General features: G+C 45.9%; 91 non-coding genes and 1 pseudogene across 91 annotated transcripts; all 92 read right to left on the bottom strand.

Moving 5' to 3' along the window:
• Positions 1–6,228: 6,228 nt before the first annotated feature.
• On the bottom strand, positions 6,229–6,375 carry LOC146783740 (U4 spliceosomal RNA). Its single transcript, XR_014971274.1, has one exon. It is a non-coding gene; the product is annotated as a U4 spliceosomal RNA (small nuclear RNA).
• Positions 6,376–7,196: 821 nt separating this feature from the next.
• Positions 7,197–7,337, bottom strand: LOC146783739 (U4 spliceosomal RNA). The gene has a single exon (XR_014971089.1). It is a non-coding gene; the product is annotated as a U4 spliceosomal RNA (small nuclear RNA).
• A 4,019-nt stretch (positions 7,338–11,356) lies between these two features.
• LOC146783738 (U4 spliceosomal RNA) lies at positions 11,357–11,497 on the bottom strand. Its single transcript, XR_014971213.1, has one exon. It is a non-coding gene; the product is annotated as a U4 spliceosomal RNA (small nuclear RNA).
• An 822-nt stretch (positions 11,498–12,319) lies between these two features.
• On the bottom strand, positions 12,320–12,459 carry LOC146783737 (U4 spliceosomal RNA). Its single transcript, XR_014971163.1, has one exon. It is a non-coding gene; the product is annotated as a U4 spliceosomal RNA (small nuclear RNA).
• Positions 12,460–16,468: 4,009 nt separating this feature from the next.
• Positions 16,469–16,609, bottom strand: LOC146783736 (U4 spliceosomal RNA). The gene has a single exon (XR_014971175.1). It is a non-coding gene; the product is annotated as a U4 spliceosomal RNA (small nuclear RNA).
• Positions 16,610–17,430: 821 nt separating this feature from the next.
• On the bottom strand, positions 17,431–17,571 carry LOC146783735 (U4 spliceosomal RNA). The gene has a single exon (XR_014971159.1). It is a non-coding gene; the product is annotated as a U4 spliceosomal RNA (small nuclear RNA).
• Positions 17,572–28,906: 11,335 nt separating this feature from the next.
• LOC146783734 (U4 spliceosomal RNA) lies at positions 28,907–29,047 on the bottom strand. The gene has a single exon (XR_014971183.1). It is a non-coding gene; the product is annotated as a U4 spliceosomal RNA (small nuclear RNA).
• Positions 29,048–29,866: 819 nt separating this feature from the next.
• Positions 29,867–30,007, bottom strand: LOC146783733 (U4 spliceosomal RNA). The gene has a single exon (XR_014971153.1). It is a non-coding gene; the product is annotated as a U4 spliceosomal RNA (small nuclear RNA).
• A 15,676-nt stretch (positions 30,008–45,683) lies between these two features.
• Positions 45,684–45,824, bottom strand: LOC146783732 (U4 spliceosomal RNA). The gene has a single exon (XR_014971173.1). It is a non-coding gene; the product is annotated as a U4 spliceosomal RNA (small nuclear RNA).
• An 820-nt stretch (positions 45,825–46,644) lies between these two features.
• Positions 46,645–46,785, bottom strand: LOC146783731 (U4 spliceosomal RNA). Its single transcript, XR_014971104.1, has one exon. It is a non-coding gene; the product is annotated as a U4 spliceosomal RNA (small nuclear RNA).
• A 4,386-nt stretch (positions 46,786–51,171) lies between these two features.
• Positions 51,172–51,311, bottom strand: LOC146783730 (U4 spliceosomal RNA). The gene has a single exon (XR_014971181.1). It is a non-coding gene; the product is annotated as a U4 spliceosomal RNA (small nuclear RNA).
• A 1,496-nt stretch (positions 51,312–52,807) lies between these two features.
• LOC146783729 (U4 spliceosomal RNA) lies at positions 52,808–52,948 on the bottom strand. The gene has a single exon (XR_014971059.1). It is a non-coding gene; the product is annotated as a U4 spliceosomal RNA (small nuclear RNA).
• A 4,020-nt stretch (positions 52,949–56,968) lies between these two features.
• Positions 56,969–57,109, bottom strand: LOC146783728 (U4 spliceosomal RNA). The gene has a single exon (XR_014971176.1). It is a non-coding gene; the product is annotated as a U4 spliceosomal RNA (small nuclear RNA).
• An 821-nt stretch (positions 57,110–57,930) lies between these two features.
• On the bottom strand, positions 57,931–58,071 carry LOC146783727 (U4 spliceosomal RNA). Its single transcript, XR_014971058.1, has one exon. It is a non-coding gene; the product is annotated as a U4 spliceosomal RNA (small nuclear RNA).
• Positions 58,072–62,081: 4,010 nt separating this feature from the next.
• Positions 62,082–62,222, bottom strand: LOC146783726 (U4 spliceosomal RNA). Its single transcript, XR_014971188.1, has one exon. It is a non-coding gene; the product is annotated as a U4 spliceosomal RNA (small nuclear RNA).
• An 821-nt stretch (positions 62,223–63,043) lies between these two features.
• Positions 63,044–63,184, bottom strand: LOC146783725 (U4 spliceosomal RNA). Its single transcript, XR_014971152.1, has one exon. It is a non-coding gene; the product is annotated as a U4 spliceosomal RNA (small nuclear RNA).
• Positions 63,185–87,837: 24,653 nt separating this feature from the next.
• On the bottom strand, positions 87,838–87,978 carry LOC146783724 (U4 spliceosomal RNA). The gene has a single exon (XR_014971212.1). It is a non-coding gene; the product is annotated as a U4 spliceosomal RNA (small nuclear RNA).
• An 821-nt stretch (positions 87,979–88,799) lies between these two features.
• LOC146783723 (U4 spliceosomal RNA) lies at positions 88,800–88,940 on the bottom strand. Its single transcript, XR_014971141.1, has one exon. It is a non-coding gene; the product is annotated as a U4 spliceosomal RNA (small nuclear RNA).
• Positions 88,941–92,959: 4,019 nt separating this feature from the next.
• LOC146783722 (U4 spliceosomal RNA) lies at positions 92,960–93,100 on the bottom strand. The gene has a single exon (XR_014971260.1). It is a non-coding gene; the product is annotated as a U4 spliceosomal RNA (small nuclear RNA).
• Positions 93,101–93,921: 821 nt separating this feature from the next.
• Positions 93,922–94,062, bottom strand: LOC146783721 (U4 spliceosomal RNA). Its single transcript, XR_014971083.1, has one exon. It is a non-coding gene; the product is annotated as a U4 spliceosomal RNA (small nuclear RNA).
• A 4,016-nt stretch (positions 94,063–98,078) lies between these two features.
• Positions 98,079–98,219, bottom strand: LOC146783720 (U4 spliceosomal RNA). Its single transcript, XR_014971225.1, has one exon. It is a non-coding gene; the product is annotated as a U4 spliceosomal RNA (small nuclear RNA).
• Positions 98,220–99,040: 821 nt separating this feature from the next.
• LOC146783719 (U4 spliceosomal RNA) lies at positions 99,041–99,181 on the bottom strand. The gene has a single exon (XR_014971124.1). It is a non-coding gene; the product is annotated as a U4 spliceosomal RNA (small nuclear RNA).
• A 4,015-nt stretch (positions 99,182–103,196) lies between these two features.
• On the bottom strand, positions 103,197–103,337 carry LOC146783718 (U4 spliceosomal RNA). The gene has a single exon (XR_014971252.1). It is a non-coding gene; the product is annotated as a U4 spliceosomal RNA (small nuclear RNA).
• An 821-nt stretch (positions 103,338–104,158) lies between these two features.
• LOC146783717 (U4 spliceosomal RNA) lies at positions 104,159–104,299 on the bottom strand. Its single transcript, XR_014971126.1, has one exon. It is a non-coding gene; the product is annotated as a U4 spliceosomal RNA (small nuclear RNA).
• Positions 104,300–108,315: 4,016 nt separating this feature from the next.
• LOC146783716 (U4 spliceosomal RNA) lies at positions 108,316–108,456 on the bottom strand. Its single transcript, XR_014971232.1, has one exon. It is a non-coding gene; the product is annotated as a U4 spliceosomal RNA (small nuclear RNA).
• Positions 108,457–109,277: 821 nt separating this feature from the next.
• Positions 109,278–109,418, bottom strand: LOC146783715 (U4 spliceosomal RNA). The gene has a single exon (XR_014971082.1). It is a non-coding gene; the product is annotated as a U4 spliceosomal RNA (small nuclear RNA).
• A 4,015-nt stretch (positions 109,419–113,433) lies between these two features.
• LOC146783714 (U4 spliceosomal RNA) lies at positions 113,434–113,574 on the bottom strand. Its single transcript, XR_014971251.1, has one exon. It is a non-coding gene; the product is annotated as a U4 spliceosomal RNA (small nuclear RNA).
• An 821-nt stretch (positions 113,575–114,395) lies between these two features.
• LOC146783713 (U4 spliceosomal RNA) lies at positions 114,396–114,536 on the bottom strand. The gene has a single exon (XR_014971081.1). It is a non-coding gene; the product is annotated as a U4 spliceosomal RNA (small nuclear RNA).
• Positions 114,537–118,552: 4,016 nt separating this feature from the next.
• Positions 118,553–118,693, bottom strand: LOC146783712 (U4 spliceosomal RNA). Its single transcript, XR_014971231.1, has one exon. It is a non-coding gene; the product is annotated as a U4 spliceosomal RNA (small nuclear RNA).
• An 821-nt stretch (positions 118,694–119,514) lies between these two features.
• On the bottom strand, positions 119,515–119,655 carry LOC146783711 (U4 spliceosomal RNA). Its single transcript, XR_014971080.1, has one exon. It is a non-coding gene; the product is annotated as a U4 spliceosomal RNA (small nuclear RNA).
• A 4,015-nt stretch (positions 119,656–123,670) lies between these two features.
• Positions 123,671–123,811, bottom strand: LOC146783710 (U4 spliceosomal RNA). The gene has a single exon (XR_014971237.1). It is a non-coding gene; the product is annotated as a U4 spliceosomal RNA (small nuclear RNA).
• Positions 123,812–124,632: 821 nt separating this feature from the next.
• Positions 124,633–124,773, bottom strand: LOC146783709 (U4 spliceosomal RNA). Its single transcript, XR_014971079.1, has one exon. It is a non-coding gene; the product is annotated as a U4 spliceosomal RNA (small nuclear RNA).
• A 4,016-nt stretch (positions 124,774–128,789) lies between these two features.
• Positions 128,790–128,930, bottom strand: LOC146783708 (U4 spliceosomal RNA). Its single transcript, XR_014971253.1, has one exon. It is a non-coding gene; the product is annotated as a U4 spliceosomal RNA (small nuclear RNA).
• An 821-nt stretch (positions 128,931–129,751) lies between these two features.
• Positions 129,752–129,892, bottom strand: LOC146783707 (U4 spliceosomal RNA). Its single transcript, XR_014971078.1, has one exon. It is a non-coding gene; the product is annotated as a U4 spliceosomal RNA (small nuclear RNA).
• A 4,016-nt stretch (positions 129,893–133,908) lies between these two features.
• Positions 133,909–134,049, bottom strand: LOC146783706 (U4 spliceosomal RNA). Its single transcript, XR_014971277.1, has one exon. It is a non-coding gene; the product is annotated as a U4 spliceosomal RNA (small nuclear RNA).
• Positions 134,050–134,870: 821 nt separating this feature from the next.
• LOC146783705 (U4 spliceosomal RNA) lies at positions 134,871–135,011 on the bottom strand. Its single transcript, XR_014971100.1, has one exon. It is a non-coding gene; the product is annotated as a U4 spliceosomal RNA (small nuclear RNA).
• Positions 135,012–139,030: 4,019 nt separating this feature from the next.
• LOC146783704 (U4 spliceosomal RNA) lies at positions 139,031–139,171 on the bottom strand. Its single transcript, XR_014971182.1, has one exon. It is a non-coding gene; the product is annotated as a U4 spliceosomal RNA (small nuclear RNA).
• Positions 139,172–139,992: 821 nt separating this feature from the next.
• On the bottom strand, positions 139,993–140,133 carry LOC146783703 (U4 spliceosomal RNA). The gene has a single exon (XR_014971149.1). It is a non-coding gene; the product is annotated as a U4 spliceosomal RNA (small nuclear RNA).
• Positions 140,134–143,515: 3,382 nt separating this feature from the next.
• LOC146783702 (U4 spliceosomal RNA) lies at positions 143,516–143,656 on the bottom strand. Its single transcript, XR_014971267.1, has one exon. It is a non-coding gene; the product is annotated as a U4 spliceosomal RNA (small nuclear RNA).
• Positions 143,657–144,477: 821 nt separating this feature from the next.
• LOC146783701 (U4 spliceosomal RNA) lies at positions 144,478–144,618 on the bottom strand. The gene has a single exon (XR_014971105.1). It is a non-coding gene; the product is annotated as a U4 spliceosomal RNA (small nuclear RNA).
• Positions 144,619–148,630: 4,012 nt separating this feature from the next.
• Positions 148,631–148,771, bottom strand: LOC146783700 (U4 spliceosomal RNA). The gene has a single exon (XR_014971266.1). It is a non-coding gene; the product is annotated as a U4 spliceosomal RNA (small nuclear RNA).
• An 821-nt stretch (positions 148,772–149,592) lies between these two features.
• On the bottom strand, positions 149,593–149,733 carry LOC146783699 (U4 spliceosomal RNA). Its single transcript, XR_014971077.1, has one exon. It is a non-coding gene; the product is annotated as a U4 spliceosomal RNA (small nuclear RNA).
• A 4,017-nt stretch (positions 149,734–153,750) lies between these two features.
• On the bottom strand, positions 153,751–153,891 carry LOC146783698 (U4 spliceosomal RNA). Its single transcript, XR_014971205.1, has one exon. It is a non-coding gene; the product is annotated as a U4 spliceosomal RNA (small nuclear RNA).
• Positions 153,892–154,712: 821 nt separating this feature from the next.
• On the bottom strand, positions 154,713–154,853 carry LOC146783697 (U4 spliceosomal RNA). Its single transcript, XR_014971125.1, has one exon. It is a non-coding gene; the product is annotated as a U4 spliceosomal RNA (small nuclear RNA).
• A 3,380-nt stretch (positions 154,854–158,233) lies between these two features.
• On the bottom strand, positions 158,234–158,374 carry LOC146783696 (U4 spliceosomal RNA). The gene has a single exon (XR_014971236.1). It is a non-coding gene; the product is annotated as a U4 spliceosomal RNA (small nuclear RNA).
• An 821-nt stretch (positions 158,375–159,195) lies between these two features.
• On the bottom strand, positions 159,196–159,336 carry LOC146783695 (U4 spliceosomal RNA). The gene has a single exon (XR_014971076.1). It is a non-coding gene; the product is annotated as a U4 spliceosomal RNA (small nuclear RNA).
• Positions 159,337–163,353: 4,017 nt separating this feature from the next.
• LOC146783694 (U4 spliceosomal RNA) lies at positions 163,354–163,494 on the bottom strand. The gene has a single exon (XR_014971204.1). It is a non-coding gene; the product is annotated as a U4 spliceosomal RNA (small nuclear RNA).
• An 821-nt stretch (positions 163,495–164,315) lies between these two features.
• On the bottom strand, positions 164,316–164,456 carry LOC146783693 (U4 spliceosomal RNA). Its single transcript, XR_014971123.1, has one exon. It is a non-coding gene; the product is annotated as a U4 spliceosomal RNA (small nuclear RNA).
• A 3,380-nt stretch (positions 164,457–167,836) lies between these two features.
• On the bottom strand, positions 167,837–167,977 carry LOC146783692 (U4 spliceosomal RNA). The gene has a single exon (XR_014971235.1). It is a non-coding gene; the product is annotated as a U4 spliceosomal RNA (small nuclear RNA).
• Positions 167,978–168,798: 821 nt separating this feature from the next.
• Positions 168,799–168,939, bottom strand: LOC146783691 (U4 spliceosomal RNA). The gene has a single exon (XR_014971109.1). It is a non-coding gene; the product is annotated as a U4 spliceosomal RNA (small nuclear RNA).
• A 4,019-nt stretch (positions 168,940–172,958) lies between these two features.
• LOC146783690 (U4 spliceosomal RNA) lies at positions 172,959–173,099 on the bottom strand. Its single transcript, XR_014971230.1, has one exon. It is a non-coding gene; the product is annotated as a U4 spliceosomal RNA (small nuclear RNA).
• Positions 173,100–173,920: 821 nt separating this feature from the next.
• On the bottom strand, positions 173,921–174,061 carry LOC146783689 (U4 spliceosomal RNA). The gene has a single exon (XR_014971099.1). It is a non-coding gene; the product is annotated as a U4 spliceosomal RNA (small nuclear RNA).
• Positions 174,062–178,080: 4,019 nt separating this feature from the next.
• Positions 178,081–178,221, bottom strand: LOC146783688 (U4 spliceosomal RNA). Its single transcript, XR_014971219.1, has one exon. It is a non-coding gene; the product is annotated as a U4 spliceosomal RNA (small nuclear RNA).
• An 821-nt stretch (positions 178,222–179,042) lies between these two features.
• Positions 179,043–179,183, bottom strand: LOC146783687 (U4 spliceosomal RNA). The gene has a single exon (XR_014971075.1). It is a non-coding gene; the product is annotated as a U4 spliceosomal RNA (small nuclear RNA).
• A 4,016-nt stretch (positions 179,184–183,199) lies between these two features.
• On the bottom strand, positions 183,200–183,340 carry LOC146783686 (U4 spliceosomal RNA). Its single transcript, XR_014971221.1, has one exon. It is a non-coding gene; the product is annotated as a U4 spliceosomal RNA (small nuclear RNA).
• An 821-nt stretch (positions 183,341–184,161) lies between these two features.
• Positions 184,162–184,276, bottom strand: LOC146783685 (U4 spliceosomal RNA; annotated as a pseudogene).
• A 4,020-nt stretch (positions 184,277–188,296) lies between these two features.
• LOC146783684 (U4 spliceosomal RNA) lies at positions 188,297–188,434 on the bottom strand. Its single transcript, XR_014971255.1, has one exon. It is a non-coding gene; the product is annotated as a U4 spliceosomal RNA (small nuclear RNA).
• Positions 188,435–189,254: 820 nt separating this feature from the next.
• On the bottom strand, positions 189,255–189,395 carry LOC146783683 (U4 spliceosomal RNA). Its single transcript, XR_014971093.1, has one exon. It is a non-coding gene; the product is annotated as a U4 spliceosomal RNA (small nuclear RNA).
• Positions 189,396–193,416: 4,021 nt separating this feature from the next.
• On the bottom strand, positions 193,417–193,557 carry LOC146783682 (U4 spliceosomal RNA). Its single transcript, XR_014971226.1, has one exon. It is a non-coding gene; the product is annotated as a U4 spliceosomal RNA (small nuclear RNA).
• An 821-nt stretch (positions 193,558–194,378) lies between these two features.
• On the bottom strand, positions 194,379–194,519 carry LOC146783681 (U4 spliceosomal RNA). Its single transcript, XR_014971092.1, has one exon. It is a non-coding gene; the product is annotated as a U4 spliceosomal RNA (small nuclear RNA).
• A 4,020-nt stretch (positions 194,520–198,539) lies between these two features.
• On the bottom strand, positions 198,540–198,680 carry LOC146783680 (U4 spliceosomal RNA). Its single transcript, XR_014971203.1, has one exon. It is a non-coding gene; the product is annotated as a U4 spliceosomal RNA (small nuclear RNA).
• An 821-nt stretch (positions 198,681–199,501) lies between these two features.
• LOC146783679 (U4 spliceosomal RNA) lies at positions 199,502–199,642 on the bottom strand. The gene has a single exon (XR_014971091.1). It is a non-coding gene; the product is annotated as a U4 spliceosomal RNA (small nuclear RNA).
• Positions 199,643–203,662: 4,020 nt separating this feature from the next.
• LOC146783678 (U4 spliceosomal RNA) lies at positions 203,663–203,803 on the bottom strand. Its single transcript, XR_014971202.1, has one exon. It is a non-coding gene; the product is annotated as a U4 spliceosomal RNA (small nuclear RNA).
• An 820-nt stretch (positions 203,804–204,623) lies between these two features.
• Positions 204,624–204,764, bottom strand: LOC146783677 (U4 spliceosomal RNA). Its single transcript, XR_014971115.1, has one exon. It is a non-coding gene; the product is annotated as a U4 spliceosomal RNA (small nuclear RNA).
• A 4,018-nt stretch (positions 204,765–208,782) lies between these two features.
• Positions 208,783–208,923, bottom strand: LOC146783676 (U4 spliceosomal RNA). The gene has a single exon (XR_014971201.1). It is a non-coding gene; the product is annotated as a U4 spliceosomal RNA (small nuclear RNA).
• An 821-nt stretch (positions 208,924–209,744) lies between these two features.
• Positions 209,745–209,885, bottom strand: LOC146783675 (U4 spliceosomal RNA). The gene has a single exon (XR_014971148.1). It is a non-coding gene; the product is annotated as a U4 spliceosomal RNA (small nuclear RNA).
• A 4,017-nt stretch (positions 209,886–213,902) lies between these two features.
• LOC146783674 (U4 spliceosomal RNA) lies at positions 213,903–214,043 on the bottom strand. Its single transcript, XR_014971200.1, has one exon. It is a non-coding gene; the product is annotated as a U4 spliceosomal RNA (small nuclear RNA).
• An 821-nt stretch (positions 214,044–214,864) lies between these two features.
• Positions 214,865–215,005, bottom strand: LOC146783673 (U4 spliceosomal RNA). Its single transcript, XR_014971142.1, has one exon. It is a non-coding gene; the product is annotated as a U4 spliceosomal RNA (small nuclear RNA).
• A 4,021-nt stretch (positions 215,006–219,026) lies between these two features.
• On the bottom strand, positions 219,027–219,167 carry LOC146783672 (U4 spliceosomal RNA). The gene has a single exon (XR_014971199.1). It is a non-coding gene; the product is annotated as a U4 spliceosomal RNA (small nuclear RNA).
• Positions 219,168–219,987: 820 nt separating this feature from the next.
• Positions 219,988–220,128, bottom strand: LOC146783671 (U4 spliceosomal RNA). Its single transcript, XR_014971114.1, has one exon. It is a non-coding gene; the product is annotated as a U4 spliceosomal RNA (small nuclear RNA).
• Positions 220,129–224,145: 4,017 nt separating this feature from the next.
• On the bottom strand, positions 224,146–224,286 carry LOC146783670 (U4 spliceosomal RNA). Its single transcript, XR_014971198.1, has one exon. It is a non-coding gene; the product is annotated as a U4 spliceosomal RNA (small nuclear RNA).
• An 821-nt stretch (positions 224,287–225,107) lies between these two features.
• Positions 225,108–225,248, bottom strand: LOC146783669 (U4 spliceosomal RNA). Its single transcript, XR_014971133.1, has one exon. It is a non-coding gene; the product is annotated as a U4 spliceosomal RNA (small nuclear RNA).
• Positions 225,249–229,265: 4,017 nt separating this feature from the next.
• Positions 229,266–229,406, bottom strand: LOC146783668 (U4 spliceosomal RNA). The gene has a single exon (XR_014971197.1). It is a non-coding gene; the product is annotated as a U4 spliceosomal RNA (small nuclear RNA).
• An 821-nt stretch (positions 229,407–230,227) lies between these two features.
• On the bottom strand, positions 230,228–230,368 carry LOC146783667 (U4 spliceosomal RNA). Its single transcript, XR_014971144.1, has one exon. It is a non-coding gene; the product is annotated as a U4 spliceosomal RNA (small nuclear RNA).
• Positions 230,369–234,385: 4,017 nt separating this feature from the next.
• On the bottom strand, positions 234,386–234,526 carry LOC146783666 (U4 spliceosomal RNA). The gene has a single exon (XR_014971229.1). It is a non-coding gene; the product is annotated as a U4 spliceosomal RNA (small nuclear RNA).
• Positions 234,527–235,347: 821 nt separating this feature from the next.
• LOC146783665 (U4 spliceosomal RNA) lies at positions 235,348–235,488 on the bottom strand. Its single transcript, XR_014971074.1, has one exon. It is a non-coding gene; the product is annotated as a U4 spliceosomal RNA (small nuclear RNA).
• A 4,018-nt stretch (positions 235,489–239,506) lies between these two features.
• Positions 239,507–239,647, bottom strand: LOC146783664 (U4 spliceosomal RNA). The gene has a single exon (XR_014971196.1). It is a non-coding gene; the product is annotated as a U4 spliceosomal RNA (small nuclear RNA).
• Positions 239,648–240,468: 821 nt separating this feature from the next.
• LOC146783663 (U4 spliceosomal RNA) lies at positions 240,469–240,609 on the bottom strand. Its single transcript, XR_014971143.1, has one exon. It is a non-coding gene; the product is annotated as a U4 spliceosomal RNA (small nuclear RNA).
• A 4,017-nt stretch (positions 240,610–244,626) lies between these two features.
• Positions 244,627–244,767, bottom strand: LOC146783662 (U4 spliceosomal RNA). The gene has a single exon (XR_014971228.1). It is a non-coding gene; the product is annotated as a U4 spliceosomal RNA (small nuclear RNA).
• Positions 244,768–245,588: 821 nt separating this feature from the next.
• Positions 245,589–245,729, bottom strand: LOC146783661 (U4 spliceosomal RNA). Its single transcript, XR_014971073.1, has one exon. It is a non-coding gene; the product is annotated as a U4 spliceosomal RNA (small nuclear RNA).
• A 4,018-nt stretch (positions 245,730–249,747) lies between these two features.
• On the bottom strand, positions 249,748–249,888 carry LOC146783660 (U4 spliceosomal RNA). Its single transcript, XR_014971238.1, has one exon. It is a non-coding gene; the product is annotated as a U4 spliceosomal RNA (small nuclear RNA).
• An 821-nt stretch (positions 249,889–250,709) lies between these two features.
• On the bottom strand, positions 250,710–250,850 carry LOC146783659 (U4 spliceosomal RNA). Its single transcript, XR_014971132.1, has one exon. It is a non-coding gene; the product is annotated as a U4 spliceosomal RNA (small nuclear RNA).
• Positions 250,851–254,862: 4,012 nt separating this feature from the next.
• LOC146783658 (U4 spliceosomal RNA) lies at positions 254,863–255,003 on the bottom strand. The gene has a single exon (XR_014971239.1). It is a non-coding gene; the product is annotated as a U4 spliceosomal RNA (small nuclear RNA).
• An 821-nt stretch (positions 255,004–255,824) lies between these two features.
• On the bottom strand, positions 255,825–255,965 carry LOC146783657 (U4 spliceosomal RNA). The gene has a single exon (XR_014971134.1). It is a non-coding gene; the product is annotated as a U4 spliceosomal RNA (small nuclear RNA).
• Positions 255,966–260,087: 4,122 nt separating this feature from the next.
• LOC146783656 (U4 spliceosomal RNA) lies at positions 260,088–260,228 on the bottom strand. Its single transcript, XR_014971268.1, has one exon. It is a non-coding gene; the product is annotated as a U4 spliceosomal RNA (small nuclear RNA).
• Positions 260,229–261,049: 821 nt separating this feature from the next.
• LOC146783655 (U4 spliceosomal RNA) lies at positions 261,050–261,190 on the bottom strand. The gene has a single exon (XR_014971129.1). It is a non-coding gene; the product is annotated as a U4 spliceosomal RNA (small nuclear RNA).
• Positions 261,191–265,208: 4,018 nt separating this feature from the next.
• Positions 265,209–265,349, bottom strand: LOC146783654 (U4 spliceosomal RNA). Its single transcript, XR_014971189.1, has one exon. It is a non-coding gene; the product is annotated as a U4 spliceosomal RNA (small nuclear RNA).
• Positions 265,350–266,170: 821 nt separating this feature from the next.
• Positions 266,171–266,311, bottom strand: LOC146783653 (U4 spliceosomal RNA). Its single transcript, XR_014971108.1, has one exon. It is a non-coding gene; the product is annotated as a U4 spliceosomal RNA (small nuclear RNA).
• Positions 266,312–270,328: 4,017 nt separating this feature from the next.
• LOC146783652 (U4 spliceosomal RNA) lies at positions 270,329–270,469 on the bottom strand. The gene has a single exon (XR_014971217.1). It is a non-coding gene; the product is annotated as a U4 spliceosomal RNA (small nuclear RNA).
• An 821-nt stretch (positions 270,470–271,290) lies between these two features.
• LOC146783651 (U4 spliceosomal RNA) lies at positions 271,291–271,431 on the bottom strand. The gene has a single exon (XR_014971122.1). It is a non-coding gene; the product is annotated as a U4 spliceosomal RNA (small nuclear RNA).
• Positions 271,432–275,448: 4,017 nt separating this feature from the next.
• LOC146783650 (U4 spliceosomal RNA) lies at positions 275,449–275,589 on the bottom strand. Its single transcript, XR_014971242.1, has one exon. It is a non-coding gene; the product is annotated as a U4 spliceosomal RNA (small nuclear RNA).
• An 821-nt stretch (positions 275,590–276,410) lies between these two features.
• On the bottom strand, positions 276,411–276,551 carry LOC146783649 (U4 spliceosomal RNA). The gene has a single exon (XR_014971072.1). It is a non-coding gene; the product is annotated as a U4 spliceosomal RNA (small nuclear RNA).
• Between the last annotated feature and the right edge of the window lie 7,477 nt (positions 276,552–284,028).

The raw sequence follows: 284,028 nt of genomic DNA, 5'->3' as shown, positions 1-284,028 counted from the left end.
GGCAATGGACTGCACACATGTGCAACTTGTGCCTCCAGTGGCTACATTCCATATCTACCGCAACAGGTAGCACCCATATTCCTTGAACGTGCAGGCAACTGTGTACCATCTGTGCCTTTTCATCAACGTCCTTGCCAAGTACCCCAGCAGTGAACATGACTCTTTCATCTTCCGGCATTCTGCCACCAATGAGCGTTTCCAGAAGGGGACCTATGGGAATGGCCTGCTTGTTGGTAAGTACATCTCAAGCACATGACAGACCACAAGGCACTCAGTCATGTCAGAATACATTGACCAATTAGTCTTGGGCTGAATGAGACAGTGCATAGGTTGTTGGTGTGCACTGATATACATGCCCCATACTACATGGCATACACATTCCCTACAAGTCACACATTTCGACACCACCAACACCACTGTGGCCCACATGTACAAGTCAACTTGGCTGATGGAGTATCACTAATTATGATGCTGTGGGGGAGCAGCTTCCCAAATCATGTAGATGTGGCCATGCCGAGTATGTCTGGTTGACATTACAAGGCCACAACAAAGTGCATCTCTCATTCACCCTAAGTTAAGTAGGTCTACAATGGACCTTGTGGTGGCCTTTCCCATCCAACACCAATGAAGATCACACATGTGTGCACACATCCTGTGTACAGGGACCATGCAACTGTGTGCAAGTATTTAGTCGGTAACTATGTGGTATTAATCATAGGTGTAATGGCGCCTCATAAGATTAGCACTTGTGTTCAGTACGCTATTTCTATGACGGTGCTAATGGGTGTAGAGAAACCACAAACTCTACAGAAAAAACAGCATACATTTCTTTAAGTCCCCAGCACACGTAAGTGAGTAGTTACAACATTTCAATTAAGTCTGGTAATAGACACATTAGACAAGTGATTCAAAGGGTCATGAGTCTGATCTTCTTTCTTTCTTTATTCAAGAAACATTCTTTAGAAACTCCACAGCCAACACGTGTTTCGTCGTATTGGGAAAGCTGGTCCCACGACTTCCTCAAGGCTATTTCTTCTCGTATCTCGTATTTGAAGCGTGGTACAAATTCCGGACCACACGGGGTTCTGTTCGTGGACGGTGTAAAGTAAAAGAACTCTTGTTGACTTCTTATACAAGACGTGGTCTCTCAATTGTGCGTTTATTGTATGTTTCTCTCCCTGGTACACCGTCCCTTCGATAAAACGTATGTAATCGAGCTGAGTGCAGCTATCCTTATCCCGAGTGTCAACGGCAATGAGTATGCCTCCCAAGAGAAGGTGAAAAGAGGATACATAATCATGGTGCTGGAATGTGTCCCTTAAAGCATGATGTCATGTTAGGACACTAAGCTGACACACGTGCACCATGCTGCAAGGGGGGGTGTTCGCTCTAGTCACTATCATGTGATGTTGCAAATGTGGTAAAACCGTGGATGTCCTGTATGTCAACTGAAAGGCACATTCCATAACTTAATTTTGGATGCAGGCTAGCTCATCCATTTCATGTCCATAGATGCCCAGTGGCTACAATTGCTACATGAGGTTCTGTTTGCTAAATCGATTGTGTCAAAGACCCTCACATATGTAATAACTAGTTAAGTGAGGCTTCCAAACACATTGTTGAAGCAAGGCAAGCCCTGTCTCAAGTCTGTGTATCACATGTAAATCCCATGGGCAGGAGGCATGACGATGTATCCCAGACCTGTGAAACTGATAACTATGGGCATATATGAACCTAACTGGATCAACGCAACTATGCTACATTATATAACACATCACATCCAATGTGCACAACATGTATAATTTTTGGTGAGGAAACCACTACAGCAGTCATTCAAGGTGTCAGACTGTGCAGCAAGGTGCCCCCTCATGCATAAACTACATCTCCCATGACAGCCAACAATACAGTTCTCTTTGGAAATAATGTGACTGTCATGGAGATATGCTGCACTGGTTCTGCCTGCGCAGACACACAACCATGGACACGAATCATGTGGAAGATATAGCCTACGCTATTCCCAAGACGTGTGGCACTCTAGTGTATGCAGTCTACCTGCTGCACTGTAGAGTGCGACATTACCACATATCTAATAGCGCTTGTGGACTGTAACCATAGTGGACTCTGTGCACTGCCATGTGTATACTACCATTTCCCATATTTACATACACCCACTATCCTTCCCCTGGCTGACCACATAGAAAAATGTTTACTAAAATTATGAATACAAAATATGTGTGACAGAAGTAAGACGCATCACCATCTACTGTTAGATGTTGTCAAATCAGACAGGTATCAGTTCAGGATTTGCAATAGTAGCCAAAAATAGAAATGGTCAATAAAGGAAAGACTGTATGATCAATCAATAGGTTAACTACATACAAAATGGTAAGGACAATCATGATCAACTAGATAGTACATATAGAACAAACGAGAATACATAAAATTTGACAATACAGTTTGGTGGCTTTTTGATTCAATGATGAATCTTCATAATGTCAATTTACCATTTTGTATGTAGTTAACCTATTGATTGATCATACAGTCTTTCCTATATTGACTATTTCTATAGGACATACAGCTTTCCCTGCTGTATGAGGTATTGCGAAAACCAATATTTTTGTCAAAACTGTTGTTTACAATGTGAAGTTATTGTCTACAATATGTTGATCCAAATAGAAAAACAGATTCAGCTGCATGTTTGCTTTTAAGTGATTTTGTATGAATAAAAATATTTTTTAATGATAACTGTGGTACACTTTGGGGCAGATTTACAAGAAAGTGACGCATCTGTAGAGATGCGTCACTTTCCCGGCGCCAACGTGCCAAATCCTTGCGTCACCGTGGATGCAAGGATTGACAGATGCGTCAGAAATTCTGACGCATCTGTTGACGGAAAAGTCACGCATTGCTGGAGTCATGTCGCAAGCACGACACAACTCCAGCAATGCTCAGGGGCGCCCTATACTTAACATGCTGCGTCACTCCTTACGCCTGCTTCAAGCAGGCGCAGGGTTTTGACACAGCATGGACGTAAAAGTGACTCAGTTAAATCTTGCGACGCAACGCCCACCCTGCATACATTAAACCTGACGCAGGTTTAATGTGGCGCAGGGCTTCACAACGTGACGCATCTCCCTAGATGCGTCATGTTGTAAATCGGACGCAACTTTTACGCTGCCGCTGCGTCACAAAAGTGACGCAACAACGGTGCAAAAGTGATGCAAGGGGCTTGTAAATCTGCCCCTGAGTCTTCTCCTATTATGAGGGAATAATGGTCTTGTACATGGTACGCGTGAAAGGGGCACTTATTTAAAATTTAATGAAAAGCCACATAAAGTGGCTTTAACTGGCCTTGTAAATATCCCGGGCCACATTACGCCACCGGAACGTCAAAAAAGTGACGTTACGGTGCCGCAAGGGGCCCTCATAAATGAGGCCTATTTGTTTCCAAGCATACTCAGGGGCAGATTTACAAGAAAGTGACGCATCTGTATAGATGCGTCACTTTCCCTGCGCCACCCTTGGAAACCCTTGCGCCACCATAGATGCGCCGTATTTACAATACGGCGCACTATGGCGCAAGGATTGACAGATGCGTCAGAAATTCTGACGCATCTGTTGGCGGAAAAGTCACACATTGCTGGAGTCGTGTCGCAAGCACGACGCAACTCCAGCAATGCGTGTTGAGGCCTATTTCCACTACACTGCGTCACTACTTACGCCTGCTTCAAGCAGGCGTAAGGTTTTGACGCAGTGGCGTCCTAATAGTGGCGCAGTGAAATCTTGTAGATTTCACTGCGTCACTTTTACGAGGCCTTCCTGAGTGGGAACGCCCACCCTGCATACATTATACCTGACGCAGGTATAATGTGACGCAGGGCTTTACAACGTGACGCATCTCCCTAGATGCGTCACGTTGTAAATAGGCCACATTTTTTGCGCCGCCGTTGCGTCAAAAAAGTGATGCAATGGCGGCGCAGGAAGGCGCAAGGGGCTTGTAAATCTGCTCCTCAGTAGTTAAATGGTCATAATTAGATCTGCAAATCGTGTTGCTATTGCGCAATGTAACAATTGGCTTTCCTTTGTAAATAGGGCTTAGGACATCTGATTTGCTAGATAATAGGCATGTGTATAGTCTCTAAACTGCAAGATGAAGTTAGGCTGTACGAGCTACTACCTTAGGTCTAATGTTAATTATGAGATTTTATGATGTTGATACCTGTTCCTAGTCAGCCTTTGAGTGTCATCTATCCTCATTGTTTCAACAGACAGCATGACCCCTGATGAGCTGCGCCACTACAAAAAAAGCAAGGTGCACTTTCACCACACCCAAAGGGTTGCCAAGTCATACAGGGCCATGAAGAGGAGTTATGAGTAAGAAAAGGCCGGGAGGAAGTGGTATGTATTCTCAATGAAACCACCAACCACACAAGGGAAAACTCAGCCTGCCATGGACAGTCAACTCCAAGGGCCTTACAAACAGCTGTCCCTAGTACCTCCACCAGCGGGCGTTCTCTACCACCGGCACCCACACCTCAGCCCACAGAAGGGCCCTCACGTTTTGAACAGGACATGAGGAAGGACATGTCAGACCTAAAACTCAGAGTGACGGTCCATGAGAACAAGATGGACCAGGCCTTATCCCTGCTGCAGGACATAAAGCAGGCAGTTGGGCAGGCAAAAGATGATTGTCACAGGTACCCCTTCTGCCATTCCCCTGCTTGACATGCAGACGTTTTTATAGGTTAGTTTAGGTTAGTGTAGTTTTAGTGATAGCGTGGTGATAGTGGTTTTAAGGGATTTTTAAGGGTGGGTTAGTTTGTTACTGGGTAGGGCTACTTTGGGTTAGTTAGGGGGTGGGGGCAGATGTGTTTAATATGTATAAAAAAATGTTTTTTAAATTTTCACCAAAAAGTTTATTGTTTAGGTTTCTATGTGTGAAGATGTTTCTTAAGAGGGTTGGGGGGGTTGAAGTTTATCTTGTGCTAATTGTGTAGAGTAAGTTAAGTTAAGGTAGTTTTATATAGCAGATAGGCTAAGTTATTGTAGGATAGCTTAGGATAGGTAATTAGTATAGGGTAGATAGTTATTTCTATTTAAACTTTTAGATTTACATTAAATCTAAGAGTTTTCTACATACATGTGTAAGTCATGATTTACTGTGTGGGAATTAGCATGTGCGCTCAGGTTAAGTTTTGTACATACATTAGTCTTTGTTTGCAGTGTCTGGCAACATGTGTGAATGGGTTTCTCAGGTATGGACACAATCTGTGAGGCTGCCCATGACATTACATGATATTAGATCAGGCATTGTTGAGCAGTGGATCTGGAATTCATGGATGAATAATGACACAGTGCTCATCTTCTGTTCATATACAAGATCAATGGGTGTTTCACTAATGCAACATGCCTTGGGGGGATGTTGTGCTCAATGACTTTTGCACATATAGTAGGTATTTGGACTCATACATTGATGGCTGCCCCATAACCTCTCACACTTGCAACATTTACTTGTCAACTCAATGTTGTATGCTTGCTAGTAACCATGGATAGACCAAACACTTGTGGGGTGACTGAACTCACCATTCATATTGACTGCATGGCACCAGTTGAACGTAATACTTGCTGCCTTGAGAAAGCACTTAATAGTCATTACAAAAATAGTGATTACAATATATGTTGCACTCTCACTGCCTAGCATTATCCCAGACTCCACAAAAGTATTATTTCCCTTTGGTATTAGTTTCCTCCCAGAATGGTCAATGGTGAACCTGATCCTGATTCATTGAGACACACAACATACAAGTAGTACTTATTGGTACATTTATTTACAAGTGCTAATGTTGTAAGAGATCACAGCTAAAGTTGACAACAACCGCAAAGGATGTTTAGAGTCAGTGGATGGCCAGACAGAGTCCATATGAGCAACATGTCATGGGACATGTTGAGATGAGGAATGCTTCAGTCAGGAGGATGCCCACAGTGTCATTAGGGAGGATAGGCCACATGGCCAGTCCACACACAAATGGTCTAGGTGAACAGGGCGAAGTCAAAATAAGAACAGTGACAGCAGAGGTTACCTGGCATGTTGATCAGCACAGGGCTAAGAAGAAACTGGGGGCAGATTTACAACAAACTAACGCAGAACGGTGCAGCAAGTAATTTTGCTGCCCCATGCTGCGTTAGTTTGGAAAGAACAGAGATGCGACATATTTACAAGAACATGTCGCATCTCTGTGCCTCCCATAGAAGCCCAGACTCTGGTGTGAACCTGGGCTTCTATGGGAATTCACAAGGGCATATAAAGTTTACAATAAACAATAATCGCGCTTTGGATAGACCTCATTGGCTACAATACTGCCACTGCACAAAGATAAAGTCATATAGGCGATATGAGCAGTCCCACAATGGTGACACTTTTGTCTCTTACAGGGAGACAAATTTGAAACATGTGCACCGATCAAAGAGATATGCAAACATACTTTATATGTTTTCTATCACTCGGGTCAAAAGCCAGACATCATATGTACTACTCTATCTTCTGTTGCTTCTGCAGATAAGTGCCCATTGGGCTCTGGGATTCCATATGCTAATGAGCAGATTTCACTATACAGCCTCCTTTGGCACCTCCCTTCATCCCTCTCTATGTGTGATGTCATCAGTACATGATTCTGTATGCAAACACATATACTCCTAAGCCCCATCTGGCTCCTCCCAAAACGAGTTCTTGTACCTAAATGCAAGCAGAGCAACCAAAGGAGTACTATTCTAGAATATTACAAGAGTTCACTTTGGCACCTCTTTGTTCACCCAGATACAAGATGCCTTTCTTGTAAAAGGATACATATCAGTCTGCCGACAAAGGAGTGTACAATCTCAGCTATTCACTCAATAGCCGACAAAATAGCACATTAGCTCTGCTACTTAGAGAGATGCTGAATGAATGTCTGAAGCTTTGGACACTGTGCAGCTTCCAAGACAATTAGATCACAAAGTTTAATACGTGTACCTTACCTATTGATTGAGAGGACCCTTTTCCACAGATATGAGAAACACTTTAGTTGAAATAAAACAGTTGTTAAAAAAACAAATTGACCAATGAGTATTGACATTCTATGAAAAATATCTACACCACTTTGATAACTAAATAACTATAATGATATATAATCAATTTTCTTTTGACACAATTGATCCAGCCTCCATAGAGACTATCAAAAATTGCCAACATCAACTACTTTTCAAGTTGACATGGCGGGGTATTGGGTAAAGTTTTCAATAAGCAATAATCGCGCCTCGGATAGACCTCACTGGCTACGATACTGCCACTACACAAAGATAACATCAGCTAGGCAATTTGAGCAGTCCCACAACGGTGACACTTTTGTCTGTTACAGGGAGACAAATTTGAAACGTGCACCGATCAGAGAGATATGCAAGCATACTTTCTATATTTTCTATCACTCGGGTCAAAAGCCAGACATGATATGTACTACTCTATCTTCTGTTGCTTCTGCAGGTAAGTGCCCGTTGGGCTCTGGGATTCCGTATGCTAATTAGCAGATTTCACTATACAGCCTCCTTTGGCACCTCCCTTCATCCCTCTCTATGTGGGATGTCATCAGTACATGATTATGTATGCAACCACATATCCTCCTAAGCCCAAGCAGGCTCCTCCCAAAACTAGTTCTTGTACCTAAATGCAAGAAAGCAACCAAAGGTGTACTATTCTAGAATATAACAAGCGTTAACTTTGGCGCCTCTTGTTCACCCGGATACGAGATGCCTTCCTTGTAAATGGATACATATCAGTCTGCCGACAAAGGAGTGTACAATCTCAGCTATTCACTCAATAGCCGACAAAATAGTTGTGTGAAAGTGCCATCTTTCTTGAATGGTATGCCCCCACTTTTTGCTGAATTGCTGAATGTACTTTGACTGAGTGTGCCCTGGACTCCTGCCAATCAGGAGCCCAGGGCCTATGTTTCTTCCCAAAACAAAAATCTCAAAACCAAATTGGCAAACCCTGGCCACATGTCAGCCCCTGTTAAGTGGTACCCTAGGAACCCAGGGCTTTGTGACCAGGGAAGGCCTCTAAGGGCTGCAGCACTCATTGTGCCAGCCTTAGAGGCCCTGTACCCTAACACACACACACTGCCCTGGCAGGCTGAGTGTCTGGGTACAAGACAACACAGAGAATCGACATGGCACACATCCCTGTGTGCCATGCCCACAACCTTCACTGCCCTGGCATACATCAGCCACCCCTCTAGCTGGGTGCCCTATGCCAGTGGTGTGGGCACAGAGGCAGGAGCCTGGTGCCCCTACAGTACCCAGGTCCATTCCTGGGCCCTGTAAGTGCAGTGCTTCCATTTAAGAGTACATGGTGCTGGGAGCTTGTCAAACACGAACTCCACAGCACTATAATGGCAGCACAGAAGACTGAGAAGTTTGGTGTCAAACTGCTCAGCACATTAAACCCACACTGATGCCAGTATGGGATTTAATGTACCAAGCACCACAGAGGGCATCTTAGAGAGGCCCCCTGAAACCTAACCTACAATCCATGTCTGGTCTGAGGCTGCCTAGGCTGCCACACAGCAGACATGTTGCTGGACCCCTGGGTAGGAGAGCCCCTGCTCTCCTGTGTCTGCAACAATGCACATCCTGGGCGAGGTGCTAGATCTCCTCCCCCAGGATGGGCAGGGGGAAGCTTCAAAGGCATGCCGCCTCTGTGAGCTATCCCAGGCCACTTGCAACCCCCACTCTGGCGGGAAGCTTGGCCGGAAACCCCAAATAAGGACAGGGGATGTGCCAGCTTGCCAACCCCACCCCTCAGGTGGGGAAGGCGAGGTGAAGCACATCTCCGGGCGCTCGCCATCTTGAAGATGGGAGGCCCTACTCAATCAGGACTAGGCTGCTGTCCCCCTCCCACAGGAGAGTGGCAGAATAGGGGGTGTACTCACCCCAGGACAGGGACCCATTGGTCCCTGCCCATAGCCTACCTGTAACGCCCATAAATTTAGTATTTAGGGGCACCCTGAACCTTCCTTCCCCAGATTCCAGATTCCGAAATACAAAGAAGAGGAAGAAGAAAGAAGACCGGCCCTGCAGCTGCTAAGAAGAGGAAGACACCAACTGCTTTGGCCCCAGCCCTAGTGGCCTGGCGACACTCAAACCTGCTCCTGCTCCAACCCGGCATCTATTGTGGCCAGCAACCTCACAAACCCCGGAGGACCTGGCTACCTTTTGGCTCTAAGCCCCTGGGACTCCCATGAGTAGAGGCTCTACTCAAAATCTACTTCTAATCCCTGGCATCAGCCCGGAACCGCGAACCCTACACACTCTGCACCCGCCAAGCCTGGCCTGTGCGGGAGTGAACAAAGACCACGAGGACGACCCCACGACGACTGTGAACCCGAGTCCAGCACCCAAGGACTTCCCTCGACGCTCCTGACGACACCTGCAGCCTCAGAACCAGGTACCCCCCAACGCGATCAACAGAGGGTAGGATTTCCCGACACCAAAAGGCACCCCTGCACCCGGCGCCCTGCGGCTCCCTGTGCCCAACTCCTGGGTACCTACCTATCCTCCAACTACCCAACTTACCTCTCGAAGTGGTGGTGGCACCTAAAGAATCTTCGTCCCCGAGCTTGCAATCTTTTTCTAAACCAGAGCTCTCCCATTGAAATCAATTGAGCGCCCGAGAGCTCAAAAGCACCCTGCACCCAGCCGCCCGAGTGGCCCTGGCAGTGTAACCTTTACACCTATCTACTTCCCCATTTGCCCTGAGCAAGTGACCAGGAGCCCAGCTCCCACAGCCGCGTAGCCTGCTAGTCAGCAGCCACCAACCAAGGCCCCCCTACCTCTCATAGGATAACATTGGGCCTAACTCTCTCTGCACCCGGCTGCCCCTGTGCCGCTGAGGGTAAAACAACTCTACCTACCTGAACCTGGGAGACCCCTGAGTCTATACCCAGAACCTTAACTCTGCCAGTCGAGTACTTACCTTTAAACCGATAACTCAATTTTCTCCATAGGGTAACATTGACTGGTTTCTTCTGAAAATTTCTTCAAAGTGTGAAGTTTTCAAAACTTTAAATATTCACCAAAAATCAGCCGAGTAACGAAAACGAAAATACTCCCCTGCTATTAGGTGAGCTCCCAGTGCTGGATCTTGGTGCCCAGCACTGACTCTGACAAATACTTACAACTGTACTTACCAGTAACCCAATTTTCTTCCGTAGGGAATCATTGACTGTTTTTCTGTGAAATTTCTTCAAAGTGTCAATTTCTGCAAACTTTAAATATTCTTTAAAAATCGTATAACTTCTGAAAACGTAATTACTTACCTGTTTTAGATAAAGGTCCCAGTACTGAGTCTAGGCACCCAATACTGGATTACAAAAGTAATGAGAACATACTATACCTGCAACTTAAATTTTCTTCCATAGGGAATCATTGACTGTTTTCTATGACATTTCTTCTAAGTGTCAACTTTTAAAATAGCAAAATATTACTTAAAAATCCTAGTAGTAACTAAGTCGACTTTTATCACTTGTTTCTAAGTACTGTCCCAGGACTGAATCTAGGATCCAGTCCAGGAATCTCTAAAGTAATCCTGAAAGTAATCTATGGCAAATAACTTGAAATTTCCTTTGAACTCAATGCATTATTGTGTTTAAAACTGTGTTGCCTATTGCAACAACTTATAACTTTCTACAAAAGCCAATTGCATATTGCAAAAGTATTTAAATAAAGCATCTCATTCTGAGAAAGTATATTTTAATTCCTATTGTTGGTTCTAAAACAAAACAGACATATATTTTTTATACAAACCATTGGCCTAGAGTTCAGTTATTGAGTGTGTGAAATCATTTTGCTGACTGAGTGTGTACAACAAATGCTTTACACTGTCCTCTGATACTGCCTTACTGCTCGACCAAGCTACCACTTTAGAGATTAAGGTTATTTCTAACTTTAGCCTCTGCCAAACCTCTGGGGACTGTGGACTCTGTACACCCTGTACCTATTTTGGAACAGTATATACAGAGCCACTTTCTCACAATAGTACATTTGATCTAAAACCTAGAGAGATGCTGAATAAATGTCTGAATCTTCGGACACTGCGCAGCTTCTAAATCAATTAGCACCCAAAGTTTAATATGTGTACCTTACCTAATGATTAAGCGGACCCTCTTTTACGCATATAAGAAACACGTTGGTTGAAATGAAACAGTTAATGAAAAACATATCGAGCAAAGAGTATTGACATTCTATGAAAAATATCTACACCTTTTTTCTTATTGAATAAATACATTGATGTGTAATCAATCATTTTTTGACACAATTGATCTAGCCTTCGTAAAGATTATCCTAAATTGCCAACAACAACTGTTGTTCAAGTTGACAAGACTGGGTATTGCGTAAAGTTATGAATAAGCAACAATCACACCTCGGATACACCGCATTGGTTACAATACTGCCACTATTCAAAGATAACGTCCAATTGGCAATATGAGCAGTACCACAATCGTGACACTTTTGTCTCTTACAGGGAGACAAAGTTGGAACATATGCACTGATCAGAGAGATATGCAAGCATACTTTCTATGTTTTCTATCACTCAGGTCAAAAGCCAGACATCAGGTGGACTACTTTATCTTCTGTTGGTTCTGCAGATAAGTGCCCATTGGGCTCTGGGATTCCATATGCTAATTAGCAGATTTCACTATACAGCCTCCTTTGGCACCTCCCTTCATCCCTCTCTATGTGTGATGTCATCAGTACATGATTCTGTATGCAGACACATATACTCCTAAGCCCCATCTGGCTCCTCCCAAAACGAGTTCTTGTACCTAAATGCAAGCAGAGCAACCAAAGGAGTACTATTCTAGAATATTACAAGAGTTCACTTTGGCACCTCCTTGTTCACCCAGATACAAGATGCCTTTCTTGTAAAAGGATACATATCAGTCTGCCGACAAAGGAGTGTACAATCTCAGCTATTCACTCAATAGCCGACAAAATAGTACATTAGCTCTGCTACTTAGAGAGATGCTGAATGAATGTCTGAAGCTTTGGACACTGTGCAGCTTCCAAGACAATTAGATCACAAAGTTTAATACGTGTACCTTACCTATTGATTAAGAGGACCCTTTTTCCACAGATATGAGAAACATTTAAGTTGAAATAAAACAGTTGTTAAAAAAACATATTGACCAATGAGTATTGACACTCTATGAAAAATATATACACCTCTTTGCTTACTAAATAACTATAATGATGTATAATCAATCTTCTTTTGACACAAGTGATCCAGCCTCCATAGAGACTATAAAAATTGCCAATATCAACTATTTTTCAAGTTGACGTGGCGGGGTATTGGGTAAAGTTTTCAATAAACAATAATCGCACCTCGGATAGAACTCATTGGCTACGATACTGCCACTGCACAAAGATAACATCAGCTAGGCGATATGAGCAGCCCCACAACGGTGACACTTTTGTCTGTTACAGGGAGACAAATTTGAAACGAGCACCAATCAGAGAGACATGCATGCATACTTTCTATGTTTTCTATCACTCGAGTCAAAAGCTAGACATCATATGTACTACTCTATCTTCTGTTGCTTCTGCAGGTAAGTGCCCGTTGGGCTCTGGGATTCCGTATGCTAATTAGCAGATTTCACTATACAGCCTCCTTTGGCACCTCCCTTCATCCCTCTCTATGTGGGATGTCATCAGTACATGATTATGTATGCAACCACATATCCTCCTAAGCCCAAGCAGGCTCCTCCCAAAACTAGTTCTTGTACCTAAATGCAAGAAAGCAACCAAAGGTGTATTATTCTAGAATATTACAAGAGTTAACTTTGGCGCCTCTTGTTCACCCGGAAACGAGATGCCTTCCTTGTAAATGGATACATATCAGTCTGCCGACAAAGGAGTGTACAATCTCAGCTATTCACTCAATAGCCGACAAAATAGTTGTGTGAAAGTGCCATCTTTCTTGAATGGTATGCCCCCACTTTTTGCTGAATTGCTGAATGTACTTTGACTGAGTGTGCCCTGGACTCCTGCCAATCAGGAGCCCAGGGCCTATGTTCCTTCCCAAAACAAAAATCTCAAAACCAAATTGGCAAACCCTGGCCACATGTCAGCCCCTGTTAAGTGGTACCCTAGGTACCCAGGGCCTTGTGACCAGGGAAGGCCTCTAAGGGCTGCAGCACTCATTGTGCCAGCCTTAGAGGCCCTGTACCCTAACACACACACACTGCCCTGGCAGGCTGAGTGTCTGGGTACAAGACAAAACAGAGAATCGACATGGCACACATCCCTGTGTGCCATGCCCACAACCTTCACTGCCCTGGCATACATCAGCCATCCCTCTAGCTGGGTGCCCTATGCCAGTGGTGTGGGCACAGAGGCAGGAGCTCTGTGCCCCTACAGTACCCAGGTCCATTCTTGGGCCCTGTAAGTGCAGTGCTGCCATTTAAGAGTACATGGTGCTGGGAGCTTGTCAAACACGAACTCCACAGCACTATAATGGCAGCACAGAAGACTGAGAAGTTTGGTGTCAAACTTCTTGGCACATTAAACCCACACTGATGCCAGTATGGGATTTAATGTGCCAAGCACCACAGAGGACATCGTAGAGAGGCCCCCTGAAACCTAACCTACAATCCACGTCTGTTCTGAGGCTGCCTAGGCTGCCACACAGCAGACATGTTGCTGGACCCCTGGGTTGCAGGGCCCCTGCTCTCCTGGGTCTGCAACAATGCACATCCTGGGCGAGGTGCTAGATCTCCTCCCCCAGGATGGGCAGGGGGAAGCTTCAAAGGCATGCCGCCTCTGTGAGCTTCCCCAGGCCACTTGCAACCCCCACTCTGGCGGGAAGCTTGGCCGGAAAGCCCAAATAAGGACAGAGGATGTGCCAGCCTGCCAACCTCACCCCTCAGGTGGGGAAGGCGAGGTGAAGCACACCTCCGGGCGCTCGCCATCTTGAAGATGGGAGGCCCTACCCAATAAGGACTAGGCTGCTGCCCCCCTCCCACAGGAGAGTGGCAGAATAGGGGGTGTTCTCACCCCAGGACAGGGACCCTATGGTCCCTGCCCTTCTTCTACCTGTAACGCCTCTAAGTTTAGTATTTAGGGGCACCCTGAGCCTTCCTTCCCAAGATTCCAGATTCCAAAATACAAAGAAGAGGAAGAAGAAAGAAGACCTGCCCTGCAGCTGCTAAGAAGAGGAAGACACCAACTGCTTTGGCCCCAGCCCTACTGGCCTGGCGACCCTCGAACCTGCTCCTGCTCCAACCCGGCATCTATTGTGGCCAGCAACCTCACAAACCCCAGAGGACCTGGCTACCTTTTGGCTCTAAGCCCCAGAGACTCCCATGAGTAGAGGCTCTACTCAAAATCTACTTCTAATCCCAGGCATCAGCCCGGAACCGCGAACCCTACACACTCTGCACCCGCCAAGCCTGGCCTGTGCCCGAGTGAACAAAGACCACGAGGATGATGACTGTGAACCCGAGTCCGGCACCCAAGGACTTCCCTCGACGCTCCTGACGACGCCTGCAGCCTCAGAACCAGGTACCCCCCCAACGCGATCAACAGAGGGTAAGATTTGCCGACACCAAAAGGCACCCCTGCACCCGGCGCCCTGAGGCTCCCTGTGCCCAACTCCTGGGTACCTACCTATCCTCCAACTACCCAACTTACCTCTCGAAGTGGTGGTGGCACCTGAAGAATCTCCGTCCCCGATCTTGCAATCGTTTTCTAAACCAGAGCTCTCCCATTGAAATCAATTGAGCGCCCGAGAGCTCAAAAGCACCCTGCACCCAGCCGCCCGAGTGCCCTGGCAGTGTAACCTCTACACCTATCTACTTCCCCATTTGCCCTGAGCAAGTGACCAGGAGCCCAGCTCCCACAGCCACGTAGCCTGCTAGTCAGCAGCCACCAACCAAGGCCCCCCTACCTCTCATAGGATAACATTGAGCCTAACTCTCTCTGCACCCGGCTGCCCCTGTGCCGCTGAGGGTGAAACAACTCTACCTACCTGACCCTGGGAGACGCCTGAGTCTATGCCCAGAACCTTAACTCTGCCAGTCGAGTACTTACCTTTAAACCGATAACTCAATTTTCTCCATAGGGTAACATTGACTGGTTTCTTCTGAAAATTTCTTCAGTGTGGAGTTTTCAAAACTTAAAATATTCACCAAAAATCAGCCGAGTAACGAAAACGAAAATACTCACCTGCTATTAGGTGAGCTCCCAGTGCTGGATCTTGGTGCCCAGCACTGACTCTGACAAATACTTACAACTGTACTTACCAGTAACCCAATTTTCTTCCATAGGGAATCATTGACTGTTTTTCTGTGAAATTTCTGTTAAGTGTCAATTTCTGCAAACTTTAAATATATTCTTTAAAAATCGTATAACTTCTGAAAACGTAATTATTTACCTGTTTTGGATAAAGGTCCCAGTACTGAGTCTAGGCACCCAGTACTGGATTACAAAAGTAACGAGAACATACTATACCTGCAACTTGAATTTTCTTCCATAGGGAGTCATTGACTGTTTTCTATGAAATTTCTTAGACGTGTCAACTTTTAAAATAGCAAAATATTACTTAAAAATCCTAGTAGTAACTAAGTCGACTTTTATCACTTGTTTCTAAGTACTGTCCCAGGACTGAATCTACGATCCAGTCCTGGAATCTCTAAAGTAATCCTGAAAGTAATCTATTGCAAATAACTTGAAATTTCCATTGAACTCAATGCATTATTGTGTTTAAAACTGTGTTGCCTATTGCAACAACTTATAACTTTCTACAAAAGCCAATTGCATATTGCAAAAGTATTTAAATAAAGCATCTCATTCTGAGAAAGTATATTTTAATTCCTATTGTTGGTTCTAAAATAAAACAGACATATATTTTTTATACAAACCATTGGCCTAGAGTTCAGTTATTGAGTGTGTGAAATCATTTTGCTGACTGAGTGTGTACAACAAATGCTTTACACTGTCCTCTGATACTGCCTTACTGCTCGACCAAGTTACCACTTTAGAGACTAAGGTTATATCTAACTTTAGCCTCTGCCAAACCTCTGGGGACTGTGGACTGTACGCCCTGTACCTATTTTGGAACAGTATATACAGAGCCACTTTCTCACAATAGTACATTTGATCTAAAATCTAGAGAGATGCTAAATAAATGTCTGAATCTTCAGACACTGCGCAGCTTCTAAATCAATTAGCACCCAAAGTTTAATATGTGTACCTTACCTAATGATTAAGTGGATCCTCTTTTACGCATATAAGAAACACGTTGGTTGAAATGAAACAGTTAACGAAAAACGTATCGGGCAAAGAGTATTGATATTCTATGAAAAATATCTACACCTTTTTATTTATTGAATAAATACATTGATGTACAATCAATAATTTTTTGACACAATTGATCTAGCCTCTGTAAAGATTATCCTAAATTGTCAATATCAACTGTTGTTCAAGTTGACAAGACTGGGTATTGCGTAAAGTTTTGAATAAACAACAATCGCATCTCAGATACACCTCATTGGTTACAATACTGCCACTACACAAAGATAACATCCAATTGGCAAAATGAGCAGTCCCACAATCGTGACACTTTTGTCTCTTACAGGGAGACAAAGTTGGAACATATGCACTGATCAGAGAGGTATGCAAGCATACTTTCTATGTTTTCTATCACTCAGGTCAAAAGCCAGACATCAGGTGGACTACTTTATCTTCTGTTGGTTCTGCAGATAAGTGGCCATTGGGCTCTGGGATTCCATATGCTAATTAGCAGATTTCACTATACAGCCTCCTTTGGAACCTCCCTTCATCCCTCTCTATGTGTGATGTCATCAGTACATGATTCTGTATGCAAACACATATACTCCTAAGCCCCATCTAGCTCCTCCCAAAACGAGTTCTTGTACCTAAATGCAAGCAGAGCAACCAAAGGAGTACTATTCTAGAATATTACAAGAGTTCACTTTGGCACCTCCTTGTTCACCCAGATACAAGATGCCTTTCTTGTAAAAGGATACATATCAGTCTGCCGACAAAGGAGTGTACAATCTCAGCTATTCACTCAATAGCCGACAAAATAGCACATTAGCTCTGCTACTTAGAGAGATGCTGAATGAATGTCTGAAGCTTTGGACACTGTGCAGTTTCCAAGACAATTAGATCACAAAGTTTAATACGTGTACCTTACCTATTGATTAAGAGAACCCTTTTCCACAGATATGAGAAACACTTTAGTTGAAATAAAACAGTTGTTAAAAAAACATATTGACCGATGAACATTGACATTCTATGAAAAATATCTACACCATTTTGCTTACTAAATAACTATAATGATGTATAATCAATCTTCTTTTGACACAATTGATCCAGCCTCCATAAAGACTATCAAAATCTGCCAATATCAACTATTTTTCAAGTTCACATGGCGGGGTATTGGGTAAAGTTTTCAATAAGCAATAATCGCGCCTCGGATAGACCTCATTGGCTACAATACTGCCACTGCACAAAAATAACATCAGCTAGGCGATATGAGCAGTCCCACAACGGTGACACTTTTGTCTGTTACAGGGAGACAAATTTGAAACGTGCACCGATCAGAGAGATATGCAAGCATACTTTCTATGTTTTCTATCACTCGGGTCAAAAGCCAGACATCATATGTACTACTCTATCTTCTGTTGCTTCTGCAGGTAAGTGCCCGTTGGGCTCTGGGATTCCGTATGCTAATTAGCAGATTTCACTATACAGCCTCCTTTGGCACCTCCCTTCATCCCTCTCTATGTGGGATGTCATCAGTACATGATTATGTATGCAACCACATATCCTCCTAAGCCCAAGCAGGCTCCTCCCAAAACTAGTTCTTGTACCTAAATGCAAGAAAGCAACCAAAGGTGTACTATTCTAGAATATTACAAGAGTTAACTTTGGCGCCTCTTGTTCACCCGGATACGAGATGCCTTCCTTGTAAATGGATACCTATCAGTCTTCCGACAAAGGAGTGTACAATCTCAGATATTCACTCAATAGCCGACAAAATAGTTGTGTGAAAGTGCCATCTTTCTTGAATGGTATGCCCCCACTTTTTGCTGAATGTACTTTGACTGAGTGTGCCCTGGACTCCTGCCAATCAGGAGCCCAGAGCCTATGTTCCTTCCCAAAACAAAAATCTCAAAACCAAATTGGCAAACCCTGGCGACATGTCAGCCCCTGGTAAGTGGTACCCTAGGTACCCAGGGCCTTGTGACCAGGGAAGGCCTCTAAGGGCTGCAGCACTAATTGTGCCACCCTTAGAGGCCCTGTACCCTAACACACACACACACTGCCCTGGCAGGCTGAGTGTCTGGGTACAAGACAAAACAGAGAATCGACATGGCACACATCCCTGTGTGCCATGCCCACAACCTTCACTGCCCTGGCATACATCAGCCACCCCTCTAGCTGGGTGCCCTATGCCAGTGGTGTGGGCACAGCGGCAGGAGCCCTGTGCCCCTACAGTACCCAGGTCCATTCCTGGGCCCTGTAAGTGCAGTGCTGCCATTTAAGAGTAGATGGTGCTGGGAGCTTGTCAAACACGAATTCCACAGCACTATAATGGCAGCACAGAAGACTGAGAAGTTTGGTATCAAACTGCTCAGCATATTAAACCCACACTGATGCCAGTATGGGATTTAATGTGCCAAGCACCACAGAGGGCATCTTAGAGAGGCCCCCTGAAACCTAACCTACAATCCACGTCTGTTCTGAGGCTGCCTAGGCTGCTACACAGCAGACATGTTGCTGGACCCCTGGGTGGGAGAGCCCCTGCTCTCCTGGGTCTGCAACAATGCACACCCTGGGCGAGGTGCTAGATCTCCTCCCCCAGGATGGGCAGGGGGAAGCTTCAAAGGCATGCCGCCTCTGTGAGCTTCCCCAGGCCACTTGCAACCCCCACTCTGGCGGGAAGCTTGGCCGGAAACCCCAAATAAGGACAGGGGATGTGCCAGCCTGCCAACCCCACCCCTCAGGTGGGAAAGGCGAGGTGAAGCACATCTGTGGGCGCTCACCATCTTGAAGATGGGAGGCCCTACCCAATCAGGACTAGGCTGCTGCCCCCCTCCCACAGGAGAGTGGTAGAATAGGGGGTGTACTCACCCCAGGACAGGGACCCATTGGTCCCTGCCCTTCGCTTACCTGTAACGCCCCTAAATTTAGTATTTAGGGGCACCCTGAACCTTCCTTCCCCAGATTCCAGATTCCGAAATCCAAAGAAGAGGAAGAAGAAAGAAGACCTGCCCTGCAGCTGCTAAGAAGAGGAAGACACCAACTACTTTGGCCCCAGCCGTACCGGCCTGGCGACACTCGAACCTGCTCCAGCTCCAACAAGGCATCTATTGTGGCCAGCAACCTCACAAAACCCGGAGGACCTGGCTACCTTTTGGCTCTAAGCCCCTGGGGCTCCCATGAGTAGAGGCTCTACTCAAAATCTACTTCTAATCCCTGGCATCAGCCTGGAACCGCGAACCCTACACACTCTGCACCCGCCAAGCCTGGCCTGTGCCGAAGTGAACAAAGACCACTAGGACGACCCCATGACGACTGTGAACCCGAGTCCGGCACCCAAGGGCTTCCCTCGACGCTCCTGACGACGCCTGCAGCCTCAGAACCAGGTACCCCCCCCAACGCCATCAACAGAGGGTAAGATTTCCCGACACCAAAAGGCACCCCTGCACCCGGCGCCCTGCGGCTCCCTGTGCCCAACTCCTGGGTACCTACTTATCCTCCAACTACCTAACTTACCTCTCGAAGTGGTGGTGGCACCTGAACAATCTTCGTCCCCGAGCTTGCAATCTTTTTCTAAACCGGAGCTCTCCCATTGAAATCAATTGAGCGCCCCAGAGCTCAAAAGCACCCTGCACCCAGCCGCCCGAGAGGCTCTGACAGTGTAACCTCTACACCTATCTACATCCCCATTTGCCCTGAGCAAGTGACCAGGAGCCCAGCTCCCACAGCCGCGTAGCCTGCTAGTCAGCAGCCACCAACCAAGACCCCCCTACCTCTCATAGGATAACATTGCGCCTAACTCTCTCTGCACCCGGCTGCCCCTGTGCCGCTGAGGGTGAAACAACTCTACCTACCTGACCCTGGGAGACCCCTGAGTCTATGCCCAGAACCTTAACTCTGCCAGTCGAGTACTTACCTTTAAACCGTCAACTCAATTTAGTCCATAGGGTAACATTGACTGGTTTCTTCTGAAAATTTCTTCAAAGTGTGGAGTTTTCAAAACTTAAAATATTCACCAATAATCAGCCGAGTAACGAAAACGAAAATACTCACCTGCTATTAGGTGAGCTCCCAGTGCTGGATCTTGGTGCCCAGCACTGACTCTGAAAAATACATACAATTAAATCAGAAACAGCTTTATTCGATTTTAAAAACAAAACCGTAAAAGCACACATTAAAACAGTTCATTCGTAATACATCATGATTAGTAAACAATTTATCCTTAACAATCCAATTAAAAAAAAACAAAAACCAATAAAAATGACCTAATTCATGGAAATCCTAACTCTAATAATGGTTTTAAGGAACATTGACATTGAGGACATGAGCAATTCATCATCTAACATTTGTAGTCTGATCAGTGCCACTCTACATTGTCTCAGGCCAAGTTTTTTTAAAACAGGAAGTAAAATGCCTTTCCTTGGTTCTGAGTAAAATTTACAAAAGAGAATACAGTGAAGGGAGGATTGAACGGAACCAGATCACAAGGGCAGGGAATTAATTCTTTTGACCAACAATTCATCTCAGGGAAGGTAACTAATCTAAAAAAGGTATCTACCCTGAAGCGAGTCAATAACATACGGGAATAGCAGCTAGGCACTGTCGTCAAATATGGCTGAGTACCTCGATTTTGTATAAGTAAGTATTGATGTATATAAGGCCGAACCGCTGATCTGGGGACCAATACTTACTTTGGTCCTCAATGCAGCGGTAACCACTTTGATTCCGCCCACATGGGGAGATCCAATTATTGTCCCTATTTATAAAAAGGGGGATAAGGCTTTAGCTTGTAATTATCGACCGATTAGTCTGTTGGATTCATCGGTGAAGATTATGAGCAGGGTGTTGTTGTTTAGATTGGATGCGTGGGCAGAGGAGAATGGGATTCTTGCCAACTCCCAATATGGTTTTAGAAAGGGTCGTGGGACCTTGGACCAGTGCCTCAACTTAGAACTATTAATCGGCAAGTATACCAAGGCTATGTGTGGCAATTTGTATCTTTGCTTTGCCGATTTAAGTAGCGCTTTTGACCTAGTTAATCATCTGCTTCTCTGGTCAGTCTTGTTAGAATTAGGCGCCCCCAAGGAAATTATTTTCTTCCTTGCTAGATTATATAACAAGATGCAAGCAAGCGTCCGATATGGGGTCAATGGGGAGTGTACCCCGAATTTTAGTGTGAAACGGGGAATTAGACAGGGCTGTGTCCTTGCCCCTTTGTTGGTCATTTTATTTATTAATGGGGTGGAAACCATCCTGAAAACAGTTAAGGCTGATGCACCTCAGGTTACCGGGATAGGTGTGCCTGTTCTGCTTTACGCGGATGATGCTGTGCTCCTATCTCGGACACCTATTGGTTTGCAGCGCCTGATGGATCGGTTTTCCAAATTTATAGGGGAGAGGAAGCTACTGATAAATAAAAGTAAAACTCATATTATGATTTGCGGGCCTAAGCCCCGTAAGAACCACGCCTTTTTTATAGAAGGAGTGAAAGTGAAGCAAGTCAGACATTTCTGCTATTTGGGAGTTACTTTCTCGGGGCGATGGTAGCTGGGCCCAGGATTTAATAAATGTAAGAACTAAAATGGCCAAAAGTTCCTACGGCATATTCAAATTTGCCGCAAAAATAGGGGATAGACGAATAAGAGACATGATGGAGATATACAAGGCCAAAAGTGTCTCCATTGCCCTATATGGGGCAGGGCTGTGGGGTTATTCTAACATTGGTTGTCTTCAGAGGGAAGAAAACACCTTCCTCAAGAAACTTATGTGTCTTCCCGCTTGTGCCTCAACAGAGTTAATTCATAAAGAGGTCGGGGCTGCCCACTTGAGTGACCTTGTTTCCCTTAGACCCTTGTCACTTTACAAAGCAATCTGGCATAAGGAAGAGACTGAGTTCAACCAACTTGTTATTAAGGACTGTTTTAAATTAGATAACTGTATGAAAATCCCATGGCTTAAGTATGTTGTCGAGAGCTATCAGGCTATTTTTGGGTTGAACTTGTTATTAGATTGTTACTCCCCACGAGTTCTAGTTAAACATGACATGAAAAAATCTTTTCTGTTGTCTAGAACCCAAAAACGTCTAGCTGAGTCTGGTTCCTCTATTACTGTTCAACTGTATAATAAATACACTGAAAATGAGGGTTTTCAGCAGTACCTGAACATGGTAACCCGCCCAGCCCATAGATGTGTCCTAACCAGATTAAGGCTAGGAATGGTGCATGTCTTGGTGGCCTTCCCCCAACAAAAAAGATACCCTGTTGGCCCTTGCCCGTGCGACGGACACTCCAAACAAAGCAGTATGCACTTTATGCTTATTTGCACTCTGTTCTTGAATGTAAGGATTACGTTTTTAAAACCCATGTTTTTAAAATATAGTAGCAATGAGGTTGCTTTTTAATATGAATTCCCCTGATATATGTTTTTATACTGCAAGTTTTATTTGTAAAGCTATTTATTATAGGAAAAGCATGATTTAAAAAAAATTAAAAAAAAATGTGTTCCTTTATTAGTATGTATCTTTGTATCTTTGTGTTTTGCTGTGCGCTTTTATGGTCATTATATGTTATGAACCGAATAAAGCTTCATGAATTGAATTGTATAAGTAAGTAGTTAGCCATAACGGTGCTCTTACATTTCTCTATCTGCCAGCGTTTTTCTGCTAAGAATTGCAGGCAGGTTTCCTTAAACTTCTTCCTTGACAAACCTGCCATGCTATTTGGTATATCAAAAAATTCCTGGCATCCCATATCCGCAAGGAAATTTTTTATATATTTGAGCCAGGAAATCTTTGTCGCCCCATCAAGACATAAGCAATCCCTAATTATATCCCTATTCAAACCTGTCTCATTAGAGGACCAAACTTTGTGCCACAGTAGAATGGGATCCACTTTAATAAGATCCATGATATATGGTAGGCCTAGCTCTTGATGGCATACATAAGAAGAAGTGGACCCGGGCACTGCCAGTAGATAGCGAAGGAAAGCATTCTGACAAAGCTGTATACTGGAATTGTTTGCTATCCCCCAGATCCCTGCACCACATAGTGCCGTGGTTACACACTTAGATTTATAAATGTCTATTAGGACTGGTACTGGGCGTCCTCCCACCTTAATAGCAACATTTTTAACAGCCCCAATTGCTCGTGAAAACGCAAATTTTCTTGTTTCACCTGCTGCTGTCCAGGAACCCTTTTTTTCAAAATTGATACCTAAATAAGAAAAGGCGTTTACGGTCTCAATTTTTGTGTTGGATAAGAAAGAATTACAGATAATATTCTTCTTTTTAGTGCAACACATATTAAAGGTTTTACTTATATTAATCTTTAAGCTCCTAGTTCCTATGTAGTCAGAAAAATTATTAATCGATCTCTGGAGGCCCACTTGAGTCCGGGCCATGATCACGGCATCATCTGCGTATAAAAGAATGGGGATATAAGAGTTTCCAATTTTAGGATAATCTTGCATGTCTTCCAGGAGATGAGAGGCTACCGAATTAATGTATAAATTAAACAGGAATGGAGCTAATATGCAGCCTTGTCTCACACCCTTTCCTATTGGAAATTTGGAAGTACAATCCCCCTTGTCCCCATAACGTACCCTGGCACCTGCCCCTCGATATAATTCTCTAATAAATATTAGAAGGTTTAGGTCCACTCCCATTTCCTGCATTGTTAACCAAAGTTTGTTATGATTAAGACAATCAAAGGCCGAGCTTAGATCCACAAACGTAAGAAATAAGCTTTCATTTTTGGCCTCAACATACTTGGCTACTAGAAGTGCTAAATTCAAGCCTTGCTCAGTTGTTCCCAGACCTTCCCTAAAACCATATTGAAACTGTGAGAGAATGCCTCTATCTTCAGCCCATAGTTGCAGTTTGTTGAGTATGACTCTCCCAGCAACCTTCATGAGCGAATCCAATAAGGAAATCGGTCTATAACATTTTGGTTCATTACGATCACCTTTCTTAAAAATAGGAACCACAATAGCTTCCTGCCAAGTGGGTGGAAATCCTATTTTGCTGAAGCTGTTTAAGACATTAGTTAAAAGCGGGGCCCATAACTTAGTATTGGCCTTAAAGATGTCTACGGGAATTCCATCTGGGCCCGGGGCCTTCCCGGCCACACTCTTGTCAATGGCTATCTGGACATCCTCCAGTAAAAATTCAACATTTATTGGGTAAGGTACAGACTCCTGTCCTGTTAAGTTTAGCCCCTTCTCTGGGACTACCGCGGTATCTGCTTGATAGAGCTCCCCAAAGTAAGTCACCCATGACTCTTCTGTAATGGCTACCTCAATAGAATCTGTTAGATTGTCATTAAAAAAGGGAGCATTTACCGCTCTCCAGAAGGCAGTGTTATCTTTTGACTGGCAGGCTTCCTGTAAGGTCTGCCATGCTTCCTGTTTAATCTGTTTTTTCCTATTTTTCACTGCCCGTTGGTAGGCAGATCTAGCAGATCTGACTTAAGCCATGGCCCTAGGGTCTCATTTTAGCTGTGTCATTAAACAGGCATGAGTCTTGCTACACTCCCTGTCAAACCACCTCTTCGTCCTACTCACCCCGGATTTCTGAGGTTTTAAAAGTAACTTTCGTATTTCTTCAGAAATACTAAGAAATGCATCGTGGACATTGGAGGGATCATCGTTCTCAGAGAGACAGATAATAAATTCCAACTCTTTGGAACGAATTAGGTTTCTTAAAAAAGCCACTGGTTCCACTTTGTCCCATTTTAGGGTGTAACCGTTCTTCCTAGCGAGCCCCAACCTATAGTTATATAGGTTTTGAACCGTTGTATTCGACTTGCTATTACCCCCCGCAATAATAAAGGACATACTAAGTGGCAAATGGTCACTCATTGCTATCTCACATGTTTCAAACGAGCATATGTAGCTAGAATACCGTTTGGATATTAGCATAAAATCAATAACTGATTTACAACCCCTTCCTATAAATGTGGTGTTAAAAGGGACTGAAGGAGAGCAGAGTTCATTTACAAAACCCAGGTCCAAACAAAAAAGTATTTCATTTAGATAATTTCCCAGAAGCGTGTGGGAAAAATGTGCCGAGGGGACATCCACAACTTCCCCCAACCCACAGATATTTAGATTACTAAATGGACATAGAAAGGAATTGAAATCGCCCGTACAGATCACACAGGTATCAGGAGCTTGTTTTCCATCCATGTTTTTAAGAGTCTCATATAATTCTTTAAAAGTCGAGGCCCATGCATCTCTCGGGATATTATTGTAAAAATGTATCAGGGTTATGTTTTGTTTACCCCCAAACGTAATTGACAATATATGGTAAAAGACAGAAACAGAAGAAAAGTAAATTTTGGTTTCTTTTAAACAGTTTGATACATAAGTACAAAGGCCTCCTTTGTTTCTCCCTCTTGTCGTGTAAGTTGCCGGCGTGTGAAAGGTACGATAACCGTTCATATGAATGGGGTCCACCGTCCAGCATTCCTGTAGACAAATAATCGAGAACTGATGTAAGAAAGAAATACAATTTGTATCCCCTAGCCTGGCGGACAGCCCTGCGACGTTCCAAGTCAGGAGTGTAAAAACAGGAACTCTCTCAGTAACTTTATATGGTCTCACGTTGGAAGTTTCAAGGGAAACCCCACTTTCAGAGATTCCTTTTGGGGTTTCAAACAGTGAAAAGTAATTATTTTTCTCTCCATCCTCGGTAATAGGGGGGGTATTTTCAGACTTATCCTGTGGAGCAGTCGACAATTGGGCTGGCCAAAAACCAGAGGGTACATTGTAATCTCTAGCTTGATTTAACCCATCATCAATTACCACCTCCCGTGTAAATTCGGATGCAATAGGTTTTGGGGGTAGTCAATCAACCATATCTAAGCAACTATATCTATTTGTTCTCGGGAAGGCCTCTAGCCAACCCTGATCAGCTGGGGCCAACCTACATCTTTGGAAATCAGTGTTTGTTTTACCCCTCCCTACCTCTTCCCACATACTATTATTTGTTTGATAAGGATTAAAACCATAAAAGTAACCAAGGGGAAGTGGCCTAATTCTTGTATTAGGCAAAAATGGCCGTACCTGCTGGATATATTTTACAGCCTGTGTATCCTTGAAGTTAACAACAATGCAGTCCCCAGATATGTCTTTGTTCCCCTTACCCACCCAACTGACTCTCCGGACAAACAAGATTTTACTATGTATGTAGGGGGGGAGTGGTCGATTAGTGTTGAGCCAGTGCATTGTTTTATTCTTCAACTCATGGTATGTTTCAGTGGTATTATTTTCCAAACCAGGAACCCCTGCCAGTACGATAACATACGGAGAAGATTCTGGCGGTAAATCTAAACTAGGTAACAGGGAAACTCTACTGTTATTGCAAGCGGATCTATTTTCCATCTCGTTAGGATTCTGTGCCATACCACAATTTACTTTTGCATTAGCATCAGAAAGTTTTTGAAGAGGCTTTTCTCTTATAAATAGGTCTTTAAGTCCATTAACATCTGTGGGGTTATAAATGCATGAAATATCCTCTCCTTTGTCCCGATGTGCTCCCTTCAAAGGTTCTGAAGAAAGGACCAGGGGCGCGAGGGTTTTCCCCATGTGCTTACTTGCCTGATTACCAAGGGAAAGCTGTTCAAAGGGCTCTCTTGATGAGCCTGTCTTCAACATTTGGTTGAGTTCAAAATTAGACAGAGCAATTTGTTCAAGTTTCTTAAGGCGCTCTTCTATCAATTTAAGTCTATCCAGGATAGGGCGAGTTGCGAGAGCAAGAAGTTCCCCTATTTTAGAGCAAAGACCGTCGTCCAGATTCCTAACTGGATCTACAGATACTTTAGTCAGAGATTGATCGGCAGCACCTGATAAATTACTAGATGCCGATTTTGTATTTTTAGTTTTCATCAATCTCAGTTGACTGCCCTTTTTTCCTCGCTGGACAGACTTCTGTTTCGGTTTGGCTCCTAGATTTTGACCTGAGGAAGAGGTAATGGCCTCAGTAACAGCATGTAATTGTGCTCGGGTGGATACACCTTCTATTTGATTGACCATAGCGTCTGCCGTAGTGGTTGCAAGCCTAGCGATACTTCTACCTTCCTTACAGCTCTTGCTTTCCAGAATTAGATCCGTACAGACATCATTACTATCATCCTCATTAACCGTGGAGTCAAGTAGGGTAGAATTTTTTGCATTTGCCTTGGGTGTAACAGACAGTGCGATTTTGCCCAAAGATGAACGTTTATGAGAAAGAGGGTCTAGGGAAAGACGACGCTCTGTGAGATCAATTTCACGTTCAAGAAGGGTAGCAGCTCTTACAATAAAATTGTCCAATGTACCTGCCATAGTAGTACCAACTATGGTGCTTTTACCCCTAGTCATTCCACCCACCATTGTCATGCTACCTGCTTCTGGCAGAATTCACTTGTTCACAATGTATGTCCGGAACGGAAATGCGCAGAAGATGGCCCAGCCCAGTCTCTTAGGTCTCGAACGGGCTCAAACGGGCCCGCCCTTGGCCCGGCACGTCCCGCGCGCGTCCCGCGCAGCGGCTAGTGCCTGTATGTATAGTGACGTTGGAGGCGGGGCGTAAAGAGGAACCAGCTGAAGTTGGTGTGGACTGCTGGTCCTCGCAGTCCCACACCCGGCAAAGTCCGTAGAGAGCAAACACACCTCAACCAGCAGCTGCGAGCAGCGTCCGCGAAGCGGGGGCCGCGAGCCGCTTTGAAGCACCAGAGAGGCGGGGCGGGAAGGGGAACCAGCTGAAGTTGGTGTGGATTGCTGGTCCTCGCAGTCCCACACCCGGCAAAGTCCGTAGAGAGCAAACACACTTCAACCAGCAGCTGCGAGCGTCACCCGCGAAGCGGGGGCCGCGAACCGCTTTGAAGCACCAGAGAGGCGGGGCGGGAAGAGGAACCAACTGAAGTTGGTGTGGACTGCTGGTCCTCACAGTCCCACACCCGGCAAAGTCCGTAGAGATCAAACACACCTCAACCAGCAGCTGCGAGCGGCTCCCGCGAAGCGGGGGGCGCGAGCCGCTTTGAAGCACCAGAGAGGCGGGGCGGGAAGAGGAACCAGCTGAAGTTGGTGTGGACTGCTGGTCCTCACAGTCTCACACCCGGCAAAGTCCGTAGAGAGCAAACACACCTCAACCAGCAGCTGCGAGCGGCTCCCGCGAAGCGGGGGCCGCGAGCCGCTTTGAAGCACCAGAGAGGCGGGGCGGGAAGAGGAACCAGCTGAAGTTGGTGTGGACTGCTGGTCCTCGCAGTCCCACACCCGGCAAAGTCCGTAGAGAGCAAACACACCTCAACCAGCAGCTGCGAGCGGCGCCCGCGAAGCGGGGGCCGCGAGCCGCTTTGAAGCACCAGAGAGGCGGGGCGGGAAGAGGAACCAGCTGAAGTTGGTGTGGACTGCTGGTCCTCGCAGTCCCACACCCGGCAAAGTCCGTAGAGAGCAAACACACCTCAACCAGCAGCTGCGAGCGGCGCCCGCGAAGCGGGGGCCGCGAGCCGCTTTGAAGCACCAGAGAGGCGGGGCGGGAAGAGGAACCAGCTGAAGTTGGTGTGGACTGCCTTACTATAATCAATAATTTTTTTACACAATTGATTTAGCCTCCGTAAAGATTATCCTAAATAGCCAATATCAACTGTTGTTCAAGTTGACAAGACTGAGTATTGCGTAAAGTTTTGAATAAACAACAATCGCACATCAGATACACCTCATTGGTTACAATACTGCCACTACACAAAGATAACGGCCAATTGGCAATATGAGCAGTCCCACAATCGTGACACTTTTGTCTCTTACAGGGAGACAAAGTTGGAACATATGCACTGATCAGAGAGATATGCAAGCATACTTTCTATGTTTTCTATCACTCAGGTCAAAAGCCAGACATCAGGTGGACTACTTTATCTTCTGTTGGTTCTGCAGATAAGTACCCATTGGGCTCTGGGATTCCATATGCTAATTAGCAGATTTCACTATACAGCCTCCTTTGGCACCTCCCTTCATCCCTCTCTATGTGTGATGTCATCAGTACATGATTCTGTATGCAAACACATATACTCCTAAGCCCCATCTGGCTCCTCCCAAAACGAGTTCTTGTACCTAAATGCAAGCAGAGCAACCAAAGGAGTACTATTCTAGAATATTACAAGAGTTCACTTTGGCACCTCCTTGTTCACCCAGATACAAGATGCCTTTCTTGTAAAAGGATACATATCAGTCTGCCGACAAAAGAGTGTACAATCTCAGCTATTCACTCAATAGCCGACAAAATAGTACATTAGCTCCGCTACTTAGAGAGATGCTGAATGAATGTCTGAAGCTTTGGACACTGTGCAGCTTCCAAGACAATTAGATCACAAAGTTTAATACGTGTACCTTACCTATTGATTAAGAGGACCCTTTTCCACAGATATGAGAAACACTTTAATTGAAATAAAACAGTTGTAAAAAACATATTGACCAATGAGTATTGACATTCTATGAAAAATATCTACACCTTTTTGCTAACTAAATAACTATAATGATGTATAATCAATCTTCTTTTGACACAATTGATCCAGCCTCTATAGAGACTATCAAAAATTGCCAATATCAAATATTTTTCAAGTTGACATGGCGGGGTATTGGGTAAAGTTTTCAATAAGCAATAATCGCGCCTCGGATAGACCTCATTTGTTACGATACTGCCACTGCACAAAGATAACATCAGCTAGGCGATATGAGCAGTCCCACAACGGTGACACTTTTGTTTGTTACAGGGAGACAAATTCGAAATGTGCACTGATCAGAGAGATATGCAAGCATACTTTCTATGTTTTCTATCACTCGAGTCAAAAGCCAGACATCATATGTACTACTCTATCTTCTGTTGCTTCTGCAGGTAAGTGCCCGTTGGGCTCTGGGATTCCGTATGCTAATTAGCAGATTTCACTATACAGCCTCCTTTGGCACCTCCCTTCATCCCTCTCTATGTGGGATGTCATCAGTAGATGATTATGTATGCAACCACATATCCTCCTAAGCCCAAGCAGGCTCCTCCCAAAACTAGTTCTTGTACCTAAATGCAAGAAAGCAACCAAAGGTGTTCTATTCTAGAATATTACAAGAGTTAACTTTTGCGCCTCTTGTTCACCCGGATACGAGATGCCTTCCTTGTAAATGGATACATATCAGTCTGCCGACAAAGGAGTGTACAATCTCAGCTATTCACTCAATAGCCGACAAAATAGTTGTGTGAAAGTGCCATCTTTCTTGAATGGTATGCCCCCACTTTTTGATGAATTGCTGAATGTACTTTGACTGAGTGTGCCCTGGACTCCTGCCAATCAGGAGCCCAGGGCCTATGTTCCTTCTCAAAACAAAAATCTCAAAACCAAATTGGCAAACCCTGGCCACATGTCAGCCCCTGGTAAGTGGTACCGTAGGTACCCAGGGCCTTGTGACCAGGGAAGGCCTCTAAGGGCTGCAGCACTCATTGTGCCACCCTTAGAGGCCCTGTACCCTAACACACACACACACTGCCCTGGCAGGCTGAGTGTCTGGGTAAAAGAAACAACAGAGAGTCGACATGGCACACATCCCTGTGTGCCATGCCCACAACCTTCATTGCCCTGCCATACACCAGCCACCCCTCTAGCTGGGTGCACTATGCCAGTGGTGTGGGCACAGAGGTAGGAGCCCTGTGCCCCTACAGTACCCAGGCCCATTCCTGGGCCCTGTAAGTGCAGTGGTGCCATTTAAGAGTACATGGTGCTGGGAGCTTGTCAAACACGAACTCCATAGCACTATAATGGCAGCACAGAAGACTGAGAAGTTTGGTATCAAACTGCTCAGCACATTAAACCCACACTGATGCCAGTATGGGATTTAAAGTACCAAGCACCACAGAGGGCATCTTAGAGAGGCCCCCTGAAACCTAACCTACAATCCACGTCTGTTCTGAGGCTGCCTAGGCTGCCACACAGCAGACATGTTGCTGGACCCCTGGGTAGGAGAGCCCCTGCTCTCCTGGGTCTGCAATAATGCACATCCTGGGTGAGATGCTAGATCTCCTCCCCCAGGATGGGCAGGGGGAAGCTTCAAAGGCATGCCGCCTCTGTGAGCTTCCCCAGGCCACTTGCAACCCCCACTCTGGCGGGAAGCTTGGCCGGAAACCCCAAATAAGGACAGGGGATGTGCCAGCCTGCCAACCCCACCCCTCAGGTGGGGAAGGCGAGGTGAAGCACATCTCCGGGCGCTCGCCATCTTGAAGATGGGAGGCCCTACCCAATCAGGACTAGGCTGCTGCCCCCCTCCCACAGGAGAGTGGCAGAATAGGGGGTGTACTCACCCCAGGACAGGGACCCATTGGTCCCTGCCCTTCTTCTACCTGTAACGCCTCTAAATTTAGAATTTAGGGGCACCCTGAACCTTCCTTCCCCAGATTCCAGATTCCGAAATCCAAAGAAGAGGAAGAAGAAAGAAGCACTGCCCTGCAGCTGCTAAGAAGAGGAAGACACCAACTGTTTTGGCCCCAGCCCTACGGGCCTGGCGACACTCAAACCTGCTCCTGCTCCAACCCGGCATCTATTGTGGCCAGCAACCTCACAAACCCCGGAGGACCTGGCTACCTTTTGGCTCTAAGCCCCTGGGACTCCCATGAGTAGAGGCTCTACTCAAAATCTACTTCTAATCCCTGGCATCAGCCCGGAACCGCGAACCCTACACACTCTGCACCCGCCAAGCCTGGCCTGTGCCGGAGTGAACAAAGACCACGAGGACGACCCCACGACGACTGTGAACCTGAGTCTGGCACCCAAGGACTTCCCTCGACGCTCCTGACGACGCCTGCAGCCTCAGAACCAGGTACCCCCCCAACGCGATCAACAGAGGGTAAGATTTCCCGACACCAAAAGGCACCCCTGCACCCGGCGCCCTGCGGCTCCCTGTGCCCAACTCCTGGGCGTTTTTGGCCGAAAAGCGGCGATAATTTTATCGCCTAATTAGCAAGGTCACGCTAACGTGTGAAACCTTGCTTTAGCGTCAGGATTCGTGACGCCCAGCTTTGCATCTCTAATGAGATGCAAAGTGGGCGTTCCTGACCTGGCATGACAGGAGAAATGTCGCTAAGCGACATTTCTCCTATCAGCAAGCCTAACGCTATGAAGCATAGCGTCAGGAAAAGTAGCGATAACTCCTGTTATCGCTACGTTCCTTACGCCTGCTTCAGGACTGACTTAGCCATGATATCCTATGGAAGGTGGATATCATGGCTAAGTTTGTGAGTCCCTATCAACTAGCTAACGTGAGATTATCGCTGGGTTTCCAGCGATAATCTCACGTTAGCCAGTTAGCGCTAGGATTTTTACCGCTGATGAGATAAGCGTTGCTAATAGCACGCTATCTCAGCGATAAAAATCGGCGCTAGCCGGCGATAATTATCCTAGCGCTAAGTGCGCTCAGCGATAATTATCGCCGGTTGTTGTTGATATGCCCCTAAGCCCCTGGGACTCCCATGAGTAGAGGCTCTACTCAAAATCTACTTCTAATTCCTGGCATCAGCCCGGAACCGCGAACCCTACACACTCTGCAACCACCAAGCCTGGCCTGTGCCGGAGTGAACAAAGACCACGAGGACGACCCCACGACGACTGTGAACCCGAGTCCGGCACCAAAGGACTTCCCTCGACGCTCCTGATGACGCCTGCAGCCTCAGAACCAGGTACCCCCCCCCAACACGATCAACAGAGGGTAAGATTTGCCGACACCAAAAGGCACCCCTGCACCCGGCGCCCTGCGGCTCCCTGTGCCCAACTCCTGGGTACCTACCTATCCTCCAACTACCCAACTTACCTCTCGAAGTGGTGGTGGCACCTGAACAATCTTCGTCCCCGAGCTTGCAATCTTTTTCTAAACCGGAGCTCTCCCATTGAAATCAATTGAGCGCCCGAGAGCTCAAAAGCACCCTGCACCAGCCGCCCGAGTGGCCCTGGCAGTGTAACCTCTACACCTATCTACATCCCCATTTGCTCTGAGCAAGTGACCAGGAGCCCAGCTCCCACAGCCGCGTAGCCTGCTAGTCAGCAGCCACCAACCAAGGCCCCCCTACCTCTCATAGGATAACATTGGTGTGAGAAGTTGGCCTGGTATATGATGTTCACTAGTTAAAGTGACCACCTTGTACCATGCCAAGCAACCCTTATGGTGTGGTTGTAAGTCAACCTTTTCGGACTAGCTGCCCTAGTGGTAGCGTAGGCTAAGCAGTCTTTGAGGCTAAACTCGTTAAAGTGTGTTAAGCAGGCTGTTTTACCATATGTAACCCCCCTTTATACCAATGAAAGGACAGCACACAGATATATATTCAAAATATATATGTATTTATTACTCAAAGTATCCCCTAGACTCTTTATGAGCACAGGAGCACAAATCGTTGAACAAGAAAGTATTACAATATACAGAAGTTGCACTTTATATGGATGGGCCCTGGTGGCCACTCAAACCATATACTAAAATAGTGGTATAAGTACCACGACTAGGAAAGGGAAAAGGCCTAGGACCTCTAGAATCGCTGGGCCTACAAGGAGCTAACGTTAGTTAGTGACCAGGAGGTCCACGGGTCGCGTGTGCAGTGAGGAAAGTTACATGCGGGCTCCCATAGGTTTTCAATGGGTGCGTAAAAGTTCACAAGTTACTGCTAGAAGGGTCTTCTTGATGGACTACGAACTTAAGACTTAAAACACAGACACTAGAGATGTTTCTCTACACTTGGGCACCGGTGTGCATAGGTCTCGAAGTGCGTCGGGTTTCGTCTATCTGTTCAATGGAGCCTGGTGACAAAGATGCTGCAGGCGGTCGGTCCAGAAGAGATGCGGTGGATCCAAGGGTGGATCGGAGTTGTAGAAGACCTGAAAGCAGAGGGGACAGTGTTCACAGTCACTAGCCAGTGACCGGCGTGGCACCAGGTAGGTACCAGGCGATGTCGGGTGCAAACAGGTGAAGAAGTGTAGCTTGTCTCCGCAGCCACGTGGTCCCTGAAGGTCGACGACGTCCAGGAGTCGGTTCACGAGCTGACCCACGCAGGCTCTCGCTGTCGGCAGTGTCGGGGACTTGAAGGAAGCAAACAAGCCTTGGCAAAGGCAGGAGTTGTAGGAAATGAAGAAAGCTGATGGTTCTGACCAGCAAGGTCAGAGGGGCTGCTCCTTTGGAGGGCAGCAGGGGCCAGTCTGGAGCAATCAGACCAGTGTCGTAGTTTTCAAGTTAGGTTGCCAAGATGGCCACTAGCCAACGGGCCAGGGTCCGGTTAGGCGCGTTCAGTTGCAAAGTGCAGAGGGGCCCCACACAGATCGTGGAGATGCTGGAGGGCTCACCTTTGGTGCAGATGCTGCTCGGATATTGGGCTTCTCAGGTCCCAAAGCACAACTTGGAGGGAGCCTCTGTTGTTGCGCTTGCAGCTTGTCGTGGGTCTTTCAAGATGGCTGGCTCCACCTGTCTCGGTGCCTCCATGGGTTTCTTCTTTGCAGGGACTGTGGATCGGGCTGTGAGAGGTCTGGAGGTCCAGTTCTTGTCGGGCTCTGGGCTCCGGCTCCGGCAGGAGGCGGCGGCAAAGCAGACATCGAGTAGCTGGTTGGTGCTTGCGTTAGCAAGATGGTCACTCCCTGACCATAGGGGAGATTTCCTTCTGTCCTCTGTGCAGCAGAGCGTCGAAGTTCCCGTCTTCTTCTTTGTAGTAAGTTGATTCCAGGATGTCTGAAGTCTTAGGACACAGCTCCTACCTTTAAACGGATTCTAGGGGCCGGACTACCTGCTAGGTCCCTCCCTAAGGGTGGGACCAGGAAGGGGGGTGGTTACACCCCCAATCCTTTGTCCAGCTCGCCCCAGGTCTGGGGCTGGTGTGCCCCAAGACCGGTTTGAAGTGGCATATGCACCGAGGCTCCTTGTGAGCCTCAGGCATGTCTGATTCTATTCAGCCCTACCTGACCAATACACAAAATCCTGTCTGGGGTGGTGCTCGCACCTCCCCTGGTAGGAAACCCTTTGTCCACGTCTCCCAAGCTGGAAGGACTCCCAGCAGCAGGAGGGCAGACTTGTGTCGGTGGTGGCAGCGCCCATTTTGTGGAGCTGAGGCTATGTCTGATTTTACCCGGGTTTCAGGTACTGTACATGTCATGTCCCTCTAGAAGGGTGGAATGCTAACCCCGTCGCCAGAATTGGCGAGGGGTTAGTATTCCAATTCGTATGTCACCTTACTCGACATGTTTTGATAAAGCCAAACCAAAGATAGCATTTAACCGCGAGGTTCACAATGCACTTAAGAGTATATGGTATGGCGATATCTGGAAACGGTAGAAGGAAGTTGTTCCGACCACTGCAGACAGGCTCAGCTCATGCCAGAGCACCATCTCACATGGAACCAAGCACTCTGCCTTCAGGATTGTTAAGGCCTGCCATAGGAGTGACTTATAGGTTAACATGTGTCCCATTTAAGGTTAGGTATAGGTATACAGGTATACTACACCTAAGTAAGAGGTGGTTACATCAACTTACCCCTGCTGAGTGATCAGCCAGTTGTGTCAAATTGCTAGGCCAGGCCAGGGGTGGCACAATACATGCTTCAGCCCCTGGTAGGCCTTAGATACACCAATGCCGTGGGTACCTAGTGTACACTGGTACAGGGGCTCACAGGGTGATCCAATTCCAATTGGTTATGCACCTGGAGTGCATAGTGTCAATTTAGTAGAGAGAACAGCAGGCTGGGGGTCTGATTAGCAGGCCCACAGCCTCAATATGTCAAAAACCAGTGAAGCAAAAAGCAAAAATTTGGGGTGACCATAGGATAGCAGACCCTACTCTCCTACACAACCCCCCCCCCCAAACGCAGAGACATTAAACTAGCCTTGACCAGTCTCGTCTTCATGTCCTAAGTGGAAGTACCTGGAGAGACCATCTGCATTCCCATGGTCTGTACCTGGCCGGTGCTCCACTGTAAAGTCCATCCCCTGTAGGGAAATGGACCACCTAAGCAGTTTGGGGTTTTCACCCTTCATCTGATTTAGTCACAAGAGGGGCTTATGGTCGGTCTGAATCTTGAAGTGAGTGCCAAACAAGTATGGCCTCAGCTTCTTCAGGGCCCACACCACAGCAAAGGCCTCCCTCTCAATAGCTGACCAATTCTCCTCTCTGGGGGTCAACCTTCTGCTAATAAAAGCAATGGGTTGGTCTTGACCATCTACATTAAGTTGTGACAGCACAGCTCCCACACCCAACTCAGAAGCATCTGTTTGGACAATAAACTCTTTGAAGTAGTCAGGACTTTTCAGGATAGGTGCAGAGCACATGGCCTCCTTCAGGTCATCAAATGCCTTTTGACAGCTTACTGTCCACTGAACGTTTTTGGGCATCTTTTTGGATGTCAGATCATTAAGAGGAGTCACAATGGACCTATAGTTCTTAACAAACTTCCTGTAGTACCCAGTCAAGCCCAAGAAAGCTCGAACTTGAGTCTGGGTGGTTGGAGGGGACCAGTCCTTGATGGATTGTATCTTACTCTCCAGTGGTTGACCTTGGCCTCCACCTACAAGGTGGCCCAAGTACACAACCTTACTCTGCCCTATCTGGCACTTAGTAGCCTTGATAGTGAGGCCTGCCTTTTGCAGAGCCTCAAGTACCTTCTTCAGGTGGATCAGGTGATCCTCCCAGGTGGAGCTAAAGACAGCAATGTCATCAAGATATGCTGCACAAAAGTCATCCAACCCAGTAAGGACTTGATTCACCAACCTTTGGAAGGTGGCAGGTGCATTCTTCAGACCAAAGGGCATCACCAAAAATTGGTAGTGTCCTCCTGGGGTTGAGAATGCTGTTTTGGCCTTAGACTCCTCAGCTAACCTGATTTGCCAATAGCCAGCTGTCACATCAAATGTGCTCAAAAACTTAGCAGAAGCCAGTTTATCTATGAGCTCATCTGCCCTTGGAATAGGATGTGCATCCGTCCTAGTGACAGCATTGAGTCCTCTGTAATCCACACAGAACCTCATCTCTCTCTTGCCATCTTTGGTGTGAGGTTTGGGGACCAGGACCACTGGGCTAGCCCAGGGGCTCTCTGAGGGCTCAATGACACCCAGTTCCAGCATTTTGTGTACCTCAGCCTTTATACAGTCCCTGACGTGGTCAGGTTGTCTGTAAAGTTTGTTCTTTACAGGGAGACTGTCACCAGTGTCCACCACATGGGTACACCAGTCAGTTTGACTAGGTATCAGTGAAAACATACGTTGAAATGATTGTAGAACCTGTCTACATTCAATCTGCTGATGCTCAGTGAGGTTGCCTCCAAGGGTCACTCCTTCAACTGAACCATCTTCAGGGTTCTGAGACAACAAGTCTGGGAGAGGGTCACTCTCTTCCTCCTGTCCCTCATCTGTAGCCATGAGCAAGCCCATGTCCGCCCTGTCAACATATGCTTTTAACCTGTTAACATGGAGTACCCTGTGGGGACTCCTGGGAGTTCCTAGGTCCACCAAGTAGGTAACCTCTCCCTTCTTTTCCAGGATTGTATGGGGTCCAGACCATTTGTCTTGGAGTGCTGCTGGGGCCACTGGCTCCAACACCCATACCTTCTGTCCTGGCTGAAACTCAACCAAGACAGCCTTTTGGTCATGCCAAGCTTTCTGTAAGGCCTGGCTTGCCTCAAGGTTTTTGGATGCCTTCTCCATATACTCAGCCATCCTGGAGCGGAGACCAAGTACATAGTCCACTATGTCTTGTTTAGGCTTTTTGAGAGGTAACTCCCATCCTTCCTTCACTAAACACAGTGGGCCTCTCACAGGGTGCCCAAACAACAATTCAAAGGGGCTGTAGCCAACTCCTTTTTGTGGGACCTCTCTGTAAGCAAACAGAAGGCAGGGTAGAAGGATGTCCCATCTTCGCCTGAGGTTTTCAGGTAATCCTTTGATCATACCCTTTAGGGTCTTGTTGAATCTCTCAACAAGCCCATTGCATTGTGGGTGATAAGGAGTGGTGAACTTGTAGTTGACACCACATTCCTTCCACATAGCTGTCAAGTATCCTGACATGAAGTTGGTACCTCTGTCAGAAACCACCTCCTTAGGAAACCCCACACTGGAGAATACTCCTAGCAGGGCCCTGGCCACAACAGGAGCTGTAGTGGTCCTAAGGGGAATTGCCTCTGGATACCTGGTGGCATGATCCACTACCACCAGTATAAATCTGTGCCCAGATGCAGTGGGGGGATCCATGGGACCCACTATATCTATTCCCACTCTTTCAAAGGGGACCCCCACCACAGGTAGTGGTATTAGGGGGGCCTTTGTTGTGCCACCTGATTTGCCACTGGCTTGGCAGGTCACACAGGAGCGACAAAACTCCTTGGTATCTTCATTCATGTGAGGCCAGTGAAAGTGAGGGACAAGCCTGTCCCAAGTCTTGTTCTGGCCTAAGTGTCCTGCTAGAGGAATATCATGGGCCAAGGTAAGAAGGAAGCCCCTAAATTGCAGAGGTATAATCAACCTCCTGGTTGCACCAGATTTTGGGTCTCTAGCCTCTGAATAAAGGAGCCCATCATCCCAATACACTTTATGGGTACCTTGAGCATTCCCAGCAGCCTCAGCAGCAGCCAGTTGTCTGAGGGGTTCAAGAGATGGACAGGATAACTGAGCCTGCCCCAAGTCAGCCCTGGAAGGTCCCCCTGTCCCCAGAAACTCAACCTGATCAGGTTCAAGCTCTTCAGGAACAGTTCCTTCAGGGTTCTCTAGATCATCTTCCTGGGAAGGCTGATCATCACTTGGAGGCAGGGGGAAGGCACAGCCTTAACCCTCCTGTTCTTCTTCTTGGTTGGTGCTTGGTCCATTGTTCCAGGATCCAAGACCTGTGGTTCAGTAAGGCACTTTTTGGCCTGTGACCTGGTCACAGCAAGGACATGTGGTGATATACCTAACATCTCTGCATGTGTCCTGTACTCCACTTCTGACCATAGAGAACTCTCTAGGTCATTGCCCAACAAACATTCTACTGGGAGGTCTGCACTAACCACAACCCTTTTGAGGCCAGTTACCCCTCCCCATGAGAAGTTAACAATAGCCACACTATGTGAAGTAGTGGCATTTCTGGCATTGGTCACCAGGTAATTCTCACCTGGTATGTACTGTCCAGGATCCACAAAGCCTGGTGTCACCATAGTGACACTGGCACATGTGTCCCTGTAGGCTTGAGCCACTTTTGCATTTATTAAAGGAGTCTGCCTGTACTTGCCCAGGTTACTGGGGCTCACAGTCAGGGACAAATCCATGTCCCCATCACAGATCAAGACTGCCTGTGTAAGGGTTCTGTCTAAGTCAGAATCTCCTTCAGTTCCCATAGTGATTCCCACTACACCCTTTGTCTGGGGACCAACACTGCTAACAGTAGTACTGGGAGCAGGTGCCTTAGGGGCAACAGTGTTGGGGGCTCCACCCTTCTTACAATCACTAGTCCAGTGAGTTGTATTCTTGCAAGATTTGCACCAGGGTTTCTTTGGACCTTCTTTCTTCTTCCCTTTAGGTTGTTGGGACCCACCCTCGTTAGTACTAGTTTGGGGCCCTGTTGAAGACTTCTGGTCTTTGGATTTCTGATTTCCACCCTTTTGGTCTGTTTTCTTCTGATCACCCCCTTGGCCCTGGTTCTGGTTCTTTTGCTTAACCCTGGTTCTGACCCATTTGTCTGCCTTCTTTCCCAATTCTTGGGGAGAGGTCAGATCTGAGTCAACCAAGTGTTGATGCAGTTGCTGGTTTTGACAGTTATTTAAAATCTGTTCTCTCATCATCAAATTGTACAATCCTGTATAATCAGATACCTTACTTCCCAGCAACCAACCCTCCAAAGCCTTAGTGGCACATTCAATGTATTCAGACCAGTCCTGAGTCTGTGTCTTCTGGGTATCTCTGAACATTAACCTGTACTGTTCAGTGGTTAAGCCTAACCCATCAACCAGGACACTCTTCAGGACTCTGTAGTTTCTGACATCCTCCTCCCTAACAGTGAGGAGTCTATCTCTGCCTCTACCTTCAAAGGAGAGCCATAAGATTGCTGCCCACTGGTCTTCTGGAACCTGCTGCACTTTGCAGGCTCTCTCAAGAGCAGTCATCCACTTGTGGATATCATCCCCACTTTTGTAGGGGGGCACAACCTTGGACAGGTTCCTATTGTCAAAGACCCTATCTTTGTCCTTAGGGACAATGCTGCCACCAGTGGGTATTGACCCACTCTCTCTAGGTTGCCTAGCCTTGTTCAGTTTCTCTTCCACCAGGGCTACTTCTAGCTCCTGTCTCCTGATCCTCAGCTGAGCTTCCTTCATTCTGGCCTCATGCTCCCTCCTCTGAGGGCTGGTCATCCTTCTTCTGGAGTGACCTTGAGAGCCTCTAGAGGCATGAGAAGCATTAGAGTCACCTGAGTGATTCCTCTGTCTCCCAAACCCCTGGTTAAGTCCACTAGGGAGATCCAATGGGGTGAACCCATTGTCAGTCCCAAGTAGCCTTAAGTTAGCTGAGCCAGGTATAGCACCTGGCACTGGGCTATCTCTCCCATCTGAACTACTACTACTGTCAGACTCACCCCCTTTGTCATCCCTGTCCCTATGCTTATTCTCATCATCTGTAGTCAGATTCTCAACTAAGGTTTGACTGTTAGAAAGGGGTACTTCAGTGGCATCTTCAGAAGGATGGCCTCCTGTTCCTGTCCCTAAGGGGTCTAACTGGGAGGCTTTCTTGAGAGCGCTCTGATCTTCATCAGCTTGTAAGAGTTCTCTGAGTTCAGCCGAGGTAGGGTTCCTGGGCTGTTTAAGGCCCCTGATATTTGCCAACTGCCTGAGCTCATTTTGGTTTAGGGTAGCAACGATGGTTGGTGCCCTCTGGGGGTCACTCTCGACAGAGATGGGTACATTGGACCCCTCTGCCCCAGCCATTGCTCTTAAGTGTGGGTGGATGTGTTGCAACTACCTACACTTGGGTTTTCCTACTAAACCTATCTAGTAGTTGTAGTCAGGGTGTGCTACTCCCTTTGCTCTACAACAACTAAGTTCAGTAGAACTTAAGTATATCTAATCTTGTTTTATATGTACCTAAAGGTACCTGTATGATCTTTCAATTGGTAACAAAGAGATTACAACGGTAAAACACAGCAAGCTCAAATCCAACCGCTGCTCACCAATGTGAGAAGTTGGCCTGGTATATGATGTTCACTAGTTAAAGTGACCACCTTGTACCATGCCAAGCAACCCTTATGGTGTGGTTGTAAGTCAACCTTTTCGGACTAGCTGCCCTAGTGGTAGCGTAGGCTAAGCAGTCTTTGAGGCTAAACTTGTTAAAGCGTGTTAAGGCTGTTTTATCATATGTAACCCCCCTTTATACCAATGAAAGGACACCACACAGATATATATTCAAAATATATATGTATTTATTACTCAACGTATCCCCTAGACTCTTTATGAGCACAGGAGCACAAATCGTTAAACAAGAAAGTATTACAATATACAGAAGTTGCACTTTATATGGATAGGCCCTGGTGGCCACTCAAACCATATACTAAAATAGTGGTATAAGTACCACGACTAGGAAAGGGAAAAGGCCTAGGGCCTCTAGAATCGCTGGGCCTACAAGGAGCTAACATCAGTTAGTGACCAGGAGGTCCACGGGTCGCGTGTGCAGTGAGGAAAGTTACATGCGGGCTCCCATAGGTTTTCAATGGGTGCGTAAAAGTTCAAAAGTTACTGCTAGAAGGGTCTTCTGGATGGACTACGAACTTAAGACTTAAAACACAGACACTAGAGATGTTTCTCTACACTTGGGCACCGGAGTGCCAACTTTACCTCACCCACAGGAAGCGGGTGCATAGGTCTCGAAGTGCGTTGGGTTTCGTCTATCTGTTCAATGGAGCCTGGTGACAAAGATGCTGCAGGCGGTCGGTCCAGAAGAGATGCGGTGGATCCAAGGGCGGATCGGAGTTGTAGAAGACCTGAAAGCAGAGGGGACAGTGTTCACAGTCACTAGCCAGTGACCGGCGTGGCACCAGGTAGGTACCAGGCGATGTCGGGTGCAAACAGGTGAAGAGGTGTAGCTTGTCTCCGCAGCCACGTGGTCCCTGAAGGTCGACAACGTCCAGGAGTCGGTTCACGAGCTGTCCCACGCAGGCTCTCGCTGTCGGCGGTGTTGGCGACTCAAAGGAAGCAAACAAGCCTTGGCAAAGGCAGGAGTTGTAGGAAATGAAGAAAGCTGATGGTTCTGACCAGCAAGGTCAGAGGGGCTGCTCCTTTGGAGGGCAGCAGGGGCCAGTCTGGAGCAATCAGACCAGTGTCGTAGTTTTCAAGTTAGGTCGCCAAGATGGCCACTAGCCAACGGGCCAGGGTCCGGTTAGGCGCGTCGAGTTGCAAAGTGCAGAGGGGCCCCACGCAGATTGTGGAGATGCTGGAGGGCTCACCTTTGGTGCAGATGCTGCTCGGATGTTGGGCTTCTCAGGTCCCAAAGCACAACTTGGAGGGAGCCTCTGTTGTTGCGCTTGCAGCTTGTCGTGGGTCTTTCAAGATGGCTGGCTCCACGTGTCTCGGTGCCTCCACGGGTTCCTTCTTTGCAGGGACTGTGGATCGGGCTGTGAGAGGTTTGGAGGTCCAGTTCTTGTTGGGCTCTGGGCTCGGGCTCCGGCAGGAGGCGGCGGCAAAGCAGACGTCGAGTAGCTGGTTGGTGCTTGCGTTAGCAAGATGGTCACTCCCTGACCATAGGGGAGATTTCCTTCTGTCCTCTGTGCAGCAGAGCGTCGAAGTTCCCATCTTCTTCTTTGTAGTAAGTTGATTCCAGGATGTCTGAAGTCTTAGGACACAGCTCCTACCTTTAAACGGATTCTAGGGGCCGGACTACCTGCTAGGTCCCTCCCTAAGGGTGGGACCAGGAAGGGGGGTGGTTACACCCCCAATCCTTTGTCCAGCTCACCCCAGGTCTGGGGCTGGTGTGCCCCAAGACCGGTTTGAACTGGCATATGCACCGAGGCTCCTTGTGAGCCTCAGGCATGTCTGATTCTATTCAGCCCTACCTGACCAATACACAAAATCCTGTCTGGGGTGGTGATCGCACCTCCCCTGGCAGGAAACCCTTTGTCCACGTCTCCCAAGCTGGAAGGACTCCCAGCAGCAGGAGGGCAGACTTGTGTCGGTGGTGGCAGCGTCCATTTTGTGGAGCTGAGGCTATGTCTGATTTTACCCGGGTTTCAGGTACTGTACATGTCGTGTCCCTCTAGAAGGGTGGAATGCTAACCCCGTCGCCAGAATTGGCGAGGGGTTAGTATTCCAATTCGTATGACACCTTACTCGACATGTTTTGATAAAGCCAAACCAAAGATAGCATTTAACCGCGAGGTTCATAATGCGCTTAAGAGTATATGGTATGGCGATATCTGGAAACGGTAGAAGGAAGTTGTTCTGACCACTGCAGACAGGCTCAGCTCATGCCAGAGCACCATCTCACATGGAACCAAGCACTCTGCCTTCAGGATTGTTAAGGCCTGCCATAGGAGTGACTTATAGGTTAACATGTGTCCCATTTAAGGTTAGGTATAGGTATACTACACCTAAGTAAGAGGTGGTTACACCAACTTACCCCAGCTGAGTGATCAGCCAGTTGTGTCAAATTGCTAGGCCAGGCCAGGGGTGGCACAATACATGCTTCAGCCCCTGGTAGGCCTTAGATACACCAATGCCGTGGGTACCTAGTGTACACTGGTACAGGGGCTCACAGGGTGATCCAATTCCAATTGGTTATGCACCTGGAGTGCATAGTGTCAATTTAGTAGAGAGAACAGCAGGCTGGGGGTCTGATGAGCAGGCCCACATCCTCAATATGTCAAAAACCAGTGAAGCAAAAAGCAAAAATTTGGGGTGACCATAGGATAGCATACCCTACTCTACTACAATTGGGCCTAACTCTCTCTGCACCCGGCTGCCCCTGTGCCGCTGAGGGTGAAACAACTCTACCTACCTGACCCTGGGAGACCCCTGAGTCTATGCCCAGAACCTTAACTCTGCCAGTCGAGTACTTACCTTTAAACCGATAACTCAATTTTCTCCATAGGGTAACATTGACTGTTTCTTCTGAAAATTTCTTCAAAGTGTGGAGTTTACAAAACTTAAAATATTCACCAAAAATCAGCCGAGTAACGAAAACGAAAATACTCACCTGCTATTAGGTGAGCTCCCAGTGCTGGATCTTGGTGCCCAGCACTGACTCTGACAAGTACTTACAACTGTACTTACCAGTAACCCAATTTTCTTCCATAGGGAATCATTGACTGTTTTTCTGTGAAATTTCTTCAAAGTGTCAATTTCTGCAAACTTTAAATATATTCTTTAAAAATCGTATAACTTCTGAAAACGTAATTACTTACCTGTTTTGGATAAAGGTCCCAGTACTGGATTACAAGAGTAACGAGAACATACTATACCTGCAACTTGAATTTTCTTTCATAGGGAATCATTGACTGTTTTCTATGAAATTTCTTTTAAGTGTCAACTTTTAAAATAGCAAAATATTACTTAAAAATCCTAGTAGTAACTAAGTCGACTTTTATCACTTGTTTCTAAGTACTGTCCCAGGACTGAATCTAGGATCCAGTCCTGGAATCTCTAAAGTAATCCTGAAAGTAATCTATTGCAAATAACTTGAAATTTCCATTGAACTCAATGCATTATTGTGTTTAAAACTGTGTTGCCTATTGCAACAAATTATAACTTTCTACAAAAGCCAATTGCATATTGCAAAAGTATTTAAATAAAGCATCTCATTCTGATAAAGTATATTTTAATTCCTATTTTTGGTTCTAAAATAAAACAGACATATATTTTTTATACAAACCATTGGCCTAGAGTTCAGTTATTGAGTGTGTGAAATCATTTTGCTGACTGAGTGTGTACAACAAATGCTTTACACTGTCCTCTGATACTGCCATACTGCTCGACATAGCTACCACTTTAGAGACTAAGGTTATATCTAACTTTAGCCTCTGCCAAACCTCTGGGGACTGTGGACTCTGTACACCCTGTACCTATTTTGGAACAGTATATACAGAGCCACTTTCTCACAATAGTACATTTGATCTAAAACCTAGAGAGATGCTGAATAAATGTCTGAATCTTCGGACACTGCGCAGCTTCTAAATCAATTAGCACCCAAAGTTTAATATGTCTACCTTACCTAATGATTAAGCGGACCCTCTTTTACGCATATAAGAAACACGTTGGTTGAAATGAAACAGTTCATGAAAAACATATCGAGCAAAGAGTATTGATATTTTATGAAAAATATCTACACCTTTTTACTTATTGAATAAATACATTGATGTATAATCAATCATTTTTTTACGCAATTGATCTAGCCTCCGTAAAGATTATCCTAAATTGCCAATATCAACTGTTGTTCAAGTTGACAAGACTGGGTATTGCGTAAAGTTTTGAATAAACAACAATCGCACCTCGGCTACACCTCATTGGTTACAATACTGTCACTACACAAAGATAACGTCCAATTGGCAATATGAGCAGTCCCACACTCGTGACACTTTTGTCTCTTACAGGGAGACAAAATTGGAACATATGCACTGATCAGAGAGATATGCAAGCATACTTTCTATGTTTTCTATCACTCAGGTCAAAAGCCAGACATCAGGTGGACTACTTTATCTTCTGTTGGTTCTGCAGATAAGTGCCCATTGGGCTCTGGGATTCCATATGCTAATTAGCAGATTTCACTATACAGCCTCCTTTGGCACCTCCCTTCATCCCTCTCTATGTGTGATGTCATCAGTACATGGTTCTGTATGCAAACACATATACTCCTAAGCCCCATCTGGCTCCTCCCAAAACGAGTTCTTGTACCTAAATGCAAGCAGAGCAACCAAAGGAGTACTATTCTAGAATATTACAAGAGTTCACTTTGGCACCTCCTTGTTCACCCAGATACAAGATGCCTTTCTTGTAAAAGGATACATATCAGTCTGCCGACAAAGGAGTGTACAATCTCAGCTATTCACTCAATAGCCGAAAAAATAGCACATTAGCTCTGCTACTTAGAGAGATGCTGAATGAATGTCTGAAGCTTTGGACACTGTGCAGCTTCCAAGACAATTAGATTACAAAGTTTAATACGTGTACCTTACCTATTGATTAAGAGAACCCTTTTCCACAGATATGAGAAACACTTTAGTTGAAATAAAAAGTTGTTAAAAAAACATATTGACCAATGAGTATTGACATTCTATGAAAAATATCTACACCTCTCTGCTTACTAAATAACTGTAATGATGTATAATCAATCTTCTTTTGACACAATTGATCCAGCCTCCATAGAGACTATCAAAAATTGCCAATATCAACTATTTTTCAAGTTGACATGGCAGGGTATTGGGTAAAGTTTTCAATAAGCAATAATCGCGCCTCAGATAGACCTCATTGGCTACGATACTGCCACTGCACAAAGATAACATCAGCTAGGCGATATGAGCAGTCCCACAACGGTGACACTTTTGTCTGTTACAGGGAGACAAATTTGAAACGTGCACCGATCAGAGAGATATGCAAGCATACTTTCTATGTTTTCTATCACTCGAGTCAAAAGCCAGACATCATATGTACTACTCGATCTTCTGTTGCTTCTGCAGGTAAGTGCCCGTTGGGCTCTGGGATTCCGTATGCTAATTAGCAGATTTCACTATACAGCCTCCTTTGGCACCTCCCTTCATCCCTCTCTATGTGGGATGTCATCAGTAGATGAATATGTATGCAACCACATATCCTCCTAAGCCCAAGCAGGCTCCTCCCAAAACTAGTTCTTGTACCTAAATGCAAGAAAGCAACCAAAGGTGTACTATTCTAGAATATTACAAGAGTTAACTTTGGCGCCTCTTGTTCATCCGGATACGAGATGCCTTCCTTGTAAATGGATACATATCAGTCTGCCGACAAACGAGTGTACAATCTCAGCTATTCACTCAATTGCCGACAAAATAGTTGTGCGAAAGTGCCATCTTTCTTGAATGGTATGCCCCCACTTTTTGCTGAATTGCTGAATGTACTTTGACTGAGTGTGCCCTGGACTCCTGCCAATCAGGAGCCCAGGGCCTATGTTCCTTCCCAAAACAAAAATCTCAAAACCAAATTGGCAAACCCTGGCCACATGTCAGCCCCTGGTAAGTGGTACCTTAAGTACCCAGGGCCTTGAGACCAGGGAAGGCCTCTAAGGGCTGCAGCACTCATTGTGCCACCCTTAGAGGCCCTGTACCCTAACACACACACACACACTGCCCTGGCAGGCTGAGTGTCTGGGTACAAGACAAAACAGAGAGTCGACATAACACACATCCCTGTGTGCCATGCCCACAACCTTCATTGCCCTGCCATACACCAGCCACCACTCTAGCTGGGTGCCCTATGCCAGTGGTGTGGGCACAGAGGTAGGAGCCCTGTGCCCCTACAGTACCCAGGTCCATTCCTGGGCCCTGTAAGTGCAGTGGTGCCATTTAAGAGTACATGGTGCTGGGAGCTTGTCAAACACGAACTCCACAGCACTATAATGGCAGCACAGAAGACTGAGAAGTTTGGTATCAAACTGCTCAGCACATTAAACCCACACTGATGCCAGTATGGGATTTAATGTACCAAGCACCACAGAGGGCATCTTAGAGAGGCCCCCTGAAACCTAACCTACAATCCACGTCTGTTCTGAGGCTGCCTAGGCTGCCACACAGCAGACATGTTGCTGGACCCCTGGGTAGGAGAGCCCCTGCTCTCCTGGGTCTGCAATAATGCACATCCTGGGTGAGATGCTAGATCTCCTCCCCCAGGATGGGCAGGGGGAAGCTTCAAAGGCATGCCACCTCTGTGAGCTTCCCCAGGCCACTTGCAACCCCCACTCTGGCGGGAAGCTTGGCCGGAAACCCCAAATAAGGACAGGGGATGTGCCAGCCTGCCAACCCCACCCCTCAGGTGGGGAAGGCGAGGTGAAGCACATCTCCGGGCGCTCGCCATCTTGAAGATGGGAGGCCCTACCCAATCAGGACTAGGCTGCTGCCCCCCTCCCACAGGAGAGTGGCAGAATAGGGGGTGTACTCACCCCAGGACAGGGACCCATTGGTCCCTGCCCTTCTTCTACCTGTAACGCCTCTAAATTTAGAATTTAGGGGCACCCTGAACCTTCCTTCCCCAGATTCCAGATTCCGAAATCCAAAGAAGAGGAAGAAGAAAGAAGACCTGCCCTGCAGCTGCTAAGAAGAGGAAGACACCAACTGCTTTAGCCCCAGCCCTACCGGCCTGGCGACACTCGAACCTGCTCCTGCTCCAACCCGTCATCTATTGTGGGCAGCAACCTCACAAACCCCGGAGGACCTGGCTACCTTTTGGCTCTAAGGGGCATATCAACAAGCAGGCGATAAAAATTATCGCCGCTTTTGCGGCCGTTTTCGGCCGAAAAGCAGCGATAATTTTATCGCCTAATTAGCAAGGTCACGCTAACGCGTGAAACCTTGCTTTAGCGTCAGGATTCGTAACGCCCAGCTTTGCATCTCTAATGAGATGCAAAGTGGGCGTTCCTGACCTGGCATGACAGGAGAAATGTCGCTAAGCAACATTTCTCCTATCAGCAAGCCTAACGCTATGAAGCATAGCATCAGGAAAAGTAGCGATAACTCCTGTTATCGCTACGTTCCTTACGCCTGCTTCAGGACTGACTTAGCCATGATATCCTATGGAAGGTGGATATCATGGCTAAGTTTGTGAGTCCCTATCAACTAGCTAACGTGACATTATCGCTGGGTTTCCAGCGATAATCTCACGTTAGCCAGTTAGCGCTAGGATTTTTACCGCTGATGAGATAAGCGTTGCTAATAGCACGCTATCTCAGCGATAAAAATCGGCGCCAGCCGGCGATTATTATCGTAGCGCTAAGTGCGCTCAGCGATAATTATCGCCGGTTATTGTTGATATGCCCCTAAGCCCCTGGGACTCCCATGAGTAGAGGCTCTACTCAAAATCTACTTCTAATCCCTGGCATCAGCCCGGAACCGCGAACCCTACACACTCTGCACCCGCCAAGCCTGGCCTGTGCCGGAGTGAACAAAGACCACGAGGACGACCCCACGACGACTGTGAACCCGAGTCCGGCACCAAAGGACTTCCCTTGACGCTCCTGATGACGCCTGCAGCCTCAGAACCAGGTACCCCCCCAACGCGATCAACAGAGGGTAAGATTTGCCGACACCAAAAGGCACCCCTGCACCCGGCGCCCTGCGGCTCCCTGTGCCCAACTCCTGGGTACCTACCTATCCTCCAACTACCCAACTTACCTCTCGAAGTGGTGGTGGCACCTAAAGAATCTTCGTCCCCGAGCTTGCAATCTTTTTCTAAACCGGAGCTCTCCCATTGAAATCAATTGAGCGCCCAAGAGCTCAAAAGCACCCTGCACCCAGCCACCCGAGTGGCCCTGGCAGTGTAACCTCTACACCTATCTACTTCCCCATTTCCCTGAGCAAGTGACCAGGAGCCCAGCTCCCACAGCCGCGTAGCCTGCTAGTCAGCAGCCACCAACCAAGGCCCCCCTACCTCTCATAGGATAACATTGAGCCTAACTCTCTCTGCACCCGGCTGCCCCTGTGCCGCTGAGGGTGAAACAACTCTACCTACCTGACCCTGGGAGACGCATGAGTCTATGCCCAGAACCTTAACTCTGCCAGTCGAGTACTTACCTTTAAACCGATAACTCAATTTTCTCCATAGGGTAACATTGACTGGTTTCTTCTGAAAATTTCTTCAAAGTGTGGAGTTTTCAAAACTTAAAATATTCACCAAAAATCAGCCGAGTAACGAAAACGAAAATACTCACCTGCTATTAGGTGAGCTCCCAGTGCTGGATCTTGGTGCCCAGCACTGACTCTGACAAATACTTACAACTGTACTTACCAGTAACCCAATTTTCTTCCATAGGGGATCATTGACTGTTTTGTATGAAATTTCTTCTGAGTGTCAACTTTTAAAATAGCAAAATATTACTTAAAAATCCTAGTAGAAACTAAGTCGACTTTTAACACTTGTTTCTAAGTACTGTCCCAGGACTGAATCTAGGAACCAGTCCTGGAATCTCTAAAGTAATCCTGAAAGTAATCTATTGCAAATAACTTTAAATTTCCATTGAACTCAATGCATTATTGTGTTTAAAACTGTGTTGCCTTTTGTAACAACTTATAACTTTCTACAAAAGCCAATTGCATATTGCAAAAGTATTTAAATAAAGCATCTCATTCTGATAAAGTATATTTTAATTCCTATTTTTGGTTCTAAAATAAAACAGACATATATTTTTTATAGAAACCATTGGCCTAGAGTTCAGTTATTGAGTGTGTGAAATCATTTTGCTGACTGAGTGTGTACAACAAATCTGATACTGCCTTACTGCTCGACCAAGCTGCCACTTTAGAGACTAAGGTTATATCTAACTTTAGCCTCTGCTAAACCTCTGGGGACTGTGGACTCTGTACACCCTGTACCTATTTTGGAACAGTATATACAGAGCCACTTTCTCACAATAGTACATTTGATCTAAAACCTAGAGAGATGCTGAATAAATGTCTGAATCTTCGGACACTGCACAGCTTCTAAATCAATTAGCACCCAAAGTTTAATATGTGTACCTTACCTAATGATTAAGCGGACCCTCTTTTACGCATATAAGAAACACGTTGGTTGAAATGAAACAGTTAATGAAAAACATATCGAGCAAAGAGTATTTATATTCTATGAAAAATATCTACACCTTTTTACTTATTGAATAAATACATTGATGTATAATCAATCATTTTTTGACACAATTGATCTAGCTTCCGTAAAGATTATTCTAAATTGCCAATATCAACTGTTGTTCAAGTTGACAAGATTGGGTATTGCGTAAAATTTTGAATAAGCAACAATTGCACCTCGCATACATCTCATTGGTTACAATACTGCCACTACACAAAGATAACGTCCAATTGGCAATATGAGCAGTCCCACAATCGTGACACTTTTGTCTCTTACAGGGAGACAAAGTTGGAACATATGCACTGATCAGAGAGATATGCAAGCATACTTTCTATGTTTTCTATCACTCAGGTCAAAAGCCAGACATCAGGTGGACTACTTTATCTTCTGTTGGTTCTGCAGATAAGTGCCCATTGGGCTCTGGGATTCCATATGCTAATTAGCAGATTTCACTATACAGCCTCCTTTGGCACCTCCCTTCATCCCTCTCTATGTGTGATGTCACCAGTACATTATTCTGTATGCAAACACATATACTCCTAAGCCCCATCTGGCTCCTCCCAAAACGAGTTCTTGTACCTAAATGCAAGCAGAGCAACCAAAGGAGTACTATTCTAGAATATTACAAGAGTTCACTTTGGCATCTCTTTGTTCACCCAGATACAAGATGCCTTTCTTGTAAAAGGATACATATCAGTCTGCCGACAAAGGAGTGTACAATCTCAGCTATTCACTCAATAGCCGACAAAATAGCACATTAGCTCTGCTACTTAGAGAGATGCTGAATGAATGTCTGAAGCTTTGGACACTGTGCAGCTTCCAAGACAATTCAAACACAAAGTTTAATACGTGTACCTTACCTATTGATTAAGAGGACCCTTTTCCTCAGATATGAGAAACACTTTAGTTGAAATAAATCAGTTGTTAAAAAAACATATTGACCAATGAGTATTGACATTCTATGAAAAATATCTACACCTTTTTGCTAACTTGGGGCCATATGTAGGAAGCCCAATACCGGTCAGTAACGGCCGATTTTCGGTAAATATACCGTTACCGACCGGTATTTAGGCTTTTGCTATGTAGGGGGATCATTTCTGGATTCGGTAATTTACCGAATCGGTAAAATTACCGAATCGGTAATTTTACCGATTCGGTAAATACCGAATCCAGAAATGAGATGTAGGGGGAGTGTGTCGTGGGTGTGGGGATTCGTTATTTACCACCAACTAAAAGTTGGTGGTAAATGACGAATAGGTGTAAAAATGCATTTTTGTGCACTTTGAAGTGTGAAATGTGGCAGTCATACATGCCCTTAGGGCATGTATGTGCGCCACATGTGCACACATGGACGATTCAGGGGTGCAACAGGGTGTCAATGTGACACCCTGCCACCCATGATACTGCCTCCCCCATTACCGATTCGGTATTTACCGATTCGGTAATGGCAACTGGCTTCCCATTCATTCCTATGGGCCTCCAGGCCGATAGGAATGAATGGGAAGCCAGTTGCCATTACCGAATCGGTAAATACCGATTCTAAAATACCGACACTTACCGAATCGGTATTTTTTTACCTACATTACATTTACCGATTCATAAATACCGAATCAGTAAAATTCGGTATTTAAGAATCGGTAAATGTAATTTACCTACATATGGCCCTAAATAACTATAATGATGTGTAATCAATCTTCTTTTGACACAATTGATCCAGCCTCCATAGAGACTACCAAAAATTGCCAATATCAACTATTTTTCAAGTTGACATGGCGGGGTATTGGGTAAAGTTTTCAATAAGCAATAATCGCGCCTCGGATAGACCTCATTGGCTACAATACTGCCACTGCACAAAGATAACATCAGCTTGGCGATATGAGCAGTCCCACAACGGTGACACTTTTGTCTGTTACAGGGAGACAAATTTGAAACGTGCACCGATCAGAGAGATATGCAAGCATACTTTCTATGTTTTCTATCACTCGGGTCAAAAGCCAGACATCATATGTACTACTCTATCTTCTGTTGCTTCTGCAGGTAAGTGCCCGTTGGGCTCTGGGATTCCGTATGCTAATTAGCAGATTTCACTATACAGCCTCCTTTGGCACCTCCCTTCATCCCTCTCTATCTGGGATGTCATCAGTACATGATTATGTATGCAACCACATATCCTCCTAAGCCCCAGCAGGCTCCTCCCAAAACTAGTTCTTGTACCTAAATGCAAGAAAGCAACCAAAGGTGTACTATTCTAGAATATTACAAGAGTTAACTTTGGCGCCTCTTGTTCACCCGGATACGAGATGACTTCCTTGTAAATGGACACATATCAGTCTGCGGACAAAGGAGTGTACAATCTCAGCTATTCACTCAATAGCCGACAAAATAGTTGTGTGAAAGTGCCATCTTTCTTGAATGGTATGCCCCCACTTTTTGCTGAATTGCTGAATGTACTTTGACTGAGTGTGCCCTGGACTCCTGCCAATCAGGAGCCCAGGGCCTATGTTCCTTCCCAAAACAAAAATCTCTAAAACAAATTGGCAAACCGTGGCCACATGTCAGCCCCTGGTAAGTGGTACCCTAGGTACGCAGGGCCTTGTGACCAGGGAAGGCCTCTAAGGGCTGCAGCACTCATTGTGCCACTCTTAGAAGCCCTGTACCCTAACACACACACACACTGCCCTGGCAGGCTGAGTGTCTGGGTACAAGACAAAACAGAGAATCAACAGGACACACATCCCTGTGTGCCATGTCCACAACCTTCACTGCCCTGGCATACATCAGCCACCCCTCTAGCTGGGTGCCCTATGCCAGTGGTGTGGGCACAGAGGCAGGAGCCCGGTGCCACTACAGTACCCAGATCCATTCCTGGGCCCTGTAAGTGCAGTGCTTCCATTTAAGAGTACATGGTGCTGGGAGCTTGTCAAACACAAACTCCACAGCACTATAATGGCAGCACAGAAGACTGAGAAGTTTGGTATCAAACTGCTCAGCACATTAAACCCACACTGATGCCAGTAAGGGATTTAATGTACCAAGCACCACAGAGGGCATCTTAGAGAGGCCCCCTGAAACCTAACCTACAATCCACGTCTGTTCTGAGGCTGCCTAGGCTGCCACACAGCAGGCATGTTGCTGGACCCCTGGGTAGGAGAGCCCCTGCTCTCCTGGGTCTGCAACAATGCACATCCTGGGCGAGGTGCTAGATCTCGTCCCCCAGGATGGGCAGGGGGAAGCTTCAAAGGCATGCCGCCTCTGTGAGCTACCCCAGGCCACTTGCAACCCCCACTCTGGTGGGAAGCTTGGCCGGAAACCCCAAATAAGGACAGGGGATGTGCCAGCTTGCCAACCCCCCCCCCCCTCAGGTGGGGAAGGCGAGGTGAAGCACATCTCCGGGCGCTCACCATCTTGAAGATGGGAGGCCCTACCCAATCAGGACTAGGCTGCTGCCCCCCTCCCACAGGAGAGTGGCAGAATAGGGGGTGTACTCACACCAGGACAGGGACCCATTGGTCCCTGCCCTTCCCCTACTTGTAACGCCCCTAAATTTAGTATTTAGGGGCACCCTGAACCTTCCTTCCCCAGATTCCAGATTCCGAAATACAAAGAAGAGGAAGAAGAAAGAAGACCTGCCCTGCAGCTGCTAAGAAGAGGAAGACACCAACTGCTTTGGCCCCAGCCCTACCGGCCTGGCGACACTCAGACCTGCTCCTGCTCCAACCCGGCATCTATTGTGGCCAGCAACCTCACAAACACCGGAGGACCTGGCTACCTTTTGGCTCTAAGCCCCTGGGACTCCCATGAGTCTGGCTCTACTCAAAATATACTTCTAATCCCTGGCATCAGCCCGGAACCACGAACACTACACACTCTGCACCCGCCAAGCCTGGCCTGTGCCGGAGTGAACAAAGACCACGAGGACGACCCCACGACGACTGTGAACCCGAGTCCGGCACCCAAGGACTTCCCTCGACGCTCCTGACGACACCTGCAGCCTCAGAACCAGGTACCCCCCCAACGCGATCAACAGAGGGTAAGATTTCCCGACACCAAAAGGCACCCCTGCACCCGGCGCCCTGCGGCTCCCTGTGCCCAACTCCTGGGTACTACCTATCCTCCAACTACCCAACTTACCTCTCGAAGTGGTGGTGGCACCTAAAGAATCTTCGTCCCCGAGCTTGCAATCTTTTTCTAAACCGGAGCTCTCCCATTGAAATCAATTGAGCGCCAGAGAGCTCAAAAGCACCCTGCACCCAGCCGCCCGAGTGGCCCTGGCAGTGTAACCTCTACACCTATCTACTTCCCCATTTCCCTGAGCAAGTGACCAGGAGCCCAGCTCCCACAGCCGCGTAGCCTGCTAGTCAGCAGCCACCAACCAAGGCCCCCCTACCTCTCATAGGATAACATTGGGCCTAACTCTCTCTGCACCCGGCTGCCCCTGTGCCGCTGAGGGTGAAACAACTCTACCTACCTGACCCTGGGAGACCCCTGAGTCTATGCCCAGAACCTTAACTCTGCCAGTCGAGTACTTACCTTTAAACCGATAACTCAATTTTCTCCTTAGGGTAACATTGACTGGTTTCTTTTGAAAATTTCTTCAAAGTGTGGAGTTTTCAAAACTTAAAATATTCACCAAAAATCAGCCGAGTAACGAAAACGAAAATACTCACCTGCTATTAGGTGAGCTCCCAGTGCTGGATCTTGGTGCCCAGCACTGACTCTGAAAAATACTTACAACTGTACTTACCAGTAACCCAATTTTCTTCCATAGGGAATCATTGACTGTTTTTCTGAGAAATTTCTTCAGTGTCAATTTCTGCAAACTTTAAATATTCTTTAAAAATCGTATAACTTCTGAAAACGTAATTACTTACCTGTTTTGGATAAAGGTCCCAGTACTGAGTCTAGGCACCCAGTACTGGATTACAAAAGTAACGAGAACATACTATACCTGCAACTTGAATTTTCTTCCATACTGAATCATTGACTGTTTTCTATGACATTTCTTTTAAGTGTCAACTTTTAAAATAGCAAAATATTACTTAAAAATTGTAGTAGTAACTAAGTCGACTTTTATCACTTGTTTCTAAGTACTGTCCCAGGACTGAATCTAGGGTCCAGTCCTGGAATCTCTGAAGTAATCCTGAAAGTAATCTATTGCAAATAACTTGAAATTTCCATTGAACTCAATGCATTATTGTGTTTAAAACTGTGTTGCCTATTGCAACAACTTATAACTTTCTACAAAAGCCAATTGCATATTGCAAAAGTATTTAAATAAAGCATCTCATTCTGAGAAAGTATATTTTAATTCCTATTGTTGGTTCTAAAACAAAACAGACATATATTTTTTGTACAAACCATTGGCCTAGAGTTCAGTTATTGAGTGTGTGAAATCATTTCGCTGACTGAATGTGTACAACAAATGCTTTACACTGTCCTCTGATACTGCCTTACTGCTCGACCAAGCTACCACTTTAGAGACTGAGGTTATTTCTAACTTTAGCCTCTGCCAAACCTCTGGGGACTGTGGACTCTGTACACCCTGTACCTATTTTGGAACAGTATATACAGAGCCACTTTCTCACAATAGTACATTTGATCTAAAACCTAGAGAGATGCTGAATAAATGTCTGAATATTCAGACACTGCGCAGCTTCTAAATCAATTAGCACCCAAAGTTTAATATGTGTACCTTACCTAATGATTAAGCGGACCCTCTTTTACGCATATAAGAAACACGTTGGTTGAAATGAAACAGTTAATGAAAAACATATCGAGCAAAGAGTATTGATATTCTATGAAAAATATCTACACATTTTTTCTTATTGAATAAATACATTGATGTATAATCAATCATTTTTTGACACAATTGATCTAGCCTCCGCAAAGATTATCCTAAATTGCCAACATCAACTGTTGTTCAAGTTGACAAGACTGGGTATTGCATAAAGTTTTGAATAAGCAACAATCGCACCTCGCATACACCTCATTGGTTACAATACTGCCACTACACAAAGATAACGTCCAATTGGCATTATGAGCAGTCCCACAATCGTGACACTTTTGTCTCTTACAGGGAGACAAAGTTGGAACATATGCACTGATCAGAGAGATATGCAAGCATACTTTCTATGTTTTCTATCACTCAGGTCAAAAGCCAGACATCAGGTGGACTACTTTATCTTCTGTTGGTTCTGCAGATAAGTGCCCATTGGGCTCTGGGATTCCATATGCTAATTAGAAGATTTCACTATCCAGCCTCCTTTGGCACCTCCCTTCATCCCTCTCTATGTGTGATGTCATCAGTACATGATTCTGTATGCAAACACATATATTCCTAAGCCCCATCTGGCTCCTCCCAAAACGAGTTCTTGTACCTAAATGCAAGCAGAGCAACCAAAGGAGTACTATTCTAGAATATTACAAGAGTTCACTTTGGCACCTCCTTGTTCACCCAGATACAAGATGCCTTTCTTGTAAAAGGATACATATCAGTCTGCCGACAAAGGAGTGTACAATTTCAGCTATTCACTCAATAGCTGACAAAATAGCACATTAGCTCTGCTACTTAGAGAGATGCTGAATGAATGTCTGAAGCTTTGGACACTGCGCAGCTTCCAAGACAATTAGATCACAAAGTTTAATACGTGTACCTTACCTATTGATTAAGAGGACCCTTTTCCACAGATATGAGAAACACTTTAGTTGAAATAAAACAGTTGTTAAAAAAACATATTGACCAATGAGTATTGACATTCTATGAAAAATATCTACACCTTTTTGCTTACTAAATAACTATAACGATGTATAATCAATCTTCTTTTGGCACTATTGATACAGCCTCAATGGAGACTATCAAAAATTGCCAATATCAACTATTTTTCAAGTTGACATGGCGGGGTATTGGGTAAAGTTTTCAATAAGCAATAATCACGCCTCGGATAGACCTCATTGGCTATGATACTGCCACTGCACAAAGATAACATCAGCTAGGCGATATGAGCAGTCCCACAACGGTGACACTTTTGTCTGTTACAGGGAGACAAATTTGAAACGTGCACCGATCAGAGAGATATGCAAGCATACTTTCTATGTTTTCTATCACTCGAGTCAAAAGCCAGACATCATATGTACTACTCTATCTTCTGTTGCTTCTGCAGGTAAGTGCCCGTTGGGCTCTGGGATTCCGTATGCTAATTAGCAGATTTCACTATACAGCCTCCTTTGGCACCTCCCTTCATCCCTCTCTATGTGGGATGTCATCAGTACATGATTATGTATGCAACCACATATCCTCCTAAGCCCAAGCAGGCTCCTCCCAAAACTAGTTCTTGTACCTAAATGCAAGAAAGCAACCAAAGGTGTACTATTCTAGAATATTACAAGAGTTAACTTTCGCGCCTCTTGTTCACCCGGATACGAGATGCCTTCCTTGTAAATGGATACATATCAGTCTGCCGACAAAGGAGTGTACAATCTCAGCTATTCACTCAATAGCCGACAAAATAGTTGTGTGAAAGTGCCATCTTTCTTGAATGGTATGCCCCCACTTTTTGCTGAATTGCTGAATGTACTTTGACTGAGTGTGCCCTGGACTCCTGCCAATCAGGAGCCCAGGGCCTATGTACCTTCCCAAAACAAAAATCTCAAAACCAAATTGGCAAACCCTGGCCACGTGTCAGCCCCTGGTAAGTGGTACCCTAGGTACCCAGGGCCTTGTGACCAGGGAAGGCCTCTAAGGGCTGCAGCACTCATTGTGCCACCCTTAGAGGCCCTGTACCCGAACACACACACACTGCCCTGGCAGGCTGAGTGTCTGGGTACAAGACAAAACAGAGAATCGACAGGGCACACATCCCTGTGTGCCATGTCCACAACCTTCACTGCCCTGGCATACATCAGCCACCCCTCTAGCTGGGTGCCCTATGCCAGTGGTGTGGGCACAGAGGCAGGAGCCCGGTGCCACTACAGTACCCATTCCTGGGCCCTGTAAGTGCAGTGCTTCCATTTTAGAGTACATAGTGCTTGGAGCTTGTCAAACACGAACTCCACAGCTCTATAATGGCAGCACAGAAGACTGAGAAGTTTGGTATCAAACTGCTCAGCACATTAAACCCACACTGAGGCCAGTATGGGATTAAATGTACCAAGCACCACAGAGGGCATCTTAGAGAGGCCCCCTGAAACCTAACCTACAATCCACGTCTGTTCTGAGGCTGCCTAGGCTGCCACACAGCAGGCATGTTGCTGGACCCCTGGGTAGGAGAGCCCCTGCTCTCCTGGGTCTGCAACAATGCACATCCTGGGCGAGGTGCTAGATCTCCTCCCCCAGGATGGGCAGGGGGAAGCTTCAAAGGCATGCCGCCTCTGTGAATTACCCCAGGCCACTTGCAACCCCCACTCTGGCGGGAAGCTTGGCCGGAAACCCCAAATAAGGACAGGGGATGTGCCAGCTTGCCAACCCCACCCCTCAGGTGGGGAAGGCGAGGTGAAGCACATCTCCGGGCGCTCACCATCTTGAAGATGGGAGGCCCTACCCAATCAGGACTAGGCTGCTGCCCCCCTCCCACAGGAGAGTGGCAGAATAGGGGGTGTACTCACACCAGGACAGGGACCCATTGGTCCCTGCCCTTCCCCTACCTGTAACGCCCCTAAATTTAGTATTTAGGGGCACCCTGAACCTTCCTTCCCCAGATTCCAGATTCCGAAATACAAAGAAGAGGAAGAAGAAAGAAGACCTGCCCTGCAGCTGCTAAGAAGAGGAAGACACCAACTGCTTTGGCCCCAGCCCTACCGGCCTGGCGACACTCGGACCTGCTCCTGCTCCAACCCGGCATCTATTGTGGCCAGCAACCTCACAAACACCGGAGGACCTGGCTACCTTTTGGCTCTAAGCCCCTGGGACTCCCATGAGTCTGGCTCCACTCAAAATCTACTTCTAATCCCTGGCATCAGCCCGGAACCGCGAACCCTACACACTCTGCACCCGCCAAGCCTGGCCTGTGCCGGAGTGAACAAAGACAACGAGGACGACCCCACGACGACTGTGAACCCGAGTCCGGCACCCAAGGACTTCCCTCGACGCTCCTGACGACACCTGCAGCCTCAGAACCAGGTACCCCCCCAACGCGATCAACAGAGGGTAAGATTTCCAGACACCAAAAGGCACCCCTGCACCGGGCGCCCTGCGGCTCCCTGTGCCCAACTCCTGGGTACTACCTATCCTCCAACTACCCAACTTACCTCTCGAAGTGGTGGTGGCACCTAAAGAATCTTCGTCCCCGAGCTTGCAATCTTTTTCTAAACCGGAGCTCTCCCATTGAAATCAATTGAGCGCCAGAGAGCTCAAAAGCACCCTGCACCCAGCCACCCGAGTGGCCCTGGCAGTGTAACCTCTACACCTATCTACTTCCCCATTTCCCTGAGCAAGTGACCAGGAGCCCAGCTCCCACAGCCGCGTAGCCTGCTAGTCAGCAGCCACCAACCAAGGCCCCCCTACCTCTCATAGGATAACATTGGGCCTAACTCTCTCTGCACCCGGCTGCCCCTGTGCCGCTGAGGGTGAAACAACTCTACCTACCTGACCCTGGGAGACCCCTGAGTCTATGCCGAGAATCTTAACTCTGCCAGTCGAGTACTTACCTTTAAACCGATAACTCAATTTTCTCCATAGGGTAACATTGACTGGTTTCTTCTGAAAATTTCTTTAAAGTGTGGAGTTTTCAAAACTTAAAAATTCACCAAAAACCAGCCGAGTAACGAAAACGAAAATACTCACCTGCTATTAGGTGAGCTCCCAGTTCTGGATCTTGGTGCCCAGCACTGACTCTGAAAAATACTTACAACTGTACTCACCAGTAACCCAATTTTCTTCCATAGGGAATCATTGACTGTTTTTCTGTGAAATTTCTTCAAAGTGTCAATTTCTGCAAACTTTAAATATTCTTTAAAAATTGTATAACTTCTGAAAACGTAAGTACTTACCTGTTTTGGATAAAGGTCCCAGTACTGATTCTAGGCACCCAGTACTGGAATACAAAAGTAACGAGAACATACTATACCTGCAACTTGAATTTTCTTCCATAGGGAATCATTGACTGTTTTCTATGACATTTCTTCTAAGTGTCAACTTTTAAAATAGCAAAATATTACTTAAAAATCCTAGTAGTAACTAAGTCGACTTTTATCACTTGTTTCTAAGTACTGTCCCAGGACTGAATCTAGGATCCAGTCCTGGAATCTCTAAAGTAATCCTGAAAGTAATCTATTGCAAATAACTTGAAATTTCCATTGAACTCAATGCATTATTGTGTTTAAAACTGTGTTGCCTATTGCAACAACTTATAACTTTCTACAAAAGCCAATTGCATATTGCAAAAGTATTTAAATAAAGCATCTCATTCTGAGAAAGAATATTTTAATTCCTATTGTTGGTTCTAAAACAAAACAGACATATATTTTTTGTACAAACCATTGGCCTAGAGTTCAGTTATTGAGTGTGTGAAATCATTTCGCTGACTGAGTGTGTACAACAAATGCTTTACACTGTCCTCTGATACTGCTTTACTGCTCGACCAAGCTACCACTTTAGAGACTAAGGGTATTTCTAACTTTAGCCTCTGCCAAACGTCTGGGGACTGTGGACTCTGTACACCCTGTACCTATTTTGGAACAGTATATACAGAGCCACTTTCTCACAATAGTACATTTGATCTAAAACCTAGAGAGATGCTGAATAAATGTCTGAATCTTCGGACACTGCGCAGCTTCTAAATCAATTAGCACCCAAAGTTTAATATGTGTACCTTACCTAATGATTAAGCGGACCCTCTTTTACGCATATAAGAAACACGTTGGTTGAAATGAAACAGTTAATGAAAAACATATCGAGCAAAGAGTATTGATATTCTATGAAAAATATCTACACATTTTTTCTTATTGAATAAATACATTGATGTATAATCAATCATTTTTTGACACAATTGATCTAGCCTCCGTAAAGATTATCCTAAATTGCCAACATCAACTGTTGTTCAAGTTGACAAGACTGGGTATTGCATAAAGTTTTGAATAAGCAACAATCGCACCTCGCTTACACTCCATTGGTTACAATACTGCCACTACACAAAGCTAACGTCCAATTGGCAATATGAGCAGTCCCACAATCGTGACACTTTTGTCTCTTTCAGGGAGACAAAGTTGGAACATATGCACTGATCAGAGAGATATGCAAGCATACTTTCTATGTGTTCTATCACTCAGGTCAAAAGCCAGACATCAGGTGGACTACTTTATCTTCTGTTGGTTCTGCAGATAAGTGCCCATTGGGCTCTGGGATTCCATATGCTAATTAGAAGATTTTACTATCCAGCCTCCTTTGGCATCTCCCTTCATCCCTCTCTATGTGTGATGTCATCAGTACATGATTCTGTATGCAAACACATATATTCCTAAGCCCCATCTGGCTCCTCCCACAACGAGTTCTTGTACCTAAATGCAAGCAGAGCAACCAAAGGAGTACTATTCTAGAATATTACAAGAGTTCACTTTGGCACCTCCTTGTTCACCCAGATACAAGATGCCTTTCTTGTAAAAGGATACATATCAGTCTGCCGACAAAGGAGTGTACAATCTCAGCTATTCACTCAATAGCCGACAAAATAGCACATTAGCTCTGCTACTTAGAGAGATGCTGAATGAATGTCTGAAGCTTTGGACACTGTGCAGCTTCCAAGTCAATTAGATCACAAAGTTTAATACGTGTACCTTACCTATTGATTAAGAGGACCCTTTTCCACAGATATGAGAAACACTTTAGTTGAAATAAAACAGTTGTTAAAAAAACATATTGACCAATGAGTATTGACATTCTATGAAAAATATCTACACCTCTTTGCTTACTAAATAACTATAATGGTGTATAATCAATCATCTTTTGGCACTATTGATCCAGCCTCAATAGAGACTATCAATAATTGCCAATATCAACTATTTTTCAAGTTGACATGGCTGGGTATTGGGTAAAGATTTCAATAAGCAATAATCGCGCCTCGGATAGACCTCATTGGCTATGATACTGCCACTGCACAAAGATTACATCAGCTAGGCGATAGGAGCAGTCCCACAACGGTGACACTTTTGTCTGTTACAGGGAGACAAATTTGAAACGTGCACCGATCAGAGAGATATGCAAGCATACTTTCTATGTTTTCTATCACTCGAGTCAAAAGCCAGACATGATATGTACTACTCTATCTTCTGTTGCTTCTGCAGGTAAGTGCCCGTTGGGCTCTGGGATTCCGTATGCTAATTAGCAGATTTCACTATACAGCCTCCTTTGGCACCTCCCTTCATCCCTCTCTATGTGGGATGTCATCAGTACATGATTATGTATGCAACCACATATCCTCCTAAGCCCAAGCAGGCTCCTCCCAAAACTAGTTCCTGTACCTAAATGCAAGAAAGCAACCAAAGGTGTACTATTCTAGAATATTACAAGAGTTAACTTTGGCGCCTCTTGTTCACCCAGATACGAGATGCCTTTCTTGTAAATGGATACATATCAGTCTGCCGACAAAGGAGTGTACAATCTCAGCTATTCACTCAATAGCCGACAAAATAGTTGTGTGAAAGTGCCATCTTTCTTGAATGGTATGCCCCCACTTTTTGCTGAATTGCTGAATGTACTTTGACTGAGTGTGCCCTGGACTCCTGCCAATCAGGAGCCCAGGGCCTATGTTCCTTCCCAAAACAAAAATCTCAAAACCAAATTGGCAAGCCCTGGCCACATGTCAGCCCCTGGTAAGTGGTACCCTAGGTACCCAGGGCCTTGTGACCAGGGAAGGTCTCTAAGGGCTGCAGCACTCATTGTGCCACCCTTAGAGGCCCTGTACCCTAACACACACACACTGCCCTGGCAGGCTGAGTGTCTGGGTGCAAGACAAAATAGAGAATCGACATGGCACACATCCCTGTGTGCCATGCCCACAACCTTTACTGCCCTGGCATACATCAGCCACCCCTCTAGCTGGGTGCCCTATGCCAGTGGTGTGGGCACAGAGGCAGGAGCCCGGTGCCCCTACAGTACCCAGGTCCATTCCTGGGCCCTGTAAGTGCAGTGCTTCCATTTAAGAGTACATGGTGCTGGGAGCTTGTCAAACACGAACTCCACAGCACTATAATGGCAGCACAGAAGACTGAAAAGTTTGGTATCAAACTGCTCAGCACATTAAACCCACACTGATGCCAGTATGGGATTTAATGTACCAAGCACAACAGAGGGCATCTTAGAGAGGCCCCCTGAAACCTAACCTACAATCCACGTCTGTTCTGAGGCTGCCTAGGCTGCCACACAGTAGACATGTTGCTGGACCCCTGGGTAGGAGAGCCCCTGCTCTCCTGGGTCTGCAACAATGCACATCCTGGGCGAGATGCTAGATCTCCTCCCCCAGGATGGGCAGGGGGAAGCTTCAAAGGCATGCCGCCTCTGTGAGCTTCCCCAGGCCACTTGCAACCCCCACTCTGGCGGGAAGCTTGGCCGGAAACCCCAAATAAGGACAGGGGATGGGCCAGCCTGCCAACCCCACCCCTCAGGTGGGGAAGGCGAGGTGAAGCACATCTCCGGGCGCTCGCCATCTTGAAGATGGGAGGCCCTACCCAATCAGGACTAGGCTGCTGCCCCCCTCCCACAGGAGAGTGGCTGAATAGGGGTGATAGAGATCAGGGTGTGTATAATATTCCCACTACCACAGATAGAGTAATCTCACAGTTACACGCACTTACATTCATCATACGCTAGGGCCCATTTCACTAACATACGCGCTCAAATACTCTACCAGCAGCAATAAACCTGTGGAAAGAAAACTCCTAGTCACCCTGCATCTATATCAGGTCGATAAGATCTGGCTATTGTGACTGTCCATAAACATAATCTATACAACCTATACGAATAATCAAAATATAATACACAATAATTGACAAGAAATAATATCCAACACCATGTTCAAATTATATTGCTTTATCTAAAATTAGTCAAATGGAAATCAAGCAGCATAAATCATTTTTCTCATAGTTACCTATTCTAGCTAAATGTCAGAACGGGTCAGGACAAGTCTCTTGGTAAAGTCTCTCAAGACGAAGTCCTTCAGCATCAATCCTCGACAACGTAGATTTGGTACACGGCAAAGGCAAAATGGCAAGTGGGAAGTCCCTCTCTAGGCTAACAATTCTTATACAGAGTCGAACAAAAGAAAGATACAAATAAAAGTTGTAATGTCCGCTGGACCGCTGAGCAGAGCGGGAAGGAAAGGATGTAACATTGCTACATTCGAAAATCTCCGCTCAGGAAAAATAACAAAATAAAGACTACGGAACAGGAACCAAGAATCGCAAATGTATCTGTTAGTTCTACTTCTCCTCGGCAATGAGACCAATGCTCAGAGTCTTTTCTAAGGCTCCTTTGTTTTCCCAAGGCTGCCAAGGACGTTCCATTTCACTCGAAGATTACCCCGGCTGCTGATGTCCTCACGGAAAATTTCACAAGGCAAGCAAGGACTGTGGTCAGCTGACTTCAGGACCATTTTCAGCAGGGCTCTCTTCCATCACAGTTTTCTATTCTCAACTCGAGGCCAGGCTTACAAAATCGGCCATCTTTAACTAGGCCACCATAGGCCACAATAGACCATCTTAATTAAAAGAAACAAAAACAACGTTACCACAGCATAGTGATTAAACAGTGTTAACCCCACTAATACCCTTATGTGTATGCATCTATCTAGCACTCGCAACATAGAAAAGGATTAATTCGGAAAGCGTTTTGTGCTCAAAAATAAACAGCACATAGCAACGTTTAAACATGAAAACACGCACATTATTTGTTAAACAGCACATTTATGCGCACCCACATGTAACTCTCTCTTATTAGGACAAACGGATTGATTAATATAAACACACTTGCACAAGACAAATAATTAATTATTAGTAATTAGAAAATTAATATGACAAATAGACATGCCAGAGCTTCAAAACCCAACGAATTTTCAAACAGAAAACTCTGCTCCAGCAATCCCCCCTTTGGTGATTTTATCACCAAATAAACCCAAAAAAAAAAAATTAGTGAAAAATTTAGTCCCATTTTAGGAGAAATCGGAAATGTCTTTTTCCCCTTACACAACATTACACACCAGTCACTCTTTCATCATCCCTTTTTGTCTCTAAGTAAACACTCTCCCTTAATTCTTCTAATTCAATTTCTTGAGGTTCTCTTTTCAACCTCTTGTTTTTCTTCTCTTTATTCAATTTCTTCCTCCCTCCCCTGTTTTTACAACACACACACACCAATCTTATTATCAATAAAGCAACAATTATACAAGTTAAAGGAAACAATATTCTACCTATAATAGTACTACCTATTTTTGCAATAAAATCCTTAACAGCTATCATTTTATTAGCTATTTTAGTCCATAAATTCTCAGCTTCAAGTGGTACTAATTCTTCATGCAAATCAGTAATATTTTTGATATAGACCTTCAGGTCTTTGCTTTCGTCTGGAATGTAAGTGCAACAATGTTGAACTTTCAGCATTCCACAGACTCCACCCTCCTTGGCCAATAGAATATCAAGGGCAAGTCGATTTTGCATAGACATGGCACGTACGGCACTTAATTCCGTATTCACCAAAAGAAACCCTCCAGCGGTATTTGTCGATAAGCGATCAACCACTGTGGACAGTTTCCGAATTCCATAAGCATTCAAAGAAATTCCCACTGCTGGAATCAAAACTCCAAAAATGTCACCCACTATTTCAGACCAAGTTTCTCTCTTAAAACGCATTAGTAAATTAATATGTTCTACATCTGTTATTTTATCTATATGAAAAATCTTTGGAAAAACCAGGCCCACATAACACGTGCCATACCAATGGTCAGGCAACTTGTAATAAGCCTTGTTCCCACAAACATAATATACTCCTGGAAAAATTGCATCTTCTCCACCTCTGAAACCGCAACCTGTCGCAATGAAGTATGTATCATGGCACTCACTAGTCCCAACAAAATATGTATCATATTGGGATTTCTTTCTTGTAATGCAAAGTTTACCCTCCTGTGGTGCATCTAAAGCTAAAGTTGGACTAGCCCCATTCTTCAACTCTTTTCCCATCTCAATGTCCCAAATTGTCTCACTCACTTTATATTTTCCTGCTTTCTCCTGCATGTTCAATCTCCTTTCCTCTACCATATCCAGGAAAGCTTTCTCCTCTCCTTTCAAACTGCAAGTTAAATTATTCTTAAAAATGTAATCTAATGTTAATCCTTTTTCTTCAATAAAAATTTCACCAAAAGTATTAGCTTCTTTAGCTGGATTCAGCTCTTTGTTCATTGGCAAGTGTCCAAAAATACTATCTCTGTTAGACATCTTATAATCTACTTTCCCTAACAAATAAAAAACACTACTTAAAATACTACAAGAAATACCATATGTAGCTGGTAAATGATGATAAGTAACACCCTCTGAAACGGATGCAGGTAATTGCATACAGACGTAGCAATCCCTTACTTCCATTGTTTTCACATATTCATATAACAATTTTGAAAAAACATTACTAGAAAAGTTATTAATTGACCTATCTTTGTGTATGTAAGTATTACTAATTCTAATTGGAACTACTTTTTGCGAATTCTTCTCTACATTTGTCACATTCTCTGTATGCATCTCAAACTCTACTTTAAAAGTAACTAATAAAACTAAAACACCCCATAGAAGCATTAATAATCCAGTACAGCAGCAGCACATTCTACACCGCCTTTTAAAGAAGGCACATCTATTTCTATTATCTTCTATGTTAGCCATTTTACTACTTTAGTTTAGCCTCTATTACTCCACTACTGTTGAAACTCTTCAATTCTTCAGCAATTCTTCAGCTTTTCAGTTTTTCCAAATGATCCTTTCGTTCACTTAATCCAAGTGAATTCTTCTTTTATTCAGTTTGGATACTTGTCATTTTTCACTTCAATTTCTTCAACATCAAATTGTATTAGATCTCCAACATCAAAATCCTCAGTACTCGACTCTCCTCCAATGTCAGTCAAGAGTACTTTCAGAATTTCACCAGTATCTTCCTCAACCACTTCTCTCAAGATCTCTTCCGGATTATCTCGAGTCACTGTTTCTTCTTTTCCTCCTTCAGACAGTGCCACATAAGACCATTCCGGTGATCTATACTTTTGGTTGGGTCTTCTTACTCTTTTTATTTCCACTGGTTCTTTTGACTCCTTTGATTCTTCTCCTTCAGCTTTTGAACTTTGACTCGAAACTTCATTCACTTGTTCAGCTTTTGATGTACTTGCTCTTATTATTTTGTATCTCAGCCTCTTAACTCTGTTGTTAGGCCAACGATCTCCTTTTATCACCTTTTTCGGCTTTATTTCTTTATTACTTCTTTCTCCAATCCAAGTTCTCTTTCTCAGAGCTCGACCCTCTGTTTGTTCATTCTCATCATCCAATTCTGTTTCAAGTGCCTCTTGTTTCCGTTTTCTAGCAGCTTTCTTCTTTTCCACAGATTTTTTCACCACTGTTTGAGATTTCCCTACTTTTGTCCCTCCTCGAGTCTCCGACACGCAATCTTCTTGCTGTCTACTTGTCCCTTCACCTAGCTCATCAAGAATGTTCCCTACACCTCCTCGGGGGTCTTCCGCAATCTGTCCCTCTCTATCTTCTTCTGACCCTACTTCTTCAAGTATAATCTCAAGTGGTTCTTCAATCTCCTCCTCTGATTCAGGAGTAGTCTCTGTGAAATTTCTCTTTTCTTTTCTTTTTCCTTCACTGCTTTTTGAAACTTCAGGCTCTCTTACAGAATCTGATCTCTTCTCTGATACTCGCAGTGGTTCATTCGAAGCTTTTCCTACTTCTTTCCCCACTGATTCTGTATCTTCATCATCACTGCAATCTGACTCTTCAAAATACTCTTTACCAGTCCCTTCTTTTGGGTTTGGAACTCTCAGAGTATGACTTGCATGTACCCAGTGTCTCACTCCAGCACACTTTACTGCAGTCGTCGTAGTCAGAATAACTTGTCTTGGCCTTCCCCACCTTGGAACCAAGCAATTTCTTCTTCTGTGCACTTTAATCCTCACCCAGTCTCCTGGACTCAGATCATGGGCTTGCTTCTTCTCAAGTGTGGTAGCTTCTTCTCCAACCTGGTGAAACACAGAATGAACTGCGTCAGCCAGGCCTTTACAGTAATCCAAAATCATGTCATCAGTTATTGTCACCAACTTATTGACAGGCACGAATGCATGGCGCATTGCACGTCCCATGATTTTCTCGTGCGGACTCAAACCAGTAGTTCTATCTGGAGTAGATCTAATAGTCATCAGCACTAAAGGTAAAACATCTGGCCATTTCATGCCAGTGGCTAAACACATCTTTCCAATCCTGTTCTTTATTGTGCCATTAATCTGCTCAACCACACCAGAAGCCTCTGGTCGGTATGCACAATGTAGCTTCTGCTGTATTTTCAATGCTTCACAAATCAAACCCATTAGTTCATTTTGAAAGTGTCCACCTCTATCAGACTCAACTGTTACTGGAAACCCGTACCTAGGAATCAACTCCCTTAACAGTAACTTTGCCACTGTTATTCCATCATTTCTTCTGGTCGGGTAAGCTTCCACCCACCTTGAAAACAAACAGACTACCACTAGAACATACCTCAGTCTGTTCACTTGGGGCATTTCAATGAAATCAATCTGCATTCTTGTAAAAGGACCTCCTTCTCTGCCTATTGTTCCCAGACTCACCACTGTCTTTTTCCCAGTGTTAAATTGCTGACAAACCAAACACCTTTGACAGATGCTTTCTGCAATTGTCCTGAACTTTGCATTGTACCAGGTCTGTTTAAATGACCTTACCATCGCATCCCTCCCCAAATGTCCCTGGCCATGATACATTCTTGCCATTGACGACAAAATGGAGTTAGGCATTACTGGTCTGCCATCTCTGTAGACCCAAACATGGTCTGTTTCTCTTGGAGCACATCCTGCCTTAATCCAATCTTTTTTCTCTTCCTCTCCTGCCTCATCTTGCAACTGTTTCACTTCATCCCAGGTTTCTAAGACATTAGTAAACATCACAGAGAGAAAAGACATTTCCCCCTCTCGGTCCCGATTTATGGACTGATTTGTTTTGGCGCAGTATTGCGCAACATCATTGGCGTAACGGTTTCCAACCGTGATAAAATCTTCTCCTGGTCCATGGGCAGCACATTTTACAACTGCTAACTCTTTAGGCAGCTGTATCGCCTCAAGCAATTTACCAATCATCTCAGCATTCTTTATTGGAGTTCCACTCGATGTCAAGAAACCTCTTTGTAGCCAAAGCTGGCCAAAGTCATGCACAACTCCAAATCCATACTGACTATCAGTCAACACAGTCGTCCTCAAATCTTTCCCAATCTCACAAGCTTTTGTCAATGCTATCAATTCAGCAACTTGTGCAGATTTCACTCCTTTCAATGGTGATGCTTCCATAACCTCTGAAACTTTGCACACCGCATATGCTGCACATAGCACACCATCATCATTTCTCAGGCATGAACCATCCACAAACAACACATGATCACTCTCATGTAAAGGAAGATCCCTTATGTCTAGTCTCGGTTTTGTACAGTACTCAAGCACATCCAAACAATCATGATCATCTTCCATTTTCACACCCACATTTTCAATATCCGGCAAAAGTGTCGCTGGATTCACATTCACACATCTCTCAAGAGTCACATTTGATGCTCCCAGAATCACTTTTTCATATTTAGTCAACCGACTATGTGACATGTACTGGGTTCTGCTTCTTGTCAAAAGAATTGCCACATTGTGAGGCACGAATACCCTTACAGGATATCCCATTATGATTCCCTCACTTTGTTCCAGACTCCTACATGTTGCAGCCACAGATTTCAGACAACCTGGTAAACCCACAGCTACAGGATCAAGTGTCGATGAGAAGTACGCAATAAGCCTTCTCAGTAATCCATGTTTCTGAATTAACACTGAAAGTGCACATCCATTTCTCTCACTACAGTACAGATCCAATGGATCTGTCATCTCACTTTTTGTCAGTTTAATCAGTGGCTTTGCTATCAAGGAAAAATTAATTATCCACTGACGACAATAACCCACCATACCCAGGAACATTCTCACTTCTCTCTGAGTTTTTGGGGCTTTCATTTCTCTGATTATTCTGATCCTGTCATCCGTCACTTTTCTCAGACCCTTTTCAATATTGTGTCCAAGATAATGCACCTCTTTCTTGCAAAATTGCAATTTGGCTGGAGATACCTTTAACCCTCCATCTGCCAGATGATTCAGTAAAGCTATGGTATCTACTTCACAAGCTTCACGTGTCTTTGATGCCACAAGTAGGTCATCAATGTATTGCACTAGTACTGAGCTCTCAGGCATGATCAAACTCTCCAACGATTTCTTCAATAACTGATTGAATATCGAAGGACTCTCCGTATATCCCTGTGGGATTCGACACCATGCTAAGATACGCTGGCCAAACCTAAATGCAAAAATCGGCTGGCTATCATGATGTAATGGAATTGAAAAGAACGCATGACACAAATCAATTACTGTATACCACTCGGCATCATGTGGAATTTGATACAGGATCACTGATGGATTTGGCACAATAGGACAACATGCCACCACAATTTGATTAACTTTTCTCAAATCCTGTACGATTCTAAATTTCCCATTAGGCTTTTTCAGTCCCATTATCGGTGAATTACACGGACTACTCAGTAGTTCTCTCAGGACTCCTTGCTGAATCATTTTCTCAATTATAGGAGTTATCCCTTCAATTATTTCTGGTGTCATTTTGTATTGAGGAATGTTAGGATATGTAATCCCCTCTTTTACTGCAATTTTCACTGGATCTACATTATTCATCAATCCCACATCCTCTCCAGTAAAATCCCAAACTGTCCTTTTCACTGTGTCTCTCAGCTCTCGCGGCAAATCCTCCGGATTAAACACAGCAAATGCACCAATTAACTCACTTTCTCTATTTTCTAGAGTCACTCGGTACAAAACATCCTCATCTGGTGTCTCAAAGGCTATTCCATCCGGTGTACAAAAAATTGTGCAGTTCATCTTGCACAACAAGTCCCTACCTAACAGGTTCACTGGACTCGTGTCACAGACAATAAATCTGTGCATGTCTGAAAATTTCCCTATCTGTACTCTTACTGGTTCAGTAAGACGTGTTCTGATTTGCGTATTGGCTACACCAACTACTTGGATTGCTTCATCCGAGAGAGGAAGATTTCTAACATCTGTTGACCTGACAGTTGATCTTGTCGCACCTGTGTCTACCAAAAAAGTAACACTCTCCTCATTTATTTTCCCATCCACAAATGGTCCTGCCTGGTCTATTTCTAGAGTTGCACCAAGTATGCACTCTTCTTCCTCTCCTCGGCACCGTCAATAATCACCCTCAGACTCACTCCCTTCACTCTTTAACAAGTACTGTTGTACCTTGTTTGAACGTCTCGGTTTGTTTACCTGTTCATCATTGTAGAATCCTGAATCCTGATTATACTTTTGTAACCCTTTATTCTGCGGCAAGGGCGGTTTTGGCTCTTGACTCTGCTGTCTCACAACTTTCTGTTGTTGCTGCTGTTGATTATTTCCTTCATTCTGCACCTGTTGATTTAAGGATTTATTCTCATTACTCACTAATGGTGGATTAGGACACTCCGATCTCCAATGCCCCAATTGGCCACAGTTGTGACAAGGAAACTTTTTCTTTGCTTCCTCAAGACTTCCTTTTCCTTTCCCTACATATCTAGGTCTATTCCCTGCATTATTTCCTGGATTATTTGCCTGTTCCACTAACTGTGCTTCCTGTCTTTCTGCAACTTTCACTTGTGCCCATATTGCTTTCTCTTTCAGCTTTCTTTGTTTTGCTTCAATTTCATCACTGAAGTATTTTGCATGTCTCAGAATCTCATCTACTTTTTTACTTTGCCAATCCACTGTGTGCTCACGAATTCTCTCACCAATTTCAGGTCTAAGGCCATATACAAATCTGTATACAAAATGACTCAAATCTTTGTCACCCAGGTGTTCATCTCCACTGAATTGTTTAAATGCTAGTATCAGCCTCTCGTAAAAAGCATGAACTGATTCTTTCGCTTCCTGTTGTGTTCGATCTATCTTTACCCAGTCTGTCTCTTTTGCAGGAACTTTACTCTTCAGGTATACCATCACCTGATCATACTTTCTCATTACCTCTGGATCTGGTGCCCCTGTTCTTGGGTCTCTTGGATATTCCTCAGTAGGCCAACTCACAACTATTTTACACTCAGTCCACAAGTCTGCTGGAACAATTATATCGAACAGACTATTCAGGTCAACCCACAGCACTTTTGACAATTTCACAAACCTATCTACCTGCCTATACCACTCGACGGGCTTTTCTCTCAATCGAGGGAAACATTCGTGAATGATAAAATATCCTGTCTGGTCCATGGAACATGTACATATCCTCCTCCAGGTATTTCTCTCATAGGATAATTATCCACTGGTTTCTCCTTTTCTCTCACTGGAAATGCTGAATAAGTTGTTCTAGCTTCAGCTTCATCTCTTTTCTTATACCACCTATCCTTCCACTTTTCTACATCTTCGCAATAATGCTACCATTTCCTTAATCTGTCCTGTTCTACCAGTAGCATTCAAATTTTCAATATCCTTCTCTGTAAAATCCATCCTGTAAGTTTTTTGTAAAGCTTTCACTTTATCAATGTCAACTCCCTGTTCATTCGCTATTGCTCTTAGCCTGTCATGTGTATTTCTTGCTCTCCAGGTAATGTTTTTACACATGAACATTAGTTCACCATCATGATGACTCTTCAGAATTTCTGTTGGAACTGTTCCTGTAACAAGCTCTTCTAGTTCTACACGTAACCTAGCCACATCAATTACTTGTGAATCTTTATCCTTTTTCTGTAGAACCTTCATCCAATCATTCAAATCTTCAACTGTTATTTCAGCAGTTTTCCTCACTGGAACCACTCTCTTCTGCGGTTCTAAAATTGGCATCCCTGAACAACTAGCTTCACTAGCATCTAATATTTCACTACATGTGTCATGTCTTGATTGTCTCAGGTCACTTCTTTCTGCTCTTTTGCCTGAATCTCCTGAAGGACCAACTGAATTTGTCAAATTATTCCCAACATATGGAATCACCAGTCCATTTTCACCTGTCCTCTGTTTGTCAAACACAGGCATAACCGGACCTATTGTTACAGGCACCGTAACAGCTTCTAGATTCTTCGTTAACTCCCTAATCTTCTCAGTCAACTCTGTTGTAGTTCTGGCTAATTGTCTGGCATTCTCATCAAGATAGTGATCACTTCTTACCTCAGGTGTCTCATTTTCTGTCTCACTAACACAAACTGTATCTCTTATCGGAGAAACAACTGGTGTACTCTTATCTGGTTCTGGTCTATATGGAGGTGGTCTCTTGTAAATCATGTCATTCAAGACCTCATCCTCATACTCATTAACTCTATATTTTCTCATTTCTGATTCAGGAACCCTTTCTGCTCCTCCTTCAACTGTTCTCATCGGATATAATCTCTCTGACATACTAACATCTCGCCACCTTTTCATTCGATCATGATGAGTCTCACGATCATGTCTCCTTCCAAACATGTACCTATAGTACCCTCCAGATCTCTGTTTTTCTCTCTCATGTACTTCCTCTTCCCATTCCACTAAAGCCTCGAACTGTGTAGGTCTTGGTTTCGGGTCTAGACATAACATCTTTTCCCGTAAATTTCTCAACACGGCCAGATTAAATGAACCATGTTCTGGAAATGCTAGAACACCATCTTCTTTAGTATACCTAACCCAATTTTCCAACCATATACAGGTATGAAACCCATGTCTTGCAGCCATGAAGGATGCAGGTGTTTTCGGTGGAGGTAACAACTCACCCTCTCTCGTTTTAACATCTTTATCCTTGCTAAACCACTTTTTAATTTTACCAAAAAATGTTTTCTTCTTTTTCTCTTCTTGGTAATACATTTTAACGTTTACCAAAAAACTCTACTCTTTCCGTATTATAAATATACAATACGAATTTTCAACCAATAGCAGCGCGACTTACACTAACGCACCAATCCTGGAGCGTCTACGTCACTAAATAACCCTTCCAATCCTAGCGCGGCTCACACTAACGCACCAATCCTAGCGCGAGCACTATTCTGATCTACTATCCAATCAGAGCGCGGTCTTTCTGACGTCAACAGTCGCTGCAGTCGCTTGTCTCCTGTCTTCTGTCACTCGTCTACCCCTCCTTTACAAAATCTTTCAGTAGACTTCGTGTCAAAATTTCTACAAAATCTATTAGTTACAACATAAAAACATCTCCATTGTCTGCTTCGCTAACCACAGAATAGTAAAAAGAATCTATTTCACAAGAAACCTCTCATTGACACAGTAGCACTTCCTCTACTCTGCCCTTCTAACATACATTACATTCATTAACTGTTTCCTCTAGGACTTGTCCAAAGAGTTTTACAATCAACTAAAATGTACGAACATTCACGCACTTTCATACAAGGAAATATAGTACATACGCACAGAATCCTGCTTCCCGAGAACAGACAATCTGCTCCACTACAGAATTATAACATACATCAACTAAACAGCTTTCCTCTGTTCAGTTTCTCAAATAAGCTCAGAGAATACCTATTACTTCTCCCGCGATAAGCTTTAACGGTAATCCTTACGGATCCCTGGGACTTAAGACCAGAGTTTCACAGATAACCTTCACTATCATACACACTCCTTATATACCAGAAATATCTAATAGTAACATACGACGATGTCACTGATTCCGAACCCAGACAATGTGACGCGCAACTTCAATTGTCACACGTTATTCCTTACAATTCCGTCTTTCCCGAGGGCAGCATATACTACCCTCTGCCCTACTACGGAACTGCTACCAGCTCCCAAGTTCCAGAAGCACTACATATAACTCAACATTACGACTCCAACATATAGTATTAGTACATATACCAACATCAATCAATAATCAATAAGCTAATGTACATGCAATCTTATCAAATCAAGACAATCATCAATAACCATCCTCTGCTACCAGGAAATTGATAGAGATCAGGGTGTGTATAATATTCCCACTACCACAGATAGAGTAATCTCACAGTTACACGCACATACATTCATCATACGCTAGGGCCCATTTCACTAACATACGCGCTCAAATACTCTACCAGCAGCAATAAACCTGTGGAAAGAAAACTCCTAGTCACCCTGCATCTATATCAGGTCGATAAGATCTGGCTATTGTGACTGTCCATAAACATAATCTATACAACCTATACGAATAATCAAAATATAATACACAATAATTGACAAGAAATAATATCCAACACCATGTTCAAATTATATTGCTTTATCTAAAATTAGTCAAATGGAAATCAAGCAGCATAAATCATTTTTCTCATAGTTACCTATTCTAGCTAAATGTCAGAACGGGTCAGGACAAGTCTCTTGGTAAAGTCTCTCAAGACGAAGTCCTTCAGCATCAATCCTCGACAACGTAGATTTGGTACGCGGCAAAGGCAAAATGGCAAGTGGGAAGTCCCTCTCTAGGCTAACAATTCTTATACAGAGTCGAACAAAAGAAAGATACAAATAAAAGTTGTAATGTCCGCTGGACCGCTGAGCAGAGCGGGAAGGAAAGGATGTAACATTGCTACATTCGAAAATCTCCGCTCAGGAAAAATCACAAAATAAAGACTACGGAACAGGAACCAAGAATCGCAAATGTATCTGTTAGTTCTACTTCTCCTCGGCAATGAGACCAATGCTCAGAGTCTTTTCTAAGGCTCCTTTGTTTTCCCAAGGCTGCCAAGGACGTTCCATTTCACTCGAAGATTACCCCGGCTGCTGATGTCCTCACGGAAAATTTCACAAGGCAAGCAAGGACTGTGGTCAGCTGACTTCAGGACCATTTTCAGCAGGGCTCTCTTCCATCACAGTTTTCTATTCTCAACTCGAGGCCAGGCTTACAAAATCGGCCATCTTTAACTAGGCCACCATAGGCCACAATAGACCATCTTAATTAAAAGAAACAAAAACAACGTTACCACAGCATAGTGATTAAACAGTGTTAACCCCACTAATACCCTTATGTGTATGCATCTATCTAGCACTCGCAACATAGAAAAGCATTAATTCGGAAAGCGTTTTGTGCTCAAAAATAAACAGCACATAGCAACGTTTAAACATGAAAACACGCACATTATTTGTTAAACAGCACATTTATGCGCACCCACATGTAACTCTCTCTTATTAGGACAAACGGATTGATTAATACAAACACACTTGCACAAGACAAATAATTAATTATTAGTAATTAGAAAATTAATATGAAAAATAGACATGCCAGAGCTTCAAAACCCAACGAATTTTCAAACAGAAAACTCTGCTCCAGCAGGGGGAGTACTCACCCCAGGACAGGGACCCATTGGTCCCTGCCCTTCGCCTACCTGTAACGCCCCTAAATGTAGTATTTAGGGGCACCCTGAACCTTCCTTCCCCAGATTCCAGATTCCGAAATACAAAGAAGAGGAAGAAGAAAGAAGACCTGCCCTGCAGCTGCTAAGAAGAGGAAGACACCAACTGCTTTGGCCCCAGCCCTACAGGCCTGGCGACACTCGAACCTGCTCCTGCTCCAACCCGGCATCTATTGTGGCCAGCAACCTCACAAACCCCGGAGGACCTGGCTACCTTTTGGCTCTAAGCCCCTGGGACTCCCATGAGTAGAGGCTCTACTCAAAATCTACTTCTAATCCCTGGCATCAGCCCGGAACCGTGAACCCTACACACTCTGCACCCGTCAAGCCTGGCCTGTGCCGGAGTGACCAACGACCACGAGGACGACCCCACGACGACTGTGAACCCGAGTCCGGCACCCAAGGACTTCCCTCGAAGCTCCTGACGACACCTGCAGCCTCAGGACCAGGTACCCCCCCAACGCGATCAACAGAGGATAAGATATCCCGACACCAAAAGGCACCCCTGCACCCGGCGCCCAGCGGCTCCCTGTGCCCAACTCCTGGGTACCTACCTATCCTCCAACTACCCAACTTACCTCTCGAAGTGGTGGTGGCACCTAAAGAATCTTCGTCCCCGAACTTGCAATCTTTTTCTAAACCGGAGCTCTCCCTTTGAAATCAATTGAGCGCCCGAGAGCTCAAAAGCACCCTGCACCCAGCCGCCCGAGTGGCCCTGGCAGTGTAACCTCTACACCTATCTACTTCCCCATTTGCCCTGAGCAAGTGACCAGGAGCCCAGCTCCCACAGCCGCGTAGCCTGCTAGTCAGCAGCCACCAACCAAGGCCCCCCTACCTCTCATAGGATAACATTGGGCCTAACTCTCTCTGCACCCGGCTGCCCCTGTGCCGCTGAGGGTGAAAAAACTCTACCTACCTGACCCTGGGAGACCCCTGAGTCTATGCCCAGAACCTTAACTCTGCCAGTCGAGTACTTACCTTTAAACCGATAACTCAATTTTCTCCATAGGGTAACATTGACTGGTTTCTTCTGAAAATTTCTTCAAAGTGTGGAGTTTTCAAAACTTAAAAATTCACCAAAAATCAGCCGAGTAACGAAAACGAAAATACTCACCTGCTATTAGGTGAGCTCCCAGTGCTTGGCAGTTCGGGCTGGACTGTTCCCATGAGGCACAGTGTCAAGACTGATTTGCATATGGCTGGGTTCAAACTGGAACGGCATGGTAAGCAAAAAAACGATGGATTTAAGCCCAGATCTCTGTACTGGTGTGAATGTATGACATTGTTCTGCATTCTGTCCATCAATTGTTGTTTTTGCATTTGTCACCCCGAGTGGGACGGGTATGCTCAGACGTGAGTCCCGTGCTCTCCATGCCACTTGAGTCAAGCTATCCTGGCTGAAGAGGGGTGAAACCCCGAAACCGGTACTAGGATGCTTGTTTCCAGTCCAGGGAGGACCTGGCTTGGCAGTTCGGGCTGGACTGTTCCCATGAGGCACAGTGTCAAGACTGATTTGCATATGGCTGGGTTCAAACTGGAACGGCATGGTAAGCAAAAAAACGATGGATTTAAGCCCAGATCTCTGTACTGGTGTGAATGTATGACATTGTTCTGCATTCTGTCCATCAATTGTTGTTTTTGCATTTGTCACCCCGAGTGGGACGGGTATGCTCAGACGTGAGTCCCGTGCTCTCCATGCCACTGGAGTCAAGCCATCCTGGCTGAAGAGGGGTGAAACCCCGAAACCGGTCCTAGGATGCTTGTTTCCAGTCCAGGGAGGACCTGGCTTGGCAGTTCGGGCTGGACTGTTCCCATGAGGCACAGTGTCAAGACTGATTTGCATATGGCTGGGTTCAAACTGGAACGGCATGGTAAGCAAAAAAACGATGGATTTAAGCCCAGATCTCTGTACTGGTGTGAATGTATGACATTGTTCTGCATTCTGTCCATCAATTGTTGTTTTTGCATTTGTCACCCCGAGTGGGACGGGTATGCTCAGACGTGAGTCCCGTGCTCTCCATGCCACTGGAGTCAAGCTATCCTGGCTGAAGAGGGGTGAAACCCTGAAACCGGTCCTAGGATGCTTGTTTCCAGTCCAGGGAGGACCTGGCTTGGCAGTTCGGGCTGGACTGTTCCCATGAGGCACAGTGTCAAGACTGATTTGCATATGGCTGGGTTCAAACTGGAACGGCATGGTAAGCAAAAAAACGATGGATTTAAGCCCAGATCTCTGTACTGGTGTGAATGTATGACATTGTTCTGCATTCTGTCCATCAATTGTTGTTTTTGCATTTGTCACCCCGAGTGGGACGGGTATGCTCAGACGTGAGTCCCGTGTTCTCCATGCCACTGGAGTCAAGCTATCCTGGTTGAAGAGGGGTGAAACCCCGAAACCGGTCCTAGGATGCTTGTTTCCAGTCCAGGGAGGACCTGGCTTGGCAGTTCGGGCTGGACTGTTCCCATGAGGCACAGTGTCAAGACTGATTTGCATATGGCTGGGTTCAAACTGGAACGGCATGGTAAGCAAAAAAACGATGGATTTAAGCCCAGATCTCTGTACTGGTGTGAATGTATGACATTGTTCTGCATTCTGTCCATCAATTGTTGTTTTTGCATTTGTCACCCCGAGTGGGACGGGTATGCTCAGACGTGAGTCCCGTGCTCTCCATGCCACTGGACTCAAGCTATCCTGGCTGAAGAGGGGTGAAACCCCGAAACCGGTCCTAGGATGCTTGTTTCCAGTCCAGGGAGGACCTGGCTTGGCAGTTCGGGCTGGACTGTTCCCATGAGGCACAGTGTCAAGACTGATTTGCATATGGCTGGGTTCAAACTGGAACAGCATGGTAAGCAAAAAAACGATGGATTTAAGCCCAGATCTCTGTACTGGTGTGAATGTATGACATTGTTCTGCATTCTGTCCATCAATTGTTGTTTTTGATCTTGGTGCCCAGCACTGACTCTGAAAAATACTTACAACTGTACTTACCATTAACCCAATTTTCTTCCATAGGGAATCATTGACTGTTTTTCTGTGAAATTTCTTCAAAGTGTCAATTTCTGCAAACTTTAAATATTCTTTAAAAATCGTATAACTTCTGAAAACGTAATTACTTACCTGTTTTGGATAAAGGTCCCAGTACTGAGTCTAGGCACCCAGTACTGGATTACAAAAGTAACAAGAACATACTATATCTGCAGCTTGAATTTTCTTCCATAGGGAATCATTGACTGTTTTCTATGAAATTTCTTCTGTCAACTTTTAAAATAGCAAAATATTACTTAAAAATCCTAGTAGTGAGGAGGAGCCTAGCGCGCAACCAAGATGGCTGCGTAGGTGCGAGGCTCCCGAGGACCTCCGCAACCTCCTACGTCTATCCTGACTTCATCCTGCATCGGTTGAGGGAACTGTGTCGGTGAGCCTGAGCCGAGGTGGTACCCGTTCCCCGTTTTCGAATCGGACCTCGGGTGCCGGAGTGAGCACCGATTGAAGTTTGCGGCCTACCTCTCTCCTGACCCCGGATTCGCGTTTGGGGGCGACCCGGTGACAAAGTGAACAACAACGGCGGGCTGGGCCTGGCGAGTCGCGTACCTCGCACTTTCACTTTCACTTTCGCGCCCCCTTGCTGTATTCGCAAGTGGGATCGCGGCGCTCTTGGTGTTGGGGTGGCCTCGCTGGGAGACCCTGCCTGCCTACCTGCTGTGGCCCGCTCCGCAGTCCTGGGGTGGCCCCCCGGAGCTCGTGGCCTTGATTGCTCGCTTTCTACTGCGTGGCTGGTGAGGGTGTGAGACCCGCGACGATGGCCACTAAACAAGATGGAGATCGGTTGAAGGCCAAGTCGACCCGGCGTGGCGCCGCACATCAGGCCAACATCATGGACCGCTACACCCTCCCGAAGGGATCTCCCGGTGGACCGCACAAGTCCTCTGAGTGCCCCCCGGATGTCCCGGACTTGCCCACAGATCTGACTCTGCAAGACGTCATGGGCGCCATTGCTGAGATGAAGGCCACGGTGGGCCAGCGGTTTGACACGTTAGCGTATAAAATCGACGCGGTTCTTGTTGATGTCAACCTGGTGAGAGCTGATCTCTCGAAGACCAACGATCGGGTCGATTCTTTGGCCCACACCGCGTCGGGCCTCACGACTGAGGTGGCGGCCCTTCAGACGGAGGTACACCGGCTTCGTCAGGCGAGTGCGCTCATGGATCGGCGCCTGGAGGATTCCGAAAGCCGGGCCCGGAGGAATAATATCCGCATCATCGGAATACCTGAGGGACGGGAGGAGTCGGCGGCGGATCTTTTTGTGGAGGACCTGATCACTACCCATCTCCAGCCTCGGGGACTGAGTAAATTTTTTGCTGTGGAGAGGGCCCATAGAGTTCCCGGGGGACGGCCGAAGGTCGGAGCCCCTCCGCGGCCTCTTATTGCCCGTATCTTTAATTTTCGGGACAGGGATGCAATTCTGCAAGCCTCCAGACTGCAAGGGCCGATTAAGTTGGAGAACATGGAGGTGAACTTTTATCCTGACTTCACCCAAGCGGTCCAGAAGCAGAGACTGAGCTTCTTGGGCGTCAAGCGGCGGCTTCGGGACATGAACTTAAAATACGCCATGCTCTTCCCGGCCAGGCTGCGGGTGGAGGTGGATGGTCGCACTCACTTTTTTGACCGTCCTGAAGCGGCCGGGGACTGGCTGGACACTTTGTCTGGGGGTCGGGATCGGGATGGCGGGGGGGGGGGCTGCGGGAGGAGAAGGCCCACTGGACCGGGACTGTGGTGCTGATACTGGGACTCACTCTGGACGCAGATGCTGCCGCTTTCGGCCAAGCTTAGGGTCTCTCGTTTTTTGTATTCGTTCTCCCTCTTTTGTAGGTGGTGCGGGGTCTCGAAGGGGTACTCTTTCCTCCTCTAGGGGGTTTACCTAGTTTCATCTATATAGGGGCGACAGGCACACTGCAAGTTGGGGGGGCTGTTCGGGCTCATGCAGGGGTGCAGGGAGGGGGGAGTTTTGTTGGGGCGGTTGGGTTGGGGTGGGGTGTTGTTCATTTGTACCACAAGGCAAAAGTATTGTTGTGCTATTCCCAAAGTGCCCTCGGGGGGACGAGTGATTGCTTTCGTGTATGATGGGGGGTAGGGGACTGAGTCTTTTGTCCTGGAACGTTAATGGACTGGGGGACAGGATAAAACGAGGTGTGGTCCTGCAGTTCCTGAAACGAATATCACCTGACATAGATTTTCTGCAGGAGACGCACCTCATTGGCAACTCCTTTCGTGCTATGAACCGGCGGGGCTACCGCCTTCTGGCCCATTCGGGCTTCACGTCGGGTTCAAGGGGTGTGGGCATCATGGCCAAGACCTCGCTCCCGTTGGAGGTTGATGACTTACTCCATGATGACAGGGGACGTTACACGGTCCTGGTGGGTAGAATGGAGGGCAGAGTGATTATTTTTGTTTCTATCTATGTCCCGCCAGGGTTGCAGATGACCACCTTTGCGGATCTGGGGCGCCTCCTCCTTGGCCTTCCGGAGGGGATCCTGGTGGTTGGGGGGGATTTTAACGCTGTGGTTTCCGGAATTGAGGACCGTCACCCCCCTAGGGATCTCCCCCGTGCCCAAGCGTGGTTGTCTGGCCTATTGGATGCCCTGGGGCTGGTGGATTGTTGGCGTTTGAAACATCCTACGCAGAAACAGTACACTTTTCATTCCGGGGCCCACGGCAGTCTATCAAGACTAGACTATGTCCTGGTGCCGGCGGCGCATGCGGGGAGGATCGGGGAGGTGCGCCATTTGGCGCGGGGTATTTCAGACCATTCCCCGCTCTTATTGCACTTCGATATTCTCCCGAGGGGAGAGGGTAGGGTGGCCCCGATTAATCCCTGGTACCTGCGTGACCCCACCATTCGCGCAGAGTTGGTTAAGTCCCTTAAGCGATATTTTGATGAGAATGTGGGGTCGGTGTCATCTGCGGTCTCGCTATGGGAGGCATTTAAGACGGTGATTCGGGGGGATGCCCTGTCCCTTATTTCCCATTCCCGGAGGCGCGAGCGGGAGGAGGTGATCCGTGTTGAAACTGAAATAACTGAGTTGGAGGGTGACCTCGAATGTGGGGTGACGGATGACAAATTACATGTCCTCCGACTCAAGCAGGCGGCCTATAAGGCCCTCGTGACGGAGGCGGCCAGGGGCCTCAGTAGAGAGCAACAGGGGAGACTGTATGATGTGGGTGATAAGGCTGGGAAATTGATTGCGTGGCTGGATAAAAAGGAGAGGGCGAGTCGAGTTGTCCCGTTGATTGAGAAACTGGATGGTGTGTGTGTCACGGAACCGGAAGAAATAGTTGATTGCTTTGCAGAATATCTCCGTGGGGTCTATTCCCCGGTGTCCTCCCGCTCGGAAGAGGATTCCCATGCCCTGCTCAGGGATATAGCGCTGCCTTCCCTTTTGGAGGAGGATAGAGTGTCGTTGGACGCCGCCCCAACCTCTGAAGAAATTGCTCTCGCCATACGCTCGGTCGCTTCCGGCAAGGCCATGGGTCCCAATGGTCTTCCCATTGAATTGTACAAGCTGCGACCGGATACGCTGGCGCCGCATCTCCGTGCGATGTTCCTCGCGGCCCGTTCGGCGGGTTCCCTCCCGCTAGACCAGCGTCTGGCTACTATCGTGGTCATTCACAAGGAGGGGAGGCCGCGGGACCGGGTCACGTCCTACCAGCCTATTTCGCTGCTGAATGCGGAGCCCAAAATTCTCGCCAAGGTATTGGCCAATCGGCTGGTTGTCGTGGTGTGCGATTTGGTTCACCAGGATCAGTCCGGCTTTATCCCCCATCGCAACACTGCGCTTAACCTGCGGCGCTTGCATGGGGTGCTAGCGCGAGTCCCGTTTATACGGGAACCGGCCATTTTGGCATCCCTGGACGCCACTATGGCGTTTGACACACTTGAGTGGCCATATATTTGGGCGACACTGGCGAAGTTTGGGTTTGGCCCGGGATTCATTGGTTGGGTGAAATTGCTGTACTCGGGACCGCTAGCGCAGGTGGTTGTGAATGGTAGAGTGTCGGCTCCGTTTGAGCTCGGCAGGGGCACGCGGCAGGGCTGCCCATTATCACCGCTCCTCTTCGCGCTTGCCCTGGAGCCCCTGGCGGAGTGGCTGCGGTGGGAACCTTCTATTCGTGGCCTCCGCTGGACCCCGGAGTATGAGGACCGCGTATCTCTTTACGCTGATGATATTCTTCTGTACCTGGCTTCCCCACGTAAATCACTGATAGTACTGGTTGATGTATTGCACTCCTTTGGCCTCAACTCTGGCCTGGTCATCAACTGGGCTAAATCGTGTGTATATGTCCTCTCTGGGGAGGATCCTATCCTTCCGCGGGGTTGTCCTATTCAGATCGCCCCGCGGGGTTTTAGGTACCTGGGTATCTTCATTACCCTGGACGCGGAGGCCCGATATAGCCAGAACTTGCTTCCCCCCCTCCAGCGCCTGAAGGAGGACGTCGCGCGTTGGAAGCGCTTGCCGCTCTCGCCGCTCGGCCGGGCGGCATTGTTTAAGATGATGTCGCTGCCACGTTTCCTGTATGCTTTGCAGAATACAATGGACGTTGTCCCGGCGCGCTACTTCCGCGAGGTGGAGAGTTTGCAGCGCCAACTGTTTTGGGAGGGTCGGCCGCGTATCGCCCTGGCGAAGCTGACGCTCCCGTGGTACGACGGGGGGGTTGCCCTCCCAGATATCAAGCGATATTACTGGGCCTCCCAGCTGGCTGCGATCAATCACGGCCTTTACGGGCCCGCCCTAAACCCGGCCTTTGAGATGGATAAAATGTTACTGCCGGGCGGTGACTATAATCGGGCGCTTTACTCTAGCTCGCATGACGCGCGGCTGACGGGCCCCACGGGGGTTATGGTACGGGTGTGGCACACAGCTAACGTGGCGATGGGGTGGAAGGACCGCTTGACCCGGGCGACGCCACTATACGCATCTGAGCGGCTGGGCTCCCTGTGGACCTCGAAGGGCTTTGAGAAGTGGGACATGATAGGCATCAGCAGGGTGGGCGATCTCTAGACGAGGGGGGGATTTAAAACGTTCGATGTGCTGCGGACAGAATTCCAGCTGCAGGACAGGGAGTACTTTCGTTATATGCAAATCCGTCATGCGTTGTGCTCCGTATTTCCGGACGTTGCCTCCATCCCGGAGTGCTCCCCTCTGGAGGATAGAGTGCTAGATGGGCATGTCCCGGACGCCACGATTTCATTAATTTACAAAAAACTCATCAATGATCGCTCGGGACTGCTGACTGGCCTTCGCGAGGCCTGGGGGGCTGATGGATTGGAGCTGGATGACGAGGACTGGGTGTCTGCGGTGGCCTCCCCGAAAGAGGTGGCCATACCGGCTCGCCTTCGCTTCGTCCAGCTCAAGATACTCCATAGGGTCTATGTTACGGGGCCGAGTCTGATGCGTATGGGCTATGCTGTGGACGGGTTGTGTAAGCGTGGGTGTGGTTCTTTGGGGACCTTTCTCCATATTCTGTGGGAATGCCCAGAGGTGGTGCGATTCTGGCGTGGTGTGCATGAGGTTCTACAGGTAGTTACGCATGTGCCGCTGTTGCCTGAGGCGAGGAGATGTCTTTTGAATGTATGGGAGCCAACCGATTACTCAGTGCCGCAGACGTGGTGGGCGACTCTGGGATATATGGTGGCCAAACGTGATATTGCGCAACTGTGGGGTTCCCAGAGGTCGCCGACTGTCTCGGCGTGGAAGGACAACATGGATTGGTGTATGTTTCGGGAAAAGGTGGTGTATGTTGCGAGAGGTAGGCCTGGGACGTGGGTGAAAGTATGGGGCCCCTGGAACGCTTACCGTGGGGGAATCTGTACCCCGCCGCTACTGCCGGATCCGTCACCGGCTCCGTCTCCTTAGCCTGTTTGTCTTCCCGGTTCTGGGAAATGAGTTTACTTAGTCCCCGTCCTGACCTATTCCCCCCCTCGATATTCCTATGAATCAGTGGGGTCCCCCTCCTAGGGGAGCACATGCTGTTGTTATTGACTGTGGGTTGCCTTGTGGACTTGTCTTTTTTGTTGTTATTTATATAAAAATGAAACCGTCATGTGGGGTCCGGAAGGTGTGGCTGCCAACGCTTCTTTCAACTCCTGTGAATTCCCTTGTGCCGCAGCGTACGTTCTATTGTCTGTATTACATGCTCCCTCTGTTTGCTAGCGGCCGGCCTAAAGGTTGTAGGCCCATCTTTGTATATTTTTTGGATTCTGTAATAAACGGTTTCAAAAAAATAAATAAATAAATTTTTAAAAAAATCCTAGTAGTAACTAAGTCGACTTTTATCACTTGTTTCTAAGTACTGTCCCAGGACTGAATCTAGGATCCAGTCCTGGAATCTCTAAAGTAATCCTGAAAGTAATTTATTGCAGATAACTTGAAATTTCCATTGAACTCAATGCATTATTGTGTTTAAAACTGTGTTGCCTATTGCAACAGCTTGTAACTTCTACAAAAGCCAATTGCATATTGCAAAAGTATTTAAATAAAGCATCTCATTCTGAGAAAGTATATTTTAATTCCTATTGTTGGTTCTAAAACAAAACAGACATATATTTTTTATACAAACCATTAGCCTAGAGTTCAGTTATTGAGTGTGTGAAATCATTTCGCTGACTGAGTGTGTACAACAAATGCTTCACACTGTCCTCTGATACTGCCTTACTGCTCGACCAAGCTACCACTTTAGAGACTAAGGTTATTTCTAACTTTAGCCTCTGCCAAACCTCTGGGGACTGTGGACTCTGTACACCCTGTACCTATTTTGGAACAGTATATACAGAGCCACTTTCTCACAATAGTACATTTGATCTAAAACGTAGAGAGATGCTGAATAAACGTCTGAATCTTCGGACACTGCGCAGCTTCTAAATCAATTAGCACCCAAAGTTTAATATGTGTACCTTACCTAATGATTAAGCGGACCCTCTTTTACGCATATAAAAAACACGTTGGTTGAAATGAAACAGTTAATGAAAAACATATTGAGCAAAGAGTATTGATATTCTATGAAAAATATCTACACCTTTTTTCTTACTGAATAAATACATTGATGTATAATCAATCATTTTTTGACACAATTGATCTAGCCTCCGTAAAGATTATCCTAAATTACCAACAACAACTGTTGTTCAAGTTGACAAGACTGGGTATTGTATAAAGTTTTGAATAAGCAACAATCACACCTCAGATACACCGCATTGGTTATAATACTGCCACTATTCAAAGATAACGTCCAATTGGCAATATGAGCAGTCCCACAATCGTGACACTTTTGTCTCTTACAGGGAGACAAAGTGGGAACTTATGCACTGATCAGAGAGATATGCAAGCATACTTTCTATGTTTTCTATCACTCAGGTCAAAAGCCAGACATCAGGTGGACTACTTTATCTTCTGTTGGTTCTGCAGATAAGTACCCATTGGGCTCTGGGATTCCACATGCTAATTAGCAGATTTCACTATACAGCCTCCTTTGGCACCTCCCTTCATCCCTCTTTTTGTGTGATGTCATCAGTACATGATTCTGTATGCAAACACATATACTCCTAAGCCCCATCTGGCTCCTCCCACAACGAGTTCTTGTACCTAAATGCAAGCAGAGCAACCAAAGGAGTACTATTCTAGAATATTACAAGAGTTCACTTTGGCACCTCCTTGTTCACCCAGATACAAGATGCCTTTCTTGTAAAAGGATACATATCAGTCTGCCGACAAAGGAGTGTACAATCTCAGCTATTCACTCAATAGCCGACAAAATAGCACATTAGCTCTGCTACTTAGAGAGATGCTGAATGAATGTCTGAAGCTTTGGACACTGTGCAGCTTCCAAGACAATTAGATCACAAAGTTTAATACGTGTACCTTACCTATTGATTAAGAGGACCCTTTTCCACAGATATGAGAAACACTTTAGTTGAAATAAAACAGTTGTTAAAAAAACATATTGACCAATGAGTATTGACATTCTATGAAACATATCTACACCTCTTTACTTACTAAATAACTATAATGATGTATAATCAATCTTCTTTTGACACAATTGATCCAGCCTCCATAGAGACTATCAAAAATTGCCAATATCAACTATTTTTCAAGTTGACATGGCGGGGTATTGGGTAAAGTTTTCAATAAGCAATAATCGCGCCTTTGATAGACCTCATTGGCTACAATACTGCCACTGCACAAAGATAACATCAGCTAGGCGATATGAGCAGTCCCACAACGGTGACACTTTTGTCTGTTACAGGGAGACAAATTTGAAACGTGCACCGATCAGAGAGATATGCAAGCATACTTTCTATGTTTTCTATCACTCGGGTCAAAAGCCAGACATCATATGTACTACTCTATCTTCTGTTGCTTCTGCAGGTAAGTGCCCGTTGGGCTCTGGGATTCCGTATGCTAATTAGCAGATTTCACTATACAGCCTCCTTTGGCACCTCCCTTCATCCCTCTCTATGTGGGATGTCATCAGCACATGATTATGTATGCAACCACATATCCTCCTAAGCCCAAGCAGGCTCCTCCCAAAACTAGTTCTTGTACCTAAATGCAAGAAAGCAACCAAAGGTGTACTATTCTAGAATATTACAAGAGTTAACTTTGGCGCCTCTTGTTCACCCGGATACGAGATGCCTTTCTTGTAAATGGATACATATCAGTCTGCCGACAAAGGAGTGTACAATCTCAGCTATTCACTCAATAGCCGACAAAATAGTTGTGTGAAAGTGCCATCTTTCTTGAATGGTATGCCCCCACTCTTTGCTGAATTGCTGAATGTACTTTGACTGAGTGTGCCCTGGACTCCTGCCAATCAGGAGCCCAGGGCCTATGTTCCTTCCCAAAACAAAAATCTCAAAACCAAATTGGCAAGCCCTGGCCACATGTCAGCCCCTGGTAAGTGGTACCCAAGGTACCCAGGGCCTTGTGACCAGGGAAGGTCTCTAAGGGCTGCAGCACTCATTGTGCCAACCTTAGAGGCCCTGTACCCTAACACACACACACTGCCCTGGCAGGCTGAGTGTCTGGGTGCAAGACAAAACAGAGAATCGACATGGCACACATCCCTGTGTGCCATGCCCACAACCTTCACTGCCCTGGCATACATCAGCCACCCCTCTAGCTGGGTGCCCTATGCCAGTGGTGTGGGCACAGAGGCAGGAGCCCGGTGCCCCTACAGTACTGAGGTCCATTCCTGGGCCCTGTAAGTGCAGTGCTTCCATTTAAGAGTACATGGTGCTGGGAGCTTGTAAAACACGAACTCCACAGCACTATAATGGCAGCACAGAAGACTGAGAAGTTTGGTATCAAACTGCTCAGCACATTAAACCCACACTGATGCCAGTAAGGGATTTAATGTACCAAGCACAACAGAGGGCATCTTAGAGAGGCCCCCTGAAACCTAACCTACAATCCACGTCTGTTCTGAGGCTGCCTAGGCTGCCACACAGCAGACATGTTGCTGGACCCCTGGGTAGGAGAGCCCCTGCTCTCCTGGGTCTGCAACAATGCACATCCTGGGCGAGATGCTAGATCTCCTCCCCCAGGATGGGCAGGGGGAAGCTTCAAAGGCATGCCCCCTCTGTGAGCTTCCCCAGGCCACTTGCAACCCCCACTCTGGCGGGAAGCTTGGCCGGAAACCCCAAATAAGGACAGGGGATGGGCCAGCCTGCCAACCCCACCCCTCAGGTGGGGAAGGCGAGGTGAAGCACATCTCCGGGCGCTCGCCATCTTGAAGATGGGAGGCCCTACCCAATCAGGACTAGGCTGCTGCCCCCCTCCCACAGGAGAGTGGCTGAATAGGGGGAGTACTCACCCCAGGACAGGGACCCATTGGTCCCTGCCCTTCGCCTACCTGTAACGCCCCTAAATTTAGTATTTAGGGGCACCCTGAACCTTCCTTCCCCAGATTCCAGATTCCGAAATACAAAAAAGAGGAAGAAGAAAGAAGACCTGCCCTGCAGCTGCTAAGAAGAGGAAGACACCAACTGCTTTGGCCCCAGCCCTACAAGCCTGGCGACACTCGAACCTGCTCCTGCTCCAACCCGGCATCTATTGTGGCCAGCAACCTCACAAACCCCGGAGGACCTGGCTACCTTTTGGCTCTAAGCCCCTGGGACTCCCATGAGTAGAGGCTCTACTCAAAATCTACTTCTAATCCCTGGCATCAGCCCGGAACCGCGAACCCTACACACTCTGCACCCGCCAAGCCTGGCCTGTGCCGGAGTGACCAAAGACCACGAGGACGACCCCACGACGACTGTGAACCCGAGTCCGGCACCCAAGGACTTCCCTCGAAGATCCTGACGACACCTGCAGCCTCAGGACCAGGTACCCCCCCAACGCGATCAACAGAGGGTAAGATTTCCTGACACCAAAAGGCACCCCTGCACCCGGCGCCCTGCGGCTCCCTGTGCCCAACTCCTGGGTACCTACCTATCCTCCAACTACCCAAATTACCTCTCGAAGTGGTGGTGGCACCTAAAGAATCTTCGTCCCCGAGCTTGCAATCTTTTTCTAAACCGGAGCTCTCCCATTGAAATCAATTGAGCGCCCGAGAGCTCAAAAGCACCCTGCACCCAGCCGCCCGAGTGGCCCTGGCAGTGTAACCTCTACACCTATCTACTTCCCCATTTGCCCTGAGCAAGTGACCAGGAGCCCAGCTCCCACAGCCGCGTAGCCTGCTAGTCAGCAGCCACCAACCAAGGCCCCCCTACCTCTCATAGGATAACATTGGGCCTAACTCTCTCTGCACCCGGCTGCCCCTGTGCTGCTGAGGGTGAAAAAACTCTACCTACCTGATCCTGGGAGACCCCTGAGTCTATGCCCAGAACCTTAACTCTGCCAGTCGAGTACTTACCTTTAAACCGATAACTCAATTTTCTCCATAGGGTAACATTGACTGGTTTCTTCTGAAAATTTCTTCAAAGTGTGGAGTTTTCAAAACTTAAAAATTCACCAAAAATCAGCCGAGTAACGAAAACGAAAATACTCACCTGCTATTAGGTGAGCTCCCAGTGCTGGATCTTGGTGCCCAGCACTGACTCTGAAAAATACTTACAACTGTACTTACCAGTAACCCAATTTTCTGCCATAGGGAATCATTGACTGTTTTTCTGTGAAATTTCTTCAAAGTGTCAATTTCTGCAAACTTTAAATATTCTTTAAAAATCGTATAACTTCTGAAAACGTAATTACTTACCTGTTTGGGATAAAGGTCCCAGTACTGAGTCTAGGCACCCAGTACTGGATTACAAAAGTAACGAGAACATACTATACCTGCAGCTTGAATTTTCTTCCTCAGGGAATCATTGACTGTTTTCTATGAAATTTCTTCTAAGTGTCAACTTTTAAAATAGCAAAATATTACTTAAAAATCCTAGTAGTAACTAAGTCGACTTTTATCACTTGTTTCTAAGTACTGTCCCAGGACTGAATCTAGGATCCAGTCCTGGAATCTCTAAAGTAATCCTGAAAGTACTCTATTGCAAATAACTTGAAATTTCCATTGAACTCAATGCATTATTGTGTTTAAAACTGTGTTGCCTATTGCAACAACTTGTAACTTTCTACAAAAGCCAATTGCATATTGCAAAAGTATTTAAATAAAGCATCTCATTCTGAGAAAGTATATTTTAATTCCTATTGTTGGTTCTAAAACAAAACAGACATATATTTTTTATACAAACCATTGGCCTAGAGTTCAGTTATTGAGTGTGTGAAATCATTTCGCTGACTGAGTGTGTACAACAAATGCTTTACACTGTCCTCTGATACTGCCTTACTGCTCGACCGAGCTACCACTTTAGAGACTAAGGTTATTTCTAACTTTAGCCTCTGCCAAACCTCTGGGGACTGTGGACTCTGTACACCCTGTACCTATTTTGGAACAGTATATACAGAGCCACTTTCTCACAATAGTACATTTGATCTAAAACCTAGAGAGATGCTGAATAAATGTCTGAATCTTCGGACACTGCGCAGCTTCTAAATCAATTAGCACCCAAAGTTTAATATGTGTACCTTACCTAATGATTAAGCGGACCCTCTTTTACGCATATAAAAAACACGTTGGTTGAAATGAAACAGTTAATAAAAAACATATTGAGCAAAGAGTATTGATATTCTATGAAAAATATCTACACCTTTTTTCTTACTGAATAAATACATTGATGTATAATCAATCATTTTTTGACACAATTGATCTAGCCTCCGTAAAGATTATTCCAAATTACCAACAACAACTGTTGTTCAAGTTGACAAGACTGGGTATTGCGTAAAGTTTTGAATAAGCAACAATCACACCTCGGATACACCGCATTGGTTACAATACTGCCACTATTCAAAAATAACGTCCAATTGGCAATATGAGCAGTCCCACAATCGTGACACTTTTGTCTCTTACAGGGAGACAAAGTTGGAACATATGCACTGATCAGAGAGATATGCAAGCATACTTTCTATGTTTTCTATCACTCAGGTCAAAAGCCAGACATCAGGTGGACTACTTTATCTTCTGTTGGTTCTGCAGATAAGTACCCATTGGGCTCTTGGATTCCATATGCTAATTAGCAGATTTCACTATACAGCCTCCTGTGGCACCTCCCTTCATCCCTCTCTATGTGTGATGTCATCAGTACATGATTCTGTATGCAAACACATATACTCCTAAGCCCCATCTGGCTCCTCCCAAAACGAGTTATTGTACCTAAATGCAAGCAGAGCAACCAAAGGAGTACTATTCTAGAATATTACAAGAGTTCACTTTGGCACCTCCTTGTTCACCCAGATACAAGATGCCTTTCTTGAAAAAGGATACATATCAGTCTGCCGACAAAGGAGTGTACAATCTCAGCTATTCACTCAATAGCCGACAAAATAGCACATTAGCTCTGCTACTTAGAGAGATGCTGAATGAATGTCTGAAGCTTTGGACACTGTGCAGCTTCCAAGACAATTAGATCACAAAGTTTAATACGTGTACCTTACCTATTGATTAAGAGGACCCTTTTACACAGATATGAGAAACACTTTAGTTGAAATAAAACAGTTGTTAAAAAAACATATTGACCAATGAGTATTGACATTCTATGAAAAATATCTACACCTCTTTGCTTACTAAATAACTGTAATGATGTATAATCAATCTTCTTTTGACACAATTGATCCAGCCTCCATAGAGACTATCAAAAATTGCCAATATCAACTATTTTTCAAGTTGACATGGCGGGGTATTGGGTAAAGTTTTCAATAAGCAATAATCACGCCTCGGATAGACCTCATTGGCTACGATACTGCCACTGCACAAAGATAACATCAGCTAGGCGATATGAGCAGTCCCACAACGGTGACACTTTTGTCTGTTACAGGGAGACAAATTTGAAACGTGCTCCGAACAGAGAGATATGCAAGCATACTTTCTATGTTTTCTATCACTCGAGTCAAAAGCCAGACATCATATGTACTACGGTATCTTCTGTTGCTTCTGCAGGTAAGTGCCCGTTGGGCTCTGGGATTCCGTATGCTAATTAGCAGATTTCACTATACAGCCTCCTTTGGCACCTCCCTTCATCCCTCTCTATGTGGGATGTCATCAGTACATGATTATGTATGCAACCACATATCCTCCTAAGCCCAAGCAGGCTCCTCCCAAAACTAGTTCTTGTACCTAAATGCAAGAAAGCAACCAAAGGTGTACTATTCTAGAATATTACAAGAGTTAACTTTGGCGCCTCTTGTTCACCCGGATACGAGATGCCTTTCTTGTAAATGGATACATATCAGTCTGCCGACAAAGGAGTGTACAATCTCAGCTATTCACTCAATAGCCGACAAAATAGTTGTGTGAAAGTGCCATCTTTCTTGAATGGTATGCCCCCACTTTTTGCTGAATTGCTGAATGTACTTTGACTGAGTGTGCCCTGGACTCCTGCCAATCAGGAGCCCAGGGCCTATGTTCCTTCCCAAAACAAAAATCTCAAAACCAAATTGGCAAGCCCTGGCCACATGTCAGCCCCTGGTAAGTGGTACCCTAGGTACCCAGGGCCTTGTGACCAGGGAAGGTCTCTAAGGGCTGCAGCACTCATTGTGCCACCCTTAGAGGCCCTGTACCCTAACACACACACACTGCCCTGGCAGGCTGAGTGTCTGGGTGCAAGACAAAACAGAGAATCGACATGGCACACATCCCTGTGTGCCATGCCCACAACCTTCACTGCCCTGGCATACATCAGCCACCCCTCTAGCTGGGTGCCCTATGCCAGTTGTGTGGGCACAGAGGCAGGAGCCCGGTGCCCCTACAGTACCCAGGTCCATTCCTGGGCCCTGTAAGTGCAGTGCTTCCATTTAAGAGTACATGGTGCTGGGAGCTTGTAAAACACGAACTCCACAGCACTATAATGGCAGCACAGAAGACTGAGAAGTTTGGTATCAAACTGCTCAGCACATTAAACCCACACTGATGCCAGTATGGGATTTAATGTACCAAGCACAACAGAGGGCATCTCAGAGAGGCCCCCTGAAACCTAACCTACAATCCACGTCTGTTCTGAGGCTGCCTAGGCTGCCACACAGCAGACATGTTGCTGGACCCCTGGGTAGGAGAGCCCCTGCTCTCATGGGTCTGCAACAATGCACATCCTGGGCGAGATGCTAGATCTCCTCCCCCAGGATGGGCAGGGGGAAGCTTCAAAGGCATGCCGCCTCTGTGAGCTTCCCCAGGCCACTTGCAACCCCCACTCTGGCGGGAAGCTTGGCCGGAAACCCCAAATAACGACAGGGGATGGGCCAGCCTGCCAACCCCACCCCTCAGGTGGGGAAGGCGAGGTGAAGCACATCTCCGGGCGCTCGCCATATTGAAGATGGGAGGCCCTACCCAATCAGGACTAGGCTGCTGCCCCCCTCCCACAGGAGAGTGGCTGAATAGGGGGTGTACTCACCCCAGGACAGGGACCCATTGGTCCCTGCCCTTCGCCTACCTGTAACGCCCCTAAATTTAGTATTTAGGGGCACCCTGAACCTTCCTTCCCCAGATTCCAGATTCCGAAATACAAAGAAGAGGAAGAAGAAAGAAGACCTGCCCTGCAGCTGCTAAGAAGAGGAAGACACCAACTGCTTTGGCCCCAGCCCTACAGGCCTGGCGACACTTGAACCTGCTCCTGCTCCAACCCGGCATCTATTGTGGCCAGCAACCTCACAAACCCCGGAGGACCTGGCTACCTTTTGGCTCTAAGCCCCTGGGACTCCCATGAGAAGAGGCTCTACTCAAAATCTACTTCTAATCCCTGGCATCAGCCCGGAACCGCGAACCCTACACACTCTGCACCCGCCAAGCCTGGCCTGTGCCGGAGTGACCAAAGACCACGAGGACGACCCCACGACGACTGTAAACCCGAGTCCGGCACCCAAGGACTTCCCTCGAAGCTCCTGACGACACCTGCAGCCTCAGGACCAGGTACCCCCCCCAAAGCGATCAACAGAGGGTAAGATTTCCCGACACCAAAAGGCACCCCTGCACCCGGCGCCCTGCGGCTCCCTGTGCCCAACTCCTGGGTACCTACCTATCCTCCAACTACCCAACTTACCTCTCGAAGTGGTGGTGGCACCTAAAGAGTCTTTGTCCCCGAGCTTGCAATCTTTTTCTAAACCGGAGCTCTCCCATTGAAATCAATTGAGCGCCCGATAGCTCAAAAGCACCCTGCACCCAGCCGCCCGAGTGGCCCTGGCAGTGTAACCTCTACACCTATCTACTTCCCCATTTGCCCTGAGCAAGTGACCAGGAGCCCAGATCCCACAGCCGCGTAGCCTGCTAGTCAGCAGCCACCAACCAAGGCCCCCCTACCTCTCATAGGATAACATTGGGCCTAACTCTCTCTGCACCCGGCTGCCCCTGTGCCGCTGAGGGTGAAAAAACTCTACTTACCTGACCCTGGGAGACCCCTGAGTCTATGCTCAGAACCTTAACTCTGCCAGTCGAGTACTTACCTTTAAACCGATAACTCAATTTTCTCCATAGGGTAACATTGACTGGTTTCTTCTGAAAATTTCTTTAAAGTGTGGAGTTTTCAAAACTTAAAAATTCACCAAAAACCAGCCGAGTAACGAAAACGAAAATACTCACCTGCTATTAGGTGAGCTCCCAGTTCTGGATCTTGGTGCCCAGCACTGACTCTGAAAAATACTTACAACTGTACTCACCAGTAACCCAATTTTCTTCCATAGGGAATCATTGACTGTTTTTCTGTGAAATTTCTTCAAAGTGTCAATTTCTGCAAACTTTAAATATTCTTTAAAAATCGTATAACTTCTGAAAACGTAATTACTTACCTGTTTTGGATAAAGGTCCCAGTACTGAGTCTAGGCACCCAGTACTGGATTACAAAAGTAACGAGAACATACTATACCTGCAGCTTGAATTTTCTTCCATAGGGAATCATTGACTGTTTTCTATGAAATTTCTTCTGTCAACTTTTAAAATAGCAAAATATTACTTAAAAATCCTAGTAGTAACTAAGTCGACTTTTATCACTTGTTTCTAAGTACTGTCCCAGGACTGAATCTAGGATCCAGTCCTGGAATCTCTAAAGTAATCCTGAAAGTAATCTATTGCAAATAACTTGAAATTTCCATTGAACTCAATGCATTATTGTGTTTAAAACTGTGTTGCCTATTGCAACAACTTATAACTTTCTACAAAAGCCAATTGCATATTGCAAAAGTATTTAAATAAAGCATCTCATTCTGAGAAAGTATATTTTAATTCCTATTGTTGGTTCTAAAACAAAACAGACATATATTTTTTATACAAACCATTGGCCTAGAGTTCAGTTATTGAGTGTGTGAAATCATTTCGCTGACTGAGTGTGTACAACAAATGCTTTACACTGTCCTCTGATACTGCCTTACTGCTCGACCAAGCTACCACTTTAGAGACTAAGGTTATTTCTAACTTTAGCCTCTGCCAAACCTCTGGGGACTGTGGACTCTGTACACCCTGTACCTATTTTGGAACAGTATATACAGAGCCACTTTCTCACAATAGTACATTTGATCTAAAACATAGAGAGATGCTGAATAAACGTCTGAATCTTCGGACACTGCGCAGCTTCTAAATCAATTAGCACCCAAAGTTTAATATGTGTACCTTACCTAATGATTAAGCGGACCCTCTTTTACGCATATAAAAAACACGTTGGTTGAAATGAAACAGTTAATGAAAAACATATCGAGCAAAGAGTATTGATATTCTATGAAAAATATCCACACCTTTTTTCTTACTGAATAAATACATTGATGTATAATCAATCATTTTTTGACACAATTGATCTAGCCTCCGTAAAGATTATCCTAAATTACCAACAACAACTGTTGTTCAAGTTGACAAGACTGGGTATTGCGTAAAGTTTTGAATAAGCAACAATCACACCTCGGATACACCGCATTGGTTACAATACTGCCACTATTCAAAAATAACGTCCAATTGGCAATATGAGCAGTCCCACAATCGTGACACTTTTGTCTCTTACAGGGAGACAAAGTTGGAACATATGCACTGATCAGAGAGATATGCAAGCATACTTTCTATGTTTTCCATCACTCAGGTCAAAAGCCAGACATCAGGTGGACTACTTTATCTTCTGTTGGTTTGGCAGATAAGTACCCATTGGGCTCTTGGATTCCATATGCTAATTAGCAGATTTCACTATACAGCCTCCTGTGGCACCTCCCTTCATCCCTCTCTATGTGTGATGTCATCAGTACATGATTCTGTATGCAAACACATATACTCCTAAGCCCCATCTGGCTCCTCCCAAAACGAGTTATTGTACCTAAATGCAAGCAGAGCAACCAAAGGAGTACTATTCTTGAATATTACAAGAGTTCACTTTGGCACCTCCTTGTTCACCCAGATACAAGATGCCTTTCTTGTAAAAGGATACATATCAGTCTGCCGACAAAGGAGTGTACAATCTCAGCTATTCACTCAATAGCCGACAAAATAGCACATTAGCTCTGCTACTTAGAGAGATGCTGAATGAATGTCTGAAGCTTTGGACACTGTGCAGCTTCCAAGACAATTAGATCACAAAGTTTAATACGTGTACCTTACCTATTGATTAAGAGGACCCTTTTACACAGATATGAGAAACACTTTAGTTGAAATAAAACAGTTGTTAAAAAAACATATTGACCAATGAGTATTGACATTCTATGAAAAATATCTACACCTCTTTGCTTACTAAATAACTGTAATGATATATAATCAATTTTCTTTTGACACAATTGATCCAGCCTCCATAGAGACTATCAAAAATTGCCAATATCAACTATTTTTCAAGTTGACATGTCGGGGTATTGGGTAAAGTTTTCAATAAGCAATAATCACGCCTCGGATAGACCTCATTGGCTACGATACTGCCACTGCACAAAGATAACATCAGCTAGGTGATATGAGCAGTCCCACAACGGTGACACTTTTGTCTGTTACAGGGAGACAAATTTGAAACGTGCTCCGAACAGAGAGATATGCAAGCATACTTTCTATGTTTTCTATCACTCGAGTCAAAAGCCAGACATCATATGTACTACTCTATCTTCTGTTGCTTCTGCAGGTAAGTGCCCGTTGGGCTCTGGGATTCCGTATGCTAATTAGCAGATTTCACTATACAGCCTCCTTTGGCACCTCCCTTCATCCCTCTCTATGTGGGATGTCATCAGTACATGATTATGTATGCAACCACATATCCTCTTAAGCCCAAGCAGGCTCCTCCCAAAACTAGTTCTTGTACCTAAATGCAAGAAAGCAACCAAAGGTGTACTATTCTAGAATATTACAAGAGTTAACTTTGGCGCCTCTTGTTCACCCGGATACGAGATGCCTTTCTTGTAAATGGATACATATCAGTCTGCCGACAAAGGAGTGTACAATCTCAGCTATTCACTCAATAGCCGACAAAATAGTTGTGTGAAAGTGCCATCTTTCTTGAATGGTATGCCCCCACTTTTTGCTGAATTGCTGAATGTACTTTGACTGAGTGTGCCCTGGACTCCTGCCAATCAGGAGCCCAGGGCCTATGTTCCTTCCCAAAACAAAAATCTCAAAACCAAATTGGCAAGCCCTGGCCACATGTCAGCCCCTGGTAAGTGGTACCCTAGGTACCCAGGGCCTTGTGACCATGGAAGGTCTCTAAGGGCTGCAGCACTCATTGTGCCACCCTTAGAGGCCCTGTACCCTAACACACACACACTGCCCTGGCAGGCTGAGTGTCTGGGTGCAAGACAAAACAGAGAATCGACATGGCACACATCCCTGTGTGCCATGCCCACAACCTTCACTGCCCTGGCATACATCAGCCACCCCTCTAGCTGGGTGCCCTATGCCAGTTGTGTGGGCACAGAGGCAGGAGCCCGGTGCCCCTACAGTACCCAGGTCCATTCCTGGGCCCTGTAAGTGCAGTGCTTCCATTTAAGAGTACATGGTGCTGGGAGCTTGTAAAACACGAACTCCACAGCACTATAATGGCAGCACAGAAGACTGAGAAGTTTGGTATCAAACTGCTCAGCACATTAAACCCACACTGATGCCAGTATGGGATTTAATGTACCAAGCACAACAGAGGGCATCTCAGAGAGGCCCCCTGAAACCTAACCTACAATCCACGTCTGTTCTGAGGCTGCCTAGGCTGCCACACAGCAGACATGTTGCTGGACCCCTGGGTAGGAGAGCCCCTGCTCTCATGGGTCTGCAACAATGCACATCCTGGGCGAGATGCTAGATCTCCTCCCCCAGGATGGGCAGGGGGAAGCTTCAAAGGCATGCCGCCTCTGTGAGCTTCCCCAGGCCACTTGCAACCCCCACTCTGGCGGGAAGCTTGGCCGGAAACCCCAAATAACGACAGGGGATGGGCCAGCCTGCCAACCCCACCCCTCAGGTGGGGAAGGCGAGGTGAAGCACATCTCCGGGCGCTCGCCATCTTGAAGATGGGAGGCCCTACCCAATCAGGACTAGGCTGCTGCCCCCCTCCCACAGGAGAGTGGCTGAATAGGGGGTGTACTCACCCCAGGACAGGGACCCATTGGTCCTTGCCCTTCGCCTACCTGTAACGCCCCTAAATTTAGTATTTAGGGGCACCCTGAACCTTTCTTCCCCAGATTCCAGATTCCGAAATACAAAGAAGAGGAAGAAGAAAGAAGACCTGCCCTGCAGCTGCTAAGAAGAGGAAGACACCAACTGCTTTGGCCCCAGCCCTACAGGCCTGGCGACACTTGAACCTGCTCCTGCTCCAACCCGGCATCTATTGTGGCCAGCAACCTCACAAACCCCGGAGGACCTGGCTACCTTTTGGCTCTAAGCCCCTGGGACTCCCATGAGTAGAGGCTCTACTCAAAATCTACTTCTAATCCCTGGCATCAGCCCGGAACCGCGAACCCTACACACTCTGCACCCGCCAAGCCTGGCCTGTGCCGGAGTGACCAAAGACCACGAGGACGACCCCACGACGACTGTAAACCCGAGTCCGGCACCCAAGGACTTCCCTCGAAGCTCCTGACGACACCTGCAGCCTCAGGACCAGGTACCCCCCCAACGCGATCAACAGAGGGTAAGATTTCCCGACACCAAAAGGCACCCCTGCACCCGGCGCCCTGCGGCTCCCTGTGCCCAACTCCTGGGTACCTACCTATCCTCCAACTACCCAACTTACCTCTCGAAGTGGTGGTGGCACCTAAAGAGTCTTTGTCCCCGAGCTTGCAATCTTTTTCTAAACCGGAGCTCTCCCATTGAAATCAATTGAGCGCCCGATAGCTCAAAAGCACCCTGCACCCAGCCGCCCGAGTGGCCCTGGCAGTGTAACCTCTACACCTATCTACTTCCCCATTTGCCCTGAGCAAGTGACCAGGAGCCCAGATCCCACAGCCGCGTAGCCTGCTAGTCAGCAGCCACCAACCAAGGCCCCCCTACCTCTCATAGGATAACATTGGGCCTAACTCTCTCTGCACCCGGCTGCCCCTGTGCCGCTGAGGGAGAAAAAACTCTACTTACCTGACCCTGGGAGACCCCTGAGTCTATGCCCAGAACCTTAACTCTGCCAGTCGAGTACTTACCTTTAAACCGATAACTCAATTTTCTCCATAGGGTAACATTGACTGGTTTCTTCTGAAAATTTCTTTAAAGTGTGGAGTTTTCAAAACTTAAAAATTCACCAAAAACCAGCCGAGTAACGAAAACGAAAATACTCACCTGCTATTAGGTGAGCTCCCAGTTCTGGATCTTGGTGCCCAGCACTGACTCTGAAAAATACTTACAACTGTACTCACCAGTAACCCAATTTTCTTCCATAGGGAATCATTGACTGTTTTTCTGTGAAATTTCTTCAAAGTGTCAATTTCTGCAAACTTTAAATATTCTTTAAAAATTGTATAACTTCTGAAAACGTAATTACTTACCTGTTTTGGATAAAGGTCCCAGTACTGAGTCTAGGCACCCAGTACTGGATTACAAAAGTAACGAGAACATACTATACCTGCAGCTTGAATTTTCTTCCATAGGGAATCATTGACTGTTTTCTATGAAATTTCTTCTGTCAACTTTTAAAATAGCAAAATATTACTTAAAAATCCTAGTAGTAACTAAGTCGACTTTTATCACTTGTTTCTAAGTACTGTCCCAGGACTGAATCTAGGATCCAGTCCTGGAATCTCTAAAGTAATCCTGAAAGTAATCTATTGCAAATAACTTGAAATTTCCATTGAACTCAATGCATTATTGTGTTTAAAACTGTGTTGCCTATTGCAACAACTTATAACTTTCTACAAAAGCCAATTGCATATTGCAAAAGTATTTAAATAAAGCATCTCATTCTGAGAAAGTATATTTTAATTCCTATTGTTGGTTCTAAAACAAAACAGACATATATTTTTTATACAAACCATTGGCCTAGAGTTCAGTTATTGAGTGTGTGAAATCATTTCGCTGACTGAGTGTGTACAACAAATGCTTTACACTGTCCTCTGATACTGCCTTACTGCTCGACCAAGCTACCACTTTAGAGACTAAGGTTATTTCTAACTTTAGCCTCTGCCAAACCTCTGGGGACTGTGGACTCTGTACACCCTGTACCTATTTTGGAACAGTATATACAGAGCCACTTTCTCACAATAGTACATTTGATCTAAAACATAGAGAGATGCTGAATAAACGTCTGAATCTTCGGACACTGCGCAGCTTCTAAATCAATTAGCACACAAAGTTTAATATGTGTACCTTACCTAATGATTAAGCGGACCCTCTTTTACGCATATGAAAAACACGTTGGTTGAAATGAAACAGTTAATGAAAAACATATCGAGCAAAGAGTATTGATATTCTATGAAAAATATCTACACCTTTTTTCTTACTGAATAAATACATTGATGTATAATCAATCATTTTTTGACACAAGTGATCTAGCCTCCGTAAAGATTATTCTAAATTACCAACAACAACTGTTGTTCAAGTTGACAAGACTGGGAATTGTATAAAGTTTTGAATAAGCAACAATCACACCTCAGATACACCGCATTGGTTACAATACTGCCACTATTCAAAGATAACGTCCAATTGGCAATATGAGCAGTCCCACAATCGTGACACTTTTGTCTCTTACAGGGAGACAAAGTTGGAACTTATGCACTGATCAGAGAGATATGCAAGCATACTTTCTATGTTTTCTATCACTCAGGTCAAAAGCCAGACATCAGGTGGACTACTTTATCTTCTGTTGGTTCTGCAGATAAGTACCCATTGGGCTCTGGGATTCCATATGCTAATTAGCAGATTTCACTATACAGCCTCCTTTGGCACCTCCCTTCATCCCTCATTTTGTGTGATGTCATCAGTACATGATTCTGTATGCAAACACATATACTCCTAAGCCCCATCTGGCTCCTCCCACAACGAGTTCTTGTACCTAAATGCAAGCAGAGCAACCAAAGGAGTACTATTCTAGAATATTACAAGAGTTCACTTTGGCACCTCCTTGTTCACCCAGATACAAGATGCCTTTCTTGTAAAAGGATACATATCAGTCTGCCGACAAAGGAGTGTACAATCTCAGCTATTCACTCAATAGCCGACAAAATAGCACATTAGCTCTGCTACTTAGAGAGATGCTGAATGAATGTCTGAAGCTTTGGACACTGTGCAGCTTCCAAGACAATTAGATCACAAAGTTTAATACGTGTACCTTACCTATTTATTAAGAGGACCCTTTTCCACAGATAGGAGAAACACTTTAGTTGAAATAAAACAGTTGTTAAAAAAACATATTGACCAATGAGTATTGACATTCTATGAAAAATATCTACACCTCTTTGCTTACTAAATAACTGTAATGATGTATAATCAAACTTCTTTTGACACAATTGATCCAGCCTCCATAGAGACTATGAGAAATTGCCAATATCAACTATTTTTCAAGTTGACATGGCGGGGTATTGGGTAAAGTTTTCAATAAGCAATAATCACGCCTCGGATAGACCTCATTGGCTACGATACTGCCACTGCACAAAGATAACATCAGCTAGGCGATATGAGCAGTCCCACAACGGTGACACTTTTGTCTGTTACAGGGATACAAATTTGAAACGTGCACCGAACAGAGAGATATGCAAGCATACTTTCTATGTTTTCTATCACTCGAGTCAAAAGCCAGACATCATATGTACTACGGTATCTTCTGTTGCTTCTGCAGGTAAGTGCCCGTTGGGCTCTGGGATTCCGTATGCTAATTAGCAGATTTCACTATACAGCCTCCTTTGGCACCTCCCTTCATCCCTCTCTATGTGGGATGTCATCAGTACATGATTATGTATGCAACCACATATCCTCCTAAGCCCAAGCAGGCTCCTCCCAAAACTAGTTCTTGTACCTAAATGCAAGAAAGCAACCAAAGGTGTACTATTCTAGAATATTACAAGAGTTAACTTTGGCGCCTCTTGTTCACCCGGATACGAGATGCCTTTCTTGTAAATGGATACATATCAGTCTGCCGACAAAGGAGTGTACAATCTCAGCTATTCACTCAATAGCCGACAAAATAGTTGTGTGAAAGTGCCATCTTTCTTGAATGGTATGCCCCCACTTTTTGCTGAATTGCTGAATGTACTTTGACTGAGTGTGCCCTGGACTCCTGCCAATCAGGAGCCCAGGGCCTATGTTCCTTCCCAAAACAAAAATCTCAAAACCAAATTGGCAAGCCCTGGCCACATGTCAGCCCCTGGTAAGTGGTACCCTAGGTACCCAGGGCCTTGTGACCAGGGAAGGTCTCTAAGGGCTGCAGCACTCATTGTGCCACCCTTAGAGGCCCTGTACCCTAACACACACACACTGCCCTGGCAGGCTGAGTGTCTGGGTGCAAGACAAAACAGAGAATCGACATGGCACACATCCCTGTGTGCCATGCCCACAACCTTCACTGCCCTGGCATACATCAGCCACCCCTCTAGCTGGGTGCCCTATGCCAGTTGTGTGGGCACAGAGGCAGGAGCCCGGTGCCCCTACAGTACCCAGGTCCATTCCTGGGCCCTGTAAGTGCAGTGCTTCCATTTAAGAGTACATGGTGCTGGGAGCTTGTAAAACACGAACTCCACAGCACTATAATGGCAGCACAGAAGACTGAGAAGTTTGGTATCAAACTGCTCAGCACATTAAACCCACACTGATGCCAGTATGGGATTTAATGTACCAAGCACAACAGAGGGCATCTCAGAGAGGCCCCCTGAAACCTAACCTACAATCCACGTCTGTTCTGAGGCTGCCTAGGCTGCCACACAGCAGACATGTTGCTGGACCCCTGGGTAGGAGAGCCCCTGCTCTCATGGGTCTGCAACAATGCACATCCTGGGCGAGATGCTAGATCTCCTCCCCCAGGATGGGCAGGGGGAAGCTTCAAAGGCATGCCGCCTCTGTGAGCTTCCCCAGGCCACTTGCAACCCCCACTCTGGCGGGAAGCTTGGCCGGAAACCCCCAATAACGACAGGGGATGGGCCAGCCTGCCAACCCCACCCCTCAGGTGGGGAAGGCGAGGTGAAGCACATCTCCGGGCGCTCGCCATATTGAAGATGGGAGGCCCTACCCAATCAGGACTAGGCTGCTGCCCCCCTCCCACAGGAGAGTGGCTGAATAGGGGGTGTACTAACCCCAGGACAGGGACCCATTGGTCCCTGCCCTTCGCCTACCTGTAACGCCCCTAAATTTAGTATTTAGGGGCACCCTGAACCTTCCTTCCCCAGATTCCAGATTCCGAAATACAAAGAAGAGGAAGAAGAAAGAAGACCTGCCCTGCAGCTGCTAAGAAGAGGAAGACACCAACTGCTTTGGCCCCAGCCCTACAGGCCTGGCGACACTTGAACCTGCTCCTGCTCCAACCCGGCATCTATTGTGGCCAGCAACCTCACAAACCCCGGAGGACCTGGCTACCTTTTGGCTCTAAGCCCCTGGGACTCCCATGAGAAGAGGCTCTACTCAAAATCTACTTCTAATCCCTGGCATCAGCCCGGAACCGCGAACCCTACACACTCTGCACCCGCCAAGCCTGGCCTGTGCCGGAGTGACCAAAGACCACGAGGACGACCCCACGACGACTGTAAACCCGAGTCCGGCACCCAAGGACTTCCCTCGAAGCTCCTGACGACACCTGCAGCCTCAGGACCAGGTACCCCCCCCAAAGCGATCAACAGAGGGTAAGATTTCCCGACACCAAAAGGCACCCCTGCACCCGGCGCCCTGCGGCTCCCTGTGCCCAACTCCTGGGTACCTACCTATCCTCCAACTACCCAACTTACCTCTCGAAGTGGTGGTGGCACCTAAAGAGTCTTTGTCCCCGAGCTTGCAATCTTTTTCTAAACCGGAGCTCTCCCATTGAAATCAATTGAGCGCCCGATAGCTCAAAAGCACCCTGCACCCAGCCGCCCGAGTGGCCCTGGCAGTGTAACCTCTACACCTATCTACTTCCCCATTTGCCCTGAGCAAGTGACCAGGAGCCCAGATCCCACAGCCGCGTAGCCTGCTAGTCAGCAGCCACCAACCAAGGCCCCCCTACCTCTCATAGGATAACATTGGGCCTAACTCTCTCTGCACCCGGCTGCCCCTGTGCCGCTGAGGGTGAAAAAACTCTACTTACCTGACCCTGGGAGACCCCTGAGTCTATGCTCAGAACCTTAACTCTGCCAGTCGAGTACTTACCTTTAAACCGATAACTCAATTTTCTCCATAGGGTAACATTGACTGGTTTCTTCTGAAAATTTCTTTAAAGTGTGGAGTTTTCAAAACTTAAAAATTCACCAAAAACCAGCCGAGTAACGAAAACGAAAATACTCACCTGCTATTAGGTGAGCTCCCAGTTCTGGATCTTGGTGCCCAGCACTGACTCTGAAAAATACTTACAACTGTACTCACCAGTAACCCAATTTTCTTCCATAGGGAATCATTGACTGTTTTTCTGTGAAATTTCTTCAAAGTGTCAATTTCTGCAAACTTTAAATATTCTTTAAAAATCGTATAACTTCTGAAAACGTAATTACTTACCTGTTTTGGATAAAGGTCCCAGTACTGAGTCTAGGCACCCAGTACTGGATTACAAAAGTAACGAGAACATACTATACCTGCAGCTTGAATTTTCTTCCATAGGGAATCATTGACTGTTTTCTATGAAATTTCTTCTGTCAACTTTTAAAATAGCAAAATATTACTTAAAAATCCTAGTAGTAACTAAGTCGACTTTTATCACTTGTTTCTAAGTACTGTCCCAGGACTGAATCTAGGATCCAGTCCTGGAATCTCTAAAGTAATCCTGAAAGTAATCTATTGCAAATAACTTGAAATTTCCATTGAACTCAATGCATTATTGTGTTTAAAACTGTGTTGCCTATTGCAACAACTTATAACTTTCTACAAAAGCCAATTGCATATTGCAAAAGTATTTAAATAAAGCATCTCATTCTGAGAAAGTATATTTTAATTCCTATTGTTGGTTCTAAAACAAAACAGACATATATTTTTTATACAAACCATTGGCCTAGAGTTCAGTTATTGAGTGTGTGAAATCATTTCGCTGACTGAGTGTGTACAACAAATGCTTTACACTGTCCTCTGATACTGCCTTACTGCTCGACCAAGCTACCACTTTAGAGACTAAGGTTATTTCTAACTTTAGCCTCTGCCAAACCTCTGGGGACTGTGGACTCTGTACACCCTGTACCTATTTTGGAACAGTATATACAGAGCCACTTTCTCACAATAGTACATTTGATCTAAAACATAGAGAGATGCTGAATAAACGTCTGAATCTTCGGACACTGCGCAGCTTCTAAATCAATTAGCACCCAAAGTTTAATATGTGTACCTTACCTAATGATTAAGCGGACCCTCTTTTACGCATATAAAAAACACGTTGGTTGAAATGAAACAGTTAATGAAAAACATATCGAGCAAAGAGTATTGATATTCTATGAAAAATATCCACACCTTTTTTCTTACTGAATAAATACATTGATGTATAATCAATCATTTTTTGACACAATTGATCTAGCCTCCGTAAAGATTATCCTAAATTACCAACAACAACTGTTGTTCAAGTTGACAAGACTGGGTATTGCATAAAGTTTTGAATAAGCAACAATCACACCTCGGATACACCGCATTGGTTACAATACTGCCACTATTCAAAAATAACGTCCAATTGGCAATATGAGCAGTCCCACAATCGTGACACTTTTGTCTCTTACAGGGAGACAAAGTTGGAACATATGCACTGATCAGAGAGATATGCAAGCATACTTTCTATGTTTTCCATCACTCAGGTCAAAAGCCAGACATCAGGTGGACTACTTTATCTTCTGTTGGTTCTGCAGATAAGTACCCATTGGGCTCTTGGATTCCATATGCTAATTAGCAGATTTCACTATACAGCCTCCTGTGGCACCTCCCTTCATCCCTCTCTATGTGTGATGTCATCAGTACATGATTCTGTATGCAAACACATATACTCCTAAGCCCCATCTGGCTCCTCCCAAAACGAGTTATTGTACCTAAATGCAAGCAGAGCAACCAAAGGAGTACTATTCTTGAATATTACAAGAGTTCACTTTGGCACCTCCTTGTTCACCCAGATACAAGATGCCTTTCTTGTAAAAGGATACATATCAGTCTGCCGACAAAGGAGTGTACAATCTCAGCTATTCACTCAATAGCCGACAAAATAGCACATTAGCTCTGCTACTTAGAGAGATGCTGAATGAATGTCTGAAGCTTTGGACACTGTGCAGCTTCCAAGACAATTAGATCACAAAGTTTAATACGTGTACCTTACCTATTGATTAAGAGGACCCTTTTACACAGATATGAGAAACACTTTAGTTGAAATAAAACAGTTGTTAAAAAAACATATTGACCAATGAGTATTGACATTCTATGAAAAATATCTACACCTCTTTGCTTACTAAATAACTGTAATGATATATAATCAATTTTCTTTTGACACAATTGATCCAGCCTCCATAGAGACTATCAAAAATTGCCAATATCAACTATTTTTCAAGTTGACATGGCGGGGTATTGGGTAAAGTTTTCAATAAGCAATAATCACGCCTCGGATAGACCTCATTGGCTACGATACTGCCACTGCACAAAGATAACATCAGCTAGGTGATATGAGCAGTCCCACAACGGTGACACTTTTGTCTGTTACAGGGAGACAAATTTGAAACGTGCTCCGAACAGAGAGATATGCAATCATACTTTCTATGTTTTCTATCACTCGAGTCAAAAGCCAGACATCATATGTACTACTCTATCTTCTGTTGCTTCTGCAGGTAAGTGCCCGTTGGGCTCTGGGATTCCGTATGCTAATTAGCAGATTTCACTATACAGCCTCCTTTGGCACCTCCCTTCATCCCTCTCTATGTGGGATGTCATCAGTACATGATTATGTATGCAACCACATATCCTCTTAAGCCCAAGCAGGCTCCTCCCAAAACTAGTTCTTGTACCTAAATGCAAGAAAGCAACCAAAGGTGTACTATTCTAGAATATTACAAGAGTTAACTTTGGCGCCTCTTGTTCACCCGGATACGAGATGCCTTTCTTGTAAATGGATACATATCAGTCTGCCGACAAAGGAGTGTACAATCTCAGCTATTCACTCAATAGCCGACAAAATAGTTGTGTGAAAGTGCCATCTTTCTTGAATGGTATGCCCCCACTTTTTGCTGAATTGCTGAATGTACTTTGACTGAGTGTGCCCTGGACTCCTGCCAATCAGGAGCCCAGGGCCTATGTTCCTTCCCAAAACAAAAATCTCAAAACCAAATTGGCAAGCCCTGGCCACATGTCAGCCCCTGGTAAGTGGTACCCTAGGTACCCAGGGCCTTGTGACCATGGAAGGTCTCTAAGGGCTGCAGCACTCATTGTGCCACCCTTAGAGGCCCTGTACCCTAACACACACACACTGCCCTGGCAGGCTGAGTGTCTGGGTGCAAGACAAAACAGAGAATCGACATGGCACACATCCCTGTGTGCCATGCCCACAACCTTCACTGCCCTGGCATACATCAGCCACCCCTCTAGCTGGGTGCCCTATGCCAGTTGTGTGGGCACAGAGGCAGGAGCCCGGTGCCCCTACAGTACCCAGGTCCATTCCTGGGCCCTGTAAGTGCAGTGCTTCCATTTAAGAGTACATGGTGCTGGGAGCTTGTAAAACACGAACTCCACAGCACTATAATGGCAGCACAGAAGACTGAGAAGTTTGGTATCAAACTGCTCAGCACATTAAACCCACACTGATGCCAGTATGGGATTTAATGTACCAAGCACAACAGAGGGCATCTCAGAGAGGCCCCCTGAAACCTAACCTACAATCCACGTCTGTTCTGAGGCTGCCTAGGCTGCCACACAGCAGACATGTTGCTGGACCCCTGGGTAGGAGAGCCCCTGCTCTCATGGGTCTGCAACAATGCACATCCTGGGCGAGATGCTAGATCTCCTCCCCCAGGATGGGCAGGGGGAAGCTTCAAAGGCATGCCGCCTCTGTGAGCTTCCCCAGGCCACTTGCAACCCCCACTCTGGCGGGAAGCTTGGCCGGAAACCCCAAATAACGACAGGGGATGGGCCAGCCTGCCAACCCCACCCCTCAGGTGGGGAAGGCGAGGTGAAGCACATCTCCGGGCGCTCGCCATCTTGAAGATGGGAGGCCCTACCCAATCAGGACTAGGCTGCTGCCCCCCTCCCACAGGAGAGTGGCTGAATAGGGGGTGTACTCACCCCAGGACAGGGACCCATTGGTCCTTGCCCTTCGCCTACCTGTAACGCCCCTAAATTTAGTATTTAGGGGCACCCTGAACCTTTCTTCCCCAGATTCCAGATTCCGAAATACAAAGAAGAGGAAGAAGAAAGAAGACCTGCCCTGCAGCTGCTAAGAAGAGGAAGACACCAACTGCTTTGGCCCCAGCCCTACAGGCCTGGCGACACTTGAACCTGCTCCTGCTCCAACCCGGCATCTATTGTGGCCAGCAACCTCACAAACCCCGGAGGACCTGGCTACCTTTTGGCTCTAAGCCCCTGGGACTCCCATGAGTAGAGGCTCTACTCAAAATCTACTTCTAATCCCTGGCATCAGCCCGGAACCGCGAACCCTACACACTCTGCACCCGCCAAGCCTGGCCTGTGCCGGAGTGACCAAAGACCACGAGGACGACCCCACGACGACTGTAAACCCGAGTCCGGCACCCAAGGACTTCCCTCGAAGCTCCTGACGACACCTGCAGCCTCAGGACCAGGTACCCCCCCAACGCGATCAACAGAGGGTAAGATTTCCCGACACCAAAAGGCACCCCTGCACCCGGCGCCCTGCGGCTCCCTGTGCCCAACTCCTGGGTACCTACCTATCCTCCAACTACCCAACTTACCTCTCGAAGTGGTGGTGGCACCTAAAGAGTCTTTGTCCCCGAGCTTGCAATCTTTTTCTAAACCGGAGCTCTCCCATTGAAATCAATTGAGCGCCCGATAGCTCAAAAGCACCCTGCACCCAGCCGCCCGAGTGGCCCTGGCAGTGTAACCTCTACACCTATCTACTTCCCCATTTGCCCTGAGCAAGTGACCAGGAGCCCAGATCCCACAGCCGCGTAGCCTGCTAGTCAGCAGCCACCAACCAAGGCCCCCCTACCTCTCATAGGATAACATTGGGCCTAACTCTCTCTGCACCCGGCTGCCCCTGTGCCGCTGAGGGAGAAAAAACTCTACTTACCTGACCCTGGGAGACCCCTGAGTCTATGCCCAGAACCTTAACTCTGCCAGTCGAGTACTTACCTTTAAACCGATAACTCAATTTTCTCCATAGGGTAACATTGACTGGTTTCTTCTGAAAATTTCTTTAAAGTGTGGAGTTTTCAAAACTTAAAAATTCACCAAAAACCAGCCGAGTAACGAAAACGAAAATACTCACCTGCTATTAGGTGAGCTCCCAGTTCTGGATCTTGGTGCCCAGCACTGACTCTGAAAAATACTTACAACTGTACTCACCAGTAACCCAATTTTCTTCCATAGGGAATCATTGACTGTTTTTCTGTGAAATTTCTTCAAAGTGTCAATTTCTGCAAACTTTAAATATTCTTTAAAAATTGTATAACTTCTGAAAACGTAATTACTTACCTGTTTTGGATAAAGGTCCCAGTACTGAGTCTAGGCACCCAGTACTGGATTACAAAAGTAACGAGAACATACTATACCTGCAGCTTGAATTTTCTTCCATAGGGAATCATTGACTGTTTTCTATGAAATTTCTTCTGTCAACTTTTAAAATAGCAAAATATTACTTAAAAATCCTAGTAGTAACTAAGTCGACTTTTATCACTTGTTTCTAAGTACTGTCCCAGGACTGAATCTAGGATCCAGTCCTGGAATCTCTAAAGTAATCCTGAAAGTAATCTATTGCAAATAACTTGAAATTTCCATTGAACTCAATGCATTATTGTGTTTAAAACTGTGTTGCCTATTGCAACAACTTATAACTTTCTACAAAAGCCAATTGCATATTGCAAAAGTATTTAAATAAAGCATCTCATTCTGAGAAAGTATATTTTAATTCCTATTGTTGGTTCTAAAACAAAACAGACATATATTTTTTATACAAACCATTGGCCTAGAGTTCAGTTATTGAGTGTGTGAAATCATTTCGCTGACTGAGTGTGTACAACAAATGCTTTACACTGTCCTCTGATACTGCCTTACTGCTCGACCAAGCTACCACTTTAGAGACTAAGGTTATTTCTAACTTTAGCCTCTGCCAAACCTCTGGGGACTGTGGACTCTGTACACCCTGTACCTATTTTGGAACAGTATATACAGAGCCACTTTCTCACAATAGTACATTTGATCTAAAACATAGAGAGATGCTGAATAAACGTCTGAATCTTCGGACACTGCGCAGCTTCTAAATCAATTAGCACACAAAGTTTAATATGTGTACCTTACCTAATGATTAAGCGGACCCTCTTTTACGCATATGAAAAACACGTTGGTTGAAATGAAACAGTTAATGAAAAACATATCGAGCAAAGAGTATTGATATTCTATGAAAAATATCTACACCTTTTTTCTTACTGAATAAATACATTGATGTATAATCAATCATTTTTTGACACAAGTGATCTAGCCTCCGTAAAGATTATTCTAAATTACCAACAACAACTGTTGTTCAAGTTGACAAGACTGGGAATTGTATAAAGTTTTGAATAAGCAACAATCACACCTCAGATACACCGCATTGGTTACAATACTGCCACTATTCAAAGATAACGTCCAATTGGCAATATGAGCAGTCCCACAATCGTGACACTTTTGTCTCTTACAGGGAGACAAAGTTGGAACTTATGCACTGATCAGAGAGATATGCAAGCATACTTTCTATGTTTTCTATCACTCAGGTCAAAAGCCAGACATCAGGTGGACTACTTTATCTTCTGTTGGTTCTGCAGATAAGTACCCATTGGGCTCTGGGATTCCATATGCTAATTAGCAGATTTCACTATACAGCCTCCTTTGGCACCTCCCTTCATCCCTCATTTTGTGTGATGTCATCAGTACATGATTCTGTATGCAAACACATATACTCCTAAGCCCCATCTGGCTCCTCCCACAACGAGTTCTTGTACCTAAATGCAAGCAGAGCAACCAAAGGAGTACTATTCTAGAATATTACAAGAGTTCACTTTGGCACCTCCTTGTTCACCCAGATACAAGATGCCTTTCTTGTAAAAGGATACATATCAGTCTGCCGACAAAGGAGTGTACAATCTCAGCTATTCACTCAATAGCCGACAAAATAGCACATTAGCTCTGCTACTTAGAGAGATGCTGAATGAATGTCTGAAGCTTTGGACACTGTGCAGCTTCCAAGACAATTAGATCACAAAGTTTAATACGTGTACCTTACCTATTTATTAAGAGGACCCTTTTCCACAGATAGGAGAAACACTTTAGTTGAAATAAAACAGTTGTTAAAAAAACATATTGACCAATGAGTATTGACATTCTATGAAAAATATCTACACCTCTTTGCTTACTAAATAACTGTAATGATGTATAATCAAACTTCTTTTGACACAATTGATCCAGCCTCCATAGAGACTATCAAAAATTGCCAATATCAACTATTTTTCAAGTTGACATGGCGGGGTATTGGGTAAAGTTTTCAATAAGCAATAATCACGCCTCGGATAGACCTCATTGGCTACGATACTGCCACTGCACAAAGATAACATCAGCTAGGCGATATGAGCAGTCCCACAACGGTGACACTTTTGTCTGTTACAGGGATACAAATTTGAAACGTGCACCGAACAGAGAGATATGCAAGCATACTTTCTATGTTTTCTATCACTCGAGTCAAAAGCCAGACATCATATGTACTACGGTATCTTCTGTTGCTTCTGCAGGTAAGTGCCCGTTGGGCTCTGGGATTCCGTATGCTAATTAGCAGATTTCACTATACAGCCTCCTTTGGCACCTCCCTTCATCCCTCTCTATGTGGGATGTCATCAGTACATGATTATGTATGCAACCACATATCCTCCTAAGCCCAAGCAGGCTCCTCCCAAAACTAGTTCTTGTACCTAAATGCAAGAAAGCAACCAAAGGTGTACTATTCTAGAATATTACAAGAGTTAACTTTGGCGCCTCTTGTTCACCCGGATACGAGATGCCTTTCTTGTAAATGGATACATATCAGTCTGCCGACAAAGGAGTGTACAATCTCAGCTATTCACTCAATAGCCGACAAAATAGTTGTGTGAAAGTGCCATCTTTCTTGAATGGTATGCCCCCACTTTTTGCTGAATTGCTGAATGTACTTTGACTGAGTGTGCCCTGGACTCCTGCCAATCAGGAGCCCAGGGCCTATGTTCCTTCCCAAAACAAAAATCTCAAAACCAAATTGGCAAGCCCTGGCCACATGTCAGCCCCTGGTAAGTGGTACCCTAGGTACCCAGGGCCTTGTGACCAGGGAAGGTCTCTAAGGGCTGCAGCACTCATTGTGCCACCCTTAGAGGCCCTGTACCCTAACACACACACACTGCCCTGGCAGGCTGAGTGTCTGGGTGCAAGACAAAACAGAGAATCGACATGGCACACATCCCTGTGTGCCATGCCCACAACCTTCACTGCCCTGGCATACATCAGCCACCCCTCTAGCTGGGTGCCCTATGCCAGTTGTGTGGGCACAGAGGCAGGAGCCCGGTGCCCCTACAGTACCCAGGTCCATTCCTGGGCCCTGTAAGTGCAGTGCTTCCATTTAAGAGTACATGGTGCTGGGAGCTTGTAAAACACGAACTCCACAGCACTATAATGGCAGCACAGAAGACTGAGAAGTTTGGTATCAAACTGCTCAGCACATTAAACCCACACTGATGCCAGTATGGGATTTAATGTACCAAGCACAACAGAGGGCATCTCAGAGAGGCCCCCTGAAACCTAACCTACAATCCACGTCTGTTCTGAGGCTGCCTAGGCTGCCACACAGCAGACATGTTGCTGGACCCCTGGGTAGGAGAGCCCCTGCTCTCATGGGTCTGCAACAATGCACATCCTGGGCGAGATGCTAGATATCCTCCCCCAGGATGGGCAGGGGGAAGCTTCAAAGGCATGCCGCCTCTGTGAGCTTCCCCAGGCCACTTGCAACCCCCACTCTGGCGGGAAGCTTGGCCGGAAACCCCCAATAACGACAGGGGATGGGCCAGCCTGCCAACCCCACCCCTCAGGTGGGGAAGGCGAGGTGAAGCACATCTCCGGGCGCTCGCCATATTGAAGATGGGAGGCCCTACCCAATCAGGACTAGGCTGCTGCCCCCCTCCCACAGGAGAGTGGCTGAATAGGGGGTGTACTAACCCCAGGACAGGGACCCATTGGTCCCTGCCCTTCGCCTACCTGTAACGCCCCTAAATTTAGTATTTAGGGGCACCCTGAACCTTCCTTCCCCAGATTCCAGATTCCGAAATACAAAGAAGAGGAAGAAGAAAGAAGACCTGCCCTGCAGCTGCTAAGAAGAGGAAGACACCAACTGCTTTGGCCCCAGCCCTACAGGCCTGGCGACACTTGAACCTGCTCCTGCTCCAACCCGGCATCTATTGTGGCCAGCAACCTCACAAACCCCGGAGGACCTGGCTACCTTTTGGCTCTAAGCCCCTGGGACTCCCATGAGAAGAGGCTCTACTCAAAATCTACTTCTAATCCCTGGCATCAGCCCGGAACCGCGAACCCTACACACTCTGCACCCGCCAAGCCTGGCCTGTGCCGGAGTGACCAAAGACCACGAGGACGACCCCACGACGACTGTAAACCCGAGTCCGGCACCCAAGGACTTCCCTCGAAGCTCCTGACGACACCTGCAGCCTCAGGACCAGGTACCCCCCCCAAAGCGATCAACAGAGGGTAAGATTTCCCGACACCAAAAGGCACCCCTGCACCCGGCGCCCTGCGGCTCCCTGTGCCCAACTCCTGGGTACCTACCTATCCTCCAACTACCCAACTTACCTCTCGAAGTGGTGGTGGCACCTAAAGAGTCTTTGTCCCCGAGCTTGCAATCTTTTTCTAAACCGGAGCTCTCCCATTGAAATCAATTGAGCGCCCGATAGCTCAAAAGCACCCTGCACCCAGCCGCCCGAGTGGCCCTGGCAGTGTAACCTCTACACCTATCTACTTCCCCATTTGCCCTGAGCAAGTGACCAGGAGCCCAGATCCCACAGCCGCGTAGCCTGCTAGTCAGCAGCCACCAACCAAGGCCCCCCTACCTCTCATAGGATAACATTGGGCCTAACTCTCTCTGCACCCGGCTGCCCCTGTGCCGCTGAGGGTGAAAAAACTCTACTTACCTGACCCTGGGAGACCCCTGAGTCTATGCTCAGAACCTTAACTCTGCCAGTCGAGTACTTACCTTTAAACCGATAACTCAATTTTCTCCATAGGGTAACATTGACTGGTTTCTTCTGAAAATTTCTTTAAAGTGTGGAGTTTTCAAAACTTAAAAATTCACCAAAAACCAGCCGAGTAACGAAAACGAAAATACTCACCTGCTATTAGGTGAGCTCCCAGTTCTGGATCTTGGTGCCCAGCACTGACTCTGAAAAATACTTACAACTGTACTCACCAGTAACCCAATTTTCTTCCATAGGGAATCATTGACTGTTTTTCTGTGAAATTTCTTCAAAGTGTCAATTTCTGCAAACTTTAAATATTCTTTAAAAATCGTATAACTTCTGAAAACGTAATTACTTACCTGTTTTGGATAAAGGTCCCAGTACTGAGTCTAGGCACCCAGTACTGGATTACAAAAGTAACGAGAACATACTATACCTGCAGCTTGAATTTTCTTCCATAGGGAATCATTGACTGTTTTCTATGAAATTTCTTCTGTCAACTTTTAAAATAGCAAAATATTACTTAAAAATCCTAGTAGTAACTAAGTCGACTTTTATCACTTGTTTCTAAGTACTGTCCCAGGACTGAATCTAGGATCCAGTCCTGGAATCTCTAAAGTAATCCTGAAAGTAATCTATTGCAAATAACTTGAAATTTCCATTGAACTCAATGCATTATTGTGTTTAAAACTGTGTTGCCTATTGCAACAACTTATAACTTTCTACAAAAGCCAATTGCATATTGCAAAAGTATTTAAATAAAGCATCTCATTCTGAGAAAGTATATTTTAATTCCTATTGTTGGTTCTAAAACAAAACAGACATATATTTTTTATACAAACCATTGGCCTAGAGTTCAGTTATTGAGTGTGTGAAATCATTTCGCTGACTGAGTGTGTACAACAAATGCTTTACACTGTCCTCTGATACTGCCTTACTGCTCGACCAAGCTACCACTTTAGAGACTAAGGTTATTTCTAACTTTAGCCTCTGCCAAACCTCTGGGGACTGTGGACTCTGTACACCCTGTACCTATTTTGGAACAGTATATACAGAGCCACTTTCTCACAATAGTACATTTGATCTAAAACATAGAGAGATGCTGAATAAACGTCTGAATCTTCGGACACTGCGCAGCTTCTAAATCAATTAGCACCCAAAGTTTAATATGTGTACCTTACCTAATGATTAAGCGGACCCTCTTTTACGCATATAAAAAACACGTTGGTTGAAATGAAACAGTTAATGAAAAACATATCGAGCAAAGAGTATTGATATTCTATGAAAAATATCCACACCTTTTTTCTTACTGAATAAATACATTGATGTATAATCAATCATTTTTTGACACAATTGATCTAGCCTCCGTAAAGATTATCCTAAATTACCAACAACAACTGTTGTTCAAGTTGACAAGACTGGGTATTGCATAAAGTTTTGAATAAGCAACAATCACACCTCGGATACACCGCATTGGTTACAATACTGCCACTATTCAAAAATAACGTCCAATTGGCAATATGAGCAGTCCCACAATCGTGACACTTTTGTCTCTTACAGGGAGACAAAGTTGGAACATATGCACTGATCAGAGAGATATGCAAGCATACTTTCTATGTTTTCCATCACTCAGGTCAAAAGCCAGACATCAGGTGGACTACTTTATCTTCTGTTGGTTCTGCAGATAAGTACCCATTGGGCTCTTGGATTCCATATGCTAATTAGCAGATTTCACTATACAGCCTCCTGTGGCACCTCCCTTCATCCCTCTCTATGTGTGATGTCATCAGTACATGATTCTGTATGCAAACACATATACTCCTAAGCCCCATCTGGCTCCTCCCAAAACGAGTTATTGTACCTAAATGCAAGCAGAGCAACCAAAGGAGTACTATTCTTGAATATTACAAGAGTTCACTTTGGCACCTCCTTGTTCACCCAGATACAAGATGCCTTTCTTGTAAAAGGATACATATCAGTCTGCCGACAAAGGAGTGTACAATCTCAGCTATTCACTCAATAGCCGACAAAATAGCACATTAGCTCTGCTACTTAGAGAGATGCTGAATGAATGTCTGAAGCTTTGGACACTGTGCAGCTTCCAAGACAATTAGATCACAAAGTTTAATACGTGTACCTTACCTATTGATTAAGAGGACCCTTTTACACAGATATGAGAAACACTTTAGTTGAAATAAAACAGTTGTTAAAAAAACATATTGACCAATGAGTATTGACATTCTATGAAAAATATCTACACCTCTTTGCTTACTAAATAACTGTAATGATATATAATCAATTTTCTTTTGACACAATTGATCCAGCCTCCATAGAGACTATCAAAAATTGCCAATATCAACTATTTTTCAAGTTGACATGGCGGGGTATTGGGTAAAGTTTTCAATAAGCAATAATCACGCCTCGGATAGACCTCATTGGCTACGATACTGCCACTGCACAAAGATAACATCAGCTAGGTGATATGAGCAGTCCCACAACGGTGACACTTTTGTCTGTTACAGGGAGACAAATTTGAAACGTGCTCCGAACAGAGAGATATGCAATCATACTTTCTATGTTTTCTATCACTCGAGTCAAAAGCCAGACATCATATGTACTACTCTATCTTCTGTTGCTTCTGCAGGTAAGTGCCCGTTGGGCTCTGGGATTCCGTATGCTAATTAGCAGATTTCACTATACAGCCTCCTTTGGCACCTCCCTTCATCCCTCTCTATGTGGGATGTCATCAGTACATGATTATGTATGCAACCACATATCCTCTTAAGCCCAAGCAGGCTCCTCCCAAAACTAGTTCTTGTACCTAAATGCAAGAAAGCAACCAAAGGTGTACTATTCTAGAATATTACAAGAGTTAACTTTGGCGCCTCTTGTTCACCCGGATACGAGATGCCTTTCTTGTAAATGGATACATATCAGTCTGCCGACAAAGGAGTGTACAATCTCAGCTATTCACTCAATAGCCGACAAAATAGTTGTGTGAAAGTGCCATCTTTCTTGAATGGTATGCCCCCACTTTTTGCTGAATTGCTGAATGTACTTTGACTGAGTGTGCCCTGGACTCCTGCCAATCAGGAGCCCAGGGCCTATGTTCCTTCCCAAAACAAAAATCTCAAAACCAAATTGGCAAGCCCTGGCCACATGTCAGCCCCTGGTAAGTGGTACCCTAGGTACCCAGGGCCTTGTGACCATGGAAGGTCTCTAAGGGCTGCAGCACTCATTGTGCCACCCTTAGAGGCCCTGTACCCTAACACACACACACTGCCCTGGCAGGCTGAGTGTCTGGGTGCAAGACAAAACAGAGAATCGACATGGCACACATCCCTGTGTGCCATGCCCACAACCTTCACTGCCCTGGCATACATCAGCCACCCCTCTAGCTGGGTGCCCTATGCCAGTTGTGTGGGCACAGAGGCAGGAGCCCGGTGCCCCTACAGTACCCAGGTCCATTCCTGGGCCCTGTAAGTGCAGTGCTTCCATTTAAGAGTACATGGTGCTGGGAGCTTGTAAAACACGAACTCCACAGCACTATAATGGCAGCACAGAAGACTGAGAAGTTTGGTATCAAACTGCTCAGCACATTAAACCCACACTGATGCCAGTATGGGATTTAATGTACCAAGCACAACAGAGGGCATCTCAGAGAGGCCCCCTGAAACCTAACCTACAATCCACGTCTGTTCTGAGGCTGCCTAGGCTGCCACACAGCAGACATGTTGCTGGACCCCTGGGTAGGAGAGCCCCTGCTCTCATGGGTCTGCAACAATGCACATCCTGGGCGAGATGCTAGATCTCCTCCCCCAGGATGGGCAGGGGGAAGCTTCAAAGGCATGCCGCCTCTGTGAGCTTCCCCAGGCCACTTGCAACCCCCACTCTGGCGGGAAGCTTGGCCGGAAACCCCAAATAACGACAGGGGATGGGCCAGCCTGCCAACCCCACCCCTCAGGTGGGGAAGGCGAGGTGAAGCACATCTCCGGGCGCTCGCCATCTTGAAGATGGGAGGCCCTACCCAATCAGGACTAGGCTGCTGCCCCCCTCCCACAGGAGAGTGGCTGAATAGGGGGTGTACTCACCCCAGGACAGGGACCCATTGGTCCTTGCCCTTCGCCTACCTGTAACGCCCCTAAATTTAGTATTTAGGGGCACCCTGAACCTTTCTTCCCCAGATTCCAGATTCCGAAATACAAAGAAGAGGAAGAAGAAAGAAGACCTGCCCTGCAGCTGCTAAGAAGAGGAAGACACCAACTGCTTTGGCCCCAGCCCTACAGGCCTGGCGACACTTGAACCTGCTCCTGCTCCAACCCGGCATCTATTGTGGCCAGCAACCTCACAAACCCCGGAGGACCTGGCTACCTTTTGGCTCTAAGCCCCTGGGACTCCCATGAGTAGAGGCTCTACTCAAAATCTACTTCTAATCCCTGGCATCAGCCCGGAACCGCGAACCCTACACACTCTGCACCCGCCAAGCCTGGCCTGTGCCGGAGTGACCAAAGACCACGAGGACGACCCCACGACGACTGTAAACCCGAGTCCGGCACCCAAGGACTTCCCTCGAAGCTCCTGACGACACCTGCAGCCTCAGGACCAGGTACCCCCCCAACGCGATCAACAGAGGGTAAGATTTCCCGACACCAAAAGGCACCCCTGCACCCGGCGCCCTGCGGCTCCCTGTGCCCAACTCCTGGGTACCTACCTATCCTCCAACTACCCAACTTACCTCTCGAAGTGGTGGTGGCACCTAAAGAGTCTTTGTCCCCGAGCTTGCAATCTTTTTCTAAACCGGAGCTCTCCCATTGAAATCAATTGAGCGCCCGATAGCTCAAAAGCACCCTGCACCCAGCCGCCCGAGTGGCCCTGGCAGTGTAACCTCTACACCTATCTACTTCCCCATTTGCCCTGAGCAAGTGACCAGGAGCCCAGATCCCACAGCCGCGTAGCCTGCTAGTCAGCAGCCACCAACCAAGGCCCCCCTACCTCTCATAGGATAACATTGGGCCTAACTCTCTCTGCACCCGGCTGCCCCTGTGCCGCTGAGGGAGAAAAAACTCTACTTACCTGACCCTGGGAGACCCCTGAGTCTATGCCCAGAACCTTAACTCTGCCAGTCGAGTACTTACCTTTAAACCGATAACTCAATTTTCTCCATAGGGTAACATTGACTGGTTTCTTCTGAAAATTTCTTTAAAGTGTGGAGTTTTCAAAACTTAAAAATTCACCAAAAACCAGCCGAGTAACGAAAACGAAAATACTCACCTGCTATTAGGTGAGCTCCCAGTTCTGGATCTTGGTGCCCAGCACTGACTCTGAAAAATACTTACAACTGTACTCACCAGTAACCCAATTTTCTTCCATAGGGAATCATTGACTGTTTTTCTGTGAAATTTCTTCAAAGTGTCAATTTCTGCAAACTTTAAATATTCTTTAAAAATTGTATAACTTCTGAAAACGTAATTACTTACCTGTTTTGGATAAAGGTCCCAGTACTGAGTCTAGGCACCCAGTACTGGATTACAAAAGTAACGAGAACATACTATACCTGCAGCTTGAATTTTCTTCCATAGGGAATCATTGACTGTTTTCTATGAAATTTCTTCTGTCAACTTTTAAAATAGCAAAATATTACTTAAAAATCCTAGTAGTAACTAAGTCGACTTTTATCACTTGTTTCTAAGTACTGTCCCAGGACTGAATCTAGGATCCAGTCCTGGAATCTCTAAAGTAATCCTGAAAGTAATCTATTGCAAATAACTTGAAATTTCCATTGAACTCAATGCATTATTGTGTTTAAAACTGTGTTGCCTATTGCAACAACTTATAACTTTCTACAAAAGCCAATTGCATATTGCAAAAGTATTTAAATAAAGCATCTCATTCTGAGAAAGTATATTTTAATTCCTATTGTTGGTTCTAAAACAAAACAGACATATATTTTTTATACAAACCATTGGCCTAGAGTTCAGTTATTGAGTGTGTGAAATCATTTCGCTGACTGAGTGTGTACAACAAATGCTTTACACTGTCCTCTGATACTGCCTTACTGCTCGACCAAGCTACCACTTTAGAGACTAAGGTTATTTCTAACTTTAGCCTCTGCCAAACCTCTGGGGACTGTGGACTCTGTACACCCTGTACCTATTTTGGAACAGTATATACAGAGCCACTTTCTCACAATAGTACATTTGATCTAAAACATAGAGAGATGCTGAATAAACGTCTGAATCTTCGGACACTGCGCAGCTTCTAAATCAATTAGCACCCAAAGTTTAATATGTGTACCTTACCTAATGATTAAGCGGACCCTCTTTCACGCATATGAAAAACACGTTGGTTGAAATGAAACAGTTAATGAAAAACATATCGAGCAAAGAGTATTGATATTCTATGAAAAATATCTACACCTTTTTTCTTACTGAATAAATACATTGATGTATAATCAATCATTTTTTGACACAATTGATCTAGCCTCCGTAAAGATTATTCTAAATTACCAACAACAACTGTTGTTCAAGTTGACAAGACTGGGAATTGTATAAAGTTTTGAATAAGCAACAATCACACCTCAGATACACCGCATTGGTTATAATACTGCCACTATTCAAAGATAACGTCCAATTGGCAATATGAGCAGTCCCACAATCGTGACACTTTTGTCTCTTACAGGGAGACAAAGTTGGAACATATGCACTGATCAGAGAGATATGCAAGCATACTTTCTATGTTTTCTATCACTCAGGTCAAAAGCCAGACATCAGGTGGACTACTTTATCTTCTGTTGGTTCTGCAGATAAGTACCCATTGGGCTCTGGGATTCCATATGCTAATTAGCAGATTTCACTATACAGCCTCCTTTGGCACCTCCCTTCATCCCTCATTTTGTGTGATGTCATCAGTACATGATTCTGTATGCAAACACATATACTCCTAAGCCCCATCTGGCTCCTCCCACAACGAGTTCTTGTACCTAAATGCAAGCAGAGCAACCAAAGGAGTACTATTCTAGAATATTACAAGAGTTCACTTTGGCACCTCCTTGTTCACCCAGATACAAGATGCCTTTCTTGTAAAAGGATACATATCAGTCTGCCGACAAAGGAGTGTACAATCTCAGCTATTCACTCAATAGCCGACAAAATAGCACATTAGCTCTGCTACTTAGAGAGATGCTGAATGAATGTCTGAAGCTTTGGACACTGTGCAGCTTCCAAGACAATTAGATCACAAAGTTTAATACGTGTACCTTACCTATTTATTAAGAGGACCCTTTTCCACAGATAGGAGAAACACTTTAGTTGAAATAAAACAGTTGTTAAAAAAACATATTGACCAATGAGTATTGACATTCTATGAAAAATATCTACACCTCTTTGCTTACTAAATAACTGTAATGATGTATAATCAAACTTCTTTTGACACAATTGATCCAGCCTCCATAGAGACTATCAAAAATTGCCAATATCAACTATTTTTCAAGTTGACATGGCGGGGTATTGGGTAAAGTTTTCAATAAGCAATAATCACGCCTCGGATAGACCTCATTGGCTACGATACTGCCACTGCACAAAGATAACATCAGCTAGGCGATATGAGCAGTCCCACAACGGTGACACTTTTGTCTGTTACAGGGATACAAATTTGAAACGTGCACCGAACAGAGAGATATGCAAGCATACTTTCTATGTTTTCTATCACTCGAGTCAAAAGCCAGACATCATATGTACTACGGTATCTTCTGTTGCTTCTGCAGGTAAGTGCCCGTTGGGCTCTGGGATTCCGTATGCTAATTAGCAGATTTCACTATACAGCCTCCTTTGGCACCTCCCTTCATCCCTCTCTATGTGGGATGTCATCAGTACATGATTATGTATGCAACCACATATCCTCCTAAGCCCAAGCAGGCTCCTCCCAAAACTAGTTCTTGTACCTAAATGCAAGAAAGCAACCAAAGGTGTACTATTCTAGAATATTACAAGAGTTAACTTTGGCGCCTCTTGTTCACCCGGATACGAGATGCCTTTCTTGTAAATGGATACATATCAGTCTGCCGACAAAGGAGTGTACAATCTCAGCTATTCACTCAATAGCCGACAAAATAGTTGTGTGAAAGTGCCATCTTTCTTGAATGGTATGCCCCCACTTTTTGCTGAATTGCTGAATGTACTTTGACTGAGTGTGCCCTGGACTCCTGCCAATCAGGAGCCCAGGGCCTATGTTCCTTCCCAAAACAAAAATCTCAAAACCAAATTGGCAAGCCCTGGCCACATGTCAGCCCCTGGTAAGTGGTACCCTAGGTACCCAGGGCCTTGTGACCAGGGAAGGTCTCTAAGGGCTGCAGCACTCATTGTGCCACCCTTAGAGGCCCTGTACCCTAACACACACACACTGCCCTGGCAGGCTGAGTGTCTGGGTGCAAGACAAAACAGAGAATCGACATGGCACACATCCCTGTGTGCCATGCCCACAACCTTCACTGCCCTGGCATACATCAGCCACCCCTCTAGCTGGGTGCCCTATGCCAGTGGTGTGGGCACAGAGGCAGGAGCCCGGTGCCCCTACAGTACCGAGGTCCATTCCTGGGCCCTGTAAGTGCAGTGCTTCCATTTAAGAGTACATGGTGCTGGGAGCTTGTAAAACACGAACTCCACAGCACTATAATGGCAGCACAGAAGACTGAGAAGTTTGGTATCAAACTGCTCAGCACATTAAAACCCACACTGATGCCAGTAAGGGATTTAATGTACCAAGCACAACAGAGGGCATCTTAGAGAGGCCCCCTGAAACCTAACCTACAATCCACGTCTGTTCTGAGGCTGCCTAGGCTGCCACACAGCAGACATGTTGCTGGACCCCTGGGTAGGAGAGCCCCTGCTCTCCTGGGTCTGCAACAATGCACATCCTGGGCGAGATGCTAGATCTCCTCCCCCAGGATGGGCAGGGGGAAGCTTCAAAGGCATGCCCCCTCTGTGATCTTCCCCAGGCCACTTGCAACCCCCACTCTGGCGGGAAGCTTGGCCGGAAACCCCAAATAAGGACAGGGGATGGGCCAGCCTGCCAACCCCACCCCTCAGGTGGGGAAGGCGAGGTGAAGCACATCTCCGGGCGCTCGCCATCTTGAAGATGGGAGGCCCTACCCAATCAGAACTAGGCTGCTGCCCCCCTCCCACAGGAGAGTGGCTGAATAGGGGGAGTACTCACCCCAGGACAGGGACCCATTGGTCCCTGCCCTTCGCCTACCTGTAACGCCCCTAAATTTAGTATTTAGGGGCACCCTGAACCTTCCTTCCCCAGATTCCAGATTCCGAAATACAAAAAAGAGGAAGAAGAAAGAAGACCTGCCCTGCAGCTGCTAAGAAGAGGAAGACACCAACTGCTTTGGCCCCAGCCCTACAGGCCTGGCGACACTCGAACCTGCTCCTGCTCCAACCCGGCATCTATTGTAGCCAGCAACCTCACAAACCCCGGAGGACCTGGCTACCTTTTGGCTCTAAGCCCCTGGGACTCCCATGAGTAGAGGCTCTACTCAAAATCTACTTCTAATCCCTGGCATCAGCCCGGAACCACGAACCCTACACACTCTGCACCCGCCAAGCCTGGCCTGTGCCGGAGTGACCAAAGACCACGAGGACGACCCCACGATGACTGTGAACCCGAGTCCGGCACCCAAGGACTTCCCTCGAAGCTCCTGACGACACCTGCAGCCTCAGGACCAGGTACCCCCCCAACGCGATCAACAGAGGGTAAGATTTCCCGACACCAAAAGGCACCCCTGCACCCGGCGCCCTGCGGCTCCCTGTGCCCAACTCCTGGGTACCTACCGATCCTCCAACTACCCAACTTACCTCTCGAAGTGGTGGTGGCACCTAAAGAGTCTTTGTCCCCGAGCTTGCAATCTTTTTCTAAACCGGAGCTCTCCCATTGAAATCAATTGAGCGCCCGATAGCTCAAAAGCACCCTGCACCCAGCCGCCCGAGTGACCCTGGCAGTGTAACCTCTACACCTATCTACTTCCCCATTTGCCCTGAGCAAGTGACCAGGAGCCCAGATCCCACAGCCGCGTAGCCTGCTAGTCAGCAGCCACCAACCAAGGCCCCCCTACCTCTCATAGGATAACATTGGGCCTAACTCTCTCTGCACCCGGCTGCCCCTGTGCCGCTGAGGGTGAAAAAACTCTACTTACCTGACCCTGGGAGACCCCTGAGTCTATGCCCAGAACCTTAACTCTGCCAGTCGAGTACTTACCTTTAAACCGATAACTCAATTTTCTCCATAGGGTAACATTGACTGGTTTCTTCTGAAAATTTCTTTAAAGTGTGGAGTTTTCAAAACTTAAAAATTCACCAAAAACCAGCCGAGTAACGAAAACGAAAATACTCACCTGCTATTAGGTGAGCTCCCAGTTCTGGATCTTGGTGCCCAGCACTGACTCTGAAAAATACTTACAACTGTACTCACCAGTAACCCAATTTTCTTCCATAGGGAATCATTGACTGTTTTTCTGTGAAATTTCTTCAAAGTGTCAATTTCTGCAAACTTTAAATATTCTTTAAAAATCGTATAACTTCTGAAAACGTAATTACTTACCTGTTTTGGATAAAGGTCCCAGTACTGAGTCTAGGCACCCAGTACTGGATTACAAAAGTAACGAGAACATACTATACCTGCAGCTTGAATTTTCTTCCATAGGGAATCATTGACTGTTTTCTATGAAATTTCTTCTGTCAACTTTTAAAATAGCAAAATATTACTTAAAAATCCTAGTAGTAACTAAGTCGACTTTTATCACTTGTTTCTAAGTACTGTCCCAGGACTGAATCTAGGATCCAGTCCTGGAATCTCTAAAGTAATCCTGAAAGTAATCTATTGCAAATAACTTGAAATTTCCATTGAACTCAATGCATTATTGTGTTTAAAACTGTGTTGCCTATTGCAACAACTTATAACTTTCTACAAAAGCCAATTGCATATTGCAAAAGTATTTAAATAAAGCATCTCATTCTGAGAAAGTATATTTTAATTCCTATTGTTGGTTCTAAAACAAAACAGACATATATTTTTTATACAAACCATTGGCCTAGAGTTCAGTTTTTGAGTGTGTGAAATCATTTCGCTGACTGAGTGTGTACAACAAATGCTTTACACTGTCCTCTGATACTGCCTTACTGCTCGACCAAGCTACCACTTTAGAGACTAAGGTTATTTCTAACTTTAGCCTCTGCCAAACCTCTGGGGACTGTGGACTCTGTACACCCTGTACCTATTTTGGAACAGTATATACAGAGCCACTTTCTCACAATAGTACATTTGATCTAAAACCTAGAGAGATGCTGAATAAATGTCTGAATCTTCGGACACTGCGCAGCTTCTAAATCAATTAGCACCCAAAGTTTAATATGTGTACCTTACCTAATGATTAAGCGGACCCTCTTTTACGCATATAAAAAACACGTTGGTTGAAATGAAACAGTTAATGAAAAACATATCGAGCAAAGAGTATTGATATTCTATGAAAAATATCTACACCTTTTTACTTACTGAATAAATACATTGATGTATAATCAATCATTTTTTGACACAATTGATCTAGCCTCCGTAAAGATTATTCCAAATTACCAAGAACAACTGTTGTTCAAGTTGACAAGACTGGGTATTGCGTAAAGTTTTGAATAAGCAACAATCACACCTCGGATACACCGCATTGGTTACAATACTGCCACTATTCAAAGATAACGTCCCATTGGCAATATGAGCAGTCCCACAATCGTGACACTTTTGTCTCTTACAGGGAGACAAAGTTGGAACATATGCACTGATCAGAGAGATATGCAAGCATACTTTCTATGTTTTCTATCACTCAGGTCAAAAGCCAGACATCAGGTGGACTACTTTATCTTCTGTTGGTTCTGCAGATAAGTACCCATTGGGCTCTTGGATTCCATATGCTAATTAGCAGATTTCACTATACAGCCTCCTGTGGCACCTCCCTTCATCCCTCTCTATGTGTGATGTCATCAGTACATGATTCTGTATGCAAACACATATACTCCTAAGCCCCATCTGGCTCCTCCCAAAACGAGTTATTGTACCTAAATGCAAGCAGAGCAACCAAAGGAGTACTATTCTAGAATATTACAAGAGTTCACTTTGGCACCTCTTTGTTCACCCAGATACAAGATGCCTTTCTTGTAAAAGGATACATATCAGTCTGCGGACAAAGGAGTGTACAATCTCAGCTATTCACTCAATAGCAGACAAAATAGCAAATTAGCTCTGCTACTTAGAGAGATGCTGAATGAATGTCTGAAGCTTTGGACACTGTGCAGCTTCCAAGACAATTAGATCACAAAGTTTAATACGTGTACCTTACCTATTGATTAAGAGGACCCTTTTACACAGATATGAGAAACACTTTAGTGGAAATAAAACAGTTGTTAAAAAAACATATTGACCAATGAGTATTGACATTCTATGAAAAATATCTACACCTCTTTGCTTACTAAATAACTGTAATGATGTGTAATCAATCTTCTTTTGACACAATTGATCCAGCCTCCATAGAGACTATCAAAAATTGCCAATATCAACTATTTTTCAAGTTGACATGGCGGGGTATTGGGTAAAGTTTTCAATAAGCAATAATCACGCCTCGGATAGACCTCATTGGCTACGATACTGCCACTGCACAAAGATAACATCAGCTAGGCGATATGAGCTGTCCCACAACGGTGACACTTTTGTCTGTTACAGGGAGACAAATTTGAAACGTGCACCGATCAGAGAGATATGCAAGCATACTTTCTATGTTTTCTATCACTCGAGTCAAAAGCCAGACATCATATGTACTACTCTATCTTCTGTTGCTTCTGCAGGTAAGTGCCCGTTGGGCTCTGGGATTCCGTATGCTAATTAGCAGATTTCACTATACAGCCTCCTTTGGCACCTCCCTTCATCCCTCTCTATGTGGGATGTCATCAGTACATGATTATGTATGCAACCACATATCCTCTTAAGCCCAAGCAGGCTCCTCCCAAAACTAGTTCTTGTACCTAAATGCAAGAAAGCAACCAAAGGTGTACTATTCTAGAATATTACAAGAGTTAACTTTGGCGCCTCTTGTTCACCCGGATACGAGATGCCTTTCTTGTAAATGGATACATATCAGTCTGCCGACAAAGGAGTGTACAATCTCAGCTATTCACTCAATAGCCGACAAAATAGTTGTGTGAAAGTGCCATCTTTCTTGAATGGTATGCCCCCACTTTTTGCTGAATTGCTGAATGTACTTTGACTGAGTGTGCCCTGGACTCCTGCCAATCAGGAGCCCAGGGCCTATGTTCCTTCCCAAAGCAAAAATCTCAAAACCAAATTGGCAAGCCCTGGCCACATGTCAGCCCCTGGTAAGTGGTACCCTAGGTACCCAGGGCCTCGTGACCAGGGAAGGTCTCTAAGGGCTGCAGCACTCATTGTGCCACCCTTAGAGGCCCTGTACCCTAACACACACACACTGCCCTGGCAGGCTGAGTGTCTGGGTGCAAGACAAAACAGAGAATCGACATGGCACACATCCCTGTGTGCCATGCCCACAACCTTCACTGCCCTGGCATACATCAGCCACCCCTCTAGCTGGGTGCCCTATGCCAGTGGTGTGGGCACAGAGGCAGGAGCCCGGTGCCCCTACAGTACCGAGGTCCATTCCTGGGCCCTGTAAGTGCAGTGCTTCCATTTAAGAGTACATGGTGCTGGGAGCTTGTAAAACACGAACTCCACAGCACTATAATGGCAGCACAGAAGACTGAGAAGTTTGGTATCAAACTGCTCAGCACATTAAACCCACACTGATGCCAGTAAGGGATTTAATGTACCAAGCACAACAGAGGGCATCTTAGAGAGGCCCCCTGAAACCTAACCTACAATCCACGTCTGTTCTGAGGCTGCCTAGGCTGCCACACAGCAGACATGTTGCTGGACCCCTGGGTAGGAGAGCCCCTGCTCTCCTGGGTCTGCAACAATGCACATCCTGGGCGAGATGCTAGATCTCCTCCCCCAGGATGGGCAGGGGGAAGCTTCAAAGGCATGCCCCCTCTGTGAGCTTCCCCAGGCCACTTGCAACCCCCACTCTGGCGGGAAGCTTGGCCGGAAACCCCAAATAAGGACAGGGGATGGGCCAGCCTGCCAACCCCACCCCTCAGGTGGGGAAGGCGAGGTGAAGCACATCTCCGGGTGCTCGCCATCTTGAAGATGGGAGGCCCTACCCAATCAGGACTAGGCTGCTGCCCCCCTCCCACAGGAGAGTGGCTGAATAGGGGGAGTACTCACCCCAGGACAGGGACCCATTGGTCCCTGCCCTTCGCCTACCTGTAACGCCCCTAAATTTAGTATTTAGGGGCACCCTGAACCTTCCTTCCCCAGATTCCAGATTCCGAAATACAAAGAAGAGGAAGAAGAAAGAAGACCTGCCCTGCAGTTGCTAAGAAGAGGAAGACACCAACTGCTTTGGCCCCAGCCCTACAGGCCTGGCGACACTCGAACCTGCTCCTGCTCCAACCCGGCATCTATTGTGGCCAGCAACCTCACAAACCCCGGAGGACCTGGCTACCTTTTGGCTCTAAGCCCCTGGGACTCCCATGAGTAGAGGCTCTACTCAAAATCTACTTCTAATCCCTGGCATCAGCCCGGAACCGCGAACCCTACACACTCTGCACCCGCCAAGCCTGGCCTGTGCCGGAGTGACCAAAGACCACGAGGACGACCCCACGACGACTGTGAACCCGAGTCCGGCACCCAAGGACTTCCCTCGAAGCTCCTGACGACACCTGCAGCCTCAGGACCAGGTACCCCCCCCAACGCGATCAACAGAGGGTAAGATTTCCCGACACCAAAAGGCACCCCTGCACCCGGCGCCCTGCGGCTCCCTGTGCCCAACTCCTGGGTACCTACCTATCCTCCAACTACCCAAATTACCTCTCGAAGTGGTGGTGGCACCTAAAGAATCTTCGTCCCCGAGCTTGCAATCTTTTTCTAAACCGGAGCTCTCCCATTGAAATCAATTGAGCGCCCGAGAGCTCAAAAGCACCCTGCACCCAGCCGCCCGAGTGGCCCTGGCAGTGTAACCTCTACACCTTTCTACTTCCCCATTTGCCCTGAGCAAGTGACCAGGAGCCCAGATCCCACAGCCGCGTAGCCTGCTAGTCAGCAGCCACCAACCAAGGCCCCCCTACCTCTCATAGGATAACATTGGGCCTAACTCTCTCTGCACCCGGCTGCCCCTGTGCCGCTGAGGGTGAAAAAACTCTACCTACCTGACCCTGGGAGACCCCTGAGTCTATGCCCAGAACCTTAACTCTGCCAGTCGAGTACTTACCTTTAAACCGATAACTCAATTTTCTCCATAGGGTAACATTGACTGGTTTCTTCTGAAAATTTCTTCAAAGTGTGGAGTTTTCAAAACTTAAAAATTCACCAAAAACCAGCCGAGTAACGAAAACGAAAATACTCACCTGCTATTAGGTGAGCTCCCAGTTCTGGATCTTGGTGCCCAGCACTGACTCTGAAAAATACTTACAACTGTACTCACCAGTAACCCAATTTTCTTCCATAGGGAATCATTGACTGTTTTTCTGTGAAATTTCTTCAAAGTGTCAATTTCTGCAAACTTTAAATATTCTTTAAAAATCTTATAACTTCTGAAAACGTAATTACTTACCTGTTTTGGATAAAGGTCCCAGTACTGAGTCTAGGCACCCAGTACTGGATTACAAAAGTAACGAGAACATACTATACCTGCAGCTTGAATTTTCTTCCATAGGGAATCATTGACTGTTTTCTATGAAATTTCTTCTGTCAACTTTTAAAATAGCAAAATATTACTTAAAAATCCTAGTAGTAACTAAGTCGACTTTTATCACTTGTTTCTAAGTACTGTCCCAGGACTGAATCTAGGATCCAGTCCTGGAATCTCTAAAGTAATCCTGAAAGTAATCTATTGCAAATAACTTGAAATTTCCATTGAACTCAATGCATTATTGTGTTTAAAGCTGTGTTGCCTATTGCAACAACTTATAACTTTCTACAAAAGCCAATTGCATATTGCAAAAGTATTTAAATAAAGCATCTCATTCTGAGAAAGTATATTTTAATTCCTATTGTTGGTTCTAAAACAAAACAGACATATATTTTTTATACAAACCATTGGCCTAGAGTTTAGTTATTGAGTGTGTGAAATCATTTCGCTGACTGAGTGTGTACAACAAATGCTTTACACTGTCCTCTGATACTGCCTTACTGCTCGACCAAGCTACCACTTTAGAGACTAAGGTTATTTCTAACTTTAGCCTCTGCCAAACCTCTGGGGACTGTGGACTCTGTACACCCTGTACCTATTTTGGAACAGTATATACAGAGCCACTTTCTCACAATAGTACATTTGATCTAAAACCTAGAGAGATGCTGAATAAATGTCTGAATCTTCGGACACTGCGCAGCTTCTAAATCAATTAGCACCCAAAGTTTAATATGTGTACCTTACCTAATGATTAAGCGGACCCTCTTTTACGCATATAAAAAACACGTTGGTTGAAATGAAACAGTTAATGAAAAACATATCGAGCAAAGAGTATTGATATTCTATGAAAAATATCTACACCTTTTTTCTTACTGAATAAATACATTGATGTATAATCAATCATTTTTTGACACAATTGATCTAGCCTCCGTAAAGATTATTCCAAATTACCAACAACAACTGTTGTTCAAGTTGACAAGACTGGGTATTGCGTAAAGTTTTGACTAAGCAACAATCACACCTTGGATACACCGCATTGGTTACAATACTGCCACTATTCAAAGATAACGTCCCATTGGCAATATGAGCAGTCCCACAATCGTGACACTTTTGTCTCTTACAGGGAGACAAAGTTGGAACATATGCACTGATCAGAGAGATATGCAAGCATACTTTCTATGTTTTCTATCACTCAGGTCAAAAGCCAGACATCAGGTGGACTACTTTATCTTCTGTTGGTTCTGCAGATAAGTACCCATTGGGCTCTTGGATTCCATATGCTAATTAGCAGATTTCACTATACAGCCTCCTGTGGCACCTCCCTTCATCCCTCTCTATGTGTGATGTCATCAGTACATGATTCTGTATGCAAACACATATACTCCTAAGCCCCATCTGGCTCCTCCCAAAACGAGTTATTGTACCTAAATGCAAGCAGAGCAACCAAAGGAGTACTATTCTAGAATATTACAAGAGTTCACTTTGGCACCTCTTTGTTCACCCAGATACAAGATGCCTTTCTTGTAAAAGGATACATATCAGTCTGCCGACAAAGGAGTGTACAATCTCAGCTATTCACTCAATAGCAGACAAAATAGCAAATTAGCTCTGCTACTTAGAGAGATGCTGAATGAATGTCTGAAGCTTTGGACACTGTGCAGCTTCCAAGACAATTAGATCACAAAGTTTAATACGTGTACCTTACCTATTGATTAAGAGGACCCTTTTACACAGATATGAGAAACACTTTAGTTGAAATAAAACAGTTGTTAAAAAAACATATTGACCAATGAGTATTGACATTCTATGAAAAATATCTACACCTCTTTGCTTACTAAATAACTGTAATGATGTGTAATCAATCTTCTTTTGACACAATTGATCCAGCCTCCATAGAGACTATCAAAAATTGCCAATATCAACTATTTTTCAAGTTGACATGGCGGGGTATTGGGTAAAGTTTTCAATAAGCAATAATCACGCCTCGGATAGACCTCATTAGCTACGATACTGCCACTGCACAAAGATAACATCAGCTAGGCGATATGAGCTGTCCCACAACGGTGACACTTTTGTCTGTTACAGGGAGACAAATTTGAAACGTGCACCGATCAGAGAGATATGCAAGCATACTTTCTATGTTTTCTATCACTCGAGTCAAAAGCCAGACATCATATGTACTACTCTATCTTCTGTTGCTTCTGCAGGTAAGTGCCCGTTGGGCTCTGGGATTCCGTATGCTAATTAGCAGATTTCACTATACAGCCTCCTTTGGCACCTCCCTTCATCCCTCTCTATGTGGGATGTCATCAGTACATGATTATGTATGCAACCACATATCCTCCTAAGCCCAAGCAGGCTCCTCCCAAAACTAGTTCTTGTACCTAAATGCAAGAAAGCAACCAAAGGTGTACTATTCTCGAATATTACAAGAGTTAACTTTGGCGCCTCTTGTTCACCCGGATACGAGATGCCTTTCTTGTAAATGGATACATATCAGTCTGCCGACAAAGGAGTGTACAATCTCAGCTATTCACTCAATAGCCGAAAAAATAGTTGTGTGAAAGTGCCATCTTTCTTGAATGGTATGCCCCCACTTTTTGCTGAATTGCTGAATGTACTTTGACTGAGTGTGCCCTGGACTCCTGCCAATCAGGAGCCCAGGGCCTATGTTCCTTCCCAAAGCAAAAATCTCAAAACCAAATTGGCAAGCCCTGGCCACATGTCAGCCCCTGGTAAGTGGTACCCTAGGTACCCAGGGCCTTGTGACCAGGGACGGTCTCTAAGGGCTGCAGCACTCATTGTGCCACCCTTAGAGGCCCTGTACCCTAACACACACACACTGCCCTGGCAGGCTGAGTGTCTGGGTGCAAGACAAAACAGAGAATCGACATGGCACACATCCCTGTGTGCCATGCCCACAACCTTCACTGCCCTGGCATACATCAGCCACCCCTCTAGCTGGGTGCCCTATGCCAGTGGTGTGGGCACAGAGGCAGGAGCCCGGTGCCCCTACAGTACCGAGGTCCATTCCTGGGCCCTGTAAGTGCAGTGCTTCCATTTAAGAGTACATGGTGCTGGGAGCTTGTAAAACACGAACTCCACAGCACTATAATGGCAGCACAGAAGACTGAGAAGTTTGGTATCAAACTGCTCAGCACATTAAACCCACACTGATGCCAGTAAGGGATTTAATGTACCAAGCACAACAGAGGGCATCTTAGAGAGGCCCCCTGAAACCTAACCTACAATCCACGTCTGTTCTGAGGCTGCCTAGGCTGCCACACAGCAGACATGTTGCTGGACCCCTGGGTAGGAGAGCCCCTGCTCTCCTGGGTCTGCAACATTGCACATCCTGGGCGAGATGCTAGATCTCCTCCCCCAGGATGGGCAGGGGGAAGCTTCAAAGGCATGCCCCCTCTGTGAGCTTCCCCAGGCCACTTGCAACCCCCACTCTGGCGGGAAGCTTGGCCGGAAACCCCAAATAAGGACAGGGGATGGGCCAGCCTGCCAACCCCACCCCTCAGGTGGGGAAGGCGAGGTGAAGCACATCTCCGGGCGCTCGCCATCTTGAAGATGGGAGGCCCTACCCAATCAGGACTAGGCTGCTGCCCCCCTCCCACAGGAGAGTGGCTGATTAGGGGGAGTACTCACCCCAGGACAGGGACCCATTGGTCCCTGCCCTTCGCCTACCTGTAATGCCCCTAAATTTAGTATTTACGGGCACCCTGAACCTTCCTTCCCCAGATTCCAGATTCCGAAATACAAAGAAGAGGAAGAAGAAAGAAGACCTGCCCTGCAGTTGTTAAGAAGAGGAAGACACCAACTGCTTTGGCCCCAGCCCTACAGGCCTGGCGACACTCGAACCTGCTCCTGCTCCAACCCGGCATCTATTGTGGCCAGCAACCTCACAAACCCCGGAGGACCTGGCTACCTTTTGGCTCTAAGCCCCTGGGACTCCCATGAGTAGAGGCTCTACTCAAAATCTACTTCTAATCCCTGGCATCAGCCCGGAACCGCGAACCCTACACACTCTGCATCCGCCAAGCCTGGCCTGTGCCGGAGTGACCAAAGACCACGAGGACGACCCCACGACGACTGTGAACCCGAGTCCGGCACCCAAGGACTTCCCTCGAAGCTCCTGACGACACCTGCAGCCTCAGGACCAGGTACCCCCCCAACGCGATCAACAGAGGGTAAGATTTCCCGACACCAAAAGGCACCCCTGCACCCGGCGCCCTGCGGCTCCCTGTGCCCAACTCCTGGGTACCTACCTATCCTCCAACTACCCAAATTACCTCTCGAAGTGGTGGTGGCACCTAAAGAATCTTCGTCCCCGAGCTTGCAATCTTTTTCTAAACCGGAGCTCTCCCATTGAAATCAATTGAGCGCCCGAGAGCTCAAAAGCACCCTGCACCCAGCCGCCCGAGTGGCCCTGGCAGTGTAACCTCTACACCTATCTACTTCCCCATTTGCCCTGAGCAGGTGACCAGGAGCCCAGCTCCCACAGCCGCGTAGCCTGCTAGTCAGCAGCCACCAACCAAGGCCCCCCTACCTCTCATAGGATAACATTGGGCCTAACTCTCTCTGCACCCGGCTGCCCCTGTGCCGCTGAGGGTGAAAAAACTCTACCTACCTGACCCTGGGAGACCCCTGAGTCTATGTCCAGAACCTTAACTCTGCCAGTCGAGTACTTACCTTTAAACCGATAACTCAATTTTCTCCATAGGGTAACATTGACTGGTTTCTTCTGAAAATTTCTTCAAAGTGTGGAGTTTTCAAAACTTAAAAATTCACCAAAAACCAGCCGAGTAACGAAAACGAAAATACTCACCTGCTATTAGGTGAGCTCCCAGTTCTGGATCTTGGTGCCCAGCACTGACTCTGAAAAATACTTACAACTGTACTCACCAGTAACCCAATTTTCTTCCATAGGGAATCATTGACTGTTTTTCTGTGAAATTTCTTCAAAGTGTCAATTTCTGCAAACTTTAAATATTCTTTAAAAATCGTATAACTTCTGAACACGTAATTACTTACCTGTTTTGGATAAAGGTCCCAGTACTGAGTCTAGGCACCCAGTACTGGATTACAAAAGTAACGAGAACATACTATACCTACAGCTTGAATTTTCTTCCATAGGGAATCATTGACTGTTTTCTATGAAATTTCTTCTAAGTGTCAACTTTTAAAATAGCAAAATATTACTTAAAAATCCTAGTAGTAACTAAGTCGACTTTTATCACTTGTTTCTAAGTACTGTCCCAGGACTGAATCTAGGATCCAGTCCTGGAATCTCTAAAGTAATCCTGAAAGTAATCTATTGCAAATAACTTGAAATTTCCATTGAACTCAATGCATTATTGTGTTTAAAGCTGTGTTGCCTATTGCAACAACTTATAACTTTCTACAAAAGCCAATTGCATATTGCAAAAGTATTTAAATAAAGCATCTCATTATGAGAAAGTATATTTTAATTCCTATTGTTGGTTCTAAAACAAAACAGACATATATTTTTTATACAAACCATTGGCCTAGAGTTCAGTTATTGAGTGTGTGAAATCATTTCGCTGACTGAGTGTGTACAACAAATGCTTTACACTGTCCTCTGATACTGCCTTACTGCTCGACCAAGCTACCACTTTAGAGACTAAGGTTATTTCTAACTTTAGCCTCTGCCAAACCTCTGGGGACTGTGGACTCTGTACACCCTGTACCTATTTTGGAACAGTATATACAGAGCCACTTTCTCACAATAGTACATTTGATCTAAAACATAGAGAGATGCTGAATAAACGTCTGAATCTTCGGACACTGCGCAGCTTCTAAATCAATTAGCACCCAAAGTTTAATATGTGTACCTTACCTAATGATTAAGCGGACCCTCTTTTACGCATATAAAAAACACGTTGGTTGAAATGAAACAGTTAATGAAAAACATATCGAGCAAAGAGTATTGATATTCTATGAAAAATATCTACACCTTTTTTCTTACTGAATAAATACATTGATGTATAATCAATCATTTTTTGACACAATTGATCTAGCCTCCGTAAAGATTATCCTAAATTACCAACAACAACTGTTGTTCAAGTTGACAAGACTGGGTATTGCATAAAGTTTTTAATAAGCAACAATCACACCTCGGATACACCGCATTGGTTACAATACTGCCACTATTCAAAGATAACGTCCAATTGGCAATATGAGCAGTCCCACAATCGTGACACTTTTGTCTCTTACAGGGAGACAAAGTTGGAACATATGCACTGATCAGAGAGATATGCAAGCATACTTTCTATGTTTTCTATCACTCAGGTCAAAAGCCAGACATCAGGTGGACTACTTTATCTTCTGTTGGTTCTGCACATAAGTACCCATTGGGCTCTGGGATTCCATATGCTAATTAGCAGATTTCACTATACAGCCTCCTTTGGCACCTCCCTTCATCCCTCTCTATGTGTGATGTCATCAGTACATGATTCTGTATGCAAACACATATACTCCTAAGCCCCATCTGGCTCCTCCCACAACGAGTTCTTGTACCTAAATGCAAGCAGAGCAACCAAAGGAGTACTATTCTAGAATATTACAAGAGTTCACTTTGGCACCTCCTTGTTCACCCAGATACAAGATGCCTTTCTTGTAAAAGGATACATTTCAGTCTGCCGACAAAGGAGTGTACAATCTCAGCTATTCACTCAATAGCCGACAAAATAGCACATTAGCTCTGCTACTTAGAGAGATGCTGAATGAATGTCTGAAGCTTTGGACACTGTGCAGCTTCCAAGACAATTAGATCACAAATTTTAATACGTGTACCTTACCTATTTATTAAGAGGACCCTTTTCCACAGATATGAGAAACACTTTAGTTGAAATAAAACAGTTGTTAAAAAAACATATTGACCAATGAGTATTGACATTCTATGAAAACTATCTACACCTCTTTGCTTACTAAATAAGTGTAATGATGTATAATCAATCTTTTTTTGACACAATTGATCCAGCCTCCATAGAGACTATCAAAAATTGACAATATCAACTATTTTTCAAGTTGACATGGCGGGGTATTGGGTAAAGTTTTCAATAAGCAATAATCACGCCTCGGATAGATCTCATTGGCTACGATACTGCCACTGCACAAAGATAACATCAGCTAGGCGATATGAGCAGTCCCACAACGGTGACACTTTTGTCTGTTACAGGGAGACAAATTTGAAACGTGCACCGAACAGAGAGATATGCAAGCATACTTTCTATGTTTTCTATCACTCGAGTCAAAAGCCAGACATCATATGTACTACTCTATCTTCTGTTGCTTCTGCAGGTAAGTGCCCGTTGGGCTCTGGGATTCCGTATGCTAATTAGCAGATTTCACTATACAGCATCCCTGTGTGCCATGCCCACAACCTTCACTGCCCTGGCAGACATCAGCCACCCCTCTAGCTGGGTGCCCTATGCCAGTGGTGTGGGCACAGAGGCAGGAGCCCGGTGCCCCTACAGTACCCAGGTCCATTCCTGGGCCCTGTAAGTGCAGTGGTGCCATTTAAGAGTACATGGTGCTGGGAGCTTGTAAAACACGAACTCCACAGCACTATAATGGCAGCACAGAAGACTGAGAAGTTTGGTATCAAACTGCTCAGCACATTAAACCCACACTGATGCCAGTATGGGATTTAATGTACCAAGCACAACAGAGGGCATCTCAGAGAGGCCCCCTGAAACCTAACCTACAATCCACGTCTGTTCTGAGGCTGCCTAGGCTGCCACACAGCAGACATGTTGCTGGACCCCTGGGTTGCAGAGCCCCTGCTCTCCTGGGTCTGCAACAATGCACATCCTGGGCGAGATGCTAGATCCCCTCCCCCAGGATGGGCAGGGGGAAGCTTCAAAGGCATGCCGCCTCAGTGAGCTTCCCCAGGCCACTTGCAACCCCCACTCTGGCGGGAAGCTTGGCCGGAAACCCCAAATAAGGACAGGGGATGGGCCAGCCTGCCAACCCCACCCCTCAGGTGGGGAAGGCGAGGTGAAGCACATCTCCGGGCGCTCGCCATCTTGAAGATGGGAGGCCCTACCCAATCAGGACTAGGCTGCTGCCCCCCTCCCACAGGAGAGTGGCTGAATAGGGGGTGTACTCACCCCAGGACAGGGACCCATTGGTCCCTGCCCTTCGCCTACCTGTAACGCCCCTAAATTTAGTATTTAGGGGCACCCTGAACCTTCCTTCCCCAGATTCCAGATTCCGAAATACAAAGAAGAGGAAGAAGAAAGAAGACCTGCCCTGCAGCTGCTAAGAAGAGGAAGACACCAACTGCTTTGGCCCCAGCCCTACAGGCCTGGCGACACTCGAACCTGCTCCTGCTCCAACCCGGCATCTATTGTGGCCAGCAACCTCACAAACCCCGGAGGACCTGGCTACCTTTTGGCTCTAAGCCCCTGGGACTCCCATGAGTAGAGGCTCTACTCAAAATCTACTTCTAATCCCTGGCATCAGCCCGGAAACGCGAACCCTACACACTCTGCACCCGCCAAGCCTGGCCTGTGCCGGAGTGACCAAAGACCACGAGGACGACCCCACGAAGACTGTGAACCCGAGTCCGGCACCCAAGGACTTCCCTCGAAGCTCCTGACGACACCTGCAGCCTCAGGACCAGGTACCCCCCCCAACGCGATCAACAGAGGGTAAGATTTCCCGACACCAAAAGGCACCCCTGCACCCGGCGCCCTGCGGCTCCCTGTGCCCAACTCCTGGGTACCTACCGATCCTCCAACTACCCAACTTACCTCTCGAAGTGGTGGTGGCACCTAAAGAGTCTTTGTCCCCGAGCTTGCAATCTTTTTCTAAACCGGAGCTCTCCCATTGAAATCAATTGAGCGCCCGATAGCTCAAAAGCACCCTGCGCCCAGCCGCCCGAGTGGCCCTGGCAGTGTAACCTCTACACCTATCTACTTCCCCATTTGCCCTGAGCAAGTGACCAGGAGCCCAGATCCCACAGCCGCGTAGCCTGCTAGTCAGCAGCCACCAACCAAGGCCCCCCTACCTCTCATAGGATAACATTGGGCCTAACTCTCTCTGCACCCGGCTGCCCCTGTGCCGCTGAGGGTGAAAAAACTCTACCTACCTGACCCTGGGAGACCCCTGAGTCTATGCCCAGAACCTTAACTCTGCCAGTCGAGTACTTACCTTTAAACCGATAACTCAATTTTCTCCATAGGGTAACATTGACTGGTTTCTTCTGAAAATTTCTTCAAAGTGTGGAGTTTTCAAAACTTAAAAATTCACCAAAAAACCAGCCGAGTAACGAAAACGAAAATACTCACCTGCTATTAGGTGAGCTCCCAGTTCTGGATCTTGGTGCCCAGCACTGACTCTGAAAAATACTTACAACTGTACTCACCAGTAACCCAATTTTCTTCCATAGGGAATCATTGACTGTTTTTCTGTGAAATTTCTTCAAAGTGTCAATTTCTGCAAACTTTAAATATTCTTTAAAAATCGTATAACTTCTGAAAACGTAATTACTTACCTGTTTTGGATAAAGGTCCCAGTACTGAGTCTAGGCACCCAGTACTGGATTACAAAAGTAACGAGAACATACTATACCTGCAGCTTGAATTTTCTTCCATAGGGAATCATTGACTGTTTTCTATGAAATTTCTTCTGTCAACTTTTAAAATAGCAAAATATTACTTAAAAATCCTAGTAGTAACTAAGTCGACTTTTATCACTTGTTTCTAAGTACTGTCCCAGGACTGAATCTAGGATCCAGTCCTGGAATCTCTAAAGTAATCCTGAAAGTAATCTATTGCAAATAACTTGAAATTTCCATTGAACTCAATGCATTATTGTGTTTAAAACTGTGTTGCCTATTGCAACAACTTATAACTTTCTACAAAAGCCAATTGCATATTGCAAAAGTATTTAAATAAAGCATCTCATTCTGAGAAAGTATATTTTAATTCCTATTGTTGGTTCTAAAACAAAACAGACATATATTTTTTATACAAACCATTGGCCTAGAGTTCAGTTTTTGAGTGTGTGAAATCATTTCGCTGACTGAGTGTGTACAACAAATGCTTTACACTGTCCTCTGATACTGCCTTACTGCTCGACCAAGCTACCAATTTAGAGACTAAGGTTATTTCTAACTTTAGCCTCTGCCAAACCTCTGGGGACTGTGGACTCTGTACACCCTGTACCTATTTTGGAACAGTATATACAGAGCCACTTTCTCACAATAGTACATTTGATCTAAAACCTAGAGAGATGCTGAATAAATGTCTGAATCTTCGGACACTGCGCAGCTTCTAAATCAATTAGCACCCAAAGTTTAATATGTGTACCTTACCTAATGATTAAGCGGACCCTCTTTTACGCATATAAAAAACACGTTGGTTGAAATGAAACAGTTAATGAAAAACATATCGAGCAAAGAGTATTGATATTCTATGAAAAATATCTACACCTTTTTTCTTACTGAATAAATACATTGATGTATAATCAATCATTTTTTGACACAATTGATCTAGCCTCCGTAAAGATTATTCCAAATTACCAACAACAACTGTTGTTCAAGTTGACAAGACTGGGTATTGCGTAAAGTTTTGAATAAGCAACAATCACACCTTGGATACACCGCATTGGTTACAATACTGCCACTATTCAAAGATAACGTCCCATTGGCAATATGAGCAGTCCCACAATCGTGACACTTTTGTCTCTTACAGGGAGACACAGTTGGAACATATGCACTGATCAGAGAGATATGCAAGCATACTTTCTATGTTTTCTATCACTCAGGTCAAAAGCCAGACATCAGGTGGACTACTTTATCTTCTGTTGGTTCTGCAGATAAGTACCCATTGGGCTCTTGGATTCCATATGCTAATTAGCAGATTTCACTATACAGCCTCCTGTGGCACCTCCCTTCATCCCTCTCTATGTGTGATGTCATCAGTACATGATTCTGTATGCAAACACATATACTCCTAAGCCCCATCTGGCTCCTCCCAAAACGAGTTATTGTACCTAAATGCAAGCAGAGCAACCAAAGGAGTACTATTCTAGAATATTACAAGAGTTCACTTTGGCACCTCTTTGTTCACCCAGATACAAGATGCCTTTCTTGTAAAAGGATACATATCAGTCTGCCGACAAAGGAGTGTACAATCTCAGCTATTCACTCAATAGCAGACAAAATAGCAAATTAGCTCTGCTACTTAGAGAGATGCTGAATGAATGTCTGAAGCTTTGGACACTGTGCAGCTTCCAAGACAATTAGATCACAAAGTTTAATACGTGTACCTTACCTATTGATTAAGAGGACCCTTTTACACAGATATGAGAAACCCTTTAGTTGAAATAAAACAGTTGTTAAAAAAACATATTGACCAATGAGTATTGACATTCTATGAAAAATATCTACACCTCTTTGCTTACTAAATAACTGTAATGATGTGTAATCAATCTTCTTTTGACACAATTGATCCAGCCTCCATAGAGACTATCAAAAATTGCCAATATCAACTATTTTTCAAGTTGACATGGCGGGGTATTGGGTAAAGTTTTCAATAAGCAATAATCACGCCTCGGATAGACCTCATTGGCTACGATACTGCCACTTCACAAAGATAACATCAGCTAGGCGATATGAGCTGTCCCACAACGGTGACACTTTTGTCTGTTACAGGGAGACAAATTTGAAACGTGCACCGATCAGAGAGATATGCAAGCATACTTTCTATGTTTTCTATCACTCGAGTCAAAAGCCAGACATCATATGTACTACTCTATCTTCTGTTGCTTCTGCAGGTAAGTGCCCGTTGGGCTCTGGGATTCCGTATGCTAATTAGCAGATTTCACTATACAGCCTCCTTTGGCACCTCCCTTCATCCCTCTCTATGTGGGATGTCATCAGTACATGATTATGTATGCAACCACATATCCTCCTAAGCCCAAGCAGGCTCCTCCCAAAACTAGTTCTTGTACCTAAATGCAAGAAACAACCAAAGGTGTACTATTCTAGAATATTACAAGAGTTAACTTTGGCGCCTCTTGTTCACTCGGATACGAGATGCCTTTCTTGTAAATGGATACATATCAGTCTGCCGACAAAGGAGTGTACAATCTCAGCTATTCACTCAATAGCCGACAAAATAGTTGTGTGAAAGTGCCATCTTTCTTGAATGGTATGCCCCCACTTTTTGCTGAATTGCTGAATGTACTTTGACTGAGTGTGCCCTGGACTCCTGCCAATCAGGAGCCCAGGGCCTATGTTCCTTCCCAAAGCAAAAATCTCAAAACCAAATTGGCAAGCCCTGGCCACATGTCAGCCCCTGGTAAGTGGTACCCTAGGTACCCAGGGCCTTGTGACCAGGGAAGGTCTCTAAGGGCTGCAGCACTCATTGTGCCACCCTTAGAGGCCCTGTACCCTAACACACACACACTGCCCTGGCAGGCTGAGTGTCTGGGTGCAAGACAAAACAGAGAATCGACATGGCACACATCCCTGTGTGCCATGCCCACAACCTTCACTGCCCTGGCATACATCAGCCACCCCTCTAGCTGGGTGCCCTATGCCAGTGGTGTGGGCACAGAGGCAGGAGCCCGGTGCCCCTACAGTACCGAGGTCCATTCCTGGGCCCTGTAAGGGCAGTGCTTCCATTTAAGAGTACATGGTGCTGGGAGCTTGTAAAACACGAACTCCACAGCACTATAATGGCAGCACAGAAGACTGAGAAGTTTGGTATCAAACTGCTCAGCACATTAAACCCACACTGATGCCAGTAAGGGATTTAATGTACCAAGCACAACAGAGGGCATCTTAGAGAGGCCCCCTGAAACCTAACCTACAATCCACGTCTGTTCTGAGGCTGCCTAGGCTGCCACACAGCAGACATGTTGCTGGACCCCTGGGTAGGAGAGCCCCGGCTCTCCTTGGTCTGCAACAATGCACATCCTGGGCGAGATGCTAGATCTCCTCCCCCAGGATGGGCAGGGGGAAGCTTCAAAGGCATGCCCCCTCTGTGAGCTTCCCCAGGCCACTTGCAACCCCCACTCTGGCGGGAAGCTTGGCCGGAAACCCCAAATAAGGACAGGGGATGGGCCAGCCTGCCAACCCCACCCCTCAGGTGGGGAAGGCGAGGTGAAGCACATCTCCGGGCGCTCGCCATCTTGAAGATGGGAGGCCCTACCCAATCAGGACTAGGCTGCTGCCCCCCTCCCACAGGAGAGTGGCTGATTAGGGGGAGTACTCACCCCAGGACAGGGACCCATTGGTCCCTGCCCTTCGCCTACCTGTAACGCCCCTAAATTTAGTATTTACGGGCACCCTGAACCTTCCTTCCCCAGATTCCAGATTCCGAAATACAAAGATGAGGAAGAAGAAAGAAGACCTGCCCTGCAGTTGCTAAGAAGAGGAAGACACCAACTGCTTTGGCCCCAGCCCTACAGGCCTGGCGACACTCGAACCTGCTCCTGCTCCAACCCGGCATCTATTGTGGCCAGCAACCTCACAAACCCCGGAGGACCTGGCTACCTTTTGGCTCTAAGCCCCTGGGACTCCCATGAGTAGAGGCTCTACTCAAAATCTACTTCTAATCCCTGGCATCAGCCCGGAACCGCGAACCCTACACACTCTGCACCCGCCAAGCCTGGCCTGTGCCGGAGTGACCAAAGACCACGAGGACGACCCCACGACGACTGTGAACCCGAGTCCGGCACCCAAGGACTTCCCTCGAAGCTCCTGACGACACCTGCAGCCTCAGGACCAGGTACCCCCCCAACGCGATCAACAGAGGGTAAGATTTCCCGACACCAAAAGGCACCCCTGCACCCGGCGCCCTGCGGCTCCCTGTGCCCAACTCCTGGGTACCTACCTATCCTCCAACTACCCAAATTACCTCTCGAAGTGGTGGTGGCACCAAAAGAATCTTCGTCCCCGAGCTTGCAATCTTTTTCTAAACCGGAGCTCTCCCATTGAAATCAATTGAGCGCCCGAGAGCTCAAAAGCACCCTGCACCCAGCCGCCCGAGTGGCCCTGGCAGTGTAACCTCTACACCTATCTACTTCCCCATTTGCCCTGAGCAAGTGACCAGGAGCCCAGCTCCCACAGCCGCGTAGCCTGCTAGTCAGCAGCCACCAACCAAGGCCCCCCTACCTCTCATAGGATAACATTGGGCCTAACTCTCTCTGCACCCGGCTGCCCCTGTGCCGCTGAGGGTGAAAAAACTCTACCTACCTGACCCTGGGAGACCCCTGAGTCTATGCCCAGAACCTTAACTCTGCCAGTCGAGTACTTACCTTTAAACCGATAACTCAATTTTCTCCGTAGGGTAACATTGACTGGTTTCTTCTGAAAATTTCTTCAAAGTGTGGAGTTTTCAAAACTTAAAAATTCACCAAAAACCAGCCGAGTAACGAAAACGAAAATACTCACCTGCTATTAGGTGAGCTCCCAGTTCTGGATCTTGGTGCCCAGCACTGACTATGAAAAATACTTACAACTGTACTCACCAGTAACCCAATTTTCTTCCATGGCGAATCATTGACTGTTTTTCTGTGAAATTTCTTCAAAGTGTCAATTTCTGCAAACTTTAAATATTCTTTAAAAATCGTATAACTTCTGAAAACGTAATTACTTACCTGTTTTGGATAAAGGTCCCAGTACTGAGTCTAGGCACCCAGTACTGGATTACAAAAGTAACGAGAACATACTATACCTGCAGCTTGAATTTTCTTCCATAGGGAATCATTGACTGTTTTCTATGAAATTTCTTGTCAACTTTTAAAATAGCAAAATATTACTTAAAAATCCTAGTAGTAACTAAGTCGACTTTTATCACTTGTTTCTAAGTACTGTCCCAGGACTGAATCTAGGATCCAGTCCTGGAATCTCTAAAGTAATCCTGAAAGTAATCTATTGCAAATAACTTGAAATTTCCATTGAACTCAATGCATTATTGTGTTTAAAACTGTGTTGCCTATTGCAACAACTTATAACTTTCTACAAAAGCCAATTGCATATTGCAAAAGTATTTAAATAAAGCATCTCATTCTGAGAAAGTATATTTTAATTCCTATTGTTGGTTCTAAAACAAAACAGACATATATTTTTTATACAAACCATTGGCCTAGAGTTCAGTTTTTGAGTGTGTGAAATCATTTCGCTGACTGAGCGTGTACAACAAATGCTTTACACTGTCCTCTGATACTGCCTTACTGCTCGACCAAGCTACCACTTTAGAGACTAAGGTTATTTCTAACTTTAGCCTCTGCCAAACCTCTGGGGACTGTGGACTCTGTACACCCTGTACCTATTTTGGAACAGTATATACAGAGCCACTTTCTCACAATAGTACATTTGATCTAAAACCTAGAGAGATGCTGAATAAATGTCTGAATCTTCGGACACTGCGCAGCTTCTAAATCAATTAGCACCCAAAGTTTAATATGTGTACCTTACCTAATGATTAAGCGGACCCTCTTTTACGCATATAAAAAACACGTTGGTTGAAATGAAACAGTTAATGAAAAACATATCGAGCAAAGAGTATTGATATTCTATGAAAAATATCTACACCTTTTTTCTTACTGAATAAATACATTGATGTATAATCAATCATTTTTTGACACAATTGATCTAGCCTCCGTAAAGATTATTCCAAATTACCAACAACAACTGTTGTTCAAGTTGACAAGACTGGGTATTGCGTAAAGTTTTGAATAAGCAACAATCACACCTTGGATACACCACATTGGTTACAATACTGCCACTATTCAAAGATAACGTCCCATTGGCAATATGAGCAGTCCCACAATCGTGACACTTTTGTCTCTTACAGGGAGACAAAGTTGGAACATATGCACTGATCAGAGAGATATGCAAGCATACTTTCTATGTTTTCTATCACTCAGGTCAAAAGCCAGACATCAGGTGGACTACTTTATCTTCTGTTGGTTCTGCAGATAAGTACCCATTGGGCTCTTGGATTCCATATGCTAATTAGCAGATTTCACTATACAGCCTCCTGTGGCACCTCCCTTCATCCCTCTCTATGTGTGATGTCATCAGTACATGATTCTGTATGCAAACACATATACTCCTAAGCCCCATCTGGCTCCTCCCAAAACGAGTTATTGTACCTAAATGCAAGCAGAGCAACCAAAGGAGTACTATTCTAGAATATTACAAGAGTTCACTTTGGCACCTCTTTGTTCACCCAGATACAAGATGCCTTTCTTGTAAAAGGATACATATCAGTCTGCCGACAAAGGAGTGTACAATCTCAGCTATTCACTCAATAGCAGACAAAATAGCAAATTAGCTCTGCTACTTAGAGAGATGCTGAATGAATGTCTGAAGCTTTGGACACTGTGCAGCTTCCAAGACAATTAGATCACAAAGTTTAATATGTGTACCTTACCTATTGATTAAGAGGACCCTTTTACACAGATATGAGAAACACTTTAGTTGAAATAAAACAGTTGTTAAAAAAACATATTGACCAATGAGTATTGACATTCTATGAAAAATATCTACACCTCTTTGCTTAATAAATAACTGTAATGATGTGTAATCAATCTTCTTTTGACACAATTGATCCAGCCTCCATAGAGACTATCAAAAATTGCCAATATCAACTATTTTTCAAGTTGACATGGCGGGGTATTGGGTAAAGTTTTCAATAAGCAATAATCACGCCTCGGATAGACCTCATTGGCTACGATACTGCCACTGCACAAAGATAACATCAGCTAGGCGATATGAGCTGTCCCACAACGGTGACACTTTTGTCTGTTACAGGGAGACAAATTTGAAACGTGCACCGATCAGAGAAATATGCAAGCATACTTTCTATGTTTTCTATCACTCGAGTCAAAAGCCAGACATCATATGTACTACTCTATCTTCTGTTGCTTCTGCAGGTAAGTGCCCGTTGGGCTCTGGGATTCCGTATGCTAATTAGCAGATTTCACTATACAGCCTCCTTTGGCACCTCCCTTCATCCCTCTCTATGTGGGATGTCATCAGTACATGATTATGTATGCAACCACATATCCTCCTAAGCCCAAGCAGGCTCCTCCCAAAACTAGTTCTTGTACCTAAATGCAAGAAACAACCAAAGGTGTACTATTCTAGAATATTACAAGAGTTAACTTTGGCGCCTCTTGTTCACCCGGATACGAGATGCCTTTCTTGTAAATGGATACATATCAGTCTGCCGACAAAGGAGTGTACAATCTCAGCTATTCACTCAATAGCCGACAAAATAGTTGTGTGAAAGTGCCATCTTTCTTGAATTGTATGCCCCCACTTTTTGCTGAATTGCTGAATGTACTTTGACTGAGTGTGCCCTGGACTCCTGCCAATCAGGAGCCCAGGGCCTATGTTCCTTCCCAAAGCAAAAATCTCAAAACCAAATTGGCAAGCCCTGGCCACATGTCAGCCCCTGGTAAGTGGTACCCTAGGTACCCAGGGCCTTGTGACCAGGGAAGGTCTCTAAGGGCTGCAGCACTCATTGTGCCACCCTTAGAGGCCCTGTACCCTAACACACACACACTGCCCTGGCAGGCTGAGTGTCTGGGTGCAAGACAAAACAGAGAATCGACATGGCACACATCCCTGTGTGCCATGCCCACAACCTTCACTGCCCTGGCATACATCAGCCACCCCTCTAGCTGGCTGCTCTATGCCAGTGGTGTGGGCACAGAGGCAGGAGCCCGGTGCCCCTACAGTACCGAGGTCCATTCCTGGGCCCTGTAAGTGCAGTGCTTCCATTTAAGAGTACATGGTGCTGGGAGCTTGTAAAACACGAACTCCACAGCACTATAATGGCAGCACAGAAGACTGAGAAGTTTGGTATCAAACTGCTCAGCACATTAAACCCACACTGATGCCAGTAAGGGATTTAATGTACCAAGCACAACAGAGGGCATCTTAGAGAGGCCCCCTGAAACCTAACCTACAATCCACGTCTGTTCTGAGGCTGCCTAGGCTGCCACACAGCAGACATGTTGCTGGACCCCTGGGTAGGAGAGCCCCGGCTCTCCTGGGTCTGCAACAATGCACATCCTGGGCGAGATGCTAGATCTCCTCCCCCAGGATGGGCAGGGGGAAGCTTCAAAGGCATGCCCCCTCTGTGAGCTTCCCCAGGCCACTTGCAACCCCCACTCTGGCGGGAAGCTTGGCCGGAAACCCCAAATAAGGACAGGGGATGGGCCAGCCTGCCAACCCCACCCCTCAGGTGGGGAAGGCGAGGTGAAGCACATCTCCGGGCGCTCGCCATCTTGAAGATGGGAGGCCCTACCCAATCCGGACTAGGCTGCTGCCCCCCTCCCACAGGAGAGTGGCTGATTAGGGGGGTACTCACCCCAGGACAGGGACCCATTGGTCCCTGCCCTTCGCCTACCTGTAACGCCCCTAAATTTAGTATGTACGGGCACCCTGAACCTTCCTTCCCCAGATTCCAGATTCCGAAATACAAAGAAGAGGAAGAAGAAAGAAGACCTGCCCTGCAGTTGCTAAGAAGAGGAAGACACCAACTGCTTTGGCCCCAGCCCTACAGGCCTGGCGACACTCGAACCTGCTCCTGCTCCAACCCGGCATCTATTGTGGCCAGGAACCTCACAAACCCCGGAGGACCTGGCTACCTTTTGGCTCTAAGCCCCTGGGACTCCCATGAGTAGAGGCTCTACTCAAAATCTACTTCTAATCCCTGGCATCAGCCCGGAACCGCGAACCCTACACACTCTGCACCCGCCAAGCCTGGCCTGTGCCGGAGTGACCAAAGACCACGAGGACGACCCCACGACGACTGTGAACCCGAGTCCGGCACCCAAGGACTTCCCTCGAAGCTCCTGACGACACCTGCAGCCTCAGGACCAGGTACCCCCCCAACGCGATCAACAGAGGGTAAGAGTTCCCGACACCAAAAGGCACCCCTGCACCCGGCGCCCTGCGGCTCCCTGTGCCCAACTCCTGGGTACCTACCTATCCTCCAACTACCCAAATTACCTCTCGAAGTGGTGGTGGCACCTAAAGAATCTTCGTCCCCGAGCTTGCAATCTTTTTCTAAACCGGAGCTCTCCCATTGAAATCAATTGAGCGCCCGAGAGCTCAAAAGCACCCTGCACCCAGCCGCCCGAGTGGCCCTGGCAGTGTAACCTCTACAACTATCTACTTCCCCATTTGCCCTGAGCAAGTGACCAGGAGCCCAGCTCCCACAGCCGCGTAGCCTGCTAGTCAGCAGCCACCAACCAAGGCCCCCCTACCTCTCATAGGATAACATTGGGCCTAACTCTCTCTGCACCCGGCTGCCCCTGTGCCGCTGAGGGTGAAAAAACTCTACCTACCTGACCCTGGGAGACCCCTGAGTCTATGCCCAGAACCTTAACTCTGCCAGTCGAGTACTTACCTTTAAACCGATAACTCAATTTTCTCCATAGGGTAACATTGACTGGTTTCTTCTGAAAATTTCTTCAAAGTGTGGAGTTTTCAAAACTTAAAAATTCACCAAAAACCAGCCGAGTAACGAAAACGAAAATACTCACCTGCTATTAGGTGAGCTCCCAGTTCTGGATCTTGGTGCCCAGCACTGACTCTGAAAAATACTTACAACTGTACTCACCAGTAACCCAATTTTCTTCCATAGGGAATCATTGACTGTTTTTCTGTGAAATTTCTTCAAAGTGTCAATTTCTGCAAACTTTAAATATTCTTTAAAAATCGTATAACTTCTGAACACGTAATTACTTACCTGTTTTGGATAAAGGTCCCAGTACTGAGTCTAGGCACCCAGTACTGGATTACAAATGTAACGAGAACATACTATACCTGCAGCTTGAATTTTCTTCCATAGGGAATCATTGACTGTTTTCTATGAAATTTCTTCTAAGTGTCAACTTTTAAAATAGCAAAATATTACTTAAAAATCCTAGTAGTAACTAAGTCGACTTTTATCACTTGTTTCTAAGTACTGTCCCAGGACTGAATCTAGGATCCAGTCCTGGAATCTCTAAAGTAATCCTGAAAGTAATCTATTGCAAATAACTTGAAATTTCCATTGAACTCAATGCATTATTGTGTTTAAAACTGTGTTGCCTATTGCAACAACTTATAACTTTCTACAAAAGCCAATTGCATATTGCAAAAGTATTTAAATAAAGCATCTCATTCTGAGAAAGTATATTTTAATTCCTATTGCTGGTTCTAAAACAAAACAGACATATATTTTTTATACAAACCATTGGCCTAGAGTTCAGTTATTGAGTGTGTGAAATCATTTCGCTGACTGAGTGTGTACAACAAATGCTTTACACTGTCCTCTGATACTGCCTTACTGCTCGACCAAGCTACCACTTTAGAGACTAAGGTTATTTCTAACTTTAGCCTCTGCCAAACCTCTGGGGACTGTGGACTCTGTACACCCTGTACCTATTTTGGAACAGTATATACAGAGCCACTTTCTCACAATAGTACATTTGATCTAAAACATAGAGAGATGCTGAATAAACGTCTGAATCTTCGGACACTGCGCAGCTTCTAAATCAATTAGCGCCCAAAGTTTAATATGTGTACCTTACCTAATGATTAAGCGGACCCTCTTTTACGCATATAAAAAACACGTTGGTTGAAATGAAACAGTTAATGAAAAACATATCGAGCAAAGAGTATTGATATTCTATGAAAAATATCTACAGCTTTTTTCTTACTGAATAAATACATTGATGTATAATCAATTATTTTTTGACACAATTGATCTAGCCTCCGTAAAGATTATCCTAAATTACCAACAACAACTGTTGTTCAAGTTGACAAGACTGGGTATTGCATAAAGTTTTGAATAAGCAACAATCACACCTCGGATACACCGCATTGGTTACAATACTGCCACTATTCAAAGATAACATCCAATTGGCAATATGAGCAGTCCCACAATCGTGACACTTTTGTCTCTTACAGGGAGACAAAGTTGGAAAATATGCACTGATCAGAGAGATATGCAAGCATACTTTCTATGTTTTCTATCACTCAGGTCAAAAGCCAGACATCAGGTGGACTACTTTATCTTCTGTTGGTTCTGCAGATAAGTACCCATTGGGCTCTGGGATTCCATATGCTAATTAGCAGATTTCACTATACAGCCTCCTTTGGCACCTCCCTTCATCCCTCTCTATGTGTGATGTCATCAGTACATGATTCTGTATGCAAACATATATACTCCTAAGCCCCATCTGGCTCCTCCCACAACGAGTTCTTGTACCTAAATGCAAGCAGAGCAACCAAAGGAGTACTATTCTAGAATATTACAAGAGTTCACTTTGGCACCTCCTTGTTCACCCAGATACAAGATGCCTTTCTTGTAAAAGGATACATTTCAGTCTGCCGACAAAGGAGTGTACAATCTCAGCTATTCACTCAATAGCCGACAAAATAGCACATTAGCTCTGCTACTTAGAGAGATGCTGAATGAATGTCTGAAGCTTTGGACACTGTGCAGCTTCCAAGACAATTAGATCACAAATTTTAATACGTGTACCTTACCTATTTATTAAGAGGACCCTTTTCCACAGATATGAGAAACACTTTAGTTGAAATAAAACAGTTGTTAAAAAAACATATTGACCAATGAGTATTGACATTCTATGAAAAATATCTACACCTCTTTGCTTACTAAATAAGTGTAATGATGTATAATCAATCTTTTTTTGACACAATTGATTCAGCCTCCATAGAGACTATCAAAAATTGACAATATCAACTATTTTTCAAGTTGACATGGCGGGGTATTGGATAAAGTTTTCAATAAGCAATAATCACGCCTCGGATAGACCTCATTGGCTACGATACTGCCACTGCACAAAGATAACATCAGCTAGGCGATATGAGCAGTCCCACAACGGTGACACTTTTGTCTGTTACAGGGAGACAAATTTGAAACGTGCACCGAACAGAGAGATATGCAAGCATACTTTCTATGTTTTCTATCACTCGAGTCAAAAGCCAGACATCATATGTACTACTCTATCTTCTGTTGCTTCTGCAGGTAAGTGCCCGTTGGGCTCTGGGATTCCGTATGCTAATTAGCAGATTTCACTATACAGCATCCCTGTGTGCCATGCCCCCAACCTTCACTGCCCTGGCATACATCAGCCACCCCTCTAGCTGGGTGCCCTATGCCAGTGGTGTGGGCACAGAGGCAGGAGCCCGGTGCCCCTACAGTACCCAGGTCCATTCCTGGGCCCTGTAAGTGCAGTGGTGCCATTTAAGAGTACATGGTGCTGGGAGCTTGTAAAACACGAACTCCACAGCACTATAATGGCAGCACAGAAGACTGAGAAGTTTGGTATCAAACTGCTCAGCACATTAAACCCACACTGATGCCAGTATGGGATTTAATGTACCAAGCACAACAGAGGGCATCTCAGAGAGGCCCCCTGAAACCTAACCTATAATCCACGTCTGTTCTGAGGCTGCCTAGGCTGCCACACAGCAGACATGTTGCTGGACCCCTGGGTTGCAGAGCCCCTGCTCTCCTGGGTCTGCAACAATGCACATCCTGGGCGAGATGCTAGATCCCCTCCCCCAGGATGGGCAGGGGGAAGCTTCAAAGGCATGCCGCCTCAGTGAGCTTCCCCAGGCCACTTGCAACCCCCACTCTGGCGGGAAGCTTGGCCGGAAACCCCAAATAAGGACAGGGGATGGGCCAGCCTGCCAACCCCACCCCTCAGGTGGGGAAGGCGAGGTGAAGCACATCTCCGGGCGCTCGCCATCTTGAAGATGGGAGGCCCTACCCAATCAGGACTAGGCTGCTGCCCCCCTCCCACAGGAGAGTGGCTGAATAGGGGGTGTACTCACCCCAGGACAGGGACCCATTGGTCCCTGCCCTTCGCCTACCTGTAACGCCCCTAAATTTAGTATTTAGGGGCACCCTGAACCTTCCTTCCCCAGATTCCAGATTCCGAAATACAAAGAAGAGGAAGAAGAAAGAAGACCTGCCCTGCAGCTGCTAAGAAGAGGAAGACACCAACTGCTTTGGCCCCAGCCCTACAGGCCTGGCGACACTCGAACCTGCTCCTGCTCCAACCCGGCATCTATTGTGGCCAGCAACCTCACAAACCCCGGAGGACCTGGCTACCTTTTGGCTCTAAGCCCCTGGGACTCCCATGAGTAGAGGCTCTACTCAAAATCTACTTCTAATCCCTGGCATCAGCCCGGAACCGCGAACCCTACACACTCTGCACCCGCCAAGCCTGGCCTGTGCCAGAGTGACCAAAGACCACGAGGACGACCCCACGACGACTGTGAACCCGAGTCCGGCACCCAAGGACTTCCCTCGAAGCTCCTGACGACACCTGCAGCCTCAGGACCAGGTACCCCCCCAACGCGATCAACAGAGGGTAAGATTTCCCGACACCAAAAGGCACCCCTGCACCCGGCGCCCTGCGGCTCCCTGTGCCCAACTCCTGGGTACCTACCTATCCTCCAACTACCCAACTTACCTCTCGAAGTGGTGGTGGCACCTAAAGAGTCTTTGTCCCCGAGCTTGCAATCTTTTTCTAAACCGGAGCTCTCCCATTGAAATCAATTGAGCGCCCGATAGCTCAAAAGCACCCTGCACCCAGCCGCCCGAGTGGCCCTGGCAGTGTAACCTCTACACCTATCTACTTCCCCATTTGCCCTGAGCAAGTGACCAGGAGCCCAGATCCCACAGCCGCGTAGCCTGCTAGTCAGCAGCCACCAACCAAGGCCCCCCTACCTCTCATAGGATAACATTGGGACTAACTCTCTCTGCACCCGGCTGCCCCTGTGCCGCTGAGGGTGAAAAAACTCTACTTACCTGACCCTGGGAGACCCCTGAGTCTATGCCCAGAACCTTAACTCTGCCAGTCGAGTACTTACCTTTAAACCGATAACTCAATTTTCTCCATAGGGTAACATTGACTGGTTTCTTCTGAAAATTTCTTTAAAGTGTGGAGTTTTCAAAACTTAAAAATTCACCAAAAACCAGCCGAGTAACGAAAACGAAAATACTCACCTGCTATTAGGTGAGCTCCCAGTTCTGGATCTTGGTGCCCAGCACTGACTCTGAAAAATACTTACAACTGTACTCACCAGTAACCCAATTTTCTTCCATAGGGAATCATTGACTGTTTTTCTGTGAAATTTCTTCAAAGTGTCAATTTCTGCAAACTTTAAATATTCTTTAAAAATCGTATAACTTCTGAAAACGTAATTACTTACCTGTTTTGGATAAAGGTCCCAGTACTGAGTCTAGGCACCCAGTACTGGATTACAAAAGTAACGAGAACATACTATACCTGCAGCTTGAATTTTCTTCCATAGGGAATCATTGACTGTTTTCTATGAAATTTCTTCTGTCAACTTTTAAAATAGCAAAATATTACTTAAAAATCCTAGTAGTAACTAAGTCGACTTTTATCACTTGTTTCTAAGTACTGTCCCAGGACTGAATCTAGGATCAAGTCCTGGAATCTCTAAAGTAATCCTGAAAGTAATCTATTGCAAATAACTTGAAATTTCCATTGAACTCAATGCATTATTGTGTTTAAAACTGTGTTGCCTATTGCAACAACTTATAACTTTCTACAAAAGCCAATTGCATATTGCAAAAGTATTTAAATAAAGCATCTCATTCTGAGAAAGTATATTTTAATTCCTATTGTTGGTTCTAAAACAAAACAGACATATATTTTTTATACAAACCATTGGCCTAGAGTTCAGTTATTGAGTGTGTGAAATCATTTCGCTGACTGAGTGTGTACAACAAATGCTTTACACTGTCCTCTGATACTGCCTTACTGCTCGACCAAGCTACCACTTTAAAGACTAAGGTTATTTCTAACTTTAGCCTCTGCCAAACCTCTGGGGACTGTGGACTCTGTACACCCTGTACCTATTTTGGAACAGTATATACAGAGCCATTTTCTCACAATAGTACATTTGATCTAAAACATAGAGAGATGCTGAATAAACGTCTGAATCTTCGGACACTGCGCAGCTTCTAAATCAATTAGCACCCAAAGTTTAATATGTGTACCTTACCTAATGATTAAGCGGACCCTCTTTTACGCATATAAAAAACACGTTGGTTGAAATGAAACAGTTAATGAAAAACATATCGAGCAAAGAGTATTGATATTCTATGAAAAATATCTACACCTTTTTTCTTACTGAATAAATACATTGATGTATAATCAATCATTTTTTGACACAATTGATCTAGCCTCCGTAAAGATTATTCCAAATTACCAACAACAACTGTTGTTCAAGTTGACAAGACTGGGTATTGCGTAAAGTTTTGAATAAGCAACAATCACACCTCGGATACACCGCATTGGTTACAATACTGCCACTATTCAAAGATAACGTCCCATTGGCAATATGAGCAGTCCCACAATCGTGACACTTTTGTCTCTTACAGGGAGACAAAGTTGGAACATATGCACTGATCAGAGAGATATGCAAGCATACTTTCTATGTTTTCTATCACTCAGGTCAAAAGCCAGACATCAGGTGGACTACTTTATCTTCTGTTGGTTCTGCAGATAAGTACCCATTGGGCTCTTGGATTCCATATGCTAATTAGCAGATTTCACTATACAGCCTCCTGTGGCACCTCCCTTCATCCCTCTCTATGTGTGATGTCATCAGTACATGATTCTGTATGCAAACACATATACTCCTAAGCCCCATCTGGCTCCTCCCAAAACGAGTTATTGTACCTAAATGCAAGCAGAGCAACCAAAGGAGTACTATTCTAAAATATTACAAGAGTTCACTTTGGCACCTCTTTGTTCACCCAGATACAAGATGCCTTTCTTGTAAAAGGATACATATCAGTCTGCCGACAAAGGAGTGTACAATCTCAGCTATTCACTCAATAGCAGACAAAATAGCAAATTAGCTCTGCTACTTAGAGAGATGCTGAATGAATGTCTGAAGCTTTGGACACTGTGCAGCTTCCAAGACAATTAGATCACAAAGTTTAATACGTGTACCTTACCTATTGATTAAGAGGACCCTTTTACACAGATATGAGAAACACTTTAGTTGAAATAAAACAGTTGTTAAAAAAACATATTGACCAATGAGTATTGACATTCTATGAAAAATATCTACACCTCTTTGCTTACTAAATAACTGTAATGATGTGTAATCAATCTTCTTTTGACACAATTGATCCAGCCTCCATAGAGACTATCAAAAATTGCCAATATCAACTATTTTTCAAGTTGACATGGCGGGGTATTGGGTAAAGTTTTCAATAAGCAATAATCACGCCTCGGATAGACCTCATTGGCTACGATACTGCCACTGCACAAAGATAACATCAGCTAGGCGATATGAGCTGTCCCACAATGGTGACAATTTTGTCTGTTACAGGGAGACAAATTTGAAACGTGCACCGATCAGAGAGATATGCAAGCATACTTTCTATGTTTTCTATCACTCGAGTCAAAAGCCAGACATCATATGTACTACTCTATCTTCTGTTGCTTCTGCAGGTAAGTGCCCGTTGGGCTCTGGGATTCCGTATGCTAATTAGCAGATTTCACTATACAGCCTCCTTTGGCACCTCCCTTCATCCCTCTCTATGTGGGATGTCATCAGTACATGATTATGTATGCAACCACATATCCTCCTAAGCCCAAGCAGGCTCCTCCCAAAACTAGTTCTTGTACCTAAATGCAAGAAAGCAACCAAAGGTGTACTATTCTAGAATATTACAAGAGTTAACTTTGGCGCCTCTTGTTCACCCGGATACGAGATGCCTTTCTTGTAAATGGATACATATCAGTCTGCCGACAAAGGAGTGTACAATCTCAGCTATTCACTCAATAGCCGACAAAATAGTTGTGTGAAAGTGCCATCTTTCTTGAATGGTATGCCCCCACTTTTTGCTGAATTGCTGAATGTACTTTGACTGAGTGTGCCCTGGACTCCTGCCAATCAGGAGCCCAGGGCCTATGTTCCTTCCCAAAGCAAAAATCTCAAAACCAAATTGGCAAGCCCTGGCCACATGTCAGCCCCTGGTAAGTGGTACCCTAGGTACCCAGGGCCTTGTGACCAGGGAAGGTCTCTAAGGGCTGCAGCACTCATTGTGCCACCCTTAGAGGCCCTGTACCCTAACACACACACACTGCCCTGGAAGGCTGAGTGTCTGGGTGCAAGACAAAACAGAGAATCGACATGGCACACATCCCTGTGTGCCATGCCCACAACCTTCACTGCCCTGGCATACATCAGCCACCCCTCTAGCTGGGTGCCCTATGCCAGTGGTGTGGGCACAGAGGCAGGAGCCCGGTGCCCCTACAGTACCGAGGTCCATTCCTGGGCCCTGTAAGTGCAGTGCTTCCATTTAAGAGTACATGGTGCTGGGAGCTTGTAAAACACGAACTCCACAGCACTATAATGGCAGCACAGAAGACTGAGAAGTTTGGTATCAAACTGCTCAGCACATTAAACTCACACTGATGCCAGTAAGGGATTTAATGTACCAAGCACAACAGAGGGCATCTTAGAGAGGCCCCTGAAACCTAACCTACAATCCACGTCTGTTCTGAGGCTGCCTAGGCTGCCACACAGCAGACATGTTGCTGGACCCCTGGGTAGGAGAGCCCCTGCTCTCCTGGGTCTGCAACAATGCACATCCTGGGCGAGATGCTAGATCTCCTCCCCCAGGATGGGCAGGGGGAAGCTTCAAAGGCATGCCCCCTCTGTGAGCTTCCCCAGGCCACTTGCAACCCCCACTCTGGCGGGAAGCTTGGCCGGAAACCCCAAATAAGGACAGGGGATGGGCCAGCCTGCCAACCCCCCCCTCAGGTGGGGAAGGCGAGGTGAAGCACATCTCCGGGCGCTCGCCATCTTGAAGATGGGAGGCCCTACCCAATCAGGACTAGGCTGCTGCCCCCCTCCCACAGGAGAGTGGCTGAATAGGGGGAGTACTCACCCCAGGACAGGGACCCATTGGTCCCTGCCCTTCGCCTACCTGTAACGCCCCTAAATTTAGTATTTAGGGGCACCCTGAACCTTCCTTCCCCAGATTCCAGATTCCGAAATACAAAGAAGAGGAAGAAGAAAGAAGACCTGCCCTGCAGTTGCTAAGAAGAGGAAGACACCAACTGCTTTGGCCCCAGCCCTACAGGCCTGGCGACACTCGAACCTGCTCCTGCTCCAACCCGGCATCTATTGTGGCCAGCAACCTCACAAACCCCGGAGGACCTGGCTACCTTTTGGCTCTAAGCCCCTGGGACTCCCATGAGTAGAGGCTCTACTCAAAATCTACTTCTAATCCCTGGCATCAGCCCGGAACCGCGAACCCTACACACTCTGCACCCGCCGAGCCTGGCCTGTGCCGGAGTGACCAAAGACCACGAGGACGACCCCACGACGACTGTGAACCCGAGTCCGGCACCCAAGGACTTCCCTCGAAGCTCCTGACGACACCTGCAGCCTCAGGACCAGGTACCCCCCCAACGCGATCAACAGAGGGTAAGATTTCCCGACACCAAAAGGCACCCCTGCACCCGGCGCCCTGCGGCTCCCTGTGCCCAACTCCTGGGTACCTACCTTTCCTCCAACTACCCAAATTACCTCTCGAAGTGGTGGTGGCACCTAAAGAATCTTCGTCCCCGAGCTTGCAATCTTTTTCTAAACCGGAGCTCTCCCATTGAAATCAATTGAGCGCCCGAGAGCTCAAAAGCACCCTGCACCCAGCCGCCCGAGTGGCCCTGGCAGTGTAACCTCTACACCTATCTACTTCCCCATTTGCCCTGAGCAAGTGACCAGGAGCCCAGCTCCCACAGCCGCGTAGCCTGCTAGTCAGCAGCCACCAACCAAGGCCCCCCTACCTCTCATAGGATAAAATTGGGCCTAACTCTCTCTGCACCCGGCTGCCCCTGTGCCGCTGAGGGTGAAAAAACTCTACCTACCTGACCCTGGGAGACCCCTGAGTCTATGCCCAGAACCTTAACTCTGCCAGTCGAGTACTTACCTTTAAACCGATAACTCAATTTTCTCCATAGGGTAACATTGACTGGTTTCTTCTGAAAATTTCTTCAAAGTGTGGAGTTTTCAAAACTTAAAAATTCACCAAAAACCAGCCGAGTAACGAAAACGAAAATACTCACCTGCTATTAGGTGAGCTCCCAGTTCTGGATCTTGGTGCCCAGCACTGACTCTGAAAAATACTTACAACTGTACTCACCAGTAACCCAATTTTCTTCCATAGGGAATCATTGACTGTTTTTCTGTGAAATTTCTTCAAAGTGTCAATTTCTGCAAACTTTAAATATTCTTTAAAAATCGTATAACTTCTGAACACGTAATTACTTACCTGTTTTGGATAAAGGTCCCAGTACTGAGTCTAGGCACCCAGTACTGGATTACAAAAGTAACGAGAACATACTATACCTGCAGCTTGAATTTTCTTCCATAGGAATTCATTGACTGTTTTCTATGAAATTTCTTCCAAGTGTCAACTTTTAAAATAGCAAAATATTACTTAAAAATCCTAGTAGTAACTAAGTCGACTTTTATCACTTGTTTCTAAGTACTGTCCCAGGACTGAATCTAGGATCCAGTCCTGGAATCTCTAAAGTAATCCTGAAAGTAATCTATTGCAAATAACTTGAAATTTCCATTGAACTCAATGCATTATTGTGTTTAAAACTGTGTTGCCTATTGCAACAACTTATAACTTTCTACAAAAGCCAATTGCATATTGCAAAAGTATTTAAATAAAGCATCTCATTCTGAGAAAGTATATTTTAATTCCTATTGTTGGTTCTAAAACAAAACAGACATATATTTTTTATACAAACCATTGGCCTAGAGTTCAGTTATTGAGTGTGTGAAATCATTTCGCTGACTGAGTGTGTACAACAAATGCTTTACACTGTCCTCTGATACTGCCTTACTGCTCGACCAAGCTACCACTTTAGAGACTAAGGTTATTTCTAACTTTAGCCTCTGCCAAACTTCTGGGGACTGTGGACTCTGTACACCCTGTACCTATTTTGGAACAGTACATACAGAGCCACTTTCTCACAATAGTACATTTGATCTAAAACATAGAGAGATGCTGAATAAACGTCTGAATCTTCGGACACTGCGCAGCTTCTAAATCAATTAGCACCCAAAGTTTAATATGTGTACCTTACCTAATGATTAAGCGGACCCTCTTTTACGCATATAAAAAACACGTTGGTTGAAATGAAACAGTTAATGAAAAACATATCGAGCAAAGAGTATTGATATTCTATGAAAAATATCTACACCTTTTTTCTTACTGAATAAATACATTGATGTATAATCAATCATTTTTTGACACAATTGATCTAGCCTCCGTAAAGATTATCCTAAATTACCAACAACAACTGTTGTTCAAGTTGACAAGACTGGGTATTGCATAAAGTTTTGAATAAGCAACAATCACACCTCGGATACACCGCATTGGTTACAATACTGCCACTATTCAAAGATAACGTCCAATTGGCAATATGAGCAGTCCCACAATCGTGACACTTTTGTCTCTTACAGGGAGACAAAGTTGGAACATATGCACTGATCAGAGAGATATGCAAGCATACTTTCTATGTTTTCTATCACTCAGGTCAAAAGCCAGACATCAGGTGGACTACTTTATCTTCTGTTGGTTCTGCAGATAAGTACCCATTGGGCTCTGGGATTCCATATGCTAATTAGCAGATTTCACTATACACCCTCCTTTGGCACCTCCCTTCATCCCTCTCTATGTGTGATGTCATCAGTACATGATTCTGTATGCAAACACATATACTCCTAAGCCCCATCTGGCTCCTCCCACAACGAGTTCTTGTACCTAAATGCAAGCAGAGCAACCAAAGGAGTACTATTCTAGAATATTACAAGAGTTCACTTTGGCACCTCCTTGTTCACCCAGATACAAGATGCCTTTCTTGTAAAAGGATACATTTCAGTCTGCCGACAAAGGAGTGTACAATCTCAGCTATTCACTCAATAGCCGACAAAATAGCACATTAGCTCTGCTACTTAGAGAGATGATGAATGAATGTCTGAAGCTTTGGACACTGTGCAGCTTCCAAGACAATTAGATCACAAATTTTAATACGTGTACCTTACCTATTTATTAAGAGGACCCTTTTCCACAGATATGAGAAACACTTTAGTTGAAATAAAACAGTTGTTAAAAAAACATATTGACCAATGAGTATTGACATTCTATGAAAAATATCTACACCTCTTTGCTTACTAAATAAGTGTAATGATGTATAATCAATCTTTTTTTGACACAATTGATCCAGCCTCCATAGAGACTATCAAAAATTGACAATATCAACTATTTTTCAAGTTGACATGGCGGGGTATTGGGTAAAGTTTTCAATAAGCAATAATCACGCCTCGGATAGACCTCATTGGCTACGATACTGCCACTGCACAAAGATAACATCAGCTAGGCGATATGAGCAGTCCCACAACGGTGACACTTTTGTCTGTTACAGGGAGTCAAATTTGAAACGTGCACCGAACAGAGAGATATGCAAGCATATTTTCTATGTTTTCTATCACTCGAGTCAAAAGCCAGACATCATATGTACTACTCTATCTTCTGTTGCTTCTGCAGGTAAGTGCCCGTTGGGCTCTGGGATTCCGTATGCTAATTAGCAGATTTCACTATACAGCATCCCTGTGTGCCATGCCCACAACCTTCACTGCCCTGGCATACATCAGCCACCCCTCTAGCTGGGTGCCCTATGCCAGTGGTGTGGGCACAGAGGCAGGAGCCCGGTGCCCCTACAGTACCCAGGTCCATTCCTGGGCCCTGTAAGTGCAGTGGTGCCATTTAAGAGTACATGGTGCTGGGAGCTTGTAAAACACGAACTCCACAGCACTATAATGGCAGCACAGAAGACTGAGAAGTTTGGTATCAAACTGCTCAGCACATTAAACCCACACTGATGCCAGTATAGGATTTAATGTACCAAGCACAACAGAGGGAATCTCAGAGAGGCCCCCTGAAACCTAACCTACAATCCACGTCTGTTCTGAGGCTGCCTAGGCTGCCACACAGCAGACATGTTGCTGGACCCCTGGGTTGCAGAGCCCCTGCTCTCCTGGGTCTGCAACAATGCACATCCTGGGCGAGATGCTAGATCCCCTCCCCCAGGATGGGCAGGGGGAAGCTTCAAAGGCATGCCGCCTCAGTGAGCTTCCCCAGGCCACTTGCAACCCCCACTCTGGCGGGAAGCTTGGCCGGAAACCCCAAATAAGGACAGGGGATGGGCCAGCCTGCCAACCCCACCCCTCAGGTGGGGAAGGCGAGGTGAAGCACATCTCCGGGCGCTCGCCATCTTGAAGATGGGAGGCCCTACCCAATCAGGACTAGGCTGCTGCCCCCCTCCCACAGGAGAGTGGCTGAATAGGGGGTGTACTCACCCCAGGACAGGGACCCATTGGTCCCTGCCCTTCGCCTACCTGTAACGCCCCTAAATTTAGTATTTAGGGGCACCCTGAACCTTCCTTCCCCAGATTCCAGATTCCGAAATACAAAGAAGAGGAAGAAGAAAGAAGACCTGCCCTGCAGCTGCTAAGAAGAGGAAGACACCAACTGCTTTGGCCCCAGCCCTACAGGCCTGGCGACACTCGAACCTGCTCCTGCTCCAACCCGGCATCTATTGTGGCCAGCAACCTCACAAACCCCGGAGGACCTGGCTACCTTTTGGCTCTAAGCCCCTGGGACTCCCATGAGTAGAGGCTCTACTCAAAATCTACTTTTAATCCCTGGCATCAGCCCGGAACCGCGAACCCTACACACTCTGCACCCGCCAAGCCTGGCCTGTGCCAGAGTGACCAAAGACCACGAGGACGACCCCACGACGACTGTGAACCCGAGTCCGGCACCCAAGGACTTCCCTCGAAGCTCCTGACGACACCTGCAGCCTCAGGACCAGGTACCCCCCCAACGCGATCAACAGAGGGTAAGATTTCCCGACACCAAAAGGCACCCCTGCACCCGGCGCCCTGCGGCTCCCTGTGCCCAACTCCTGGGTACCTACCTATCCTCCAACTACCCAACTTACCTCTCGAAGTGGTGGTGGCACCTAAAGAGTCTTTGTCCCCGAGCTTGCAATCTTTTTCTAAACCGGAGCTCTCCCATTGAAATCAATTGAGCGCCCGATAGCTCAAAAGCACCCTGCGCCCAGCCGCCCGAGTGGCCCTGGCAGTGTAACCTCTACACCTATCTACTTCCCCATTTGCCCTGAGCAAGTGACCAGGAGCCCAGATCCCACAGCCGCGTAGCCTGCTAGTCAGCAGCCACCAACCAAGGCCCCCCTACCTCTCATAGGATAACATTGGGCCTAACTCTCTCTGCACCCGGCTGCCCCTGTGCCGCTGAGGGTGAAAAAACTCTACTTACCTGACCCTGGGAGACCCCTGAGTCTATGCCCAGAACCTTAACTCTGCCAGTCGAGTACTTACCTTTAAACCGATAACTCAATTTTCTCCCTAGGGTAACATTGACTGGTTTCTTCTGAAAATTTCTTTAAAGTGTGGAGTTTTCAAAACTTAAAAATTCACCAAAAACCAGCCGAGTAACGAAAACGAAAATACTCACCTGCTATTAGGTGAGCTCCCAGTTCTGGATCTTGGTGCCCAGCACTGACTCTGAAAAATACTTACAACTGTACTCACCAGTAACCCAATTTTCTTCCATAGGGAATCATTGACTGTTTTTCTGTGAAATTTCTTCAAAGTGTCAATTTCTGCAAACTTTAAATATTCTTTAAAAATCGTATAACTTCTGAAAACGTAATTACTTACCTGTTTTGGATAAAGGTCCCAGTACTGAGTCTAGGCACCCAGTACTGGATTACAAAAGTAACGAGAACATACTATACCTGCAGCTTGAATTTTCTTCCATAGGGAATCATTGACTGTTTTCTATGAAATTTCTTCTGTCAACTTTTAAAATAGCAAAATATTACTTAAAAATCCTAGTAGTAACTAAGTCGACTTTTATCACTTGTTTCTAAGTACTGTCCCAGGACTGAATCTAGGATCCAGTCCTGGAATCTCTAAAGTAATCCTGAAAGTAATCTATTGCAAATAACTTGAAATTTCCATTGAACTCAATGCATTATTGTGTTTAAAACTGTGTTGCCTATTGCAACAACTTATAACTTTCTACAAAAGCCAATTGCATATTGCAAAAGTATTTAAATAAAGCATCTCATTCTGAGAAAGTATATTTTAATTCCTATTGTTGGTTCTAAAACAAAACAGACATATATTTTTTATACAAACCATTGGCCTAGAGTTCAGTTATTGAGTGTGTGAAATCATTTCGCTGACTGAGTGTGTACAACAAATGCTTTACACTGTCCTCTGATACTGCCTTACTGCTCGACCAAGCTACCACTTTAGAGACTAAGGTTATTTCTAACTTTAGCCTCTGCCAAACCTCTGGGGACTGTGGACTCTGTACACCCTGTACCTATTTTGGAACAGTATATACAGAGCCACTTTCTCACAATAGTACATTTGATCTAAAACATAGAGAGATGCTGAATAAACGTCTGAATCTTCGGACACTGCGCAGCTTCTAAATCAATTAGCACCCAAAGTTTAATATGTGTACCTTACCTAATGATTAAGCGGACCCTCTTTTATGCATATAAAAAACACGTTGGTTGAAATGAAACAGTTAATGAAAAACATATCGAGCAAAGAGTATTGATATTCTATGAAAAATATCTACACCTTTTTTCTTACTGAATAAATACATTGATGTATAATCAATCATTTTTTGACACAATTGATCTAGCCTCCGTAAAGATTATTCCAAATTACCAACAACAACTGTTGTTCAAGTTGACAAGACTGGGTATTGCGTAAAGTTTTGAATAAGCAACAATCACACCTCGGATACACCGCATTGGTTACAATACTGCCACTATTCAAAGATAACGTCCCATTGGCAATATGAGCAGTCCCACAATCGTGACACTTTTGTCTCTTACAGGGAGACAAAGTTGGAACATATGCACTGATCAGAGAGATATGCAAGCATACTTTCTATGTTTTCTATCACTCAGGTCAAAAGCCAGACATCAGGTGGACTACTTTATCTTCTGTTGGTTCTGCAGATAAGTACCCATTGGGCTCTTGGATTCCATATGCTAATTAGCAGATTTCACTATACAGCCTCCTGTGGCACCTCCCTTCATCCCTCTCTATGTGTGATGTCATCAGCACATGATTCTGTATGCAAACACATATACTCCTAAGCCCCATCTGGCTCCTCCCAAAACGAGTTATTGTACCTAAATGCAAGCAGAGCAACCAAAGGAGTACTATTCTAAAATATTACAAGAGTTCACTTTGGCACCTCTTTGTTCACCCAGATACAAGATGCCTTTCTTGTAAAAGGATACATATCAGTCTGCCGACAAAGGAGTGTACAATCTCAGCTATTCACTCAATAGCAGACAAAATAGCAAATTAGCTCTGCTACTTAGAGAGATGCTGAATGAATGTCTGAAGCTTTGGACACTGTGCAGCTTCCAAGACAATTAGATCACAAAGTTTAATACGTGTACCTTACCTGTTGATTAAGAGGACCCTTTTACACAGATATGAGAAACACTTTAGTTGAAATAAAACAGTTGTTAAAAAAACATATTGACCAATGAGTATTGACATTCTATGAAAAATATCTACACCTCTTTGCTTACTAAATAACTGTAATGATGTGTAATCAATCTTCTTTTGACACAATTGATCCAGCCTCCATAGAGACTATCAAAAATTGCCAATATCAACTATTTTTCAAGTTGACATGGCGGGGTATTGGGTAAAGCTTTCAATAAGCAATAATCACGCCTCGGATAGACCTCATTGGCTACGATACTGCCACTGCACAAAGATAACATCAGCTAGGCGATATGAGCTGTCCCACAACAGTGACACTTTTGTCTGTTACAGGGAGACAAATTTGAAACGTGCACCGATCAGAGAGATATGCAAGCATACTTTCTATGTTTTCTATCACTCGAGTCAAAAGCCAGACATCATATGTACTACTCTATCTTCTGTTGCTTCTGCAGGTAAGTGCCCGTTGGGCTCTGGGATTCCGTATGCTAATTAGCAGATTTCACTATACAGCCTCCTTTGGCACCTCCCTTCATCCCTCTCTATGTGGGATGTCATCAGTACATGATTATGTATGCAACCACATATCCTCCTAAGCCCAAGCAGGCTCCTCCCAAAACTAGTTCTTGTACCTAAATGCAAGAAAGCAACCAAAGGTGTACTATTCTAGAATATTACAAGAGTTAACTTTGGCGCCTCTTGTTCACCCGGATACGAGATGCCTTTCTTGTAAATGGATACATATCAGTCTGCTGACAAAGGAGTGTACAATCTCAGCTATTCACTCAATAGCCGACAAAATAGTTGTGTGAAAGTGCCATCTTTCTTGAATGGTATGCCCCCAGTTTTTGCTGAATTGCTGAATGTACTTTGACTGAGTGTGCCCTGGACTCCTGCCAATCAGGAGCCCAGGGCCTATGTTCCTTCCCAAAGCAAAAATCTCAAAACCAAATTGGCAAGCCCTGGCCACATGTCAGCCCCTGGTAAGTGGTACCCTAGGTACCCAGGGCCTTGTGACCAGGGAAGGTCTCTAAGGGCTGCAGCACTCATTGTGCCACCCTTAGAGGCCCTGTACCCTAACACACACACACTGCCCTGGAAGGCTGAGTGTCTGGGTGCAAGACAAAACAGAGAATCGACATGGCACACATCCCTGTGTGCCATGCCCACAACCTTCACTGCCCTGGCATACATCAGCCACCCCTCTAGCTGGGTGCCCTATGCCAGTGGTGTGGGCACAGAGGCAGGAGCCCGGTGCCCCTACAGTACCGAGGTCCATTCCTGGGCCCTGTAAGTGCAGTGCTTCCATTTAAGAGTACATGGTGCTGGGAGCTTGTAAAACACGAACTCCACAGCACTATAATGGCAGCACAGAAGACTGAGAAGTTTGGTATCAAACTGCTCAGCACATTAAACCCACACTGATGCCAGTAAGGGATTTAATGTACCAAGCACAACAGAGGGCATCTTAGAGAGGCCCCCTGAAACCTAACCTACAATCCACGTCTGTTCTGAGGCTGCCTAGGCTGCCACACAGCAGACATGTTGCTGGACCCCTGGGTAGGAGAGCCCCTGCTCTCCTGGGTCTGCAACAATGCACATCCTGGGCGAGATGCTAGATCTCCTCCCCCAGGATGGGCAGGGGGAAGCTTCAAAGGCATGCCCCCTCTGTGAGCTTCCCCAGGCCACTTGCAACCCCCACTCTGGCGGGAAGCTTGGCCGGAAACCCCAAATAAGGACAGGGGATGGGCCAGCCTGCCAACCCCACCCCTCAGGTGGGGAAGGCGAGGTGAAGCACATCTCCGGGCGCTCGCCATCTTGAAGATGGGAGGCCCTACCCAATCAGGACTAGGCTGCTGCCCCCCTCCCACAGGAGAGTGGCTGAATAGGGGGAGTACTCACCCCAGGACAGGGACCCATTGGTCCCTGCCCTTCGCCTACCTGTAACGCCCCTAAATTTAGTATTTAGGGGCACCCTGAACCTTCCTTCCCCAGATTCCAGATTCCGAAATACAAAGAAGAGGAAGAAGAAAGAAGACCTGCCCTGCAGTTGCTAAGAAGAGGAAGACACCAACTGCTTTGGCCCCAGCCCTACAGGCCTGGCGACACTCGAACCTGCTCCTGCTCCAACCCGGCATCTATTGTGGCCAGCAACCTCACAAACCCCGGAGGACCTGGCTACCTTTTGGCTCTAAGCCCCTGGGACTCCCATGAGTAGAGGCTCTACTCAAAATCTACTTCTAATCCCTGGCATCAGCCCGGAACCGCGAACCCTACACACTCTGCACCCGCCAAGCCTGGCCTGTGCCGGAGTGACCAAAGACCACGAGGACGACCCCACGACGACTGTGAACCCGAGTCCGGCACCCAAGGACTTCCCTCGAAGCTCCTGACGACACCTGCAGCCTCAGGACCAGGTACCCCCCCAACGCGATCAACAGAGGGTAAGATTTCCCGACACCAAAAGGCACCCCTGCACCCGGCGCCCTGCGGCTCCCTGTGCCCAACTCCTGGGTACCTACCTATCCTCCAACTACCCAAATTACCTCTCGAAGTGGTGGTGGCACCTAAAGAATCTTCGTCCCCGAGCTTGCAATCTTTTTCTAAACCGGAGCTCTCCCATTGAAATCAATTGAGCGCCCGAGAGCTCAAAAGCACCCTGCACCCAGCCGCCCGAGTGGCCCTGGCAGTGTAACCTCTACACCTATCTACTTCCCCATTTGCCCTGAGCAAGTGACCAGGAGCCCAGCTCCCACAGCCGCGTAGCCTGCTAGTCAGCAGCCACCAACCAAGGCCCCCCTACCTCTCATAGGATAAAATTGGGCCTAACTCTCTCTGCACCCGGCTGCCCCTGTGCCGCTGAGGGTGAAAAAACTCTACCTACCTGACCCTGGGAGACCCCTGAGTCTATGCCCATAACCTTAACTCTGCCAGTCGAGTACTTACCTTTAAACCGATAACTCAATTTTCTCCATAGGGTAACATTGACTGGTTTCTTCTGAAAATTTCTTCAAAGTGTGGAGTTTTCAAAACTTAAAAATTCACCAAAAACCAGCCGAGTAACGAAAACGAAAATACTCACCTGCTATTAGGTGAGCTCCCAGTTCTGGATCTTGGTGCCCAGCACTGACTCTGAAAAATACTTACAACTGTACTCACCAGTAACCCAATTTTCTTCCATAGGGAATCATTGACTGTTTTTCTGTGAAATTTCTTCAAAGTGTCAATTTCTGCAAACTTTAAATATTCTTTAAAAATCGTATAACTTCTGAACACGTAATTACTTACCTGTTTTGGATAAAGGTCCCAGTACTGAGTCTAGGCACCCAGTACTGGATTACAAAAGTAACGAGAACATACTATACCTGCAGCTTGAATTTTCTTCCATAGGAATTCATTGACTGTTTTCTATGAAATTTCTTCTAAGTGTCAACTTTTAAAATAGCAAAATATTACTTAAAAATCCTAGTAGTAACTAAGTCGACTTTTATCACTTGTTTCTAAGTACTGTCCCAGGACTGAATCTAGGATCCAGTCCTGGAATCTCTAAAGTAATCCTGAAAGTAATCTATTGCAAATAACTTGAAATTTCCATTGAACTCAATGCATTATTGTGTTTAAAACTGTGTTGCCTATTGCAACAACTTATAACTTTCTACAAAAGCCAATTGCATATTGCAAAAGTATTTAAATAAAGCATCTCATTCTGAGAAAGTATATTTTAATTCCTATTGTTGGTTCTAAAACAAAACAGACATATATTTTTTATACAAACCATTGGCCTAGAGTTCAGTTATTGAGTGTGTGAAATCATTTCGCTGACTGAGTGTGTACAACAAATGCTTTACACTGTCCTCTGATACTGCCTTACTGCTCGACCAAGCTACCACTTTAGAGACTAAGGTTATTTCTAACTTTAGCCTCTGCCAAACCTCTGGGGACTGTGGACTCTGTACACCCTGTACCTATTTTGGAACAGTATATACAGAGCCACTTTCTCACAATAGTACATTTGATCTAAAACATAGAGAGATGCTGAATAAACGTCTGAATCTTCGGACACTGCGCAGCTTCTAAATCAATTAGCACCCAAAGTTTAATATGTGTACCTTACCTAATGATTAAGCGGACCCTCTTTTACGCATATAAAAAACACGTTGGTTGAAATGAAACAGTTAATGAAAAACATACCGAGCAAAGAGTATTGATATTCTATGAAAAATATCCACACCTTTTTTCTTACTGAATAAATACATTGATGTATAATCAATCATTTTTTGACACAATTGATCTAGCCTCCGTAAAGATTATCCTAAATTACCAACAACAACTGTTGTTCAAATTGACAAGACTGGGTATTGCATAAAGTTTTGAATAAGCAACAATCACACCTCGGATACACCGCATTGGTTACAATACTGCCACTATTCAAAGATAACGTCCAATTGGCAATATGAGCAGTCCCACAATCGTGACACTTTTGTCTCTTACAGGGAGACAAAGTTGGAACATATGCACTGATCAGAGAGATATGCAAGCATACTTTCTATGTTTTCTATCACTCAGGTCAAAAGCCAGACATCAGGTGGACTACTTTATCTTCTGTTGGTTCTGCAGATAAGTACCCATTGGGCTCTGGGATTCCATATGCTAATTAGCAGATTTCACTATACAGCCTCCTTTGGCACCTCCCTTCATCCCTTTCTATGTGTGATGTCATCAGTACATGATTCTGTATGCAAACACATATACTCCTAAGCCCCATCTGGCTCCTCCCACAACGAGTTCTTGTACCTAAATGCAAGCAGAGCAACCAAAGGAGTACTATTCTAGAATATTACAAGAGTTCACTTTGGCACCTCCTTGTTCACCCAGATACAAGATGCCTTTCTTGTAAAAGGATACATTTCAGTCTGCCGACAAAGGAGTGTACAATCTCAGCTATTCACTCAATAGCCGACAAAATAGCACATTAGCTCTGCTACTCAGAGAGATGCTGAATGAATGTCTGAAGCTTTGGACACTGTGCAGCTTCCAAGACAATTAGATCACAAATTTTAATACGTGTACCTTACCTATTTATTAAGAGGACCCTTTTCCACAGATATGAGAAACACTTTAGTTGAAATAAAACAGTTGTTAAAAAAACATATTGACCAATGAGTATTGACATTCTATGAAAAATATCTACACCTCTTTGCTTACTAAATAAGTGTAATGATGTATAATCAATCTTTTTTTGACACAATTGATCCAGCCTCCATAGAAACTATCAAAAATTGCCAATATCAACTATTTTTCAAGTTGACATGGCGGGGTATTGGGTAAAGTTTTCAATAAGCAATAATCACGCCTCGGATAGACCTCATTGGCTACGATACTGCCACTGCACAAAGATAACATCAGCTAGGCGATATGAGCAGTCCCACAACGGTGACACTTTTGTCTGTTACAGGGAGACAAATTTGAAACGTGCACCGAACAGAGAGATATGCAAGCATACTTTCTATGTTTTCTATCACTCGAGTCAAAAGCCAGACATCATATGTACTACTCTATCTTCTGTTGCTTCTGCAGGTAAGTGCCCGTTGGGCTCTGGGATTCCGTATGCTAATTAGCAGATTTCACTATACAGCCTCCTTTGGCACCTCCCTTCATCCCTCTCTATGTGGGATGTCATCAGTACATGATTATGTATGCAACCACATATCCTCCTAAGCCCAAGCAGGCTCCTCCCACAACTAGTTCTTGTACCTAAATGCAAGAAAGCAACCAAAGGTGTACTATTCTAGAATATTACAAGAGTTAACTTTGGTGCCTCTTGTTCACCCGGATACGAGATGCCTTTCTTGTAAATGGATACATATCAGTCTGCGGACAAAGGAGTGTACAATCTCAGCTATTCACTCAATAGCCGACAAAATAGTTGTGTGAAAGTGCCATCTTTCTTGAATGGTATGCCCCCACTTTTTGCTGAATTGCTGAATGTACTTTGACTGAGTGTGCCCTGGACTCCTGCCAATCACCAGCCCAGGGCCTATGTTCCTTCCCAAAACAAAAATCTCAAAACAAAATTGGCAAACCCTGGCCACATGTCAGCCCCTGGTAAGTGGTACCCTAGGTACCCAGGGCCTTGTGACCAGGGAAGGCCTCTAAGGGCTGCAGCACTCATTGTGCCACCCTTAGAGGCCCTGTACCCTAACACACACACACTGCCCTGGCAGGCTGAGTGTCTGGGTACAAGACAAAACAGAAAATCGACATGGCACACATCCCTGTGTGCCATGCCCACAACCTTCACTGCCCTGGCATACATCAGCCACCCCTCTAGCTGGGTGCCCTATGCCAGTGGTGTGGGCACAGAGGCAGGAGCCCGGTGCCCCTACAGTACCCAGGTCCATTCCTGGGCCCTGTAAGTGCAGTGCTTCCATTTAAGAGTACATGGTGCTGGGAGCTTGTCAAACACGAACTCCACAGCACTATAATGGCAGCACAGAAGACTGAGAAGTTTGGTATCAAACTGCTCAGCACATTAAACCCACACTGATGCCAGTATGGTATTTAATGTACCAAGCACCACAGAGGGCATCTTAGAGAGGCCCCCTGAAACCTAACCTACAATCCACGTCTGTTCTGAGGCTGCCTAGGCTGCCACACAGCAGACATGTTGCTGGACCCCTGGGTAGGAGAGCCCCTGCTCTCCTGGGTCTGCAACAATGCACATCCTGGGCGAGATGCTAGATCTCCTCCCCCAGGATGGGCAGGGGGAAGCTTCAAAGGCATGCCGCCTCTGTGAGCTTCCCCAGGCCACTTGCAACCCCCACTCTGGCGGGAAGCTGGGCCGGAAACCCCAAACAAGGACAGGGGATGGGCCAGCCTGCCAACTCCACCCCTCAGGTGGGGAAGGCGAGGTGAAGCACATCTCCGGGCGCTCGCCATCTTGAAGATGGGAGGCCCTACCCAATCAGGACTAGGCTGCTGCCCCCCTCCCAGAGGAGAGTGGCTGAATAGGGGGTGTACTCACCTCAGGACAGGGACCCATTGGTCCCTGCCCTTCGCCTACCTGTAACGCCCCTAAATTTAGGATTTAGGGGCACCCTGAACCTTTCTTCCCCAGATTCCAGATTCCGAAATACAAAGAAGAGGAAGAAGAAAGAAGACCTGCCCTGCAGCTGCTAAGAAGAGGAAGACACCAACTGCTTTGGCACCAGCCCTACAGGCCTGGCGACACTCGAACCTGCTCCTGCTCCAACCCGGCATCTATTGTGGCCAGCAACCTCACAAACCCCGGAGGACCTGGCTACCTTTTGGCTCTAAGCCCCTGGGACTCCCATGAGTAGAGGCTCTACTCAAAATCTACTTCTAATCCCTGGCATCAGCCCGGAACCGCGAACCCTACACACTCTGCACCCGCCAAGCCTGGCCTGTGCCGGAGTGACCAAAGACCACGAGGACGACCCCACGACGACTGTGAACCCGAGTCCGGCACCCAAGGACTTCCCTACACGCTCCTGACGACACCTGCAGCCTCAGAACCAGGTACCCCCCAACGCGATCAACAGAGGGTAAGATTTCCCGACACCAAAAGGCACCCCTGCACCCGGCGCCCTGCGGCTCCCTGTGCCCAAATCCTGGGTACCTACCTATCCTCCAACTACCCAACTTACCTCTCGAAGTGGTGGTGGCACCTAAAGAATCTTCGTCCCCGAGCTTGCAATCTTTTTCTAAACCGGAGCTCTCCCATTGAAATCAATTGAGCGCCCAAGAGCTCAAAAGCACCCTGCACCCAGCCGCCCGAGTGGCCCTGGCAGTGTAACCTCTACACCTATCTACTTCCCCATTTGCCCTGAGCAAGTGACCAGGAGCCCAGCTCCCACAGTCGCGTAGCCTGCTAGTCAGCAGCCACCAACCAAGGCCCCCCTACCTCTCATAGGATAACATTGGGCCTAACTCTCTCTGCACCCGGCTGCCCCTGTGCCGCTGAGGGTGAAAAAACTCTACCTACCTGACCCTGGGAGAACCCTGAGTCTATGCCCAGAACCTTAACTCTGCCAGTCGAGTACTTACCTTTAAACCGATAACTCAATTTTCTCCATAGGGTAACATTGACTGGTTTCTTCTGAAAATTTCTTCAAAGTGTGGAGTTTTCAAAATTTAAAATATTCACCAAAAATCAGCCGAGTAACGAAAACGAAAATACTCACCTGCTATTAGGTGAGCTCCCAGTGCTGGATCTTGGTGCCCAGCACTGACTCTGAAAAATACTTACAACTGTACTTACCAGTAACCCAATTTTCTTCCATAGGGAATCATTGACTGTTTTTCTGTGAAATTTCTTCAGTGTCAATTTCTGCAAACTTTAAATATTCTTTAAAAATCGTGTAACTTCTGAAAACGTAATTACTTACCTGTTTTGGATAAAGGTCCCAGTACTGAGTCTAGGCACCCAGTACTGGATTACAAAAGTAACGAGAACATACTATACCTGCAGCTTGAATTTTCTTCCATAGGGAATCATTGACTGTTTTCTATGAAATTTCTTCTAAGTGTCAACTTTTAAAATAGCAAAATATTACTTAAAAATCCTAGTAGTAACTAAGTCGACTTTTATCACTTGTTTCTAAGTACTGTCCCAGGACTGAATCTAGGATCCAGTCCTGGAATCTCTAAAGTAATCCTGAAAGTAATCTATTGCAAATAACTTGAAATTTCCATTGAACTCAATGCATTATTGTGTTTAAAACTGTGTTGCCTATTGCAACAACTTATAACTTTCTACAAAAGCCAATTGCATATTGCAAAAGTATTTAAATAAAGCATCTCATTCTGAGAAAGTATATTTTAATTCCTATTGTTGGTTCTAAAACAAAACAGACATATATTTTTTATACAAACCATTGGCCTAGAGTTCAGTTATTGAGTGTGTGAAATCATTTCGATGACTGAGTGTGTACAACAAATGCTTTACACTGTCCTCTGATACTGCCTTACTGCTCGACCAAGCTACCACTTTAGAGACTAAGGTTATTTCTAACTTTAGCCTCTGCCAAACCTCTGGGGACTGTGGACTCTGTACACCCTGTACCTATTTTGGAACAGTATATACAGAGCCACTTTCTCACAATAGTACATTTGATCTAAAACCTAGAGAGATGCTGAATAAATGTCTGAATCTTCGGACACTGCGCAGCTTCTAAATCAATTAGCACCCAAAGTTTAATATGTGTACCTTACCTAATGATTAAGCGGACCCTCTTTTACGCATATAAAAAAAACACGTTGGTTGAAATGAAACAGTTAATGAAAAATATATCGAGCAAAGAGTATTGATATTCTATGAAAAATATCTACACCTTTTTTCTTACTGAATAAATACATTGATGTATAATCAATCATTTTTTGACACAATTGATCTAGCCTCCGTAAAGATTATCCTAAATTACCAACAACAACTGTTGTTCAAGTTGACAAGACTGGGTATTGCGCAAAGTTTTGAATAAGCAACAATCACACCTCGGATACACCGCATTGGTTACAATACTGCCACTATTCAAAGATAACATCCAATTGGCAATATGAGCAGTCCCACAATCGTGACACTTTTGTCTCTTACAGGGAGACAAAGTTGGAACATATGCACTGATCAGAGAGATATGCAAGCATACTTTCTATGTTTTCTATCACTCAGGTCAAAAGCCAGACAACAGGTGGACTACTTTATCTTCTGTTGGTTCTGCAGATAAGTATCCATTGGGCTCTGGGATTCCATATGCTAATTAGCAGATTTCACTATACAGCCTCCTTTGGCACCTCCCTTCATCCCTCTCTATGTGTGATGTCATCAGTACATGATTCTGTATGCAAACACATATACTCCTAAGCCCCATCTGGCTCCTTCCAAAACGAGTTATTGTACCTAAATGCAAGCAGAGCAACCAAAGGAGCACTATTCTAGAATATTACAAGAGTTCACTTTGGCACCTCTTTGTTCACCCAGATACAAGATGCCTTTCTTGTAAAAGGATACATATCAGTCTGCCGACAAAGGAGTGTACAATCTCAGCTATTCACTCAATAGCCGACAAAATAGCACATTAGCTCTGCTACTTAGAGAGATGCTGAATGAATGTCTGAAGCTTTGGACACTGTGCAGCTTCCAAGACAATTAGATCACAAAGTTTAATACGTGTACCTTACCTATTGATTAAGAGGACCCTTTTCCACAGATATGAGAAACACTTTAGTTGAAATAAAACAGTTGTTAAAAAAACATATTGACCAATGAGTATTGACATTCTATGAAAAATATCTACACCTCTTTGCTTACTAAATAACTATAATGATGTATAATCAATCTTCTTTTGACACAATTGATCCAGCCTCCATAGAGACTATCAAAAATTGCCAATATCAACTATTTTTCAAGTTGACATGGCGGGGTATTGGGTAAAGTTTTCAATAAGCAATAATCACGCCTCGGATAGACCTCATTGGCTACGATACTGCCACTGCACAAAGATAACATCAGCTAGGCGATATGAGCAGTCCCACAACGGTGACACTTTTGTCTGTTACAGGGAGACAAATTTGAAACGTGCACCGATCAGAGAGATATGCAAGCATACTTTCTATGTTTTCTATCACTCGAGTCAAAAGCCAGACATGATATGTACTACTCTATCTTCTGTTGCTTCTGCAGGTAAGTGCCCGTTGGGCTCTGGGATTCCGTATGCTAATTAGCAGATTTCACTATACAGCCTCCTTTGGCACCTCCTTTCATCCCTCTCTATGTGGGATGTCATCAGTACATGATTATGTATGCAACCACATATCCTCCTAAGCCCAAGCAGGCTCCTCCCAAAACTAGTTCTTGTACCTAAATGCAAGAAAGCAACCAAAGGTGTACTATTCTAGAATATTACAAGAGTTAACTTTGGCGCCTCTTGTTCACCCGGATACGAGATGCCTTTCTTGTAAATGGATACATATCAGTCTGCGGACAAAGGAGTGTACAATCTCAGCTATTCACTCAATAGCCGACAAAATAGTTGTGTGAAAGTGCCATCTTTCTTGAATGGTATGCCCCCACTTTTTGCTGAATTGCTGAATGTACTTTGACTGAGTGTGCCCTGGACTCCTGCCAATCAGGAGCCCAGGGCCTATGTTCCTTCCCAAAACAAAAATCTCAAAACAAAATTGGCAAACCCTGGCCACATGTCAGCCCCTGGTAAGTGGTACCCTAGGTACCCAGGGCCTTGTGACCAGGGAAGGCCTCTAAGGGCTGCAGCACTCATTGTGCCACCCTTAGAGGCCCTGTACCCTAACACACACACACTGCCCTGGCAGGCTGAGTGTCTGGGTACAAGACAAAACAGAGAATCGACGTGGCACACATCCCTGTGTGCCATGCCCACAACTTTCACTGCCCTGGCATACATCAGCCACCCCTCTAGCTGGGTGCCCTATGCCAGTGGTGTGGGCACAGAGGCAGGAGCCCGGTGCCCCTACAGTACCCAGGTCCATTCCTGGGCCCTGTAAGTGCAGTGCTTCCATTTAAGAGTACATGGTGCTGGGAGCTTGTCAAACACGAACTCCACAGCACTATAATGGCAGCACAGAAGACTGAGAAGTTTGGTATCAAACTGCTCAGCACATTAAACCCACACTGATGCCAGTATGGTATTTAATGTACCAAGCACCACAGAGGGCATCTTAGAGAGGCCCCCTGAAACCTAATTTACAATCCACGTCTGTTCTGAGGCTGCCTAGGCTGCCACACAGCAGACATGTTGCTGGACCCCTGGGTAGGAGAGCCCCTGCTCTCCTGGGTCTGCAACAATGCACATCCTGGGCGAGATGCTAGATCTCCTCCCCCAGGATGGGCAGGGGGAAGCTTCAAAGGCATGCCGCCTCTGTGAGCTTCCCCAGGCCACTTGCAACCCCCACTCTGGCGGGAAGCTTGGCCGGAAACCCCAAATAAGGACAGGGGATGGGCCAGCCTGCCAACTCCACCCCTCAGGTGGGGAAGGCGAGGTGAAGCACATCTCCGGGCGCTCGCCATCTTGAAGATGGGAGGCCCTACCCAATCAGGACTAGGCTGCTGCCCCCCTCCCAGAGGAGAGTGGCTGAATAGGGGGTGTACTCACCCCAGGACAGGGACCCATTGGTCCCTGCCCTTCGCCTACCTGTAACGCCCCTAAATTTAGTATTTAGGGGCACCCTGAACCTTCCTTCCCCAGATTCCAGATTCCGAAATACAAAGAAGAGGAAGAAGAAAGAAGACCTGCCCTGCAGCTGCTAAGAAGAGGAAGACACCAACTGCTTTGGCCCCAGCCCTACAGGCCTGGCGACACTCGAACCTGCTCCTGCTCCAACCCGGCATCTATTGTGGCCAGCAACCTCACAAACCCCGGAGGACCTGGCTACCTTTTGGCTCTAAGCCCCTGGGACTCACATGAGTAGAGGCTCTACTCAAAATCTACTTCTAATCCCTGGCATCAGCCCGGAACCGCGAACCCTACACACTCTGCACCCGCCAAGCCTGGCCTGTGCCGGAGTGACCAAAGACCACGAGGACGACCCCACGACGACTGTGAACCTGAGTCCGGCACCCAAGGACTTCCCTAGACGCTCCTGACGACACCTGCAGCCTCAGAACCAGGTACCCCCCCAACGCGATCAACAGAGGGTAAGATTTCCCGACACCAAAAGGCACCCCTGCACCCGGCGCCCTGCGGCTCCCTGTGCCCAAATCCTGGGTACCTACCTATCCTCCAACTACCCAACTTACCTCTCGAAGTGGTGGTGGCACCTAAAGAATCTTCGTCCCCGAGCTTGCAATCTATTTCTAAACCGGAGCTCTCCCATTGAAATCAATTGAGCGCCCAAGAGCTCAAAAGCACCCTGCACCCAGCCGCCCGAGTGGCCCTGGCAGTGTAACCTCTACACCTATCTACTTCCCCATTTGCCCTGAGCAAGTGACCAGGAGCCCAGCTCCCACAGCCGCGTAGCCTGCTAGTCAGCAGCCACCAACCAAGGCCCCCCTACCTCTCATAGGATAACATTGGGTCTAACTCTCTCTGCACCCGGCTGCCCCTGTGCCGCTGAGGGTGAAAAAACTCTACCTACCTGACCCTGGGAGACCCCTGAGTCTATGCCCAGAACCTTAACTCTGCCAGTCGAGTACTTACCTTTAAACCGATAACTCAATTTTCTCCATAGGGTAACATTGACTGGTTTCTTCTGAAAATTTCTTCAAAGTGTGGAGTTTTCAAAACTTAAAATATTCACCAAAAATCAGCCGAGTAACGAAAACGAAAATACTCACCTGCTATTAGGTGAGCTCCAAGTGCTGGATCTTGGTGCTCAGCACTGACTCTGAAAAATACTTACAACTGTACTTACCAGTAACCCAATTTTCTTCCATAGGGAATCATTGACTGTTTTTCTGTGAAATTTCTTCAAAGTGTCAATTTCTGCAAACTTTAAATACTCTTTAAAAATCGTATAACTTCTGAAAACGTAATTACTTACCTGTTTTGGATAAAGGTCCCAGTACTGAGTCTAGGCACCCAGTACTGGATTACAAAAGTAACGAGAACATACTATACCTGCAGCTTGAATTTTCTTCCATAGGGAATCATTGACTGTTTTCTATGAAATTTCTTCTAAGTGTCAACTTTTAAAATAGCAAAATATTACTTAAAAATCCTAGTAGTAACTAAGTCGACTTTTATCACTTGTTTCTAAGTATTGTCCCAGGACTGAATCTAGGATCCAGTCCTGGAATCTCTAAAGTAATCCTGAAAGTAATCTATTGCAAATAACTTGAAATTTCCATTGAACTCAATGCATTATTGTGTTTAAAACTGTGTTGCCTATTGCAACAACTTATAACTTTCTACAAAAGCCAATTGCATATTGCAAAAGTATTTAAATAAAACATCTCATTCTGAGAAAGTATATTTTAATTCCTATTGTTGGTTCTAAAACAAAACAGACATATCTTTTTTATACAAACCATTGGCCTAGAGTTCAGTTATTGAGTGTGTGAAATCATTTCGCTGACTGTGTACAACAAATGCTTTACACTGTCCTCTGATACTGCCTTACTGCTCGACCAAGCTACCACTTTAGAGACTAAGGTTATTTCTAACTTTAGCCTCTGCCAAACCTCTGGGGACTGTGGAGTCTGTACACCCTGTACTTATTTTGGAACAGTATATACAGAGCCACTTTCTCACAATAGTACATTTGATCTAAAACCTAGAGAGATGCTGAATAAATGTCTGAATCTTCGGACACTGCGCAGCTTCTAAATCAATTAGCACCCAAAGTTTAATATGTGTACCTTACCTAATGATTAAGCGGACCCTCTTTTACGCATATAAAAAACACGTTGGTTGAAATGAAAATGTTAATGAAAAACATACCGAGCAAAGAGTATTGATATTCTATGAAAAATATCTACACCTTTTTTCTTACTGAATAAATACATTGATGTATATTCAATCATTTTTTGACACAATTGATCTAGCCTCCGTAAAGATTATCCTAAATTACTAACAACAACTGTTGTTCTAGTTGACAAGACTGGGTATTGCGTAAAGTTTTGAATAAGCAACAATCACACCTCGGATACACCGCATTGGTTACAATACTGCCACTATTCAAAGATAACGTCCAATTGGCAATATGAGCAGTCCCACAATCGTGACACTTTTGTCTCTTTCAGGGAGACAAAGTTGGAACATATGCACTGATCAGAGAGATATGCAAGCATACTTTCTATGTTTTCTATCACTCAGGTCAAAAGCCAGACATCAGGTGGACTATTTTATCTTCTGTTGGTTCTGCAGATAAGTACCCATTGGGCTCTGGGATTCCATATGCTAATTAGCAGATTTCACTATACAGCCTCCTTTGGCACCTCCCTTCATCCCTCTCTATGTGTGATGTCATCAGTACATGATTCTGTATGCAAACACATATACTCCTAAGCCCCATCTGGCTCCTTCCAAAACGAGTTATTGTACCTAAATGCAAGCAGAGCAACCAAAGGAGTACTATTCTAGAATATTACAAGAGTTCACTTTGGCACCTCTTTGTTCACCCAGATACAAGATGCCTTTCTTGTAAAAGGATACATATCAGTCTGCCGACAAAGGAGTGTACAATCTCAGCTATTCACTCAATAGCCGACAAAATAGCACATTAGCTCTGCTACTTAGAGAGATGCTGAATGAATGTCTGAAGCTTTGGACACTGTGCAGCTTCCAAGACAATTAGATCACAAAGTTTAATACGTGTACCTTACCTATTGATTAAGAGGACCCTTTTCCACAGATATGAGAAACACTTTAGTTGAAATAAAACAGTTGTTAAAAAAACATATTGACCAATGAGTATTGACATTCTATGAAAAATATCTACACCTCTTTGCTTACTAAATAACTATAATGATGTATAATCAATCTTCTTTTGACACAATTGATCCAGCCTCCATAGAGACTATCAAAAATTGCCAATATCAACTATTTCTCAAGTTTTCAATAAGCAATAATCACGCCTCGGATAGACCTCATTGGCTACGATACTGCCACTGCACAAAGATAACATCAGCTAGGCGATATGAGCAGTCCCACAACGGTGACACTTTTGTCTGTTACAGGGAGACAAATTTGAAACGTGCATCGATCAGAGAGATATGCAAGCATACTTTCTATGTTTTCTATCACTCGAGTCAAAAGCCAGACATGATATGTACTACTCTATCTTCTGTTGCTTCTGCAGGTAAGTGCCCGTTGAGCTCTGGGATTCCGTATGCTAATTAGCAGATTTCACTATACAGCCTCCTTTGGCACCTCCCTTCATCCCTCTCTATGTGGGATGTCATCAGTACATGATTATGTATGCAACCACATATCCTCCTAAGCCCAAGCAGGCTCCTCCCAAAACTAGTTCTTGTACCTAAATGCAAGAAAGCAACCAAAGGTGTACTATTCTAGAATATTACAAGAGTTAACTTTGGCGCCTCTTGTTCACCCGGATACGAGATGCCTTTCTTGTAAATGGATACATATCAGTCTGCGGACAAAGGAGTGTACAATCTCAGCTATTCACTCAATAGCCGACAAAATAGTTGTGTGAAAGTGCCATCTTTCTTGAATGGTATGCCCCCACTTTTTGCTGAATTGCTGAATGTACTTTGACTGAGTGTGCCCTGGACTCCTGCCAATCAGGAGCCCAGGGCCTATGTTCCTTCCCAAAACAAAAATCTCAAAACAAAATTGGCAAACCCTGGCCACATGTCAGCCCCTGGTAAGTGGTACCCTAGGTACCCAGGGCCTTGTGACCAGGGAAGGCCTCTAAGGGCTGCAGCACTCATTGTGCCACCCTTAGAGGCCCTGTACCCTAACACACACACACTGCCCTGGCAGGCTGAGTGTCTGGGTACAAGACAAAACAGAGAATCGACGTGGCACACATCCCTGTGTGCCATGCCCACAACCTTCACTGCCCTGGCATACATCAGCCACCCCTCTAGCTGGGTGCCCTATGCCAGTGGTGTGGGCACAGAGGCAGGAGCCCGGTGCCCCTACAGTACCCAGGTCCATTCCTGGGCCCTGTAAGTGCAGTGCTTCCATTTAAGAGTACATGGTGCTGGGATCTTGTCAAACACGAACTCCACAGCACTATAATGGCAGCACAGAAGACTGAGAAGTTTGGTATCAAACTGCTCAGCACATTAAACCCACACTGATGCCAGTATGGTATTTAATGTACCAAGCACCACAGAGGGCATCTTAGAGAGGCCCCCTGAAACCTAACCTACAATCCACGTCTGTTCTGAGGCTGCCTAGGCTGCCACACAGCAGACATGTTGCTGGACCCCTGGGTAGGAGAGCCCCTGCTCTCCTGGGTCTGCAACAATGCACATCCTGGGCGAGATGCTAGATCTCCTCCCCCAGGATGGGCAGGGGGAAGCTTCAAAGGCATGCCGCCTCAGTGAGCTTCCCCAGGCCACTTGCAACCCCCACTCTGGCGGGAAGCTTGGCCGGAAACCCCAAATAAGGACAGGGGATGGGCCAGCCTGCCAACCCCACCCCTCAGGTGGGGAAGGCGAGGTGAAGCACATCTCCGGGCGCTCGCCATCTTGAAGATGGGAGGCCCTACCCAATCAGGACTAGGCTGCTGCCCCCCTCCCAGAGGAGAGTGGCTGAATAGGGGGTGTACTCACCCCAGGACAGGGACCCATTGGCCCCTGCCCTTCGCCTACCTGTAACGCCCCTAAATTTAGTATTTAGGGGCACCCTGAACCTTCCTTCCCCAGATTCCAGATTCCGAAATACAAAGAAGAGGACGAAGAAAGAAGACCTGCCCTGCAGCTGCTAAGAAGAGGAAGACACCAACTGCTTTGGCCCCAGCCCTACAGGCCTGGCGACACTCGAACCTGCTCCTGCTCCAACCCGGCATCTATTGTGGCCAGCAACCTCACAAACCCCGGAGGACCTTGCTACCTTTTGGCTCTAAGCCCCTGGAACTCCCATGAGTAGAGGCTCTACTCAAAATCTACTTCTAATCCCTGGCATCAGCCCGGAACCACGAACCCTACACACTCTGCACCCGCCAAGCCTGGCCTGTGCCGGAGTGACCAAAGACCACGAGGACGACCCCAGGACGACTGTGAACCCGAGTCCGGCACCCAAGGACTTCCCTAGACGCTCCTGACGACACCTGCAGCCTCAGAACCAGGTACCCCCCCAACGCGATCAACAGAGGGTAAGATTTCCCGACACCAAAAGGCACCCCTGCACCCGGCGCCCTGCGGCTCCCTGTGCCCAAATCCTGGGTACCTACCTATCCTCCAACTACCCAACTTACCTCTCGAAGTGGTGGTGGCACCTAAAGAATCTTCGTCCCCGAGCTTGCAATCTTTTTCTAAACCGGAGCTCTCCCATTGAAATCAATTGAGCGCCCAAGAGCTCAAAAGCACCCTGCACCCAGCCGCCCGAGTGGCCCTGGCAGTGTAACCTCTACACCTATCTACTTCCCCATTTGCCCTGAGCAAGTGACCAGGAGCCCAGCTCCCACAGCCGCGTAGCCTGCTAGTCAGCAGCCACCAACCAAGGCCCCCCTACCTCTCATAGGATAACATTGGGTCTAACTCTCTCTGCACCCGGCTGCCCCTGTGCCGCTGAGGGTGAAAAAACTCTACCTACCTGACCCTGGGAGACCCCTGAGTCTATGCCCAGAACCTTAACTCTGCCAGTCGAGTACTTACCTTTAAACCGATAACTCAATTTTCTCCATAGGGTAACATTGACTGGTTTCTTCTGAAAATTTCTTCAAAGTGTGGAGTTTTCAAAACTTAAAATATTCACCAAAAATCAGCCGAGTAACGAAAACGAAAATACTCACCTGCTATTAGGTGAGCTCCCAGTGCTGGATCTTGGTGCCCAGCACTGACTCTGAAAAATACTTACAACTGTACTTACCAGTAACCCAATTTTCTTCCATAGGGAATCATTGACTGTTTTTCTGTGAAATTTCTTCAAAGTGTCAATTTCTGCAAACTTTAAATATTCTTTAAAAATCGTATAACTTCTGAAAACGTAATTACTTACCTGTTTTGGATAAAGGTCCCAGTACTGAGTCTAGGCACCCAGTACTGGATTACAAAAGTAACGAGAACATACTATACCTGCAGCTTGAATTTTCTTCCATAGGGAATCATTGACTGTTTTCTATGAAATTTCTTCTAAGTGTCAACTTTTAAAATAGCAAAATATTACTTAAAAATCCTAGTAGTAACTAAGTCGACTTTTATCACTTGTTTCTAAGTATTGGCCCAGGACTGAATCTAGGATCCAGTCCTGGAATCTCTAAAGTAATCCTGAAAGTAATCTATTGCAAATAACTTGAAATTTCCATTGAACTCAATGCATTATTGTGTTTAAAACTGTGTTGCCTATTGCAACAACTTATAACTTTCTACAAAAGCCAATTGCATATTGCAAAAGTATTTAAATAAAGCATCTCATTCTGAGAAAGTATATTTTAATTCCTATTGTTGGTTCTAAAACAAAACAGACATATCTTTTTTATACAAACCATTGGCCTAGAGTTCAGTTATTGAGTGTGTGAAATCATTTCGCTGACTGAGTGTGTACAACAAATGCTTTACACTGTCCTCTGATACTGCCTTACTGCTCGACCAAGCTACCACTTTAGAGACTAAGGTTATTTCTAACTTTAGCCTCTGCCAAACCTCTGGGGACTGTGGAGTCTGTACACCCTGTACTTATTTTGGAACAGTATATACAGAGCCACTTTCTCACAATAGTACATTTGATCTAAAACCTAGAGAGATGCTGAATAAATGTCTGAATCTTCGGACACTGCGCAGCTTCTAAATCAATTAGCACCCAAAGTTTAATATGTGTACCTTACCTAATGATTAAGCGGACCCTCTTTTACGCATATAAAAAACACGTTGGTTGAAATGAAACAGTTAATGAAAAACATATCGAGCAAAGAGTATTGATATTCTATGAAAAATATCTACACCTTTTTTCTTACTGAATAAATACATTGATGTATAATCAATCATTTTTTGACACAATTGATCTAGCCTCCGTAAAGATTATCCTAAATTACCAACAACGGTTGTTCAAGTTGACAAGACTGGGTATTGCGTAAAGTTTTGAATAAGCAACAATCACACCTCGGATACACCGCATTGGTTACAATACTGCCACTATTCAAAGATAACGTCCAATTGGCAATATGAGCAGTCCCACAATCGTGACACTTTTGTCTCTTACAGGGAGACAAAGTTGGAACATATGCACTGATCAGAGAGATATGCAAGCATACTTTCTATGTTTTCTATCACTCAGGTCAAAAGCCAGACAACAGGTGGACTACTTTATCTTCTGTTGGTTCTGCAGATAAGTACCCATTGGGCTCTGAGGTTCCGTATGCTAATTAGCAGATTTCACTATACAGCCTCCTTTGGCACCTCCCTTCATCCCTCTCTATGTGTGATGTCATCAGTACATGATTCTGTATGCAAACACATATACTCCTAAGCCCCATCTGGCTCCTTCCAAAACGAGTTATTGTACCTAAATGCAAGCAGAGCAACCAAAGGAGTACTATTCTAGAATATTACAAGAGTTCACTTTGGCACCTCTTTGTTCACCCAGATACAAGATGCCTTTCTTGTAAAAGGATACATATCAGTCTGCCGACAAAGGAGTGTACAATCTCAGCTATTCACTCAATAGCCGACAAAATAGCACATTAGCTCTGCTACTTAGAGAGATGCTGAATGAATGTCTGAAGCTTTGGACACTGTGCAGCTTCCAAGACAATTAGATCACAAAGTTTAATACGTGTACCTTACCTATTGATTAAGAGGACCCTTTTCCACAGATATGAGAAACACTTTAGTTGAAATAAAACAGTTGTTAAAAAACATATTGACCAATGAGTATTGACATTCTATGAAAAATATCTACACCTCTTTGCTTACTAAATAACTATAATGATGTATAATCAATCTTCTTTTGACACAATTGATCCAGCCTCCATAGAGTCTATCAAAAATTGCCAATATCAACTATTTTTCAAGTTGACATGGCGGGGTATTGGGTAAAGTTTTCAATAAGCAATAATCACGCCTCGGATAGACCTCATTGGCTACGATACTGCCACTGCACAAAGATAACATCAGCTAGGCGATATGAGCAGTCCCACAACGGTGACACTTTTGTCTGTTACAGGGAGACAAATTTGAAACGTGCACCGATCAGAGAGATATGCAAGCATACTTTCTATGTTTTCTATCACTCGAGTCAAAAGCCAGACATGATATGTACTACTCTATCTTCTGTTGCTTCTGCAGGTAAGTGCCCGTTGGGCTCTGGGATTCCGTATGCTAATTAGCAGATTTCACTATACAGCCTCCTTTGGCACCTCCCTTCATCCCTCTCTATGTGGGATGTCATCAGTACATGATTATGTATGCAACCACATATCCTCCTAAGCCCAAGCAGGCTCCTCCCAAAACTAGTTCTTGTACCTAAATGCAAGAAAGCAACCAAAGGTGTACTATTCTAGAATATTACAAGAGTTAACTTTGGCGCCTCTTGTTCACCCGGATACGAGATGCCTTTCTTGTAAATGGATACATATCAGTCTGCGGACAAAGGAGTGTACAATCTCAGCTATTCACTCAATAGCCGACAAAATAGTTGTGTGAAAGTGCCATCTTTCTTGAATGGTATGCCCCCACTTTTTGCTGAATTGCTGAATGTACTTTGACTGAGTGTGCCCTGGACTCCTGCCAATCAGGAGCCCAGGGCCTATGTTCCTTCCCAAAACAAAAATCTCAAAACAAAATTGGCAAACCCTGGCCACATGTCAGCCCCTGGTAAGTGGTACCCTAGGTACCCACGGCCTTGTGACCAGGGAAGGCCTCTAAGGGCTGCAGCACTCATTGTGCCACCCTTAGAGGCCCTGTACCCTAACACACACACACTGCCCTGGCAGGCTGAGTGTCTGGGTACAAGACAAAACAGAGAATCGACATGGCACACATCCCTGTGTGCCATGCCCACAACCTTCACTGCCCTGGCATCCATCAGCCACCCCTCTAGCTGGGTGCCCTATGCCAGTGGTGTGGGCACAGAGGCAGGAGCCCGGTGCCCCTACAGTACCCAGGTCCATTCCTGGACCCTGTAAGTGCAGTGCTTCCATTTAAGAGTACCTGGTGCTGGGAGCTTGTCAAACACGAACTCCACAGCACTATAATGGCAGCACAGAAGACTGAGAAGTTTGGTATCAAACTGCTCAGCACATTAAACCCACACTGATGCCAGTATGGTATTTAATGTACCAAGCACCACAGAGGGCATCTTAGAGAGGCCCCCTGAAACCTAATTTACAATCCACGTCTGTTCTGAGGCTGCCTAGGCTGCCACACAGCAGACATGTTGCTGGACCCCTGGGTAGGAGAGCCCCTGCTCTCCTGGGTCTGCAACAATGCACATCCTGGGCGAGATGCTAGATCTCCTCCCCCAGGATGGGCAGGGGGAAGCTTCAAAGGCATGCCGCCTCTGTGAGCTTCCCCAGGCCACTTGCAACCCCCACTCTGGCGGGAAGCTTGGCCGGAAACCCCAAATAAGGACAGGGGATGGGCCAGCCTGCCAACTCCACCCCTCAGGTGGGGAAGGCGAGGTGAAGCACATCTCCGGGCGCTCGCCATCTTGAAGATGGGAGGCCCTACCCAATCAGGACTAGGCTGATGCCCCCCTCCCAGAGGAGAGTGGCTGAATAGGGGGTGTACTCACCCCAGGACAGGGACCCATTGGTCCCTGCCCTTCGCCTACCTGTAACGCCCCTAAATTTAGTATTTAGGGGCACCCTGAACCTTCCTTCCCCAGATTCCAGATTCCGAAATACAAAGAAGAGGAAGAAGAAAGAAGACCTGCCCTGCAGCTGCTAAGAAGAGGAAGACACCAACTGCTTTGGCCCCAGCCCTACAGGCCTGGCGACACTCGAACCTGCTCCTGCTCCAACCCGGCATCTATTGTGGCCAGCAACCTCACAAACCCCGGAGGACCTGGCTACCTTTTGGCTCTAAGCCCCTGGGACTCCCATGAGTAGAGGCTCTACTCAAAATCTACTTCTAATCCCTGGCATCAGCCCGGAACCGCGAACCCTACACACTCTGCACCCGCCAAGCCTGGCCTGTGCCGGAGTGACCAAAGACCACGAGGACGACCCCACGACGACTGTGAACCTGAGTCCGGCACCCAAGGACTTCCCTAGACGCTCCTGACGACACCTGCAGCCTCAGAACCAGGTACCCCCCCAACGCGATCAACAGAGGGTAAGATTTCCCGACACCAAAAGGCACCCCTGCACCCGGCGCCCTGCGGCTCCCTGTGCCCAAATCCTGGGTACCTACCTATCCTCCAACTACCCAACTTACCTCTCGAAGTGGTGGTGGCACCTAAAGAATCTTCGTCCCCGAGCTTGCAATCTTTTTCTAAACCGGAGCTCTCCCATTGAAATCAATTGAGCGCCCAAGAGCTCAAAAGCACCCTGCACCCAGCCGCCCGAGTGGCCCTGGCAGTGTAACCTCTACACCTATCTACTTCCCCATTTGCCCTGAGCAAGTGACCAGGAGCCCAGCTCCCACAGCCGCGTAGCCTGCTAGTCAGCAGCCACCAACCAAGGCCCCCCTACCTCTCATAGGATAACATTGGGTCTAACTCTCTCTGCACCCGGCTGCCCCTGTGCCGCTGAGGGTGAAAAAACTCTACCTACCTGACCCTGGGAGACCCCTGAGTCTATGCCCAGAACCTTAACTCTGCCAGTCAAGTACTTACCTTTAAACCGATAACTCAATTTTCTCCATAGGGTAACATTGACTGGTTTCTTCTGAAAATTTCTTCAAAGTGTGGAGTTTTCAAAATTTTAAAATATTCACCAAAAATCAGCCGAGTAACGAAAACGAAAATACTCACCTGCTATTAGGTGAGCTCCCAGTGCTGGATCTTGGTGCCCAGCACTGACTCTGAAAAATACTTACAACTGTACTCACCAGTAACCCAATTTTCTTCCATAGGGAATCATTGACTGTTTTTCTGTGAAATTTCTTCAAAGTGTCAATTTCTGCAAACTTTAAATACTCTTTAAAAATCGTATAACTTCTGAAAACGTAATTACTTACCTGTTTTGGATAAAGGTCCCAGTACTGAGTCTAGGCACCCAGTACTGGATTACAAAAGTAACGAGAACATACTATACCTGCAGCTTGAATTTTCTTCCATAGGGAATCATTGACTGTTTTCTATGAAATTTCTTCTAAGTGTCAACTTTTAAAATAGCAAAATATTACTTAAAAATCCTAGTAGTAACTAAGTCGACTTTTATCACTTGTTTCTAAGTATTGTCCCAGGACTGAATCTAGGATCCAGTCCTGGAATCTCTAAAGTAATCCTGAAAGTAATCTATTGCAAATAACTTGAAATTTCCATTGAACTCAATGCATTATTGTGTTTAAAACTGTGTTGCCTATTGCAACAACTTATAACTTTCTACAAAAGCCAATTGCATATTGCAAAAGTATTTAAATAAAACATCTCATTCTGAGAAAGTATATTTTAATTCCTATTGTTGGTTCTAAAACAAAACAGACATATCTTTTTTATACAAACCATTGGCCTAGAGTTCAGTTATTGAGTGTGTGAAATCATTTCGCTGACTGAGTGTGTACAACAAATGCTTTACACTGTCCTCTGATACTGCCTTACTGCTCGACCAAGCTACCACTTTAGAGACTAAGGTTATTTCTAACTTTAGCCTCTGCCAAACCTCTGGGGACTGTGGAGTCTGTACACCCTGTACTTATTTTGGAACAGTATATACAGAGCCACTTTCTCACAATAGTACATTTGATCTAAAACCTAGAGAGATGCTGAATAAATGTCTGAATCTTCGGACACTGCGCAGCTTCTAAATCAATTAGCACCCAAAGTTTAATATGTGTACCTTACCTAATGATTAAGCGGACCCTCTTTTACGCATATAAAAAACACGTTGGTTGAAATGAAACAGTTAATGAAAAACATATCGAGCAAAGAGTATTGATATTCTATGAAAAATATCTACACCTTTTTTCTTACTGAATAAATACATTGATGTATAATCAATCATTTTTTGACACAATTGATCTAGCCTCCGTAAAAATTATCCTAAATTACCAACAACAACTGTTGTTCAAGTTGACAAGACTGGGTATTGCGTAAAGTTTTGAATAAGCAACAATCACACCTCGGATACACCGCATTGGTTACAATACTGCCACTATTCAAAGATAACGTCCAATTGGCAATATGAGCAGTCCCACAATCGTGACACTTTTGTCTCTTACAGGGAGACAAAGTTGGAACATATGCACTGATCAGAGAGATATGCAAGCATACTTTCTATGTTTTCTATCACTCAGGTCAAAAGCCAGACAACAGGTGGACTACTTTATCTTCTGTTGGTTCTGCAGATAAGTACCCATTGGGCTCTGGGATTCCATATGCTAATTAGCAGATTTCACTATACAGCCTCCTTTGGCACCTCCCTTCATCCCTCTCTATGTGTGATGTCATCAGTACATGATTCTGTATGCAAACACATATACTCCTAAGCCCCATCTGGCTCCTACCAAAACGAGTTATTGTACCTAAATGCAAGCAGAGCAACCAAAGGAGTACTATTCTAGAATATTACAAGAGTTCACTTTGGCACCTCTTTGTTCACCCAGATACAAGATGCCTTTCTTGTAAAAGGATACATATCAGTCTGCCGACAAAGGAGTGTACAATCTCAGCTATTCACTCAATAGCCGACAAAATAGCACATTAGCTCTGCTACTTAGAGAGATGCTGAATGAATGTCTGAAGCTTTGGACACTGTGCAGCTTCCAAGACAATTAGATCACAAAGTTTAATACGTGTACCTTACCTATTGATTAAGAGGACCCTTTTCCACAGATATGAGAAACACTTTAGTTGAAATAAAACAGTTGTTAAAAAAACATATTGACCAATGAGTATTGACATTCTATGAAAAATATCTACACCTCTTTGCTTACTAAATAACTATAATGATGTATAATCAATCTTCTTTTGACACAATTGATCCAGCCTCCATAGAGTCTATCAAAAATTGCCAATATCAACTATTTTTCAAGTTGACATGGCGGGGTATTGGGTAAAGTTTTCAATAAGCAATAATCACGCCTCGGATAGACCTCATTGGCTACGATACTGCCACTGCACAAAGATAACATCAGCTAGGCGATATGAGCAGTCCCACAACGGTGACACTTTTGTCTGTTACAGGGAGACAAATTTGAAACGTGCACCGATCAGAGAGATATGCAAGCATACTTTCTATGTTTTCTATCACTCGAGTCAAAAGCCAGACATGATATGTACTACTCTATCTTCTGTTGCTTCTGCAGGTAAGTGCCCGTTGGGCTCTGGGATTCCGTATGCTAATTAGCAGATTTCACTATACAGCCTCCTTTGGCACCTCCCTTCATCCCTCTCTATGTGGGATGTCATCAGTACATGATTATGTATGCAACCACATATCCTCCTAAGCCCAAGCAGGCTCCTCCCAAAACTAGTTCTTGTACCTAAATGCAAGAAAGCAACCAAAGGTGTACTATTCTAGAATATTACAAGAGTTAACTTTGGCGCCTCTTGTTCACCCGGATACGAGATGCCTTTCTTGTAAATGGATACATATCAGTCTGCGGACAAAGGAGTGTACAATCTCAGCTATTCACTCAATAGCCGACAAAATAGTTGTGTGAAAGTGCCATCTTTCTTGAATGGTATGCCCCCACTTTTTGCTGAATTGCTGAATGTACTTTGACTGAGTGTGCCCTGGACTCCTGCCAATCAGGAGCCCAGGGCCTATGTTCCTTCCCAAAACAAAAATCTCAAAACAAAATTGGCAAACCCTGGCCACATGTCAGCCCCTGGTAAGTGGTACCCTAGGTACCCAGGGCCTTGTGACCAGGGAAGGCCTCTAAGGGCTGCAGCACTCATTGTGCCACCCTTAGAGGCCCTGTACCCTAACACACACACACTGCCCTGGCAGGCTGAGTGTCTGGGTACAAGACAAAACAGAGAATCGACGTGGCACACATCCCTGTGTGCCATGCCCACAACTTTCACTGCCCTGGCATACATCAGCCACCCCTCTAGCTGGGTGCCCTATGCCAGTGGTGTGGGCACAGAGGCAGGAGCCCGGTGCCCCTACAGTACCCAGGTCCATTCCTGGGCCCTGTAAGTGCAGTGCTTCCATTTAAGAGTACATGGTGCTGGGAGCTTGTCAAACACGAACTCCACAGCACTATAATGGCAGCACAGAAGACTGAGAAGTTTGGTATCAAACTGCTCAGCACATTAAACCCACACTGATGCCAGTATGGTATTTAATGTACCAAGCACCACAGAGGGCATCTTAGAGAGGCCCCCTGAAACCTAATTTACAATCCACGTCTGTTCTGAGGCTGCCTAGGCTGCCACACAGCAGACATGTTGCTGGACCCCTGGGTAGGAGAGCCCCTGCTCTCCTGGGTCTGCAACAATGCACATCCTGGGCGAGATGCTAGATCTCCTCCCCCAGGATGGGCAGGGGGAAGCTTCAAAGGCATGCCGCCTCTGTGAGCTTCCCCAGGCCACTTGCAACCCCCACTCTGGCGGGAAGCTTGGCCGGAAACCCCAAATAAGGACAGGGGATGGGCCAGCCTGCCAACTCCACCCCTCAGGTGGGGAAGGCGAGGTGAAGCACATCTCCGGGCGCTCGCCATCTTGAAGATGGGAGGCCCTACCCAATCAGGACTAGGCTGCTGCCCCCCTCCCAGAGGAGAGTGGCTGAATAGGGGGTGTACTCACCCCAGGACAGGGACCCATTGGTCCCTGCCCTTCGCCTACCTGTAACGCCCCTAAATTTAGTATTTAGGGGCACCCTGAACCTTCCTTCCCCAGATTCCAGATTCCGAAATACAAAGAAGAGGAAGAAGAAAGAAGACCTGCCCTGCAGCTGCTAAGAAGAGGAAGACACCAACTGCTTTGGCCCCAGCCCTACAGGCCTGGCGACACTCGAACCTGCTCCTGCTCCAACCCGGCATCTATTGTGGCCAGCAACCTCACAAACCCCGGAGGACCTGGCTACCTTTTGGCTCTAAGCCCCTGGGACTCCCATGAGTAGAGGCTCTACTCAAAATCTACTTCTAATCCCTGGCATCAGCCCGGAACCGCGAACCCTACACACTCTGCACCCGCCAAGCCTGGCCTGTGCCGGAGTGACCAAAGACCACGAGGACGACCCCACGACGACTGTGAACCTGAGTCCGGCACCCAAGGACTTCCCTAGACGCTCCTGACGACACCTGCAGCCTCAGAACCAGGTACCCCCCCAACGCGATCAACAGAGGGTAAGATTTCCCGACACCAAAAGGCACCCCTGCACCCGGCGCCCTGCGGCTCCCTGTGCCCAAATCCTGGGTACCTACCTATCCTCCAACTACCCAACTTACCTCTCGAAGTGGTGGTGGCACCTAAAGAATCTTCGTCCCCGAGCTTGCAATCTTTTTCTAAACCGGAGCTCTCCCATTGAAATCAATTGAGCGCCCAAGAGCTCAAAAGCACCCTGCACCCAGCCGCCCGAGTGGCCCTGGCAGTGTAACCTCTACACCTATCTACTTCTCCATTTGCCCTGAGCAAGTGACCAGGAGCCCAGCTCCCACAGCCGCGTAGCCTGCTAGTCAGCAGCCACCAACCAAGGCCCCCCTACCTCTCATAGGATAACATTGGGTCTAACTCTCTCTGCACCCGGCTGCCCCTGTGCCGCTGAGGGTGAAAAAACTCTACCTACCTGACCCTGGGAGAGCCCTGAGTCTATGCCCAGAACCTTAACTCTGCCAGTCGAGTACTTACCTTTAAACCGATAACTCAATTTTCTCCATAGGGTAACATTGACTGGTTTCTTCTGAAAATTTCTTCAAAGTGTGGAGTTTTCAAAACTTAAAATATTCACCAAAAATCAGCCGAGTAACGAAAACGAAAATACTCACCTGCTATTAGGTGAGCTCCCAGTGCTGGATCTTGGTGCCCAGCACTGACTCTGAAAAATACTTACAACTGTACTTACCAGTAACCCAATTTTCTTCCATAGGGAATCATTGACTGTTTTTCTGTGAAATTTCTTCAAAGTGTCAATTTCTGCAAACTTTAAATACTCTTTAAAAATCGTATAACTTCTGAAAACGTAATTACTTACCTGTTTTGGATAAAGGTCCCAGTACTGAGTCTAGGCACCCAGTACTGGATTACAAAAGTAACGAGAACATACTATACCTGCAGCTTGAATTTTCTTCCATAGGGAATCATTGACTGTTTTCTATGAAATTTCTTCTAAGTGTCAACTTTTAAAATAGCAAAATATTACTTAAAAATCCTAGTAGTAACTAAGTCGACTTTTATCACTTGTTTCTAAGTATTGTCCCAGGACTGAATCTAGGATCCAGTCCTGGAATCTCTAAAGTAATCCTGAAAGTAATCTATTGCAAATAACTTGAAATTTCCATTGAACTCAATGCATTATTGTGTTTAAAACTGTGTTGCCTATTGCAACAACTTATAACTTTCTACAAAAGCCAATTGCATATTGCAAAAGTATTTAAATAAAACATCTCATTCTGAGAAAGTATATTTTAATTCCTATTGTTGGTTCTAAAACAAAACAGACATATCTTTTTTATACAAACCATTGGCCTAGAGTTCAGTTATTGAGTGTGTGAAATCATTTCGCTGACTGAGTGTGTACAACAAATGCTTTACACTGTCCTCTGATACTGCCTTACTGCTCGACCAAGCTACCACTTTAGAGACTAAGGTTATTTCTAACTTTAGCCTCTGCCAAACCTCTGGGGACTGTGGAGTCTGTACACCCTGTACTTATTTTGGAACAGTATATACAGAGCCACTTTCTCACAATAGTACATTTGATCTAAAACCTAGAGAGATGCTGAATAAATGTCTGAATCTTCGGACACTGCGCAGCTTCTAAATCAATTAGCACCCAAAGTTTAATATGTGTACCTTACCTAATGATTAAGCGGACCCTCTTTTACGCATATAAAAAACACGTTGGTTGAAATGAAACAGTTAATGAAAAACATATCGAGCAAAGAGTATTGATATTCTATGAAAAATATCTACACCTTTTTTCTTACTGAATAAATACATTGATGTATAATCAATCATTTTTTGACACAATTGATCTAGCCTCCGTAAAGATTATCCTAAATTACCAACAACAACTGTTGTTCAAGTTGACAAGACTGGGTATTGCGTAAAGTTTTGAATAAGCAACAATCACACCTCGGATACACCGCATTGGTTACAATACTGCCACTATTCAAAGATAACGTCCAATTGGCAATATGAGCAGTCCCACAATCGTGACACTTTTGTCTCTTACAGGGAGACAAAGTTGGAACATATGCACTGATCAGAGAGATATGCAAGCATACTTTCTATGTTTTCTATCACTCAGGTCAAAAGCCAGACAACAGGTGGACTACTTTATCTTCTGTTGGTTCTGCAGATAAGTACCCATTGGGCTCTGGGATTCCATATGCTAATTAGCAGATTTCACTATACAGCCTCCTTTGGCACCTCCCTTCATCCCTCTCTATGTGTGATGTCATCAGTACATGATTCTGTATGCAAACACATATACTCCTAAGCCCCATCTGGCTCCTACCAAAACGAGTTATTGTACCTAAATGCAAGCAGAGCAACCAAAGGAGTACTATTCTAGAATATTACAAGAGTTCACTTTGGCACCTCTTTGTTCACCCAGATACAAGATGCCTTTCTTGTAAAAGGATACATATCAGTCTGCCGACAAAGGAGTGTACAATCTCAGCTATTCACTCAATAGCCGACAAAATAGCACATTAGCTCTGCTACTTAGAGAGATGCTGAATGAATGTCTGAAGCTTTGGACACTGTGCAGCTTCCAAGACAATTAGATCACAAAGTTTAATACGTGTACCTTACCTATTGATTAAGAGGACCCTTTTCCACAGATATGAGAAACACTTTAGTTGAAATAAAACAGTTGTTAAAAAAACATATTGACCAATGAGTATTGACATTCTATGAAAAATATCTACACCTCTTTGCTTACTAAATAACTATAATGATGTATAATCAATCTTCTTTTGACACAATTGATCCAGCCTCCATAGAGTCTATCAAAAATTGCCAATATCAACTATTTTTCAAGTTGACATGGCGGGGTATTGGGTAAAGTTTTCAATAAGCAATAATCACGCCTCGGATAGACCTCATTGGCTACGATACTGCCACTGCACAAAGATAACATCAGCTAGGCGATATGAGCAGTCCCACAACGGTGACACTTTTGTCTGTTACAGGGAGACAAATTTGAAACGTGCACCGATCAGAGAGATATGCAAGCATACTTTCTATGTTTTCTATCACTCGAGTCAAAAGCCAGACATGATATGTACTACTCTATCTTCTGTTGCTTCTGCAGGTAAGTGCCCGTTGGGCTCTGGGATTCCGTATGCTAATTAGCAGATTTCACTATACAGCCTCCTTTGGCACCTCCCTTCATCCCTCTCTATGTGGGATGTCATCAGTACATGATTATGTATGCAACCACATATCCTCCTAAGCCCAAGCAGGCTCCTCCCAAAACTAGTTCTTGTACCTAAATGCAAGAAAGCAACCAAAGGTGTACTATTCTAGAATATTACAAGAGTTAACTTTGGCGCCTCTTGTTCACCCGGATACGAGATGCCTTTCTTGTAAATGGATACATATCAGTCTGCGGACAAAGGAGTGTACAATCTCAGCTATTCACTCAATAGCCGACAAAATAGTTGTGTGAAAGTGCCATCTTTCTTGAATGGTATGCCCCCACTTTTTGCTGAATTGCTGAATGTACTTTGACTGAGTGTGCCCTGGACTCCTGCCAATCAGGAGCCCAGGGCCTATGTTCCTTCCCAAAACAAAAATCTCAAAACAAAATTGGCAAACCCTGGCCACATGTCAGCCCCTGGTAAGTGGTACCCTAGGTACCCAGGGCCTTGTGACCAGGGAAGGCCTCTAAGGGCTGCAGCACTCATTGTGCCACCCTTAGAGGCCCTGTACCCTAACACACACACACTGCCCTGGCAGGCTGAGTGTCTGGGTACAAGACAAAACAGAGAATCGACATGGCACACATCCCTGTGTGCCATGCCCACAACCTTCACTGCCCTGGCATACATCAGCCACCCCTCTAGCTGGGTGCCCTATGCCAGTGGTGTGGGCACAGAGGCAGGAGCCCGGTGCCCCTACAGTACCCAGGTCCATTCCTGGGCCCTGTAAGTGCAGTGCTTCCATTTAAGAGTACCTGGTGCTGGGAGCTTGTCAAACACGAACTCCACAGCACTATAATGGCAGCACAGAAGACTGAGAAGTTTGGTATCAAACTGCTCAGCACATTAAACCCACACTGATGCCAGTATGGTATTTAATGTACCAAGCACCACAGAGGGCATCTTAGAGAGGCCCCCTGAAACCTAATTTACAATCCACGTCTGTTCTGAGGCTGCCTAGGCTGCCACACAGCAGACATGTTGCTGGACCCCTGGGTAGGAGAGCCCCTGCTCTCCTGGGTCTGCAACAATGCACATCCTGGGCGAGATGCTAGATCTCCTCCCCCAGGATGGGCATGGGGAAGCTTCAAAGGCATGCCGCCTCTGTGAGCTTCCCCAGGCCACTTGCAACCCCCACTCTGGCGGGAAGCTTGGCCGGAAACCCCAAATAAGGACAGGGGATGGGCCAGCCTGCCAACTCCACCCCTCAGGTGGGGAAGGCGAGGTGAAGCACATCTCCGGGCGATCGCCATCTTGAAGATGGGAGGCCCTACCCAATCAGGACTAGGCTGCTGCCCCCCTCCCAGAGAAGAGTGGCTGAATAGGGGGTGTACTCACCCCAGGACAGGGACCCATTGGTCCCTGCCCTTCGCATACCTGTAACGCCCCTAAATTTAGTATTTAGGGGCACCCTGAACCTTCCTTCTCCAGATTCCAGATTCCGAAATACAAAGAAGAGGAAGAAGAAAGAAGACCTGCCCTGCAGCTGCTAAGAAGAGGAAGACACCAACTGCTTTGGCCCCAGCCCTACAGGCCTGGCGACACTCGAACCTGCTCCTGCTCCAACCCGGCATCTATTGTGGCCAGCAACCTCACAAACCCCGGAGGACCTGGCTACCTTTTGGTTCTAAGCCCCTGGGACTCCCATGAGTAGAGGCTCTACTCAAAATCTACTTCTAATCCCTGGCATCAGCCCGGAACCGCGAACCCTACACACTCTGCACCCGCCAAGCCTGGCCTGTGCCGGAGTGACCAAAGACCACGAGGACGACCCCACGACGACTGTGAACCTGAGTCCGGCACCCAAGGACTTCCCTAGACGCTCCTGACGACACCTGCAGCCTCAGAACCAGGTACCCCCCCAACGCGATCAACAGAGGGTAAGATTTCCCGACACCAAAAGGCACTCCTGCACCCGGCGCCCTGCGGCTCCCTGTGCCCAAATCCTGGGTACCTACCTATCCTCCAACTACCCAACTTACCTCTCGAAGTGGTGGTGGCACCTAAAGAATCTTCGTCCCCGAGCTTGCAATCTTTTTCTAAACCGGAGCTCTCCCATTGAAATCAATTGAGCGCCCAAGAGCTCAAAAGCACCCTGCACCCAGCCACCCGAGTGGCCCTGGCAGTGTAACCTCTACACCTATCTACTTCCCCATTTGCCCTGAGCAAGTGACCAGGAGCCCAGCTCCCACAGCCGCGTAGCCTGCTAGTCAGCAGCCACCAACCAAGGCCCCCCTACCTCTCATAGGATAACATTGGGTCTAACTCTCTCTGCACCCGGCTGCCCCTGTGCCGCTGAGGGTGAAAAAACTCTACCTACCTGACCCTGGGAGACCCCTGAGTCTATGCCCAGAACCTTAACTCTGCCAGTCGAGTACTTACCTTTAAACCGATAACTCAATTTTCTCCATAGGGTAACATTGACTGGTTTCTTCTGAAAATTTCTTCAAAGTGTGGAGTTTTCAAAACTTAAAATATTCACCAAAAATCAGCCGAGTAACGAAAACTAAAATACTCACCTGCTATTAGGTGAGCTCCCAGTGCTGGATCTTGGTGCCCAGCACTGACTCTGAAAAATACTTACAACTGTACTTACCAGTAACCCAATTTTCTTCCATAGGGAATCATTGACTGTTTTTCTGTGAAATTTCTTCCAAGTGTCAATTTCTGCAAACTTTAAATACTCTTTAAAAATCGTATAACTTCTGAAAACGTAATTACTTACCTGTTTTGGATAAAGGTCCCAGTACTGAGTCTAGGCACCCAGTACTGGATTACAAAAGTAACGAGAACATACTATACCTGCAGCTTGAATTTTCTTCCATAGGGAATCATTGACTGTTTTCTATGAAATTTCTTCTAAGTGTCAACTTTTAAAATAGCAAAATATTACTTAAAAATCCTAGTAGTAACTAAGTCGACTTTTATCACTTGTTTCTAAGTATTGTCCCAGGACTGAATCTAGGATCCAGTCCTGGAATCTCTAAAGTAATCCTGAAAGTAATCTATTGCAAATAACTTGAAATTTCCATTGAACTCAATGCATTATTGTGTTTAAAACTGTGTTGCCTATTGCAACAACTTATAACTTTCTACAAAAGCCAATTGCATATTGCAAAAGTATTTAAATAAAACATCTCATTCTGAGAAAGTATATTTTAATTCCTATTGTTGGTTCTAAAACAAAACAGACATATCTTTTTTATACAAACCATTGGCCTAGAGTTCAGTTATTGAGTGTGTGAAATCATTTCGCTGACTGAGTGTGTACAACAAATGCTTTACACTGTCCTCTGATACTGCCTTACTGCTCGACCAAGCTACCACTTTAGAGACTAAGGTTATTTCTAACTTTAGCCTCTGCCAAACCTCTGAGGACTGTGGACTCTGTACACCCTGTACTTATTTTGGAACAGTATATACAGAGCCACTTTCTCACAATAGTACATTTGATCTAAAACCTAGAGAGATGCTGAATAAATGTCTGAATCTTCGGACACTGCGCAGCTTCTAAATCAATTAGCACCCAAAGTTTAATATGTGTACCTTACCTAATGATTAAGGGGACCCTCTTTTACGCATATAAAAAACACGTTGGTTGAAATGAAACAGTTAATGAAAAACATATCGAGCAAAGAATATTGATATTCTATGAAAAATATCCACACCTTTTTTCTTACTGAATAAATACATTGATGTATAATCAATCATTTTTTGACACAATTGATCTAGCCTCCGTAAAGATTATCCTAAATTACCAACAACAACTGTTGTTCAAGTTGACAAGACTGGGTATTGCGTAAAGTTTTGAATAAGCAACAATCACACCTCGGATACACCGCATTGGTTACAATACTGCCACTATTCAAAGATAACGTCCAATTGGCAATATGAGCAGTCCCACAATCGTGACACTTTTGTCTCTTACAGGGAGACAAAGTTGGAACATATGCACTGATCAGAGAGATATGCAAGCATACTTTCTATGTTTTCTATCACTCAGGTCAAAAGCCAGACAACAGGTGGACTACTTTATCTTCTGTTGGTTCTGCAGATAAGTACCCATTGGGCTCTGGGATTCCATATGCTAATTAGCAGATTTCACTATGCAGCCTCCTTTGGCACCTCCCTTCATCCCTCTCTATGTGTGATGTCATCAGTACATGATTCTGTATGCAAACACATATACTCCTAAGCCCCATCTGGCTCCTTCCAAAACGAGTTATTGTACCTAAATGCAAGCAGAGCAACCAAAGGAGTACTATTCTAGAATATTACAAGAGTTCACTTTGGCACCTCTTTGTTCACCCAGATACAAGATGCCTTTCTTGTAAAAGGATACATATCAGTCTGCCGACAAAGGAGTGTACAATCTCAGCTATTCACTCAATAGCCGACAAAATAGCACATTAGCTCTGCTACTTAGAGAGATGCTGAATGAATGTCTGAAGCTTTGGACACTGTGCAACTTCCAAGACAATTAGATCACAAAGTTTAATACGTGTACCTTACCTATTGATTAAGAGGACCCTTTTCCACAGATATGAGAAACACTTTAGTTGAAATAAAACAGTTGTTAAAAAACATATTGACTAATGAGTATTGACATTCTATGAAAAATATCTACACCTCTTTGCTTACTAAATAACTATAATGATGTATAATCAATCTTCTTTTGACACAATTGATCCAGCCTCCATAGAGACTATCAAAAATTGCCAATATCAACTATTTTTCAAGTTGACATGGCGGGGTATTGGGTAAAGTTTTCAATAAGCAATAATCACGCCTCGGATAGACCTCATTGGCTACGATACTGCCACTGAACAAAGATAACATCAGCTAGGCGATATGAGCAGTCCCACAACGGTGACACTTTTGTCTGTTACAGGGAGACAAATTTGAAACGTGCACCGATCAGAGAGATATGCAAGCATACTTTCTATGTTTTCTATCACTCGAGTCAAAAGCCAGACATGATATGTACTACTCTATCTTCTGTTGCTTCTGCAGGTAAGTGCCCGTTGGGCTCTGTGATTCCGTATGCTAATTAGCAGATTTCACTATACAGCCTCCTTTGGCACCTCCCTTCATCCCTCTCTATGTGGGATGTCATCAGTACATGATTATGTATGCAACCACATATCCTCCTAAGCCCAAGCAGGCTCCTCCCAAAACTAGTTCTTGTACCTAAATGCAAGAAAGCAACCAAAGGTGTACTATTCTAGAATATTACAAGAGTTAACTTTGGCGCCTCTTGTTCACCCGGATACGAGATGCCTTTCTTGTAAATGGATACATATCAGTCTGCGGACAAAGGAGTGTACAATCTCAGCTATTCACTCAATAGCCGACAAAATAGTTGTGTGAAAGTGCCATCTTTCTTGAATGGTATGCCCCCACTTTTTGCTGAATTGCTGAATGTACTTTGACTGAGTGTGCCCTGGACTCCTGCCAATCAGGAGCCCAGGGCCTATGTTCCTTCCCAAAACAAAAATCTCAAAACAAAATTGGCAAACCCTGGCCACATGTCAGCCCCTGGTAAGTGGTACCCTGGGTACCCAGGGCCTTGTGACCAGGGAAGGCCTCTAAGGGCTGCAGCACTCATTGTGCCACCCTTAGAGGCCCTGTACCCTAACACACACACACTGCCCTGGCAGGCTGAGTGTCTGGGTACAAGACAAAACAGAGAATCGACATGGCACACATCCCTGTGTGCCATGCCCACAACCTTCACTGCCCTGGCATCCATCAGCCACCCCTCTAGCTGGGTGCCCTATGCCAGTGGTGTGGGCACAGAGGCAGGAGCCCGGTGCCACTACAGTACCCAGGTCCATTCCTGGGCCCTGTAAGTGCAGTGCTTCCATTTAAGAGTACCTGGTGCTGGGAGCTTGTCAAAAACGAACTCCACAGCACTATAATGGCAGCACAGAAGACTGAGAAGTTTGGTATCAAACTGCTCAGCACATTAAACCCACACTGATGCCAGTATGGTATTTAATGTACCAAGCACCACAGAGGGCATCTTAGAGAGGCCCCCTGAAACCTAATTTACAATCCACGTCTGTTCTGAGGCTGCCTAGGCTGCCACACAGCAGACATGTTGCTGGACCCCTGGGTAGGAGAGCCCCTGCTCTCCTGGGTCTGCAACAATGCACATCCTGGGCGAGATGCTAGATCTCCTCCCCCAGGATTGGCAGGGGGAAGCTTCAAAGGCATGCCGCCTCTGTGAGCTTCCCCAGGCCACTTGCAACCCCCACTCTGGCGGGAAGCTTGGCCGGAAACCCCAAATAAGGACAGGGGATGGGCCAGCCTGCCAACTCCACCCCTCAGGTGGGGAAGGCGAGGTGAAGCACATCTCCGGGCGCTCACCATCTTGAAGATGGGAGGCCCTACCCAATCAGGACTAGGCTGCTGCCCCCCTCCCAGAGGAGAGTGGCTGAATAGGGGGTGTACTCACCCCAGGACAGGGACCCATTGGTCCCTGCCCTTCGCCTACCTGTAACGCCCCTAAATTTAGTATTTAGGGGCACCCTGAACCTTCCTTCCCCAGATTCCAGATTCCGAAATACAAAGAAGAGGAAGAAGAAAGAAGACCTGCCCTGCAGCTGCTAAGAAGAGGAAGACACCAACTGCTTTGGCCCCAGCCCTACAGGCCTGGCGACACTCGAACCTGCTCCTGCTCCAACCCGGCATCTATTGTGGCCAGCAACCTCACAAACCCCGGAGGACCTGGCTACCTTTTGGCTCTAAGCCCCTGGGACTCCCATGAGTAGAGGCTCTACTCAAAATCTACTTCTAATCCCAGGCATCAGCCCGGAACCGCGAACCCTACACACTCTGCACCCGCCAAGCCTGGCCTGTGCCGGAGTGACCAAAGACCACGAGGACGACCCCACGACGACTGTGAACCCGAGCCCGGCACCCAAGGACTTCCCTAGACGCTCCTGACGACACCTGCAGCCTCAGAACCAGGTACCCCCCCCAACGCGATCAACAGAGGGTAAGATTTCCCGACACCAAAAGGCACCCCTGCACCCGGCGCCCTGCGGCTCCCTGTGCCCAAATCCTGGGTACCTACCTATCCTCCAACTACCCAACTTACCTCTCGAAGTGGTGGTGGCACCTAAAGAATCTTCGTCCCCGAGCTTGCAATCTTTTTCTAAACCGGAGCTCTCCCATTGAAATCAATTGAGCACCCAAGAGCTCAAAAGCACCCTGCACCCAGCCGCCCGAGTGGCCCTGGCAGTGTAACCTCTACACCTATCTACTTCCCCATTTGCCCTGAGCAAGTGACCAGGAGCCCAGCTCCCACAGCCGCGTAGCCTGCTAGTCAGCAGCCACCAACCAAGGCCCCCCTACCTCTCATAGGATAACATTGGGCCTAACTCTCTCTGCACCCGGCTGCCCCTGTGCCGCTGAGGGTGAAAACACTCTACCTACCTGACCCTGGGAGACCCCTGAGTCTATGCCCAGAACCTTAACTCTGCCAGTCGAGTACTTACATTTAAACCGATAACTCAATTTTCTCCATAGGGTAACATTGACTGGTTTCTTCTGAAAATTTCTTCAAAGTGTGGAGTTTTCAAAACTTAGAAATTCACCAAAAATCAGCCGAGTAACGAAAACGAAAATACTCACCTGCTATTAGGTGAGCTCCCAGTGCTGGATCTTGGTGCCCAGCACTGACTCTGAAAAATACTTACAACTGTACTTACCAGTAACCCAATTTTCTTCCATAGGGAATCATTGACTGTTTTTCTGTGAAATTTCTTCAGTGTCAATTTCTGCAAACTTTAAATATTCTTTAAAAATCGTATAACTTCTGAAAAGTTAATTACTTACCTGTTTTGGATAAAGGTCCCAGTACTGAGTCTAGGCACCCAGTACTGGATTACAAAAGTAACGAGAACATACTATACCTGCAGCTTGAATTTTCTTCCATAGGGAATCATTGACTGTTTTCTATGAAATTTCTTCTAAGTGTCAACTTTTAAAATAGCAAAATATTACTTAAAAATCCTAGTAGTAACTAAGTCGACTTTTATCACTTGTTTCTAAGTATTGTCCCAGGACTGAATCTAGGATCCAGTCCTGGAATCTCTAAAGTAATCCTGAAAGTAATCTATTGCAAATAACTTGAAATTTCCATTGAACTCAATGCATTATTGTGTTTAAAACTGTGTTGCCTATTGCAACAACTTATAACTTTCTACAAAAGCCAATTGCATATTGCAAAAGTATTTAAATAAAACATCTCATTCTGAGAAAGTATATTTTAATTCCTATTGTTGGTTCTAAAACAAAACAGACATATCTTTTTTATACAAACCATTGGCCTAGAGTTCAGTTATTGAGTGTGTGAAATCATTTCGCTGACTGAGTGTGTACAACAAATGCTTTACACTGTCCTCTGATACTGCCTTACTGCTCGACCAAGCTACCACTTTAGAGACTAAGGTTATTTCTAACTTTAGCCTCTGCCAAACCTCTGGGGACTGTGGACTCTGTACACCCTGTACTTATTTTGGAACAGTATATACAGAGCCACTTTCTCACAATAGTACATTTGATCTAAAACCTAGAGAGATGCTGAATAAATGTCTGAATCTTCGGACACTGCGCAGCTTCTAAATCAATTAGCACCCAAAGTTTAATATGTGTACCTTACCTAATGATTAAGCGGACCCTCTTTTACGCATATAAAAAACACGTTGGTTGAAATGAAACAGTTAATGAAAAACATATCGAGCAAAGAGTATTGATATTCTATGAAAAATATCTACACCTTTTTTCTTACTGAATAAATACATTGATGTATAATCAATCATTTTTTGACACAATTGATCTAGCCTCCGTAAAGATTATCCTAAATTACCAACAACAACTGTTGTTCAAGTTGACAAGACTGGGTATTGCGTAAAGTTTTGAATAAGCAACAATCACACCTCGGATACACCGCATTGGTTACAATACTGCCACTATTCAAAGATAACGTCCAATTGGCAATATGAGCAGTCCCACAATCGTGACACTTTTGTCTCTTACAGGGAGACAAAGTTGGAACATATGCACTGATCAGAGAGATATGCAAGCATACTTTCTATGTTTTCTATCACTCAGGTCAAAAGCCAGACAACAGGTGGACTACTTTATCTTCTGTTGGTTCTGCAGATAAGTACCCATTGGGCTCTGGGATTCCATATGCTAATTAGCAGATTTCACTATGCAGCCTCCTTTGGCACCTCCCTTCATCCCTCTCTATGTGTGATGTCATCAGTACATGATTCTGTATGCAAACACATATACTCCTAAGCCCCATCTGGCTCCTTCCAAAACGAGTTATTGTACCTAAATGCAAGCAGAGCAACCAAAGGAGTACTATTCTAGAATATTACAAGAGTTCACTTTGGCACCTCTTTGTTCACCCAGATACAAGATGCCTTTCTTGTAAAAGGATACATATCAGTCTGCCGACAAAGGAGTGTACAATCTCAGCTATTCACTCAATAGCCGACAAAATAGCACATTAGCTCTGCTACTTAGAGAGATGCTGAATGAATGTCTGAAGCTTTGGACACTGTGCAGCTTCCAAGACAATTAGATCACAAAGTTTAATAAGTGTACCTTACCTATTGATTAAGAGTACCCTTTTCCACAGATATGAGAAACACTTTAGTTGAAATAAAACAGTTGTTAAAAAAACATATTGACCAATGAGTATTGACATTCTATGAAAAATGTCTACACCTCTTTGCTTACTAAATAACTATAATGATGTATAATCAATCTTCTTTTGACACAATTGATCCAGCCTCCATAGAGACTATCAAAAAATGCCAATATCAACTATTTTTCAAGTTGACATGGCGGGGTATTGGGTAAAGTTTTCAATAAGCAATAATCACACCTTGGATAGACCTCATTGGCTACGATACTGCCACTGCACAAAGATAACATCAGCTAGGCGATATGAGCAGTCCCACAACGGTGACACTTTTGTCTGTTACAGGGAGACAAATTTGAAACGTGCACCGATCAGAGAGATATGCAAGCATACTTTCTATGTTTTCTATCACTCGAGTCAAAAGCCAGACATGATATGTACTACTCTATCTTCTGTTGCTTCTGCAGGTAAGTGCCCGTTGGGCTCTGGGATTCCGTATGCTAATTAGCAGATTTCACTATACAGCCTCCTTTGGCACCTCCCTTCATCCCTCTCTATGTGGGATGTCATCAGTACATGATTATGTATGCAACCACATATCCTCCTAAGCCCAAGCAGGCTCCTCCCAAAACTAGTTCTTGTACCTAAATGCAAGAAAGCAACCAAAGGTGTACTATTCTAGAATATTACAAGAGTTAACTTTGGCGTCTCTTGTTCACCCGGATACGAGATGCCTTTCTTGTAAATGGATACATATCAGTCTGCGGACAAAGGAGTGTACAATCTCAGCTATTCACTCAATAGCCGACAAAATAGTTGTGTGAAAGTGCCATCTTTCTTGAATGGTATGCCCCCACTTTTTGCTGAATTGCTGAATGTACTTTGACTGAGTGTGCCCTGGAGTCCTGCCAATCAGGAGCCCAGGGCCTATGTTCCTTCCCAAAACAAAAATCTCAAAACAAAATTGGCAAACCCTGGCCACATGTCAGCCCCTGGTAAGTGGTACCCTAGGTACCCAGGGCCTTGTGACCAGGGAAGGCCTCTAAGGGCTGCAGCACTCATTGTGCCACCCTTAGAGGCCCTGTACCCTAACACACACACACTGCCCTGGCAGGCTGAGTGTCTGGGTACAAGACAAAACAGAGAATCGACATGGCACACATCCCTGTGTGCCATGCCCACAACCTTCACTGCCCTGGCATACATCAGCCACCCCTCTAGCTGGGTGCCCTATGCCAGTGGTGTGGGCACAGAGGCAGGAGCCCGGTGCCCCTACAGTACCCAGGTCCATTCCTGGGCCCTGTAAGTGCAGTGCTTCCATTTAAGAGTACCTGGTGCTGGGAGCTTGTCAAACACGAACTCCACAGCACTATAATGGCAGCACAGAAGACTGAGAAGTTTGGTATCAAACTGCTCAGCACATTAAACCCACACTGATGCCAGTATGGTATTTAATGTACCAAGCACCACAGAGGGCATCTTAGAGAGGCCCCCTGAAACCTAATTTACAATCCACGTCTGTTCTGAGGCTGCCTAGGCTGCCACACAGCAGACATGTTGCTGGACCCCTGGGTAGGAGAGCCCCTGCTCTCCTGGGTCTGCAACAATGCACATCCTGGGCGAGATGCTAGATCTCCTCCCCCAGGATGGGCATGGGGAAGCTTCAAAGGCATGCCGCCTCTGTGAGCTTCCCCAGGCCACTTGCAACCCCCACTCTGGCGGGAAGCTTGGCCGGAAACCCCAAATAAGGACAGGGGATGGGCCAGCCTGCCAACTCCACCCCTCAGGTGGGGAAGGCGAGGTGAAGCACATCTCCGGGCGCTCGCCATCTTGAAGATGGGAGGCCCTACCCAATCAGGACTAGGCTGCTGCCCCCCTCCCAGAGGAGAGTGGCTGAACAGGGGGTGTACTCACCCCAGGACAGGGACCCATTGGTCCCTGCCCTTCGCCTACCTGTAACGCCCCTAAATTTAGTATTTAGGGGCACCCTGAACCTTCCTTCCCCAGATTCCAGATTCCGAAATACAAAGAAGAGGAAGAAGAAAGAAGACCTGCCCTGCAGCTGCTAAGAAGAGGAAGACACCAACTGCTTTGGCCCCAGCCCTACAGGCCTGGCGACACTCGAACCTGCTCCTGCTCCAACCCGGCATCTATTGTGGCCAGCAACCTCACAAACCCCGGAGGACCTGGCTACCTTTTGGCTCTAAGCCCCTGGGACTCCCATGAGTAGAGGCTCTACTCAAAATCTACTTCTAATCCCTGGCATCAGCCCGGAACCGCGAACCCTACACACTCTGCACCCGCCAAGCCTGGCCTGTGCCGGAGTGACCAAAGACCACGAGGACGACCCCACGACGACTGTGAACCCGAGTCCGGCACCCAAGGACTTCCCTAGACGCTCCTGACGACACCTGCAGCCTCAGAACCAGGTACCCCCCCAACGCGATCAACAGAGGGTAAGATTTCCCGACACCAAAAGGCACCCCTGCACCCGGCGCCCTGCGGCTCCCTGTGCCCAAATCCTGGGTACCTACCTATCCTCCAACTACCCAACTTACCTCTCGAAGTGGTGGTGGCACCTAAAGAATCTTCGTCCCCGAGCTTGCAATCTTTTTCTAAACCGGAGCTCTCCCATTGAAATCAATTGAGCACCCAAGAGCTCAAAAGCACCCTGCACCCAGCCGCCCGAGTGGCCCTGGCAGTGTAACCTCTACACCTATCTACTTCCCCATTTGCCCTGAGCAAGTGACCAGGAGCCCAGCTCCCACAGCCGCGTAGCCTGCTAGTCAGCAGCCACCAACCAAGGCCCCCCTACCTCTCATAGGATAACATTGGGCCTAACTCTCTCTGCTCCCGGCTGCCCCTGTGCCGCTGAGGGTGACAACACTCTACCTACCTGACCCTGGGAGACCCCTGAGTCTATGCCCAGAACCTTAACTCTGCCAGTCGAGTACTTACCTTTAAACCGATAACTCAATTTTCTCCATAGGGTAACATTGACTGGTTTCTTCTGAAAATTTCTTCAAAGTGTGGAGTTTTCAAAACTTAGAAATTCACCAAAAATCAGCCGAGTAACGAAAACGAAAATACTCACCTGCTATTAGGTGAGCTCCCAGTGCTGGATCTTGGTGCCCAGCACTGACTCTGAAAAATACTTACAACTGTACTTACCAGTAACCCAATTTTCTTCCATAGGGAATCATTGACTGTTTTTCTGTGAAATTTCTTCAGTGTCAATTTCTGCAAACTTTAAATATTCTTTAAAAATCGTATAACTTCTGAAAAGTTAATTACTTACCTGTTTTGGATAAAGGTCCCAGTACTGAGTCTAGGCACCCAGTACTGGATTACAAAAGTAACGAGAACATACTATACCTGCAGCTTGAATTTTCTTCCATAGGGAATCATTGACTGTTTTCTATGAAATTTCTTCTAAGTGTCAACTTTTAAAATAGCAAAATATTACTTAAAAATCCTAGTAGTAACTAAGTCGACTTTTATCACTTGTTTCTAAGTATTGTCCCAGGACTGAATCTAGGATCCAGTCCTGGAATCTCTAAAGTAATCCTGAAAGTAATCTATTGCAAATAACTTGAAATTTCCATTGAACTCAATGCATTATTGTGTTTAAAACTGTGTTGCCTATTGCAACAACTTATAACTTTCTACAAAAGCCAATTGCATATTGCAAAAGTATTTAAATAAAACATCTCATTCTGAGAAAGTATATTTTAATTCCTATTGTTGGTTCTAAAACAAAACAGACATATCTTTTTTATACAAACCATTGGCCTAGAGTTCAGTTATTGAGTGTGTGAAATCATTTCGCTGACTGAGTGTGTACAACAAATGCTTTACACTGTCCTCTGATACTGCCTTACTGCTCGACCAAGCTACCACTTTAGAGACTAAGGTTATTTCTAACTTTAGCCTCTGCCAAACCTCTGGGGACTGTGGACTCTGTACACCCTGTACTTATTTTGGAACAGTATATACAGAGCCACTTTCTCACAATAGTACATTTGATCTAAAACCTAGAGAGATGCTGAATAAATGTCTGAATCTTCGGACACTGCGCAGCTTCTAAATCAATTAGCACCCAAAGTTTAATATGTGTACCTTACCTAATGATTAAGCGGACCCTCTTTTACGCATATAAAAAACACGTTGGTTGAAATGAAACAGTTAATGAAAAACATATCGAGCAAAGAGTATTGATATTCTATGAAAAATATCTACACCTTTTTTCTTACTGAATAAATACATTGATGTATAATCAATCATTTTTTGACACAATTGATCTAGCCTCCGTAAAGATTATCCTAAATTACCAACAACAACTGTTGTTCAAGTTGACAAGACTGGGTATTGCGTAAAGTTTTGAATAAGCAACAATCACACCTCGGATACACCGCATTGGTTACAATACTGCCACTATTCAAAGATAACGTCCAATTGGCAATATGAGCAGTCCCACAATCGTGACACTTTTGTCTCTTACAGGGAGACAAAGTTGGAACATATGCACTGATCAGAGAGATATGCAAGCATACTTTCTATGTTTTCTATCACTCAGGTCAAAAGCCAGACAACAGGTGGACTACTTTATCTTCTGTTGGTTCTGCAGATAAGTACCCATTGGGCTCTGGGATTCCATATGCTAATTAGCAGATTTCACTATGCAGCCTCCTTTGGCACCTCCCTTCATCCCTCTCTATGTGTGATGTCATCAGTACATGATTCTGTATGCAAACACATATACTCCTAAGCCCCATCTGGCTCCTTCCAAAACGAGTTATTGTACCTAAATGCAAGCAGAGCAACCAAAGGAGTACTATTCTAGAATATTACAAGAGTTCACTTTGGCACCTCTTTGTTCACCCAGATACAAGATGCCTTTCTTGTAAAAGGATACATATCAGTCTGCCGACAAAGGAGTGTACAATCTCAGCTATTCACTCAATAGCCGACAAAATAGCACATTAGCTCTGCTACTTAGAGAGATGCTGAATGAATGTCTGAAGCTTTGGACACTGTGCAGCTTCCAAGACAATTAGATCACAAAGTTTAATAAGTGTACCTTACCTATTGATTAAGAGTACCCTTTTCCACAGATATGAGAAACACTTTAGTTGAAATAAAACAGTTGTTAAAAAAACATATTGACCAATGAGTATTGACATTCTATGAAAAATATCTACACCTCTTTGCTTACTAAATAACTATAATGATGTATAATCAATCTTCTTTTGACACAATTGATCCAGCCTCCATAGAGACTATCAAAAATTGCCAATATCAACTATTTTTCAAGTTGACATGGCGGGGTATTGGGTAAAGTTTTCAATAAGCAATAATCACACCTTGGATAGACCTCATTGGCTAGGATACTGCCACTGCACAAAGATAACATCAGCTAGGCGATATGAGCAGTCCCACAACGGTGACACTTTTGTCTGTTACAGGGAGACAAATTTGAAACGTGCACCGATCAGAGAGATATGCAAGCATACTTTCTATGTTTTCTATCACTCGTGTCAAAAGCCAGACATGATATGTACTACTCTATCTTCTGTTGCTTCTGCAGGTAAGTGCCCGTTGGGCTCTGGGATTCCGTATGCTAATTAGCAGATTTCACTATACAGCCTCCTTTGGCACCTCCCTTCATCCCTCTCTATGTGGGATGTCATCAGTACATGATTATGTATGCAACCACATATCCTCCTAAGCCCAAGCAGGCTCCTCCCAAAACTAGTTCTTGTACCTAAATGCAAGAAAGCAACCAAAGGTGTACTATTCTAGAATATTACAAGAGTTAACTTTGGCGTCTCTTGTTCACCCGGATACGAGATGCCTTTCTTGTAAATGGATACATATCAGTCTGCGGACAAAGGAGTGTACAATCTCAGCTATTCACTCAATAGCCGACAAAATAGTTGTGTGAAAGTGCCATCTTTCTTGAATGGTATGCCCCCACTTTTTGCTGAATTGCTGAATGTACTTTGACTGAGTGTGCCCTGGAGTCCTGCCAATCAGGAGCCCAGGGCCTATGTTCCTTCCCAAAACAAAAATCTCAAAACAAAATTGGCAAACCCTGGCCACATGTCAGCCCCTGGTAAGTGGTACCCTAGGTACCCAGGGCCTTGTGACCAGGGAAGGCCTCTAAGGGCTGCAGCACTCATTGTGCCACCCTTAGAGGCCCTGTACCCTAACACACACACACTGCCCTGGCAGGCTGAGTGTCTGGGTACAAGACAAAACAGAGAATCGACATGGCACACATCCCTGTGTGCCATGCCCACAACCTTCACTGCCCTGGCATACATCAGCCACCCCTCTAGCTGGGTGCCCTATGCCAGTGGTGTGGGCACAGAGGCAGGAGCCCGGTGCCCCTACAGTACCCAGGTCCATTCCTGGGCCCTGTAAGTGCAGTGCTTCCATTTAAGAGTACCTGGTGCTGGGAGCTTGTCAAACACGAACTCCACAGCACTATAATGGCAGCACAGAAGACTGAGAAGTTTGGTATCAAACTGCTCAGCACATTAAACCCACACTGATGCCAGTATGGTATTATTTAATGTACCAAGCACCACAGAGGGCATCTTAGAGAGGCCCCCTGAAACCTAATTTACAATCCACGTCTGTTCTGAGGCTGCCTAGGCTGCCACACAGCAGACATGTTGCTGGACCCCTGGGTAGGAGAGCCCCTGCTCTCCTGGGTCTGCAACAATGCACATCCTGGGCGAGATGCTAGATCTCCTCCCCCAGGATGGGCATGGGGAAGCTTCAAAGGCATGCCGCCTCTGTGAGCTTCCCCAGGCCACTTGCAACCCCCACTCTGGCGGGAAGCTTGGCCGGAAACCCCAAATAAGGACAGGGGATGGGCCAGCCTGCCAACTCCACCCCTCAGGTGGGGAAGGCGAGGTGAAGCACATCTCCGGGCGCTCGCCATCTTGAAGATGGGAGGCCCTACCCAATCAGGACTAGGCTGCTGCCCCCCTCCCAGAGGAGAGTGGCTGAATAGGGGGTGTACTCACCCCAGGACAGGGACCCATTGGTCCCTGCCCTTCGCCTACCTGTAACGCCCCTAAATTTAGTATTTAGGGGCACCCTGAACCTTCCTTCCCCAGATTCCAGATTCCGAAATACAAAGAAGAGGAAGAAGAAAGAAGACCTGCCCTGCAGCTGCTAAGAAGAGGAAGACACCAACTGCTTTGGCCCCAGCCCTACAGGCCTGGCGACACTCGAACCTGCTTCTGCTCCAACCCGGCATCTATTGTGGCCAGCAACCTCACAAACCCCGGAGGACCTGGCTACCTTTTGGCTCTAAGCCCCTGGGACTCCCATGAGTAGAGGCTCTACTCAAAATCTACTTCTAATCCCTGGCATCAGCCCGGAACCGCGACGCCCTACACACTCTGCACCCGCCAAGCCTGGCCTGTGCCGGAGTGACCAAAGACCACGAGGACGACCCCACGACGACTGTGAACCCGAGTCCGGCACCCAAGGACTTCCCTAGACGCTCCTGACGACACCTGCAGCCTCAGAACCAGGTACCCCCCCAACGCGATCAACAGAGGGTAAGATTTCCCGACACCAAAAGGCACCCCTGCACCCGGCGCCCTGCGGCTCCCTGTGCCCAAATCCTGGGTACCTACCTATCCTCCAACTACCCAACTTACCTCTCGAAGTGGTGGTGGCACCTAAAGAATCTTCGTCCCCGAGCTTGCTATCTTTTTCTAAACCGGAGCTCTCCCATTGAAATCAATTGAGCACCCAAGAGCTCAAAAGCACCCTGCACCCAGCCGCCCGAGTGGCCCTGGCAGTGTAACCTCTACACCTATCTACTTCCCCATTTGCCCTGAGCAAGTGACCAGGAGCCCAGCTCCCACAGCCGCGTAGCCTGCTAGTCAGCAGCCACCAACCAAGGCCCCCCTACCTCTCATAGGATAACATTGGGCCTAACTCTCTCTGCACCCGGCTGCCCCTGTGCCGCTGAGGGTGACAACACTCTACCTACCTGACCCTGGGAGACCCCTGAGTCTATGCCCAGAACCTTAACTCTGCCAGTCGAGTACTTACCTTTAAACCGATAACTCAATTTTCTCCATAGGGTAACATTGACTGGTTTCTTCTGAAAATTTCTTCAAAGTGTGGAGTTTTCAAAACTTAGAAATTCACCAAAAATCAGCCGAGTAACGAAAACGAAAATACTCACCTGCTATTAGGTGAGCTCCCAGTGCTGGATCTTGGTGCCCAGCACTGACTCTGAAAAATACTTACAACTGTACTTACCAGTAACCCAATTTTCTTCCATAAGGAATCATTGACTGTTTTTCTGTGAAATTTCTTCAGTGTCAATTTCTGCAAACTTTAAATATTCTTTAAAAATCGTATAACTTCTGAAAAGTTAATTACTTACCTGTTTTGGATAAAGGTCCCAGTACTGAGTCTAGGCACCCAGTACTGGATTACAAAAGTAACGAGAACATACTATACCTGCAGCTTGAATTTTCTTCCATAGGGAATCATTGACTGTTTTCTATGAAATTTCTTCTAAGTGTCAACTTTTAAAATAGCAAAATATTACTTAAAAATCCTAGTAGTAACTAAGTCGACTTTTATCACTTGTTTCTAAGTATTGTCCCAGGACTGAATCTAGGATCCAGTCCTGGAATCTCTAAAGTAATCCTATAAGTAATCTATTGCAAATAACTTGAAATTTCTATTGAACTCAATGCATTATTGTGTTTAAAACTGTGTTGCCTATTGCAACAACTTATAACTTTCTACAAAAGCCAATTGCATATTGCAAAAGTATTTAAATAAAGCATCTCATTCTGAGAAAGTATATTTTAATTCCTATTGTTGGTTCTAAAACAAAACAGACATATATTTTTTATACAAACCATTGGCCTAGAGTTCAGTTATTGAGTGTGTGAAATCATTTCGCTGACTGAGTGTGTACAACAAATGCTTTACACTGTCCTCTGATACTGCCTTACTGCTCGACCAAGCTACCACTTTAGAGACTAAGGTTATTTCTAACTTTAGCCTCTGCCAAACCTCTGGGGACTGTGGACTCTGTACACCCTGTACCTATTTTGGAACAGTATATACAGAGCCACTTTCTCACAATAGTACATTTGATCTAAAACCTAGAGAGATACTGAATAAATGTCTGAATCTTCGGACACTGCGCAGCTTCTAAATCAATTAGCACCCAAAGTTTAATATGTGTACCTTACCTAATGATTAAGCAGACCCTCCTTTACGCATATAAAAAACACGTTGGTTGAAATGAAACAGTTAATGAAAAACATATCGAGCAAAGAGTATTGATATTCTATGAAAAATATCCACACCTTTTTTCTTACTGAATAAATACATTGATGTATAATCAATCATTTTTTGATACAATTGATCTAGCCTCCGTAAAGATTATCCTAAATTACCAACAACAACTGTTGTTCAAGTTGACAAGACTGGGTATTGCGTAAAGTTTTGAATAAGCAACAATCACACCTCGGATACACCGCATTGGTTACAATACTGCCACTATTCAAAGATAACGTCCAATTGGCAATATGAGCAGTCCCACAATCGTGACACTTTTGTCTCTTACAGGGAGACAAAGTTGGAACATATGCACTGATCAGAGAGATATGCAAGCATACTTTCTATGTTTTCTATCACTCAGGTCAAAAGCCAGACAACAGGTGGACTACTTTATCTTCTGTTGGTTCTGCAGATAAGTACCCATTGGGCTCTGGGATTCCATATGCTAATTAGCAGATTTCACTATGCAGCCTCCTTTGGCACCTCCCTTCATCCCTCTCTATGTGTGATGTCATCAGTACATGATTCTGTATGCAAACACATATACTCCTAAGCCCCATCTGGCTCCTTCCAAAACGAGTTATTGTACCTAAATGCAAGCAGAGCAACCAAAGGAGTACTATTCTAGAATATTACAAGAGTTCACTTTGGCACCTCTTTGTTCACCCAGATACAAGATGCCTTTCTTGTAAAAGGATACATATCAGTCTGCCGACAAAGGAGTGTACAATCTCAGCTATTCACTCAATAGCCGACAAAATAGCACATTAGCTCTGCTACTTAGAGAGATGCTGAATGAATGTCTGAAGCTTTGGACACTGTGCAACTTCCAAGACAATTAGATCACAAAGTTTAATACGTGTACCTTACCTATTGATTAAGAGGACCCTTTTCCACAGATATGAGAAACACTTTAGTTGAAATAAAACAGTTGTTAAAAAACATATTGACTAATGAGTATTGACATTCTATGAAAAATATCTACACCTCTTTGCTTACTAAATAACTATAATGATGTATAATCAATCTTCTTTTGACACAATTGATCCAGCCTCCATAGAGACTATCAAAAATTGCCAATATCAACTATTTTTCAAGTTGACATGGCGGGGTATTGGGTAAAGTTTTCAATAAGCAATAATCACGCCTCGGATAGACCTCATTGGCTACGATACTGCCACTGAACAAAGATAACATCAGCTAGGCGATATGAGCAGTCCCACAACGGTGACACTTTTGTCTGTTACAGGGAGACAAATTTGAAACGTGCACCGATCAGAGAGATATGCAAGCATACTTTCTATGTTTTCTATCACTCGAGTCAAAAGCCAGACATGATATGTACTACTCTATCTTCTGTTGCTTCTGCAGGTAAGTGCCCGTTGGGCTCTGGGATTCCGTATGCTAATTAGCAGATTTCACTATACAGCCTCCTTTGGCACCTCCCTTCATCCCTCTCTATGTGGGATGTCATCAGTACATGATTATGTATGCAACCACATATCCTCCTAAGCCCAAGCAGGCTCCTCCCAAAACTAGTTCTTGTACCTAAATGCAAGAAAGCAACCAAAGGTGTACTATTCTAGAATATTACAAGAGTTAACTTTGGCGCCTCTTGTTCACCCGGATACGAGATGCCTTTCTTGTAAATGGATACATATCAGTCTGCGGACAAAGGAGTGTACAATCTCAGCTATTCACTCAATAGCCGACAAAATAGTTGTGTGAAAGTGCCATCTTTCTTGAATGGTATGCCCCCACTTTTTGCTGAATTGCTGAATGTACTTTGACTGAGTGTGCCCTGGACTCCTGCCAATCAGGAGCCCAGGGCCTATGTTCCTTCCCAAAACAAAAATCTCAAAACAAAATTGGCAAACCCTGGCCACATGTCAGCCCCTGGTAAGTGGTACCCTGGGTACCCAGGGCCTTGTGACCAGGGAAGGCCTCTAAGGGCTGCAGCACTCATTGTGCCACCCTTAGAGGCCCTGTACCCTAACACACACACACTGCCCTGGCAGGCTGAGTGTCTGGGTACAAGACAAAACAGAGAATCGACATGGCACACATCCCTGTGTGCCATGCCCACAACCTTCACTGCCCTGGCATCCATCAGCCACCCCTCTAGCTGGGTGCCCTATGCCAGTGGTGTGGGCACAGAGGCAGGAGCCCGGTGCCACTACAGTACCCAGGTCCATTCCTGGGCCCTGTAAGTGCAGTGCTTCCATTTAAGAGTACCTGGTGCTGGGAGCTTGTCAAAAACGAACTCCACAGCACTATAATGGCAGCACAGAAGACTGAGAAGTTTGGTATCAAACTGCTCAGCACATTAAACCCACACTGATGCCAGTATGGTATTTAATGTACCAAGCACCACAGAGGGCATCTTAGAGAGGCCCCCTGAAACCTAATTTACAATCCACGTCTGTTCTGAGGCTGCCTAGGCTGCCACACAGCAGACATGTTGCTGGACCCCTGGGTAGGAGAGCCCCTGCTCTCCTGGGTCTGCAACAATGCACATCCTGGGCGAGATGCTAGATCTCCTCCCCCAGGATTGGCAGGGGGAAGCTTCAAAGGCATGCCGCCTCTGTGAGCTTCCCCAGGCCACTTGCAACCCCCACTCTGGCGGGAAGCTTGGCCGGAAACCCCAAATAAGGACAGGGGATGGGCCAGCCTGCCAACTCCACCCCTCAGGTGGGGAAGGCGAGGTGAAGCACATCTCCGGGCGCTCGCCATCTTGAAGATGGGAGGCCCTACCCAATCAGGACTAGGCTGCTGCCCCCCTCCCAGAGGAGAGTGGCTGAATAGGGGGTGTACTCACCCCAGGACAGGGACCCATTGGTCCCTGCCCTTCGCCTACCTGTAACGCCCCTAAATTTAGTATTTAGGGGCACCCTGAACCTTCCTTCCCCAGATTCCAGATTCCGAAATACAAAGAAGAGGAAGAAGAAAGAAGACCTGCCCTGCAGCTGCTAAGAAGAGGAAGACACCAACTGCTTTGGCCCCAGCCCTACAGGCCTGGCGACACTCGAACCTGCTCCTGCTCCAACCCGGCATCTATTGTGGCCAGCAACCTCACAAACCCCGGAGGACCTGGCTACCTTTTGGCTCTAAGCCCCTGGGACTCCCATGAGTAGAGGCTCTACTCAAAATCTACTTCTAATCCCAGGCATCAGCCCGGAACCGCGAACCCTACACACTCTGCACCCGCCAAGCCTGGCCTGTGCCGGAGTGACCAAAGACCACGAGGACGACCCCACGACGACTGTGAACCCGAGCCCGGCACCCAAGGACTTCCCTAGACGCTCCTGACGACACCTGCAGCCTCAGAACCAGGTACCCCCCCAACGCGATCAACAGAGGGTAAGATTTCCCGACACCAAAAGGCACCCCTGCACCCGGCGCCCTGCGGCTCCCTGTGCCCAAATCCTGGGTACCTACCTATCCTCCAACTACCCAACTTACCTCTCGAAGTGGTGGTGGCACCTAAAGAATCTTCGTCCCCGAGCTTGCAATCTTTTTCTAAACCGGAGCTCTCCCATTGAAATCAATTGAGCACCCAAGAGCTCAAAAGCACCCTGCACCCAGCCGCCCGAGTGGCCCTGGCAGTGTAACCTCTACACCTATCTACTTCCCCATTTGCCCTGAGCAAGTGACCAGGAGCCCAGCTCCCACAGCCGCGTAGCCTGCTAGTCAGCAGCCACCAACCAAGGCCCCCCTACCTCTCATAGGATAACATTGGGCCTAACTCTCTCTGCACCCGGCTGCCCCTGTGCCGCTGAGGGTGAAAACACTCTACCTACCTGACCCTGGGAGACCCCTGAGTCTATGCCCAGAACCTTAACTCTGCCAGTCGAGTACTTACATTTAAACCGATAACTCAATTTTCTCCATAGGGTAACATTGACTGGTTTCTTCTGAAAATTTCTTCAAAGTGTGGAGTTTTCAAAACTTAGAAATTCACCAAAAATCAGCCGAGTAACGAAAACGAAAATACTCACCTGCTATTAGGTGAGCTCCCAGTGCTGGATCTTGGTGCCCAGCACTGACTCTGAAAAATACTTACAACTGTACTTACCAGTAACCCAATTTTCTTCCATAGGGAATCATTGACTGTTTTTCTGTGAAATTTCTTCAGTGTCAATTTCTGCAAACTTTAAATATTCTTTAAAAATCGTATAACTTCTGAAAAGTTAATTACTTACCTGTTTTGGATAAAGGTCCCAGTACTGAGTCTAGGCACCCAGTACTGGATTACAAAAGTAACGAGAACATACTATACCTGCAGCTTGAATTTTCTTCCATAGGGAATCATTGACTGTTTTCTATGAAATTTCTTCTAAGTGTCAACTTTTAAAATAGCAAAATATTACTTAAAAATCCTAGTAGTAACTAAGTCGACTTTTATCACTTGTTTCTAAGTATTGTCCCAGGACTGAATCTAGGATCCAGTCCTGGAATCTCTAAAGTAATCCTGAAAGTAATCTATTGCAAATAACTTGAAATTTCCATTGAACTCAATGCATTATTGTGTTTAAAACTGTGTTGCCTATTGCAACAACTTATAACTTTCTACAAAAGCCAATTGCATATTGCAAAAGTATTTAAATAAAACAACTCATTCTGAGAAAGTATATTTTAATTCCTATTGTTGGTTCTAAAACAAAACAGACATATCTTTTTTATACAAACCATTGGCCTAGAGTTCAGTTATTGAGTGTGTGAAATCATTTCGCTGACTGAGTGTGTACAACAAATGCTTTACACTGTCCTCTGATACTGCCTTACTGCTCGACCAAGCTACCACTTTAGAGACTAAGGTTATTTCTAACTTTAGCCTCTGCCAAACCTCTGGGGACTGTGGACTCTGTACACCCTGTACTTATTTTGGAACAGTATATACAGAGCCACTTTCTCACAATAGTACATTTGATCTAAAACCTAGAGAGATGCTGAATAAATGTCTGAATCTTCGGACACTGCGCAGCTTCTAAATCAATTAGCACCCAAAGTTTAATATGTGTACCTTACCTAATGATTAAGCGGACCCTCTTTTACGCATATAAAAAACACGTTGGTTGAAATGAAACAGTTAATGAAAAACATATCGAGCAAAGAGTATTGATATTCTATGAAAAATATCTACACCTTTTTTCTTACTGAATAAATACATTGATGTATAATCAATCATTTTTTGACACAATTGATCTAGCCTCCGTAAAGATTATCCTAAATTACCAACAACAACTGTTGTTCAAGTTGACAAGACTGGGTATTGCGTAAAGTTTTGAATAAGCAACAATCACACCTCGGATACACCGCATTGGTTACAATACTGCCACTATTCAAAGATAACGTCCAATTGGCAATATGAGCAGTCCCACAATCGTGACACTTTTGTCTCTTACAGGGAGACAAAGTTGGAACATATGCACTGATCAGAGAGATATGCAAGCATACTTTCTATGTTTTCTATCACTCAGGTCAAAAGCCAGACAACAGGTGGACTACTTTATCTTCTGTTGGTTCTGCAGATAAGTACCCATTGGGCTCTGGGATTCCATATGCTAATTAGCAGATTTCACTATGCAGCCTCCTTTGGCACCTCCCTTCATCCCTCTCTATGTGTGATGTCATCAGTACATGATTCTGTATGCAAACACATATACTCCTAAGCCCCATCTGGCTCCTTCCAAAACGAGTTATTGTACCTAAATGCAAGCAGAGCAACCAAAGGAGTACTATTCTAGAATATTACAAGAGTTCACTTTGGCACCTCTTTGTTCACCCAGATACAAGATGCCTTTCTTGTAAAAGGATACATATCAGTCTGCCGACAAAGGAGTGTACAATCTCAGCTATTCACTCAATAGCCGACAAAATAGCACATTAGCTCTGCTACTTAGAGAGATGCTGAATGAATGTCTGAAGCTTTGGACACTGTGCAGCTTCCAAGACAATTAGATCACAAAGTTTAATAAGTGTACCTTACCTATTGATTAAGAGTACCCTTTTCCACAGATATGAGAAACACTTTAGTTGAAATAAAACAGTTGTTAAAAAAACATATTGACCAATGAGTATTGACATTCTATGAAAAATATCTACACCTCTTTGCTTACTAAATAACTATAATGATGTATAATCAATCTTCTTTTGACACAATTGATCCAGCCTCCATAGAGACTATCAAAAATTGCCAATATCAACTATTTTTCAAGTTGACATGGCGGGGTATTGGGTAAAGTTTTCAATAAGCAATAATCACACCTTGGATAGACCTCATTGGCTACGATACTGCCACTGCACAAAGATAACATCAGCTAGGCGATATGAGCAGTCCCACAACGGTGACACTTTTGTCTGTTACAGGGAGACAAATTTGAAACGTGCACCGATCAGAGAGATATGCAAGCATACTTTCTATGTTTTCTATCACTCGAGTCAAAAGCCAGACATGATATGTACTACTCTATCTTCTGTTGCTTCTGCAGGTAAGTGCCCGTTGGGCTCTGGGATTCCGTATGCTAATTAGCAGATTTCACTATACAGCCTCCTTTGGCACCTCCCTTCATCCCTCTCTATGTGGGATGTCATCAGTACATGATTATGTATGCAACCACATATCCTCCTAAGCCCAAGCAGGCTCCTCCCAAAACTAGTTCTTGTACCTAAATGCAAGAAAGCAACCAAAGGTGTACTATTCTAGAATATTACAAGAGTTAACTTTGGCGTCTCTTGTTCACCCGGATACGAGATGCCTTTCTTGTAAATGGATACATATCAGTCTGCGGACAAAGGAGTGTACAATCTCAGCTATTCACTCAATAGCCGACAAAATAGTTGTGTGAAAGTGCCATCTTTCTTGAATGGTATGCCCCCACTTTTTGCTGAATTGCTGAATGTACTTTGACTGAGTGTGCCCTGGAGTCCTGCCAATCAGGAGCCCAGGGCCTATGTTCCTTCCCAAAACAAAAATCTCAAAACAAAATTGGCAAACCCTGGCCACATGTCAGCCTCTGGTAAGTGGTACCCTAGGTACCCAGGGCCTTGTGACCAGGGAAGGCCTCTAAGGGCTGCAGCACTCATTGTGCCACCCTTAGAGGCCCTGTACCCTAACACACACACACTGCCCTGGCAGGCTGAGTGTCTGGGTACAAGACAAAACAGAGAATCGACATGGCACACATCCCTGTGTGCCATGCCCACAACCTTCACTGCCCTGGCATACATCAGCCACCCCTCTAGCTGGGTGCCCTATGCCAGTGGTGTGGGCACAGAGGCAGGAGCCCGGTGCCCCTACAGTACCCAGGTCCATTCCTGGGCCCTTCAAGTGCAGTGCTTCCATTTAAGAGTACCTGGTGCTGGGAGCTTGTCAAACACGAACTCCACAGCACTATAATGGCAGCACAGAAGACTGAGAAGTTTGGTATCAAACTGCTCAGCACATTAAACCCACACTGATGCCAGTATGGTATTTAATGTACCAAGCACCACAGAGGGCATCTTAGAGAGGCCCCCTGAAACCTAATTTACAATCCACGTCTGTTCTGAGGCTGCCTAGGCTGCCACACAGCAGACATGTTGCTGGACCCCTGGGTAGGAGAGCCCCTGCTCTCCTGGGTCTGCAACAATGCACATCCTGGGCGAGATGCTAGATCTCCTCCCCCAGGATGGGCATGGGGAAGCTTCAAAGGCATGCCGCCTCTGTGAGCTTCCCCAGGCCACTTGCAACCCCCACTCTGGCGGGAAGCTTGGCCGGAAACCCCAAATAAGGACAGGGGATGGGCCAGCCTGCCAACTCCACTCCTCAGGTGGGGAAGGCGAGGTGAAGCACATCTCCGGGCGCTCGCCATCTTGAAGATGGGAGGCCCTACCCAATCAGGACTAGGCTGCTGCCCCCCTCCCAGAGGAGAGTGGCTGAACAGGGGGTGTACTCACCCCAGGACAGGGACCCATTGGTCCCTGCCCTTCGCCTACCTGTAACGCCCCTAAATTTAGTATTTAGGGGCACCCTGAACCTTCCTTCCCCAGATTCCAGATTCCGAAATACAAAGAAGAGGAAGAAGAAAGAAGACCTGCCCTGCAGCTGCTAAGAAGAGGAAGACACCAACTGCTTTGGCCCCAGCCCTACAGGCCTGGCGACACTCGAACCTGCTCCTGCTCCAACCCGGCATCTATTGTGGCCAGCAACCTCACAAACCCCGGAGGACCTGGCTACCTTTTGGCTCTAAGCCCCTGGGACTCCCATGAGTAGAGGCTCTACTCAAAATCTACTTCTAATCCCTGGCATCAGCCCGGAACCGCGAACCCTACACACTCTGCACCCGCCAAGCCTGGCCTGTGCCGGAGTGACCAAAGACCACGAGGACGACCCCACGACGACTGTGAACCCGAGTCCGGCACCCAAGGACTTCCCTAGACGCTCCTGACGACACCTGCAGCCTCAGAACCAGGTACCCCCCCAACGCGATCAACAGAGGGTAAGATTTCCCGACACCAAAAGGCACCCCTGCACCCGGCGCCCTGCGGCTCCCTGTGCCCAAATCCTGGGTACCTACCTATCCTCCAACTACCCAACTTACCTCTCGAAGTGGTGGTGGCACCTAAAGAATCTTCGTCCCCGAGCTTGCAATCTTTTTCTAAACCGGAGCTCTCCCATTGAAATCAATTGAGCACCCAAGAGCTCAAAAGCACCCTGCACCCAGCCGCCCGAGTGGCCCTGGCAGTGTAACCTCTACACCTATCTACTTCCCCATTTGCCCTGAGCAAGTGACCAGGAGCCCAGCTCCCACAGCCGCGTAGCCTGCTAGTCAGCAGCCACCAACCAAGGCCCCCCTACCTCTCATAGGATAACATTGGGCCTAACTCTCTCTGCTCCCGGCTGCCCCTGTGCCGCTGAGGGTGACAACACTCTACCTACCTGACCCTGGGAGACCCCTGAGTCTATGCCCAGAACCTTAACTCTGCCAGTCGAGTACTTACCTTTAAACCGATAACTCAATTTTCTCCATAGGGTAACATTGACTGGTTTCTTCTGAAAATTTCTTCAAAGTGTGGAGTTTTCAAAACTTAGAAATTCACCAAAAATCAGCCGAGTAACGAAAACGAAAATACTCACCTGCTATTAGGTGAGCTCCCAGTGCTGGATCTTGGTGCCCAGCACTGACTCTGAAAAATACTTACAACTGTACTTACCAGTAACCCAATTTTCTTCCATAGGGAATCATTGACTGTTTTTCTGTGAAATTTCTTCAGTGTCAATTTCTGCAAACTTTAAATATTCTTTAAAAATCGTATAACTTCTGAAAAGTTAATTACTTACCTGTTTTGGATAAAGGTCCCAGTACTGAGTCTAGGCACCCAGTACTGGATTACAAAAGTAACGAGAACATACTATACCTGCAGCTTGAATTTTCTTCCAGAGGGAATCATTGACTGTTTTCTATGAAATTTCTTCTAAGTGTCAACTTTTAAAATAGCAAAATATTACTTAAAAATCCTAGTAGTAACTAAGTCGACTTTTATCACTTGTTTCTAAGTATTGTCCCAGGACTGAATCTAGGATCCAGTCCTGGAATCTCTAAAGTAATCCTGAAAGTAATCTATTGCAAATAACTTGAAATTTCCATTGAACTCAATGCATTATTGTGTTTAAAACTGTGTTGCCTATTGCAACAACTTATAACTTTCTACAAAAGCCAATTGCATATTGCAAAAGTATTTAAATAAAACATCTCATTCTGAGAAAGTATATTTTAATTCCTATTGTTGGTTCTAAAACAAAACAGACATATCTTTTTTATACAAACCATTGGCCTAGAGTTCAGTTATTGAGTGTGTGAAATCATTTCGCTGACTGAGTGTGTACAACAAATGCTTTACACTGTCCTCTGATACTGCCTTACTGCTCGACCAAGCTACCACTTTAGAGACTAAGGTTATTTCTAACTTTAGCCTCTGCCAAACCTCTGGGGACTGTGGACTCTGTACACCCTGTACTTATTTTGGAACAGTATATACAGAGCCACTTTCTCACAATAGTACATTTGATCTAAAACCTAGAGAGATGCTGAATAAATGTCTGAATCTTCGGACACTGCGCAGCTTCTAAATCAATTAGCACCCAAAGTTTAATATGTGTACCTTACCTAATGATTAAGCGGACCCTCTTTTACGCATATAAAAAACACGTTGGTTGAAATGAAACAGTTAATGAAAAACATATCGAGCAAAGAGTATTGATATTCTATGAAAAATATCTACACCTTTTTTCTTACTGAATAAATACATTGATGTATAATCAATCATTTTTTGACACAATTGATCTAGCCTCCGTAAAGATTATCCTAAATTACCAACAACAACTGTTGTTCAAGTTGACAAGACTGGGTATTGCGTAAAGTTTTGAATAAGCAACAATCACACCTCGGATACACCGCATTGGTTACAATACTGCCACTATTCAAAGATAACGTCCAATTGGCAATATGAGCAGTCCCACAATCGTGACACTTTTGTCTCTTACAGGGAGACAAAGTTGGAACATATGCACTGATCAGAGAGATATGCAAGCATACTTTCTATGTTTTCTATCACTCAGGTCAAAAGCCAGACAACAGGTGGACTACTTTATCTTCTGTTGGTTCTGCAGATAAGTACCCATTGGGCTCTGGGATTCCATATGCTAATTAGCAGATTTCACTATGCAGCCTCCTTTGGCACCTCCCTTCATCCCTCTCTATGTGTGATGTCATCAGTACATGATTCTGTATGCAAACACATATACTCCTAAGCCCCATCTGGCTCCTTCCAAAACGAGTTATTGTACCTAAATGCAAGCAGAGCAACCAAAGGAGTACTATTCTAGAATATTACAAGAGTTCACTTTGGCACCTCTTTGTTCACCCAGATACAAGATGCCTTTCTTGTAAAAGGATACATATCAGTCTGCCGACAAAGGAGTGTACAATCTCAGCTATTCACTCAATAGCCGACAAAATAGCACATTAGCTCTGCTACTTAGAGAGATGCTGAATGAATGTCTGAAGCTTTGGACACTGTGCAGCTTCCAAGACAATTAGATCACAAAGTTTAATAAGTGTACCTTACCTATTGATTAAGAGTACCCTTTTCCACAGATATGAGAAACACTTTAGTTGAAATAAAACAGTTGTTAAAAAAACATATTGACCAATGAGTATTGACATTCTATGAAAAATATCTACACCTCTTTGCTTACTAAATAACTATAATGATGTATAATCAATCTTCTTTTGACACAATTGATCCAGCCTCCATAGAGACTATCAAAAATTACCAATATCAACTATTTTTCAAGTCGACATGGCGGGGTATTGGGTAAAGTTTTCAATAAGCAATAATCACACCTTGGATAGACCTCATTGGCTACGATACTGCCACTGCACAAAGATAACATCAGCTAGGCGATATGAGCAGTCCCACAACGGTGACACTTTTGTCTGTTACAGGGAGACAAATTTGAAACGTGCACCGATCAGAGAGATATGCAAGCATACTTTCTATGTTTTCTATCACTCGAGTCAAAAGCCAGACATGATATGTACTACTCTATAATCTGTTGCTTCTGCAGGTAAGTGCCCGTTGGGCTCTGGGATTCCGTATGCTAATTAGCAGATTTGACTATACAGCCTCCTTTGGCACCTCCCTTCATCCCTCTCTATGTGGGATGTCATCAGTACATGATTATGTATGCAACCACATATCCTCCTAAGCCCAAGCAGGCTCCTCCCAAAACTAGTTCTTGTACCTAAATGCAAGAAAGCAACCAAAGGTGTACTATTCTAGAATATTACAAGAGTTAACTTTGGCGTCTCTTGTTCACCCGGATACGAGATGCCTTTCTTGTAAATGGATACATATCAGTCTGCGGACAAAGGAGTGTACAATCTCAGCTATTCACTCAATAGCCGACAAAATAGTTGTGTGAAAGTGCCATCTTTCTTGAATGGTATGCCCCCACTTTTTGCTGAATTGCTGAATGTACTTTGACTGAGTGTGCCCTGGAGTCCTGCCAATCAGGAGCCCAGGGCCTATGTTCCTTCCCAAAACAAAAATCTCAAAACAAAATTGGCAAACCCTGGCCACATGTCAGCCCCTGGTAAGTGGTACCCTAGGTACCCAGGGCCTTGTGACCAGGGAAGGCCTCTAAGGGCTGCAGCACTCATTGTGCCACCCTTAGAGGCCCTGTACCCTAACACACACACACTGCCCTGGCAGGCTGAGTGTCTGGGTACAAGACAAAACAGAGAATCGACATGGCACACATCCCTGTGTGCCATGCCCACAACCTTCACTGCCCTGGCATACATCAGCCACCCCTCTAGCTGGGTGCCCTATGCCAGTGGTGTGGGCACAGAGGCAGGAGCCCGGTGCCCCTACAGTACCCAGGTCCATTCCTGGGCCCTGTAAGTGCAGTGCTTCCATTTAAGAGTACCTGGTGCTGGGAGCTTGTCAAACACGAACTCCACAGCACTATAATGGCAGCACAGAAGACTGAGAAGTTTGGTATCAAACTGCTCAGCACATTAAACCCACACTGATGCCAGTATGGTATTTAATGTACCAAGCACCACAGAGGGCATCTTAGAGAGGCCCCCTGAAACCTAATTTACAATCCACGTCTGTTCTGAGGCTGCCTAGGCTGCCACACAGCAGACATGTTGCTGGACCCCTGGGTAGGAGAGCCCCTGCTCTCCTGGGTCTGCAACAATGCACATCCTGGGCGAGATGCTAGATCTCCTCCCCCAGGATGGGCATGGGGAAGCTTCAAAGGCATGCCGCCTCTGTGAGCTTCCCCAGGCCACTTGCAACCCCCACTCTGGCGGGAAGCTTGGCCGGAAACCCCAAATAAGGACAGGGGATGGGCCAGCCTGCCAACTCCACCCCTCAGGTGGGGAAGGCGAGGTGAAGCACATCTCCGGGCGCTCGCCATCTTGAAGATGGGAGGCCCTACCCAATCAGGACTAGGCTGCTGCCCCCCTCCCAGAGGAGAGTGGCTGAATAGGGGGTGTACTCACCCCAGGACAGGGACCCATTGGTCCCTGCCCTTCGCCTACCTGTAACGCCCCTAAATTTAGTATTTAGGGGCACCCTGAACCTTCCTTCCCCAGATTCCAGATTCCGAAATACAAAGAAGAGGAAGAAGAAAGAAGACCTGCCCTGCAGCTGCTAAGAAGAGGAAGACACCAACTGCTTTGGCCCCAGCCCTACAGGCCTGGCGACACTCGAACCTGCTCCTGCTCCAACCCGGCATCTATTGTGGCCAGCAACCTCACAAACCCCGGAGGACCTGGCTACCTTTTGGCTCTAAGCCCCTGGGACTCCCATGAGTAGAGGCTCTACTCAAAATCTACTTCTAATCCCTGGCATCAGCCCGGAACCGCGAACCCTACACACTCTGCACCCGCCAAGCCTGGCCTGTGCCGGAGTGACCAAAGACCACGAGGACGACCCCACGACGACTGTGAACCCGAGTCCGGCACCCAAGGACTTCCCTAGACGCTCCTGACGACACCTGCAGCCTCAGAACCAGGTACCCCCCCAACGCGATCAACAGAGGGTAAGATTTCCCGACACCAAAAGGCACCCCTGCACCCGGCGCCCTGCGGCTCCCTGTGCCCAAATCCTGGGTACCTACCTATCCTCCAACTACCCAACTTACCTCTCGAAGTGGTGGTGGCACCTAAAGAATCTTCGTCCCCGAGCTTGCAATCTTTTTCTAAACCGGAGCTCTCCCATTGAAATCAATTGAGCACCCAAGAGCTCAAAAGCACCCTGCACCCAGCCGCCCGAGTGGCCCTGGCAGTGTAACCTCTACACCTATCTACTTCCCCATTTGCCCTGAGCAAGTGACCAGGAGCCCAGCTCCCACAGCCGCGTAGCCTGCTAGTCAGCAGCCACCAACCAAGGCCCCCCTACCTCTCATAGGATAACATTGGGCCTAACTCTCTCTGCACCCGGCTGCCCCTGTGCCGCTGAGGGTGACAACACTCTACCTACCTGACCCTGGGAGACCCCTGAGTCTATGCCCAGAACCTTAACTCTGCCAGTCGAGTACTTACCTTTAAACCGATAACTCAATTTTCTCCATAGGGTAACATTGACTGGTTTCTTCTGAAAATTTCTTCAAAGTGTGGAGTTTTCAAAACTTAGAAATTCACCAAAAATCAGCCGAGTAACGAAAACGAAAATACTCACCTGCTATTAGGTGAGCTCCCAGTGCTGGATCTTGGTGCCCAGCACTGACTCTGAAAAATACTTACAACTGTACTTACCAGTAACCCAATTTTCTTCCATAGGGAATCATTGACTGTTTTTCTGTGAAATTTCTTCAGTGTCAATTTCTGCAAACTTTAAATATTCTTTAAAAATCGTATAACTTCTGAAAAGTTAATTACTTACCTGTTTTGGATAAAGGTCCCAGTACTGAGTCTAGGCACCCAGTACTGGATTACAAAAGTAACGAGAACATACTATACCTGCAGCTTGAATTTTCTTCCATAGGGAATCATTGACTGTTTTCTATGAAATTTCTTCTAAGTGTCAACTTTTAAAATAGCAAAATATTACTTAAAAATCCTAGTAGTAACTAAGTCGACTTTTATCACTTGTTTCTAAGTATTGTCCCAGGACTGAATCTAGGATCCAGTCCTGGAATCTCTAAAGTAATCCTGAAAGTAATCTATTGCAAATAACTTGAAATTTCTATTGAACTCAATGCATTATTGTGTTTAAAACTGTGTTGCCTATTGCAACAACTTATAACTTTCTACAAAAGCCAATTGCATATTGCAAAAGTATTTAAATAAAGCATCTCATTCTGAGAAAGTATATTTTAATTCCTATTGTTGGTTCTAAAACAAAACAGACATATATTTTTTATACAAACCATTGGCCTAGAGTTCAGTTATTGAGTGTGTGAAATCATTTCGCTGACTGAGTGTGTACAACAAATGCTTTACACTGTCCTCTGATACTGCCTTACTGCTCGACCAAGCTACCACTTTAGAGACTAAGGTTATTTCTAACTTTAGCCTCTGCCAAACCTCTGGGGACTGTGGACTCTGTACACCCTGTACCTATTTTGGAACAGTATATACAGAGCCACTTTCTCACAATAGTACATTTGATCTAAAACCTAGAGAGATACTGAATAAATGTCTGAATCTTCGGACACTGCGCAGCTTCTAAATCAATTAGCACCCAAAGTTTAATATGTGTACCTTACCTAATGATTAAGCAGACCCTCCTTTACGCATATAAAAAACACGTTGGTTGAAATGAAACAGTTAATGAAAAACATATCGAGCAAAGAGTATTGATATTCTATGAAAAATATCTACACCTTTTTTCTTACTGAATAAATACATTGATGTATAATCAATCATTTTTTGACACAATTGATCTAGCCTCCGTAAAGATTATCCTAAATTACCAACAACAACTGTTGTTCAAGTTGACAAGACTGGGTATTGCGTAAAGTTTTGAATAAGCAACAATCACACCTCGGATACACCGCATTGATTACAATACTGCCACTATTCAAAGATAACGTCCAATTGGCAATATGAGCAGTCCCACAATCGTGACACTTTTGTCTCTTACAGGGAGACAAAGTTGGAACATATGCACTGATCACAGAGATATGCAAGCATACTTTCTATGTTTTCTATCACTCAGGTCAAAAGCCAGACAACAGGTGGACTACTTTATCTTCTGTTAGTTCTGCAGATAAGTATCCATTGGGCTCTGGGATTCCATATGCTAATTAGCAGATTTCGCTATACAGCCTCCTTTGGCACCTCCCTTCATCCCTCTCTATGTGTGATGTCATCAGTACATGATTCTGTATGCAAACACATATACTCCTAAGCCCCATCTGGCTCCTTCCAAAACGAGTTATTGTACCTAAATGCAAGCAGAGCAACCAAAGGAGTACTATTCTAGAATATTACAAGAGTTCACTTTGGCACCTCTTTGTTCACCCAGATACAAGATGCCTTTCTTGTAAAAGGATACATATCAGTCTGCCGACAAAGGAGTGTACAATCTCAGCTATTCACTCAATAGCCGACAAAATAGCACATTAGCTCTGCTACTTAGAGAGATGCTGAATGAATGTCTGAAGCTTTGGACACTGTGCAGCTTCCAAGACAATTAGATCACAAAGTTTAATACGTGTACCTTACCTATTGATTAAGAGGACCCTTTTCCACAGATATGAGAAACACTTTAGTTGAAATAAAACAGTTGTTAAAAAAACATATTGACCAATGAGTATTGACATTCTATGAAAAATATCTACACCTCTTTGCTTACTAAATAACTATAATGATGTATAATCAATCTTCTTTTGACACAATTGATCCAGCCTCCATAGAGACTATCAAAAATTGCCAATATCAACTATTTTTCAAGTTGACATGGCGGGGTATTGGGTAAAGTTTTCAATAAGCAATAATCACGCCTCGGATAGACCTCATTGGCTACGATACTGCCACTGCACAAAGATAACATCAGCTAGGCGATATGAGCAGTCCCACAACGGTGACACTTTTGTCTGTTACAGGGAGACAAATTTGAAACGTGCACCGATCAGAGAGATATGCAAGCATACTTTCTATGTTTTCTATCACTCGAGTCAAAAGCCAGACATGATATGTACTACTCTATCTTCTGTTGCTTCTGCAGGTAAGTGCCCGTTGGGCTCTGGGATTCCGTATGCCAATTAGCAGATTTCACTATACAGCCTCCTTTGGCACCTCCCTTCATCCCTCTCTATGTGGGATGTCATCAGTACATGATTATGTATGCAACCACATATCCTCCTAAGCCCAAGCAGGCTCCTCCCAAAACTAGTTCTTGTACCTAAATGCAAGAAAGCAACCAAAGGTGTACTATTCTAGAATATTACAAGAGTTAACTTTGGCGCCTCTTGTTCACCCGGATACGAGATGCCTTTCTTGTAAATGGATACATATCAGTCTGCGGACAAAGGAGTGTACAATCTCAGCTATTCACTCAATAGCCGACAAAATAGTTGTGTGAAAGTGCCATCTTTCTTGAATGGTATGCCCCCACTTTTTGCTGAATTGCTGAATGTACTTTGACTGAGTGTGCCCTGGACTCCTGCCAATCAGGAGCCCAGGGCCTATGTTCCTTCCCAAAACAAAAATCTCAAAACAAAATTGGCAAACCCTGGCCACATGTCAGCCCCTGGTAAGTGGTACCCTAGGTACCCAGGGCCTTGTGACCAGGGAAGGCCTCTAAGGGCTGCAGCACTCATTGTGCCACCCTTAGAGGCCCTGTACCCTAACACACACACACTGCCCTGGCAGGCTGAGTGTCTGGGTACAAGACAAAACAGAGAATCGACATGGCACACATCCCTGTGTGCCATGCCCACAACCTTCACTGCCCTGGCATACATCAGCCACCCCTCTAGCTGGGTGCCCTATGCCAGTGGTGTGGGCACAGAGGCAGGAGCCCGGTGCCCCTACAGTACCCAGGTCCATTCCTGGGCCCTGTAAGTGCAGTGCTTCCATTTAAGAGTACCTGGTGCTGGGAGCTTGTCAAACACGAACTCCACAGCACTATAATGGCAGCACAGAAGACTGAGAAGTTTGGTATCAAACTGCTCAGCACATTAAACCCACACTGATGCCAGTATGGTATTTAATGTACCAAGCACCACAGAGGGCATCTTAGAGAGGCCCCCTGAAACCTAATTTACAATCCACGTCTGTTCTGAGGCTGCCTAGGCTGCCACACAGCAGACATGTTGCTGGACCCCTGGGTAGGAGAGCCCCTGCTCTCCTGGGTCTGCAACAATGCACATCCTGGGCGAGATGCTAGATCTCCTCCCCCAGGATGGGCATGGGGAAGCTTCAAAGGCATGCCGCCTCTGTGAGCTTCCCCAGGCCACTTGCAACCCCCACTCTGGCGGGAAGCTTGGCCGGAAACCCCAAATAAGGACAGGGGATGGGCCAGCCTGCCAACTCCACCCCTCAGGTGGGGAAGGCGAGGTGAAGCACATCTCCGGGCGCTCGCCATCTTGAAGATGGGAGGCCCTACCCAATCAGGACTAGTTTGCTGCCCCCCTCCCAGAGAAGAGTGGCTGAATAGGGGGTGTACTCACCCCAGGACAGGGACCCATTGGTCCCTGCCCTTCGCATACCTGTAACGCCCCTAAATTTAGTATTTAGGGGCACCCTGAACCTTCCTTCACCAGATTCCAGATTCCGAAATACAAAGAAGAGGAAGAAGAAAGAAGACCTGCCCTGCAGCTGCTAAGAAGAGGAAGACACCAACTGCTTTGGCCCCAGCCCTACAGGCCTGGCGACACTCGAACCTGCTCCTGCTCCAACCCGGCATCTATTGTGGCCAGCAACCTCACAAACCCCGGAGGACCTGGCTACCTTTTGGTTCTAAGCCCCTGGGACTCCCATGAGTAGAGGCTCTACTCAAAATCTACTTCTAATCCCTGGCATCAGCCCGGAACCGCGAACCCTACACACTCTGCACCCGCCAAGCCTGGCCTGTGCCGGAGTGACCAAAGACCACGAGGACGACCCCACGACGACTGTGAACCCGAGTCCGGCACCCAAGGACTTCCCTAGACGCTCCTGACGACACCTGCAGCCTCAGAACCAGGTACCCCCCCAACGCGATCAACAGAGGGTAAGATTTCCCGACACCAAAAGGCACCCCTGCACCCGGCGCCCTGCGGCTCCCTGTGCCCAAATCCTGGGTACCTACCTATCCTCCAACTACCCAACTTACCTCTCGAAGTGGTGGTGGCACCTAAAGAATCTTCGTCCCCGAGCTTGCAATCTTTTTCTAAACCGGAGCTCTCCCATTGAAATCAATTGAGCACCCAAGAGCTCAAAAGCACCCTGCACCCAGCCGCCCGAGTGGCCCTGGCAGTGTAACCTCTACACCTATCTACTTCCCCATTTGCCCTGAGCAAGTGACCAGGAGCCCAGCTCCCACAGCCGCGTAGCCTGCTAGTCAGCAGCCACCAACCAAGGCCCCCCCTACCTCTCATAGGATAACATTGGGCCTAACTCTCTCTGCACCCGGCTGCCCCTGTGCCGCTGAGGGTGAAAACACTCTACCTACCTGACCCTGGGAGACCCCTGAGTCTATGCCCAGAACCTTAACTCTGCCAGTCGAGTACTTACCTTTAAACCGATAACTCAATTTTCTCCATAGGGTAACATTGACTGGTTTCTTCTGAAAATTTCTTCAAAGTGTGGAGTTTTCAAAACTTAGAAATTCACCAAAAATCAGCCGAGTAACGAAAACGAAAATACTCACCTGCTATTAGGTGAGCTCCCAGTGCTGGATCTTGGTGCCCAGCACTGACTCTGAAAAATACTTACAACTGTACTTACCAGTAACCCAATTTTCTTCCATAGGGAATCATTGACTGTTTTTCTGTGAAATTTCTTCAGTGTCAATTTCTGCAAACTTTAAATATTCTTTAAAAATCGTATAACTTCTGAAAAGTTAATTACTTACCTGTTTTGGATAAAGGTCCCAGTACTGAGTCTAGGCACCCAGTACTGGATTACAAAAGTAACGAGAACATACTATACCTGCAGCTTGAATTTTCTTCCAGAGGGAATCATTGACTGTTTTCTATGAAATTTCTTCTAAGTGTCAACTTTTAAAATAGCAAAATATTACTTAAAAATCCTAGTAGTAACTAAGTCGACTTTTATCACTTGTTTCTAAGTATTGTCCCAGGACTGAATCTAGGATCCAGTCCTGGAATCTCTAAAGTAATCCTGAAAGTAATCTATTGCAAATAACTTGAAATTTCCATTGAACTCAATGCATTATTGTGTTTAAAACTGTGTTGCCTATTGCAACAACTTATAACTTTCTACAAAAGCCAATTGCATATTGCAAAAGTATTTAAATAAAACATCTCATTCTGAGAAAGTATATTTTAATTCCTATTGTTGGTTCTAAAACAAAACAGACATATCTTTTTTATACAAACCATTGGCCTAGAGTTCAGTTATTGAGTGTGTGAAATCATTTCGCTGACTGAGTGTGTACAACAAATGCTTTACACTGTCCTCTGATACTGCCTTACTGCTCGACCAAGCTACCACTTTAGAGACTAAGGTTATTTCTAACTTTAGCCTCTGCCAAACCTCTGGGGACTGTGGACTCTGTACACCCTGTACTTATTTTGGAACAGTATATACAGAGCCACTTTCTCACAATAGTACATTTGATCTAAAACCTAGAGAGATGCTGAATAAATGTCTGAATCTTCGGACACTGCGCAGCTTCTAAATCAATTAGCACCCAAAGTTTAATATGTGTACCTTACCTAATGATTAAGCGGACCCTCTTTTACGCATATAAAAAACACGTTGGTTGAAATGAAACAGTTAATGAAAAACATATCGAGCAAAGAGTATTGATATTCTATGAAAAATATCTACACCTTTTTTCTTACTGAATAAATACATTGATGTATAATCAATCATTTTTTGACACAATTGATCTAGCCTCCGTAAAGATTATCCTAAATTACCAACAACAACTGTTGTTCAAGTTGACAAGACTGGGTATTGCGTAAAGTTTTGAATAAGCAACAATCACACCTCGGATACACCGCATTGGTTACAATACTGCCACTATTCAAAGATAACGTCCAATTGGCAATATGAGCAGTCCCACAATCGTGACACTTTTGTCTCTTACAGGGAGACAAAGTTGGAACATATGCACTGATCAGAGAGATATGCAAGCATACTTTCTATGTTTTCTATCACTCAGGTCAAAAGCCAGACAACAGGTGGACTACTTTATCTTCTGTTGGTTCTGCAGATAAGTACCCATTGGGCTCTGGGATTCCATATGCTAATTAGCAGATTTCACTATGCAGCCTCCTTTGGCACCTCCCTTCATCCCTCTCTATGTGTGATGTCATCAGTACATGATTCTGTATGCAAACACATATACTCCTAAGCCCCATCTGGCTCCTTCCAAAACGAGTTATTGTACCTAAATGCAAGCAGAGCAACCAAAGGAGTACTATTCTAGAATATTACAAGAGTTCACTTTGGCACCTCTTTGTTCACCCAGATACAAGATGCCTTTCTTGTAAAAGGATACATATCAGTCTGCCGACAAAGGAGTGTACAATCTCAGCTATTCACTCAATAGCCGACAAAATAGCACATTAGCTCTGCTACTTAGAGAGATGCTGAATGAATGTCTGAAGCTTTGGACACTGTGCAGCTTCCAAGACAATTAGATCACAAAGTTTAATAAGTGTACCTTACCTATTGATTAAGAGTACCCTTTTCCACAGATATGAGAAACACTTTAGTTGAAATAAAACAGTTGTTAAAAAAACATATTGACCAATGAGTATTGACATTCTATGAAAAATATCTACACCTCTTTGCTTACTAAATAACTATAATGATGTATAATCAATCTTCTTTTGACACAATTGATCCAGCCTCCATAGAGACTATCAAAAATTACCAATATCAACTATTTTTCAAGTCGACATGGCGGGGTATTGGGTAAAGTTTTCAATAAGCAATAATCACACCTTGGATAGACCTCATTGGCTACGATACTGCCACTGCACAAAGATAACATCAGCTAGGCGATATGAGCAGTCCCACAACGGTGACACTTTTGTCTGTTACAGGGAGACAAATTTGAAACGTGCACCGATCAGAGAGATATGCAAGCATACTTTCTATGTTTTCTATCACTCGAGTCAAAAGCCAGACATGATATGTACTACTCTATAATCTGTTGCTTCTGCAGGTAAGTGCCCGTTGGGCTCTGGGATTCCGTATGCTAATTAGCAGATTTCACTATACAGCCTCCTTTGGCACCTCCCTTCATCCCTCTCTATGTGGGATGTCATCAGTACATGATTATGTATGCAACCACATATCCTCCTAAGCCCAAGCAGGCTCCTCCCAAAACTAGTTCTTGTACCTAAATGCAAGAAAGCAACCAAAGGTGTACTATTCTAGAATATTACAAGAGTTAACTTTGGCGTCTCTTGTTCACCCGGATACGAGATGCCTTTCTTGTAAATGGATACATATCAGTCTGCGGACAAAGGAGTGTACAATCTCAGCTATTCACTCAATAGCCGACAAAATAGTTGTGTGAAAGTGCCATCTTTCTTGAATGGTATGCCCCCACTTTTTGCTGAATTGCTGAATGTACTTTGACTGAGTGTGCCCTGGAGTCCTGCCAATCAGGAGCCCAGGGCCTATGTTCCTTCCCAAAACAAAAATCTCAAAACAAAATTGGCAAACCCTGGCCACATGTCAGCCCCTGGTAAGTGGTACCCTAGGTACCCAGGGCCTTGTGACCAGGGAAGGCCTCTAAGGGCTGCAGCACTCATTGTGCCACCCTTAGAGGCCCTGTACCCTAACACACACACACTGCCCTGGCAGGCTGAGTGTCTGGGTACAAGACAAAACAGAGAATCGACATGGCACACATCCCTGTGTGCCATGCCCACAACCTTCACTGCCCTGGCATACATCAGCCACCCCTCTAGCTGGGTGCCCTATGCCAGTGGTGTGGGCACAGAGGCAGGAGCCCGGTGCCCCTACAGTACCCAGGTCCATTCCTGGGCCCTGTAAGTGCAGTGCTTCCATTTAAGAGTACCTGGTGCTGGGAGCTTGTCAAACACGAACTCCACAGCACTATAATGGCAGCACAGAAGACTGAGAAGTTTGGTATCAAACTGCTCAGCACATTAAACCCACACTGATGCCAGTATGGTATTTAATGTACCAAGCACCACAGAGGGCATCTTAGAGAGGCCCCCTGAAACCTAATTTACAATCCACGTCTGTTCTGAGGCTGCCTAGGCTGCCACACAGCAGACATGTTGCTGGACCCCTGGGTAGGAGAGCCCCTGCTCTCCTGGGTCTGCAACAATGCACATCCTGGGCGAGATGCTAGATCTCCTCCCCCAGGATGGGCATGGGGAAGCTTCAAAGGCATGCCGCCTCTGTGAGCTTCCCCAGGCCACTTGCAACCCCCACTCTGGCGGGAAGCTTGGCCGGAAACCCCAAATAAGGACAGGGGATGGGCCAGCCTGCCAACTCCACCCCTCAGGTGGGGAAGGCGAGGTGAAGCACATCTCCGGGCGCTCGCCATCTTGAAGATGGGAGGCCCTACCCAATCAGGACTAGGCTGCTGCCCCCCTCCCAGAGGAGAGTGGCTGAATAGGGGGTGTACTCACCCCAGGACAGGGACCCATTGGTCCCTGCCCTTCGCCTACCTGTAACGCCCCTAAATTTAGTATTTAGGGGCACCCTGAACCTTCCTTCCCCAGATTCCAGATTCCGAAATACAAAGAAGAGGAAGAAGAAAGAAGACCTGCCCTGCAGCTGCTAAGAAGAGGAAGACACCAACTGCTTTGGCCCCAGCCCTACAGGCCTGGCGACACTCGAACCTGCTCCTGCTCCAACCCGGCATCTATTGTGGCCAGCAACCTCACAAACCCCGGAGGACCTGGCTACCTTTTGGCTCTAAGCCCCTGGGACTCCCATGAGTAGAGGCTCTACTCAAAATCTACTTCTAATCCCTGGCATCAGCCCGGAACCGCGAACCCTACACACTCTGCACCCGCCAAGCCTGGCCTGTGCCGGAGTGACCAAAGACCACGAGGACGACCCCACGACGACTGTGAACCCGAGTCCGGCACCCAAGGACTTCCCTAGACGCTCCTGACGACACCTGCAGCCTCAGAACCAGGTACCCCCCCAACGCGATCAACAGAGGGTAAGATTTCCCGACACCAAAAGGCACCCCTGCACCCGGCGCCCTGCGGCTCCCTGTGCCCAAATCCTGGGTACCTACCTATCCTCCAACTACCCAACTTACCTCTCGAAGTGGTGGTGGCACCTAAAGAATCTTCGTCCCCGAGCTTGCAATCTTTTTCTAAACCGGAGCTCTCCCATTGAAATCAATTGAGCACCCAAGAGCTCAAAAGCACCCTGCACCCAGCCGCCCGAGTGGCCCTGGCAGTGTAACCTCTACACCTATCTACTTCCCCATTTGCCCTGAGCAAGTGACCAGGAGCCCAGCTCCCACAGCCGCGTAGCCTGCTAGTCAGCAGCCACCAACCAAGGCCCCCCTACCTCTCATAGGATAACATTGGGCCTAACTCTCTCTGCACCCGGCTGCCCCTGTGCCGCTGAGGGTGACAACACTCTACCTACCTGACCCTGGGAGACCCCTGAGTCTATGCCCAGAACCTTAACTCTGCCAGTCGAGTACTTACCTTTAAACCGATAACTCAATTTTCTCCATAGGGTAACATTGACTGGTTTCTTCTGAAAATTTCTTCAAAGTGTGGAGTTTTCAAAACTTAGAAATTCACCAAAAATCAGCCGAGTAACGAAAACGAAAATACTCACCTGCTATTAGGTGAGCTCCCAGTGCTGGATCTTGGTGCCCAGCACTGACTCTGAAAAATACTTACAACTGTACTTACCAGTAACCCAATTTTCTTCCATAGGGAATCATTGACTGTTTTTCTGTGAAATTTCTTCAGTGTCAATTTCTGCAAACTTTAAATATTCTTTAAAAATCGTATAACTTCTGAAAAGTTAATTACTTACCTGTTTTGGATAAAGGTCCCAGTACTGAGTCTAGGCACCCAGTACTGGATTACAAAAGTAACGAGAACATACTATACCTGCAGCTTGAATTTTCTTCCATAGGGAATCATTGACTGTTTTCTATGAAATTTCTTCTAAGTGTCAACTTTTAAAATAGCAAAATATTACTTAAAAATCCTAGTAGTAACTAAGTCGACTTTTATCACTTGTTTCTAAGTATTGTCCCAGGACTGAATCTAGGATCCAGTCCTGGAATCTCTAAAGTAATCCTGAAAGTAATCTATTGCAAATAACTTGAAATTTCTATTGAACTCAATGCATTATTGTGTTTAAAACTGTGTTGCCTATTGCAACAACTTATAACTTTCTACAAAAGCCAATTGCATATTGCAAAAGTATTTAAATAAAGCATCTCATTCTGAGAAAGTATATTTTAATTCCTATTGTTGGTTCTAAAACAAAACAGACATATATTTTTTATACAAACCATTGGCCTAGAGTTCAGTTATTGAGTGTGTGAAATCATTTCGCTGACTGAGTGTGTACAACAAATGCTTTACACTGTCCTCTGATACTGCCTTACTGCTCGACCAAGCTACCACTTTAGAGACTAAGGTTATTTCTAACTTTAGCCTCTGCCAAACCTCTGGGGACTGTGGACTCTGTACACCCTGTACCTATTTTGGAACAGTATATACAGAGCCACTTTCTCACAATAGTACATTTGATCTAAAACCTAGAGAGATACTGAATAAATGTCTGAATCTTCGGACACTGCGCAGCTTCTAAATCAATTAGCACCCAAAGTTTAATATGTGTACCTTACCTAATGATTAAGCAGACCCTCCTTTACGCATATAAAAAACACGTTGGTTGAAATGAAACAGTTAATGAAAAACATATCGAGCAAAGAGTATTGATATTCTATGAAAAATATCTACACCTTTTTTCTTACTGAATAAATACATTGATGTATAATCAATCATTTTTTGACACAATTGATCTAGCCTCCGTAAAGATTATCCTAAATTACCAACAACAACTGTTGTTCAAGTTGACAAGACTGGGTATTGCGTAAAGTTTTGAATAAGCAACAATCACACCTCGGATACACCGCATTGATTACAATACTGCCACTATTCAAAGATAACGTCCAATTGGCAATATGAGCAGTCCCACAATCGTGACACTTTTGTCTCTTACAGGGAGACAAAGTTGGAACATATGCACTGATCACAGAGATATGCAAGCATACTTTCTATGTTTTCTATCACTCAGGTCAAAAGCCAGACAACAGGTGGACTACTTTATCTTCTGTTAGTTCTGCAGATAAGTATCCATTGGGCTCTGGGATTCCATATGCTAATTAGCAGATTTCGCTATACAGCCTCCTTTGGCACCTCCCTTCATCCCTCTCTATGTGTGATGTCATCAGTACATGATTCTGTATGCAAACACATATACTCCTAAGCCCCATCTGGCTCCTTCCAAAACGAGTTATTGTACCTAAATGCAAGCAGAGCAACCAAAGGAGTACTATTCTAGAATATTACAAGAGTTCACTTTGGCACCTCTTTGTTCACCCAGATACAAGATGCCTTTCTTGTAAAAGGATACATATCAGTCTGCCGACAAAGGAGTGTACAATCTCAGCTATTCACTCAATAGCCGACAAAATAGCACATTAGCTCTGCTACTTAGAGAGATGCTGAATGAATGTCTGAAGCTTTGGACACTGTGCAGCTTCCAAGACAATTAGATCACAAAGTTTAATACGTGTACCTTACCTATTGATTAAGAGGACCCTTTTCCACAGATATGAGAAACACTTTAGTTGAAATAAAACAGTTGTTAAAAAAACATATTGACCAATGAGTATTGACATTCTATGAAAAATATCTACACCTCTTTGCTTACTAAATAACTATAATGATGTATAATCAATCTTCTTTTGACACAATTGATCCAGCCTCCATAGAGACTATCAAAAATTGCCAATATCAACTATTTTTCAAGTTGACATGGCGGGGTATTGGGTAAAGTTTTCAATAAGCAATAATCACGCCTCGGATAGACCTCATTGGCTACGATACTGCCACTGCACAAAGATAACATCAGCTAGGCGATATGAGCAGTCCCACAACGGTGACACTTTTGTCTGTTACAGGGAGACAAATTTGAAACGTGCACCGATCAGAGAGATATGCAAGCATACTTTCTATGTTTTCTATCACTCGAGTCAAAAGCCAGACATGATATGTACTACTCTATCTTCTGTTGCTTCTGCAGGTAAGTGCCCGTTGGGCTCTGGGATTCCGTATGCCAATTAGCAGATTTCACTATACAGCCTCCTTTGGCACCTCCCTTCATCCCTCTCTATGTGGGATGTCATCAGTACATGATTATGTATGCAACCACATATCCTCCTAAGCCCAAGCAGGCTCCTCCCAAAACTAGTTCTTGTACCTAAATGCAAGAAAGCAACCAAAGGTGTACTATTCTAGAATATTACAAGAGTTAACTTTGGCGCCTCTTGTTCACCCGGATACGAGATGCCTTTCTTGTAAATGGATACATATCAGTCTGCGGACAAAGGAGTGTACAATCTCAGCTATTCACTCAATAGCCGACAAAATAGTTGTGTGAAAGTGCCATCTTTCTTGAATGGTATGCCCCCACTTTTTGCTGAATTGCTGAATGTACTTTGACTGAGTGTGCCCTGGACTCCTGCCAATCAGGAGCCCAGGGCCTATGTTCCTTCCCAAAACAAAAATCTCAAAACAAAATTGGCAAACCCTGGCCACATGTCAGCCCCTGGTAAGTGGTACCCTAGGTACCCAGGGCCTTGTGACCAGGGAAGGCCTCTAAGGGCTGCAGCACTCATTGTGCCACCCTTAGAGGCCCTGTACCCTAACACACACACACTGCCCTGGCAGGCTGAGTGTCTGGGTACAAGACAAAACAGAGAATCGACATGGCACACATCCCTGTGTGCCATGCCCACAACCTTCACTGCCCTGGCATACATCAGCCACCCCTCTAGCTGGGTGCCCTATGCCAGTGGTGTGGGCACAGAGGCAGGAGCCCGGTGCCCCTACAGTACCCAGGTCCATTCCTGGGCCCTGTAAGTGCAGTGCTTCCATTTAAGAGTACCTGGTGCTGGGAGCTTGTCAAACACGAACTCCACAGCACTATAATGGCAGCACAGAAGACTGAGAAGTTTGGTATCAAACTGCTCAGCACATTAAACCCACACTGATGCCAGTATGGTATTTAATGTACCAAGCACCACAGAGGGCATCTTAGAGAGGCCCCCTGAAACCTAATTTACAATCCACGTCTGTTCTGAGGCTGCCTAGGCTGCCACACAGCAGACATGTTGCTGGACCCCTGGGTAGGAGAGCCCCTGCTCTCCTGGGTCTGCAACAATGCACATCCTGGGCGAGATGCTAGATCTCCTCCCCCAGGATGGGCATGGGGAAGCTTCAAAGGCATGCCGCCTCTGTGAGCTTCCCCAGGCCACTTGCAACCCCCACTCTGGCGGGAAGCTTGGCCGGAAACCCCAAATAAGGACAGGGGATGGGCCAGCCTGCCAACTCCACCCCTCAGGTGGGGAAGGCGAGGTGAAGCACATCTCCGGGCGCTCGCCATCTTGAAGATGGGAGGCCCTACCCAATCAGGACTAGTTTGCTGCCCCCCTCCCAGAGAAGAGTGGCTGAATAGGGGGTGTACTCACCCCAGGACAGGGACCCATTGGTCCCTGCCCTTCGCATACCTGTAACGCCCCTAAATTTAGTATTTAGGGGCACCCTGAACCTTCCTTCACCAGATTCCAGATTCCGAAATACAAAGAAGAGGAAGAAGAAAGAAGACCTGCCCTGCAGCTGCTAAGAAGAGGAAGACACCAACTGCTTTGGCCCCAGCCCTACAGGCCTGGCGACACTCGAACCTGCTCCTGCTCCAACCCGGCATCTATTGTGGCCAGCAACCTCACAAACCCCGGAGGACCTGGCTACCTTTTGGTTCTAAGCCCCTGGGACTCCCATGAGTAGAGGCTCTACTCAAAATCTACTTCTAATCCCTGGCATCAGCCCGGAACCGCGAACCCTACACACTCTGCACCCGCCAAGCCTGGCCTGTGCCGGAGTGACCAAAGACCACGAGGACGACCCCACGACGACTGTGAACCCGAGTCCGGCACCCAAGGACTTCCCTAGACGCTCCTGACGACACCTGCAGCCTCAGAACCAGGTACCCCCCCAACGCGATCAACAGAGGGTAAGATTTCCCGACACCAAAAGGCACCCCTGCACCCGGCGCCCTGCGGCTCCCTGTGCCCAAATCCTGGGTACCTACCTATCCTCCAACTACCCAACTTACCTCTCGAAGTGGTGGTGGCACCTAAAGAATCTTCGTCCCCGAGCTTGCAATCTTTTTCTAAACCGGAGCTCTCCCATTGAAATCAATTGAGCACCCAAGAGCTCAAAAGCACCCTGCACCCAGCCGCCCGAGTGGCCCTGGCAGTGTAACCTCTACACCTATCTACTTCCCCATTTGCCCTGAGCAAGTGACCAGGAGCCCAGCTCCCACAGCCGCGTAGCCTGCTAGTCAGCAGCCACCAACCAAGGCCCCCCCTACCTCTCATAGGATAACATTGGGCCTAACTCTCTCTGCACCCGGCTGCCCCTGTGCCGCTGAGGGTGAAAACACTCTACCTACCTGACCCTGGGAGACCCCTGAGTCTATGCCCAGAACCTTAACTCTGCCAGTCGAGTACTTACCTTTAAACCGATAACTCAATTTTCTCCATAGGGTAACATTGACTGGTTTCTTCTGAAAATTTCTTCAAAGTGTGGAGTTTTCAAAACTTAGAAATTCACCAAAAATCAGCCGAGTAACGAAAACGAAAATACTCACCTGCTATTAGGTGAGCTCCCAGTGCTGGATCTTGGTGCCCAGCACTGACTCTGAAAAATACTTACAACTGTACTTACCAGTAACCCAATTTTCTTCCATAGGGAATCATTGACTGTTTTTCTGTGAAATTTCTTCAGTGTCAATTTCTGCAAACTTTAAATATTCTTTAAAAATCGTATAACTTCTGAAAAGTTAATTACTTACCTGTTTTGGATAAAGGTCGCAGTACTGAGTCTAGGCACCCAGTACTGGATTACAAAAGTAACGAGAACATACTATACCTGCAGCTTGAATTTTCTTCCATAGGGAATCATTGACTGTTTTCTATGAAATTTCTTCTAAGTGTCAACTTTTAAAATAGCAAAATATTACTTAAAAATCCTAGTAGTAACTAAGTCGACTTTTATCACTTGTTTCTAAGTATTGTCCCAGGACTGAATCTAGGATCCAGTCCTGGAATCTCTAAAGTAATCCTGAAAGTAATCTATTGCAAATAACTTGAAATTTCTATTGAACTCAATGCATTATTGTGTTTAAAACTGTGTTGCCTATTGCAACAACTTATAACTTTCTACAAAAGCCAATTGCATATTGCAAAAGTATTTAAATAAAGCATCTCATTCTGAGAAAGTATATTTTAATTCCTATTGTTGGTTCTAAAACAAAACAGACATATATTTTTTATACAAACCATTGGCCTAGAGTTCAGTTATTGAGTGTGTGAAATCATTTCGCTGACTGAGTGTGTACAACAAATGCTTTACACTGTCCTCTGATACTGCCTTACTGCTCGACCAAGCTACCACTTTAGAGACTAAGGTTATTTCTAACTTTAGCCTCTGCCAAACCTCTGGGGACTGTGGACTCTGTACACCCTGTACTTATTTTGGAACAGTATATACAGAGCCACTTTCTCACAATAGTACATTTGATCTAAAACCTAGAGAGATGCTGAATAAATGTCTGAATCTTCGGACACTGCGCAGCTTCTAAATCAATTAGCACCCAAAGTTTAATATGTGTACCTTACCTAATGATTAAGCGGACCCTCTTTTACGCATATAAAAAACACGTTGGTTGAAATGAAACAGTTAATGAAAAACATATCGAGCAAAGAGTATTGATATTCTATGAAAAATATCTACACCTTTTTTCTTACTGAATAAATACATTGATGTATAATCAATCATTTTTTGACACAATTGATCTAGCCTCCGTAAAGATTATCCTAAATTACCAACAACAACTGTTGTTCAAGTTGACAAGACTGGGTATTGCGTAAAGTTTTGAATAAGCAACAATCACACCTCGGATACACCGCATTGGTTACAATACTGCCACTATTTGAAGATAACTTCCAATTGGCAATATGAGCAGTCCCACAATCGTGACACTTTTGTCTCTTACAGGGAGACAAAGTTGGAACATATGCACTGATCAGAGAGATATGCAAGCATACTTTCTATGTTTTCTATCACTCAGGTCAAAAGCCAGACAACAGGTGGACTACTTTATCTTCTGTTGGTTCTGCAGATAAGTACCCATTGGGCTCTGGGATTCCATATGCTAATTAGCAGATTTCACTATGCAGCCTCCTTTGGCACCTCCCTTCATCCCTCTCTATGTGTGATGTCATCAGTACATGATTCTGTATGCAAACACATATACTCCTAAGCCCCATCTGGCTCCTTCCAAAACGAGTTATTGTACCTAAATGCAAGCAGAGCAACCAAAGGAGTACTATTCTAGAATATTACAAGAGTTCACTTTGGCACCTCTTTGTTCACCCAGATACAAGATGCCTTTCTTGTAAAAGGATACATATCAGTCTGCCGACAAAGGAGTGTACAATCTCAGCTATTCACTCAATAGCCGACAAAATAGCACATTAGCTCTGCTACTTAGAGAGATGCTGAATGAATGTCTGAAGCTTTGGACACTGTGCAGCTTCCAAGACAATTAGATCACAAAGTTTAATAAGTGTACCTTACCTATTGATTAAGAGTACCCTTTTCCACAGATATGAGAAACACTTTAGTTGAAATAAAACAGTTGTTAAAAAAACATATTGACCAATGAGTATTGACATTCTATGAAAAATATCTACACCTCTTTGCTTACTAAATAACTATAATGATGTATAATCAATCTTCTTTTGACACAATTGATCCAGCCTCCATAGAGACTATCAAAAATTGCCAATATCAACTATTTTTCAAGTTGACATGGCGGGGTATTGGGTAAAGTTTTCAATAAGCAATAATCACACCTTGGATAGACCTCATTGGCTACGATACTGCCACTGCACAAAGATAACATCAGCTAGGCGATATGAGCAGTCCCACAACGGTGACACTTTTGTCTGTTACAGGGAGACAAATTTGAAACGTGCACCGATCAGAGAGATATGCAAGCATACTTTCTATGTTTTCTATCACTCGAGTCAAAAGCCAGACATGATATGTACTACTCTATCTTCTGTTGCTTCTGCAGGTAAGTGCCCGTTGGGCTCTGGGATTCCGTATGCTAATTAGCAGATTTCACTATACAGCCTCCTTTGGCACCTCCCTTCATCCCTCTCTATGTGGGATGTCATCAGTACATGATTATGTATGCAACCACATATCCTCCTAAGCCCAAGCAGGCTCCTCCCAAAACTAGTTCTTGTACCTAAATGCAAGAAAGCAACCAAAGGTGTACTATTCTAGAATATTACAAGAGTTAACTTTGGCGTCTCTTGTTCACCCGGATACGAGATGCCTTTCTTGTAAATGGATACATATCAGTCTGCGGACAAAGGAGTGTACAATCTCAGCTATTCACTCAATAGCCGACAAAATAGTTGTGTGAAAGTGCCATCTTTCTTGAATGGTATGCCCCCACTTTTTGCTGAATTGCTGAATGTACTTTGACTGAGTGTGCCCTGGACTCCTGCCAATCAGGAGCCCAGGGCCTATGTTCCTTCCCAAAACAAAAATCTCAAAACAAAATTGGCAAACCCTGGCCACATGTCAGCCCCTGGTAAGTGGTACCCTAGGTACCCAGGGCCTTGTGACCAGGGAAGGCCTCTAAGGGCTGCAGCACTCATTGTGCCACCCTTAGAGGCCCTGTACCCTAACACACACACACTGCCCTGGCAGGCTGAGTGTCTGGGTACAAGACAAAACAGAGAATCGACATGGCACACATCCCTGTGTGCCATGCCCACAACCTTCACTGCCCTGGCATACATCAGCCACCCCTCTAGCTGGGTGCCCTATGCCAGTGGTGTGGGCACAGAGGCAGGAGCCCGGTGCCCCTACAGTACCCAGGTCCATTCCTGGGCCCTGTAAGTGCAGTGCTTCCATTTAAGAGTACCTGGTGCTGGGAGCTTGTCAAACACGAACTCCACAGCACTATAATGGCAGCACAGAAGACTGAGAAGTTTGGTATCAAACTGCTCAGCACATTAAACCCACACTGATGCCAGTATGGTATTTAATGTACCAAGCATCACAGAGGGCATCTTAGAGAGGCCCCCTGAAACCTAATTTACAATCCACGTCTGTTCTGAGGCTGCCTAGGCTGCCACACAGCAGACATGTTGCTGGACCCCTGGGTAGGAGAGCCCCTGCTCTCCTGGGTCTGCAACAATGCACATCCTGGGCGAGATGCTAGATCTCCTCCCCCAGGATGGGCATGGGGAAGCTTCAAAGGCATGCCGCCTCTGTGAGCTTCCCCAGGCCACTTGCAACCCCCACTCTGGCGGGAAGCTTGGCCGGAAACCCCAAATAAGGACAGGGGATGGGCCAGCCTGCCAACTCCACCCCTCAGGTGGGGAAGGCGAGGTGAAGCACATCTCCGGGCGCTCGCCATCTTGAAGATGGGAGGCCCTACCCAATCAGGACTAGGCTGCTGCCCCCCTCCCAGAGGAGAGTGGCTGAATAGGGGGTGTACTCACCCCAGGACAGGGACCCATTGGTCCCTGCCCTTCGCCTACCTGTAACGCCCCTAAATTTAGTATTTAGGGGCACCCTGAACCTTCCTTCCCCAGATTCCAGATTCCGAAATACAAAGAAGAGGAAGAAGAAAGAAGACCTGCCCTGCAGCTGCTAAGAAGAGGAAGACACCAACTGCTTTGGCCCCAGCCCTACAGGCCTGGCGACACTCGAACCTGCTCCTGCTCCAACCCGGCATCTATTGTGGCCAGCAACCTCACAAACCCCGGAGGACCTGGCTACCTTTTGGCTCTAAGCCCCTGGGACTCCCATGAGTAGAGGCTCTACTCAAAATCTACTTCTAATCCCTGGCATCAGCCCGGAACCGCGAACCCTAAACACTCTGCACCCGCCAAGCCTGGCCTGTGCCGGAGTGACCAAAGACCACGAGGACGACCCCACGACGACTGTGAACCCGAGTCCGGCACCCAAGGACTTCCCTAGACGCTCCTGACGACACCTGCAGCCTCAGAACCAGGTACCCCCCCAACGCGATCAACAGAGGGTAAGATTTCCCGACACCAAAATGCACCCCTGCACCCGGCGCCCTGCGGCTCCCTGTGCCCAAATCCTGGGTACCTACCTATCCTCCAACTACCCAACTTACCTCTCGAAGTGTTGGTGGCACCTAAAGAATCTTCTTCCCGAGCTTGCAATCTTTTTCCAAACCGGAGCTCTCCCATTGAAATCAATTGAGCACCCAAGAGCTCAAAAGCACCCTGCACCCAGCCGCCCAAGTGGCCCTGGCAGTGTAACCTCTACACCTATCTACTTCCCCATTTGCCCTGAGCAAGTGACCGGGAGCCCAGCTCCCACAGCCGCGTAGCCTGCTAGTCAGCAGCCACCAACCAAGGCCCCCCTACCTCTCATAGGATAACATTGGGCCTAACTCTCTCTGCACCCGGCTGCCCCTGTGCCGCTGAGGGTGAAAACACTCTACCTACCTGACCCTGGGAGACCCCTGAGTCTATGCCCAGAACCTTAACTCTGCCAGTCGAGTACTTACCTTTAAACCGATAACTCAATTTTCTCCATAGGGTAACATTGACTGGTTTCTTCTGAAAATTTCTTCAAAGTGTGGAGTTTTCAAAACTTAGAAATTCACCAAAAATCAGCCGAGTAACGAAAACGAAAATACTCACCTGCTATTAGGTGAGCTCCCAGTGCTGGATCTTGGTGCCCAGCACTGACTCTGAAAAATACTTACAACTGTACTTACCAGTAACCCAATTTTCTTCCATAGGGAATCATTGACTGTTTTTCTGTGAAATTTCTTCAGTGTCAATTTCTGCAAACTTTAAATATTCTTTAAAAATCGTATAACTTCTGAAAAGTTAATTACTTACCTGTTTTGGATAAAGGTCCCAGTACTGAGTCTAGGCACCCAGTACTGGATTACAAAAGTAACGAGAACATACTATACCTGCAGCTTGAATTTTCTTCCATAGGGAATCATTGACTGTTTTCTATGAAATTTCTTCTGTCAACTTTTAAAATAGCAAAATATTACTTAAAAATCCTAGTAGTAACTAAGTCGACTTTTATCACTTGTTTCTAAGTATTGTCCCAGGACTGAATCTAGGATCCAGTGCTGGAATCTCTAAAGTAATCCTGAAAGTAATCTATTGCAAATAACTTGAAATTTCTATTGAACTCAATGCATTATTGTGTTTAAAACTGTGTTGCCTATTGCAACAACTTATAACTTTCTACAAAAGCCAATTGCATATTGCAAAAGTATTTAAATAAAGCATCTCATTCTGAGAAAGTATATTTTAATTCCTATTGTTGGTTCTAAAACAAAACAGACATATATTTTTTATACAAACCATTGGCCTAGAGTTCAGTTATTGAGTGTGTGAAATCATTTCGCTGACTGAGTGTGTACAACAAATGCTTTACACTGTCCTCTGATACTGCCTTACTGCTCGACCAAGCTACCACTTTAGAGACTAAGGTTATTTCTAACTTTAGCCTCTGCCAAACCTCTGGGGACTGTGGACTCTGTACACCCTGTACCTATTTTGGAACAGTATATACAGAGCCACTTTCTCACAATAGTACATTTGATCTAAAACCTAGAGAGATACTGAATAAATGTCTGAATCTTCGGACACTGCGCAGCTTCTAAATCAATTAGCACCCAAAGTTTAATATGTGTACCTTACCTAATGATTAAGCAGACCCTCCTTTACGCATATAAAAAACACGTTGGTTGAAATGAAACAGTTAATGAAAAACATATCGAGCAAAGAGTATTGATATTCTATGAAAAATATCTACACCTTTTTTCTTACTGAATAAATACATTGATGTATAATCAATCATTTTTTGACACAATTGATCTAGCCTCCGTAAAGATTATCCTAAATTACCAACAACAACTGTTGTTCAATTTGACAAGACTGGGTATTGCGTAAAGTTTTGAATAAGCAACAATCACACCTCGGATACACCGCATTGGTTACAATACTGCCACTATTCAAAGATAACGTCCAATTGGCAATATGAGCAGTCCCACAATCGTGACACTTTTGTCTCTTACAGGGAGACAAAGTTGGAACATATGCACTGATCAGAGAGATATGCAAGCATACTTTCTATGTTTTCTATCACTCAGGTCAAAAGCCAGACAACAGGTGGACTACTTTATCTTCTGTTGGTTCTGCAGATAAGTATCCATTGGGCTCTGGGATTCCATATGCTAATTAGCAGATTTCACTATACAGCCTCCTTTGGCACCTCCCTTCATCCCTCTCAATGTGTGATGTCATCAGTACATGATTCTGTATGCAAACACATATACTCCTAAGCCCCATCTGGCTCCTTCCAAAACGAGTTATTGTACCCAAATGCAAGCAGAGCAACCAAAGGAGTACTATTCTAGAATATTACAAGAGTTCACTTTGGCACCTCTTTGTTCACCCAGATACAAGATGCCTTTCTTGTAAAAGGATACATATCAGTCTGCCGACAAAGGAGTGTACAATCTCAGCTATTCACTCAATAGCCGACAAAATAGCACATTAGCTCGGCTACTTAGAGAGATGCTGAATGAATGTCTGAAGCTTTGGACACTGTGCAGCTTCCAAGACAATTAGATCACAAAGTTTAATACGTGTACCTTACCTATTGATTAAGAGGACCCTTTTCCACAGATATGAGAAACACTTTAGTTGAAATAAAACAGTTGTTAAAAAAACATATTGACCAATGAGTATTGACATTCTATGAAAAATATCTACACCTCTTTGCTTACTAAATAACTATAATGATGTATAATCAATCTTCTTTTGACACAATTGATCCAGCCTCCATAGAGACTATCAAAAATTGCCAATATCAACTATTTTTCAAGTTGACATAGCGGGGTATTGGGTAAAGTTTTCAATAAGCAATAATCACGTCTCGGATAGACCTCATTGGCTACGATACTGCCACTGCACAAAGATAACATCAGCTAGGCGATATGAGCAGTCCCACAACGGTGACACTTTTGTCTGTTACAGGGAGACAAATTTGAAACGTGCACCGATCAGAGAGATATGCAAGCATACTTTCTATGCTTTCTATCACTCGAGTCAAAAGCCAGACATGATATGTACTACTCTATCTTCTGTTGCTTCTGCAGGTAAGTGCCCGTTGGGCTCTGGGATTCCGTATGCTAATTAGCAGATTTCACTATACAGCCTCCTTTGGCACCTCCCTTCATCCCTCTCTATGTGGGATGTCATCAGTACATGATTATGTATGCAACCACATATCCTCCTAAGCCCAAGCAGGCTCCTCCCAAAACTAGTTCTTGTACCTAAATGCAAGAAACAACCAAAGGTGTACTATTCTAGAATATTACAAGAGTTAACTTTGGCGCCTCTTGTTCACCCGGATACGAGATGCCTTTCTTGTAAATAGATACATATCAGTCTGCGGACAAAGGAGTGTACAATCTCAGCTATTCACTCAATAGCCGACAAAATAGTTGTGTGAAAGTGCCATCTTTCTTGAATGGTATGCCCCCACTTTTTGCTGAATTGCTGAATGTACTTTGACTGAGTGTGCCCTGGACTCCTGCCAATCAGGAGCCCAGGGCCTATGTTCCTTCCCAAAACAAAAATCTCAAAACAAAATTGGCAAACCCTGGCCACATGTCAGCCCCTGGTAAGTGGTACCCTAGGTACCCAGGGCCTTGTGACCAGGGAAGGCCTCTAAGGGCTGCAGCACTCATTGTGCCACCCTTAGAGGCCCTGTACCCTAACACACACACACTGCCCTGGCAGGCTGAGTGTCTGGGTACAAGACAAAACAGAGAATCGACATGGCACACATCCCTGTGTGCCATGCCCACAACCTTCACTGCCCTGGCATACATCAGCCACCCCTCTAGCTGGGTGCCCTATGCCAGTGGTGTGGGCACAGAGGCAGGAGCCCGGTGCCCCTACAGTACCCAGGTCCATTCCTGGGCCCTGTAAGTGCAGTGCTTCCATTTAAGAGTACCTGGTGCTGGGAGCTTGTCAAACACGAACTCCACAGCACTATAATGGCAGCACAGAAGACTGAGAAGTTTGGTATCAAACTGCTCAGCACATTAAACCCACACTGATGCCAGTATGGTATTTAATGTACCAAGCACCACAGAGGGCATCTTAGAGAGGCCCCCTGAAACCTAATTTACAATCCACATCTGTTCTGAGGCTGCCTAGGCTGCCACACAGCAGACATGTTGCTGGACCCCTGGGTAGGAGAGCCCCTGCTCTCCTGGGTCTGCAACAATGCACATCCTGGGCGAGATGCTAGATCTCCTCCCCCAGGATGGGCATGGGGAAGCTTCAAAGGCATGCCGCCTCTGTGAGCTTCCCCAGGCCACTTGCAACCCCCACTCTGGCGGGAAGCTTGGCCGGAAACCCCAAATAAGGACAGGGGATGGGCCAGCCTGCCAACTCCACCCCTCAGGTGGGGAAGGCGAGGTGAAGCACATCTCCGGGCGCTCGCCATCTTGAAGATGGGAGGCCCTACCCAATCAGGACTAGGCTGCTGCCCCCCTCCCAGAGGAGAGTGGCTGAATAGGGGGTGTACTCACCCCAGGACAGGGACCCATTGGTCCCTGCCCTTCGCCTACCTGTAAAGCCCCTAAATTTAGTATTTAGGCGCACCCTGAACCTTCCTTCCCCAGATTCCAGATTCCGAAATACAAAGAAGAGGAAGAAGAAAGAAGACCTGCCCTGCAGCTGCTAAGAAGAGGAAGACACCAACTGCTTTGGCCCCAGCCCTACAGGCCTGGCGACACTCGAACCTGCTCCTGCTCCAACCCGGCATCTATTGTGGCCAGCAACCTCACAAACCCCGGAGGACCTGGCTACCTTTTGGCTCTAAGCCCCTGGGACTCCCATGAGTAGAGGCTCTACTCAAAATCTACTTCTAATCCCTGGCATCAGCCCGGAACCGCGAACCCTACACACTCTGCACCCGCCAAGCCTGGCCTGTGCCGGAGTGACCAAAGACCACGAGGACGACCCCACGACGACTGTGAACCCGAGTCCGGCACCCAAGGACTTCCCTAGACGCTCCTGACGACACCTGCAGCCTCAGAACCAGGTACCCCCCCCAACGCGATCAACAGAGGGTAAGATTTCCCGACACCAAAAGGCACCGCTGCACCCGGCGCCCTGCGGCTCCCTGTGCCCAAATCCTGGGTACCTACCTATCCTCCAACTACCCAACTTACCTCTCGAAGTGGTGGTGGCACCTAAAGAATCTTCGTCCCCGAGCTTGCAATCTTTTTCTAAACCGGAGCTCTCCCATTGAAATCAATTGAGCACCCAAGAGCTCAAAAGCACCCTGCACCCAGCCGCCCGAGTGGCCCTGGCAGTGTAACCTCTACACCTATCTACTTCCCCATTTGCCCTGAGCAAGTGACCAGGAGCCCAGCTCCCACAGCCGCGTAGCCTGCTAGTCAGCAGCCACCAACCAAGGCCCCCCCTACCTCTCATAGGATAACATTGGGCCTAACTCTCTCTGCACCCGGCTGCCCCTGTGCCGCTGAGGGTGAAAACACTCTACCTACCTGACCCTGGGAGACCCCTGAGTCTATGCCCAGAACCTTAACTCTGCCAGTCGAGTACTTACCTTTAAACCGATAACTCAATTTTCTCCATAGGGTAACATTGACTGGTTTCTTCTGAAAATTTCTTCAAAGTGTGGAGTTTTCAAAACTTAGAAATTCACCAAAAATCAGCCGAGTAACGAAAAGGAAAATACTCACCTGCTATTAGGTGAGCTCCCAGTGCTGGATCTTGGTGCCCAGCACTGACTCTGAAAAATACTTACAACTGTACTTACCAGTAACCCAATTTTCTTCCATAGGGAATCATTGACTGTTTTTCTGTGAAATTTCTTCAGTGTCAATTTCTGCAAACTTTAAATATTCTTTAAAAATCGTATAACTTCTGAAAAGTTAATTACTTACCTGTTTTGGATAAAGGTCCCAGTACTGAGTCTAGGCACCCAGTACTGGATTACAAAAGTAACGAGAACATACTATACCTGCAGCTTGAATTTTCTTCCATAGGGAATCATTGACTGTTTTCTATGAAATTTCTTCTAAGTGTCAACTTTTAAAATAGCAAAATATTACTTAAAAATCCTAGTAGTAACTAAGTCGACTTTTATCACTTGTTTCTAAGTATTGTCCCAGGACTGAATCTAGGATCCAGTCCTGGAATCTCTAAAGTAATCCTGAAAGTAATCTATTGCAAATAACTTGAAATTTCTATTGAACTCAATGCATTATTGTGTTTAAAACTGTGTTGCCTATTGCAACAACTTATAACTTTCTACAAAAGCCAATTGCATATTGCAAAAGTATTTAAATAAAGCATCTCATTCTGAGAAAGTATATTTTAATTCCTATTGTTGGTTCTAAAACAAAACAGACATATATTTTTTATACAAACCATTGGCCTAGAGTTCAGTTATTGAGTGTGTGAAATCATTTCGCTGACTGAGTGTGTACAACAAATGCTTTACACTGTCCTCTGATACTGCCTTACTGCTCGACCAAGCTACCACTTTAGAGACTAAGGTTATTTCTAACTTTAGCCTCTGCCAAACCTCTGGGGACTGTGGACTCTGTACACCCTGTACCTATTTTGGAACAGTATATACAGAGCCACTTTCTCACAATAGTACATTTGATCTAAAACCTAGAGAGATGCTGAATAAATGTCTGAATCTTCGGACACTGTGCAGCTTCTAAATCAATTAGCACCCAAAGTTTAATATGTGTACCTTACCTAATGATTAAGCGGACCCTCTTTTACGCATATAAAAAACACGTTGGTTGAAATGTGCAGCTTCTAAATCAATTAGCACCCAAAGTTTAATATGTGTACCTTACCTAATGATTAAGCGGACCCTCTTTTACGCATATAAAAAACACGTTGGTTGAAATGAAACAGTTAATGAAAAACATATCGAGCAAAGAGTATTGATATTCTATGAAAAATATATACACCTTTTTTCTTACTGAATAAATACATTGATGTATAATCAATCATTTTTTGACACAATTGATCTAGCCTCCGTAAAGATTATCCTAAATTACCAACAACAACTGTTGTACAAGTTGACAAGACTGGGTATTGCGTAAAGTTTTGAATAAGCAACAATCACACCTCGGATACACTGCATTGGTTACAGTACTGCCACTATTCAAAGATAACGTCCAATTGGCAATATGAGCAGTCCCACAATCGTGACACTTTTGTCTCTTACAGGGAGACAAAGTTGGAACATATGCACTGATCAGAGAGATATGAAAGCATACTTTCTATGTTTTCTATCACTCAGGTCAAAAGCCAGACAACAGGTGGACTACTTTATCTTCTGTTGGTTCTGCAGATAAGTACCCATTGGGCTCTGGGATTCCATATGCTAATTAGCAGATTTCACTATACAGCCTCCTTTGGCACCTCCCTTCATCCCTCTCTATGTGTGATGTCATCAGTACATGATTCTGTATGCAAACACATATACTCCTAAGCCCCATCTGGCTCCTTCCAAAACGAGTTATTGTACCTAAATGCAAGCAGAGCAACCAAAGGAGTACTATTCTAGAATATTACAAGAGTTCACTTTGGCACCTCTTTGTTCACCCAGATACAAGATGCCTTTCTTGTAAAAGGATACATATCAGTCTGCCGACAAAGGAGTGTACAATCTCAGCTATTCACTCAATAGCCGACAAAATAGCACATTAGCTCTGCTACTTAGAGAGATGCTGAATGAATGTCTGAAGCTTTGGACACTGTGCAGCTTCCAAGACAATTAGATCACAAAGTTTAATACGTGTACCTTACCTATTGATTAAGAGGACCCTTTTCCACAGATATGAGAAACACTTTAGTTGAAATAAAACAGTTGTTAAAAAAACATATTGACCAATGAGTATTGACATTCTATGAAAAATATCTACACCTCTTTGCTTACTAAATAACTATAATGATGTATAATCAATCTTCTTTTGACACAATTGATCCAGCCTCCATAGAAACTATCAAAAATTGCCAATATCAACTATTTTTCAAGTTGACATGGCGGGGTATTGGGTAAAGTTTTCAATAAGCAATAATCACACCTCGGATAGACCTCATTGGCTACGATACTGCCACTGCTCAAAGATAACATCAGCTAGGCGATATGAGCAGTCCCACAACGGTGACACTTTTGTCTGTTACAGGGAGACAAATTTGAAACGTGCACCGATCAGAGAGATATGCAAGCATACTTTCTATGTTTTCTATCACTCGAGTCAAAAGCCAGACATGATATGTACTACTCTATCTTCTGTTGCTTCTGCAGGTAAGTGCCCGTTGGGCTCTGGGATTCCGTATGCTAATTAGCAGATTTCACTATACAGCCTCCTTTGGCACCTCCCTTCATCCCTCTCTATGTGGGATGTCATCAGTACATGATTATGTATGCAACCACATATCCTCCTAAGCCCAAGCAGGCTCCTCCCAAAACTAGTTCTTGTACCTAAATGCAAGAAAGCAACCAAAGGTGTACTATTCTAGAATATTACAAGAGTTAACTTTGGCGCCTCTTGTTCACCCGGATACGAGATGCCTTTCTTGTAAATGGATACATATCAGTCTGCGGACAAAGGAGTGTACAATCTCAGCTATTCACTCAATAGCCGACAAAATAGTTGTGTGAAAGTGCCATCTTTCTTGAATGGTATGCCCCCACTTTTTGCTGAATTGCTGAATGTACTTTGACTGAGTGTGCCCTGGACTCCTGCCAATCAGGAGCCCAGGGCCTATGTTCCTTCCCAAAACAAAAATCTCAAAACAAAATTGGCAAACCCTGGCCACATGTCAGCCCCTGGTAAGTGGTACCCTAGGTACCCAGGGCCTTGTGACCAGGGAAGGCCTCTAAGGGCTGCAGCACTCATTGTGCCACCCTTAGAGGCCCTGTACCCTAACACACACACACTGCCCTGGCAGACTGAGTGTCTGGGTACAAGACAAAACAGAGAATCGACATGGCACACATCCCTGCGTGCCATGCCCACAACCTTCACTGCCCTGGCATACATCAGCCACCCCTCTAGCTGGGTGCCCTATGCCAGTGGTGTGGGCACAGAGGCAGGAGCCCGGTGCCCCTACAGTACCCAGGTCCATTCCTGGGCCCTGTAAGTGCAGTGCTTCCATTTAAGAGTACATGGTGCTGGGAGCTTGTCAAACACGAACTCCACAGCACTATAATGGCAGCACAGAAGACTGAGAAGTTTGGTATCAAACTGCTCAGCACATTAAACCCACACTGATGCCAGTATGGTATTTAATGTACCAAGCACCACAGAGGGCATCTTAGAGAGGCCCCCTGAAACCTAACCTACAATCCACGTCTGTTCTGAGGCTGCCTAGGCTGCCACACAGTAGACATGTTGCTGGACCCCTGGGTAGGAGAGCCCCTGCTCTCCTGGGTCTGCAACAATGCACATCCTGGGCGAGATGCTAGATCTCCTCCCCCAGGATGGGCAGGGGGAAGCTTCAAAGGCATGCCGCCTCAGTGAGCTTCCCCAGGCCACTTGCAACCCCCACTCTGGCGGGAAGCTTGGCCGGAAACCCCAAATAAGGACAGGGGATGGGCCAGCCTGCCAGCCCCACCCCTCAGGTGGGGAAGGCGAGGTGAAGCACATCTCCGGGCGCTCGCCATCTTGAAGATGGGAGGCCCTACCCAATCAGGACTAGGCTGCTGCCCCCCTCCCAGAGGAGAGTGGCTGAATAGGGGGTGTACTCACCCCAGGACAGGGACCCATTGGTCCCTGCCCTTCGCCTACCTGTAAAGCCCCTAAATTTTGTATTTAGGGGCACCCTGAACCTTCCTTCCCCAGATTCCAGATTCCGAAATACAAAGAAGAGGAAGAAGAAAGAAGACCTGCCCTGCAGCTGCTAAGAAGAGGAAGACACCAACTGCTTTGGCCCCAGCCCTACAGGCCTGGCGACACTCGAACCTGCTCCTGCTCCAACCCGGCATCTATTGTGGCCAGCAACCTCACAAACCCCGGAGGACCTTGCTACCTTTTGGCTCTAAGCCCCTGGGACTCCCATGAGTAGAGGCTCTACTCAAAATCTACTTCTAATCCCTGGCATCAGCCCGGAACCGCGAACCCTACACACTCTGCACCCGCCAAGCCTGGCCTGTGCCGGAGTGACCAAAGACCACGAGGACGACCCCACGACGACTGTGAATCCGAGTCCGGCACCCAAGGACTTCCCTAGACGCTCCTGACGACACCTGCAGCCTCAGAACCAGGTACCCCCCCAACGCGATCAACAGAGAGTAAGATTTCCCGACACCAAAAGGCACCCCTGCACCCGGCGCCCTGCGGCTCCCTGTGCCCAAATCCTGGGTACCTACCTATCCTCCAACTACCCAACTTACCTCTCGAAGTGGTGGTGGCACCTAAAGAATCTTCGTCCCCGAGCTTGCAATCTTTTTCTAAACCGGAGCTCTCCCTTTGAAATCAATTGAGCGCCCAAGAGCTCAAAAGCACCCTGCACCCAGCCGCCCGAGTGGCCCTGGCAGTGTAACCTCTACACCTATCTACTTCCCCATTTGCCCTGAGCAAGTGACCAGGAGCCCAGCTCCCACAGCCGCGTAGCCTGCTAGTCAGCAGCCACCAACCAAGGCCCCCCTACCTCTCATAGGATAACATTGGGCCTAACTCTCTCTGCACCCGGCTGCCCCTGTGCCGCTGAGGGTGAAAAAAGTCTACCTACCTGACCCTGGGAGACCCCTGAGTCTATGCCCAGAACCTTAACTCTGCCAGTCGAGTACTTACCTTTAAACCGATAACTCAATTTTCTCCATAGGGTAACATTGACTGGTTTCTTCTGAAAATTTCTTCAAAGTGTGGAGTTTTCAAAACTTAAAATATTCACCAAAAATCAGCCGAGTAACGAAAACGAAAATACTCACCTGCTATTATGAGAGCTCCCAGTGCTGGATCTTGGTGCCCAGCACTGACTCTGAAAAATACTTACAACTGTACTTACCAGTAACCCAATTTTCTTCCATAGGGAATCATTGACTGTTTTTCTGTGAAATTTCTTCAGTGTCAATTTCTGCAAACTTTAAATATTCTTTAAAAATCGTATAACTTCTGAAAAGTTAATTACTTACCTGTTTTGGATAAAGGTCCCAGTACTGAGTCTAGGCACCCAGTACTGGATTACAAAAGTAACGAGAACATACTATACCTGCAGCTTGAATTTTCTTCCATAGGGAATCATTGACTGTTTTCTATTAAATTTCTTCTAAGTGTCAACTTTTAAAATAGCAAAATATTACTTAAAAATCCTAGTAGTAACTAAGTCGACTTTTATCACTTGTTTCTAAGTATTGTCCCAGGACTGAATCTAGGATCCAGTCCTGGAATCTCTAAAGTAATCCTGAAAGTAATCTATTGCAAATAACTTGAAATTTCCATTGAACTCAATGCATTATTGTGTTTAAAACTGTGTTGCCTATTGCAACAACTTATAACTTTCTACAAAAGCCAATTGCATATTGCAAAAGTATTTAAATAAAGCATCTCATTCTGAGAAAGTATATTTTAATTCCTATTGTTGGTTCTAAAACAAAACAGACATATATTTTTTATACAAACCATTGGCCTAGAGTTCAGTTATTGAGTGTGTGAAATCATTTCGCTGACTGAGTGTGTACAACAAATGCTTTACACTGTCCTCTGATACTGCCTTACTGCTCGACCAAGCTACCACTTTAGAGACTAAGGTTATTTCTAACTTTAGCCTCTGCCAAACCTCTGGGGACTGTGGACTCTGTACACCCTGTACCTATTTTGGAACAGTATATACAGAGCCACTTTCTCACAATAGTACATTTGATCTAAAACCTAGAGAGATGCTGAATAAATGTCTGAATCTTCGGACACTGCGCAGCTTCTAAATCAATTAGCACCCAAAGTTTAATATGTGTACCTTACCTAATGATTAAGCGGACCCTCTTTTACGCATATAAAAAACACGTTGGTTGAAATGAAACAGTTAATGAAAAACATATCGAGCAAAGAGTATTGATATTCTATGAAAAATATCTACACCTTTTTTCTTACTGAATAAATACATTGATGTATAATCAATCATTTTTTGACACAATTGATCTAGCCTCCGTAAAGATTATCCTAAATTACCAACAACAACTGTTGTACAAGTTGACAAGACTGGGTATTGCGTAAAGTTTTGAATAAGCAACAATCACACCTCGGATACACCGCATTGGTTACAATACTGCCACTATTCAAAGATAACGTCCAATTGGCAATATGAGCAGTCCCACAATCGTGACACTTTTGTCTCTTACAGGGAGACAAAGTTGGAACATATGCACTGATCAGAGAGATATGCAAGCATACTTTCTATGTTTTCTATCACTCAGGTCAAAAGCCAGACAACAGGTGGACTACTTTATTTTCTGTTGGTTCTGCAGATAAGTACCCATTGGGCTCTGGGATTCCATATGCTAATTAGCAGATTTCACTATACAGCCTCCTTTGGCACCTCCCTTCATCCCTCTCTATGTGTGATGTCATCAGTACATGATTCTGTATGCAAACACATATACTCCTAAGCCCCATCTGGCTCCTTCCAAAACGAGTTATTGTACCTAAATGCAAGCAGAGCAACCAAAGGAGTACTATTCTAGAATATTACAAGAGTTCACTTTGGCACCTCTTTGTTCACCCAGATACAAGATGCCTTTCTTGTAAAAGGATACATATCAGTCTGCCGACAAAGGAGTGTACAATCTCAGCTATTCACTCAATAGCCGACAAAATAGCACATTAGCTCTGCTACTTAGAGAGATGCTGAATGAATGTCTGAAGCTTTGGACACTGTGCAGCTTCCAAGACAATTAGATCACAAAGTTTAATACGTGTACCTTACCTATTGATTAAGAGGACCCTTTTCCACAGATATGAGAAACACTTTAGTTGAAATAAAACAGTTGTTAAAAAAACATATTGACCAATGAGTATTGATATTCTATGAAAAATAGCTACACCTCTTTGCTTACTAAATAACTATAATAATGTATAATCAATCTTCTTTTGACACAATTGATCCAGCCTCCATAGAGACTATCAAAAATTGCCAATACCAACTATTTTTCAAGTTGACATGGCGGGGTATTGGATAAAGTTTTCAATAAGCAATAATCACACCTCGGATAGACCTCATTGGCTACGATACTGCCACTGCACAAAGATAACATCAGCTAGGCGATATGAGCAGTCCCACAACGGTGACACTTTTGTCTGTTACAGGGAGACAAATTTGAAACGTGCACCGATCAGAGAGATATGCAAGCATACTTTCTATGTTTTCTATCACTCGAGTCAAAAGCCAGACATCATATGTACTACTCTATCTTCTGTTGCTTCTGCAGGTAAGTGCCCGTTGGGCTCTGGGATTCCGTATGCTAATTAGCAGATTTCACTATACAGCCTCCTTTGGCACCTCCCTTCATCCCTCTCTATGTGGGATGTCATCAGTACATGATTATGTATGCAACCACATATCCTCCTAAGCCCAAGCAGGCTCCTCCCAAAACTAGTTCTTGTACCTAAATGCAAGAAAGCAACCAAAGGTGTACTATTCTAGAATATTACAAGAGTTAACTTTGGCGCCTCTTGTTCACCCGGATACGAGATGCCTTTCTTGTAAATGGATACATATCAGTCTGCGGACAAAGGAGTGTACAATCTCAGCTATTCACTCAATAGCCGACAAAATAGTTGTGTGAAAGTGCCATCTTTCTTGAATGGTATGCCCCCACTTTTTGCTGAATTGCTGAATGTACTTTGACTGAGTGTGCCCTGAACTCCTGCCAATCAGGAGCCCAGGGCCTATGTTCCTTCCCAAAACAAAAATCTCAAAACAAAATTGGCAAACCCTGGCCACATGTCAGCCCCTGGTAAGTGGTACCCTAGGTACCCAGGGCCTTGTGACCAGGGAAGGCCTCTAAGGGCTGCAGCACTCATTGTGCCACCCTTAGAGGCCCTGTACCCTAACACACACACACTGCCCTGGCAGGCTGAGTGTCTGGGTACAAGACAAAACAGAGAATCGACATGGCACACATCCCTGTGTGCCATGCCCACAACCTTCACTGCCCTGGCATACATCAGCCACCCCTCTAGCTGGGTGCCCTATGCCAGTGGTGTGGGCACAGAGGCAGGAGCCCGGTGCCCCTACAGTACCGAGGTCCATTCCTGGGCCCTGTAAGTGCAGTGCTTCCATTTAAGAGTACATGGTGCTGGGAGCTTGTCAAACACGAACTCCACAGCACTATAATGGCAGCACAGAAGACTGAGAAGTTTGGTATCAAACTGCTCAGCACATTAAACCCACACTGATGCCAGTATGGTATTTAATGTACCAAGCACCACAGAGGGCATCTTAGAGAGGCCCCCTGAAACCTAATTTACAATCCACGTCTGTTCTGAGGCTGCCTAGGCTGCCACACAGCAGACATGTTGCTGGACCCCTGGGTAGGAGAGCCCCTGCTCTCCTGGGTCTGCAACAATGCACATCCTGGGCGAGATGCTAGATCTCCTCCCCCAGGATGGGCATGGGGAAGCTTCAAAGGCATGCCGCCTCTGTGAGCTTCCCCAGGCCACTTGCAACCCCCACTCTGGCGGGAAGCTTGGCCGGAAACCCCAAATAAGGACAGGGGATGGGCCAGCCTGCCAACTCCACCCCTCAGGTGGGGAAGGCGAGGTGAAGCACATCTCCGGGCGCTCGCCATCTTGAAGATGGGAGGCCCTACCCAATCAGGACTAGGCTGCTGCCCCCCTCCCAGAGGAGAGTGGCTGAATAGGGGGTGTACTCACCCCAGGACAGGGACCCATTGGTCCCTGCCCTTCGCCTACCTGTAACGCCCCTAAATTTAGTATTTAGGGGCACCCTGAACCTTCCTTCCCCAGATTCCAGATTCCGAAATACAAAGAAGAGGAAGAAGAAAGAAGACCTGCCCAGCAGCTGCTAAGAAGAGGAAGACACCAACTGCTTTGGCCCCAGCCCTACAGGCCTGGCGACACTCGAACCTGCTCCTGCTCCAACCCGGCATCTATTGTGGCCAGCAACCTCACAAACCCCGGAGGACCTGGCTACCTTTTGGCTCTAAGCCCCTGGGACTCCCATGAGTAGAGGCTCTACTCAAAATCTACTTCTAATCCCTGGCATCAGCCCGGAACCGCGAACCCTACACACTCTGCACCCGCCAAGCCTGGCCTGTGCCGGAGTGACCGAAGACCACGAGGACGACCCCACGACGACTGTGAACCCGAGTCCGGCACCCAAGGACTTCCCTAGACGCTCCTGACGACACCTGCAGCCTCAGAACCAGGTACCCCCCCAACGCGATCAACAGAGGGTAAGATTTCCCGACACCAAAAGGCACCCCTGCACCCGACGCCCTGCGGCTCCCTGTGCCCAAATCCTGGGTACCTACCTATCCTCCAACTACCCAACTTACCTCTCGAAGTGGTGGTGGCACCTAAAGAATCTTCGTCCCCGAGCTTGCAATCTTTTTCTAAACCGGAGCTCTCCCATTGAAATCAATTGAGCACCCAAGAGCTCAAAAGCACCCTGCACCCAGCCGCCCGAGTGGCCCTGGCAGTGTAACCTCTACACCTATCTACTTCCCCATTTGCCCTGAGCAAGTGACCAGGAGCCCAGCTCCCACAGCCGCGTAGCCTGCTAGTCAGCAGCCACCAACCAAGGCCCCCCTACCTCTCATAGGATAACATTGGGCCTAACTCTCTCTGCACCCGGCTGCCCCTGTGCCGCTGAGGGTGAAAACACTCTACCTACCTGACCCTGGGAGACCCCTGAGTCTATGCCCAGAACCTTAACTCTGCCAGTCGAGTACTTACCTTTAAACCGATAACTCAATTTTCTCCATAGGGTAACATTGACTGGTTTCTTCTGAAAATTTCTTCAAAGTGTGGCGTTTTCAAAACTTAGAAATTCACCAAAAATCAGCCGAGTAACGAAAACGAGTATACTCACCTGCTATTAGGTGAGCTCCCAGTGCTGGATCTTGGTGCCCAGCACTGACTCTGAAAAATACTTGCAACTGTACTTACCAGTAACCCAATTTTCTTCCATAGGGAATCATTGACTGTTTTTCTGTGAAATTTCTTCAGTGTCAATTTCTGCAAACTTTAAATATTCTTTAAAAATCGTATAACTTCTGAAAAGTTAATTACTTACCTGTTTTGGATAAAGGTCCCAGTACTGAGTCTAGGCACCCAGTACTGGATTACAAAAGTAACGAGAACATACTATACCTGCAGCTTGAATTTTCTTCCATAGGGAATCATTGACTGTTTTCTATGAAATTTCTTCTAAGTGTCAACTTTTAAAATAGCTAAATATTACTTAAAAATCCTAGTAGTAACTAAGTCGACTTTTATCACTTGTTTCTAAGTATTGTCCCAGGACTGAATCTAGGATCCAGTCCTGGAATCTCTAAAGTAATCCTGAAAGTAATCTATTGCAAATAACTTGAAATTTCTATTGAACTCAATGCATTATTGTGTTTAAAACTGTGTTGCCTATTGCAACAACTTATAACTTTCTACAAAAGCCAATTGCATATTGCAAAAGTATTTAAATAAAGCATCTCATTCTGAGAAAGTATATTTTAATTCCTATTGTTGGTTCTAAAACAAAACAGACATATATTTTTTATACAAACCATTGGCCTAGAGTTCAGTTATTGAGTGTGTGAAATCATTTCGCTGACTGAGTGTGTACAACAAATGCTTTACACTGTCCTCTGATACTGCCTTACTGCTCGACCAAGCTACCACTTTAGAGACTAAGGTTATTTCTAACTTTAGCCTCTGCCAAACCTCTGGGGACTGTGGACTCTGTACACCCTGTACCTATTTTGGAACAGTATATACAGAGCCACTTTCTCACAATAGTACATTTGATCTAAAACCTAGAGAGATGCTGAATAAATGTCTGAATCTTCGGACACTGCGCAGCTTCTAAATCAATTAGCACCCAAAGTTTAATATGTGTACCTTACCTAATGATTAAGCGGACCCTCTTTTACGCATATAAAAAACACGTTGGTTGAAATGAAACAGTTAATGAAAAACATATCGAGCAAAGAGTATTGATATTCTATGAAAAATATCTACACCTTTTTTCTTACTGAATAAATACATTGATGTATAATCAATCATTTTTTGACACAATTGATCTAGCCTCCGTAAAGATTATCCTAAATTACCAACAACAACTGTTGTTCAAGTTGACAAGACTGAGTATTGCGTAAAGTTTTGAATAAGCAACAATCACACCTCGGATACACCGCATTGGTTACAATACTGCCACTATTCAAAGATAACGTCCAATTGGCAATATGAGCAGTCCCACAATCGTGACACTTTTGTCTCTTACAGGGAGACAAAGTTGGAACATATGCACTGATCAGAGAGATATGCAAGCATACTTTCTATGTTTTCTATCACTCAGGTCAAAAGCCAGACATCAGGTGGACTACTTTATCTTCTGTTGGTTCTGCAGATAAGTACCCATTGGGCTCTGGGATTCCATATGCTAATTAGCAGATTTCACTATACAGCCTCCTTTGGCACCTCCCTTCATCCCTCTCTATGTGTGATGTCATCAGTACATGATTCTGTATGCAAACACATATACTCCTAAGCCCCATCTGGCTCCTTCCAAAACGAGTTATTGTACCTAAATGCAAGCAGAGCAACCAAAGGAGTACTATTCTAGAATATTACAAGAGTTCACTTTGGCACCTCTTTGTTCACCCAGATACAAGATGCCTTTCTTGTAAAAGGATACATATCAGTCTGCCGACAAAGGAGTGTACAATCTCAGCTATTCACTCAATAGCCGACAAAATAGCACATTAGCTCTGCTACTTAGAGAGATGCTGAATGAATGTCTGAAGCTTTGGACACTGTGCAGCTTCCAAGACAATTAGATCACAAAGTTTAATACGTGTACCTTACCTATTGATTAAGAGGACCCTTTTCCACAGATATGAGAAACACTTTAGTTGAAATAAAACAGTTGTTAAAAAAACATATTGACCAATGAGTATTGACATTCTATGAAAAATATCTACACCGCTTTGCTTACTAAATAACTATAATGATGTATAATCAATCTTCTTTTGACACAATTGATCCAGCCTCCATAGAGACTATCAAAAATTGCCAATATCAACTATTTTTCAAGTTGACATGGCGGGGTATTGGGTAAAGTTTTCAATAAGCAATAATCACGCTTCGGATAGACCTCATTGGCTACGATACTGCCACTGCACAAAGATAACATCAGCTAGGCGATATGAGCAGTCCCACAACGGTGACACTTTTGTCTGTTACAGGGAGACAAATTTGAAACGTGCACCGATCAGAGAGATATGCAAGCATACTTTCTATGTTTTCTATCACTCGAGTCAAAAGCCAGACATCATATGTACTACTCTATCTTCTGTTGCTTCTGCAGGTAAGTGCCCGTTGGGCTCTGGGATTCCGTATGCTAATTAGCAGATTTCACTATACAGCCTCCTTTGGCACCTCCCTTCATCCCTCTCTATGTGGGATGTCATCAGTACATGATTATGGATGCAACCACATATCCTCCTAAGCCCAAGCAGGCTCCTCCCAAAACTAGTTCTTGTACCTAAATGCAAGAAAGCAACCAAAGGTGTACTATTCTAGAATATTACAAGAGTTAACTTTGGCGCCTCTTGTTCACCCGGATACGAGATGCCTTTCTTGTAAATGGATACATATCAGTCTGCGGACAAAGGAGTGTACAATCTCAGCTATTCACTCAATAGCCGACAAAATAGTTGTGTGAAAGTGCCATCTTTCTTGAATGGTATGCCCCCACTTTTTGCTGAATTGCTGAATGTACTTTGACTGAGTGTGCCCTGGACTCCTGCCAATCAGGAGCCCAGGGCCTATGTTCCTTCCCAAAACAAAAATCTCAAAACAAAATTGGCAAACCCTGGCCACATGTCAGCCCCTGGTAAGTGGTACCCTAGGTACCCAGGGCCTTGTGACCAGGGAAGGCCTCTAAGGGCTGCAGCACTCATTGTGCCACCCTTAGAGGCCCTGTACCCTAACACACACACACTGCCCTGGCAGGCTGAGTGTCTGGGTACAAGACAAAAAAGATAATCGACATGGCACACATCCCTGTGTGCCATGCCCACAACCTTCACTGCCCTGGCATACATCAGCCACCCCTCTAGCTGGGTGCCCTATGCCAGTGGTGTGGGCACAGAGGCAGGAGCCCGGTGCCCCTACAGTACCCAGGTCCATTCCTGGGCCCTGTAAGTGCAGTGCTTCCATTTAAGAGTACCTGGTGCTGGGAGCTTGTCAAACACAAACTCCACAGCACTATAATGGCAGCACAGAAGACTGAGAAGTTTGGTATCAAACTGCTCAGCACATTAAACCCACACTGATGCCAGTATGGTATTTAATGTACCAAGCACCACAGAGGGCATCTTAGAGAGGCCCCCTGAAACCTAACCTACAATCCACGTCTGTTCTGAGGCTGCCTAGGCTGCCACACAGCAGACATGTTGCTGGACCCCTGGGTAGGAGAGCCCCTGCTCTCCTGGGTCTGCAACAATGCACATCCTGGGCGAGATGCTAGATCTCCTCCCCCAGGATGGGCAGGGGGAAGCTTCAAAGGCATGCCGCCTCTGTGAGCTTCCCCAGGCCACTTGCAACCCCCACTCTGGCGGGAAGCTTGGCCGGAAACCCCAAATAAGGACAGGGGATGGGCCAGCCTGCCAACTCCACCCCTCAGGTGGGGAAGGCGAGGTGTAGCACATCTCCGGGCGCTCGCCATCTTGAAGATGGGAGGCCCTACCCAATCAGGACTAGGCTGCTGCCCCCCTCCCAGAGGAGAGTGGCTGAATAGGGGGTGTACTCACCCCAGGACAGGGACCCATTGGTCCCTGCCCTTCGCCTACCTGTAACGCCCCTAAATTTAGTATTTAGGGGCACCCTGAACCTTCCTTCCCCAGATTCCAGATTCCGAAATACAAAGAAGAGGAAGAAGAAAGAAGACCTGCCCTGCAGCTGCTAAGAAGAGGAAGACACCAACTGCTTTGGCCCCAGCCCTACAGGCCTGGCGACACTCGAACCTGCTCCTGCTCCAACCCGGCATCTATTGTGGCCAGCAACCTCACAAACCCCGGAGGACCTGGCTACCTTTTGGCTCTAAGCCCCTGGGACTCCCATGAGTAGAGGCTCTACTCAAAATCTACTTCTAATCCCTGGCATCAGCCCGGAACCGCGAACCCTACACACTCTGCACCCGCCAAGCCTGGCCTGTGCCGGAGTGACCAAAGACCACGAGGACGACCCCACGACGACTGTGAACCCGAGTCCGGCACCCAAGGACTTCCCTAGACGCTCCTGACGACACCTGCAGCCTCAGAACCAGGTACCCCCCCAACGCGATCAACAGAGGGTAAGATTTCCCGACACCAAAAGGCACCCCTGCACCCGGCGCCCTGCCGCTCCCTGTGCCCAAATCCTGGGTACCTACCTATCCTCCAACTACCCAACTTACCTCTCGAAGTGGTGGTGGCACCTAAAGAATCTTCGTCCCCGAGCTTGCAATCTTTTTCTAAACCGGAGCTCTCCCATTGAAATCAATTGAGCGCCCAAGAGCTCAAAAGCACCCTGCACCCAGCCGCCCGAGTGGCCCTGGCAGTGTAACCTCTACACCTATCTACTTCCCCATTTGCCCTGAGCAAGTGACCAGGAGCCCAGCTCCCACAGCCGCGTAGCCTGCTAGTCAGCAGCCACCAACCAAGGCCCCCCTACCTCTCATAGGATAACATTGGGCCTAACTCTCTCTGCACCCGGCTGCCCCTGTGCCGCTGAGGGTGAAAACACTCTACCTACCTGACCCTGGGAGACCCCTGAGTCTATGCCCAGAACCTTAACTCTGCCAGTCGAGTACTTACCTTTAAACCGATAACTCAATTTTCTCCATAGGGTAACATTGACTGGTTTCTTCTAAAAATTTCTTCAAAGTGTGGAGTTTTCAAAACTTAGAAATTCACCAAAAATCAGCCGAGTAACGAAAACGAAAATACTCACCTGCTATTAGGTGAGCTCCCAGTGCTGGATCTTGGTGCCCAGCACTGACTCTGAAAAATACTTACAACTGTACTTACCAGTAACCCAATTTTCTTCCATAGGGAATCATTGACTGTTTTTCTGTGAAATTTCTTCAGTGTCAATTTCTGCAAACTTTAAATATTCTTTAAAAATCGTATAACTTCTGAAAACTTAATTACTTACCTGTTTTGGATAAAGGTCCCAGTACTGAGTCTAGGCACCCAGTACTGGATTACAAAAGTAACGAGAACATACTATACCTGCAGCTTGAATTTTCTTCCATAGGGAATCATTGACTGTTTTCTATGAAATTTCTTCTAAGTGTCAACTTTTAAAATAGCAAAATATTACTTAAAAATCCTAGTAGTAACTAAGTCGACTTTTATCACTTGTTTCTAAGTATTGTCCCAGGACTGAATCTAGGATCCAGTCCTGGAATCTCTAAAGTAATCCTGAAAGTAATCTATTGCAAATAACTTGAAATTTCCATTGAACTCAATGCATTATTGTGTTTAAAACTGTGTTGCCTATTGCAACAACTTATAACTTTCTACAAAAGCCAATTGCATATTGCAAAAGTATTTAAATAAAGCATCTCATTCTGAGAAAGTATATTTTAATTCCTATTGTTGGTTCTAAAACAAAACAGACATATATTTTTTATACAAACCATTGGCCTAGAGTTCAGTTATTGAGTGTGTGAAATCATTTCGCTGACTGAGTGTGTACAACAAATGCTTTACACTGTCCTCTGATACTGCCTTACTGCTCGACCAAGCTACCACTTTAGAGACTAAGGTTATTTCTAACTTTAGCCTCTGCCAAACCTCTGGGGACTGTGGACTCTGTACACCCTGTACCTATTTTGGAACAGTATATACAGAGCCACTTTCTCACAACAGTACATTTGATCTAAAACCTAGAGAGATGCTGAATAAATGTCTGAATCTTCGGACACTGCGCAGCTTCTAAATCAATTAGCACCCAAAGTTTAATATGTGTACCTTACCTAATGATTAAGCAGACCCTCTTTTACGCATATAAAAAACACGTTGGTTGAAATGAAACAGTTAATAAAAAACATATCGAGCAAAGAGTATTGATATTCTATGAAAAATATCTACACCTTTTTTCTTACTGAATAAATACATTGATGTATAATCAATCATTTTTTGACACAATTGATCTAGCCTCCGTAAAGATTATCCTAAATTACCAACAACAACTGTTGTTCAAGTTGACAAGACTGGGTATTGCGTAAAGTTTTGAATAAGCAACAATCACACCACGGATACACCGCATTGGTTACAATACTGCCACTATTCAAAGATAACGTCCAATTGGCAATATGAGCAGTCCCACAATCGTGACACTTTTGTCTCTTACAGGGAGACAAAGTTGGAACATATGCACTGATCAGAGAGATATGCAAGCATACTTTCTATGTTTTCTATCACTCAGGTCAAAAGCCAGACAACAGGTGGACTACTTTATCTTCTGTTGGTTCTGCAGATAAGTACCCATTAGGCTCTGGGATTCCATATGCTAATTAGCAGATTTCACTATACAGCCTCCTTTGGCACCTCCCTTCATCCCTCTCTATGTGTGATGTCATCAGTACATGATTCTGTATGCAAACACATATACTCCTAAGCCCCATCTGGCTCCTTCCAAAACGAGTTATTGTACCTAAATGCAAGCAGAGCAACCAAAGGAGTACTATTCTAGAATATTACAAGAGTTCACTTTGGCACCTCTTTGTTCACCCAGATACAAGATGCCTTTCTTGTAAAAGGATACATATCAGTCTGCCGACAAAGGAGTGTACAATCTCAGCTATTCACTCAATAGCCGACAAAATAGCACATTAGCTCTGCTACTTAGAGAGATGCTGAATGAATGTCTGAAGCTTTGGACACTGTGCAGCTTCCAAGACAATTAGATCACAAAGTTTAATACGTGTACCTTACCTATTGATTAAGAGGACCCTTTTCCACAGATATGAGAAACACTTTAGTTGAAATAAAACAGTTGTTAAAAAAACATATTGACCAATGAGTATTGACATTCTATGAAAAATATCTACACCTCATTGCTTACTAAATAACTATAATGATGTATAATCAATCTTCTTTTGACACAATTGATCCAGCCTCCATAGAGACTATCAAAAATTGCCAATATCAACTATTTTTCAAGTTGACATGGCGGGGTATTGGGTAAAGTTTTCAATAAGCAATAATCACGCCTCGGATAGACCTCATTGGCTACGATACTGCCACTGCACAAAGATAACATCAGCTAGGCGATATGAGCAGTCCCACAACGGTGACACTTTTGTCTGTTACAGGGAGACAAATTTGAAACGTGCACCGATCAGAGAGATATGCAAGCATACTTTCTATGTTTTCTATCACTCGAGTCAAAAGCCAGACATGATATGTACTACTCTATCTTCTGTTGCTTCTGCAGATAAGTGCCCGTTGGGCTCTGGGATTCCGTATGCTAATTAGCAGATTTCACTATACAGCCTCCTTTGGCACCTCCCTTCATCCCTCTCTATGTGGGATGTCATCAGTACATGATTATGGATGCAACCACATATCCTCCTAAGCCCAAGCAGGCTCCTCCCAAAACTAGTTCTTGTACCTAAATGCAAGAAAGCAACCAAAGGTGTACTATTCTAGAATATTACAAGAGTTAACTTTGGCGCCTCTTGTTCACCCGGATACGAGATGCCTTTCTTGTAAATGGATACATATCAGTCTGCGGACAAAGGAGTGTACAATCTCAGCTGTTCACTCAATAGCCGACAAAATAGTTGTGTGAAAGTGCCATCTTTCTTGAATGGTATGCCCCCACTTTTTGCTGAATTGCTGAATGTACTTTGACTGAGTGTGCCCTGGACTCCTGCCAATCAGGAGCCCAGGGCCTATGTTCCTTCCCAAAACAAAAATCTCAAAACAAAATTGGCAAACCCTGGCCACATGTCAGCCCCTGGTAAGTGGTACCCTAGGTACCCAGGACCTTGTGACCAGGGAAGGCCTCTAAGGGCTGCAGCACTCATTGTGCCACCCTTAGAGGCCCTGTACCCTAACACACACACACTGCCCTGGCAGGCTGAGTGTCTGGGTACAAGACAAAACAGAGAATCGACATGGCACACATCCCTGTGTGCCATGCCCACAACCTTCACTGCCCTGGCATACATCAGCCACCCCTCTAGCTGGGTGCCCTATGCCAGTGGTGTGGGCACAGAGGCAGGAGCCCGGTGCCCCTACAGTACCCAGGTCCATTCCTGGGCCCTGTAAGTGCAGTGCTTCCATTTAAGAGTACATGGTGCTGGGAGCTTGTCAAACACGAACTCCACAGCACTATAATGGCAGCACAGAAGACTGAGAAGTTTGGTATCAAACTGCTCAGCACATTAAACCCACACTGATGCCAGTATGGTATTTAATGTACCAAGCACCACAGAGGGCATCTTAGAGAGGCCCCCTGAAACCTAACATACAATCCACGTCTGTTCTGAGGCTGCCTAGGCTGCCACACAGTAGACATGTTGCTGGACCCCTGGGTAGGAGAGCCCCTGCTCTCCTGGGTCTGCAACAATGCACATCCTGGGCGAGATGCTAGATCTCCTCCCCCAGGATGGGCAGGGGGAAGCTTCAAAGGCATGCCGCCTCAGTGAGCTTCCCCAGGCCACTTGCAACCCCCACTCTGGCGGGAAGCTTGGCCGGAAACCCCAAATAAGGACAGGGGATGGGCCAGCCTGCAAACCCCACCCCTCAGGTGGGGAAGGCGAGGTGAAGCACATCTCCGGGCGCTCGCCATCTTGAAGATGGGAGGCCCTACCCAATCAGGACTAGGCTGCTGCCCCCCTCCCAGAGGAGAGTGGCTGAATAGGGGGTGTACTCACCCCAGGACAGGGACCCATTGGTCCCTGCCCTTCGCCTACCTGTAACGCCCCTAAATGTAGTATTTAGGGGGGGGCGTGGCTTGGCTGCGAGGCGGAATGGCTGCCTGAAACCGCAGCTCCGCCGATCGAGCGAATTAATCCGGTGAATATCCGTCGAAATTGTGCCTAATCTCGGTCCTCTCGCCCCCGCTTGAACCCCCTGGTGTGGGGGCCCGGCCGGAGAGGATCCCTGCCGCGGCGTGAGCGGCGGCGGCGACTATCGGCCTGCCGAGCGGAGCACCGGAGGCGGGGCCCACGACCTTCCTAGAAGCCGGGGACTGGCGTGGGACTGGTGCCCGGAGCGGCGCGGTGCTGCTCGCGGGCGTGAGGCTGCACTTCCCAGGCCTGATCACTGACTTTGCCCCCTCGGGGGACGCTGGGACTCGAGGGCGGTTCGCCCTGGACCGGATCCGCCGCTGGCGGAGCTGGAGCTGGAGATCGGGGCACTCTGGGTCCCCGCGCTCGGAAGCCATTACGGAGGTCGTGGCGCGAGCGCCTGGCCAGTTGACCAGAGAGAGGCCCTGTGGGAGATCGCGAGCTGGGTGTGAACTGCTAATCCGCCCGGCAGGGTAACCCGTGCTGTGATCGTGGGTCGCTTCTGCTCCCCTTTGACTATTGGGTCCGCACTGTGCCCTGGGATCAGGGACGAAGATCGATCGCCGCGCCTGGATCGGCGACGACGCGGGGGCCTGCGAGGGGGCACCCGGTGGCGTAGGTCTCCCTGCGGCTGTGAGATGGTGAGGAGTGCCTACTGCTGGGGCCCTAAGAACAAGAGATAGCGGGCCGGCGCCCCCCGGAGTCCGGGGCCTGTGCCTGTGGTGGCGCTTGGGCCTTGCCGACTGCGACGCCATTTTGCCGGGCTGGAGCGATGCTGACGCTGTGAGGTGCTGCTGCGAAGCCCTGACCTGGGAGCCCCGCAGTGAGTAGGCCCCGTTCCACAGTTGGCGCTGCGTGGTAACAATGGGCAAGCCTGATACCCGCCAACCGCGCCTGACATTTGACAAATCCAAGCAAAAAGCGCCGGATCCGAACACTCGAGACCCCGATGCGGTGCAGGATGCCCAGGGCGGCTCTCAAGACGTGGACATTAAATCAATGTTTCTGGACCTAAAAACAAGCCTGCAGGGAATAGATGGCAAGATGGACGCGCTAGCGGCGCGCATGGATGGCATTACGACGCGAATGGACAAGCAGGAGGGCAGAGTGGAAGGGCTGGAGGCTCGTGTTGCGGAGACGGAGGAGAGCCAGACGGCGCTGGCCACGCAAATGAAGGGCATGGAAAAAGTCTTGGCACTCATACAGCAAAAGAACGAGGATTTGGAGGCTCGCTCAAGGCGTAACAACATCCGCATCACAGGGGTGGCGGAGTCGACCGACATCACCAGCATGGAGCAGTATGTCGAGCAGATGATGAAGGACTTGTTTGGGTCCGGCCTTTCGCAGATGTTCCTTGTTGAAAGGGCGCATAGGACACTGGGACCTAGACCTAAGCCGGGAGCACCATCCAGACCCATTATTGCACGCATCCTAAATTACAGGGATCGGGACACGATACTGCGAATGGCACGCGACATGAAGGACGTACAATACAAGGGAAACAACATCGCGCTGTACCCGGACTTCACGCTACAGGTACAGATGGCCCGCAGGGAATTCATGCCGGCGAAGAAAATTTTTCAACAAACGGGCACGAAATACTCTTTGATCTACCCTGCCAAGCTCCGGGTGCATGGCCCCGGGAAACCTTCATTCTTCGTGGATGCGAAGGCAGCCATGCAGTACGCGAAGCAGTTAGCCAGAGACCAAAAGAACCGCCCGCCTGCGGAGGGACCAGAACTTCCGGACAGGCTAAGTGATGTGGAATGAGTGTGTCCGCAGGGGTTTTTTTTCTGGGGTTTCCCTATGACCTGCCTGTATGGGCTCGACCGGACACTGGTGTCTGCTGTGGGCATTGGGGAATTCCTCCAGATGGCTGGGCTGCTATTAATCTGACCTCTTGATTCTGGGGGTGGGGGTCCCCGAGCTGGCACAACCCACTGGCGCTCGATCGCCCTGTCAAAAGTACAGGGTTAGTAGGTGGCCAACCTGCGCGCCTCAGGGGATGATTCCCATTTACGGGCTGCTATCGATGGCCTTAGCGACTGTTTGTGGGGTGGGGTGGGTAATTGGGGGGGCAGTTGCACAACCTGATTGGGGGGTTGGAGCGGGTGGGGTTTCTGGTTTTGGGAGTTGGGAGGATGTTCAGGGTAGTTGGGGGGTTTGTGGCGACGACCGAGAAGAAGCACATCGCTGTGATTTATCTTTTACTGTACAGTACACACTGCAATGTTTTCCATCATGGTGCACGCTGTCCCGCGCTCCTTTTTGTGCCAGACTACTAGCCGTGCGACAGGTGTTTGGCCCTAGTGTCTGTAGGTGGGGCGAGAGTGGCGAGCTGAGCGATCATGGCCTGCGGTTGGCTTCTGATCTTCTGAGGTACCTGGCGCAGTGCAGAGAGTGAGGTGCCTGACTTGGAATGTGCGCGGTATGAATGACGGCCGCAAGGCCCGGCTGGTGCAGGCCTACCTACTTAGGAAAGACATAGACATCTGCCTCCTGCAGGAAACCCATCTAACTGCTACCGCGACACAGCTCTTCAGGCGGCATCGTTGGGCGGAGCCAGTGCATGCGGCATACTCCAATTACTCCAGAGGGGTGGCGATCTTAATAAAGAGAGGGCTCCCATGGACCACCCATGAGACGATTAGGGATGCAGATGGCAGATATATCATATTGGTGGGGGCGCTGCATGGTATGAGGGTGGTGCTGGTGAATGTATACGGCCCCAATGATGACAACCCTGACTTTTATGAAGAACTATGGCATAAGGTACAGACCCGGGGGCCGGCGGCAGTGTTGTGGGGGGGGGACTACAACGTTGTGCTCTCTGACACGATGGATAGGCAGGGCGCGGCCAGGGACCATCATCCTAGAGCGGCGGAAACGCTCGGTGATATTATACAAGATGCGGGGCTTGTGGATTCCTGGAGGGTGCTGCACCCCGGAGATCGGGCGGGTACGTGCATCACTGCGCATAGGGCTGCTTGGTCCCGGCTGGACTACTGGCTGTTGTCCAGGGACCTGCACACCTCGGTATTGGAGGTGGAGCACCTACCGAGGTCACTCTCTGATCACGCCCCGGTGTTGTTGTCACTGGCTACCCCCTCCAAATATGCTACGCCCTTTAGCTGGCGGTTCCCCTCCCGAGCGCTGCGCGACCAGGTATTCCAGCAAGGTCTCCGCGAGAAGCTCGAGGAGTACTTTGAGCTTAATGAGGGGTCCGTAGAGTCCCCGGGAATACTGTGGGAGGCCTGCAAGGTAGTCACCAGGGGGTACTGCATGTCGCTAAAATCGGGAGTTTTGAGAACCATACGGCGCACGCTTGAGTCCTTGGAGGCGGAACTTGCGCGGCTTGAGTCCACGTTACTCGCGGCGCCCTCTGATGGCGCGAGGGCTATGTTCCGATCGACACTGACTAAATATCAGGAGGAAGCTGACCGTGAGGTCGCGTACCTATCTAAAGACTGTCAAGCCAGACGGTATGGAGAGGGTGACCGCGCGGGCCGCACGCTGGCGAACCTGCTGCGGGCACCGCGTGGGGCGGATCATATCCTGGAATTACGGAGGGAGGATGGCGAGGTGGTGCGGGAGCCGCCGGAGATACTTGCTACTATGACAGACTTTTACACAGAATTATATACCTCCAAGGTGGATCCGGACGACACTGCTCTCCGCGAGTACTTGGACACTATAGCGCTTGCGTGGTTCAATGATAGAGCCAGACAATACATGGATCTCCCATTTACGCCGGATGACATAAGGGCAGTGATCGCTGGCTTACCCCTCTGTAAGGCACCGGGCCCTGACGGGCTTACGGCGGCCTTCTATAAGGAATATGCTGACATCCTGGTCCCGCGCTTACACAGAGTGTTTGAGGAGGCGGTAGAAACGGGGATCCTTCCCCAGTCAATGCGTGAGGCGCTGATCATCACGCTGCTGAAGCCAGGAAAGGACCCCGCTAGCCCGGATTCCTACCGCCCACTTTCCCTGATAAACCTTGACGCTAAAATATATGCGAAACTGCTCTCTGACCGCCTCAAATTCATGCTGCCACAGATAGCGCTGTCGGATCAGTCGGGCTTTGTCATGGGGAGGTCCACCTCTCAGAACTTGAGGGTGCTCTTTGGGCTCATACACTACCTGGACCCCAGGGTGCAGGCGACGGCGGCGTTGCTGGACGCGACCAAAGCGTTTGACTCCCTGGAGTGGAAATTCTTGCGGACATTGTTTACTCGAATGGGCTTTAGCCTGCCCTTTGCTAGGCGTATCGGTGTTCTATATAATGGCCCGACGGCAAGGGTGCGGGTGAATGGTCAAACGTCTGCGCCCATACGCATAACCAGAGGGACTCGGCAGGGCTGCCCACTTTCGCCGTTGCTTTTTGCCATCGCCACGGAGCCCCTGGCGGCTCGGTTGAGGCAGCACCACACCCAGCGCAGCATAGGCTTCACGTCCCGTGGCCTATTAATCTCGCTGTACGCGGATGATCTTACCATATATATGATGAACCCGGCAGAGAATTTTGATCCGCTGATGAGAGAGGTGATACGCTATAGCGGCCTAACCGGCATAAATATTAACTGGTCGAAGTCAGTGATGCTGCCGCTGACGGACGGCACGGCTGTGTGTCACACGGAATTCCCGATTGAGTGGGCCACCGACGAGGTCAAGTATCTGGGCATTCAGATCAGCCGCTCAATTCAGGAAGTGTGGCTGTCTAACTTTGGGGTGGCCATGGAATGGCTGGAGACCAAGGTGAAGAGATGGAAGGCGCTGCCGCTGTCCATGCTGGGCCGCATCGCCATCGCGAAAATGGTCGTGGTGCCCAAGTTTCTCTACCTATTTGTAAACATCCCTTTACCGCTAACAAAGGCGTTCTTCCGTCGCCTCCGCTCAGCCGTGATCGAACTGGTCTGGGCGGGCAGGCAGCCTCGAGTGGCTTGGAACCTCCTCACACTTCCCTTCAGTCAGGGGGGCCTGGCAGCCCCGGACTTTGAGCTGTATGCGTACAGCACGCAGGCACAATACTTACACTACTGGCACCACCCGATTCCTTACCAGCCACACGTTGCGATAGAACTGGACGTGGCGGCGCCCTGCCCGATACGGACGGCGGTGTACCAGAAATATAGACGACCCAGGGAAGATATCAACACCGTGGAAATGGTGCGTTGGGCCTGGGCGGGCATTGCCAGACGCGCGGGCGTCTCTGATCTCTACGCCCCGAGCATGCCCCTGGAGGGAAATCCCCTGTTGGGTCCGTTGACGGACGCGGCGGTGGCGCGCCGGGCCGGTGCGTGTGGGTTGACGGTGGCAGGTGACCTGTATCCGGACGATACTTTCATCACACTGCCTGACATGGCCGCGACCCCTGAACCGACGGCATCGGAGCTGCTGCTATACTATCAATTACGGTCGGCATGCAGGAAGAGATATCCTACGTTCCCGGAGGCCCCGCCATCACTGGCGGCCTTGGAGGACGTGCTGTCCAACTCCTCCTCGCGGAAATTAATAACACGCATATACAGGTCTACACAGCGTGCGACGCCGGTTGCGCATATGGACTCCAGGACACTGTGGGAGGAGGAGGCGGGCGTGCGCATCACGGAACAACAATGGGAATTCTGCTGTGCCCAGCTTGAGCAATTGTCGCCCAATTACCGGCTGCGGCTGGTACACTTCAACTACCTACACAGGACGTACCGTACACCTA

The sequence above is a fragment of the Triturus cristatus genome, chromosome 11 (assembly GCF_964204655.1).
Source record: "Triturus cristatus chromosome 11, aTriCri1.1, whole genome shotgun sequence".
NCBI classification, from domain to species: Eukaryota; Metazoa; Chordata; class Amphibia; order Caudata; family Salamandridae; genus Triturus; species Triturus cristatus.
Note: the sequence above shows the minus strand (reverse complement) of the source record. Positions and strands in the feature narration are given on the sequence as shown.